General features: G+C 41.8%; 12 protein-coding genes, 1 long non-coding RNA gene and 1 other non-coding gene across 24 annotated transcripts; 7 read left to right on the forward strand and 7 right to left on the reverse strand.

The window, feature by feature from the left end:
- Window positions 1–770: 770 nt before the first annotated feature.
- Window positions 771–16695, reverse strand: swap70b (switching B cell complex subunit SWAP70b). The gene is made up of 12 exons (XM_061823305.1): window positions 16396–16695; window positions 15166–15306; window positions 10966–11139; window positions 9087–9317; window positions 8083–8229; window positions 7900–8008; window positions 6936–7117; window positions 4499–4606; window positions 4258–4424; window positions 2361–2559; window positions 2180–2276; window positions 771–1217 (listed from the first exon to the last, which is right to left on the reverse strand). The coding sequence occupies exons 1-12, from the start codon at window positions 16489–16491 to the stop codon at window positions 1099–1101; spliced, it is 1770 nt and encodes a 589-aa protein (XP_061679289.1). The 5' UTR covers window positions 16492–16695; the 3' UTR covers window positions 771–1098.
- A 900-nt stretch (window positions 16696–17595) lies between these two features.
- Window positions 17596–29403, reverse strand: wee1 (WEE1 G2 checkpoint kinase). Its single transcript, XM_061822506.1, has 10 exons — window positions 28262–29403; window positions 25917–26131; window positions 23048–23114; window positions 22790–22962; window positions 22176–22444; window positions 21992–22078; window positions 20865–20950; window positions 20610–20780; window positions 17930–18075; window positions 17596–17807 (listed from the first exon to the last, which is right to left on the reverse strand). Exons 1-10 carry the CDS (start codon window positions 28733–28735, stop codon window positions 17690–17692), a joined length of 1806 nt encoding a protein of 601 aa, XP_061678490.1. The 5' UTR covers window positions 28736–29403; the 3' UTR covers window positions 17596–17689.
- A 1608-nt stretch (window positions 29404–31011) lies between these two features.
- On the reverse strand, window positions 31012–49483 carry znf143b (zinc finger protein 143b). Of its 2 annotated transcripts, none has more exons than XM_061822504.1 (15): window positions 49356–49483; window positions 45672–45787; window positions 42516–42704; window positions 42350–42430; window positions 39830–40026; window positions 37870–37938; window positions 37675–37791; window positions 37148–37223; window positions 36041–36166; window positions 35140–35319; window positions 34430–34657; window positions 34033–34196; window positions 33683–33796; window positions 33102–33227; window positions 31012–31359 (listed from the first exon to the last, which is right to left on the reverse strand). In XM_061822504.1, the coding sequence occupies exons 2-15, from the start codon at window positions 45775–45777 to the stop codon at window positions 31276–31278; spliced, it is 1857 nt and encodes a 618-aa protein (XP_061678488.1). In that variant the 5' UTR covers window positions 45778–45787; window positions 49356–49483; the 3' UTR covers window positions 31012–31275. The 2 variants fall into 2 exon arrangements, with proteins under 2 accessions (XP_061678488.1, XP_061678489.1); XM_061822505.1 differs by lacking the exon at window positions 49356–49483 and adding an exon at window positions 47454–49320.
- Window positions 49484–52426: 2943 nt separating this feature from the next.
- akip1 (A kinase (PRKA) interacting protein 1) lies at window positions 52427–59295 on the reverse strand. 2 transcript variants are annotated; one of them, XM_061823678.1, is made up of 6 exons: window positions 59146–59295; window positions 57224–57396; window positions 56149–56223; window positions 55950–56066; window positions 54179–54304; window positions 52427–53908 (listed from the first exon to the last, which is right to left on the reverse strand). In XM_061823678.1, exons 2-6 carry the CDS (start codon window positions 57377–57379, stop codon window positions 53867–53869), a joined length of 516 nt encoding a protein of 171 aa, XP_061679662.1. In that variant the 5' UTR covers window positions 57380–57396; window positions 59146–59295; the 3' UTR covers window positions 52427–53866. The 2 variants fall into 2 exon arrangements, with proteins under 2 accessions (XP_061679662.1, XP_061679663.1); XM_061823679.1 differs by lacking the exon at window positions 52427–53908 and having other exon boundaries at window positions 54132–54304.
- A 1026-nt stretch (window positions 59296–60321) lies between these two features.
- Window positions 60322–64899, reverse strand: rpl27a (ribosomal protein L27a). The gene is made up of 5 exons (XM_061823313.1): window positions 64808–64899; window positions 64252–64315; window positions 64076–64151; window positions 60564–60738; window positions 60322–60487 (listed from the first exon to the last, which is right to left on the reverse strand). The coding sequence occupies exons 1-5, from the start codon at window positions 64808–64810 to the stop codon at window positions 60359–60361; spliced, it is 447 nt and encodes a 148-aa protein (XP_061679297.1). The 5' UTR covers window positions 64811–64899; the 3' UTR covers window positions 60322–60358.
- Window positions 64900–64930: 31 nt separating this feature from the next.
- On the forward strand, window positions 64931–71009 carry LOC133502480 (tripartite motif-containing protein 66-like). 3 transcript variants are annotated; one of them, XM_061823315.1, is made up of 9 exons: window positions 64931–65046; window positions 65808–65937; window positions 66211–66299; window positions 68128–68281; window positions 68361–68411; window positions 68855–69207; window positions 69481–69586; window positions 70596–70670; window positions 70749–71009. In XM_061823315.1, exons 3-9 carry the CDS (start codon window positions 66220–66222, stop codon window positions 70908–70910), a joined length of 981 nt encoding a protein of 326 aa, XP_061679299.1. In that variant the 5' UTR covers window positions 64931–65046; window positions 65808–65937; window positions 66211–66219; the 3' UTR covers window positions 70911–71009. The 3 variants fall into 3 exon arrangements, with proteins under 3 accessions (XP_061679299.1, XP_061679298.1, XP_061679300.1); XM_061823314.1 differs by lacking the exon at window positions 64931–65046 and having other exon boundaries at window positions 65737–65937; XM_061823316.1 differs by lacking the exon at window positions 64931–65046 and having other exon boundaries at window positions 65737–65932.
- A 270-nt stretch (window positions 71010–71279) lies between these two features.
- Window positions 71280–93235, reverse strand: LOC133502296 (uncharacterized). Of its 7 annotated transcripts, none has more exons than XR_009795428.1 (7): window positions 88982–90362; window positions 87844–87969; window positions 83866–83959; window positions 83585–83625; window positions 81072–81159; window positions 78241–78351; window positions 71280–72459 (listed from the first exon to the last, which is right to left on the reverse strand). It is a non-coding gene; the product is annotated as an uncharacterized LOC133502296 (long non-coding RNA). The 7 variants fall into 7 exon arrangements; XR_009795431.1 differs by lacking the exon at window positions 87844–87969 and adding an exon at window positions 93124–93235 and having other exon boundaries at window positions 71281–72459; window positions 88982–89124; XR_009795432.1 differs by lacking the exon at window positions 87844–87969 and having other exon boundaries at window positions 71281–72459; window positions 88982–89124; window positions 89552–90350.
- Window positions 78246–87831, forward strand: rerglb (RERG/RAS-like b). Its single transcript, XM_061822942.1, has 5 exons — window positions 78246–78626; window positions 80269–80325; window positions 82554–82627; window positions 84320–84471; window positions 86383–87831. The coding sequence occupies exons 1-5, from the start codon at window positions 78575–78577 to the stop codon at window positions 86669–86671; spliced, it is 624 nt and encodes a 207-aa protein (XP_061678926.1). The 5' UTR covers window positions 78246–78574; the 3' UTR covers window positions 86672–87831.
- Window positions 86121–86192, forward strand: trnaa-cgc (transfer RNA alanine (anticodon CGC)). The gene has a single exon. It is a non-coding gene; the product is annotated as a tRNA-Ala (tRNA).
- A 5610-nt stretch (window positions 93236–98845) lies between the features above and the next one.
- On the forward strand, window positions 98846–106113 carry lmo1 (LIM domain only 1). The gene is made up of 5 exons (XM_061822567.1): window positions 98846–99109; window positions 100169–100382; window positions 104073–104198; window positions 104901–105009; window positions 105612–106113. The coding sequence occupies exons 1-4, from the start codon at window positions 99085–99087 to the stop codon at window positions 105004–105006; spliced, it is 471 nt and encodes a 156-aa protein (XP_061678551.1). The 5' UTR covers window positions 98846–99084; the 3' UTR covers window positions 105007–105009; window positions 105612–106113.
- Window positions 106114–107046: 933 nt separating this feature from the next.
- On the forward strand, window positions 107047–112804 carry ric3b (RIC3 acetylcholine receptor chaperone b). The gene is made up of 6 exons (XM_061823317.1): window positions 107047–107360; window positions 108254–108489; window positions 108590–108668; window positions 108750–108843; window positions 108929–109065; window positions 111306–112804. The coding sequence occupies exons 1-6, from the start codon at window positions 107249–107251 to the stop codon at window positions 111734–111736; spliced, it is 1089 nt and encodes a 362-aa protein (XP_061679301.1). The 5' UTR covers window positions 107047–107248; the 3' UTR covers window positions 111737–112804.
- Window positions 112805–113306: 502 nt separating this feature from the next.
- Window positions 113307–120067, reverse strand: psma1 (proteasome 20S subunit alpha 1). Its single transcript, XM_061823318.1, has 10 exons — window positions 119954–120067; window positions 117651–117695; window positions 117459–117560; window positions 117195–117298; window positions 117037–117125; window positions 115508–115578; window positions 115301–115430; window positions 114392–114471; window positions 114191–114295; window positions 113307–113546 (listed from the first exon to the last, which is right to left on the reverse strand). The coding sequence occupies exons 1-10, from the start codon at window positions 119954–119956 to the stop codon at window positions 113475–113477; spliced, it is 801 nt and encodes a 266-aa protein (XP_061679302.1). The 5' UTR covers window positions 119957–120067; the 3' UTR covers window positions 113307–113474.
- A 16773-nt stretch (window positions 120068–136840) lies between these two features.
- LOC133502263 (calcitonin gene-related peptide-like) lies at window positions 136841–147558 on the forward strand. Its single transcript, XM_061822868.1, has 3 exons — window positions 136841–136926; window positions 139585–139728; window positions 147399–147558. Exons 1-3 carry the CDS (start codon window positions 136841–136843, stop codon window positions 147556–147558), a joined length of 390 nt encoding a protein of 129 aa, XP_061678852.1.
- A 23211-nt stretch (window positions 147559–170769) lies between these two features.
- LOC133502163 (protein inscuteable homolog) lies at window positions 170770–211750 on the forward strand. The gene is made up of 13 exons (XM_061822639.1): window positions 170770–170996; window positions 182488–182579; window positions 193807–194179; window positions 194258–194310; window positions 195934–196057; window positions 196145–196258; window positions 201826–201951; window positions 205422–205593; window positions 206243–206421; window positions 206498–206564; window positions 207224–207379; window positions 208475–208551; window positions 210688–211750. The coding sequence occupies exons 2-13, from the start codon at window positions 182521–182523 to the stop codon at window positions 210814–210816; spliced, it is 1629 nt and encodes a 542-aa protein (XP_061678623.1). The 5' UTR covers window positions 170770–170996; window positions 182488–182520; the 3' UTR covers window positions 210817–211750.
- The last annotated feature ends 455 nt before the right edge of the window (window positions 211751–212205 follow it).

Genomic DNA, 212205 nt, shown 5'->3' on the forward strand with positions numbered 1-212205 from the left:
TGAGAAAAATATCAGATGAAAAATACACGTAATAAAAAAATAAACACATTCCACAAAAATATTCTCAAAAATCAAGTGAAAACTATGCTTGACAATGTTACAAAAATAAAGAAAATGTATGAAAAATATTACCCCCCTCCCAAAAAAGTGAGGAAAAATACACAAATTAGAAAAATTGGGAAAAAAAACTATTAGAAGAAATATTGGGGAAAAATACAAAAACATTAGATGACAATACTGAATACAAAAAATGAGACAAAAATATACAAATTACACAGAACAGATGACAAAAAGGTAAAAAAAAGTCTCTGACAAAGAATAGACAAATATACTTTTGATAGAAATATTTGGAAAAAAATAAAATATTTAAGAAAATGACAAGTATTAAATTTACACAATAGGAAGGTTGAAAATCACTGGATTCCCCACCCCCCCCCCAAATTCTTCAACGCACATCAAAGGTTCCAGAAATTCCCCACTCATTTGATTCCATTTTAACACCTATTAAGATTATTCCATTTTGGGGTGTATACTAAAAACCAAAAACGATGCGTTCAAGTAAATCAAGAAATTTGAAGTTGTACAAGAGTGTTCCATTAATCCCGTTTGACGTGACGAATGCTAATTTTACTATTTGACTGAGGCGCCCTCTGCTGACCATATTGGGAAGGAGTACCCTCAAAATAAGACTCATGTATACTAAATATATTATTATTATTATTATTGTATTTGAATTGAAGAAACGTGCGATAAATTCAAGTCATCTCACGTTGTTTTCCAACAAGTTTTTATTCCACATTTCATTTTTGTTCCCATCACATGCTCGTGCTACGCTAAATAAAACAGTGTTAAAATCTTTGCTAGTCATTAGCATGTGAGCTGCACTTCGTCAGAGTCCAAACTAACATATTTACAGATGAATCTTAATTAGGAGCGACAAAATTTACTGCACACTTGATTAGGCATGGCCGCCATGACACAATATTGAAGTTGAGTGTTTTATTATGGTGACGTTTGCTAATATTTGGTTGCCTACAATTGATGTAGGTGGTGAGAACAACATGTTTGTGAGGCCATGTTTGTTGTTGTTGTTGTTGTCTACTGCGCTTGTGTCACCTGATTCTTCATTTCCTGCCATTTCTTCTCCCTCAGGCTCAGCTCGGCATCCGAGAACGCCGCCGGCCCCCAGTTTGTGATCATCTGATGGCCCTTGGAGCCTAAAAAAAAAAAAAAATATTAATTTGCATTGAGACACGTCTGGAAAGTGGCCAAGGCCTCATGAGCTGCTGAGGTGATGATATGCTACATATAGATTATTATTATAATAATTTCAATATTCCTCGAAGCATTATAATAAATTGTGCATGGGATTGGCAATGGTCTGAAACATTCCTAGAACCAAAGCGATAATGCTTAAAATATTACCAAAAATGGCTAAAAATATTCGATTAAAAATACACCAGTAACAGAATAAAATAACATTAAATACATTATACTGTATATAATGACTAAAATAAGAAAAATAATATTAAAATACAACAAAATATAAAAAGAATAGACAGAAGTACAAGATTTTCAAGAGAGCAAAAATACCTTTGAGACAAATATTTGAAAAAATAAAATACATGAAAAATATTCAAATATTAGATGAAAATTGGGAATTTTTCCAAGAATATATAGTATATTTGATGAAAAATAAGTATTACCAAAAAACAAATATAAAAAAAATAAAAAATATGAAAATTCAACAATATTGGAAAATATTAAATATTACATGAAAATGGAAATACTAAAAAAATAAAATACATGAAAAATATTCAAATATTAGATAAAAACGTTTGAGTTTTTCTAAGAATATATAGCATATTTGATGAAAAATAAGTGTTACCAAATAAGCTGAAATATTAAAACAAAAAAGTTGCAAATAGAAAAAACAGATGAAAATTCAACAATATTGGAAAATACTAAAATATTACATGGAAAAAGAATGGAAACAAATGATAAATTATATTATAAATAATATAATAGAAATTTCAAGTGTACAAGAAAATTGTGGTAAAATGTTGGATGTAAAAGAAAAATATTAAACATACCAAATAAATATATTCAATAAAATACACAGATATTAGAAGAGATTTGGTCAAATTCATGAAACGACATGACGAATTTTCAGCGTTACCTGGCTGAATGAGGCGCATGAAGCCCTCGTGTTCGGCCACTTTGTGCTTCCACGTCTTCGTGTTGTTGGTGGCATCCTCCAGCTTCTTCATCACTGTCTGACTCGCACCAAAATATATGATTATTATTATTGTAATAATCTACTCCTAATCGTATTGTGGCTGGGGTGTGCGTTATCAGACCTGGTACTGCTCCAGGGCCCCCTGCCTGTCCTGCTCCAGCTGCTCCAGCTGCATCATGGCGTCCCTCAGGGCACTTTCCTTGGCCAACTGCTCCTTTTGCAGCTCTTGCTTCTCGGCCTCCGTCTCTGAGATGGCTTGTTGCTGCCTCAGGTGGATCTCCTCCAGTTCAGCCCGCTTAGCCACCTCTTCTTCCAGCAACCTGCGCCAACCGCCGCCACCGTTACCCGCCAATGCTAGCGACGCGAAGTTCAGATAAAGTTCAACATCTAGTCCAAGGCCACTAAAGTTTTCATTTCTGGAATAAAAGACCTTTTAAAAGGCTTTTGCTATGTCACAATCATGCTAAGCTCTTGTCAAGAGTAACTAGTTAATTGAATTTGATTTACTTGTGTGCCATTATGTGTGTGTACAGATGATTTTATATATATAAATTTTTTTTATATACACACACACACAAACACACCACTTTGAACAGCGTCAGTGTCTGTCATATAGGCAAATTGTGCCGACATATCCTCTCTTGGTCAGGAAAATCAACGTCAGCATAGAGGAAGGAAGGTCAAAGAGGAAGTAGATTATGTGGCCGCTTGTGAGAGCAATCTTCCCAGGACATTTTACTCTGGTATTACTGTAATATGAACTGACTTTGTGTAGCATACGGAACCAACATACTTTTTTTTTTTCTTTTTGATAATCCAGCAACCAGATGAAGTTTCACAACATGGTAAAACCCAAAAAGTAATAACCTCACAGTCGCAGACAGTAAGTCAGGCACTTTGCTCTGAAGCTGCCATTTTTGTGTGATTATGGCCAATTTCAGGAGTCTTTCACAGACACGCACGTGTCGCCTGTTAGTTTAGCATGGCAGCAAAGTGTAATGATAGCTGGAATGGACTCTAGCACTCCCGCAACCCTTGTGAGGATAAGCGGCTCAGAAAATGGATAGATTAACAAATGCCATGAGAAAATCAGCAAGGAACAAGGAATTACTTTGGAATAATAAATATTGATAATACCATTAGCATTTGTTTCAGCTATTTTTTTACCATGGAGTATTTATGGTAATTTCCGGCCTATAAGCCACGACTTTATTAACACGCTTTCAACCCTGAGGTTTATGCGGTGATGCGGCTAATTTGTGCATTTTTTGCTCTAACGGCCGCAGGGGGGCACTCGAGCAGAAAAGGCCGGTGGAATATATGTGCCAAGGAAATAACTTTTGCCGGTCTGGCCTTGTTAGCGCCGCGCCCGCATGTTACTGCCGTGTCTCAGTGATTTTTACCAATATGTTTTTTTTTTTTAAACCGACCCTGTTAGGGCGGCACTAGCGTTAGCGTGCTGCTAGCGTTAGTGCGGCGGCGCTAGTGTTAGCGTTACCGCAGCAGTGCTAACATTAAACTCTCTGTGTACCGTCTTTTTTGTAAATATCTCGTATTTCAATGTGCGTTTCAATGTCGGCACTTGCGGCTTTTAAATGATATTTCCTTTACAAATGTACTGGGTGGAGAGTCACTGATGGTGTTGTGGTACACACGCCTGCCTTCGGTGTGGGCAGGGTGGGATCGATTCCCACTCAGTGATAGTGTGGATATCTGCCCTGCGACTGACTGGCGACCAGTTCAGGGTGTAGTCTGCCTTTCGTCCGAAGCTAGCTGGGATAGGCTCCAGCTTTCCCGCAACCCTTGTGAGGATAAGCGGCTTGGATAATGACATGACATACTGGGTGAGGCTTAAAACCAGGTGCGCTCTGTTGGCAAGGAATTACGGTAGATCTACGTCTCTAGGGTTTGAAACAGACATTTTAGGATCAATTGAAGGAAAAGGTCGTAGAGATTAGCAAAGGTGAAGTGTGACAGACAAATGCCCGTCATATTTTCTATTCGTTTTGCCAACTGACCTGGCCTGCAGCTTGCGGACGATCTCCTCATCCTGGCGGGCGCGCCGCTCGTCCTCCAGTGCGTCCTCCAGCCGCCGGTACATGTCCTCCATCTCGCGAACCCTCTGCAGGTACTGCTCCAGCTCCGTGGACTTCTGGGCCACCTGCTCCTCCATCTGCTGCCTCACCTGAACAAGTATAAAGAGCACACAAAAGGTGCGCTTATTGCTGCGCCCAAAGCGTGACGATGGTAGACACGCACCATCTTTTCTCTCTCCAGGTCCACCCTGTAGCGATCCTGGAGGTCGGCCTGGGTCCGAAGCCGCCGCCGCTCTTCCTCTGCTGCGTTGGCTGCTGCTTCCTCCAGAGCCTGATGACCATAAATTAGGTCGAAATTTCAAAAACAATCAACACATTGACTATAAATCAACTCACCAAGAGAAAATATTTTGAGGCAATTTAATCTGAGAAGCTCTAACAACATCTGCACTTCTACAAGATAGTTGGAATTTATGAACGTCCATTTGTTGGCATCTGTTCTAGTTCATCACAAGAGTTTCCATGGGCTTGTTCTTCCTTACCAATGTCATTCCCAGTTGCTTTGTGCACTACCAACACAAACATGGAAACAGAACTGTCCAATTGAAAAATATTCAGACAGCAAGAAGGCCCGATCCAACCTGTATTTTCAATTCAGTTTGAACCCAAGTGACTACCGTAATTCCCGACCTACAGAGTGCACCTGGTTATAAGCCTCACCCAGTACATTTGTAAAGGAAATACCATTTGGTACACACATACGCCGCAGCTGTGTAAAAGCTGCAAGTGCCCACATTGTAACCCAGATTGAAACACGAGATAATTACAAAGTAATATGGTACACAGAAAGAGTAGCGTGGCGTTGACAGATCCAGTTAAAAAACAAACAAAAAAAAAATTACCGCTAAAAAAAAAAAAAAAAAATCACTGACACACGCCAGGAACACAGCAGCAGCACGCTAGCAGAGTGCTAACGCTAGCGCAGCACTAAACATAGCCGGTAAAAGTCACTTCCTCTGCACATATATTCCAGTCTCACACTTACCTGTTCCGCTCGAGCGCCCCCCTTGCAGCCGTTAGAAAAAAAATGCGCAAATTAGCCGCATAAGCCGCAGGGTTGAAAGCGTGTGAAAAAAGTTGCGGCTTGTAGGCCGGAAATTACGGTAGTAACAAGGTAGTAAGACAACGCTGAGGATGAGTCGGCCATTTTGTGACTATGAAGCATTTTTTTATGTATGTGTATGACCGATATTTTATTCAGTATACACACACAGTATATAATGAGAACGAGAGCACAAAAGAACAATTAACAATGGTAACACACTAATAATGTCCCCTATTTACATCTGTACAATCTCCGTATGTGTGTGTGTGCTCTTTTTGTGCATTCATGCAGTCGCCAACTCAGCTCGACAAAAGAGTCGCACCTCCGTGCCAAGTGTTTTGTGCATTCAGCACCGAGACAAAATGTGTCAGCCGGTGAGCACACCACAGTGTCAGACGCACGCTCCCACGCACACACATGTTGTTCCCCCACTCGAGCCACAATGGAGTGAAACCCAAACGGGTTTCAGTGCACCAGTCAGTTTCACCCGGGGGAAAAAGAAAACCCCTTCGAGGATTAGTAATAATGTGTTGTTCCTGTTGATACTCAAATCTCATCTAATCTTTTTTACATCTGCGTGGTTTGAAAAAGTAACAAACCTATTTTGACAATATAAGGTTTAGAAAGTACAGTTAGCAATTATCAAATATAGGGAGTAAGAGTGAAATGGTGTCAGAAAAATAAAATACTGAGGTGAAGTACAGATTTCTAGTTAAGTTTAGTAATGAAGTACTTGTACTTGGTTAATTCCCACCGGAGTTGGTCGACTATTTATTAACCTCTCATCATGCTGGCGGCTTTCTTTTCCATCCATCCATTTTCTTTGCCGCTTATCCTCACGAAGGTCGCGGGGAGTGCCGGAGCCTATCCCAGCTGTCAACAGGGCAGGAGGTGGGCTACACCCTGAACTGGTTGCAAGCCAATCGCAGGGCAGATCGAGACAAACAGCCACAGTCATAATCACACCTAGGGGCAATTTAGAGTGTCCAATTAATGTTGCATGTTTTGGGGATGTGGGAGGAAACCGGAGTGCCCGGAGGAAACCCATGCAGGCACGGGGAGAACATGCAAACTCCACACAGGCGGGGCCGGGATTCAACCAGGGTCCTCAGAACTGTGAGGCCAACGCTTTACCATCTGTGCCCACCGTGCCGCCTTACTTTATTTTAGAGAGGAAAAGTTGGTAATGCCATAATGTCACGTTAGCGCCACTTTAGCGTGCTGGACGGTCCAGTTTGGGGATACGAACCGGAAAAGCCTGTTTAATGCCGACCCATCCTGCTTTTATCAGCATTCCTGCCCGACAGGAAATGGTAAATTATTCATGAGCTGGGGGTGTGTGGATGCGGCGGGAGGGGGATTTGCGCATGCTATTTGTATTCATGACGCGGCGAGAGCGAAGCGGCGTCGGTGCTGTTTGGATGAACGAGCGGACTGGTTAGTGCCACGTGAAGTCTTCATCCGCGTGCAAAGTTGCTCATCACCATAGAAAGCTGGTTGAGCATCTATTTCTACCTATTTCGAGGTAATCAAAGTAAAGAGGAAGCGTCCTCACCTTTCTCATGTCCTCCAGCTCACGCTGCTTGGCCTCGTTGGCCGTCTGCAGCTCGTTCATCCTCGCCCGCAGCTCCTCCTGGTCGGCCTGCTGCTTGAGGCGCAGCTCCCGACGTTTGCGGCGCGACTCGCGGTGCGGCGCCTGGCGGCCCGCTCGCAACAGGTTCAGGCACGTCTGGATGGCTACCGACAAACACGCGCGCACAAATATTACTCACAAAAAGGTCGGGCTATTGACCTTTTAGATGAACCTTTAATGCACTATAAACTTTCTTGGAGATCCTAATTTGACCTACAAACTTTTAAAAGGCACATGTCCAACTGTTTGTTTCAGAAAAGAATAAGTGTCACCAGTAACTACTGGAACAACTATTACATAATACAGTAACAACTATTGAGCAAAGCCGGTGGATACTTATGTACGTGTAATTCTTTTTTTTTAATTGCTAATATATGGATCCATATATCCATTGTCTTAGATGCTTAACCTCACAAGGGTCACGGGAGTGGTGGAGCCTATTCCAGCTGTCAATGGGCAGGAGGGGGGGTACACCCTGAACTGGTTGCCAGCCAATCGCAGGGCACATGGAGACAAACGGCTGCACTCACAATCACACCTAGGGGCAATTTAGAGGGTCCAATTAATGTTGCATGTTTTTGGAATGTGGGAGGAAACTGGAGTGCCCGGAGAAAACCCAAACAGGCACGGGGAGAACATGTAAACTCCACACAGATGGGTCCAGCATTGAACCCGAGACTTCAGAACTGTGAGCACAACACTTTCCAGCCGAGCACAAAAAAAAGCATGTCATTCTGGTGTGTGTATTTTGACGGCCTGAAACAATGATTCCATTTTGGAATAAGGCTGTATTATTACAAAAATGGAAAAAGTGAAGCGCTGTCAATACTTTGTGGATGCACAATATGTACCGTATTGTGCCTGTGTGGGCGAACGAGTCACTCACCCTGAACCCACTCCTGCTTCTTCTTCTTGTCCGACGCACTGATCTCAAAACTCTTCTGTGAGGATCTGATGAAGAAGAGACACTTCTTGCCCTCTTTGTCCGGCAGAGGCTACAAAAGGAGCACACCTCAGTTCTGTGTACTCCCGCCTTTTTTACTTTTTTTATTAAGTCACTTCTCCTTGCCTCCACACTGCAGTGCTCATCCAACAAGATGTCTCCCTTCTTCTCACCCTGGTCCTCGCTGACGTAGTAGGAAATGGAGTTGGGCTTCAGCGTGAACCAGCGTTCCATCCAGTTCTTCCTCTTGTGGCCTTTCTTCAACATGTAGCCCTGTGAAATGTATCAGAATAATAAATACCGCAATCATTTCCATGAATATGGATCTGCACTATTTGTCCAGCAGCCGGACGACAGCTACTTCCTCCCATTCGGGGCAAGATATCCACTGCATCTGGTTCCTCTCATTGCCAGAGAAACACGGGCATGACTCTGAATCGAGTGTACTTCATACATACAAGCTGGTATCTAACACAAATAACGCGCTTATCATAGCAGTAGCGAGACACTCTTTTAGAAGACAGTAAAAGCTGAATATTTTCTGCACTGTCAGATGTATTTCATCCATCAATTTTCTTTGCCACCTATCCTCACGAGGGTTCCGGGGAGTGGTAGGCTTGCAAACCCAACATGGCTGTTCCACAGCTAAATGTAAGCGATATTGTGATACATATTGATGTCAAACTATTTTGATCCCCATTTGATCACATTTTTGGACACCAGAAACACCGTTTATGGTATCGGGTAGTTTTTTTTCTTTTAATCCCTTCTCCATCCATTTTCTTAGCTGCCTATCCTCACGAGGGTTGCGGGTGAGTGCCGCAGCCTGTCCCAGCGGTCAATGGGCAGGAGGCCGGGTACACCCTGAACTGGTTGACAGCCAATCGCAGGGCACATAGAGACGAAACAGCCACACTCACAATCACACCTAGGGGCAATTTAGAGTATCCAATTAATGTTGGATGTTTTGGTATGTGGGAGGAAGTGTGAGTCCAACGCTTTCCAGCTGCACCGCCAGATTTTTTATTTCATCCAACAAAAATCACAACATGCTTCTGATTTCAGTCGTCGATGACGATCAAAGCTTTGAGATGTCGCTGCATCCTTTAGACGGGCAAAAGCGGACCCACCTGCTTGAGCACGTCCATGATGAGCTCCTGGTGGAGCTCGTGGATGCCCATGGAGAGGGTCTGCCGGTCCATGCCCTTGCTGAAGTGCCCGGAGCCCACTAGAGTGATGAGCTGCCACACGCTGATGCTCTGCTGCTGCTGCGAGAGCATCTGCAACTTGTAGTCCTCGAAGCGCTCCTCCACCCAGCTGCCCCCCATCGCCTCCGTCAGCTTACGCAGGAAATACTCCATCTTGAAAAAAATGCGGAGGTCCAACATTGCGCATGGATGCTGAGAGATGATGTCACCGAGCCCAAATCACAAGTACGGCAGAGTCGTTTGGAGGGAACACCCAAAAAAATCTTTGGGGTATTACTGATGTATGTTCATATACTTTTTAATACGATATGGCCCGCAAGCCATCAACAAAACGTTACAGAGCCTAGCAAGCTAGCACTAGCGCTCACGGGTAAACATGCTGCCATCCTGTTGAACACATGTTCTGGATCAAAGCAGCGAATTCCAACCTTTTTGGACTCAAGGAACATATTTTATAATTGAAAACTCTTACGACACACCAACATACAAAAATGTCACAAAAAGTAGATATACTGATTGCTGTATCGACTTACTGCCATCTAATAGAAGAACCATAAATTTGTTGTCACAATGCCTCAATGGCATAAATAGAGAGATACATTTATTGTGAATATATATATATATATATATAATATATATATATATATATATATATATATATGGAGGCCCTGTAGCTCAGTGGTTAGAGCACTGGTTTGATAAACCAGGGGTTGTGGGTTCGTATCCCACTGGGGCCTCCACTCCCTGAGAAGGGTTGCGTCAGGAAGGGCATCCGGCGTAAAAATTGTGCCAAACATATGTGCGTTCATCTGAGATGACACGCTGTGGCGACCCCGAAAGGGACAAGCCAAAAGAAACATATATATATATATATGTATTTTAAACAATTAAGGACACAAGTATGTACAGCAAATGAACAGGTCATTTAAATAAGTCTTGTGATTAAATCGATGATGGGTTCTTTTTTTTTTTTTTTTTTTGCTTATCGGGCCCAAAAATCCTCATTGTGTAAAGCAGGGGTGTCAAACTCATTTTTGTTGCAGGCCACATTTTACCTGCGGTTTCCTTCAGAGGGCCGTTATGACTACGAAAGCATAAAAATCTTTGACCGCCTCATCATATTTTCATATGAAAGTTATGAACTAGTTTTGGAATCAGAAATCAAGAGTAATGGGTTTTTCAAGTATTGTTTTGCAACACAAAAATGCTTGTAATATCTTAATGTTATCATTTCTATGATGTGACGAGTTGAAATTTTGATACAAATTTTAACTAAAATCAAGGTGGTTGATACAGATGATCTGCCTTCGAGGGCCACATAAAATCATGCGGCGGGCCGGATCTGGCCCCCGGGGCTTGCGTTTGACACCCGTGCTGTAAAGTCTAGTTTTAATACTTGGTCTCCTGGAATTCACATTATTTAATTGACAATGCATTTGACTGACTGTCTCGCAGCATTTTCAATCCTTTTGATGCATGATAGCATGAGGTAAAATGTTCGTCTGACAGTTTCCACAGTCTCTTTTTGTAATGCAGGATAGGATTTGTGGAAATGCTTGTGTCACAGTTTTTTTTGTTCTAAACAATAAGTTTGGACATCTGCCTCTCAGCAAAAGACACACATACTAAGTGCATAGAATACGAGCGGGTTTACTTTAACGATTAACTTCCTGCGATCGCCGATGTTTGTCTAAACCAAAATTTTCCCGCATTTGCAGCAGAAGAGGAAGTTTCCAACTTCCTGTTCGTGAATGACAATCAGCGACCGATCGCCTCAGCGACGGCAGCCACGCGTGCTCACCTCCTCCGTGACGATGACTGGCGGGTAGCTGTCCTCGGACAAAAAGTTAAAGATGCACCAGATTTTGAAGGCATCTTCATTGGAGATGAGCAGCTGGTTTTGGTCCAGGTTCTTCCTGGAGCATAAAGTCCAGCACATCCTGTCGAAGTCTTGACGGTCAAAGTTGTCCGTCACCTGCCCAAAATTCTCAATGTCAACCGGAGAACTTGGGTGTTATGTTTCCAAAAATCATCCCATCAAATAAGAATTGATTCTTTTTTCGCAGTTTTTTTTTTGTTTTTTTTAAGAATTTTTAGCATGATGACAAAAAAACTAATGAACCAATTTAAGAGACTTTGTGCAGGGGTGGAACTAACATTTTAGTCCAAATATGAATAATGGTATTTTCTTTTTGTTTGGGATTTTTTTGTTTTCCATTTTTCAAGTATTGTCTCCAGGTTTTTTTAATCAAAAGTCAAGTACATGTTTTTAAGGATTAAGAAAAAAACAAAACAAAATGGACATGCATGTACAGTGATGTTTTTTTAATTCTTTTTATTATCATCATCATCATGATTACTACTGTTATTGTTATTATGTCCATCTAATACACAAAGAAAAAATATTTTTGCTGTTTTTCTTGGTTAAAAAATAGGGATACACGTTTTCCCCTGGTGAATTTTAACTTGTTTCAGATAAACAAAACATAAATCCTAAAAGTATTCAATTATAGTAGTTTTCTATTGTAATTTTTTGGGGGGATGAGAGCATTTTTGAAAATTCCGATACACATTTTTTGTGAGACACTAAAATAGTAATAAAACAACTGTCACTGTCACACAAAAAAAGCGTTTATCTCCAAACGACATGCTTTTACATCACATAAACAAATATTTTTCAGTTGGAAATATATCTAAAAACTATATTTTAATGAATGTTCCATTATTGCTGTCCAAGAAAAAAAACCTTTTGATTCCTTTATACTTTTTAAAAAAGTTTTTCAATTGCTATCATGAATAAAAAAAAACATAGGGCCAACTTTTTCTTTTCCTAAATCAGGAAAATACATCAAATATTCCTTCTTTGTTTTCTTTGTTATTTCAGAAGTAATTTCAAAGCTAAATTAAATTAAATGTGGTCCCAGATGCTTTTTACATGACAATAAATATTTGAAAATATTTACTTGATTTTTTTCTCCTCATTTGTCCACAAATAAAGTCTTAATCTCAATAGCAAAAAATAAAAAATACCATGGAAGCAATCAGGCTCCAGCTGGTAGAGCTTATCTTTTGGTGTAATGTCAAAAAGGAGAAGTGCCTGGGTCAACAACAGCAAAAATAAATCGTACTGAACTTCCAGAGAAAATGTGTGGAACGCAGAGGGGAACACAAGCGTCACCATGGAGACGGCTAGCAAGCCCAGAGTGCACTCGGGTGGCTCACACAAAACATACTGACACAAAATGAGTGGACCGGAAGTTAAGTGCCTCAAGTAGTGTAGTAGCGAATCTGGTAGAAAACATTATAACGTGAGTTTCCTCACGGTGTAATCTAAAACTATTACCACAAATACACACACACAGGATGTGATGCAACACGCTATTGTGTTCTGTGGGGCTTAACGCTTGTGTGGAAACTTGTGCCACTCCACCCCAAAAGTTGAGAGCGGTACCTCCCTGAAAGATTAGCAAGCATGCGGGACAATCTTCTTCTCTCTTATGTTTTTTTGGGGGTTTTTTTCCAAACCAAAATAAAAGTAGTTCCTCTCGGCGCAGACGCTTCATTGGAAGATTTGCGTCAAAACCGTGCTGGAAAATGTTGCCGTTTCCATGGTTTCCAATGTTGCGATGGTCGTCAGCCACTTCACGCTGCCTGGAAAAGTGGCAATTTGTCTTTGTGTCGGGTCAAACGATACGAATGGGGGATAAGTTCATTTCCACAGCTTTTCCGCATGTTGCTGTTCTCCGTAAATGGCGCTGACACACAGTGTGAGCCAACGGTTTTCAAGAGTCCATTCATGTGCACAATGGGATGCCTTGTAGAGTCATGTGACCACATAGCAGGTTGGCTCACCCTGACACACACACGCACACAAAGTACTAAAAGTGACTGCCTCCTTGTGCACCACGGTGGAGTTTCCTCACTACAATGATGCTTTCACATCACTTTATCGACTGTACACTATGTACGTGGATGACAAGTATGTAAGCAGGATGATGATGACAACACATCCTGACTTTACATCACTACTTTTGCATTTCCTAACAGCATCGAAGGTCACACATAGCGAGAGAGAGTGCAAGAGTCACTCGAAATCAAGTGCGTTGACGTGTGTCCCAAAAAATGAATGACGATTTCAAATGTCCTTATGTTGACATAGAAACAACATGAAATCACAAAGGGAGAGCGAGCTTCTCTTGCATCATCAGCGAGGCACAAACACGTAGTACCACAAATGTACTGTTTGTAGAGCAATCGATCAGATAGATTGGTAGATCTGTAGGTGATCTTTTCTCTATCGGGGTCGCCACCGCATGTCATCTTTTACCATCAAAGCCTATCTCCTGCATCTTCCTCTCTAACCCCAACTGTCCTCATGTCCTCCCTCACAACATCCATCAACCTTCTCTTTGGTCTTCCTCTCGCTCTTTTGCCTGGCAGCTCCATCCTCAGCACCAGTCAACCAATATACTCACCCTCTCACCTCTGAACATGTCCAAACCATCGCACTCTAACCTTGTCTCCTAAACATCCAACTTTGGCTGTCCCTCTAATGAGCTCATTCCTAATCCTATCCAACCTGCTCACTCCAAGTGAGAACCTCAGCATCTTCATTTCTGCTTCCTTCAGTTCTGCTTCCTGTTGTTTCTTCAGTGCCACCGTCTCTAATCCGTACATCATGGCCGGCCTCACCACTGTTTTATAGACTTTCCCCTTCATTTTAGTCGAGACTCTTCTGTCACATAGAACACCAGACACCTTCCGCCAGATGTTCCACCCTGCTTGGAACCGTTTCTTCACTTCCTTACCACACTCTCCATTACTCTGTATTGTTGACCCCAAGTATATGAAGTCATCCCCCCTCACTATCTCTTCTCCCTGGAGCTTCACTCTTCCTCCTCCGCCCCTCTCATTCCCGCACATATATTCTATTTTACTTCGGCTAATCTGCATTCGTCTCCTTTCCAGTGCGTGGATCCATCTTTCTAATTGTTCCTGTGCCTGCTCCCTGCTCTCACTGCAGATCACAATATCATCTGTGAACATCATGGTCCAAGTGGATTTCAGTCTAACCTCGTCTGTCAGCCTACCCATTACTACCCCAAACAGGAAGGGGCTCAGCACGGATCCCTGACGCAGTCCCACTACCACTTCTGACACACCTACGGCACATCTCACCGCTGTTCTGCTGCCCTCATACATGTCCTGTATACTGATCTATAGATGATAGATAGCTCAATAGATCAAATGATCAATTGACTAATTGATAGGGAGGCAGGGAGAAAGTCAGACAGATATTGTAAATGAAAAGATTCAAAGCCATGTAAATTTCCACTATTTAAATTGCCTGATGAATTTCAGGTAAAGTTGATGTGTTCTACTAGGCCTTTCCTGACATTTCTTTGTGATTTCTATCAGAAGTGTGAAGGTTTGGACACTCACTCTGTTGTGCTATATTTTCTCCACTTGATGATGTCGGTCTTGACTCCGTTTCATGTTGCATTTCATTCCTTAAAAAGTACTTTATATCCTTCTTCGAACTGATTCATGTCAATAATAAGATTCTTCTGATGCTGTGGAAGCTCACCCTGAACCAAGGCTTGACAACCAAGGCAAGATGTTAGTACAAAAATGTCAGGAAAATCGTACTGGAACACCCAAACATTATTTGGGGTTAATGATAAATGCTTTAAATTTCAGGAATGTACTGTCTTTTAACACAAGTATACAAATGTATGTTTGATTCTGAACACACCCACATCCCCAGTTATAGGAGGGTGTGGACACTTATGCAAGCATATTATGTTAGTTGTTTGTCATTATATCCTCTCTCAAAAACATTTTTTTTCCTCAACTAACAGGTAATAGGCCACGATAAGGGTGGAAAAAGTTTTGAAAATTATCTTGGTCTCCTTTTTGTTTTGAATACCACAAGAACCCGGCATTTGAACAAGGATGTCTCGACTTTTCATAGCCACTGTAGATGTTTACATTTGCTGACCTTATCCAGGATAAACGTGTTGAGGTAAGGCATGTATCCCTGGTTGGAGACTGGGCCTTCGTCGTCATCTTTGAAATGTTCTTCCAGAGCCACGGGGTCGTGGGGGATCCTCATCACTGTACACAAGTTGTGCGACAACACCTGGATAAACATGGAGGGGGGCGGGGGGCGGGAAACAACAACATGGATCTGAAGTGTTTTTGTGTTTGGATCACATGAATGAATTATATCAAAATGATGTCAGGGTCACTGTGGAGGGAAGAAAAAAAAGTCAACAGGCTAATGTAAAAAAATGTCCATTTTTAATGTGGACTCTCTCAATTCTTATCTTCTTCACGGTGCGAGTCACATCTGTTATATTCAATTTACTGTGCTAGTTTTATTTTAAAAAGGCAAAGGAAATTTTTATTTTGCATTAACAATAAAAAAGACATCTATTTGTATTCATTTTAAGGTATGACTGACTTTTACTTTTTTTCTTTTGTATCAAATAATGTCATTTTTCCAAAGTTTTTTTTTTTAAGTTCACATCCGTTCTTTGGTTTCCATTTTAAAAAGGTAACTCATATTTTTCAGGCTATATAAGATGTTATTTTTTGTCAATTCTGTTTAGTAGAAACAAACTCTTTATTTTCCATTTGAGAAAGAAAGTTAGTCAGTTATTTAACTAACTTGGCGTTAGTTAGTTAGTAGTTAGTTAGTTAGTTAGTTAGTTAGTTAGTTAGTTAGTTAGTTAGTTAGTTAGACTACACTTGTTGCAGTATTTTTTTTAGTTCATAACAGAGTAAGTAAAGTCAAATGAATTCCATTATTTTCTTAATTGAAGATTAGCGGGAAACTTGTATTTTGGGATGGTATATTAGCTCTATCGTGCCACAGTAAACGTGAAATATGAATTAAAAGTCTGAAACTACAAACGTTTTCCTGCCGAATTCCTCAAGCTTACCTAGCGAAACTCAAGTGGTTAAACTTTAGCTCGCTGATGACTTTTCTGTGAATAATTGTATATAAAATTGGATTAAAAAGTAAACTGTCGTTGTACTTGCCTTGGGACTATCGACCATTTTCCGGCTTCCGAGTAACAAATTTTCGCTTTAAACGTCGATATTCCCAACAATAACGAACTGTTTTGTGGGTGGAAAAATAAGGTGACAACTAAACGTTTCATTTTGGGCCGTTTAAGAGGAAGTTTAAAAAAAAAAAAAAAGTCGTCGCGTTGTTTTGCTTTACCTTGAGCTGAGATTTGGACACTTTCCCACTCTTGTCCACGTCCAGGGCCGTGAAGGCGTGCCAGATGGACTTTAACAACTCGTCCCGCAGAGACATCACCGTGCTCGGCTCGGTTCGGTTCAGGCTGCGTCGACTCGGTCTCTTCTTCTCCTCTCCGCCTTCTGCCACACTGATCCGATCTACGTCTCTCTCTCTCTCTCTCTCTCTCTCTCTCTCTCTCTCTCTCTCTCTCTCTCTCTCATAGGCACAATAAAACGGGATCCAATCGGAATCTAATTTGTCTCGTATTGATGGCGGATGATTGCTTCAAGTATTTCCGAATGAGTGTTGTGTTGCGTTCACGTGCCTTCTGGGAAAAAACAACAACTTTCATATAAATTATTCATGATGGGTGCATTTACAATTTATGAGCATCCCCCGTTCAGCTAGCAAGCAGGATGGAGAATCAAGGAGAACGAGCAGATTTTAATGTATTGTACACGTTTGTGATTCACAGATTTTTTTTTAAATTTGAGATGGTGCTATGGTAATTCAAAGTTAGATTTTATAATTACAGTCCATCCATCCATTTTCTTAACCGCTTATCCTCACAATGGTCGCGGGGAGTGCCGGAACTTACCCCGGCTGTCAACGGGCAGGAGGCGGGGTGGGTACACGCTGAACTGGTCGCCAGCCAATCGCAGGGCACATAAGAGACAAACGACAGCCGCACCTAGGGGCAATTTAGTGTCCGATTAACGTTGCATGTTTTTGGGATGTGGGTGGAAACCGTAGTGCCCGAAGGAAACCCACACGGGCACGGGGAGAACATGCAAACTCCACATGGGCGAGGCCGGGATCGAACCCAGGTCCTCAGAACCATGAGGCCAACGCTTTACCAGGTGCTCCATAAAAACAAATCATGTACCAACAGCTTTATTTAGCTACCTTTTTCTCTCCTAAATGCATTTCCTCAGCAGCTAAAAATGACCACATGTTTAATGTCCTTGAAGACAAAACGCAAAATATGTTGCTGTCAGCCGAAAAAGTGAAAATGTTGCATTTTCTGGACTTATCTAAGCATTTGATCGACCTTTGTGTGTGCTAACAACTGCTAAATGTCCAGTCAGCACTTATAAAGACACTACAAATCATATATCATCCCTTTTCAACTCAACATAATGGAGGAACAAATATTCAGTAGATAGAATGATTTTTTTTATTAAATAACTTTGTACAAGCTCACGAATGCAAAGTGTTGGTTAAAGGAACATTAACTTTTTTTTTTTCTCAACTTATGTACAACAAAAACAGTTCAGAAGATGTTGAGGCTGACGGATCGGCTCATCATCTTCCCAATCAGCCTGGAGGTGCTGCTGCCGTTTCCCGTCTCCCGAACGGAGGCTCTGGCCAGCTGAGCCTTCTGGAGCTCCCTGAACACGCAAAAAAAAAAAAAAAAAAAAAAAAAAAAGGTCATCAACATTCTGCTCCAAAACAACTTCAAGGATAAAAATGGTGAAAAATGAACCGCTTTGGTGGTCTGCGTAACATTCACCTTTCCAACAGGGCATTCTTGCATTTGAGGGCGTTGTTCTCCACTCTCAGCTGGTCGGCGCTCGTCTTGGCCGCTGTCAGCAGCACCGGGTGGCGGATGAGGTCGGTGGCGGAAGGGCGACGGGTGGCGTCCGGGTCGATCATCAGCTGGAACGCACCAACGGGACAAGTTAACACCGGTACAATCGTGTATGGTGATGCACTGATTTCTCATTCCTAGACCGGGTACAGGTAGAACTCGGTTCTGAACTACGTTCACGCTGCTGGAACCAACATTTCACACGGACATTTACCACAGATGAATACAGTACAGAGCCGCTGATAAATTTTTCCAACAAGATATGACAAGATATTTTTAAGACACTATTAGATGTATACTATACATATAACATGATGTGGGAGTGAGCTGAATGGAAGTTATTTTTCTCTTTTTTCTCTCTCTCGATCTACGAGTAGTTTGTTGTCCTGAAACAGTGATCGACTGGTTAACACATCCGCCTGACAGTTCTGAGGACCCCGGTTCAAACCCCGCCTTTCCTGCGTGGAGAGTGCAGGATCCCTCTGGCCCTGTGTGATTTCTCCAAGTTCTGGGTTTCCTCCCCCAGGTGAGTTAATTTCAAACAAAAATTGTGTGAAATTAAGTGGTTGTTCACCTGCCCTGTGACTGCCTGGTAACCAGCTCAGGGTGCACCCCAATGATATCTGGGATAAGCTCCAGCACGCTTAATGAAGAGAAGTGGTACGGAAAATGGATACCTTGGATGGATGATACCATTGTCTCAAATCCTGTACACTCTTTGTACTTTACACTCAGAACCAAGATACACAGTTTAAAAGTCAAGTGTCATCCCTTATAAACATTCTAAAATAGATATTGTAATGAAAAATACACATAACATTATTCACTTCAATGTCTATACAGGAAAAAAAAAAATATGAGCAGAGAGCGCATCATCCATTCGCAAAGTTGTGGAAGCGTCATTCCACGACATCAAAGTGGTCGCCATATTGGCTGCGTCCCCTGTCCGTGACGTCACCCTGGACATTCGCCATTGAAAACACGCTGCGGCCCCTACTGTGGGAGACGAACATGCCCCTTCTGACACAGAAGCTCTTTTTGAAGAAGAGAACATCTCACAACTGAGTGAAGTTACCGGGGCAATGTTTTGAGCAATATTTAGATGACATGCGATCACGGCCAAACTGCCTCCCTGTCCGATCCACTTCCGCAACGGAGACGAGCCACCCCGGCCGACAAGGCCAGCGGCCGGCTCGGCCTTGTCCACAAGGAGTGGCTCATTTTCAGGGCCGAGCCGGGTCGCTTTACATTGTTGTCGTCGCACGCAGTTGAGTGCGCCATTGCCAGCAGCGTTGCTCATAGCCTGAGCCCGACGCAGCAGCCTTCGCCAGGGAGCCGACGCGGCAGCCATCCGACGCGCACAACGACACGTTTAGCACACCTGTCATATGTACGCGGATCTTTTGTTACGTTATGAGAGACGGATTACGTGGTCCTCCCCAAACTAATGTTCTTTTTTTAGTAGCTGTATACACACCTTCCTGTCGTTTGGGACCCTCGAAGCTCTCGTCCTTTGCACCCGTGCAATCCATTTTTCACAACGAACTGGGTCTCTTTCAAACTTATGAAGCCTAAATCCATCCTCCCGAGCGTTCGAGCAATATCCAGCAATGCAACGAGCCGGTATTTTGGCTAACACGAAGGAACAACGAGCTACCTTCGCGCAGGTAAAACTAACAGAAACAAACGAGTCCGCTGGAGGGCCCTCCTGCCCCGTACATCACTTCCTGCTTCTTCTCCAAAACAAATCCCTCGAGAGGATTTTCATGGCGGGAGTTACAAAAAGCCAATTACGTCAAAATCATGTTTTGTGGTGAAAAAACGTATGGGTCCATACCGGCTGCCATTTTTTTTCATTAATAGCATACTAAAAATCATGCATTTCATGACACTTGACCTTTAAGAACAGAGGTCTAGCCCTCAGAAATGAGTAAAATGCAAAGTGCTTTTTGATTTGATTAGGAATTGATTCTAAAAAGAAATCCAACTGCATGTTTTTGTAAGTCCTGTCACAGGTTTCACTAAAAAGTAGCCAGTAACAAGCCTTTGTGTTTAGTTATTTGCGGTTTGCACTTCACGTACACCGGACATTTCAGTTAAGAGGTGTCACAGTCTGAACACAAGTGGCGTTACGTAAAAGGAGTACAAACAGATAAGGGATGAAAAAAAAAATGCGGTCTGGTATATAGACGAGTAAGAAAAAGGATGCGATGTTATCTCTGTGGGTTGACTACCATGTGAAGTGAGAAAAAAGGAAATGAGAAAATACCAAATAAATTCTAAAATAACACAGGGGCATGATAACTGAAGATTACACACTTTTTTTTCCCCTTAATGTGGTGCATCTTTTCATTCATCTGTATTTATCCAAGTACAAACAAAGTGTTCATACTGTTTGTTTACGTATTATGTAAACAGTTTTATGTAAAAGGAAAAGTCAGGCAGGTGTTTTCTCTTATGGCTCTGATGTGGGCAATATAAATAAATATGAAAAAAGCACCCCTCCTCTGATACAGCTCAGACGGGGCCTATTTGGTGCAGTTTTCGTGAGAAAGAGGCCACGTGTGCATGTGTGGCGTCTTCGGAATAGGGTCTTACACACCTGAAGGAGGCTGACAAACTCCGGCGAGAGAACTTGGGGGACAGCGGGCAGTTTCCCCCGTCTGATCTCGTGCCAAGCATCGCCATTGCGGGGGAGCGGCTCGGCCCCCGCCGCGCTGACCACCGTCAGGGCAAGGGCGAAGATGTCGGCCTTTACCAAGTTGCTGCAGTCCTGAAGGAGACCGGGAGGAAGGAAGCCAGTGAGACTATCCTGAAGAAACACGACGACGAGCTTTGCAAAATTTCCAACACAAACCTCCTGAAGGACTTCATTGGCCAAGTACCTGCTGTCACCTTCCTCCACCTGACGATTGTTGGCCCGTGTCACGTGACCGAGATCACCTGAAAAAATGATGGAAAAAAATCCATAGATTTTAGCAGCTACTTGTCTGAAGATTCTAACATTTATTTTGTGTGAAATGCCAAAAGGTGAGTTGAAAATTTTATACCGTGTATGGAAAGACAGACATTTGTTTTCAAGGGTGTGCAGTTCAATCATTTTCTGCTAGTATGTTATGTTTGTTGTGATTCTTTTTCAATTTAAAAAAAAAAATGATATGCGCGGCACAGTGTCTCATCTGTAAAGAATTGGCCTCACAGTTCTGAGGTCCCGGGTTCAATCCCGGACCCGCATGTGTGGAATTTGCATGTTCTCCCTCTGGCTGCATGGGTTTTCTCTAGGCACTCTGGTTTCCTCCCACGTCCCAAAAAAACATGCAACATTAATCGGACACTCTAAATTGCCCCTAGGTGTGATTGTGAGATCGGCTGTTTGTCTCCATTTGCCCTGCGATTGGCTGGCAACCAGTTCAGGGTGTACCCTGCCTCCTGCCCGTTGACAGCTGGGATAGGCTCCAGCACTTCCTGCAACCCTTGTGAGGATAAGTGGCTAAGAAAATGGATGGATGGATGAATGTTATATGTCACTAACAAAAGATCAAGGAAACTCTAAAACTTAAATTGTGGAAGGCATGAATAGTATGCAGCACGGTGGGCACAGCTGGTAAAGCGTTGGCCTCACAGTTCTAAGGTCCTGTGTTCAATCCCGGACCTGCCTGTGTGGAGCTTGCATGTTCTCCCCGTGCCTGCGTGGGTTTCCTCCAGGCACTCCGGTTTCCTCCCACATCCCAAAAAATATGCAACATTAATTGGACACTCTAAATTGCTCCTAGGTGTGATTGTGGCTGCGGCTGTTTTTCTCTGTGTGCCCTGCGATTGGCTGGCAACCAGTTCAGGGTGTACCCTGCCTCCTGCCCGTTGACAGCTGGGATAAGTTCCAGCATTCCCTGCGACCCTTGTGAGGATGAGCGGCTAAGAAAATGGATGGCTGAATGGATGGATGAATAGTATGTCTGTAAGGAAAAAAAAAAGAACAAATCAAACCTATTTTGTAGACCACATTGGTGTTGAGGCCATCCTCGTCGTCACCCTCATCACAGCTGCTCAATTTGCGGGATATGAAGATGTTACCTTAAAATACAAAAAAAAAAATAATAATAATAATAAAAAAAAAAGCTCAAATAAAAATTCCCGTTTGTTTCCCAATAAAAGCCTTTCGCCCACTCACTGGGCTTGATGTCCATGTGCACCAGCGACATGGAGTGGATGTACTTGAGTCCGCGGGCCACCTGCAGGAGCAGGTCCTTGAGCTCCAGCTCCGACAAGCGAGTGAGGCGCCGGGCGTTGTCAGCTATCACGTCGGACAACGTGCCGCCGTTGCAGTACTCGTTTTGGATCAACATGTGGCCTTCCTCCGCCCACGCGGAGTAGTACCGGACCACATGCCGGTGCTGGCCTAACACAGCGTGAGCGTAGACCTCGCGAAGAGCGTTTTGCCTGCAACGGGAAAGGAGGACCAAGTCCATTAACACAGATCGTCTTAAATAAGTACCGCGGTGGTAAGATGCAGGACTGTGCAGACAACAGCAGCACAATGCGAGCATGTCCATATATGTCACTGCTTGCTATGAGACCCAACAGGTCGTAGCTTTTAGTGCCGGTGACAATGCTCCAAAAATCTCTTGCTGTTGTCGCTCTACAATCCCGCTGCCACCACTTCTTCTACTGGAGACGCAATTACACAGGGGATGAACTGCCAGTCTTTAAATGAAAATACAGAATCCATTTTTTAGATGCCTCTGTTAAAAAAAAAAAAAAAAAAAAAAAAAAATCAACACTCACTCGTCCACTGATCCGGCCAAGGGCTTCTTGGAGCGCTTGATTGCGTAGAGGCAGCCATCCAGTCGCTTCACACACTTGTACACGGCGCCAAACTGGCCGCAGCCGATCTTCTCCAGCTCCAGGAACTCAGAGGCGTAGCGTGACATCATGTTGCTCTCCATCATGGTGATCCTCTGGGAAATAGGAAGGTGTGTTAAACACAATAATTGAGGAAGGGCATCAATTAAAAAGGGATACACCGACTTAAATCATTGTTACCTTGGATGGCGGTAAAGTTTCCTCCTCACTCTCGACATCGCTTGCCTCCATGTCTTCACCACTGGAGCTGTGTGGAGAACAGAAGTTATTCAGCATGTTTTAGCGCAGCATTATTCCATTTAGGGTGACCACTAGATAATTTTTCACGTGACGTCATGAGTCACATGACTTTTGTTTACCACGCCCACTGGACGGCAAAACTACAATACAGCTCACGTGTTTTCGTGATCTTTTTGTGAATATTGGTTTGCTTAAGCGTGTTATGGCCTTTTCATCACTGCATTTCATTGTGTGGCTTATGGTTGTAATAACGGACAGGAAAAAGGGGGTCTGATACTTCAGGTACTGTTTACCTTATGCTGGCCATTCAGCTAATTTACTGTGGTATCCTCCACATTTGTTACATATTTTTACAGAGGTCTTTGGGCTGTCAATATGCCTACTAGCACCCGCATTGAAACTTTGCTTTCCAGGTTTGCGGTGGATGACGTGAACCTCGTGGTTGTCGTTAGCCATCGTCTTTAGCTGCACTTTTGCTAACTGGTGGGAGCGGGCTATGCCGATCGCTTTTTTCCAGCGTGAGCTGACTGGCTGTGTAACTTTATCGCCCATCCTCGGTGAGTTGGGAGCAAAAAGTATGCAGTCTCTGACCATCTTGTGTACTTACAGTTTTTAAGCAACAGCTTGAGTTCTGTCACAAAGTGCTCTCATGACTCACAGTTACCTCGCTCCTTCTCGTGAAACTTCTATCTAGCAAATATGCAGTTTGTTTTCGAAGTGAGGTAATCAGAGAATTTTTTGTAATAAGTTTTTAGCAACTTATTTTCGTCCCCAGTCAGTGTCCACGTATTGCTAAAATCACGTCCTTTTCCGCCCATCCACAGCAGGAGGAAACTGCACTTTTCCTCTGTTTTTAAGCGGTCCCGTGAACATGAGTATGGCGTGTTGCTTGAACCTCTGCCACGCATTTGGTAAATTGGATGATTTGGAACACTGAACATCTTGTCTTCATTTGTTTTTTTTTTTCTTTCCCGTGAGTCCGTAGTTATACTTCCGTCACTCTGACACCATGTTATGATCTTGCTGTCATGTAATTGAATTACGTACCCGTGAGTCCAATTGTAATTTTTAACGTGGGTGACATTTATGTCCCCCCCAATCCTCTCTTGCTGACATCGACACAATGCTCTCGAGTTTTACATGTGGCTTCTTTCTTTATTCCTCATGCCAGCACAAGTACCTCAATCAATTCTGGTTGGTGTTTGTTTGTCAAAGGACTTTCAAGATAAAAGATCAAACGATAACCATAGCCAAAACATTACAGTATACATTTATCGCTTCCTAGCCATGATATGTAGACACGATCTTGCCGTCCAAAACAAACAAACACGTGGTCACCGTGACCTCAGAGCAAAGTATCTATTGAATTGCTCTTTATTAAAATTCTTATGAAAGTGCGGTTGTTCAACTTTCTCCTTTGATTGTTGTGTAAAACTAGATAGAAGGCAGTGTGGGGAAAATCTATCTAAAAATGATGTAACCTTATTGGACGGTCTCGAAATCATCTCAGTGGAAATCAGTTTTTTCGGAGAGTGACATCTCTGTAAACTGCACTATTGTGTGGACACCATGTTCCTTCTTTCTAATGTATGTTTCATTTTTTTACGAGACAGTGAGAGAAATGGTATTCCCATACTTCTGTATGCCAGGGATATAAAGTATATTGACCCCAAAAAAGCCAGACATCTTTGAAATCATCAAAAATATAAGTAAAAGAAAATAAAAAATCTGTCCATTTGGGGCAGCAGCGGAGGGCACGGTGGGGCGGGGGGGGGGGGGGGGGGTTGAGGCATGTTCACACCCACACGGCACAGTTTACGAGCAAGCATGAGGTCTTGGTTCCGAGCCATAGGTCAGCGACCTGCTGTATAATTACCTTCATGTTATTGTCAAAAGAGTGACCTGAAACCCTCACTATGCAGTACAGGGGTGTCAAACTCATTTTTGTCGCGGGCCACATTGTAGTTAAGGTTGCCCTCAGAGGCCCGTTATGATTGTGAAACCATGAAAATCTTTCACCCCATATTTACACATGAAATTTATAGGCTAGTTTTGGAATTAGAAACCAAGGTTAATGTTTTTAAAGTATTGCTGATGCTTGGGTACACAATAATGCTTGCAATATCTCAACATTATCATTTATGATATGACAATTTGATATTTTGGTACAGATTTTAACAAAAATCATGCAAGTTCGTACTCATAATTAGTCTTCGCGGGCCACATAAACCCATACAGCAAGCCGGATTTGGCCCCGGGCCTAGAGTTTGACACCTGTGATGTCATGCTTGATCTTTTGTGGACACAACTATACATTGCAGATGTTTCAGTAGTTGTTTTTATAAAATGGATTTTCACAATGTACAATGTGGGCAGGTTCAAATTTAAACTTCCGCCTTCACTTGTAGCACAATTTTGTGCTGCAACTCTGAACTCTACTAGATGTGGCTGCAGTGTAGTTAAGAGAAAAGAAGCAGCAGAAAAGGTTGCACAGTCTGTAGAAAGTATACACGCTTACAAGTAATGCTGGACTGTAAGGTTTGCTAGAACATTTTGGTGTTGAAATATAATTAGTGTGTCTTAAAGTAGCATTTTATCAAAGGATTGTAATTACTGTAACAACTACGCTAATTCCTACCAGCCCATCTATGGCGCTTCGCATTATATGTTAACATTAAAGATAATGTTTGGTGTCTAAATACACTTTTCTCTTGTTTATGCAACTGGGAGTGACAAACAGCTTGAAACTTCTTATTTGGAGAACTGTCCAGGCAAGCGTGAGAATTAAGTATTATTTATTGTATCATACCGATTCCAGTGTGGCCTCTTCCTGTTGTTCCTTTGCCGTGTGGCTGACTGGATAAGGAGGGAGTCGGGTGTGAATGGGTTGAAGTTGACCAGAGGCGTGCGCCGCCTCCTGCCACTGTCACTATCTGTGATTGGCTTTGATATCTTCTCTGCAAGTTCCGCTGTCTTCAATAGAGGGCCCTTCCCGCTGGAAACTCCTACGCGGGACAGAAGGCTCTAGAACACAAACACAAAATGTTTTAGTGGTTACGTACAAGCAAAAAAACAAAACAAAAAATTCTTCTATTGTGGAAAATCAAGTGTTTTGAATCATCTGCGTTATTACACCAATAGCTGGCAGCAATGATAAAAGGAAAACAAACAGACTGTCAAAAACAAGCTACTAAAAAATGATAACATTCCGGTTCAAAATAGTAAACAGTTCATCACCAATCTAGTGTGGTTTCACATCGAGAAAACTTCAAATTTTCTTAATATTGTTCAAACTTCACTGAAGAATATCTGAAGGAAAAAGTTAGGCCCTCCATAACATACATCCATCCATTCTGAAACAAGTGGTGGGTTCTCCATTCACCGTTTTTGTGTCGTAGCTTGTCACCTGTAATATTTGTGAGATATATCACTCATTTGTTCAATCCAGTTAGTATGCTGCCCAAGCAAAATAAACAGAAACTCTTCTTCGGATGTAATCCAATAATTTGTTGAGTTTTAATCCCATCCATCCAGTAGAGGGAACTCTTAGGGCACTCCCAAAAATATGGAAGTGGCCCACTAATGTGCACCCAAATGTCCTTTATTTACCACGCCTAGCACTTTTTACTGAGATTCCTAAACTTTAGGGAGGAAAAAAAATAAAATTCTAAAAACATTTTTACACGTAAACTTCCTGCATAGGTCAGAGATCCAAGAGGTTGTCATTGTCATACAAATATTTCACCAGTCTTCTATTCCAACCCCCTTGAAATAAGAATTTGAATAATTCAGGACTCTCCACCAAACTCACAGCATAGTGATTTTTTTGCAAAATCACCCTTTGCTAGTTATCGAAATTAACATCAAATTTAATCCCGTTCTGTACATCACGTGACCAAACCTGGAACACAGCTTCGCAGATACTCTGCGTGCATCTCATTTCTCTCTTTGGAACCTCCATCATTCCCTGATGGAAAATCTTCATGGAGACATCCACTACAGGTGATGTCACTACACTGACATAAGTCACTCATAAACTGTCAGCGTGGTTTCATTATTACTATCACAACATGTTATGCTTTATGTATTAAGAGGGATTTCATCAGAGTTAAATATAATCAACACTGTTACTCAACAACTTTGGGGATACAAAGAAGACCCTGAGTTGTCTATCACAACATGATCCACGCAACCGTTGACAGAAAACTGACTATCGTAGTCATGTGACGATAAAAATTTGGGTTGCTGATTGGTGCTCATTGCCTTCCATGGTCCATCGACCCCATTGGATCAATTCACACACCATTTTATTTCAAATTGTTACTAACCAAACGTTACAAACACCGCATGCTACGTTGATAAAGGTTCCTGTAAATTGAACATTATGTCACGATTTTTCAGAATTCAGGGCATAAATGTGTATTTATTTGAACCTTTAAAGCAAAAAAAATACCAGTAGCTCTGAACATGGTTCAAAATGTTGACCTGATGGAGCAAAATTTTGTTTGGATTCAGGTCATCAAAATTGTCCCGAATCAGAAAAAGACAAAAATTGCTGATGAAGAGGGTCATTTGTGTTGAATTAAAATAAAATATTTACTTCATGACATTTTCTGACACGTTCAAACTAGTAACTGAATCAATCTATATGAATATATTTTCTGCACTTTTAAATGTCTTATCTTTTACTTTCTTAACTTTTTATTGATCTATTTCATCCATTCATTTTCCAAGCAGCTTCATCCTGTCAAGGGTCACGGCATCAACTATGAAAACCTGGCTTATCGGAATATATATTTTGTCCATATCGCACAGTACTGACTTGGGTGTGCAGTTCAGCATAAACAGACAAAAAATGTAACTAGTCACTGGTTTGTCTAGAAATCGCTCAACGTGAGCCGAATGTTACATAATTTGAGGATTACTTTTGTACTTTGTTTTTTAAAAAAGTGCACGTGTCACTTAACGGCTACGACAACGCAGACTTTCCGTCATTACAGAGGCGCTCCAGCTCATGACTGTTATGCAACAACACCCACGCTAAGTGGGTCACTGGGTTGCGAACTGACGCAGCAAAATTGTTGACGTTTGAACATGCTGCAATTTTTGCGCAATTAAACACATTCAACACGTGTTTGGGCCAGCCTGACTCACCTTCGGCGTGTGCGGAGTGTCGAAAAGCCGCAGCTTTCTCAGAGTTTTGTGCGGAGGTGTGTCGGGGCATGTGGGAATCGGCGAGCCGCAGCGGTTCTCGCTGACTCGACCGCGCGACTGCGCCGGTGAGCCGGCATACAGCCACGACGCTTTCCGAGGCGACGGCGTGCAGGCGGCGAAGAGTTCCGACCTCGGGGACATCAAATGCGAAGGGGAATCAAAGCCCTCTTCCGACCACATCTCGTCCCCGGACTGCCTCAGTACACTCGAGTTCCCATCGCCACTGCTTCCCGACGTCGTGTCGACGGCGCTGGTTTGCATCGCCGTGGGGGAATCCAAATCGTTGAAACCCGACTCGTTGACGTCCTCGACCGATTCATCCTCGCCGTCGCTCGCCGTGAAAAGAAGTTTCTGGCGGACGGGTCGCGCTTTGGACGACGGTGAATCCTGCCAACGGCTACCGCAGCGCATCATGCTAGCAAAGTTTGTTTTCTCTCTGTTAAAAATGTTCGTCGAAAAATAAACCAGCACTACTTTTACCTTTTTTTTCCCCAAAAGTCCACGTTTAAACTACCTTGGGTGAAGGTAATCCACTAACCACGTTTAAAAAAAAAAAAAAAGTTTTTCGCGTAGTCCGCTAGCCTCGAACAGGCTATGTTTAAAAAAAAAAAAAATCCAGCCCACCACGTTGAAGAAGTGACCGACCGAATGAGAAGAAAAAGGCACCCCCCCCCCCTAAAAAACCCTTTAAATTACCCGCTTGAGTCGGGTATTGCCCTACGGCCCGGCGGCTGACTTTCCTCGGTCCCCCTCGAGAAACTTTTGTGGTCCACACAAGCACGACCAAACATAAAAGACGAAGAAAAAAAAAAGGCGTCTGTCTCGGTACAAGTCCACTCCGTAGCTTCTCGTCAAGCGCGAGCTCACATACTTCGCGCGACAGTTAGTCACGTGGTGCCGAGCAGCCAATCAGAGCGCGTTTGCCAAATCTTTAAAACGGGACGTTAATAAAAGAGAGCGTGACGTCATCGCGCTGCTAATTTGAGCCAAATCTAACAATGATTACATAATTTTGTAAAAGTATTTGGCGTAAGTGATCTCCCTCATATTTGTTACCTATGTAGCCATTTTTTGTTGAAATTTTTGTCATGTTATTAAGTTATATAAAAAAATGTAAACTATATTGATCACTGTATTTACAACACTTTTGAGTAATACTTCAGTTTTCAAATTGTATGACCAGAAGTGGGTAGAGTAGCCACTTGCGGATGTTTTTTTTAGGAGCATGTGGATCATCATAAAAGTATTGATCGTTTTTCCACGGAAATATTCAAGTAAAGGTAAAACGTATGGTGCATTTAAAGTACTGTAACGTGTAGTTTCTGGAAAATGTTACTTGAGTAAAGGTAAAACGTTTGGTGCATTTAAAGTACTGTAACGTGTAGTTTCTGGAAAATGTTATTTGAGTAAATGTAACAGAGTAAATGTTTAAAAAGTAAAAGTAAATGAATAAACGTTTTGTATGACATTGTTTCATATGCTGCATAAAATCAATTACAAAAAGGTCAGAAAAATAAATATTTTACTACTAGATTGTATCTATTACTTTATTATTATTACATCATGCAATATATTATGTAAATATGTCACATGTAAACAACACTATCACAATGGGCATTTTGTTGTATTGTACCTTATATGTATGGTTTTATTTTGCTTTGTTTTACTGTGCAGCATACTGTCTTGCACTCTGTAATTACAGTAGGTCAGCAGTGAAAATTTGAATATGTTAATAAGGTGGAATATCAATATTTCGCCTTCTTTTTAGGAAAATAAGGATGGACACAATAAACTGCAACCATAAGTTTAAACAGTCTGAATTAGGATGCTACAAAATGTTATAACACACCTATATATTTGTTACGCAAGAGGCTGTTTTAAATGCATGTGCAAGCTATTTGCACTGCTGTTTACGTTCATGACATGGTTAAACTAATGTCATATATTTAAATCATTAGTACAAGAAGTTTTATTTTGGAAGTTTGCCGTAAATGGGTCATGCAGCCCTCCATACAATAGATGCTGACGAAGTAGCCCTCCGCTTCAAAAAGGTCGGTGACCCTGTCTTGAGATGTTGACTCAGCATTTGTACATTGTTCTTTCCTCACAATATGATCTATATCGTTTGAGACAATGAAAAACAGTGGGTTTTTTTTAATAGTGTGCATACGTACGTAAATATCCTGTTTCAAGCTGTACAGAATACCAATACTGTACATTGCCATTGACTTACACCAAAGGTATTTTTATTTTTGATGCATGGCTTTCATACATTTTCAAATAAACAATTTGACGTGGAATGTATGATAAATACTTTATAGTATTTCACTGTACAGGGATCCTCAAATTTTACAATGGAAATTGGCATTGTGGTATTTCACTAACCTACCCTAAGTTAGTAGTAAATTCATAAATAGAATTTTACACACATATAAATATCTGTAGGTCATAAGTATAAAAACAATACAATTAAAAACTACATTGGTAACTGAGTGCGACGTTGATAACTCCAAAATCTCGTAAAGTATGTCCGTTATAAACGGAGGTGCCCTTGTGATGTTATTACTACATAACAGACTCATTGATGATCACTGATTAAAGCGATTATAGTTATTCTTTTGTAAAGATGTGTTAATACTTACCTGTGAAAAAAAAATCACATTCTTGATGCTTTTAAATTATTCTCTTTATTATTAGAAATAGAATTAGCTGTACCCTGCTCTGTGGGTGATCATTCATAAAGCACACCACAAATCTCATCATCTGTTTGGTTGACAAAATAGTCCAGTTATCAAAATCCTATTTACACTTAAAAAAATTGTTCATTTGCATGTTTGCAAGTGGCGGTGGGAGGGAGAAAAAAACAACTTTGAAGGAAGACTTGTGAGTCTACTTTTGCTTGATTTTTTTTTTTTTTTTTTAAAGTCCAACTTAATTCCTTTTCCCATCCGATATCAATCGTCCAGGCCAGGTGACTCGCCTTGCTGGATTCTTGAGGCTATCCGGATGGCTTCTTCCAATGACGGCTGATCGCTAAGCTGCGTGCATTAAAAAAAAAAAAAAGGCGACGCAAATTCATTAAAAAAAAAGAACAATTCTATCATTACACATCCATTCACTTTTTTAAAAATTTACAAAGTTCTCAATCCACTATTCTTTCCAATGTCAGGGTGTTTATTTCTGCTCGTTTGGAACAGACAGGCTACTACAATATTTCACAAAAAATCTCATCTTTCCATCCATTTACACAATCAGACTAAATTATTTACAGCACTCAAAAACGCAAATGCAGACATTCACAAAGATGTCGGAAATTATTAAAAAACAAACTAATTTATGTGGTGGTGATTCAATAGATTTTGTACGATGTATGTTTTGTAACTTTATTCGCATTTATTGTACACAGCTGCCTTAGTGGCACGACTGTCTCTCCAATTCACCCTTGTGGTTTCTACACATTTGTTGTTGATTTCTGTTGCAGAATCCCATTGATAGCTGAGTTTTTCTTGCTTTGTAATTAACATGACAAAAGGGTGAAATCGGGTTTTTCCGGGGTAAACAAAAACCTGAGCAACAAAAATCACCTTTGATGTTACTGAAGGCCTTCAGGTTATTTTTTAACCTGCATAACTTAAAATTTGTCTCTTCTTTCGGTTTCTCAATGGGGAAACTGAAGGCGACCAACTCTTACAAAACATAATGTCTTTCGATTTCCCAGGGAACATTTGAAAAGGGCTTTTCCATAACAAGACAAGTCCATTTTGATTTTTCTGAGAAAAATAACATGCATTGGCAAATTTGAAAAACATTGACTTATCCTATACATAAAACAAAAGTTAAAAAAAGTCCACTGAACTTAATGCTAACTAAAAACGCAAAATGCCATAGAAGGGCTAATGAATAGCATTTTAGTAAGTGTAAAGTGGAAGACAGGAGGTCAAAATGTTGTTGTATTGCAAATGTTCCCATCTTCTTTATCAGATGCACATTATTTAAATTTACTATGTATTAATAAATAGAGGAAAAACATGTATATTATTGTGACTGTATCTGAGTGAGCTAATGCTTTAAAACACAAAAAAAAATTAGCATTGATTTGTTTTTATTAGGAATGTAATATGGATTAAAATATGACAATATCATATATTCCGGTACTCCCAGAGAGGGAATCTCTGCACAACTGCGATTAATATGGTCACTCCATGTTTGGGTTTTCATTTATTTTTTTGGGGTGTAGAACATTCTACTGGCCCCAGGAGGACCCAACCATGTCACTCCTGTCATTTCTTTTAAAATGTACAGTCCCGATCGTCTTCAGCAACTAAAGTGGTTTTAAAAATGGCTAGAAGGGGCCCCGCCTTCTCCAGACTTGATGCAAACTACATACCCAAATGAAACATGCTGGCTGGGATTATGGACAGAGGGAATGGATCCAATTACTCACTATGATCTGGACTGAAACTCAATTTCAGTATCGGTGTCAATTTCACCCGAGATCAGGAAATATATACAATATAGCATTTTTTTTTTTCTGCCAGAGAACTACAGAATTTATTTAATCTTTCCGGCTAATGAAAAGAACACCTCGCAGCGAGCCATCTAAACTGTCCGTCAAATCAATTAAAATGTTGAAATTAGTAGCCACTCTACCATGTGCAGTTGAGTAAATAACCTGTGCCGTCCACTATCGCAATTGATTACTGGAGAAAATTGCTTGTGCGATTCAATCAACATTGCCGCTTCATTGAGGCAAATGATCAACATTTTACTATGTACCAACCTGTACAGCAATATGAGTACCATTGGAGGTAGCCAACAAGGTGACGGGGTGAAGGTCTTCCTGCTGGCTGTATGTGGTCTCCTCCACTGTTTCAAATGAAGTCATGCCGGGTGTCATTATGGCCACCTGGGGGAGACAAATATACACTCAGAGGTTCGCAACTGTTGTCACCCTGGAACACGCACATTCGTACTGTTGCAAAAGTCATGATCCATTTTTATTGAAGATATTAATACTCTATATTGCATATTGTAAGAGGCACACGCTATTCAGAGATTTTGTAATTGGGACAAAAAAAATCTTTTTTTTCCTCCATATTTAGTTGTAAGCAATGACTTTCACATTAGAATATGGCTACTCCACTCACAAAAGTTAGGGATGTTGGGCATGCAGGTAAAATTGAGGATGAACAAAATACAGAAAAGCCTTCAAAGCCGACTTTCGCTAGACACTTGAATGCACATATGCACATATAATTTGCACAATTTGCTGTTCTTTCATAGTAATCTGAAAGGCAAAATTCCTCATCACCATCATATGATGATATATGTTAGAATGTTTTTTTTTTTTGTTGTTTGTACCTGAGCACCCTGCGTGGCCAATTCGTGGGCTGGGATGGTTATGGTTGTCCCTTCTTGGGTCACCATGGTGATGGTACCCCCCATGGCTTGTAAGTCTGCTTCAGAGATGCTAACCTGGGGAGGGCCGGAAATGTGGAGGTTTATGGTCGGTCAGTCTAGCTCCTTCTGTACCATAGAGCTGCAAATGTTGAAGCATTATATAGCTGACAAGCACTGTAGACTATATACCATACACTAGTAAAAGAGAAGGTACCTAATACAGGGCCATTATTTCCCCTTGGCATCTACAGTGTCTCTGACATTTCAAGATTTGAAGATGATAAAATCTGTGCACGTATCATGCGTTATACCTGCTGTTGTGTCCCATCCGGTTGCGTCACCAAGGCGACGTGCTGCTGAGCAACCACGTCAGCGCTCTCCACAGGAACATGCTCGGAGCCCGAGTCCTCTCCCTCTGCCCCCGGCCCTGGTGCCGTCGCTGTTGAGTAGCTCACATTGGGGTCGTCGATGGCATCTGCAAACGGGAACGATACCTTTAGCGTGCATAAAGTTCATTCCGATTGGATGAGTTTTCAATTGCAAAGTGTTTGGGCTCATGGTGTTGGGTCTTTTTACGGATGAATGTATTAATACAGGCAATCGAAACATTTTTAGGGGGGGACTAGCAGTGGGTTCATCGTAGTAACGTGGCCCTTCCCGCTGTTGTGAACAAAATTCCCGCACGGACATGCATGATGTTGCACTCGCCTGTGGGCGGCTCAAAGTAGGCCTCCTGCTCCTCCTCAATGGGTTCCGTGTCATTGTGTGCGGTACGCTTGTGCATAGCCAGCGTGGAGATTTGCTTATAGGTTTTGCCGCAGTGGTTGCAGTTGTACGGCTTGCACGGGGTGTGCACCACATGATGCTTGTAGAGGCTTGAGTACTCTGTGAATCGCTTCTCGCAGCCGGGCACGGTGCACACGTATGGCTTCTCCCCTTAACAAGGCAGACATTTTAATAACATTTGATTTATGTGGTCCTCAAAGGAACATTTGTCACTGTCATACAGAGAAACCACCAAGATCCAAGTCCTTAGAGAGTTGGTCTCTGGACTGCCTGCTCACCCCATCAATTAAGACATTAAACACCCATATCTGGGTATTTATTTATTCATGCCTGTGAGCAAGCATTTCTGAATTTTGCTCTTAAGTGATGTAACAATGCTAATTTACATAATGTTAATTTGCATAAAAAACTCTTACACCAAGTTTTTCCTATCACATACCACAAACTGAATACCACTAGAGGAAGTCTGTGGGACCAAATGAGAATCAGTGGTTTTAATAATTTACCTATACAGTTAATAAAGGACATTAACAAATTAGTTCAAATGATCTCAATTGGCAATGTTAAAGTTCTACCATTTGAATTGATTCTGATGGACCTTGAAGGTAGCGTTGTAGTTAAGGGGAAGTTACCGGTGTGGATCCTCATGTGGTTCTTATAGTTGGTGGCGCTGGCGAAGGAGCGGCCGCAGTTGGGTTCAGCGCAGTAGTACGGACGCTCGCCCGTGTGCGTGCGGATGTGCACTTTGCGGATGTTGGAGGTGGTAAAGGACCGGCCGCAGCCCTCCACTGGACACTTGAACGGCTTCTCTCCTGCAATGCCCCCAAACCAGAGAGAAATTTAAGAGACTTGCTTACCAGCAGCATAAAAACAACATTTTATCCCAACAAGTATAAAGTTCAGATTTTGGTCATCATTGAAAATCCTTTAAAAAAAGGCTATTTAAAATGAAAATTAAACTATTCAATTTTATGTATGGGTCTCTGATACTTTTCCACATGTTCTGATAGGACAGATATGTACAATGAATTAATGGATGAAACTGGGATTGGATGCTAAATTATTAAATCTTCCTGGGGCACTACAGTGCGAGTCTTACTCGTGACCCCAACATAGACATTTTTACCAGCATATATATATACATACATACATACACACGGCAATTGTGGGCCATCTATTGCAAATAAAATTTGTCCATATGTATGCAAAAAAGAGATTTTTAACAAATCATTTGAATGTTGACAGAAAATAAGTTGTCCAGCTAAATAAGTAAAACATTCTAGTTCACGATAATTCAAATGGAGGCAATTTGCAGTCATTCAAAAATGTGCACACTAAGAAATGCATGCAAAGGGTTTTCTTTGGCCCCCACCCCATCAAAAGGCACTTTTTGTATCTGGCTTTGATTATGGAGGGTGTCATGTCAGTTTTATCTATAAAGGCCCAAGATGGAAGTAATTCATGCCATGAAAAATGTAATTTAAGAAGTAAACATATGAAACATTGACAGGGGTCTGAAGAATGGTTGCGTACCCGTGTGTGTCCGCGTGTGCTTCTGAAGATCTCCCGAGGTTTTGAAGGACTTGCAGCAGTTGAGCTCCTGGCATCGATAGGGCTTCTCGCCAGTGTGCGTCCTTGAGTGACTCTTCAGTCCATATCCTTGAAAAAAAATTCATATTCACTTGTTATTTTGTGATTAAAGTAGGCAGTTCACTGTGATATAATTAAAATAAAAAGGCATATTTTTAAAATGGTAAGAATTTAAAGGGAAGAAAAAAAAAACAAAATTGTCCTTCTGTGTTATTTGAGTATGAACAGTTTATTCTATATGTGCCTGCTATTTGGTCAGTGCAGTGGGTACACCACCCTGAAGTCAGTTGGGAGTGCAACAGCACGTGCAGGATCCTAATGTTGATTTAAAAAAAAAAAAAAAAAAAAAAATGGATGGATGGATGAATCGTATATAAAAGTGACTTCTTAAGTCCTTAACCATGTAATGGTTCCTCATGTGCAACAGGCCCCTGACATGGACTAAGCTTTTTATCCTCAATGGATTTTTTTTTAACATTACATTACTTTCAGTTTTATACAATAGTAGTTTTGAAACAATTACTTTTATGTGAGTAAAACACTTGAGGTGATATTTCAAGTTTACGGAAGTCTTTTTAAATCCTAATATCTATATTTGAGGAAATAAAATGAATGCTTTGACACCCCTTGTGCTATCGTTAAATTACAGTGGGGACCAGAGATTTGCAGCGGGGGTTAACATCTGCCATGGAGGGAGTCTCAAAATCTCTGCAAGTCTGCAATTATACCACAAAAAGATACTAGAATTGTTGTCTGGGGTTTTGTACAAACAACAACATTGTAATGTACTATATGTCATCATATGGTGGTGATGAGGAATTTTGCTTTTCAGATTATTGTCAAAGGTAACTAAATCGAACACATTAAGTATCCCTCGCCTCTGTACCCTGTTGGTCTTGGCTCTAACTCTTTTTCCTTTGTATATTTTGACCAAGGAATGTGAAAGTTTTTAATAAGACACGCGTAGGTGCCATTTTAAATACATATGGGAAAATTGTCATGATCTAGCTATTTAAAAAAATAAAATAAAATAATTGAGAAACCAAATACCTGTTGCAAACTTCTTCCCACATCCCGGATAGTCACATATGTACGGCTTGTCTCCAGTGTGCGAGCGCTCATGCACCTGCATCAACACACAAACATGAATGAGGAGATTAGTGGAACCTTGAGTTAAAGTCTAATATGTTCCACTAACAAGTTCATAACTTAATTTGTAAATACATAATGAAATAAACTGGTTTCATAAAGTTCCAGGCAAAAGAGCGAGAGGAAGACCAAAGAAAAGGTTGACGGATGTTGTGAGAGAGGACATGAGGATAGTGGGTGTAAAAGAAGATGAAGGAGATAGGCTTAGATGGAAAAAGATGACACGCTGTGGCGACCCCTAAAGGGGCAAGCCGAAAGGAAAAGAAGTCTGTGCATGAGCATCTGGAACACAGGTGGTGGCCTACAGCAGTTCCTTGCGAGCGTTATCATTTTGTATTAGACGATAAACAAACTTTTCATTGGTTCACTTGTAAGTCAAGGTATCACTACAAAAAAATTGTAATGTAAATATCCACAGAACAACTCACCTTGAGATGGTGCGCGGTGGTGTACAATTTTCCACAGTCCTCGTGTTCACACCGGAATGACTTCTCGCTGACGTTGGCCACCCTCGCCGTTCTATTTTCCTGACCCTGGAGCACAATCTGTCGGACGTGAAAAAAAAAATCTAAAATCTTTTGAAAATGATAACATCTTTGGAAATGAATGACATTCTTCCATACCCGCATGTGAACCCCATTGTCTGCCTCCACTGTTCCAAAGGGAACCAAAGGGTTCTCGATGTTCTCCACCTGAGCAGAAATTATGCCTGCGAGTTAACCCACAGCAACCATCAGGCTAAATTTGAGCCGTTTCCCTTCCTTTGCAATTACAATTATAAAAGGCCTGATTGTTTGATGTCTCAAAGATTATCCTGAGCAAATGAACATTATGTCTCGTGGGGTGTGCTAAACGTGATTTTTCCTTCCCGTTCACAGCCCAAAAAACATCAAGGCCAAAATAATTGTGTGCTGAAAATTTGTAGAGGTGCAATTATCAGATGTCTCAGAGATTTTCCTGAGAAATCATTCTGCGGTGTGGGGGTACATTAAGAGTGATTTCCACCCCCCCACCCAAACAGCTGTGTATTTCTTCCTCACATTCATATGAAAGTCAACAGGAGCCTGATTGTCTCAGAAAACGTATCCTCCAAAATTATCCTGTGTTGTGGGATGTGTTTGGTGTGATTTCTGTTCCACCGTGTACCGTAATTTCAGGCCTACGAGCTGCGACCTTTTTCACACGGGTGCGTCTGGGCGACCACGAACTGGCGTTCTGTGCGTGCAACGTCACTTAGCAGATAACCGGAGCCTCTTTTTAAGCACTTGAAAGAACTGCAGTGCCACCAACTAAGTTGCAGTTTATCAATTATGCTTCCAGTATGTTACCGATGTTTTAGGTTAGCATTTATGGATCTCAGCATCCTGGTATCTCAAATTTTTTTAGCCTTTACTACATAAAAAAAGCTGTCTGACATATCAGACTAATAGTTTCCTGCTTTACGTCAATTAGCATTACCAAAATTACCGTAATTTCCAGCCTACAAGCTGTGACTTTTTTCACACGCTTTCAACCCTGCGGTTTATGCGGTGATGCGGATAATTTGTGCATTTTTTTTTCTAACGGCCGCAAGGGGGCACTCTAGCAGAAAAGGTAAGAATGAGAGCGGTGGAATATACGTGCCGAGGAAGTCAATTTTACTGTCCCTGTTAGCGCTGCACTCGCGTTAACGCTGTGGTAGCGTGTTGCTGCTGTGTTACTGGCATGTCTCAGTGATATTTACCGGTAAGTTTGATTTTAACCGGCCCTGTTAGAGTTAGCGCAGCATTAGCACAGCACTAGTGTTTGTACTAGCGTTAGCGCAATGGTAGCGTTAGTGCTAGCATTAGCGCCGGTTTAGTGTTAAACTCTTTCTCTGTACTGTCTTTGTAAATATCAAGTGTTGCAATGTGGGCACTTGCAACTTTTACACAGCTGCGGCGTATGTATGTACCAAATGGTATGCCCTTTACAAATGTACTCGGTGAGGCTTGTAACCAGGTGCACTCTGTATGCCGGGAATTACGGTACTTATAAAACAGTTGACAATAGAAAATGTTGAGTTTGACGACTAACAGTGAAATTAAAGGGAATGAGCCAATCACAATAAAATAGAAACTATCCAACCATCGTTTATACTGCTTAACCTCACTAAGGTTGCAGGAGTGCTGGAATGTTGCAGGAAATGGGAGTACCAGAGGAAACCCGCCCAAGCACAGCGAGAACTAGCGAACACAACATAGGAGGCCAGAGCCTGGATTCAAACCAACAACAAGCAACCTTAGAACTGTGATTATGATGTGCAAACTACTCTTCCACAGTGGCATACTCAAGTCAAGCAATTGAAAACAACAAAAACAAGAAAAAGATTCTGCAAAGGCAATGTAGCAACTTCCTCTCACGAGTGCAGAACAAAGAAAGTTATGTGGTGCAGTGTGCTGTGATGGTTATCAGAATACACCATACTTTTTTTTCTACCATCATCTATAGGCTCTCTCACATTTTAAAAAGCGGTTAAGGCGTTAGAAATCAGTCTGTGTGCCCTCTGCTTTACCTCAGGAAGAGGGTTCAAGCAGATACATAATAGGTGGTGGCTCGGGTCACCTTGGTGGTGTACTGCTCCAGCACGCTGATGGTTTCGGGGTCGATGGCAGTGGCCTCGGCCTGCAGGTCAGAGATGGTTCCGTCGGCCTGGATAGCCAGGATGGTGTTGGGCTGTGGCATGTGCACCGTGTGCTGGATGTACGCCGTGCTGCCGTCCTCCAGCTGCACCTCCTGCAGGCTGCCTTGCTCGTACGTTTCTGTTACACAACAAAAAAGTAATTTATTTACATTTTTTTGTTAGTGGCCTTTATACGGGTCTCTACCTTCAAAAGCATTCACTTGTCCAGTGATTCCCAAATAGTGTGCTGTGGGTCATTGTTGTACCATGAGTGATCTTCAGGTCTGCCGTGGGAAACTACCAAATTTTACTTAAATGCTCAAAGAATGATTCATTTGCAAAAAATGTATTCTTGTTTCTCTATTTACTGTAATTTCCGACCTATAAGCAGTGACTTTTTTCACACGCTTTCAACCCTGCAGTTTGGGCAGTGATGCGGCTAATTTGTGCATTTTTTCTAATGGCCGCAAGGGGGCACTTGAGTGGAAAAAGTAAGAGTGAGGCCGAATATATGTGCCGAGGAAGTGACGTTACTGGTTCGGCCCTGTTAGCCTTGCGCTACTACCGTGTCTCAGCAATTTTTACCAGTATGTTGTTTTTTTTTTTTTTAACCGGCCCCGTTAGTGCGGTGGCGCTAGCGTTAAACTCTCTGTGTACCATCTTTCTTTGTAAATATCTTGTGTTTCAATATGGACACTTGCGCGTTTTACACAACTGTGGCCCATGTATGGACCAAATGGTATTTCCTTTACAAATGGACTGGGTGAGGCTTATAACCAGGGTGCAGTCTGTAGGCCGGGAATTATGGTATGCCAGTAAGCCGTAGTGACAGACAAAACAAATAAATGCTCTTGTATTATATGGCAGGAAGTACACACATCACTGTGTATCTACATTTAGTGACATTCATTGTTACTTGATATCCAGTGAGATTTTCCAGTTGTAAAATATGTGCCTTCAGTTCATAACATCAGATTGGAAACCACTGCTGTAGTCACTTTCTGTGTTCTAAATGGTCTAGTGCAGGGGTGGTCAATGCGTTGATGGCGATCGATCGACCATAGACTAGTCGATCGCGGTACGGCGTCCCCAAAAAAAAAAAAAAAAAAAAAAGGACATCTAATTCGCGCGCGTGTGCAATTGTGCACTGCTGATGCAGTCTCTTTGCAGATATTCTGCATTGCGTGCAAAAAGAATATAATCCAATGCAAATTGAAAGTATAACATACAGCTATTCAGTTTGTGGGATTTTGAGATGGGATTCAATGAGTGAGGGATGACTGGTTGTTACATCCAATGGCACAATAACAGTACAATTCACATATCTACTGTAAAAACTGAAAAGAAGAAGCCGGTGGTTTCTTTTAGGCAGCACACGGAACTTGGTCTCTAACAACAACCGCTGCTCTGCCACACACTCTTTTTCCTAGTTTACCTTACACCCACCCTCCGCGCTTAAAGACATACACTCATAATTACAAATGTTACAGTACTTACGCACCCCATCAATGTGTTTTATAATGACAGCGTCCACTACCGCTGCTTTAGTTAGCAACACAGTCTGGGTGACGTAGAGCAAAGACGAGCTAGACACGCTACTTGTGTTTACTTTCAATATTTATGGAAAAAGTTAAAAAAAAGAAATGGTATTGTTTTAAGATGCAGTGACTTTCAGAGTATGTGAATAATCGAAGAAAAAGTGGACTGGAGGAGATTTTCTCTTTTCAGAGTAGGAAAGGTCTGGGCCAAAGCCAAAGTAGAAAGTGCAGGATGAGATGGTGTGTCATTTTAAAATTCCACCTTGGCACAGCCTGATCCAGGATGAAAGCACAGACAATACAGCGCACAAAAAGCTAATTCTGTATTTTACATATAGGAGGCAACATAACATTAACCTTAAAACGGTTTGGGAGCATCATCATCATCATCGTCGTCATGTCACATCACAGAAGAAATTGTTTCCCCTAATTGATCTTTTGAAATCCAAATCAGCGTTAAAAAAACTTTTTAATCTATCCATTTTCTTCACCACTTACCCTCACTAACATCGCAGGTGAGCTGAAGCCTATTTTGGACGATTTTAGGCGACCGGTGGTCCGCAGCCAATTGCTGGGCAGCCTTTTTTAAAAGTTAGTTTACATACGTGGAGTTGCCAACTTTTTAAGGACGTGAGGGAAAAAAAAAATATTGTGTGGCCTCTATGCCACAGTTAAAATATGCCTTGGGATAAACTTTACATAGGGAATTATGTGAATTTGTTTTAGTGTGCCATTCTCCACCCATGATAGTAGCAATGGAAATCTTCGAAGGACCGCTGGGAAAAAGCCAAAATTGAAATGTTAATTGCCAAATGCCAAATTAAAATGGCCAATTTAAGACACTCTCCTTTCAAGCATGGATTCTTGAGACTTTTGTGAGGTACACACAATAGAAAGACCAACCAAATTTTCCAATGACAATACCTTTGGGGGTGTGTATGAAGGCTGTTGTTCCATCTTCAAGTTGAACCGCTTGTCCATCTTCCAGCTGCAAACTGTCTCCTCCTGGAACATCCAAGCATACAGCACTTCTCAGTAAATCTCAACAGACATTACGTGTTTAACTTGGGCAACGACGGCGAGGTGGCACCTGCTTTGGGCATGGACACGTGCTGGACGTAGGCGGCCGAGCCATCCTCCAGTTGGATCACCTGGCCGTCCATGATTTGAGCGTCAGAAAAAGCCGGCTTGGCTTCGCGCTGGATGTAGGCGGTGGAGCCGTCGACCAGGGTGACGGCCTGCAGGCTCACCGTGTCCATGGTGTCCATCTGATCACCATCTGAGGAGAGACCACTTTGAGACGTACAAGAAAAAAAGCCTTCTTCACTGAGTGATTTTTTTTCTAAAATCCAACTCATTGCAACACGAAAAAGTGCAACCCAGGGTGTTCTTATTGGGAAACCACATCACGAGTAGTCACCACGTATACTGTACTTTATTTTTGTAATCACAAACAACATGGCTTGACTACCAAGAAATCCATGGACTACCATTCCCAGAAATGAAGGAAATAGTGTAGATATTTGAAAAGCTGTTGTTTTCCAATCAATGACTCACCGACCTTTATGTGACGGACTCTCCACAGTTAACTTTTTAGCCACAGGTACCAATGCTCAAAAAAAAGGAGGCTTCACATTGCAATTTGTGTGTCAAAATTTGCATTTTGCGCCTGATAACACACACATTGAAAAGCAAAACTGCGACCCGTAGAATTTTAAGTTTTCCAAAAAATGTAAGTGATACATAGGTAGGCTGAGCTGGAGCAGGAACAGGCTGGAGAAACTCTGTGCTTAGCGGAAAGCCCGCCATTGCTTTTGTCGCCGGGCCGAAGCCTGACTGAGTCACTTTTGCTAGCAAGTGAGCCAGCGAGCTCGGGTGTGGGCGCGAGCTCGAGGAATTTTTGATAGGCCGCTAGGTCAGCAATGTTGCGACGCTGTTCACCTGTGATGTTAATGTCGAATCACAGAAAAATAACTTGCCGATGCACTCTCGCAAAAACTAGTTGCAGAACCCCTCACAGGCACATACTGTGTGACAGCTCAGTAGCGTTCTGCCGTGTCACTCAGAGTCCGGCAGGCCTGAGTCTACAGCTCGACGACCAAAGAGTTTGGATTGGTAGAATTCTGGTTCATACAATGGCTTAAAATGTGTTCTTTGTTTATCAATCTCTATGTTTACAAGACACGTGATCACTTTTCTTTCTTGTACAAAATAAAATGGGTTGTCACTTTAGTTTGTATAATTCGGGAGTGAATGAGAAATATTAGATAAGGTAGGTAATGTACAGAAGTAATGCAGATGGAAATACTGATCAAATTGTACATTTTTCTAAAGAAAACTGAGGATGTTCTGAATTTTTTGGGAAAAAGATAGTCGTCTGAATGTTCAGATTTTTTTATTTGTAAAAGCAGTCCACTGGATAAAGATTTTACCAATGTACTTGAATTGCCTTGAACTAAAAATATTTAAAAAACACCAACTTGTTATCTATATGAATTATTATTAGAATTATAATGCTCCAGACCCACGTGACATCAAGTTAGTTTGCATCTTAACACCCTTGATGTTAAATATTAATTCCACACGCGTAGTTTTTTTTTTCTTCAGGATGTCATGTTTGGGAAACAGCTGATGTCAACGAATGAAAAATATCGCAATTTGAGCGTTATCGTTCATCCTTGATGCAGGTCTGCGATCTACTTGTGTCTTTGTTCCAGTGTATTTCTCTATCTATGTGATGTCACTGTAGTTATTGTGATGAATCTGAGCAAGCAGTGGAACAACACTAAACTCTTTCAGCCAACCATTGCCCTCTTTTGTGTGCTTGTTTTGTTCTGGAGAAGCACTGACACGAGATGGGGGTGGGACATAGTGTGTAAGGTATTCAGGGAGACACGGGTTTAATACCCAATACTCACTTCTAATCGAAAGCAGTTATTGCTAAGGATGCTGGCAAAATTATCAACTTGCTGGACTGATAAATGTGTGATATTTGGTTTTCTTTTCGGCAAACAACATTTTGAGGCGCACAATAATGTATAGTATTATTATTTTTTTTTTTTTTCCCCAGAAACATGGAGCGATTGTCAAGGAAGAAACAAGACTGCCCAAGCTACTGTAGCTTTACTACAAAAACGAGAATTGATAAATAAAGAGGAAAGTGTGGACATTTGAGTGGCTGGTAGCAACCATCGTCCATTCATTAAATATAGACATGCATTTCGACGACAGACACTCTCCTTGCTTCGCTTTTTTTTTTCCAGTTTAATATTATTGTGTAACACTACACTGTATATATTGTAGTACAACTTAGCAGTAGGAATCTGGATCTCATTTCATAACAAGGAAACATAAATTTTGCTCTGAAAGCTTATGTGAAAAAAATGGCAGTATCAGAAGAGGTGCTAGCTGCAACGTCGTTCATCTGTGATTCAAATTTCTAGTCAGAGTTAAACTCGTTCCCGATGGTTGGCCACTTCAGTAAACTAGTTCTCGTAGGGCCTCACTGTTTCCAAAACGATCCATCCATTTTCTGTACCGCTTATCCTCACTAGCCACGCATACCAATCCCAGCTATCTATTGCTATGAATTGGTCGCCAGCCAATTACAGGGCCCGTATACACAATTTTCCAGTGAAAAATGGTGGGAGAAATAGCGCGTCTACTTAGCCAGTGAAACTGATGCTCATTGTAAATTCTGTTGCCGAAAATTCAGTTTCTGTCTAGAATTTTGATTTCGGTACCTCACTACTTCTGTGTTATTATGTCACAATGTTCCTATTCTGTATCTAAAAATGTTGATACAAATAAAAGGTTACAAAAAAAAAAACATCTGAAATGTGCACTTTTGCAGTCTCTAAATCTGTACGGTGTTTTTTTTAGCAATGTTCAGCAAGACTGACTCCGTGATTGCCTTCCACTAGGTGGGTTTCTTGTCATGTGTACACAATATGAAGAGGATTCCACCAATGTTGTCTGTTTCTTAGTGCCAATTAAAGCTTCAAGTTGCTTTTGGGGGAAAAAAAATAATCACTTGGAGGGTCATGTCCACCGGTAAACTTGGCAACCGGATCGCTAAGTTGACAACACTTACTGTGCTTATGTAAACTAGAACCTCTAACGTTTGCAGCCATGTCATAGTGTAAGCAGTCGGTCTCAGCAGGGCCCAGCTTCGAACTACGGATGGGAAACCTAACAAGGCTCTAAAAAATAAACTGGAATGAATGGTATCTCTCGCTTAGCTCACCCGCCACAGTCACTGCCTCGGTCAGGCAGAGCGTGACCGGCTGCCCGCCGGCGTCGTGGAACTCCGTCATTCCCTGGGAGTCCCGGTTGAGCTGCGCCAAGAGCATGCTTCAGGCGCTGCAATGACAACAACACCACGAGTGACGCACGGACAGAAATGGGATCGCTCGTCAGCGTGGAGAACGCCAGCTGTCACCATATCAAACCATTCCGCTGAACACACAAAGGCCTGCGACACATAAAGTAGAAAAAGGTTGCCTGGCAACCTGATGTAAACATCATTTTCGCGTTGACTTATCAACTTCCAGGGATTTCTCAAGTTACTTTTTCGCAATTGCATGTTGTTTTGAGAATGTTTATCAAGCACTCTGAATTATAGTGGTATAAAGAGAAAAGTTTAAAGTATAAAGTTTAATATCGGAAAACTTGAGATCATATTTCCAGGGGAAATCAAATTAGAGAATTTTGTAAACAAACATTAAGAGGCGACAAGCTTGGTAAGATGGTTAGCACATCTGTTTCACAGATCTGAGGCTCGTTTGTGGGAAGTTTTCATATTCTCACCATGCCGAGATGGTTTTTCACTGGGTACTCCAATTTTCTACATCCGCCCATTTTCCATAGTGCTTATCCTAACTAGGGTCACAGATGTGCTGGAGCCAAGCCCAGCTATCTTTGGGCATGAGGCAGGGTACTGAAGAGTGCAGATGCAGTATATCCATTATTTGGTTTTTTTTGTACATTCTTTAGATACAACAAAAATGGATATATCTGGTTTTGTGTCTGAACTCTTCATATAAACTATCATTTGCAGTCACATTCACATCTACGAGGAATTAAAAGTACTCAGCTAACCTCCCATGCATGTTTTTGTGATGTGAGAGGAAACCCATTCGGGCATAAGGGCAAGATGCAAACTCCACACAGGGGTGGCTGGGATTTGAACCTCGGTCCTCAGAACTGTGAGGCAGATGTGCTAACCAACATTCTTGTTGTCCATGTGAGTTCTATGACTGGCTGGCAACGAGTTCAGACTGTACTCTGCCTCTCGCCGAAAGTCGACTTAGATGGATGCTAGCTCGCCTGCATCTAGTGAGGATAAGCGGTTCCGAAAATGGACGATTTTTTTGGTCAAATAACATCCATTTTCTAAGCCGCTTATCCTCATGAGGGTCGCGGGGAGTGCTGAAGCCTATCCCAGCTGTCAATGGGCAGGAAGCAGGGAACACCCTGAAATGGTTGCCAGCCAATCGCAGGGCACATGGAGACAAAAAGCCGCACTCACAATCACACCTAGGGGCAATTTGGACTCTCCAATTAATGTTGCATGTTTTTGGGAGGTGGGAGGAAACCAGAGTGCCCGGCGAAAACCCACACAGGCACGGGGAGAACATGTAAGCTCCACACAGGCAGGGTCGGGATTGAACCCCGGTCCTCAGAACTGTAACTCAGAACTTTACCAGCTGAGCCACCATGCCGCCTCAAATAACATCCGTGCAAAATAATTTTGGATCTTTTTGGAAGTAGAATTTGATAAAGTTCAAAATATTTTATTAAAACAAGCAGTTCTGTCACTGAAGAACAAGAACATTCAATAAACATTGCACATCGCACCTACCCAAATTACTTCAAAAATGAACAATTGATGTTTTGACATCATTCCTACTTGAAAGAAGAGCTACAGTTGCCAATACACTTTTATTGACTTCCAGGAGAAGAGCAAAACACATACACAGTCAGACGAGAGCCGACTGTCTGTCACAGCTCACATCCGGGCACTCACACTGAGCTCAGGAGAAGAAGGACCGGACTGTCGGCCAGTGATCCAAAGTCCTCTTTTACGATGAAAGTAAAGAGTGTCTTTCATTCGGCAATTAAGCTCCAAGGATTCGGAGGAAGCCTACTGAAGAACTGGACCCAAGCATCTTAAGGTCCAGTCGGTCAGTCATGATTTGGCCATGTCCAGTGCAAGTGTTGGAAACGCTGCTTTCCTAAATATAAAGTAACCGTGGAATAGAATATTTTCGGGGACTTTGAGATTCTTTCTACTGAGGATCTGTTTGGAAATAGATATTTATGGGCTTCCATCACTCCCAGACGGGTTGCCTCGATGCTATAGTGCAAAGGGAGTCCAGTCCTTACCACACATTGAATGAAGATTAACAATGTTTTCAAAGTATCATATTTTGATTCATTTAATGTGACTAAATATTTTTTTCCAACAAAAACTGAGAATTAATGGTGATTTTTTTCACAGTATTCAAATGTAAATTGAATATACGCTTTTTCTACCAATAGCATAGTTACCCTCATCAGTCATATTTATCCCCAGAACAGCAAATCAACTTTATTTACAGCTTTTCATAAACTATAAATCTCAAGGTGCTTTGCATCGTTGGTTTTAGAAGTAATAATGTGCTTACGAAAATTTTTTTTGTCTGCTTAGATTTTCAGTCATGCAGCTCATTATCCACCAATGTTGAATTAAGACAAATGGAGAAGGAACAGTAGTAGTTATTGTTTTTCCCCCCCCCTGTTTTCCCCAAAAATGTGTAATTATGATATTTGGGTAACAACATGTTTGATTATATCAGATCCAGTGATGAAAGGTTGCATGCAAGCTTTGCAACAATGTAATTACAATTCATGCTTTGGAAGACAATTCATAACTGCTGCATCTTTATAAATATCTATAATATAACGTCAGTGTTCCAAATCACATATTTAAGTTTTGTTTTTTGAGGGGGGGGGGCGGCGGCACACAGTTTGTTTAAACAGTATACTTCAAATTACAGAAAAATGATGTTTCGCACTCTTGAACATTCAAGTGTTACATCTAGTACTTTAGCACAATAACATCGCACTTTAGGAAACTTTATTATGCATATAATTATGGACATGTACGTAAATATAATCACATATTACGAACGATTTTTATGTCAAAAGTACGTTCTGGGACTGCGTAGGCTTACTTAAAAATAATTAAACAAGTAGTAGGATGATTTTAGGATGTAACCGATGATGACTGTGGGTCATAATTATCATTAAATTATCTATTTTGTCACAATAAAGACTACGTGTTTCAGCATTTAGCCAGCCTCTTTGGTGTTTACACTTTCCAGACGCGTATTTATCATTTTTATCGGTTTACCGCCGAGTTTTTGCTAGTTTCGAAGAGGCTTGGTAAAAGGGACGTATGGATTCCATCTCCCAAAAAGTATTGTGGCGTGGTCGACTTTATCAACAGTTGTCGCGCCTAAACGTGGACTTTCTCAACGAGTTAGCATGCGCGCTAACTGCGGCAGCGTTTGCCCTGTCGTGACTTCGTAAGACGTCGTTCCGCTTAACGTGAAATGAGTCAGGAAGCCGCCGAATAAAAGTGATTTCAACTCGGCGTTCGGAGGCTCTTTTGGAGGTAGCCCGAGTGCTAAAAGACGAGCTAACGATCGCTAGCAGCCGAGCTTCCGCCTCTCACTCGAGTTAAGTAGACGAGACGAGCTCATGAATGATAACATAAGCATTTTTTTTTCGCCCGCCGCCGAATTCGTCAATGCTATCACGGCGAGCCTAAAAACGACGTTCCTCGTCCTTGTTCCGAGCCCCGGCCCCGGTCAGCCACACCCTCTGGCGGGGTGACGGCTGCGGGAATACTGCACACTGGGTAAAAACCAATTTATACACTAACCTCGGGAAAAAATTTCCAACAATTCCTCCTGTTCGACCACCATGCACCAGTGCAGGAAACACTCGACACCGGGAACGTGAATGACAACATTACAACCGCGACTGGAGCCCGCCTTTACTGTATTTACACAGAATATGATTGGCCGATGCTTCCGAGGAGGTTTTTCATTGGCCAATTTGAACGTCTATCCCATCGCCACGTTTTACGTAGACGCTTCACTCGACGTGTTGCGACGTTAAAGTGATCCGTCAGCGTGTCAGCCATACTGGATGGGGCAAATTTGCCCGTCAACTCATTGAATAATGGAGTGAACGTCATAAAGTGACATAAATGAAGACGTTTTTATGAATTTGACCATCTTTGTTTTCGGGTGTGTGTTTCTATGATGGCGCACAGTGGTGACAGGTTATCTGGTCTGTCTTACAGTTCCAGGGGCTTGGGTTCAAATCCCGGCCTGCCTGTTTGGAGTTTACATGTTCTCCCCGTGCTTGTGTGGTTTTTCTCCAGGTACTCCGGTTTCCTCCCACATCCCAAAAACATGCAACATTAATTGGACACTCTAAATTGCCCCTAGGTGTGATTGTGAGTGCGGCTGTTTGTCTCCATGTGGCCTGCGATTGGCTGGCAACCAGTTCAGGGTGCCTGTTGACAGCTGGGATAGGCTGAAACACTCCCGCGACCCTCGCGTGGATAAGCGGCAAAGAAAATAGATGGATGGATGTATGGATGGATGGATGAATTTACTAGTAATTTAGGGTAGGATAGTGAAATACCACAATTCCAATTTCCACTGCAAAAACTGGGGATTCTTGGAGAGTGAAATAATGTAAAGCATTTATCGTACATGCCACATTAAACTTGCTGTTTATTTGAAAATGTATGCATCAAAAATGTCATTAATTGGAGACTCTCAATCGCCCATAGGTGTAATTGTGAGTGCTGCCGTTTATATGTGCCCCGCGATTGGGTGACAACCAGTTTAGCGTACCCGATGAGAACTGGGATTGGCTCCAGCACTCCCGCGACCCTTGTGAGGATAAGCAGCTCAAATAAAGGATGGATGGATGTTTCTGTTCTGCAAGTGTTTGTACATGTTTTCATGTGTCTGTAGGTTTTGTTTTTATATGTACTATGTATTACTGTTGAGTGTACTTTCTGCTTTATTCATTTAGTGTTTTGTTTGTCTGTGGTGTTACATGCACGTTTGTTGTCTAGCCATTTGTATGTTTGTGTTTTTGTGTGGTATTTGCACACGATGTTTGTTTTCTTTTATCTTGTATTTTTGTGCAGTGTGCTTGTCGATAAATTATATTTTTCAGAAAAAAAGGTCTGTTATATATTGGCAAAGAAAACACATGGCCGTTTTGGTTTGTAACATGCTATTTCACAAGTAAAAAGTGTATTCTTAGAGAATGGTTTATAATCTAAACTATTACCCTTACACAACATCGTAATATTCTGTTTTACTCCCACCCCCACCCCCCCCCCAAAAAAAAAATATATATATATATATATAATTTCACATGTATTTTGTGTTCTCAGTTTCCCACATCCAATATGGCGGCGCCATTAACTTGAGATTCAGGGCCAAATGCACTGTCACGTATGTCTGTGTATTTTTCCGCCGAGATGGCGGAAATAATGGAGTCATGCACGTTCCCGGGCCCCTGACAGGCGCCATTCGGCGTTGCTTTTCGTATTGTTCACCGCTTTTGTACGTTCGCGTCGTCTCACAAACAAAACACCGGAACTCGGACGCTCGCGTCGACGCCAGTCGAACGGCGCGTGTGGCCTCCGCCCGCGAACGACGGCCGGCGAGGTGCGGCGGAGCTAGTTTAGCTTCCATGTTGAAAACAAGGCCCTGTGGGAAAACACAAGGGCAGTGTGGGCAATGCAGTCTGGCGGACGAGTCCGAGCACCTGAACTCACCATAACCACCAAAATAAATTATTATCCAAATGAACTGGGATTATTTATGTTAACATGACGAATCTACGACAATAATTCTCTTTTAAACATACAGAACTACGTAGGATGTGTGTAAATTCTGTATGTAGATGCCTCACAATGAACTTTTTCAAATATTAATTAACATTAACTTAAGTTTTTGTGATACAGAAAATAAGATCAAAACGAATAATTGGGGTTTTCCCCACATATAACTGTAATAAAGTGTAACTCAGTTGGAAAAATTGTCAGTCGTGACAGACCCCTCCCAAAAATTGAGCAGTAGTCAGATATATGCCTTGCAATTGGCTGGCAACCAGTTCAAAGTGTACCCCACTTCCTGCCCGATGTCAACTGGGATTGCCTTCAGCACTCCCACGACCCTCGTGAGGATGAGTGGCTCTGAAAATAGATGGATGGATATAACAGTGTTCAATACTTTGGCAATCATGCTCCTAGGACGACTTGGCTCTATTTTTTAATTCAAATGTTTGATTTTTACACTAGAATGATTGGACAATTGTTATATATATATATATATATAAATAATGTATTATTTATATTATGTTATATATTGGGCTTGATAACACTCAAAAATTACAAGGACCATTTTTTTGTTTCTTTGCAGAAAATTTAAATGTAAAGTTGCCATCACCAAATGACAACAGTCCAAAAGCAATGCAATTCTTATCTCACAAAGCACTGGAAGATTATTTTTTCTTTAATTGTTGCCAAAATGCTAATCACATTTTGAGCAATATTGTAATAACCATGAATCTCAATTATTCATTGTTTGAGGAAACTTATTTTTGTCATACCGTAATTTCCAACCTACAAGCCCCGACTTTTTTTTCCCCACACGCTTCCAACCATGCGGTTTATGCGGTGATGGAGCTAATTTCTGCATTTTTTTTTCTCCTAACAGCCACAAGGGGGCACTCGAGCAGAGAATGAGACCGGTGGAATATATGTGCTGAGGAAGTGACTTTTACCGGCCCTGTTAGCGTTGAGCTAGCATTAGCGTTGCGCTACCGCGTTGCTGCGATGTTACTGGTGTCTCTGATATTTACCGGTTTTATTTTAACTGGCCTTATTAGCGTTAGCGCTGCCTTAGCTTGCGTTAAATTCTCTGTAGTCTTTCATTGTAAATATCTCCCGTTTCAATGGGGGCACTTGCGGCTTTTACACAGCTGCGGCTTATGTATGTACCAAATGTGATTTCCTTTACACATGTACTCGGTGAGGCTTGTAACCAGGTGCGCTCTGTAGGCCGGGAATTACGGTACTTTTGGGAGAATCACATTATGTAGTTTGTAATGCACATCAATTTATGTAACTGAAAGGACACCATGCAGTGGTTAAGTGGTGGATATTTTCTTCAGCATTAGGAATTACTACGGACCAAAGTCGGAAAAGTTTATGTAAATTTGGCACAATCTGAATCACGTATTTCAAGTACAGTATTGCTTTTTACAAGCTCCAGATTAGACACCTGAATGTAATGAATATTTATTTAATTTTTCCCTCATTGCCAGTTTTATTGTGGACCTAATTGACATTGCAAATTCAAAACTGAGATGTTTTTTTTTTTTTTATAAATTGGCATGACGTTATTGCAGAATCGCCATGGAGACAGATGACAACAGAGAGCGACAAAGTGTATGAATGCATTCACACACTTATGTAATACGTATGCTCAGTCAAGGCTACACAATCTTATCTCACAATGAAACTTGCTATTACATAATATTCATAAAATTCCATAATCCCTGCCAGTCTAGCACATTGACCATCATCATCATCATCATCATCATCATCTGCATCACAATATCTATGATCATCATGGGTAAGATCTATTTTAATCACTTTCTGCTTGCGGTCATTGTGCAGCTTTTAGGTTCCAGCCACTTCCTGCTTCGATCACCAATCAGAGCTTTCGGGTCAAGGCACATCCTGCTTCTAAACCATCTAAATCCCAGACCGCTGGTCTAACGTCCAATCACAGATGTCACTTTTGGCTGCTCCCTGCTTGCACGTCAAATCGCAGATCTTGGTTCCACCCCCCGAAATCGCAGCTGTTCGGATTCCACCCCCTTTTTACTTCTACATCCTTGAGCGGGTCTCGGTTTCGCTTACTTCCTGGATCTAGATTAAATCGTGCCCTGGTTTTCACTTAATTCCTGTTTCTTCACCCTCTCACTTCCTTCCTGCTTCCTAATCCAATCGCCGCTTCCGTTCACTGCCTCCTCACTCTAGCTTTGTTTCTTCACCCAATCACAGCTCTTGATTCCGCCAACTATCTGCTTCTAACCCAATCGCAATTCTCACTTCTTTCTTCAAAGACCAACAACAGCTTTGAGTTCAAGTCACATCCTCCTTTCCACATCCGATCACAGCTCTTCGTTCCACTTGCACCCCTGCTTCCTGGTCCAATCGTAGCTTTGGTACAACAAGCTCCCTGTTGCCTTTGCTTCCTGCTTCTACGACCAATCACAGTGTTCACTTGCACTTTCTTCCTGCATCTACACCCAATGGCAGGACTTGGTTCAACCCACTCCCTGCTTCTACGTCAAATCACGGCTCTCGATTCCGCTGGCTTCGTGCTTCTATGGAAAGAACAAAAAAAATATGCAGGAAGGTTTTAGAAGCCATGCATGTTTAAACAAACGGACGACATCAGCTATGATTGCCAGTCCCAAAAAAAGATGACAATTTTTTTAAAAATAAAAGTTTTACTTTATTGTGAGACTGTAATGAATCATTTGTTGATAAAAAAAACAAGCAGGCTACAAAAATAGATAGATCAGACTTTTTACAAAAGAAAATAAATGTAAAAACACACATGCGCTGGTTCAGAGGTCAAATGTGATGCTGACCGTATCGCCAGCATCGAGGTCCACCATCTTGGTTTGCTGCTGCGATCCGGGCCGGCTGGCGCTGATTGTGTACAATCCGGGGGACACTTCCACGTAGAAGTCTTCTGGTGCGCCCTCACGCTGGGCCTGGAGACCAGAAAAGAACAAAGTTTAAATGATTACAAGGGGGTCTTTAGTTTATGACTGACTGTTCCGACACTGGGGACATATAGAGCTCGTGCACCTACGTCACCGAAGTCACATGACTGGCCATATTGACGGTCTAGCAAATGCTAGGTTGGTTGGAGACTGCACGAAAATATGTCTTATAGCAGGACGCCAAGAGTTTTGTCCGATACCGTGAAACATTTAGAAGGTGATAATAAACAAAAGGTGAATGGAAAAATGAGACACTTAGCATAGAGGACCCATATTTAATGCAGAAGTCGATGTTTTCGATGATAAGAAATTGCACTATTACCTTGCTTGCGCTTGTCTTGGACAACTGGATCTACACATGGATCTAGTGTGTAAGTCGTCGAGATTTACACGGAAGAGTTTGAAAGCGTAGAAAAGTCTGGACGCGTACAAATACTCCGTTGTTGGATCTGTTCTCAATCAAGAATAAATCCCACATAGTGATGGAGCCACTCAGATTTTTTCATTACAAATCCTAATATTTAAATAAATGACCCCGCCCTGGTTTTACACAAACTCTCATTTATTAACTATGATTGGGGAAAAAAAAGCAAAAGACATCGAGTCAGCTCCTCCGTACATGGAAACGTGTTGCAGCCACACGTGAAAAATTTGGCAAACCCCTTGACACTTTTTTTTTAAAAATATGGATTGTTCTCAAATGAGTCCAATGCGTATTTAATAAAAGAAAATAAACCGCTGGGATAGGCTTCAGCCCCTGTACACGGAAGCCTGTTGCGCCCACACGTCAACCTAAGTAAACATAACTGTGACCGACTGTTTATTTTCCTTTTTCTTTTCTTTAAATACCCATCGGACTCATTTGAGAACAATGCATACTAACAAAGTCTGTTGGGTAGAGGTTTACCGAAGATTAACGCGTGCCCGCTACACGCTTCTGTGTAAGTTGAAAACATTTTTTTTTTTTTTTAAGCGCATCGTTCTCAAATGAGCCAACTTGGCATGAAAAATACTTCTTGGGAATTTGAGATTGAGAAGAATAATTCCTACCTGAAGCGAAGCGATTGCTACAGTCGTGTGTATTTGGTTGGGCACCATCCATCATGTTTAATTGCCGAAATCCATCTATATTTTCTGATCTTTTCAGCTGGTAGTCCATGGAATTATCTCTTTGAATATCTGTCATCTGTTGTAACAACCAACAACACAACAAGTCTCGGCCATTGTGAATATTCCGCTCCGGTTCAATGTACCCCGCAATGTCGAGCAGCTCTTTTTTACCGGCAATATGGCGCCGTGAAAACAGTGACGTCACGTGCAGGAGCTCTATACCCAATTTGTCCATGACAGAATTTAGCATTTAGCAAATAAAAAAATAAAAAAATGTTGGTAATGTTAATTGACCTAAAGCAGGAAACTATTAGTCTAATAGATCAGACAGCATTTTTTTTTTAAATGTTGTAAAGGCTAAAATCATTCGCGATGCCAGGAAGCTGGGATCCATAAATGCTAACCTAAAACATCGGTTATATACAGGAAGCACAATTGATAAACTGCATTTGAGCAGCTAGCACTGCAGTTCTTTCTGCTTAAAAAGAGGCTGCGGTTATCTGCTAAGCTACGTTGCACGCACAGAACGCCTGTTCCGGGTCGCCCCGACGGCTCTAGACCCGATGCATCTATGGAAGCGAGGCCCGTGTTTCTTCTCGATGTCGGGACCTTGAGAGCACCCCACGGAGTCGTAGAACCTCTGCAACGCACAAACATACACGGTTGAGCCGAAAGAAGACGTGCTTTGGAGTCTGTATGGGGAGATGAGGTAGGCGACTGACTTTGCAATGAATATTTGTTTCCGCCATGAACTCTACGATGGTAGAAAAGGCCTCCTGCAGCTCCGCCATAGTTTTCTGATAAACAAGGACATGCATTTATGAGTCCAAGTTGTAAACAAACAAAAGACATTTGCATTTTCTGTGCCGGTATAAATGCATTTTGCATTTTGTGAACAAAAGGATTGACCATTTCTCTGTACAGAGCCCCTAAAGGGAAATTGAAAAAAAAAAAAAAAACCTAACTTGTTTCTTATTTCAATGAGTAAGTTTCTCATTGTAATGAGTAAGTGTAGAGAAATGTCTACCTATGGGTCGTAGCTTATTTACCTGCTAGCTAGCAGTAGCTTCCTGCGTTCAGGTAGCTGTAAACTACAACTTGCTTTGTGCATGTCAGCTGAGAGAAAGGCAACAGAAGAGGACTTGGTCTCTTTCCTCAAAACATCGACCAATTCAAAGAAGATAAGGTGAGTATAACCGTAAACTTTTATGGCACAAATATAGCAGTGTAGGCTTCATTTCCGCTTGCTAGGCTACAATGATTGGCATTAAAGACTTCAAAATTATTTTTTAAATGTCTCTCAGACACAACATAATGGTGACGACTTGCTGGTAAAGCACCAATGTCTTCATAACAAAGTCCCAGATGAAAATAGAACCGAACTAACTCCTGCCATTGTAAATGTAGTGTAGAAATGCACACTGAAATGAATAAGGGTCTTTTATACATGCAATGGACTAGTTACTCATTGCAATGAGAAAGTTACTCATTGCAATGAGAAACTTTTTTTTCCCTTTTTTTCAATGTCCCTTTAGGGGCTCCATACTGTCTCTGCCTGGTGTAGTGATTTTGAAGAACATTGCACGAAGCACTGAGTGATGATGTAGACTGCTAATTTAGCTTCCTCAGCTAAATGACAGATTTTCTGCCAGATGCTGCTGTTGCCTCTGCTAAATTTTCTACTGACTGTTACAATCTGTCCAAGTATTGCTTCGGCACCATTTTTGTATTTAAAAAAAAAAAAAAAAAAAAAAACATGAAATCAAGAGTTTCATTTTTCATGTAAACAGGCCTCACCTTGTTGTAGACCGCCCCATCGTCATCGGCCACGGGCGTGTAGGTGTGGGGGGGCTCGCTCCAGTCCACCTTCCGCCTGGAGGCCCGCTCCAGAACCTGCAGTCCCAGACGAGTAGTTTGTCGAAGAGAATCCTGTAGCTCTCTTAGCGTCGCCATGGGGAAGATGGGCTCACCTGGGAGGAGGAAACGACACCTTTATGAACAATCATTTTCTATTTCATGACATTATGAGAAAACTGCAAACGGAAGGGGAATATTCCGTTTGTAATCACGGAATGAGAATCAAGATCACTGAAGAGCTAGTGCACTGAGGTCATAAAAATCACGTGACTTTTGTTTATGTTGCCATATTGCCGTTATAACAAAGCATTGTTCAATGCTAAGTCGGTTGGAGACGACACGAAAATATTTCTTAAAGCACAACGCCCAGAGTCTTGTCTGATACAGTTCGACATTTAGAAGGTGAAAATAAACAAAGGTACAAGGAAAAATTAGATAAACTCAGCATAGAGGACACGTACTTAATGCTGAAGTTTATGTTTTCATTGATAAGAAATTGGACTATTCGCTTCTGCTTGTCTTGGACAACTGGATCTACACATGTATCTGGTGAGTAAGTCGTCGAGATTTACACGGAAAAGTTTGAAAGTGTAGAAAAGTATGGACACACACGAATATTTTGTTGGTGGATCTGTTTTCATCAGGAATAAATCCCACATAGTGACGGGTTGATGGCTTGTGAACGCGGAGGCGTTGGGCCACACGTTAACCTTTGCCAGAATCCATCGATATTTTCCGATAGGATTCAATACAAATACCAATATTTCAATAAATGATCCCTAGTTTTACACAACCTTGCATTCATTAACTATGATTGAAAAAAAAAAAAAAAAAAGGACAGCATCATCTCCACGGAATGTACACTGAAGTGACTCCATCCACACTTAACCTCCGGAAACCTCTGCGACGGACTTTTTTTTTTTTTTTTTTTTTAAATATGCATCCTTCTCAAATGAGCCAACCTTGCATTTTAAAAACTTCTTGGTAATTTGAGATTTAGAACAGCAATTCCTACCTGAAACGAAACGATCCCAACACAGGCGTGTGTGTATTTGGTTGGGCACCATCCATCACGTTTAATTGCCGAATTCAATCGATATTTTCTGGTCTTTTCAGATGGTATTCCATAGAATGATCTCTTTGAATATCTGTTTTGTCTGTTGTGACAACCAACACCACAACTGGTCTCGGGTATTGTAAATATTCTAATCTGGTTCAATCCCCCACACTGTCGAGCAGCTCTTTTTGACCAGCAATATGGCGCGGTGAAAATGGTGACGTCACGTGCACGAGCTCTATACAGTAGTTTTAAATAAATAAATAAAAATAAAAACATTTGAATATGCCCCATAACGGAAACGCACGTGTTGCAGAAGTAGTCTTAAAAAATAAAACGAACAAAAAATAAACATAATAAAAACACGGAGTATGAAAAACTACGCACGTGGATTTCCAAGGGTAATTGTATTTAACTTGTGAAAAATATGCACGTGATTGGCATGAATTTCTACGTAAGGTTAATTGTTTGACTCACCCAAAAAGGAGCACAAAATGTCACCTCTTAAAATTTGACTCCATTCCCTCTTCTCCAGTTAGGTTAAACCAAGTGCCTGTGCATGAACTTTAATAGTTTTGGCTAAAGTTAGTCGTGACTTTCACCACCAGCTCCTACTACGTTTTATCTGCACAGGTTTGACAAAAATCAACTCAAGTGTCATCCTTTTACGACGCTTGTAAATCGAAATGATGTCATTACAACAACGACGTCAGTAAAGTCTCGCGTGAGCTAATCATTAGCTCACGTAAAAAAACGGAGCGAGTCAGGCGAATAATAAACGTCAAACTTTGACAAAGTGGTTTACCTGGCCTCGAGTCGTCACGTCGTCCGTCTGGAAAGAGTTACCCCCTCACAAATGACAGTTATTGCACGGTTCGCAACTCACAAGACAGGCCGCGAGACGGGGAAATCCCTCGCTTTTTGACCCACGCCTACCGGAAGTAAAAACACGGAAGTTTTAAGCCGGACCACCCATACGACGACGTGCCCGCCATGTTGGATCTGGCAGCTCAGTCCTCTAAGCACAATATTTTACTCCAAATCGAGTTAAAGACAAATTACGAGGTGCAAAAGGTTTAAGCCTCTAACTCATGACTATATTTTAAGAACAGATAGGTACCCTAAACATGTACGTCACGTTTTATTGGAAGATGAATGTTCTCTTACTCTTTGTTTAGGTAAGTTTGCAAACCCAACATGGCTGTTCCACAGCTGAAAGTAAGCGATACTGTGATACATATTGATGTAAAACTATCTAGATTCCATTTTGAACACACTTTTGGACACCAGAAACACCACTTATGGTATAGGGTAGTTTTTTTTAATCCACTCATCCCTTTTGCATCCATTTTCTTAGCCGCTTATCCTCACGAGGGTCACGGGGAGTACTGGGGCCTATTCCAGCGCACAATGGGCAGGCGGCGGGGTACACACCTCACTGCTTACCAACCAATCGCAGGGCACATGAAGACAAACAGCCGCACTCACGATCACACCTAGGGGCGATTTAGTGTCGCTTTAATGTTGCAAGTTTTTGGGATGTGGGAGGATACTGGAGTGCCCGGAGAAAACATGCAAACTCCACACAAGCAGTTTCGGGATTGAATCCAGGTCCTGAGAACCGTGAGCCCAACGCTTTACCAGCTGATCCACCATGCTGTCCTTTTACAATATATCGTACAATGTAATTTTCAGAAGCAATACTGTAATTCCCTTGACAAAAAAAATTAATGACAGGCTCATTAAAATGTTAATTTTTTTTATTATTCTGAATGAAATAAATCTCAATAGTGTGACTGGAGCTTGAGTAGCATCATAAACTACCTACACTAATACATTTTTGCCATAGTTGGACAACAGGATGGCATTTAAGTCCTTTACAGTGTTGATTCAAGCATTTGTCATTTTTAATGACAAATATTTTGTATTCAAAAATCCAATTTGAGATAGAAGTTAAAAAAAAAAAGATGTGACAACCACATGTATTTGTACAGTTTATTTTTTCCAAAAGTACAGATTTATGCCATCAGCACACAGGCTCCACCCACAGACTTGATCTTCTCCTCGGCCCGTCGGCTGAAGAACTTGGCCTTGACAATGACGGGTTGTTTGGGCAGCTTGCCTTTGCCCAAAACTTTATAGTAGCCCTGAAGATTAAATAAAAACGTTTTAAAATCTGATATAGACGGAAAAACTTTATTAGAGTTATGAATTGGGACTTACAGCGCGCACAGCGTCGATGATGGGCGCGGGGCCGTCGGGCTTCTTGCTGTAGTTGAGCCGGGTCTGCTCGCTCACCAGCGTCCACAGCATGTCCAGGTTGATGGTGGGGCAGTACTTGGTGTTCCTCTTCAGATGGTAATGTCTCATGCCCACCTTGCCGAAGTACCCAGGGTGGCTGAGGGCACACGGTCATCGATTAGATCGCCATGACAAAACTTATCAGGAACTACTGTCCGTTTACAAAATTTTGTCCCTGTAATCTGTTTACACAAGGTCATTAAATTATCGTTAGCCTAAAAGAACAATTGCCCAAGTCATTTTTAACGTAGCAATAAAAATACCAGCATGTTTTTACTTTGTGGAGAACACAGGTGCCAAACTCAAGGCCCGGGGGCCAGATCTGGCCCAGCTCTTGATTTCACGTGGCCCTCGATAGTAAATTATCTGTATCAACTCCGATTTTCGTGAAAATCTTCTGAAAATTTCAAACTGTCATGTCATGTAAATGGTTACGTTGCATCATTACAAGCATATTTGTGTTACCGACTACAATAGTTGAAAAACCCATTACCCTAGTTTATGATGAGGCAGGTAAAGATTTTTCTGGTTTCACAGTCATAAGAGCCCCCGCCAAGGGAAACCGTAACTATAATGTGGCCCATGAGAAAAATTAGTTTGACACCCTTAGTGTAGAATGTCAGTTCCCCAAGAAGGGTTACGTCTGTAAGGGCGTAAAAACAGCTAAACAAATATGAGCGTTCATCTGAGATGACATGCTGTGGCGACCTCCAACGGGACAAGCCGAAAGGAAACTACAGTGTAGAATGTCAGTCATCCAGGTCATGGTAATCGACAAAAGTTGAATCGTGGTAAGTGGTGTTTGTTTAAGCTTCTGTTTTCCCCGTTTCCCAAAAAATTAAATGACGGGGAACTGCCATCAGGATAACGATACAAGAAAAAAAAAAATTACATTGAAACTCATTAGATTGGGAAAATATCCTAATTTGATTTGTAACTTTAGATGTCATTTTTCTTAGTACGTTGTTGTTAAGTACTCCACACGCAAGCTATGAGCTGATACTAACAAAGATCCATATTACACTCCGTCCATGTCATAAAATGGAGAAGCAAACTCAAAAAAGGGCTATTTTAGGGACGAAGCTGTCAAGGCAAAAACCAAGTGATAATCGTGAATGTCAAAGTGGCTGATTGACTTACAACCGAAGCCATTTAGTAAATCAAACCAGCGGTTTTGGCTAAGAAGACTCAAGCGCACCAAGACAAACTAGCATCAAGATGAGACTAGTATCGCCGACAAATAGCAACAAACTTGGCTATCTTCAATGTCCATTCGTTTTTTACTTGTTTCGTTGTGAACTCAATCTTTGCTTAATGTGTAGTCATGTATCAAGAGCCTCAAAATGCCACGAACTAAAAGATGAAAAATGTATTTCGTTCTGCATTCAAGCAATTAGAAAAGAGGCAAAGGAAGCACATTGGTCAATCAAAGTGAAGAAACAATCATGACAGGCTGCAAATACCCATACGTACAAGAATATCATCCCACGATAGGCAGGCATCGTTTATGACAACACAAAACTTTAGCTAAACTGCCTCATGCCAAACAAGAGAGATTTTTCCACACCCAAGGAGCAATTTACAATTTCGGAATTTCCCCCAAGGCCAACTCATTCCACGCTGCGGAATTTACTCACTACCCTGTGTGTGAGTTATGTGCTGGAAAGCTGAAGTCAAACAGCAAATTTGCTGACTTATGACACCATACATAATATTTAACTTGCCCAATGTGTGAAGTTTAAGGCCTGAGAGTCACTGCCCACACCTTGTGTTGAAAGCAATCAGAAGTCACAACTCTGGTGCGGCCACATATTTAAGTGTGAAAAGCTGCAACAGTCATGTGAATTTGCAGTCAGTCAAAAAATAAATAAATAAATTAAAAAAAAAAAAAAAAAAAGACAGATGAGTAGACTACCATTCCATGTTCGATGTAAACTTTACCGGGTGGACTGCATGAAAGAGCCTTACAAATACTGTAATGCCTTTGCAACAAGCTTTACCAAACTTGTATGTAACCATAACAATTGCCATCCATGATAAAAGATGACAAATACTAATAAAAAAACAACTGCAACCCTATAGAAATTCACTTGCGGAACATTGACTTTCCATTATTTTCAAAATTTTGTCAAGCCCATCAGTGCGGGGCAGTTTTGCAATACAGGCATGAGGATTTCGGCAAATATGGTAACCGATCTTTCGGTTCCGTCGATTTTTGTCCTGGGAAATGATTTTTCGGTTCCCATTGATAATGCTCATGGGAACCGGTTTTTACATGTACTTCAAAATAAAGCCTTAGCAGGCATGAGCATTTTGTGTTTTACGCTTAGCAACCGACATGTTTGACTAGCGTTTGAGTGACCCGGATATGAATAACTCGACCTTGCGCATGCGTAGCGCAGAAGCGGAAACCGGTGCTGTTTGTATAGCACACTGACAAAGCTGGGCGTTTTAATCATTAAAAATAAAGGGGTTCATGTAGGTTCGTTTTATACAGATTGTTGTATTTCGTTGAGAACTTGTTTTACATTCCACACATGGGCGAATTTTATTAAAAGTTTCCGTGAAATGCTCATGCCTGCAATACATTATGTAACAGGATAAAAATAATTCTGCGAAAATGTAAAACGCACAACTGTTATTAGTGGCATGGTTTTCCATCTTTTCCTAGCCAATCCTTGCACTCCCTATGTTGAGACGTAAATGAGACATGCAAGGAGCATGTTACAAAGTAGATATATATATAAAAACTTAATTTCCTGCTTATAAGCCGCGACTTTCCCCCCCACACGCTTTCAACCCTGCGGTGATACAGCTAGTTTGTGCATTTTTTCTAATGGCCGCAAGGGGGAACATGAACGGAATATACGCGCCGAGGAAGTGACTTTTATCCGGTGCGGCCCCGTTAGCGCTGCGCTAGCGTGTTACTTCCGTGTCCCAGTGATTTTTACCGGAACGTTTTTTTTTTTTTAAATGGCCCTGTTAGCGCGACAGCGGCACCAGCGTTAAACTCTCTGTGTACCATCTTTTTCTGTAAATATCGCATGTTTCAATGAGGGTACTTGCGGCTTTTACACAGCTCCGGCGTATGAATGTACCACATGGTATTTCCTTTACAAAATGTACTGGGTGAGGCTTATAACCAGGTGTGCTTTGTAGGCCGGGAATTACGGTGGTGTTTATTTAATCAAAATCATTTCTGAAATTTGTATCATGGTGGACAATGCAAAGCACCGTACTGGCGAGTAATGTCAGCACCTAATATATGTCACGAGTCACTGTTTCATGATTAGAATGATATTGGGACATTTTGTAACATTTGGGAGCTCTGGCAACACAACAGCAGTGTAAAACACTTAAGTTTGTATACATCAGACAATAGCAGTAGAACTTTTTTTCCGGTTTTAGAGTCAACATGGAGGTCACCTACTTACTATTTATCAAAGTTGATCCTGTGGTGATGCATGCCACCAGCATTACCACGACCTCCAGGATGCTTTCTGTGCTTGCCTGCGTGAGGACACCACCAAAAAAAATGAATCATTTTGTTAGTTTTACGAACCCTTTTGTCAACAGAAGATCGAAACAAGATAAAAATGCCAGTTCTTACCAACGCGACCGTGTCCGTGGCTCACATGTCCACGGAGCTTTCTGGTCTTGGACTTCTTGGTAGGCTGTGTCAAAAGACAAGGTCCAGTTAGATAAACATGGGCATGTGAATATCTCCGGTAGTAATATTTTCACTTGTATTATGTGCAAAGATACATAAAGCAGTTCAAGACGAAACCGACCAGCTATTACTCATTTGTGGCTATCACACAGCCTAGCATTGCTTATGTGGCTGAGAGAAACACCGGTATTCCGTTCACCGAGCCGAGTACATTTCAGCCATTTTTGTTAAATTATTGCTACATTAAACGACATATTTTCACGCAAATGCTACGTACATGAGGACAGGTTGATAAGTTAGCTTAAAATTTGACTCAAGCTGTCGACAAGAGCGGGCCTGCAAATCAAGCACAGAATCAACATCGTAGCGCCCACAGCAGTAACGTAGAAAGTGAGTTCGTCTGCTATCATGGGCGAGTGATTGCAAGTGGTTTCAAACGTGGATTGAGATGGATTCGAGTGGATTCTCTAACAAGGATTTAGCCGATAGCACCTACCATCTTGGGAGGCTGTTCGAAAGAGGAACGGGATTTGGAAACCACGCGGTTTTCTGTGAGATTTTGTTACCCGGTGTTAAAACTACAGCGACCTCAAGTGGTCTATGTTTGTTATTTTTTGATTTGGCGAATACTTTACAGACTTTAATATTCACGATTACAATGTATTTTCTAAATATTTTTTACAACGTTGAACTACGCTTTATATTTCAATTGCACATTTTTTTTAATATTTTAAGGTATTTTTAGTAAATGTTTAATTTACTTTTAATTCCCAGCATTTAAATCAACAACTTTAGATTTAGGCACTTAAATAAATATATTAGAGAAGTTTGTTGTAATCAAGAGCCCCTGAAAAGGGCCTAAAAATATAAATTGTAATAAAATGTATTAAATATATATTCAAATAAATACATTGTTTCTTTTGCAATTAAGAAATTTCAATTTTATTCCTGTCACTTTTATTTGGGTGCCCTGAGGCATCTAAATCGAAATATACAAACACTGTGCATAAAAATACAATAATTTTTTAAATGAAGAAAATATATATTTTTTTGCTGTTGTTTCTTTCAGTGGGCTGTCCTGGAAGGTGTCAGGATAAATGAATAAGAAAAATAATTATTGCTTAAAAAAAAAATATTGTTGTTCTATCTGGCACCAAAAGGAACAAATAAAAATGTAACATACTAGATCAAAAGATAAAACTGACGTTTTTTTCACTTAATAGAGTGTTATTGCTGTGTGATTTTTAAATTAGTGCAGCAAAAAGTGCTCAAGAAATAAATATACATTAAAATAATACATTTAAATTCATATGCTATTAGGTGGGCTGTCATGTATGATGTTGGAGGTTCGAATCTGTGCTCAAACATTTTTGCAAGTTTTCTCTGGCTTTCTCCTGCATTCTAAAAACATACAGTAGATGTTAGATTTATTGAAGACTAAATTGTCCATAGATGCATGTGAATGTGTGTTTGTCTACACTGTTCATTCCCTGCAGCCCACCTCTCACCTGAAGTTAGCTCGGATTGACTCCAGCTCAACCGTGACCCTTGTGAGGACGAGCGCTAAAGATGGATGGATGCTACCTAGCGCCTCAAAGTGCCATCGACTTGAAAGAGTAATGTAAGGTACACTCAGCGCGGTTGTTGTTTGTGAACACGGAATGCCCTGGAGGACCAGTGAAGGCATCATTAGCGGGAGACGTTCACTTGCAGGGATTCCACCTCACCAATCAAATCTTTCTCTCTCTCCCCGGTGACACTTGACTTGACAAAACAATGTTTCTTTCTTTGTCACCTCTCCTCCAGTCTGGAAAAAATAGTCAAGTGTTCTCTCGCGATCATAACCATCAATTTAATTCATTTTTGATCACATTTTTCTCATCTTTTTTCTTCCGATAGCTCATCACAATGGAAAAAGAGCGACCAACTGACAAGACTCCTCCATTCATTGAAAAACACTTTAAAGAGAGTTTACTCAACAAAATAAGGTACAGTACTAAAAGGTGTCTTTTCGATTTAATACAGAATCGACACCCAAATGTGCAATATTCATGTGTATTAATATGCTTAATTGTTCTATTTTTGTCCTTAGTGTGTGTTCCTCAATATTCTCCCTGTCCCTTCTCTGTTGGCTGGGTGGGGCAGCATGGCAGCCATGCCAATATTGCCGAGGAAAAAGCTGAGTTGGGCTGATTGACCAATAAATTGTTTTAATGGAGATTTTGTGTAAGGGAACTGTTGTTTGTATCGGTCCATTGTGGTAAAGAGGGAGCTCAGTCGAAAGGCAAAGCTCTCCATTTACCAGTCGATCTATGTTCCTACCCTCATTTATGGGCACGAACTGTGGGTCGTGACTGAAAGAACAAGATCCCGGATGAGTTTCCGCCGCAGGGTGTCCGGGCTCTCTTTTAGAGATAGGGTGAGAAGCTCGGTCATCAGGGAGGGGCTCAGTGTCGAGCCGCTGCTCCTCTGCATTGAGAGGAGCCAGATGAGGTGGCTGGGGCATCTGATCCCTGGTAAGGTGTTCCGGGCATGTTCCACCGGAAAAAGACCCTGGGGACGACCCAGGACACGCTGGAGTGACTATGTCTCTCGGATGGCTTGGGAACGCCTCGGGATCCCTCCGGAAGAGCTGGAAGAAGTGGCTGGGGAAGAGGAAGTGTGGGTATCCTTGCTGAAGCTACTTCCCCCGCAACCCGACCCGGAGAAGCGGTAGACAATGCATGGATGGATGGATGGGATCCAGCACATATTGCTGTGGTGGTGTGTTTTCCTACAGGACAGTGATTAAATTAATATTTACTCAGTGGGGTAACATGGCCCATCATCCCTGCCCCATGTTGCCTAGGAAACAACCAACTGGGCCTGACTGTTTCCCAAATATATTTTGGATTCGAGGATAGCAGAAATGAAAATGCTGAGGTTCTCGCTTGGAATGAAAAGGTTGGATAGGACTAGAAACGAGCTCAGTTGAGGGACAGCCAAAGTTGGATGTTTTGGAGACGAGCTTAGAGAGCGCAGACTTCGATGGTTTGGACATGTTCAGAGGCGAGAGAGTGAGTATATTGGTAGAAGGATGCTGAGGATGGCGCTCCCAGGCAAAAGAGCGAGAGGAAGACCAAAGAGAAGGTTTATGGATGTGGTGAGGGAAGACATGAGGGCAGTTGGGGTTAGAGAGGAAGATGCAGGAGATAGGCTTAGATGGAAAAAGATGACACGCTGTGGCGACCCCTAACGGGAGAAGCCGAAAGGAAAAGAAGATTTTGCATTCGAGGATCACTGGGCTCCCGCCAAGTCGCTGTGGTGAATGTGTCTTTTCCATTAAATAATACAGAGTCATAAATGAATTTTTCCACAGGATGGGGCAGCATAACCTTCTGTCCCAAGTTGCCAAGGAAATTGGCATGGAATTGTTATTTCTGCATCTGCAATCTGTTGCAAGTCATACAAGGAGATTCTTACTTATAGGATACATTTGGAAATTCATTCCAATTACTCTCTACACAACAGAATGTTCAGAAACGCGTTGTTGGTGTGCGCCGTTAGGTTATTCGGAGCGCCAGACTCTGGGAATGCCGGAGCGGACCCCCGCCGCTCTGACTGCAGACAGAGCAGCCAGAGCGTCAGGCGAGACAAGATATTTACAGACAGAACATTCAGTATGTCGGGCGGACTTCATAGAAATTGGAGCACGCTGTGCCTTTCTGAACACTTCACTCTCAAGAGTGTCAGATTGAATCCCTAATCGTACCGTTCGTCTACAGCCAAACGTTTTCTAAACCTTCCTCGTCCTGCTTTCTCCGGTCATCCAATCAGGATCCGGCCCGAAGTCCAGAGGGTCCTGAATAATTCCGGCAAAGCCGTCGTGAGACTGGAGCGTTTGAACCTGCAGCCGCTAGCGTCTGTGGTGCAGGTGCCGTGCCAAAAACGAGCCGAGCTCTATGAAGAAAACTTTAATTGTCCTTGGGAGGTACAAAAATGAAGAATGATAAGCATAATAACGATGATTCATGCCATGCAATTACTGTTTATGATGGTTTTCTTGTCAGAATGAAGTCAGTCCAGTTGCATCTGACATCGTGGAGATTCAAGAGACAGAGGTGGGGAACTTGAGTCAGATGATTTGACTTGAGTCAGACTTGTTTCCAAAGACTTGACTTGAAAACTGTTGCCTGTTTACCTTTGTGTGTGTGTCACGCATACAAACCAAGCAAGAAGCAGAAATCTGCGGCTATACTCACAGCTTCTCGCTTAATACATCGAAGAGTCATTTTTTGTGACTAAAGATCATATGATACTTGGCATTTTTTGATTGGCGCTTACATCTGTGACATTGGGTTGCCTTTCAATTGTAATTACAATTTTAAATCTCCGTTAATACATGCTAAATGTTAGCTAGCATGTAACTTATGAAAGCTCGTGGCAAAACCCTAAACTCTGTGCGACAGTTCAATTGCCTTCGTCATGTCTCTTGTTGTGCAGTGGGATTTTACGCTTGAAAATTATGACTTACACATATGTGACTTACTCCCAACTCTGCCAGGAGGACAGCACAACAACAATCCGGATGGGAGAACTTCATCCGGACGGCTCTCCAAACCCGGATCCACCGTATATTCTGGTTCATTCCGGCAAGGCTGAGCCAGACACCTTCTACGTGGATCCCGACCGGGAGATGATCATGGTGCTGGAGCTGGAGCCAGATCAGACACAGGAGTCCAAATGCGGAGAGCCGTCTCCACCCCGGGAAGCGGCTCAAAACAGCGGAGGCGAGAAGAAGGACAGTGAAGACTTCTGCGCTGTGTGTCTCAATGGAGGAGATCTGCTGTGCTGTGATCTTTGTCCCAAAGTTTACCACTTGGCCTGTCACCTTCCTTCACTGATCACCTTCCCCACGTGTGTAACTTTTATTCATAAAAACAACTGATAAAATTCTACGAAGTTAATAGCAAATAAACTACTGGGTATTACTGCTCACTTGAAAAATGCTAACAGTCGGTATGCTAACTTATAGCAAGCTAGGAACCTGAGTGGGCAATTTGTAAAGCGGCTCGATAAGCCTTTTGCATCTTGACCTGAAGTCAGTTGGCTACTAATTCAAACGAATATTGCTAAAATTTTAACATGCTTGCAGTTTTTTTTTCTAAAGCGGGCACTACTGTCCTGCAGGGGTGACTGGGCGTGTACATTGTGCAGGACCGAGCGCCACCCGGCCGAGAACATCCACCGAGAGGGAGTTGAACCTCCTTATGCTCTGTCCCGCCATGATCAGAGGGTGACAATAGCTTAATCTTGTAGAATAACATGTATTTATTGTATTGTAACTTAATTTAGACATTGGACTATATCTGAGTCATATTTTTGTCTTAATACTAAATATATTCTTATGTAACAATGAAGCACAACTTAGCATTATGCAACATCGAGGCAAGTTTAACATAGCATGACATCATGGATTGTTACTAATCATGGTTATGTATTTTTATTGTATTGTAACTGAGTGCAGTGTAATGTATTGAACATTTACTTACCATAATGTATAGATACGTAATGTATTTTACTGTAACTCAATATACTTAATGTACTGCAGTTTAATGTAATTTAGCATAAATGAGCCGTAAAATAAAAATAAATTGTAGTAATGTATGTTAGCGTAGCATAATGAATTGTCAAGGATTGTAATGTACTGTAACTAATAATGTATACGCATCATGTATTGTACCTTAACTTCGTTTAGCATAATGTATCAAAGCATAACATCGTACAGTTTGCTGTCTTATAAAGAGCCATCATAGCATAGCATATTGTAACAGAATACTAGCGCGTACGGCTTTGTATTGTTGGGGAACTTAAAATTATCATAATGGATCAAAGCGTAATGTATTGTGACTGAGCAAAATGAATTGTTACTTATGATAATGTACAGTAGATGTAGGGTGAGGTACTGTATCCAATCTTTTTTGTCACAATCAAATTTTATTGTACTGTATGTTCTGCACTATAAGGCGCACTTTCAATGAATGGCCTATTTTAAAACTTTTTTCATATATAAGGCGCACCGTATTATAAGGCGCATAGAATGGACGCTACAGTAGAGGCTGGGGTTACATCATGCATCCATTAGATGGAGGTAAATTAAAGGCTCAATATTGATCCATATATAAGGCGCACCGGATTATAAGGCACACTGTTGGCTTTTGAGAAAATTAAAGGCTTTTAGGTGCACCTTATAGTGCGGAAAATACAGTAATTTATATAACTTGAGCCTCTTTTTTTCTGCACAGAGATGTGAGAAGTTGACCTTACTGCTGTACGTTCACCCGCTAAGCGCCCCTTTCCACGAGCCCGTCAGCCGTCTGGTCAGTAACCTTACACGTCGCCAGCATCATCCCGCATTTTTTTCTTGACATTCAAGTGGTCTGTCGGATGTGCTTCAGGCTAGGAACTACTACCAGGTCATTAAGAAGCCCATGGACCTTTCGCTGATCCGCAAGAAACTGGACAAGAGCAACACTCTGCACTACTTCATGCCAGAGCACTTTGTCCACGACGTCCTGCTCATGCTCAAGAACTGTGCAACCTTTAACTACGTAGGTTGAGTTTTGCAATGCTGTATTGTTTAGTTTTTTTCCTTCCGTACATGGATCATGCACTACAGTGAAGAAAATAAGTATTTGAACACCCTGCTATATTGCAAGTTCTCCCACTTAGATACCATGGAGAGGTCTGAAATTTTCATCGTAGGTGCATGTCTACTGTGAGAGAGATAATCTAGAAAGAAAATCCTGAAATCACAATGTATGATTTTTTTAAACGATTTATTTGTGTGAGACAGGTGCAAATAACTAGTTGAACACCTGTCATACATTGTCATTTCTGGATTTTTCTTTTTAGATCATCTCTCTCACAGTGGACATGCATCTACGACAAAAATCTCAGACCCCTCCATGATTTCTAAGTGGGAGAACTTGCAATATAGCAGGGTGTTCAAATACTTATTTTCTTCACTGTATGTCGTAGAAAAAAAAATTCCCAATTTCACTAGATTGTATCATACATGCAACGTATTGTATTGTAACATATTGGACACTATCACAATGTATTGTAGCACAATGCATTGCAATTTATCATAGCATAATGTACTACATTGTAACCTATAATATAATTTCGCGTTACATCATTTAACTGATTGTCATGGAGCGAGCCTAACTTATTGTAGCGTAACATACTGTACTGTATCACACCATAAGTCATCTTAAAGCAGTGGTCTCAAACTCACAGCCCGTGGGCCAATTGCGGCCCCCAAGATGGTATTTTGTGGGCCCCACCTGATTATGAAAATTAAATGACAGTGTGGCCCTGAAGCTTTATATGAATGGCACTTTTACAGTGTTGTGTGCAAAGCTGACGAACCTACAAATCACGGTGGGGTTGTGGCTCTCGGGGGTGTGACAGCGACCAGGCTTGATGCAAGCGGGGAAACATTTTTCAATGAAAAGTTATATTGGTGTTGCCATGGAGAGTTTCATGAGTAGTTTTGCACACAACTTGTTTACGCCAGCATCCTTGCTTATCTTATTTTGCGCAAAAAAAAAAAAAAAAGCCGTTTTTTTAAAATTTCTCATTTAAATTGCGTGCATGTGCGGCCCAGCCTCAGCTAGAATGCGCCCACAGCGGCCCCCGAGGTGAACTGAGTTTGAGACAACTCTCTTTAAGTATTGTATTGCAACTTAGTGTAGCGTAAAATTATCAGATTCAATATTAGAGTGTGAGCAAGGAGACAAATGAGGAAGGGACATTCGGGACACATAGCAGCTCTCATTAAGAGTCCTCGAGCTCAAATGCTTTAAAAGTCAAGTAATTAGGGCCTCATTAGCGGTGTGATGTTGAAGTCACACAAATGAAACAGGATCTCTGACCCCACCGTTCTGCTCCGGCTTGCCCACAGCCCGACTCGGAGGTGGCCCGGGCCGGTCGAAACCTGGAGGTGTTTTTCCTGAGCAAACTGAGGGAGATTTTCTCCGACAGGACCTTTCCGTCGGCCGGCTGCAACAGGACGGAGCGAGCTCGCCTGCGGTGGCGCCGGGAGGACCGGGAGGGAGGGAGGAGGAGGAAGAGATGTGTGCTCACTGGCAACGACTCCAAATACTATCAAGATGGATGAACAATAAAATTACAGTTTTTACAGCTTTTAATACTGATTCTACTCATTCACTCACTACATAGCCTAGTCGAAGGTTTTGTAGCACAACGTTAAGTCCTGTAGCATAAATCCAATCAGATTGATTTTGATAGATAATATACAGTACATGGCAGCATAGTGGTGTAGCTGTTTAGAGGGTTGGATTCACAGTTCTGGGGACCGGGGTTCAAATCCAGGCCCCGCCTGTGTGGAGTTTGCATGTTCTCCCCGTGCCTGCGTGGATTTTCTCCGGCCACTCTGATTTCCTCACACATCCCAAAAACATGCGTTAATTGGAGACTCTAAATTGACCCTAGGTGTGATTGTGAGTACGGCTGTTTGTCTCAATGTCCCCTGCGATTGACTGGCAACCAGTTCAGTGTGTACCCAGCCGCCTGCTCAATGATAGCTGCGATCCGCCACTACCGCGACCCTCGTGAGGATAAGCGGCTCAGGAAATGGAGGCACGGGGAGAACATGCAAACTCCCCACAGGGGGACGCCGGAATCTGAACCCTGGTCCTCAGAACTGTGAGGCCAACGCTCTACACGTGCGCCACCGTGCCGCCTACATGTGTGTCCGTCCATCCATTTTCTTAGCCACTTATCCTCACAAAGGTCGCGGGGAGTGCTGGAAGCTATTCCAGCTGTCAACGGGAAGGAGGCGGGGTACACCCTGAACTGGTTGCCAGCCAATCGCAGTGACGTATGTGTATAATAAGTAATCAAAATGTGTCTTGTCATATTTTTTGTATTGTAACTTACTGTAATGTGTCTTAATATTGTAGCATAAAGGATTTAATCTTATTGCGGCATCTGTCTATGTATGTGTCGTAGCAGAAAATATTGTCATTTTTTGTAGCATATCATGTCGTTTTTTTATTGTTACCTTTCTGATTCTATCTTAGAATACCGTATTTATACATACTTACATATTGCAACATACTCCGTTCTTATGTGGGTTAGCACACAGCGTCAAAATATATTGCAGTTGTTGTACAAAATGTATTGCAACTTATCAAAATGTACCACATCATGACACAATGTACAGTACTGTAGCAAAAAATGTTGTAATGTATTTTCTCTTACTATTTTGTAACTCATTCAAATGTATCACAACATGACACATTTTTGTGTATTTTAGTGCAAAGCAACGTAATATATTGTAATTTCATGCAATGTATGTTCGCGTACTGTATTGTAGCTTAGCATACTGTAATTTAATCAGTATCCAGAATGTTGCTTGCCCATGTTTTTTCTATTAAATTTTAAAAAAAGGAACAACTTTTACTTTGCTTCAATCTGGTCTCTTTTCCAACAGTTCATTTGTCCCAAAAAGAGCCATAAAAATAGATTCTGGTGAGGAAATCGCTGATAAGGCAAATTTGTAAATGCTGGATCTCAGATCTGAAAAGACGACTAAAGGGGAGTGAGGGGGGGGGGGGACTTTTAAGGGTCTCGTGGATCACATTTGAAGATATTGAACACGAGATATTTTTTTTTAAATCTCGAGTGCCTCAACTGGCTTTTATTCCATTCAGTAAACATTTCTGTCACGTTTCTTCCTGACCTGGAATGTTTTCTGTTAGGACATCAAAAGAATGAGGATGATGAAGGAGAAGATGATGAAGAGGAGCTACATGTGATGTTTATGAAGGGGTTCCCTCCCCTCCCATGCCATTCGGGGTCACTCCTGCTCATTTCCTCCCTAAGAAGTGATGTTATGAAGCGGGATAAGTGCGGGATGTTTAACTTGGAAGGCGCATCCGTCTGTCGGCTAGTTTAAAAATAACAATAGTAGACTTGCATGATAAGAAAGCCAAAAAGCTCAAATAAAAATTTACAAATGAAGCATCAATAATTCCCCGTCTGCGCATGTGCCCAAATTTGGTGATAACTTCAAGGCAAGGAGCTTTCGCTCACAATTCGCAACTGATCTTTCACCAAGACGGGCGAAAAAAAAAAAGAAAAAAAAAGAAAAGAGATTGATTGCAATGGTTATAAAGTTGTAATTTGCAACACACTTTCTTCAGCGTCCTGTGTTTCGGAGTAGATTTTTGAGCACATACGTTGTATCATTTTGTTCTGGTCTCGAGGTCACACATGCAGGATTAACCCTTTGAGCAGGATTAGCAGAAAACCTGCAAAACAGCTTCCTGCCTGCAAATGTTATGTAAGCACGCTCGCGACGTGTTGGGAGAATGACGCGTCCGAGTGTGTCTGATGACTTTTTTTTTCTATAAAAAGATCCAACTTTAGTGAGGTACGATTATGACTTCCATGCTAAAAATACTTTTTATCTTTAATTTTTTTTCCCATTTATACACTTTTACTGAGGTAAGATTATGACTTCTGTGAAAAATATAATACTTTTCATCTTGAAACTTTTTTAATTAAAAAAAAGTTCAAATGAATTACAATCTTTTTCACATTTTTTTTTACAGTAACTGTGCTCTGTCCCTTTAAAAAAATGAATTTTAATACACTGTGAGTTATTTCTACCAAGCATATCTGATTTTTTTTTACCTTGTAAGATTGTGATTTGCCAAAATATACAACAAGACATTTCAAATTAAAAATGTTTGCATTTTTATCTCAAAAGTATACATATTTGTTCTTAGAGATTATATCCATTTAAAAAAACTTCTTATCATTATACATCTTTATCCTCCAAACTATATACCTTCCCCAAAATTATACGCTTTTGGTCTCAAAAAAACACAAATATTTATTTTTCTCTATTATTATTAATATACCTATTAAAAGGGATGTGATTCAATTATCATAAAATTCTGACTCTGACAATGTATGACAATTATTTTTCCTTATATACATTAATTTATTTTTCACAATAATTTAGTCAATCTGAAAATATTCTCCTTTTTTCATAAATATGAGTTTTTTTTAAGAATTACTACTGAAAAATATTTTTTATTTTGAGAAAACCTTTTCTTCAATGTATCACTTTTTTTTTCTACCTAACAAAAATATATGTATTCTTGCAAGATTAGAATGTATTTCTTCAAGCGTAGCAACTTCTTCTCCTTTAAACGTATAATATATGGCTACATTTTATTGTAAGATTTAAAAAAAATGAAGGCCCAAAATATAACCCTTTAACTGGTTGTGTCATCATTTTCCCTTTGTTTGAGCGTGGGCCCCCTTTCTTCCACACCAAAGCACTCACTCCATCCATCCATTTTCTGTTGCCACTTATCCTCACGAGGGTCGCGGGGAGTGCTGGAGCCTATCCCAGCTGTCAACGGGCAGGAGGTGGGGTACACCCTGAAGTGGTTGCCGGCCAATCGCAGGGCACACAGAGACAAACAGCCCCACCCACAATCACACCTATGGGCAATTTAGAGTGTCCAATTAATGTTGCATGTTTTGGGGATGTGGGAGGAAACCAGAGTGCCCGGAGAAAACCCAAGCAGGCACGGGGAGAACGTGAAAACTCCACACAGGCGGGGGATTGAACCCGGGTCCTCAGAACTGTGAGGCCAACTCTTTCCATCTGATCCACCCTGCCGCCCACCAACGCACTCTCTGGGCTTAATCAGTTTGCCTCGTGCGAGCGTCTAACTGATCTCTAAACACCGCTGAACGGAGTGAACATCATTCTGTAAACATCTCGAGAGGTTTTTCATGCAAACGCCGTAGCGTCCAAAAAAGTCAACACAGGAAAAGAGAGAACGTTCAAAAAAAGGGAGTTGATATTGTTTGATCGACTCCGTAATTGACTGACAGGACTAATGTAGAACACGACTGTTTACACGGACCACAGAGAATTTTTTGGCGCTGCAAAGACCCTAAATTGTATCTTTGGATGCAATCATTTGAAAGGGAGAAAACTAACGTTCATTTCAAAGAGGCATGAACACAAACAACAAAAAAAGAGAACTTGGAAAAGAGTCCTAAGTGTCAGGAATGCTGATCCGTCATGAAGAAAAATGTGTTTTCACTCGCAGGAACATGAATTCTATTGGTTGACGCTTGGTGTATGTGAAATGTGAAGGCTTGAGGGGGGATTCATGGGCTGCATGTGCCACTTTTGGGGAATTCCCATGCAATGTGCGCTCCAGTAATGTGGCGGATGCTCCCATTGAACTTTTATGAGGAGTTCGGACCGTGCCATTTAAGAACTTTGACAATTGTCACCGTACGAAAATCCAATAAGCTATTATTTCAATAAAGCTGAGTTTCCTCAGAAGTGACTTTTATGATGTCAAAATCTATCTGGAGGAATAAGGACCCGATGTGAACTCATTAGGAGGCTTCCGAACCGTACGTGAAGTTCTGCAGTAAAATGAAAATGTAGCCCAGAAGAATCAAAATCTAACCTGGGTAAATTTGTCATTTTCTTGAATTGCAAAAATCAACTCTAAAGGCTATAATATCTACGCTCTTGTGTGCTATCAGAAATTGTTTTGGAAAACAGAGTATGCACGTTTTCAGCAAATATTTGCCGTAATTGTGAGTATATTGCATGTTGAGAATCTCCCCTCAAAAAAGCCATTAAATTCCTTGAAAGAATCATAAATAAAGCTGCATAGCGATGAACGTGCCGCTTTTCACAGTAAATCTTCAAACTTCCACGCCATGCTCCGCCCATGTCACAGTTTAGCTCCGCCGACCTGCTTCCCTTTGAGCCTCATCTAAGACAATTTATAGATGAACTGCTGTGATAGAGCATTAACAACTTTTTTACCAACTCAAGTTTTTTGGGCACGGCCAAAAACTGTCCCAATGATCCATGAGGCTAGGGTTTCTGGCATGAGTTCGCCCCTCCCCCACGATAGAAGTACTGAGTGCAGTCTTTGGAGAAGTTGTGAATTACCAGTCACTAACTTTTGAAAAATGTACGGGTGTGGTCGGTGATGCCCGTAGATATAAAGTTACGGGTGTGGTCATGCCCGCAGCTATAAAGTTGCAGGTGTGTGTTCTGTCTGTTTGTACCCCTATAAGAGCGGAGGGGGCGGTGTCAGGTGAACTAGGAAGTAGAAGTAGGCTGAGCAGAGACCGTGTGCTTCCGTGTTAAAAAGTATGTGACAAGTGCACAATTGCCCAGTGGCGCAGCTTGGACGGAACTTTGGTCAAGACGACACAAAATAAGCGACATCTTTCAATATCTATGTATTTCTACTCGTAACAAATTCTACGCGCGTGATTTTTCGTGCTCGACTGCAGATTTGCAAGGGCAATGGCGCGCGGGCGCACACGTGCCCGACAAATCACAGTGACTGAATTACTCATTAATAATAGCTTGTCCCATTTCTACTACTGCAGTTATCTATCAAGCTATCCCCACAACTTGATAAAAAATTATCATCATCATCATCCCGGCCTGCTACTAGTCAATAATAGTTATTAGCCGGTAGTGGACTTGTGGACCTGCAGTCCGGCTTTGGGTCCGTCCAACAGAGAAGAAGAAAAGTTAACAGTGTATTACATTTGCTAGCCGGGCAAGTTTGCTCAACAGCGGTGGGCTTCCAATTAATCAGTTCCTGGCTCGAGGTTCTTGTGTGTGGGTCCCCACATTACAGAGAAAATATTTTTTTCTGACTTTTGGTTGCCATAATTTGCCCCAAAGTCGCTGTTTCAAACCGAGGTAGCAGGCAAACTTCCCCCTCCATTTTATGCATCAGTCCTTGTGTCCCTTTTTTATGTCATTGTGTCATTTCTACACAATATCATGTGATCTGGTGAACCTGATGTATTAAAAATCAGTTTGTTTCCGCAGATACTGACCGAGTTTTCGGGTCAAATCCATACAGTAAATCTTCACATTGCTCTTCAGCGTCTCCTCTCGTTCTGAGGAACAAGAACGCTTACAGCACAAGACGTCTCTGCAGTATTTTCCTGACAGGAGCAGGGAGATAATTATATCAACGCAGGAAAGGACACAAGCAAGGAAAACAGATGTCAGGACAAAAGAGGGGAGAGAGAGAGAGGGAATGAAAGAAATGCAGAGAGGGAGGAGGAGGGGGGGGGTGCATTTGTATTCCCCTCCTCTCAACTCCCTCCTGCTTTGAAACGAGTCTTACTTAAAAGACGGGAATCAAACCGCCCCAACAGCGCGAGCATGAATGACATTAAGTTGGCCCTGCTTGGAAGTCCGGGAGCCGGAAAGTCAGGTAAGATTCTGTCTTAAGGTTTTTATGTCTTGCGATCATCGGATATATGCCACACAATAAATTACAAATGCATATTTGTAGAAGATGAAAATGCTTCCCATGGGACTTCCTCCAATTATACCAAAATAAAAGTTGTGCAACACAGCCAGCCAGTTGGCATCATCAAGTTATGATGACAAATGAATTGGATGTATAACATAGTTATACAGTAGTTTGCTGAGTTGCAAATGGAGAATTTTGTATTATTACATTAATATTCATTTTACAAATATTCAGTGCATAAAAAGTATTTTTAGTCAACTAAAATTCATGTTGGCATTTTATTGAAGGTTGCATAAATGGACCATAAGTATTTTTTATTAAAAAATATGTTACCATAAAAAATAATTAGATGACATTTATTTATTTATTTATTTAACTATTTGTCATTAATTGCAGTTTTTAATCATTTAATTAATTTGTTTTAATTATGTGAGAATATTTATCGGAAACAGACAACTTTCATTTTTGTTTTTATTCATCTATCCATTTTCTGTACCGCTTATCCTCACTAAGGTTACAGGTGTGCTGGCGCCTATCCCAGCTATCATTGGGCGAGAGGCGGGGAATACCCTTAATTGGTTGCCAGCCAATCTTAGTGCACCTACACACACACAATCAATCACATTCACGCCTATGGGCAATTTACAGTCATCAATTAACCAGTCAATCAATTAACCTTCAAATAATCATGCATGTTTTTGGAATGTGGGAGGAAACCGGAGTACCCGGAGGAAAGCCACAAAGGCACAGAGAAGAACATGCAAACTCCACATAGGTGAGGCCTAAATCTGGGTCAACCAACACAGATGTGCTGACCAGAGTTGGGCAGAATAGGCTAATATTGTACTCAAGTAGGGCAGCACGGTGGATCAGTTGGAAAGCGTTGGCCTCACAGTTCTGAGGTCCCGGGTTCAATCCCGGACCCTGTCTGTGTGGAGTTTGCATGTTCTCCGAGTACCTGCGTGGGTTTTCTCCGGGCACTCCGCTTTTCTCCAATATCCCAAAAACATAACAACATTAATTGGACACTCTAAATTGCCCCTAGGTGTGATTGTGAGTGCGGCTGTTTGTCTCGATGTGCCCTGCGATTGGTTGGCAACCAATTGAGGGTGTACCCTGCCTCCTGCCTGTCAACAGCTAGGATAGGGTCCATCACTCCAGTGACCCTCGTGAGGATACGCGGCTCAGAAAATGGATGGATCAAAAAATTATATATTGTATGTATATATATTCAGTGTAAACAACAATAACCATAAGAAGCACATTAGTAAATGTAAAGCTACTTCAATGGGTGTCGGTATGACAAATGTGCCCACAGAGGAGAATGAACGTCGCTGAAGAGTTGAGCAGCTAATTGAAAGTGATGCTCTGCAAAGCTGCAAAGTTTGCCCACAAGCAAAAAAAAAAAAAAAAAAAAAAAACCAGACGACAGGTCCTTCCAGCCACCTCTTTCAGGAGGGGGTTGGTTTTCATGTGCACACACAGTGACTGGCACAGTCTTGACGTTCATTCTCCACGCCCCTTAACATACACACACCCTTGAAAATTCCCTAGCACGATTGGTCTGAACTGAACACTTGTCAATGTTTCCGTTTTCCAGCAGTCCTCGTGCGCTTCCTGACCAGACGCTTCATCGGAGAATATGCATCTGACACCAGTGAGTGTGAAAGAATAAGATAATTTTTTTTTGGCCTCAATTTCTTGAGGTCCCAGGTTCAAATCCCAGCCCCGCCTGCGTGGAGTTTGGCTGTTCTCCCGTGCCTGCGTGGGTTTTCTCCAGGCACTCGGGTTTCCTCCCACATCCCAAAAACATGCAACATTAATTGGAGACTCTAAATTGCCCCTCGGTGTGATTGTGAGTGCGGCTGTTTGTCTCCATGTGCCCTGCGATTGGCTGGCGACCAGTTCAGGGAGTACCCCGCCTCCTGACTGTTGACAGCTGGGATAGGCTCCAGCATTCCCAGCGACCCTCATGAGGATAAGCGGCAAAGAAGATGGATGGATATTCCAAATCTTTGTGAAAGTTGATGCAAATTAATCTTCAGAAAAAAGTTTCAAATTTCGAGAAGCAAAGCAAATTCCAGAATGTGAAAAAACAATGTCATCATTTGCTTTTTCTATAAGCGAAGTCCAGACAATGGAAGATTGTACTTTAAGACCATATCGCTGAGCCCCATTTGGCTCCATCATAAAACATTTCTTAAATGTGCAACACATGCAAAGTTTTGAGTCCAGTTTCGACGTTCCTCACAGTCACACAAGTGCAGGTAATCACTGCTAACTCTTTTCGCTGCCAGCGATTTTCAAAGCGCATTTTCCACATTGCTGGCCATTGAATAACATTTTGGTTCTTCATGACCCAAAGAATATTGTGCTCTCTAACAATGTTAGAACCATAACTACCAAAACAAAGAGTAGACTCATCTTTCGAAGGCTTGTTTTCAATTCTTCAGTCATCAGCAGTTGAACACGTTGGTTTTACCAATAGCACCTGTTTTTGAGCAACAAGTGGAGAAAATGAGCATTTTCTGGAAACAAACAAATCAAGCAAAAGCATATTTCTAGCTTTTGTGACACCTCAAACTATAAAACAGCAAGGACAAGACTGAGAGGGCTCCTGGCAAAGAATTTACTTCCAGATACTGTCTACAAATATGAAATGCACTAAGCTACACTGACTTTTATTACATGGTGCTATCCTTCCCTCAAAAAAGTGTCATCTATTCTTGCATTTGCAATACTCACGCTCTACTAACTACTCTGACACATAACAGTTGTTTATAAGCTTGATATTCACATCCAACTTGTGCCAGAAGTTCCTCTTTGCCTACCCGTTGAAAAAGATTCTTTACGTTCTTACACGCCAGTGGCAGTGAACGTCTGATTTCCAGATGACGACTACAGACGTCCATGACAGTGGATGAATTAATAATAAAACATGAAAAAAGCCAAAGAAAAGTTAAGATTAAGACATAATGTATAGAGCTAGTGCACCTATGTCATAAAATCACGTGACTTTTGTTTACCTCACCATATTCCCGGTCTCACAAAGCATTGTTCAATGCTAAGTTAGTTGGAGACGACACGAAAATACGTCCTATAGCACGACTCCCAGAGTCTTGTCCGATACCGTTAGACATTTAGAAGGTGAAAATAAATGAAGGTACTTGGAAAAATTAGATGAACTCGGCATAGAGGACCCATATTTAATACCGAAGTCGATGTTTTCGCCGATAAGCAATTGGACTGTTAAGTTTGCTTCCACTTGTCTTGGAAAACTCAATATACACATTGATCTATTGAGTCAGTCGTCGAGATTTACATGGAAAACTTTGAAAACATAGGAAAGTCTGGACAAATACAAGTACTTTATTTCATTCATTATGATTTGAAAAAATAGAGGACAGGGTCCTCTCCACAGAACGTACGTGGAAGCCTTTGTGGCCACAGATAACCTCGATAAACCTCTGCAACGGACAGGTTTTTTTTAACACGCATTGTTCTCAAATGAGCCAACTTGGCATTATAAATACTTTTTGGTAATTAGAACAGCAATTCCTACCTGAAACGAAACGATCGCTACACAGGCGTGTGTGTATTTTGGCTGAGCACCATCCATCATGTTTAATTGCCGAAATCCATCGATCTTTTCTGGTCTTTTCAGCTGGTATTCCATAGAATGATCTCTTTGAATATCTGTCTCGTCTGTTGTGACAACCAACAGCGCAACGGGTCTCGGGTATTATAACTATTCTCCTCCGGTTCAATGTCTCCCACAATGTCGAGCAGCTCTGTTTGACCGGCAATATGGCGCCGTGAAAATGGTGATTGCTATAATATACTGTGCTGTATAACACAGCATTCCATTTGTTTGGGTGTCTGCAGATTCTCTGTATCGAAAGAGGCTGTCCATCGAAGGCAGGCAGCTGAATCTGGAGGTGTTTGACCCCTGCTCGCAGGTACCACGTCTCCCATCTGTATGCTATGTAAGCTTGGCATCTTTTGTTTTGTTTGACTTGCTGGTGGCATACCCCACAACCTTTCCATCTCTTTAGGTCTCCATTATTGAAGTTTACGTTGATGCTCGGCCAGCTGTGCACAATTTTAGCTTAGCATCTTTTTTGGGTTCTCTTCTGAATGCTTGAGCTTGGTTTTGCCCGGTTTTCATGTGCCACCTAAAAGGAATACCACACACCCTTTTGCCTGCTTCCGTCTCCATCGTTGCATCGGTGTCGATGCCATCTTTGTGCTACGTTAGCCTAGGATCCTTGCTTATGCTCTGTTAACTTATCATTATTGTTTTGCCAGATTTCTTGGTATCACATCAAATGCAAATACCACACATCCTAAACTTTGGACCTAGCGACATTTTCCACTGTAAACATGGCATGAAATCAAATACTGCACCACCCAATTTGAGGAGTCAGACATCAAACCTAGCAAGCCAGTACATGTCGTGTAATTGGATAAAAAGCTTGCCAAGTGGACGACAAGACCCACCTAGTTTTCTATGAGAGGATTGAACGTGTTCTAAATTATTTCCAGCCTTCACGCTGCTATTCACATAAGCAGACTTGGAATTGACCTCATCCATCCACAATTTCATCAAGCGGGGATCCGAAGCGATGCACGCGAATATCCCAAGGCCACGTGCAGCTTCTTTCAAGACAAGAGATGGATAACTGACAAAAATTTATTGGAATGGCCTCAAGCTCACAGAGCTTTGTCCTGTCCTTTGGAATACAAAGACAATGTGGACTCGATGAAATAGGAAGAATTTTACAGTTGTGTTGGTTCCAAGACACGATCTCCCTAGATATAACACTGAAGGTTACACAAACAGCAATTGGGAAACAATTCAAGGACAGGATTTTTTAAGGCTGAAAACAAACGTAATGGGTGTGGACTTTCCTTACCAAAGCTACGATCCTCACAAGGGTAGCAGCATTGCCAGGGCCTATTCCAGATAACATTGGTCGAAAGGCAGACTACACCCTGAACTGGTCACTAGTCAGTCACAAGACATATATCAACACCATCAGTGAGCAGGGATTGATCCCACGCTGTCTGAACCAAAATCAGGCATGCGTACCACTACACCATCATTTTTTTTTTTTTTACATTTCATACAATCTTATCCGTCTTATGATCCATGTCAAGTTAAAGTGTGTTTGAAAAAAAACATCATTAACCTTACCAGTAAACCTTTCACTGCAATTGGCGATGAGTTCAGGGTGTGCCCTGGCCCTCGCCCGAAGATAGCTGGGAAAGGCTCCAGCTCACCCGCAACCCTATTGAGGATAAGATGTACAGAAAATGGATGGATGAATAAACGTTTCATCTTTAATCCAAAGGGCTCTTCAATTCTGCATTTTTAGCTGTGAAAATGTAAAATAGAAGAAGTCTTTTGGATTCAAGGTGAAATGTCTTCAACAAAAACAAGTCCAGTTGCCTTGAGTCAACTTTTGCGTAAAACATTGTGGAGCGATCACAATCTGTTGGAACACAAATCATCACTAAAGACACGCACATCTCTAAAAATTAGGACATAAAAAACATTGTAGAGTGACCACATCACAGTCTACTGTAACACATTAAAATTAAAGATGCCGTGTCTGCATCAGTTATCTGTTTGTGTGTTGTCGTGTCAGAGCTCGGAGGCCAGGTGCATACTGGAGGAACCGGTGGAGTGGGCAGACGGCTTTGTGGTGGTCTACAACATTAGCGACCGCACTTCCTTCCTCGACGCCAAGAACATCCTGCGGCAGATCCGTGAGGCCCGTCAGCAGGACCAATGCAAAGGGTCTGTGACTGACTTTCCCCTGCACCTTGAGATTCAAAACAAACTAGATTCTTCTTCTATCTACACAAAATGTAAACTAGCAAAGGTTTTATCCTTCAAAATTACCAGGAGCCTCTGACTTACCACACTGAGGCCAATATAACTTTTCCCCAAAAACAGTGACTATCGTAACCAAATGGACTTTTTGTTTGGAAACACAAACGACCATGTAACGATTGGCATAAATATCTTGTATGGGAGCACCATTAAAAATATTTACGGTTCATGTTTCAAGGTACCAGAGTGAGGCATAAAGATTTCAAGTCAACAGCAGCACACGCTTACAAGGTTTAAAGAACACAAAGGAAGCCCTGTCCTACTTTCTTTGAAGCTGCGCATGGATCCTCATGCCGGGATAGCTGGTTGGAATGCTCCCATTTCCGGGCAATTGAGTCATGATATGCTAAATTCTTTTGGAACCCGTCCTTCGTGCTATGATGAAAAACCTGCATATTAGCTCTAATTCTCTCTCAAGAGAACATCAACTTTAATTTGGAATCCAATAGCCAGCCACTGCGGGTCTCAAGCGCAGATACAAAAGTGTGGGATGACATGACACAGGAAACCCATGGACGGAGAATTTTCAGGAGGGTGTGGCATTTTCAAACATGGGGATATAGTTCAGTGGGAGAGAGCACGCTTTGCATGTATGAGGACCTGGGTTTAACCCCCAACATCTCCATGTCCTATCTAGCAAATGACATTAATGTCTCTGGTATAAACTAAAAAACAACTTGGCCTGACTGTTTTTCAAAGATCTGAAAGGTCTACGGATCTTGACCCTTGATGGAGGCTTATCATTCAAAATCCATAAATCGACTGTACTCCGAATGTGCTTTACTTGCAGAGATTAATTTAACCTGTCTGAATCAAAACAACCCATCTTGTGGTGTCCTTTGTGTTTTACAAAGTGCTGTATGTTACGTGTCAACCGGAGGCCAGTACAAAGCAACTAAGGCCAATGACTCATAAACACAATTTGACAGGTCTAAAAGGCAGTGGTTTGCAGGCTTTTTTGGGCGTGCCCTACTTTTTGGAGATTAACTTTTTCTGGGCCTCCCCCACCACTTTTAAGGTCTAAGGATACTGACCTTTGACGTAGTCTGAGGATTCGAAAGGTGAAGGCTAAAAAAAGGGTAGATTGGCATCTGGCCTTAAAAAAAAAAAAAAAAAGAATACAGGGACAGAGAATTTTTAAGGCCGGTGAAATTGGTAGAACTTCCGGGATGTAGATCAGTGGTACAAAACATGCTTTGTGTGTATGAAGTTTTAGGTTCAAGCCTCATCAACCCACTGTCCTGTGAATCTGTTTTTTTTGCAAACTGAATGACGTGAAAACAACCCAACTTGTGGGTTAGGTTACTTTGTGCTTTACAAAGTATTGTATATTTATCAACTGAAGGCCATTGAGTCCTGGACACAATCGAAAAGGTCAGACTTTGATGGAGTGTGAAGATTTTAAATGATTTAAACAATTTCTGAGACAAGTATCCAATAACCATCCACTGTCGTCTCAAGAACAAGAAAAGCATCACTTGACCACATTAAGTTTAGTCTAGTATCTAATAACAAGACAGGGCGGGGAAAAAAGGGAGAACAGTTAAATGCCAGGGGATGTAGCTCAGTGGTAGAGCGCATGCTTCGCATGTATGAAGTCCTGGGTTCAAGCCCCAGCATCTCCATTGACTCACAGTCCTGTGAATGTGACTTTTCTCTTGAGATAAACATAAACTGACTGAATGACCTGGCAACTGACCTCCTAATGCCACTTTTAACGTTTTACAAAGTATTGTATAAAACCTAGGGCAGTTTGAAGACTCTTAGGTCATTGATTTATGGACACAATCTGAAAGGCGTTCATTTTTTTTTCAGGGAACTGCTCAGCATCCCTGTGTGTCTGCTGGGTAACAAGCAGGACCTGTGTCACGCCCGGCAGGTGCGCGAGGACGAAGGCCGTTGCCTGGCGCAGGAGAACCGGTGCCACTTCCAGGAAGTGTCAGCGGCGGAAAGCTACCAGGACATTGCCGCCCTCTTCACGCAGCTCATCAGGCAGGTGATGGAGCACCTGAAGTACCGCGCCGACCGCCGGCGCTACAGCGGCTCCAAGTCCATGGCCAAGCTTATCAACAACGTATTTGGCAAGAGGAGGAAGTCGGTGTGAAAAAAGGGACACCGACGTGTGTAGACACTGCTTCCAAATGGTACCAGAGGAAAGATGAAATCTGTGGGTTTACATTTAACCAAAAATATATTCATCTTTTGTTTGTATTTTGTTGTAGAACACATGCCATTTGTCATGTTGTAGCTCACGATGGTAGGTTGTAATTAATGTACATAAAGTGACAGATTATAGATGTACCAGCTAGGGGAGGGACTGAAGCACCTACCAATGCAATAAGCAGTCACTCAGTATCGAGACTTGGCGCATGTTGTAAACTAGTATTCAAGATAATCGTATGTGATGTGGAAATGGCGTCTTTAACAAGGATCATTGCTGCACCGTAGTCCTTTTATTTTGCTTTTCGACATAAAGTAAGAATAGGAAATCAGGATGGTCAGAATATTCATCTTTCTGCTCTTTCTGAAATGCCCTCAAATTCTACAAGATTCCACCACTCATATGACAACTCGGATTACATGAAAATTCTGAAGCGGTTAAGCAAACAAAAGCAGTTGGAATTCAACCCAGAGAAAGAACACATATTTCAAGTGTACAAAGTTGTTGGTTCAAACCTTGACATCCGGAACATGAAAATATCTACTGTAAATATCACTTTGCAAAACAGATGGATGAACTGTTCCACAGAGTTTACTTAACCTTTATGGTGGTCTATGCTAGACTGAGTGACATCTTCATTTAATGGTCATTATAATGTTAATTAACCCAACTTAAGGTGGCCTAAAATTTTCACGCATTACTGTATTTAATGTAGAAATTAATTAAACTCTGGTAACTATTTGTTAGCATTGACAGGAGAGATTTTATTTTTAATACTAGGAAACAATTTGTGATACCCCAAAATAGTTTCAGGATTTTGAAGATACTGAACTTGGAGTCTTTAATTGGACACTCTAAATTGCCCCAAGGTGTGATTGTGAGTATGACTGGTGTCCGTCTCCGTGTGCCCTGCAATGATTGGTTGACAACCAGTTCATGGTCTACCCCGCCTCCTACCCGTTGACAGGTGGGATAGGCTGCAGCATTTCCGCGACCCTTGTGAGGATAAGCGGTTCAGAAATCGAATAGATGGAGGAACTTGGGAACCGGAAGCAGGCTAGCTAAAAACTTTGCCAAAATTCCTCAGACAAGCCAACCAAACATTGTATGCATACCATGGTTTGGCTCCCATTCTGTCACTAGATGTGCCGACTATGCCAGTCTTGCAATGTTCTTTGCATAAATAATTACGGCATCCGCTCGGTTTCTCCTCATCAAACACACGCTCCACTAGACGGAATCTGTAAAGTACATGTTGAAAAAAAAACAGAACAAAACAAAAATTTATTTATCTATTTCGTTTATACTCTAGTTCCTCCTTGTTTTTAGCTATACATGCTTTAAATGCGAACTGAACACACCTCCTAAATGGGCCTGTTCAAGGCAGCTGCAGTCTGGCCACAAGATGGCAGCAAAGATGTAAAAGGTGCAGGTTCAATTCCATTTAGAGCTGTTAAATCATGAAAACATCCATCCATGCATTTTCTTTGCCGCTTATCCTCACGAGGGTCGCAGGGAGTGCTGGAATCTATCCCAGCTGTCAACGTGTAGGAGGCGGAGTAAACCCTGAACTGGTTGCCAGCCAATCGCAGGGCACATTGAGACAAACAGCTGCACGCACAATCACACCTAGGGGCAATTTAGAGCGTCCAATTAATGTTGCATGTTTTTGGGATATCCGAGGAAACTGAAATGCCCGGAGAAAATCCATGCAGGCACCGGGAGAACATGCAAACCCCACACAGGGGGGCCGGGATCAAACCCGGTCCTCAGAACTGTGAGGGCAATGCTTTACCAGCTGATCCACCATGCCGCCCGCAAAACAAACAAAAGCATACAAATGAAATGCTACAGGCCAATAATCATCTGGATCAAAACAGATGCGGTTGGGAGGTACCACATCAATCACACAAGTAGCGGTCGCTACGGTTGTAGAAGCGAACTGAATGTTTGTTTGATGCTGTTTCCACCACTTACTGAAGAGCAAACTAATTGTTAAATAAGAAGTTGAGGAATCTACTGAGTCATACATCAAAGCTGTGAGTTGATGTAAAATGTTGAAATTGATGAATAAGCAGGTAAAAATGTAATAATCATCATACTAACAATGAAAACAATACATAGTTATTAATTATATAAAACATTTAATTCAAAGTACTGATGCTTTCTCTTCTGAAAACTATTTAACTATTTCATTATTTTGGAAAAAAAAGTAAAGAAGTATGGTCACCGATGGTGCAGTGGTACACATACCTTACTTTAAGTGGGCAGTGTGGGATCGATTCCTGCTCAGTGATGGTGTTGATGTACCCTTTGACAGACTGGCAACCAGTTCAGGGTGTAGTCTGCATTTCGCCCAATGGTAGCACTCCTGCGACCCTTGTGAGGATAAGCGGCTTGGAAAATGGATATGAACAAAAAGTTGATTCATTCATAATGCATTAATAATTTAAATATTTACTTATTAATGGCATTTTTAAAAAATGGTATATAATGATGTGATGCAATGTAATTTTCAAATAAAAAACTTTACAAATGAGATGAATAACAAATGCATTTTAAAAAGTGTTGTAAAAGCATTTTTTCAAATTAATGCTTTGTTTTTGTCACATTAACTTATCAAAAGATGCCTTACGATTTGAAATAAATAAGGATACAATTTCAATTTCAACAATTAAATGGATTAGAAATATTCTCTCAGAAAATCACGTTAGAGATCACCCCGTGCTGTTTGAGTAACAGATCATTTCTGGGACAGGCTGCTACACAAACCAAGGTGTGATTTAAAAAAATAAAAACAACCATTGAATGCAAAACTTTGACCTCTTTCCTTCCCGGTTTGTCCATAATGCTGCGGTGTTGTTTTTAATTTAAGTCCCTTCATGTTTCTTCCCCTTCAGCTTGATGTTTTTTTTCCTCCAGACAAGATGGAGACGGCGCCTCCAAGCGTGGCCTTGAAGCTTCAGGTCAGTGCTCTTATTTGGCCCCCGTGAGGAGGAAGAATTGCTTTTGGCTCCGCCGAGGACAAGCTCGCCGACCACGGGGGATTGGATGCTTGGCGGGACGCGGGGCCGCCCAATCAGGAGGGCCATCGATCAGTTCCCCTTAATCTCACAGCTGGTGAGCACATCCTCCGCCGCGCCAATCTCACAATTCTGCAGCGCCGACAGCAAATTGGATGACTTCCAAAAGACGGGAATCACCATCGAAATGGATGTGGCCAGATCAAGATGGCGGCAGCACCGGCTCTCTGTCCCTTACAAAATATTAGTTTCCTGGGAAAATCCGGGCTCCGATGCCTTGGACACGGATTTCGATAGCCATGTTTATCATGAGGCGATCCACAAGAAACTCTCAAGAAACCATGCCAGAAAAGGCACAGGAAGCCTGCCGTTTTGCTTTGATGTAGATATTTTACAATAGATTGCAAGAGATGGAAGTTTTTGTCTTTGTGTGTGGGAGGACCTTGTAAGCCAATTTTGATGGCATCATTTTTTCACTAGCACACCTCGGAATTGTCATTAAAATTCACCCCCTCAAAGCCACTTTCACGAAGCAACATGAAATTGTGTTGGCATTATTATCACAAGTAAGTGTCAAAAAACTACGCAGAAAAAAGACCTAGAGCAGTCACTCATATCTGAAAAATGTACGTGGTGTGGTCTGTCATGCCCGCAGATATAAAGTTGCGGGTGTGTATTCTGTTTGTAATTACGAGTATACGCCTTTAAGAGCAGAGGGAGGCGGTGTCAGGTAAACTAGGAAGTAGAAGTAGGTTGAGCAACAGCTCGTCGTTAAAGACCGCGTGCTTCCGTGTAAAAAAAAAAAAGACGAGTGGATCGGTTTTCATGTGTGCTGAGAGTGTGCGACAAGTGTGCAAATGCGCAGTGGCGCAGCTGAGACGGAACATTGGTAAAGACTACACAAAATAAGCGACGTCTTTCAATATATATGTATTTCTACTCGTAACAAAATTTACTTTTTTTATTTTTTGTGCTCGACTGCAGATTTGCGAGTGTGATGGCGCGCGGACGCATGCGCACCCGTCAAATCACAGTGACTCCTAGAGTCTGCCATTTTTGTTGGCACTAGCCATTTTAGGGCAATTATCCATCCTTCGCGACATAACATTTGGTAGGCATTCTATCATGACTTAACACAGATATTTATCAAGAAGCCTAGCACAAAGAGACATTGGAAGTATCCCATTTTTGTTTGAAGCAGCCATTTCAGGCAACATTTTATGGATATCTCTCAAACACTAACACATCTAAGAGCTCGTGTCCGACTGGTACCAAAGTTGAAGCACATATACAGGGAGTCCTCGGTCTATGACTGAGATCCGTTCCTACAGCAGCGACTTAACTCGAATTTCGACTTAAGTCGGATTACACCATTAAAGTCAGAATTTACATACTTACATACATACTTTGTACAAAAAACAAATACATTGAAATAAACAAGATGATGGACTTAGTGTAACTGCTGAGAGGTGGATGGAGAAGAAAAAGAAGGGGAGGCTGTGCTTAGCTATTGTGAAGGAACCTGGTCCTCAATACTCTCCATCTCGACAAGTATCAAAGAACCTGGTTTTGTGATCATTGTATCTGACATAGGAACGGAACCCTTCACATGTGCTAAAATAGGGGCTTTGTCTTTAATAATTGTCACTATGGTCAAACGACTGAAGCCTTGTTGGTATTGGTGTGTCTCCTTTCTCCAATCTTTTTATGATCTTGAGCTTTGTTTCCATGGTCATGGATTTTCTTTTGGCTGCAGAAGCATTGCCAAAAGACACAGGTTTCTTCTTTGGGGCCATAATGTCTAAAAAGGAGGGCAAAAAGATACTCCTGGTGCACAAATACGGACAAGCATTAGCCAGACAAAATGGCGGACGGGCGACAGGCGTTGGAAAGTTAAGTCTTAATCCGAGGACTCCCTGTACTGGAGAGGTGAATGACACTAAATCACAAAACATTTTTGTTTTGTCAGTTCTTGGATGTGGAGCATGGTGGCAGAGTTTGATAACTGGCTCAATAGTCATGCACCCCCAAAATTTGGAAAAATTCAAGCCACAAGGCTTGGTTGGCATGTCTATCAAGAGTAGAAACAAAGCATTCTCAAAAGCCACACCAGAAAAAAACTTTTTTTGGGGTTGGTAGCAGCCTTTTCACTTCCTCTAGATGCAATGTGCTCTAAGGAGTCTGGAAATGAAGGAGTGGGTGTGGGTGGGTCGACACTGATTCACAGTGTGACAAAAACAGCTGTGTGGTACACAAAAAGGCAGCTGCTGAGAGGTGAACTCACTAAACATCATCTATATTTGTCTTTGCCCTTTGTTTTCCACCCACAGAGGACACAAGCAGATGGCCAAAAACCGTTTTCTATTTCCACTGGCTGCTAATTAGTACGCTAACCTCAGCTCACCTTTAATGTCAGCCAGACAGCTCTTAGCGCAATTAGCCTAATGGCGCCCCCGCGTCTGTGAATAGGCCGCCATGTTAAGCCGGGGCCACCGCCGTATTGGCACTGGTGAGAAGTAATGCAGTACTAATACTTGTGCTTTTTCAGCAATAGCGAGAAGTCATCTCAACCACGATTGACTTGATTTTGGTCTTGCATGGAGGATGATAGTGATTCTTTTATCAGTTTTTGTTTTGCATTGGTGCTTTCAGATAACACTGTCTTGACTTTAGATGTTTTGAAGGATATGGACTTGACCATTTTTTCCATCATGTATTTTATTTTTTGTTTGAAGGTCATGAGGAGGGCAGATGCTCCTGTTTTTTTATACAGTGCATTTTTTTCTTATTAAAAAAAAGTATGCAAAAATAGGGATGTCCCGATCTTTGTTTTTTTAATCAGTTGATCACGTGATTTTAAGACGCTTGAACTTGGTGAAAAAATCGGGACAGTTTAAATGTCAAGAAGTGACAAAATAATAAAATAATCATTGTCAAATGGAACAGTAGTATCTACACTTTACAATCAACAGTAACTTTTTTAAAGTATTTTTTAGTATTAGTATAAGTCCTAAAAAAAACACTCAAGACTTGCGTGGGTTTATCTATTTTGTGCGTGTGTGTGTGTATGCCCGCGTTGGTACACGAACAAGAGTCTCTGCCCACTCTAAGCGTGCTTTAAACTGTTTAATGTCACTCCAAGTGTTTTTTTTTACTATTTTACTAAACGCTACACGGTAAAAACAATGACACACTTTGCATATTACGTACTTTAGAAATCGCCACTATAATGCTAACAGTTAATGGAAACTCCCCATTGACAGCTAGCTACCTAGATTGCGAGAGTAGGTTAGGATTTACCTTTAAAATACGCATATTTATACAAAATTGCCCATATTAACACACACAAACGTGTAATATAACAATACTCACAGGCATGTATGCTTCATAGTCTGTAAAAAAAAAGGAGTTAAATTAATGTGAAACCGTGCCTTTTTTTTTTACTTCAACGGTGTCGCTCCATGAATGAATCGCTCCACACTGCCCCTAAGTGGCCAAAATGCGTACTGTAGAAGTTACAGTCATTTTTGTCTGACAGAGTGAAATTTTCCCGTTTAAAGGTCTATTGAGATGACCAAAACACGTCTATTTGCTCATTTATATCATTTTTAAAATATTAGTACTTTATTTATTTATAATGTAGTTTTTTGTTGTTCTTTTAAATATTAAAAGTTGAGTTTTAAAAGTTATAAGTGTAACTTGTTATCGGTAGATCGTTAAAACTAAAGACTCAAACTCGGATTTGGGTGTAAACAAACAAAAAAGCCTGATTAGGACACCTTTTGAAAAACACACATTTTGGGTTGCTTTGTTATTGTTGTATTCATTTGAGTGAAAGATTATTTGAGAAAGAAGAGTTTTGACATTTGTGCATGTTCACGCAATGAATTGAACAAATGGATTAAAAGTTTAAGGTTTTAACATCGATACCGCAGGCATAGCTGCATACATCTGTCTATGTTGATACAATGGCAAAGCAACGTGGCAATGCAAAGCAAATTAAAAGCTGGGAAAACAACAATCTTTTACTTTACTTTACTTTACTTAATTTTACTTTACGTAAGTACACAATCCGCTTTCCGCCTCTACGTGTTGGCTCGCGTTCGTGTACTTTAAAATAATGACGCGGCATCCATTTGTCACAGCCGGCGTGATTACTAGGAGAAACTATTTAATTAGGTACATTAATAATGGAGCTAATTAGCTCCCGTGCGGGCCGCAAACGATGATGGGGGGGGGGGGGGGACGACCGGCGCTCGGCTTGCATCTCATCAGCTGATTAATTAGCGCCCCGATGGTTGAGCGCCTTGACGGCCTACATGCGATCAGATGAGAGGCCGCATAATGAGAGTACAGTGGGTCGATGGTGCTGGTTAATTAGCGCGACCTGATCCGGGGGCCATGTTGTTTACGCCGCGGCTTCTAATGAGCTCGACCGAGAGGCTGCGTGGCATTCATCTGACGTGAAAATCATTGTCATGTTCCAATAATCTATCTGCAGGGGCTAATAATGCGCTCAAAGGTAATGATAAGTAATGACCTCAGCACACTTTGTCCCATTTAGAATCGAGAATCATGAATAAAACGATCCGCAGCGCGGCTTCGAATCCCAAGGCTGTTAGGCAATCCACGTTGCTTTATTTAATAAGGTTGTGCGGATTTGAGATGAATTGCGGCGGTATCCCATCACATGCGTCTTGTTGTTAGCAAGCTAAGCTAAGGAATACTAGGCCGATAAGCAAGTTTAAGTTGACGTTTCCACTCGCCCAACTTCTTTCTGAGTACTCACGATCCTCATTATATACGATGCGTAGGTTTTGCAGGATGTGTAGATACTAACATTTGATGTTTTCCTCCTCAGTAACTATTACAAAACAGACGCGTTTTGTTAGCCATCTAGGCTAGGCTGACTTAGGCCGAGGAGCTTCACGGCAAACGATACGGCTCCAATTTGGGTATTAAGATTGCACCAGATGGTGATTTTAGTCCACTGAAGTCGTCGCCAGGAGCGTCCCATGTGGAGTATTCACAAGATTCGGTCCAAATTCAGCAGGATTTATGGTAAAAAAAAAAAGCCTGCTACTAAACTCATTCTTACAGGTTAATGATTAAATTTACTCGTAATTAAGCTGTCGGGCAGATGCCCACTTGGTTGGTTCTGGTGGTCCACTGATCTACAAATTCTGCCTAACAACAAATGATCCCTGATGTGCACAAAAGAATTGATCCCTCGTGCATGCCAAGCAAGCAGCGCTGGTATGCGCCAAACATTTCTTTCAAGTCTTCCCCGAATGTTTGAAGCCTTTTCACCCACTTCGACATTCACATAGAGTTGGAGCGCCCTCCCTTCACTGCACAGCAACCCCCCCCTCCCCACCACCACCACCACCACCAGCCTGCCCCCGGGTTTTCTTGTTTGGAGGGCATCGGGGCTCACTTGTTTGGGACCATGCAATATCTATTACTTGTGTTAAAGCAAACAAATATATTTAATTTTACAACTACAGTAAAGCCTCGGTTGTCGAACGTCCCTCTTTTCGAACAAATCGGTTTTCGAACGAAAATTTTGAGGTTTTTTTTTTGCTTCTGTTTTCGAATGAAAATCGGTATTTGAACAGCGCTGAAAAAAAACGGAAATAACATTGTGCGCAGCCAGACCAGCGGACTCATGACACGCTTTGCTGTGAATTCCCACGGCGGCGAAAAACCCCGGAAATAACAATGCACGCGGCACAAGCGGCTGACCCACTCACGACGCGCTTTCTTATTGTCAATTCAAACGCCCCCCGAAAAAACCTGGAAATAACATAATGCTCGCGGCGCAAGCAGCTGACCCACCCACGACATTTCCCGGTACTAACTGTTGTTTTTCTTCTTCTCGAGAACTACCGTATTAACCCCCAATCATGACTCCAAAGGAGGCAAGTTGCTTGTTTAAAGTTATTCTGCACTTTTGTCAATAAAAAAAAAGTCTACAAGGCTGGGGGCAGAGTCGCTACAGATACGGCAATGCACTCCCAGCATAGCATACTCTACTAATAAAGCATACATTTTAAGCAAAAAATAAATAAATTTCTAAAATTATTTTATTACATAAAGTATTTAAACTATACATATATTTCTATTGTGCGGTTTATTATCAGGAAAAGCTAAGAAATGCTTTAAAAAGCTTTAATTGTTAGGCTTGGAACGCATTAATTCTTTTTCCATTCATTGTAATGGGAAACATCGATTCGGTTTTCGAACAACTCACATCTCGAACCGTTTTCTGGAACGGATTGTGGTTGGGACTACTGAAATACAGGGGTGTATATATTTATAAATTATTCCTATAAATTCCCCAAAATATTTTGTTTAGAACACAATTTAATACACTATTGCGTTCACAAAGAATTCTGGGAATGGTGATGATGTAGAATGGCTGTAAAATTGTTGTTTCTGCTCTCTGTGGAGCTAAGCTAGCCACTTGCAAACTTATTGTCAGTGAAAAGAGTTAAAATGGTATACTGGGCCACTTTGGAATGCAATTTACAGTTAGAATGGAATGCAAAAAAGGATGTAAGAATTTGTAGCTTCCCCAAAGTGATAAAGATGAGGAAGCGGTGGTAAGGAAGGGTTGAGCTGCCAAAAGATTCGCAGTTGTTCGAAGCCTTTGACGGCCCCCAGCACATGAGAGAGCTCACCAGTGTGTCTAGGTTTAAGCGACGGCTTAAATCCAATGCAGTGCCGGCAATCTTTCCTCACAAGGAGCCTAAACGGTCGCGTATGACAAGCGAAATACGAGCAAAAGGATGCGGAAAACAAACGGCGCTGACCGTGTACCTTCATCAGCCCACGTTAGCAGCAGCAGCAGTTGTTGTAAACAAACTATCGCCACCAGACACCGAGTTAGTAGTAAAAATAGTAAAATAGGTATGTATATAACTTTAAACACAAGTACTAGCTCCAGATATACCACCGAAATTGCGCCCCTCCCCCCCACTTCACATTTCCCTGATCACACTCCGGCCTGATTTGAAATGTCTGAACAGCGTCTGTCGTTCTAAAAAGTCCGGGCGTTTGGCATGTCCCCATTTGACGTCATTACCCAGAATGCACTGCAACGAAAAAACAATGGTGGAATGTTGAAATAATGATTTGTAAAAATTGTGAAATATGGAAATTATTAGCAAAAGTTGTAACTCAAATTGAAAAAGATCACATATATCAAACAGGTAATTGAAAACTAAGTTCACTTTAAGGATTTTAGCAGACCTTTATTATACTTTTACGGGCTCATTGGAGTGCACTCCAGGGAACTGTGGTGCGCACCAGGGTTGGCTTGTTCGTTGTGGACCAGAGATTGCTCATTTGGAGCACAGAATTAAGGCAATACCTTCAACATCCCTAAAGTTGACACCTACCTCTCCCATACTTAAAACTTTGAAATATACCATAACAACAAATCTGCTGAAAAATTAGAAAGATGGAGGCATGCACTGACTGGAAAGGAGAGGAATGAAGATTAGCCGAAGTAAAACAGAACATATGTGCATGAATGTGAGGGGCGGAGGAGGAAGAGTGAAGCTCCAGGGAGAAGAGATGGTGAGGGTGGACGACTTCAAATACTTGGGGTCAACAATACAGAGCAATGGTGAGTGTGGTAAGAAAGTGAAGAAACGGGTCCAAGCTGGATAGAACAGCCAGTGGAAGGTGTGTGGTGTGTTATGTGACAGAAGAGTCTCCGCTAGGATGAAGGGCAAAGTTTATAAAACAGTGGTGAGGCCAGCCATGATGTACGGATTAGAGACGGTGGCACTGAAGAAACAACAGGAAGCAGAACTGGAGGTGGCAGAAATGAAGATGTTGAGGTTCTCGCTCGGAGTGACCAGGTTGGATAGGATTAGAAATGAGCTCATTAGAGGGACAGCCAAAGTTGGATGTTTTGGAGACAAGATTCGAGAGAGCAGACTTCGATGGTTTGGACATGTTCAGAGGCGAGAGAGTGAGTATATTGGTAGAAGGATGCTGAGGATGGAGCTCCCAGGCAAAAGAGCGAGAGGAACACCAAAGAAAAGGTTGATGGATGTTGTGAGGGAAGACATGAAGGCAGTTGGGGTGAGATAGGAAGATGCAGGAGATAGGCTTAGATGGAAAAAGATGACACGCTGTGGCGACCCCTAACGGGACAAGCCGAAAGGAAAAGAAGAAGAAGACCAAACCTGTTGAACCATGCAAACATTCAGTTTTGATGAATTTTTTCTCCCTGCCACATCACTATTACACACCTAAACGCGCACACCCCCTGGAAGGCACTCAAAAAAAACTCTAATGCGCATCAGGAAATGTTTGGTTGGTACAGACAAGTAAACTCGGGTTCGACTGTGTCATGTGTACCAGGGAAAATTTGTTTTGCTCGGTGCGCACCACACAAGTAGTCCCTGCTGCAAAGAGTACACAAATTCAATGTGCACCACGGTTTTTGTTTTGTGTATCAATGTTTCGTGTGCACAAAATCAGTGATCCCAATACGTAGTATGTGAAGCTACACTACTGCATACACCCTGAAAAAAAACACACAAAAACAAACACAAAAGAAGCCTGTTTGTAGCCATAACAGGAATTGCGTTAAATCATGGTCGCTTGGAGTTCAAACTTTGAGCATTCTACTTGACCGCTATTACAGTATTAATCTCGCCCACGCCCCTGGAGGACATTAATACAACCCTGGGCAGTACACGCACTTCAGCTGGAAAACAGTAAATTCTACCGGTCACTTTCTTGCGTGAATCTGTCCACTAACGTGCCTCCGGCAGCCCAACAGTTGATCGTCTGTCAAGCACGGCGCTGAAGCGGCGGCGCCCCGGAGATAATTGCTGTCCTTGGAGTTGAATAAGCTCATTCTAAAGCACCTCAGGCCGCGGCAGTCCTGGTGTGTGACTGCATATTGAATAATTGATTCAGGGAGGGGGGTGTGGGGCTGGCGGTTACTATCAGAGCTGAGCATAATGACTTCATATAATTAGACTGAGAGAGCAAGAGAAGGGGGAGAGAGAGGAGAGTTCTAGAGGGGGTGGAGGATGGATGTATTGCACAAAGCGGCAGCCTCCGCACATAGAGCAGGAATGCTTGAGCACTGACATCAGCTCAGATAAGAGGCAACGTTCGGAGGAGAGAAGCTGGTGGTCTCACGCAAAAAAAAAAACAAAAACCAAAAACAGAAAACAAATGGCGATGGCCGCGTGACGCTTCTCCTCTGACTGAAGCTACTTTTGACGCTTGATAAACTTTTTTGGGGGAGAATCGATTGCTTCCCGGGAGACCAGAGTGGAGGTGGTGCGGCGCTTGGAGAGTATGATGGTGCTGGACAAGGAGGACAGTGAGTGATTGTCTCTTTATGCTGCTTTCCTGAAAGCTAATGTGCTCATCACTGCAACAGTTGAAGCTTGAAGTGTCTTTGCAAGAGCTATGTCGGGAAAATTTCCGCAGTAGTGAGTATCAAAAGGACTCCTTATGCATTTTGTGGTGTTAATGTCAGTCAAGATTGATAGAAAAAGTGTGAGGATGACAACAGAAGCAGAAAAAAGTGCCACCATTTATTTGCTTGGATTTTTCTTTGGCATTTTATCTCGGGTAACGTCAGCACAGAAGTGTAACGAGTGATGGCAAAGAGGAAAAAAAAAAGTGACTTCAATTCAGAATCGTGCGGAAAAATCTACAGGTCGAAAAGTACAAAACTTTTTTTTCCCACAACCTAAACTACGGTCACAAGCTTTGGGGCTTGAACAAGCAACAGGAATGAGTCTGTTACGCAGGCTGCGGGGTCTCCTTTGAAGATAGGATGAGAACTGAGAATCGAGCACCTGCTCCTCCGCATCGAGAGGAGTCAAATAAGGTGGGTCAAGCGTCTGGTTGGCATGCCCCACTGGGAGGAGGCCCCAGGGACAACCTAGGACAAGCTGAAGATAGTAAGTCTCTTGGCTGGAATGGAATGCTGTGGAATCCCCCTCATATCTGGAAAAACTGGCTGGGGAGACAAGTCTAGACTTTCCTGCTTTTGAGCTGCTGCCGCCACGACCTGACATGGGGATAAGCAGAAGAAAACGGATTGAAACATTGTCCTTTGAGCTGCTGTCACGTTGTCATTCTTTTTAATACCTTGCTTTTGTTGTGATGCCACATCACAAGAGTATCATTTATAAATTATTGTGACTTCAGAAAACGCACACGCGTCTCATCATCTGTCCTGGTTGCTCAGTACAATACGGTGAACTGTCGTTAAAGTACAAGGTAGACGAGGGCCAGTCTGTGACGATCCGTCAATGAAGAGCAGCGTATCTTGTCCTACCTCTTACCCAAACTGCTCCAAAAATCCTGCGCAGTGTACCCGAGCTTGCCTCAAGTGAGCCCCCCCTCTTTCCTACCTTCTATTCCCCAGGTGTGTCCCTGGTGTCCCTCCAGTCCAGAGAGAAGCCTCGAGGCTGCGCTGGCTGCAACGGGAAGATCAGGGACCGCTTCATGCTGCAGGCGCTGGACCGCTACTGGCACGAGGACTGTCTCAAGTGCACCTGCTGCGACTGCCGGCTGGGCCGGGTGGGCTCCACCCTCTACACCCGAGCCAACCTCATCCTGTGCCGCCAGGACTACCTCAGGTACGATGTGCTAAAAGTATCCATGGAAATGAGTCGCTGCACCTCATTTTTTTCTCATTTTGTTGTAAAATACTAACAGAAGCCATGAATGTAAAAATTGAGCTCAGGTGCATCCTGTTTCCATTGCTCAACTTTGAGAATATTTCTACATCTTAATTGGTGTCCACATGTCATACATTCGGTTGATTGGATATTATTTGGAAAGCCGCACACCTGTCTCCAGTACATAAGGTTCCGCAGTTGAGATTACCAAGTCAAGAGTAAGTCTTTGAGGAGTCGAGACCAATCAACGGGGTTGAGCCCACATCAAGACCAAGACTTTGAGGAGCTGATCCCAAGTCAAGACAAAGACTTTAAGGAGTCAACACCAAATCTTTCTTTAGTTGAGGCCATATCAAGTCAAAGACTCAGGAGTGTCAAGAACTGGACTTTAAGATGTTAACACAAGTCAATAACAAGACTTTTAGAAGGCCAGGTCAAAGGCAAGAACTTTGTGCAGTCAATACCAAGTCATTAAGAAGTTGAGACCACGCAAGACCAAGTCTTTGTTGAGTCATTATTGTGGTGTCTGTCCTCACACAAGCCAAGCATGACTTCAAAGGAGTTGTCTGTAGAACTTTGAGACAGGATTATCTCCAGGTACAGATCTGGAAAAGGGTACAGAAGGGTTTCTGAAGGCAATCTGTGCACGGATACTTTAGAGATGTTTCAAAGAGGGATGGGTGACGCTGCCTAAAGATATGTGCGCCAACCATGTGTTCTCATATTCAAAATGACTTGAGGGTGACGGGCAGGGCACATTTAGGCCAGCAAACATTCGCATTCACGGGCAATTTAGAGTCTTCAATGAAGGTAACGTACATGTTTTTGGGGATGAAATTTGCATGCTCACAGAAAAGCCACTCCAACATGGGAGAAGATCTTGATGATTGTTGCAACAAAAAATGTGAACAGCTTCTCGCGAGCCGAAAGAGCCAGCGCTTTTTTTTTTAGTGTGCTGACCCAAAAGAGATGCTTTTCGATGAAGAAATCACATCACTATTAATCTTTTTTTTATTTTTTAATGACAAGAATGTCCATTTTTGAACGCAATATTGCTCAACTGTGAGGTCGACGAACCAACCACTTGCTCACCGTGCTGCCGCGTCCAAAAACAACCAAGTACAGTTTCTCAATGTCTTGGAACCTACAAACTCGTCGTTCATCCACAATTTTGGAAGCCGAAAAACCATCCTAACGGTCAGAGCACGCTTTGCGCTATCTATTATGGGATCGTGGTCGTTGCCCGGACGACTCCGCCGAGACTTCTTTGGGGGAAATAACGAGCTCAGCGGTCAGCTGCGCACCTCCTGATTCGCCAAGCTCATGTGCTGTCGGGCCTGGCGCGCACTCCATCTGGATTTGCTGGCCGCTAAGTCGCTCATTAGCCGCGCGCCGCACTTCGCCCAGCGGAAAAAAAAAAAAAAAAGCCCCCTTTGACGGTTAAATTGGCTCCGTCGCCTCCTGCTTTCCTCGTCATGGGCCCGGGCCCGGAGCCCTTTGAAGAGCGGGATTAGAACCATGTGATTTGTTTTAATTGGGCCATTAGCGGAGAATTAGCATTGAGCCGCGTAGCCTTGTTAAAAACCGAACGGAGGGAACAGAGCCCACCAGGTGCCTGCTGCTCGTTAGATGAGAGCATGGCGGTCGCCACCGCTCTTTTTGTTGCCGAGATTGGATGCTCGCTCGGTGACCTTCTGTTGCATGCTGGGACAGCACGAGACGGAGGCTTATCTTAACGTGCGGAGTTCATGTCCGTAATCGGCGGCGGTGACGCCACTAATGAGTCACCACTATAGAATGTGAAACCACGATTGATACCGTAAAAATGATGGCCCGCTTCTGTCTTCCTCGCAGTTCAAAGCTCGTCGGATGAACAAGTTGTGGTTTGGAGTTTAATAGTGTAGTTACAGTGTAATAAGGAAAGTTTTTATGCAAAATGACGAAGGATTGGAGTGAGGATTTTTTTTAAAGTAAGGAAGATAGGGTTGCGGTTGCACTTCAATATTACACTAAGCTGTTTGGGTTTTTGATTCAGGGTTTTTGTGGTTAAGCGTGACACCTAAAGAATACTTTAAGGTTTAGGGGTTCGGATTTTGGTTACGGAATACAGTGAATGTTTACAAATATGTTTAAGGTTCGGGTAAGGGTTAGGGATCGCAGTCAAGGGGTATGGTTTAACGGTTAGGGGTTATGTTTACCAATTACGGGTACGGGTCAGGGATTTGCGTTGTGGTTATGGGTTAGGGTTAACGGTTACAGTGGAGGATTACAGTCAAGGGATAGAGGTTGGGATTAGGGTTAAAGGGCAGGATTACAGTCAAGGTTTAAGTGTTGAGAATGAGATTATGTTAATAGGCTAAAGCAGTGATTGTCCTCCGGTGGTACCGTACGTGCCAGAATCATTCAATCAAATACAAATAAAATGTACAACACTCAAAACATGCGATAGAACTTCGTACATTACATTTTAAATACTTTTTAGGTGTCTTTAATTTTTAAATTCAATGAATTACATTACCGTGCATACTGATACAATGTCTTACTATAATAAAGCGCCATTTTGGGGGGGGGGAATAAAACCTCTGGCTCTATTTTATGACCACTTTATTCCTCGCTTGCCGATTTTCTGAAGTGGAACTTAATGTCAAAGGTTTGAGAATTATTGGGATGAGGTTTACAGTTAGTTTTTTTGGGGGGGTATAAGATGAAATGAATTAGGGATTCAGGTTATGGTTAAATGTTACAGTTAAAGGTTAGGGCAGGGGTGCTCAATGGGTCAATCGCGATCGACTGGCTCTTAAAGGCGTACACTCATAATTACAAATGTTACAGTACTTACGCAGCCCATCAATGTGTTTTATAATGACAGCGTCCACTACTGCTGCTTTAGTTAGCAACAGAGTCCGGGCAACGTAGAGCAAAGACGAGCTAAACATGCTGCTTATATTTACTTTCGATATTAATGGAGAAATTTAAAAAAAGAAATGGTGTTGTTTTAAGATGCAATGACTGTCGGAGTATGTGAATAATCAAAGAAAAAGTGGTTAAACCGGACGAGATTTTCTCTTTTCCGAGTGGGAAAGGTCTGCTCCAAAGCCAACGTAGACAGTACAGGATGAGATGGTGTGTCATTTTAAAATTCCACCTTGACACTGCCTGATCCAGCACAGACAATACAGTGCACAATAGCTAATTCTGTATTTTAAATATAGGAGGCAACATAACATTAACTTTAAAATGGTTTGGGAGCATCATCACCACCCCCCGTCGGTAGCTTGTGGGAGGCTGGCTGCTTGAAAAGTAGATCTTGGGGTAAAAAAGTCTAGGCACCCCTTGGTTAGGGGTTAGGGTTATGTTCAAGGGTTATGGCTAAAGGTTAAGGTTAACCACTGCCAGCCCTCCCCTTTGACATGGATAGTATTTGGATTCTAAGTCTATCAATGGCAGTGAAGGAGTTTTAAGTGTTACAACTAAGGGTTGCTGCGGCCCCCGCTTATGTAAAAGTAGCCCCTCCCTCAAATCAACTCCCTTTCCCACAAAAATGAATTTTCAGTTCTCTGTTTATGTAACGTGGAGCAGGTCTATGATGGTCTTTTTCTGCGCTGTAGCGAGTGTGCAACCGACTTGGACATTGCTGTTCCCGTTCAGGCTGTTCGGTGTGACGGGGAAATGCGCCGCCTGCACTAAGCTGATCCCCGCGTTTGAGATGGTGATGAGGGCGCGGGACAACGTTTACCACCTGGACTGTTTCGCCTGTCAGCTCTGCCGACAGCGGTAAGATAAGCGTGGCGGTCAGCGTAGCCATTAGCGTAGCAAATCGCACTTGTGGAAGTCGTCGTTGGGAACTGTACGGGGAAAAAAAGCCCTTTGAATTTACTTAAGTAGTTTGAACACGTACAGCAGCTGAGCATGATTAGAACGTAGTAACTTCATTTGTAATATTATTTTAATCATGTGCAACGATCCACATGATCAAATGGAGTAAAGTACTTTCATTTTCAGTGGGATTAAAAACCTTGTAGAGTACGTCTGTATTCAGGCTGTTGTCACGTACAATTAGCACTGTTAGCATAGCATAGATACTAAGTGTGGAATGGGTGTCAGGGAAGCCATCTTTCCCTAGTTTGATGTTATTCAACTACAAGGTGATATGATGGTAAAAAAAAAAAAAAAAACAATTTTCCGTCTTTCCTTTAGAAAAAGGAAGCCAAAGTAACCCCTGGCAATAACTTGCATGAACGTCCACATAAATGTGACAATATTTCCCCAAATATTGTCTGTTTCTTGGGGAGAATTGAAAACTGACAATCAGTTTTTAGAAAAATAGACCGCAGATCGGTTTTGCCACGTTTGTGTAAAATAGCTCAACAGCACCCATGTTGTTAGTGCAATCAGGGCACAGTGAAGTGGAGATGAACTACGGAATCCGCAATTTTTTTTTCTTCTGGGGAATAAACTTCTTTCTCCCCTGTGCAGTTTTTGCGTTGGCGACCGATTCTTCCTGAAGAACAACATGATCCTGTGCCAGCTGGATTATGAGGGGGGCCATCTCAATGGCGGCGCAGAAAGGCCGGCGCAGTGACGGGTAACCGAAAGATAAAGTCCACACTTTGCTTTTTCTTTGGCTTTTTTTTTTTTTTGTGAGAAGACCTGAGTGTCACCCTCTCATTCCGAAAGAATGTGCAACCGTAACAAGAGAACATATACTGTAACCATCGCTGCATAGCACACGACCTCTTTGGACATACTGCAAATAATATATGTATATAATATCATTTGAGCCCCCCCTCCAAAAAAAACCTAATCTGAATTTAACCATTCTCTCTCTCTCTCTCTCTCTCTCTCTCTCTTCTCTCTCTCTCTCTCTCTCTCTCTCTCTCTCTCTCTCTCTCTCCTCTCTCTCTCTCTCTATATATATATTATATATATATATATATATATATAGGTAGATAGAGCAGATTTTTTGTCATAATAATAATGATTAATCACAGATTTTTATGAATAAAATATAGACAGAAAAACAGACGGACAGAAAGAAATCGAAGGAAGGGCCAAGTCATGTAGAGATGAGGTCAAATAAAATCAAATGTGCATGTAAAACTTCTACTTTGTCCAACATTGACTTTGACAACTATTTTAATAATGAACGGCTTCTTCTATTCAAGCGTCCTTTCTTGCTTATTTCAGGTGAAGAAATGGGCCGCCGAAAAACATTTTAGACCTTCTCCAGCCCGTTGTCGAACTCTTTGTTGGCAAAAATTGTCAGAAGTGACAACGAAGTCAAGACACGGCTACAAAACTAAAGATGAGCCGACACCTAAAGGATGTGGATCCCCATCTTGGGGCATCCCCACCATCTTGGATCTAACATCAAGACCACATGTAATAGTTCTTTTTTTTTTTTTTTTTTTTAAAGAAACAGTACAACTTTGTTTTAAGATTAATTGACCTATCTGGCACACCGGGTGTGCCCCCCCCCCAAAAAAAAAAAAAAACAGAGGACAATCAATTTATTCTTCATTGCCACCAAAGATGGTTTCATGTGTCCTTTTTTTAAAAATTCATTTTTCTTCTCCACTGAAACTCTATCAGAATAGTTTAGCCAATAAATAATAAGTATGATGTATAGTATTCATTATTTATATCTCATTTGTCAAAACAAATTAATGTTTCCATGTTAAAAAAAGAACAAGAGGCTGTTTTATTATTAAAAAATGGTGAGACCATTAAAGCGATGTCTTTTTTTGGGTTGAAGAAATAAAAAGTCATTACAAAGTGATCTTCATTCCTCCACCAAGGCCAGGACATCCTAATTTGAACCAACCTTAAATTGTGTCAGTTTAAAAAAATTAAAGAAATATAATTAATAACTAATTTATAATCAAATGTGGATGTGGATATTTCATTAAAAAGAACACAAATATTTTAAATGCCCTTGCAATAAAATAAAATGAATCAAGTGGATTAACAATGAATACGATGTATAATTACAATGTTTTTATTTGAATTAAATAAAAATGAATTGTCCACAATACTAATCAAATTCACATCATAATACAAATATATATATTTGATCCACATAAAAAAAAGACAATCCTGAAACTTCAGCAAGCAAAATGAATGTTATAAATGTGTAAAAATCAATAGTTATAAGAATCCTAAAATCCCAACTATCTATTGGGAAAAAAAACAAAACAAACAAAACAAACAAACACACAGAACAGTATGTTTTTCAAATATGTAATATAAACTGGAACTAGAATTACCTGGGCGGCATCACAGTTCTGCGGTCTCGGGTTCAATCCCGGACCCGCCTGTGTGGAGTTTGCATGTTCTCCCCGTGGGTTTTTTCCAGGCACTCCAGTTTCCTCCCACATCCCCAAATCATGCAACATTAACGGGACACTCTAAATTGCCCCAAGGTCTGATTGTGAGTGCGACTGTTGTCTGTCTCCTTGTGCCCTGGGATTGGCTGGCAACCAGTTCAGGGTGTCCCCTGCTTCTTGCCCGTTGACAGCTGGGATAGGCTCCAGCACTCCCCGCGACCCTTGTGAGGATAGGCGGCGAAGAAAATAGCTGAATGGATGGCCAAAATTAGCCCCTCCAGTGGGGATTACGGGAATTGAATTGACGTTGGGTTTGTGATGCTGCGCTTTGGCGCCATTTTGTGGCCGAATTTCGGCATCGCAAATAAAGGCGCACTTCCGGTTCCACAAGGAAATCCGATCGCCGCAAGAAGCGCCGCTGCCGCCGCCGCCGCTTCTCTTTTCGTCCGTCACTCTGTGGCAGCTTGTTGGGTGTGACCTCAGACGGCTGTTGCTGCCATGGCGATGTCCACCTTCCAGAAGGTGACGCTGGCTACCTGCTTGGTGCTGTGCGTTGCCCTGCTGCTTCCCCGGATGTTGCTGTCTCGCGGGAGGAAGGATGCAAGCGAAGGTGCGTCGCTCACGGAAGCTCTTTTCCGCGTCGAAGTAGCGACGAGTTTCCCTTTGAGGTGTTCGATTACCTGTGTCGTGTTTTGATTTGATTTGATTTTTTTCCGGGTGGTTCGAAAGAGCGATGGTTGACCGTCCTTGTAGTTACACTCTCCTCCCTGAGAATGGTGAGGGCGCTATTATGCTTGGGAACACTCCTTAGTATTTGCGCTACTTATTTAATTTTTTCATAATTACTAAACAGCAAAGACACAAGAAATACAAACCAAATAAGTGTCTTTGTTATTCATCCATAATTGGGTATCAATTCCAATCATTTAAACATCAATGAAAAGGTATTAGTTCTGTGTATTTTTTTCTTCATATATATTTATAATTTATTGAAAAAAACATTAATGAGGGGCACTGTATTCTATTATTTACTATATTTAAATAACATTCTATTAACGTGTAATTAGAATAATATGCAACTAATATTGATTTTTTATTTTGGTTTGTACAAATAACCTTTAAGGATCTTTAATTTCTACTTAGACGCATAATAGATAATAATAGATCATTTTATTGTAGCCAAGATTTTTTTCTTTTGCCATGTAAATTATGAACTGCTTTTTATTTAAAATAATGACTTTCCATTGGATAATTTAACTGTGTGTGTGTATATACACACATTTAACTTCTATAAAAATTTATTTCGCACTGGTCATTTTGTAAGAGAGAAAGAGAGAGAGGCAGAGGGAGTAGTCTAATATAATTTTTGAGTTATGTTTTCATTAGTTTGTAAAATGGACCTTGACTGAAATATGAACTGTACCTAGAGCAAAATCAGACAAACTGTTCATTTATAAGATTATCACAGAGCAAAATTCATACTTGGCGGTCTTGTGTACGCAGGCCACTTCCCGCCCATGGTGCACCGTCACACGGCCCCGGAGGGCCGAGGTCAGAGAGTGGCGGCGGGATCGGGCTCCTCCTCCAGAGCCCACAAAGGGGATGCTGGTGTCGCCCGTGCCAAAGGCGCGGGAACGGGAGCCGGGCTGGGAACTGCGGCAAAATCCAACCTGGCGGGACAAATCATTCCAGTCTACGGATTTGGAATCTTACTCTACATCCTCTATATCCTCTTCAAGGTCCGCTCTCTCATTGGCTTAGGCTCATATAATTACGTGCACACACAAAAATGGATGAATAGCAATAATAATGTTTTTTTTTTTGTGTGTGTGTGATCAGATCACGTCAAAAGGGAGCAGTCAGCCTCCATTGGGCAGATACTCCTCAGCGCGCTCAGGGAACACCAAGAGGAAAATCAGTGAGCTGCAATATTCGCTAATTAGCATCTATATTAATCTTATGACCAAACATCTAAAATGTATTTTTTCCCTGCCTACAGCTGACTTTGAACTGGTACAGCTGCAGGAGAAACTGAGGGAGACAGAGATGGTGATGGAGAACATTGTTTCCACTGCACAGCACAGCCCCGACAGGTGTTTGTGAACAGAACGCCGGTGCTAACGTGCTAACTAGCGCTAGACACCAAGCTAAATGTGCATGTTTATGTGCGCTCTGTAGGGGAAGTAAGGGCGTGAACGTGGACCAGGACAGTCTCCTGCAGCAGTTGACGGAAATCACTCGCGTGATGCAGGAAGGTCAGTTGGTGGAGGGCGTGGCAACGCCCAACAACCACCACCAGCGACCTTGGGAAGAAGGTAATGTCCTTGCACAAGTGTCGCGTAGTTGTGCACAACCTCATATACTGCAGGCAGCGAAGTGGCTGCGTTCAGAATGAACCGATCACAATCAAACTACACTGACAATATTTAAAGTGCCTCAGATTAAGCGGAAATCAACTTCATCCTGTAACCCATTTCTGACATTTTATTGCCGTTGGACTTGAGGTTAAATGTTGTTAATATTTTGTACAGCAGACTTTGTTTGCAATTACAGAGGTCAAATGTTTCCTGCAGTTGTTCACCAGGTTTGCACACGTTGCAGGAGGGATTTTGGCCCACTCCTCCACACAGATCTTCTCGAGATCAGGCAGGTTTCTGGGCTGTCGGTGAGAAACATGGAGTTTCAGCTCCCTCCAAAGATTTTCTGTTGGGTTTAGGTCTGGAGAAGCTTGGTATGCTTCTTACGGAGCCACTCCTTGGTTTTCCTGGCTGTCTGTTTGGGGTCATTGTCATGTTGAAAGACCCAGCCACGACCCATCTTCAATGCTCTGACTGAGGGAAAGAGATTGTTCTCCAAAATCTCACAATACATGGCCGCGGTCATCCTCTCCTTAATACATTGCAGTCGTTCTGTCCCATGTGCAGAAAAACACCCTCAAAGCATGATGCTACCACCCCCATGCTTCACAGTAGGGATGGTGTTCTTGGCATGGAACTCATCATTCGTCTTCCTCCAAACGGACTTATGACCAAAAAGTTCCATTTTGGTCTCATCTGAACACAAAACGTTCTCCCATGACTCCTCTGTATCGTACAAATGGTCATTGGCAAACTTAAGACGGGCCTTGACATGTGCTGGTTGAAGCAGGGGAACCTTCCCTGCCATGCATGATTTCAAACCGAGACGTCTTCATGTATTACCAACAGTCACCTTGGAAACGGTGGTCCCAGCTCTTTTCAGGTCATTGACCAAGTCCTGTCGTGTAGTCCTGGGCTAGGATCACTGAGACCCCACGAGGTGATATCTTGCATGGGGCTCCACTCCGATTGAGATTGATTGATTGATTGTTTAGCTTCTTCCATTTTCTACTGAAATCTCCAACAGTGGACCTTTTTTCACCAACTTCTCCGTAGCCCTTTCCCAGTCGTGTTGAGTTGCACAATTTTGTCTCTGGTGTCTTTGGACAGCTCTTTGGTCCTGGCCACGTTACAAGTTTGAGTCTTACTGATTGTATGGGGTGGACAGGTGTCTTTATGCAGCTAACGACCTCACACAGGTGTATCTGTTTCACGATCATACATGGAGTGGAGGTGGACTTTTAAAGGCGGACTAAAAGGTCTTTGAGGCTCACAATTTTAGCTGATAGACAGGTGTTCAAATCCTTATTTGCACCTGTATCCCACAAATAAATCGTTAAAAAAAAATCATACATTGTGATTTCTGGATTTTTCTTTTTATATGATCTCTCTCACAGTGGATATGGACCTACGATGAAAGTTTCTGACGCCTCCATAATTTCTAAGTGGGAGAACTTGCAACATAGGAAGGTGTTCAAATACTTATTTTCTTCACTGTAACTGAACACAGCAACATCCCATCATCTCTAATTTGTTTATTTTTACATTCCCTTTTGACACGTTTATGTCATATAATTGTTTTTTATTTTTACTCTTTGTCTTGTTTTTAACCCATTCGTGGGCAGCGTCCCATTTTTGGGACATCATGATTTTCACGCATTACATCCTTCAGGATATTAAAATATTTAAGTGTTTTCATCTGAAGCCATAATTTGGTATTAGGAGAGGATAACTCATCGGTCAAAGTTAGCACGGAGTTATTTGCCTTCCTTCCTGACCCAACATGGCTGCCTCAAGTTATCATATAACTTAACCATAAACAAAAAAGAAGTATTATTTCCTTTATTGTGGCCTGGTAGGAGACTTTTTTCTCTATAAGGCAAAAAATTGCCACCCTGCCCATGATGGGTTGATATCACAAAACCCAGGCATTGCAACAGGGGTGTGTAGAGTTTTAATAGCAACTGTGTATAAGGGGGAGAGTAAAGGTGGGACATTAACAATGTCAGGAGACTGGAGTGTGCATACGGCCTTCCTTTGGCCAAAGCTTGCAAAATTGTTTTTTTTTTCTCACATTTGGTTACTTTGTTCAGCTACTCAAGCGGTTGAAAATATTTGGAACTGGTTCTCGAGTATGGCGCAGTACAGCGAGTGTATACGATAAAAGTATGTATATCGTGTTGTGTGTCGTACCTAAGATGAAGAAGAGGATCCTCATGACTTGTGGGTGCGCCGTCGCTGCTGCTGTCAACATTCTACGAGCGGATCACAGACACAAGTCAGAGAAGACAACGCGGCCAACCGGGTGGACGACGTTCCCGCGGACGTTCTGGGGGCAGCCGAAGATCCAGGTCCCGGTTCGGGAGGTGAGGAGAACCTGGACGTGGAGCAGAAGGAGGTCCACCTGAGCGGGGAGAACAGGGAATGTGAGGGTGAGGAGGAGCAGATCCAGATCGGAATGCCTGATGGGGAGCTGCCAGGGATGTTGAAGGAGTTGGAGCTCACCTTGAAGTTGACGTCCGCCATGGAGCGACAGAAAATGGACTACCTGGAGACGCAAGTGCTATCCGGAGGCGGTGGTCCCATCCGACGGAGGAACAAAAGGAGAAGCAAGAAGGAGTCTCAGTGAAGCCTGATTTGGACAAATGTTTTGTGTGGAAACATTACAGACGTGTGCAAAAACTCTGCATGGATTGAATTCTTGAACGTTTCTCGATAGCAAGATGACGTCAATTATGGTCGCTGAGGTCCGTTTGAAGCAGGGGTATCCATTCATTTTCTTTTGAAGACTGCATGCAGAAAAAAAAAAAAAAATTAGACAAGAACCACTTTGTAACTTTTGAGTTTAATTCATAGCGTGACTATTCCTGTGAATAACTGTACCATTAATCTATAATAGAATACCCAAAAACTAGCAATGGGCAAGTACTGATAGCATGAGTCGATCGCAGCCTTAGTTCAAGGTACACGGTAGTCTTGAATGGTACCGAGACCAGGCACTGATATTTAAGACAGAAAAAAAAATCTTGACAACTCATCCTCGCCAGTAGTTGGCACCAAACTGCCCGAAAGAAAAGGGGTCTTCCCCCGAAGTCATTGTATTCATTGAAATGACGTATCTTGGCCACCTGGGAGCAGTATAAGAGACATACGCCAAGCCACGTTATCTTCATATACGAGTCTGGACATACAGATATATGGAACCGATTACGGCAACTTCTCAGTGGACTTTCCTAAAGTGGCTGTGGTTGTTTTACAAACTCGACATGTGATTCTTTTTCTTTTATGTTGGACTAAGCTTCCACAGGGAATTACAATTAGCAGCTTGGATTGTTTAGGATCGAAGGACAAACAAATCTAATAGAGATGAGGGTGTATATGTTCTTTTTTAATACAAACAACTTAATATCAAAAGAAAACCATACACGGACAAGATATTTTAATGTATCAGACATTTTCACACCAGTGCATAGATGACTTACCGTTATATCACCTAATGGAAGAACATCCACAAAGTATTTGTCCGAAAACTGTTACTACCCGGCTAGCACTTTTTGCAAAAGTTTTTGGATAAAGGAGCCCTTTTATGTCAATGTGATTTTTTTTTCTTGAATTAAGTGCATATATGTGTATTTTTACAAGTTATTTTTCAAAACATGCGAGCATGGGCACCTTTTAATAAATACCTCAAACTACACTCGAATGCCTCATTTGAAGTTGAATTTTGAATGTGACCATTTGTAGGGAGTGAGAATATCCATCCATTTTCTTTGCTGCTTAGCCAAGTTGTCACGCGAGTGCTCGAGCCTATCCCAGCTGTAAATGGGCAGGAGGCGGGGTACACCCTGAACTGGTCGCCAGCCAATCGCAGGGCACATGGAGACAAACAGCCCCACACACAATCACACCTCGGGGCAATTTAAAGTGTCCAATTAATGTTACATGTTTTGGGGATGTGGGAGGAAACCGGAGTGCCCGGAGAAAAGCCATGCAGGCACTGGAAGAACATGCAAACTCCTTACAGGGAGGGTCAGGATCGAACCCGGGACCTCAGAACAGCGAGGCCAACGCTTTCCAGCTGTGCCGCCGGAGTGAGAATACTTTGACCAAGTTATGCTTCTGTCGGGTTTTTAGTTTCACATGCTGTCACGAAAAAATACTAATGGTTCTGCAGTATGTGACAAAAACTGTGTGACTAGTGACTTCAAAAAAATGGGGAGTTTATTTGTTGAACATGTGGTACATTCTACCTGTACAAAAGCACTCAATAACTCATGCTGGCAGAATAGGAAGAGGTTATGTTTTGGGGGCGGGTGGCACAACTCATTTCATCACAAAAAGGAAGTGCGTCAGCTTCGGGTTCCGCCTCAGTGCTCCATGGGCTCGTCGGGTACGGCTGCAGCGGGAGCGGCGGCATCGTCATCAGCGGGTGCGGCCACCTGACGCGGCAAAAATGGTCATCGTGTTAAAAAGCTCGAGACAGATGGTTTAATATCGAGTTACCGAGCTGAGTGGATAAAACACTTAAAATATTGATCAAGATTTCACAGGATATGGTAATGTTTTAAAAACGCAGCTTGTTGACCTTTCCCTGAATTTCTCCCCAATTTCCTTTTGTACGTCTTTTACCTAGCGTATACCGTAATTCCCGGCCTACAGAGCGCACCTCGTTATCAGCCTCACCCAGTACATCTGTAAAGGAAATACCATTTGGTACATACCCACATAAAAATCACTTAGACACGGCAGTAACACGCTAGCGCAGCCCTAACAGGGCTGGACCGGTAAAAGTCACTTCCTCGGCACACATATTCCACCGGTCTCACTCTTACTTTTTCCGCTCGAGTGCCCCCTTGCGGCCGTTAGAAAAAAATGCACAAATTAGCCGCATCACCGCATAAACCGCAGGGTTGAAAGCGTGTGAAAAACGTTGCGGCTCATAGGCTGGAAATTACGGTATTAATTACCAGTCACCTCAACAAGTCGAAATCCGCACAAATACATGCCTCCACTCTTCTGTCGTAAAGAAAGAAAATATGCTCATATACTGTAGGTGTGCATCTAATGTTGATGACATATTTACCTTCCTCTGCGGCCTCTCCTCCAAACCTTCCAGGAAGGGGGCCACATCGTCGTCGTCATAGATGGTGAATTCCATGTCCTTACCAACAATGCCGATGGAAACATTCTGAAAAATGGATTCATTCATTATCAGACGACTACGAGATTGAAAAAAAAATGTGTAATGTGATTCAAAACCAATCGGGAGGAGCGTATCGAATACCTTGGTGGTGAGGTCCTGCTCAGTGGGGAGGGTCTCTCTGAGGGCTCTCAGGCCGTGCTGGACCAACTCATTCAAATTACCTGAACATCAAATATGGGTTTGAGAACTGATGACATGCTAACATTTGGTACGTTACCAGCGCAAGATAGCAACCCGACGACATATTTTAAGGGAAATTGATAAGAATATTCCACCGTGTCCAGTGATCAGATACCTGTATTGGCACAAATGAGAACTGATCAAAGCTAATAGTAGAAATGCTAACACATATCAACCTGAAAAAAAAACCTACTCCATTTCTCGTTCTATGTGCTACACTGCAGGTGTCAAAATCAGGGCTCGGGGGCCAGATCCGGCACGCCACATGATTTTATGTGGCCTGCAAAGGCAAATCATGTATGTGAACTTCTGTGATTCTTGTTCAAATCTGTCCCAAAATTTCAAATTGTCATATCATAAATGATGACATTGATTGCAAGTGTTTTTATGTTACCAAACATCAACAATCGTTGAAAAACCCATCATCCTTGATTTCTGATTCCAAAAGTAATTCATAAATGTCATGTGTCAATACGATGAGGCTATAAACGATTTTCATGGTTCCACAGTCATAAACCATAACTACAATGTGGCCTGCGACAAAAATGAGTTTGACACCCACGTACTTACACCATTGTAAAATAATTTGAACCCTGCCCCTAAACTTCTAGTCTTACTACGTTAACACCTGCTCTTCTGGACACACAATATGTCACCCTTCACCTCATCAAAATGTCAACCAATTCTGAGCTTTTCTGATCATGGTCCCAAAATTCAGCTGTGCTCTTCTCTTCTCTTTCCACCTAAGAACCTGCATCCCGTCTCTCCATCTTTGTCTGTTGCAAGTGTTGCCTTTTAAGAGGAACTCACAGTCTGCAAACTTGTCCATGCATCTCTCCAAGTAGGTGCGGGCCGACTGCGAGCGGGCGCCGATCGACATGGCCTTGCAGTCAAAGTAGTTGGCTGACGGGCACGTCTGGAAGATGTGTGGGCCCATGTCCTGACGCACCAAACACATTTCAAAATCACACATACGTTGTTTTTTTTTTTCAATACAAAACAAGGGAGTGAGCTTACATCATAGCCTGCGATCAGCAGCCCGACGCCGTATGGTCTCCTTCCGTATCGCTGTGTTGGGATTTGAGTTTCTGAACTTCTGTCAAGGATGAGGGCTGCTGCTCTTATGTGAAACCATTCAGCGACTACAGTGAACCCTCCCCATTCGCTACTCATTAGCGTTACCTCCACTTACGAGTGACCCAACTTAAGAATTTTTCAAGATCGTTCATCTGATTCTCTTCCTTGTCTCGTGAGCAAAGTTTGGAATTAAGATGTAACGAACATTAGTTTAGCACATAGCAAAACAAAAAAGCTTAATTGTGCTTGATTCAAGGGGTTCATTAAAACTACTAAAGTTTACTGTTGTGTAACTTAAAGGTCAAGTGTCATGCCTATAAACATTCTAAATTAGATATTGTAATGAAAAATACATATAACATTATTCACTTCAATGTCCATACGAAAAAATAAACGAGCGATAAATATGCGCACACTTGCGGAAGTCTCATGCGACATCTAAGTGGCGGGCATATTGCCTGCCACGTCGTCAGCAGTGATATTCGCCATTGAAAACATGCTGTGCCACCCACTATGGGACACGGAAGCGGATGCGTGCGAATCCTGCAATATTTCGACGATATGCGGATCACTTCTAACTAACAACAGACTCTCAGACAGAATGTGTGAGCCGGCCCAATGAGGTACGGCTTCGGCGGCGGCTCGTCTGAAGCCCTGCTTGGCGCCAACGGGTACATTGACACATTTAGCACCATTTGACTTATGTGTTACATTCTGAGAGGATTAAGGTCTCCCCCCCCCCCAAAAAAAAAAAAAAACATTATTTTTTTTTAGTAGGTGTATACACATTTACCTGTCATTTGGAACCCACAAAGCTCTCGTGCAATCAATTTTTCACGACGAACCGGGTCTTTTCGAAAAGTATGATGAATGAATCCATCCTCTCGAGTGTTCGAACAATATCCAGCAATACAACGAGCCGGCATTTTGGCTAACACGAAGGAACAACGAGCTATCTTCCCGCGGGTAAAACTAGGACCGCTTGAGAGGGCGTCTGCTACTAACGTCACTTCCTGCTTCTTCTCGAAACAAATCCCTCGAGAGGATTTTCATGGCGGGAGTGACAAAAACCCATGTATGTCAAAATCATGTTTTGTGGTGAAAAAACGGATGGGTCCATAGCGGCTGCCTTTTTTTCATGAATATGCTAAAAATCATGCATTTCATGACAGTGGGCCTTTAAACAAAAAAACAAAAACTAAGCGTGTGTGTGTGTATATATATACACACACACACACACACACACACACACACACACACACACACACACACACACACACACACACACACACATCTAATGCATGCAACTTTGTCTTACTCAGCACTTACTTACTAACTGCACGAATATGCAATGCTAAATGCCAAAGACGGGCTACATAAAACCAACATGGATGCTGTTGTAGGTATAAACCTTTAAACTGATATTTGAACACAATCACAGTAGATGTGTAACCTAGCTGTAAGGATACTGCTGCCGACGAGATGGACGAGTCGCGATGTGGGCAAGGGACGGTCAAAGACGAACCTGGAGTCCAAACATTCCTGGCGCATGAAGTTACTGCAAGAAAGACACGTTAGTGAGTGTGTGTGTGTGTTTGTTATTGCGGTTCTGCCTCAACAAACACACCATAGCAGTCTGGCGTCTGCAGTGAGTCCAGCGATAGAGATGCCGATGTGGTTGTCAACATGCAGAATCTTCTTTTGGTGGGCCGCCAGTTCGGACTGAGCTCTCTACACACAACATACAGATGATCAAATGATCTCTTCTTCTGCTGAATATCACCAACTGACATCGGGGGATTAAAAACAGTCACTTTTATAATATTCTTCCTTGTGTCCATAAATAAAATGGATTCAGTCACAAGGAAGTAAGCCAAAAGAGCCTTTGTACCTTTAGTGCAACAAGGACTGCCTGGGTTTTGGACTTGAGTCCTACAGTCGCAGAGCCCTGCTTCACAGCCTCCATGGCATACTCAATTTGATGAATACGACCCTGAACACATCATCGAAATGGATGCATATAGCGTAGAATCATAACATTTATAATACCAAACAAACATTGTGAGACTGAAAAATGGCTCACCTGCGGACTCCAGACGGTCACGTCGTTGTCGTACTGATTGCGGAACTGCAGGAGACAAAACAAAAATGTATTCACACGATTGCACTACAAAAACATGATCACGAAGCCATCGAGTCTTACATAATTGTCTTGCATTGCCAGGACAAGAAAAAAAGAAAGTTTATTGCTGTTGCCCCCCAACCAAGGCAAACTGTTGCTTACAGATTCGGGGAGAAGACTTTTCTAGATGGAAGGTTTAAAGTTACAAGCTAAATAATTTATGTGTGTAAAATGAGATGCACCAAAATGGTAGCAGATGAAACAAGTAACGACTGAGTAGGATTCAAAATAAAAAGTGGGTTTAAGGTGGATGGGAAGAGGTAAAGAAGGCAGAAAAGACAGACGGACAAAGGAAAGATGTGAGAAGAAAAGATGGTGAGAAAAAAAACAGGGCTGATGTGAAGGACACAGGAATGAGAATTACCAATTTGGAAAAACACTGAAAATGTCTGTTGATTTTGGGGGGTGGGGGTTGAGTTTCCTCCTGGATATTTTTTGCTCCTATCAGAACACAGAATGCACAGCACTTTGCCGGGAATCTCCACTTTTTGTATGTGTTCGGTTAGACATGTTGATACCGTTTTCGGTCCAACCCATGCCCGTCTGAAACAGTTTTTTATTCCAGCATCCTTGTCAATTGCCCTCGCTCGATCTTCATCCTTTTTTTTCCCAACACTTTCGCCATCGTAAAACTTTGAACACACCGTCGCTCAGTTTTCTGAGAACCGAGAACACATGTACATGGCAATGGTGAAACTCGATTAACCACTAACACGATTGGATCGTTATACTGTATAACTCTGGTATACAATCGAGTAATCTGCCGCAAACAAGTTTTGTTTAAGTCGCAAAATGCAAATATTTATATATATATATATATATATATATATATATATAAGTTAGAACGGCATATGATAATTGTGCTTGTGCTAGTACTAAACTGAACTTGCAGCTCGGAGCCCACCACCGAGAGGCAGGCGCACGATACCCAAACCCCCCCTGAAATTTTCTCAACAGATTTGCGCTTATCTCGAGAATGGTCATTTTGGGCTGAAAAAGTTGGAAATCCGCCGATCGGTGGAAAATTCTCATCCCTGAGGACAGCAGGAATAAGGTCAGAATGGAAGGTAAGAATAGAAGGAAGGATGCTCGAATTGATATAAACATCTAACAGAAGAAGGCAGGATGAAGGACGGCAGAGAAGCAGGTTGAAAGAAAAGGAGGATAGCTTGGAGGAAGGCAGGGAGAAAAGTAGGTTTCAGTGATGGAAAATTTGGGAACATAGGGAAGGTTTCAGGATGAAACAATGAAAAGGAGGAAGTTGGTCATGAAGGAAAAAACGTGCCTGAAGGAAAAGAAGGCAGCGTGAAAAGAGAAGATGCTTGAAAAACAGGTCTGACGGAAAGCAGCCAAAAGGGAATAATGAAAGGATGAGACTAATGAATAGATGACAGGGAAAAAAGGTCTAAGGGGAAAGAAGACATGACAGAAGTTGGAAAAAGGTCAAGGATTTTTGTAATCAGTGTGAACGCATTTATAATTGATGTATGGTGCAAATAAAAAGGAAACAGGGGGTGGGGGCAACTTGGTAGAGAAATTATAAAAAAATATAAAAATATAATCGTACACGGCTCACCCAGCATACAGAATATATTTAACAAAAACTTTATGCAGTTGTTTAATGTCTCCTAAGCTACAATGAATGGTTCATTTTTTATCTACAGTAAATATAAAATGAATAATTACTGTCTTTTTTTCCCTGAATACTGTCCCTGGAAGGAAAAAGCTTGGCCAGCTCTTCTGCAAACATCAAAACCGCATTCAAGTTAGCCTCAAATTAGTTACGTTTAAAAACTTCTCAATGAAGTGAGACTGACTCAAATGAAAACGAAAGTTCTCTTCATTGCTAATTCACGCTAGCCTGCTACAACACATCAACAGGCACGGTCAAGCTTCATTGTCTACCTCCAATACTGCATGGTCGTAGTGGATTCAAAGATGCATATATGCAATCTTCAGCAAACAACAAAATCACAATGAGTGCGTTTAAGAGGCTTTCGCGAAGCTAACGTTAGCTCCAGCCAACCAAGCTGTTTTGCTTACTCACACTACACTCCAAAGTTGGCTAGCTGGCAGGCTAAGGTTAGCCACTCACTCCGGCTTTTTAAAAAAGATTTATTGATATAAAATGCGCCCCCGTGCCTTAACACATGTGTAAACGACGTATATCATGTTTTACTGATCAATATTTCATTCACACTGACCATATTTGCGTCGCTTCCTCGTCGCTTATCTCCTTCCTCGCCGGGTATTCTTCGCTCGATTGGTTGCCCTGACTAGCCTGACGCCACAGGAAAACCAGTCAAATTCCGAACTGAAACAACGACTAAGCTGTTTTTTTTTTTGGGTTTGTTTCTGAGTAAAACTAATTCCAAAAATTGCACGGATGTGTAATGTAACTAATAAATAATTTTATATTCAAAAAAACAAAACACGCGTAATTCAATGACACTCGGCATCACATTATCGGCGTCGAATGAACACTAGATGGCAGCACTAAAACAAAAGAAGACAGCGTGTAGAAATCTCTTGAATATTTTGTGCTGTATCACAGTTGGAGAAAATCCATAAAACCACCTATCACTATCATACAGTATAAAAGCTTTAGTTTAATACGTCTCTATATAAACTAATATATATATGTAAATATATGGCAAAAAATGGCTCACATTAATTACTTAGCCCAGATGCCCCAGTCAAATGATATCCAGAAGCAATTTTTGTTTCAAAGAGACACACAAATTAAATGAAGAAATGCCTCCAAATATTAAATGCAAACAACTAAAAACAGTGTTTTTTTGTTTTTGGATTTATTTGTTTTATTGGCAATAGCTCACTCATTTCACCATACAAAGTTAGACTGTGATAGTTTCGACTTGAGTGGAAACTTTCTGTTGGACTTTTCATTTTTGTGGTACGTTTTAGGATATTAACTCGTATACTCTGTTTCGCTAAATTATGATGAACGTAAATTGCATTTAAATTATCGTAACAAATTGAAGTCACAAGTCACAAACTTATTGAATGTGCTGTTGTTGAATGTCCATTTTCTGTGACTCACATAGTTTAAAAATATACTGAATGAAATATATCTCAAATCCAAAAGAAATAGAGAAATACGCCTTACCTTAGATACACACATGCCATGGAAAAAATGTTTTGGGTGCATGAAATTTTAGTTATTTTAAACCGTGCTTCAGATTGACAAATTAATAATTTAGAACCTATTCACTCATAAAAATATTTTGGTCAAAATGTAAAATGTGATCTGTGTTTGAAGTTGTATCGTTATTGATATTAAATATTCATCCATTCATTTTCTTCGCCGCTTATCCTCAGAAGGGTCACGGGAGCGCTGGAGCCTATCCCAGCTGGCAACGGGCAGGAGGCGGGGTACACCCTGAACTGGTTGCCGGCCAATCACAGGGCACATAGATACAAACAGCCTCACCCACAATCACACCTACGGGCAATTAATGGTGCATATTTTTGGGATGCGGGAGGAAACCGGAGAGCCCGGAGAAAACCCGCGCAGGCACATGGAGAACATGCAAACTCCACACAGGTGGGGCCAGGATTTGAACCCCAACCCTCACAATTGTGAGGAAGGCTCTCGAACCTGTCAAGCCAACGTCCTACCTGGAGTTGAGTAGAATCCAGGTAAAATAAATCAATAAAAAGCATCAATGAAGTACGGTAGTATGAGTCAGAACGGGTTCGGGAGGGGATGACTTGAGTTTTTGGGGAGGATGCTGACGCGCCTCCCTCCTGTGCCAAGGCGATGGCGTCGGCGTGAGGCCATTACATCAGTACGCCGACCTCCTTCCTTTCCTCTTTTGTGATTGAGATTGTAGGCGCTTGTGCTGAGATCAGCATGTTTCCTCCTGGGGGCCTCATTTAAATCTGCCAAACGACCCCCCCACTCCCTCCTCTCCCTTTCTTTTAATTTTTCAAATGGAGAGCAGGCTGAGTCACGGTGCGTACTGCCCAGCCACGCCGTGCGTCTCGGCTGGCACCCGCTGCCGGGAAGAGAGTTGAGTGGGCAGCTTGGGTACGACCCAGTCACACTCCCCGATTCGTGAAACCATTCATGAGTTCAGGACAAATATGCAAAATGTCCTTAATTGACTTTTTTGCTACAAATAATCATTTCACCCCAAACGGGGATAACGTCAAGCAAAACTATCTGTTCCATGCTGTTATACACAATCATTTTTTAAGTGTGCAATTTCTTCTCAAATGAATACAGTAATACATATATTGCTAATACAAAATAATAAAATATATAAACTACTGCAATCCTTAATTGACTTCTGTAAACTGTTCACCTATAGCTATCTATCTATCTATCTATCTATCTATCTATCTATCTATATCTATCTATCTATCTATCTATCTATCTATCTATCTATCTATCTATCTATCTATCTATCTATCTATCTATCTATCTATCTATCTATCTATCTATCTATCTATTCTATCTATCTATCTATCTATCTATCTATCTATCTATCTATCTATCTATCTATCTATCTATCTATCTATCTATCTATCTATCTATCTATCTATCTATCTATCTATCTATCTATCACATAGCCTTGGATGTTATTAAGTAGCTTACAAGACAAAAACTCATCCATTTGCTGCGGGAACGCTGCGTTGGCATTTTGGTCCAACTAACAGGATCTCACAAAGCATCCAGAGGATTAACTCTACAGGTTTGTTTGACTTGTTGTTCAACTTTTGTTTGGGTGTGTTACGTCAGCAAAGAGGTGTACTAGTGAAGGCAAAGAGGAAACACCCGAAAATTGAACTGCGAAATATGACCAATAATTAAAGACTAATTAAAAATGCTGTACTTACACACCCACAAGAAAAGGAGTATTGGGATTTTGGTTGAAATTACAACTCAATAATTTGATTTTTCCAACTTTTGAATGCAAGTGATACATATTTTAGTACTTTTTGCATAACTGGCAAAATTCAGAACAAAGGAGTAACTGATGGTGTTGTGGTACACGCGCCTCCTTTTGGTGCGGGCAGTATGGGATCGATTCCTGCTCAGTGATGACGTTGATATCTGCCCTGTGACTAACTGGTGACCAGTTCAGGGTGTAGTCCGCCTTTTGCTTGAAGCTAGCTGGGATAGGTTCCAGCTTTCTTGAAACCCTTGTGAGGATAAGCGGCTTGGATAATGACATGACATGATTCAATGAGAGTTCCCATTTTAAGAGTCTTCAACATGCTGTTCACATTTTGACATCATGATAGTAAGACAGCGCCACCGTGGTGCGTCTGGTTAGTGCGTTGGCCTCACACTTCTGAGGACCGGGGTTCAAATCCTGGCCTCGCCTGTGTGGAGTTTGCAAGTTCTCTCAGTACACACAGGGGTTTTCTTCAGGCACTCTCGTTTGTTTGTCTCTGTGTGCCCTTTGTAAAACTGGCAACCAGTTCAGGGTGGACCCTGCCTCCTGCCCAGTGACAGCAGGGATAGGCTCCAGCACTCCTGCCACCCTTGTGAAGATAAGCAGCTTGGAAAAAGGATGGACATCATGACAATCCTTTACAAATGTTCACCAGTACCTTGCCATTGTGAAGCTTCCAAAAAATTTGTTGCCAGGCACAAGTGGTAACTGAGCTTTCACTCAGCTGGTTCCAATTAAAAAAAAAGGTAAAATAAAATGTTTATAAAATGTATTTATAACAGTAAGTCTAAATGATTAATTTATTAATAATTAATTAAGTAAAATAAGTTTAAATTAATTATATTAAAAGTACAAGAAATTACAAACTACATCAAGATACAAAAAAAAAAATAAATAAATGAAAAATAAACATTCCCTAAATCTGGTATATAAAATGGATGCATGGAAAAATATAATCAAATAATTTCAGGGCAACCCCCCAAAAAATTAGTTTATTATAGTTTATTGCCGTTCATGTACTCTTTTACTACTTTTCACTCAGCACATTTGTCCAATTACATTTGCAGGTGGCGCTGCTGCACTTTTACAAGCAAATAAAAAAAGTGTTGCTAGCATGTTGTACAGCTCTGCTCCATGCTTGCACAAATTAATAATGACCGCAAGAGCAGTGGGCGGGACCAGACAATCCTCTCTGACTCACTCTGGCTTATTGCTGATGAGAGTTTTTTTTGGTTGTTTTATCTTGGTGCTAGGGATGGATTTCAAAGGGAAATCTGAGTATTCGTCCGACAAGTGGCCAGCTCCAAAGTCACATGAGCGCATACATCGACGTCACGCAGTCAAACAGGCTGGACACGAGCCAAATGTGCATCAAGTGCAAAAGCAGCCGAGTAAAAGTAAAAAAGAAAGTGGAAAAAAAGTTAAGCAAGTGTAAAAAAAAAAAAAAAAAAAAGAAACTTAGATTACGGTAAAGTCCAATTAAAATGGTCCATCGGCCATAAGAAGTAATAGAAAGTTTATCCCTGTCTTGTAACACACCACACAGAAGAGTGTTTTGCACAATGCTGCTAAATTTTAATGATGAGGTTAGAAAATCAAGCCGTTCTCTCTGCTCCCAAACGGGGGCATGTTCGCTAAATGAGGTGAAAACAGACCCCGCTCCACTGTCAACCTAACACCAATACAACAACTTGGAAAAATTGATATCTCCCCTCACGGGGCTTCCGCACGGCACGACAACGAGGTGGACTAAAAAAAGCCACGCTGGCTGTCACGTCTTACTTTTTTTCACCCTCACTCTTCGGCATTCTCTGCGTGACGCACACCCACTCACTGCTGACGACAAGGCGCTCGAAAGCGGCCAAGGCAGCGTGTATCTGAACCCCAGGTCCGCAAATCGGACTATTAAATCGGATTTTATTTGTTAACCCCTCCCCGCTCTTCCGTTTTTTTCTACGCGTCAAGTGTACCGACTTCATGGGTGACAACGAGGCACTCTAAAGTGGCCGCGTCATGAGGAAAATTTGGCCACTGTCAAGAGGGGCGACACCTGTCACCGCCCAGAGCTGTTTCATATTGGGACTGTAATTAGACAGGCATTTATGTTGGAGTTTTTGTCACTCGCATTTGCCAGTTCATTGCCCTCCGTTAGTGAGTTGTATTCACTGACAGTTCGTCACACTTTTTCTGTGTCACCACAGTTTAGTCCTGTCTTAGTTTATGTTTCACAGTCATAGTCCTGTTTCCCAGTTTGTCTCCTAGTCCTCAGATTCTGCCTTGCCTAGCGTTTCTGTACCTCTACCTTCTGGACTGCTTACACCGTGTATGACCTCAGCTTTGAATAAAACTACGCCTAACATCATGCCCTCGTCTCGGAGTCCTGCATTTGGGTCCAGCCCCGTACCAGAGGTTCGTGACAGGCCTCACCAGCCGACTACACAAAGTTAAGATGGAGCTACCTAACGGCTAATTGCTATCGTACCCAAAAAACGATGACATGAACGAAGGCCCTCAAGTTCTTATACTGCATAGTGGAATAAGTACGACTCAAGCTGAGGGCAAAATACATCACTTGCTTTTTTGTGACAATCATTAAGGCAATGTTTGAAAGTAACACCTGAACCTACGAGTGTAAAAATTAGTTTTAGCGCTTTGAACGGTAAAAGGTAAAAACAATAAAACAACCTTGTCTGTTCTCCTTCTTAGTAGTTAATGAACATTAAACTTTGGTGTCCCGAGTCATGTTGACTCATAGCCAAGGCAAAAAATCAGTTTATGTAATAACAATGTTGTTGACACAGATAGCCCGCTACGCGGTGGTCTTTATTAGTGCCTCGGCCGAAAAGGAAGGCGCATCGAAGCGAGGGAGGACAGAAAGGTCAGACGATCAATAGTCACAAAACAAAACAGCAGAGGGACGAGGGATGAGTTCTCTTCATGTTTGAATTTATGGTTATTAGAGGGGAGGCCTTTCGTTGGGCAATTTTTCTAATAATAATCGTAAACAATATGAGCGGCACATTGCAATCAATGCCAAAGTGAAAGTGAAGATTCAAACAAAATATGGAGGACAAGTATGGAGAATCTCCTAAAACAAACATGGATGCACACAACAATATGGAGCGACCACAAGTGAGAGTTTACAGGAATCCTTACCAGTTAACTTCTTTCACTGATAAAACCACAAAAAAAAAAAAAAAAAAATCATAATGCGCACTGTCAGTATACAGTAGATAAATCTGCCAGAAATTAATTAATCTATAGTAATTCCCTGGGCGGCTCGGTGGGTCAGCTGGTAAAGCGTTGGCCTCACAGTTCTGAAGTCCTGGGTTCAATCCCGGACCCGCCTGTGTGGAGTTTGCATGTTCTCCCCGTGCCTGTGTGGGTTTCCTCCGGGCACTCCGGTTTCCTCCCCCATCCCAAAAACGTGCAACATTAATTGGACACTCTAAATTGCCCATAGGTGTGATTGTGAGTGCGGCTGTTTGTCTCGATGTGCCCTGTGATTGGCTGGCAACCAGTTCAGGGTGTACCCTGCCTCCTGCCCGTTGACAGCTAGGATACGCTCCAGGTCTCCCTGCGACCCTCGTGAGGATAAGAGGGAAAGAAAATGGATGGATGGATGTATCAAAAGTACTAGTGGTATCGGTACTTGGTTGCGTATCTTTGAGTTTTAATGAGAGAGGGGAATACTCGTAAGTAAATAAATTGTATATTATCGAAAATCCCTCGTCCCTATCTCCTGCGACTAAGTGGAAACGGGCTGGGTGATCCAAGCAGGGGGGGGGGGGGAAGCAAAGCAACAAGCGGGAGCTTTTGCCGCAGAGTAATGAAAGCATATTGTTGGGCGGCGGCCAGCCGTCATAAGCGCATACCGTTTAAGTTTCTATAAATACCGCAGGATGCGCTCCAAGTTGATCAGGCGCGATTGAAAGCCAAATGACTCCTCATGCCGCTGCGGCCAAGTTTCCCTTAAGATGCTGCTCGCCCTGAGACAGCCTGCTGCCGTGCGGGACCCGCATCTCGAAAGGATCTCAAGATTGCGAAGTTTGTTGGAAAAATGCACAAAAGCAAGAAAAAGAATCACAGAAGCAGTTGAAGTGAGTAAGTTGGACACCAGTTCGCTACACTAAAGCCTGAAAAAGAAACTCACAGTGAGCACGGTATGGAAGGCTGAAAAAGAGCAGCTTCTTTCTTTCTTTTCTCTCTCTTTCTTTCCCAGGCTTTTTTTTTTTTGGAGTACACGTTCGTTGTGCTTAGTCACACAGCCACTCGGTGCTTCTTTTTTAGCCTGTTGTGCAAATGACACATAGTGGTTTAAAGCGCAAATCATCCATCAGTGTTGCAGTTCGGGAATGGATGTCTTATGTTGTGACTCATTCAACAAAGAACAACAACAACAACAACAAAAAAACAGTATAAAGCGACATTCCTCGGGTTAATCAATAGTGAGACACTAACGGATGAAGTACAGGAACACGGAAGGAAAACTTGTGCCCGCTAGAAGCCCCATTCATCACGATTAAACAAGAAACAATGAAGTGGCGCCCATTGTGCTTGCCAAGTCAACTGCATAAAATCTTGTAAGGATCCATCACCTACTTCATCTGCGTATGTTCCTCTAAGACCACACCCTGTCGGCCAAGTGTTGGGAGCAGACGCAGCTAGCGGGGCATCACTCACTGTTTAGCGGACTCAAGAGAGGCCCAACAGTAATGCCAGATGGTTGTAAATTCCATCCATCCATCCATTTTCTTAGCCGCTTATCCTCACGAGGGTCACGGGAGTGCTGGAGCCTACCCCAGCTGTCAATAGGCAGGAGGCGGGGTACACCCTGAACTGGTTGCAAGCCAATCGCAGGGCACATCGAGACAAAAAGTCACACTCAAAATCACACCTAGGGGCAATTTAGAGTGTCCAATTGCATGTTTTTGGGATGTGGGAGGAAACTGGAGTGCCCGAAAAAAACCCACACAGCCACGGGGAGAACATGCAAACTCTACATAGGCGGGGCCGGGTTTGTGTTAGGCCAGCGCTTTACCAGCTGAATCACTAACCGTCAAATATGGATAAGCGTTGCAGAAATCGGATGGACGGATGGAAGGATGGTCTGGATGGTGACACTGATCTTTGGAATCTCTTTAGACCCTCAAGAGACCATAAATCTGAAGAATCAGGTTCAGAAGGTTCAGGTTTACAAGTGTCACGGGGAGGGCTGGAGCCTATCGCACCTGTCGACGGGCAGGAGGCAGGGAACACCCTGAACTGGTTGCCGGCCAATCGCAGGGCACATCGAGCCAAACAGTCGCACTCACAATCACACCTCGGGGCGATTTAGAGTGTTCAATCAATGTTGCATGTTTTTGGGATGCAGGAGTAATGTGACTGTGTGACAACAACGTGCAAAACAAAAGCCTTAAAAAAGAAGCACAGAATGACAAAAGACGACCACCAGCGAGCAACGCCCAAAAACTTAAAAAAAGAAGCATAGTGTTAGCGTAACAGCCGCGTGCTACACAAAAATCTGAAAAGCAGCATGCACACAAAACGCCTGATCGTGTGACAAAAGCCTGAAAAACATGCTCAAAACCCGAAACGCTGTAGTTGAGCATGAACTCTCGTTTAATCAGGTGCGAGCCACCAAACCGGTGGCAAGCGTCTGATTAGATTTGACGATGGGAGAGCCATTAAGGGGATAATGACTTAAGTGCTGTTTCCAATCGCGAGGTAATTTATCTGCAGCGCCGCGACTCGGTCCGAACGAGGAGCTGTAGCCGCTAGTACAGGCGACCGTTCGTAAATCACTGCGCGCCGGGACCCGATCGACAGATGACGTTATTGTACTTGTGGATGTATCATGTTATTCTCTGGCGGAGTTATCTTGCCGCAGTGCAAACACGTGATCTTGTTTCGCCGTGGGTAGCCCCTGGCACTTAAAATATTGAAAGCGCTGGCTTTAAAGAGTTTTTCGCTGTTGCCTAGAATCTAACGCACATTAGTCAGTCTGCTCTCTGTCGATATCCAACACAAGCAAGCTTATGCTCATTACGACGCGGAGGCGGCCATCTCAATCAGTCAATCTACTGCCAATCCTCAAAAGAAAACATAATTCGTTACCTGGTGGAAGTAATCGAAATGAAAGAACGTAGCAAAATGATGTCAGCGTATTTGACAGGAAACAACAACAACAACAACAAAAAACGATACCCAACCCTGGAGCTGGCTGAATAACCTGCAGTAATATTAGTTTTCCACAAAGCATGCAATATATGTGCCTGTGAGTATTGTTATGTCTGTCTAGATGTGTTGCTACACCATTCGTCTTCCAAAATCTACGCAGCATTGATGCTAGTTTTGTTAGCATGTCTTTGGCATTTTGCATTGTGTTACATTTCCACAGGGACATTTGTAAGCGGTAGTGTTTTTTTTGTTTTTTGTTTTAATCAAGGAATGACATACAAAACAAGCACTTATATCCAGAAAAGAAAGAGGGAAGGTATTGTATGTTTCACAGAATATTTCAATTACATATTTACTGCAGTTTTAAATGACGTGAGCAAAGCCTTTAGTCCTGCACATGCATGTTCTTCAAAATTAATAGCAACCTTGCGCATGCAATTGCCTCAAATTTTCCAACGAGGAAACTGAAAAGGTAATGCGTGTGATGTCAATGCGGAAATATGTTATGTTGGGTGTCAAATCAATATGGTTCCTTTCCTACCATTCATATCTCAATCATCCAAGAAAGATGTTAATGTGAGTGGTCGGAAGCCTGAGAATGTGGACTTTGGAGAAACTTGATTAGCAAAGGCGGGGGCTGCTGTTTTCAAAGGTTACAATATTGACTCTTGCCGCAAAGATTTGTTTTTTTTTAAAATATATGCACAGGAACGCAAGGGAAACTTTGAGGGAGTCAGGATGACCCGGGTAGACTCCATCGGGCCATAGTGGGTGTCTTTTCAGTTGTGGACATCACACTCTGGCCCGAAACACGACAAACACATAAGCCAATTTATCCGATTGTTCAACCGACGCAGCTTTTGCCATATTGGATTCTAACATTATGAAATATTGGATTCTAACAAAACAAACTGGATCCTCCATTGAATGAAGTCACAGTGTGATACAAACATGAGCTAAGTCAGTTCATAAAATGTGAAAGCATTAAAAGTGCCCAATATGGTCCAAAGACTCAATCAACGACAATCACAGTTATGTGTTAATGAACATTTTATACAATACAGCCGTGCTAGTTTTAACGAATATAATTTAAAAAAAATGCTATTAGTTCATTGTGAGTTCATTTTGAAGGAGTCAGTTCTGTTTCAGTTTGTAAAAGTGGGTCAATTGCATTACCATTGGGATTTTACTTGAAAGAGAATTATCGGTACCTTCCATTTATGGACCACTAAGGACTCTTTTCTGTTAAAACTAATGATTCTTAGCACTCTTGAACAATTTTACCAATTCCCTGAAGTGCACAACATGTAGATCAGCAAAATGTTTAATCCACATTCAGATTTTGAAGAGCAGATTCTCAAAGCCTGTAGAGTTCCCTTTCAGTTGTTCTTGAGCTCTGTGGGTGTTTTCACACTACAATCATTTTAAAATAAACTGAATTGAGTCCTCAAAGTGTATCAAAAGTGCAGATAACCGGAAAATGCAATCTGTTTTTTTGCACTTGTGTTTACTGGTTTGTCTGAGCCAACATAAAATGAAATGAATCACTTCCTGTTTACATTCCAACCTGAATCACTCAATTGACTCCAGAAAAACTTTAACGTTCACATAATGTGCTCTGGATGGCTGCGATGTCCTGGCGACTAGTTCAGGGTGTACCCTGCCTTTTCCCCAAAAGATAGCTGGGATAGGCTTCAGCACAAGCTTAGTTTGGATAATCCATCCATCCATTTACCCGCTTATCCCCACAAGGGTCACGAGTAGTGCTGGAGCCTATCCCAGCTGTCAACGGACAGGAGGCAGAGGACACCCTGAACTGGTTTCCAACCAATCGCAGGGCACATTGAGACATACAACCGCACTCACACCCACACCTAGGGGCAATTCAGTGTGTCCAATTAATGTTACATGTTTTTGGGATGTGGGAGGACACCGGAGTGCCCGGAGAAAACCCACGCAGGTAGTTTCGGGATTGAACCTGGGACCTCAGAACTGTGAGGGCGACGCTTTCCTGCTGAGCCACCGTGCCACCTAGTATGGATAACCATAGAAATCAGACAGACGGACGGATGGATGGATGGATGCTCTTGATGGTGACACTGATCTTGGGAACATCTTTAGACCCTCAAGAGACCATAAATCACTGGCAGTCGCCAGTATGTTGTTCGTCGTGCCCTGAGTTAGTCACTTGCATTCACTGACATTAGGAATCTCCACGGCTGAAAATAGTGTAGTGTTGAGCTATCCTCATCAGTGTTTCTGTGCCACCTCAGTTTAGTCCTGTCTCAGGTTATGTTCCATAGTCATGTGCTAGTTCATAGTTTGCCTCCTAGTCATCAGACCTCGCTTCACGTTTTTGGATCCCGCCTTTGCTTAGCGTTTCTGTACCTCTGCCTTCTCGGACTGCTTACACCGTGTGCGACCTCAGTTTTGAATAAAACTATGCCAAACATCATGTCCTCGTCTTGGAGTCCTGCATTTGGGTCCAGCCCAGATTCGTGACATACAGAGGTTTTGGTGCAGACCCGCGTCGTCCGGAGGTTGATTTAGTCCCTGACATGGGTGAGCCCGCTGAGCTCAATAGCACTAAAAGGCTCATCCTGTCTAATGGGGTTCCTTATGACGCACAAGCCCTCCCCTTTCCTCTTCTTTCGACATAACACACACATTATTCAGCTTGAGAGTCCGGTGACTGACACACACACACACACACACACACACACCACACACACACACACACACACACACACACACACACACACACACACACACACACACACACTCGTACATGGTACTCAATTAAAATATGACTAATAACAGACATGATTGTACCCGATCATTCCCATAGACGGGAATATTATTGATTCTGGACAGGTCTGTTTAGTTTTATTTCAACACAAACCAGTAGGGAGAAAAAAAAACCCAGTAGGAAATATCACTTGCCGAGATTAAATAGACGTAGAGTTAAATTACCATTTTGAAAAGATATTCCATTTTAAGGAACACACACACGCGCGGTAGCTAATGAAAAGGAATCGAGACGATAGGATTTGACAAAGAGTGGCGTAATTGCTTCGGAGAAGAAGGAGCCATTGATCCGAGGATGGACGACTCGTTTTCTCAGCGCGTGGGCGGCTGCGGCCCACCCGGGCGGCGGTCTGCCCCCCACTGTCGTTTGCGACTCCAATCACTCCATTAGCTCAATATAACTTGATCCATGGCTCTTGTTATCACGCGCCACGCTCATGTTGGGCGCGGACATGCCGTGAGACCACCAAAACACGGCAAGTCGAAGCACGTGAGGGGTGAGTCATGTTGTTGCGTAAGCTTGTAAACGAAACAAGTAGTTTTTTTCAGAAATCTTACGGGTAAGCGGTTCAGATAATGGGTAAATGGATGTTTTAACATTTTTTTTTAAAACTATGATTATAGCATAGTGAACATTTTTATTAAATATTTTTGAGTGAACAACCATCAATGATGGGGTAGTTATACTGTACATGTGCCTGACTTCAGTGAAGCTAGTGAGGATTCTGTTCCCACTGAGTGATGGTGTGAATGTGAGTCTAGATGTTTGTCTGTCAATGTATGTGGCCTGTGACTGACCGGCGACCAGTTCGGGGTGTAGTCCGCCTATTGCCCAAAGACAGCTGAGATAGGCTCCAGAATCCCCCCCGACACAGGACACAAATAAATGAGTGGGAACTGAACCCAGGCTGCCTGCACCAAAGTCAGGCGAGCGTATCTGTACACAATCAGTGACTGGGGACAAATTCTAATAAACAATTATAAAAAAAACATCAATCATCCATCCATTCATTTTCTTTGCTGATAATCCTCACAAGGGTTGCGGGGAGTGCTGGAGCGCTGGTACACCCTGAACTGGTTACAAGCCAATCGCAGGACACATGGAGACAAATAGTTGCACTCACAATCACACCTTGGGGCAATTTAAAGTGTCCAATTAATGTTGCATGTTTTTGGGATGTGGAAGGAAACCGCAGTGCCAGGAGGAAACCCACGCAGGCACAGGGAGAACACGCAAACTCCACACAGGTGGGACCGGGATTGAACCCGGGTCCTCAGAACTGTGAGGCCAACACTTTACCAGCTGGTCCACCGTGCCGCCAACATCAATCATTTATATACAAATGATTTTAGCGTAGTTATGTTTCACCAAACAGATTTTAATGAAGATTTTAGGACAATGATTTTCAGAAACAATTTCTCGCAACATATTAGCACAATGAAGGCTTTTGATTAGTTGTGTTTTAATGAGCATTTTTTTGCCATGAATATTTTATTCTAAAAATATGTTTTTAAATATAGCTGTTTTTCTATGATGAGATTTTGTGGATTTTATGTCTGGATTAAAATTTTAACAGTTTCTGCATGTATACTTATCAAACATCTTAATGTCATTTGGGTTCAACAGCTTTTTTAACTGGGTTTTCATCTTTGTATAGTAATGTTTTTTAAACAGGAATTTGCATTTTCTTCATTTTTTTTATATCATTGCATCAGAGGAAGAAAAAAAAATAGGAACTGTGATTGACTATATGTCAATAATTTCTTGTGCAAACTCATAGCTGGTCACTGGCACATCGCCGCAGCCTTTTCGCTTGGGCTTCAGGAGCTTTGCTGAAAATGTCCTAATATCTACATCTGGAGGCGGCACAGTGGATCAGCTGGAGAGCGTCGGCCTCACAGTTCTGAGGTCCAAGGTTCAATCCTGGCCCCACCTGTGTGGCGTTTGCATGTTCTCCCCGTGCCTGCGTGGATTTTCTCCGGGCACTCGGGTTTCCTCCCATATCCCAAAAAACATGCAACATTAATTGGAGACTCTAAATTGCCCCAAGGTGTGATTGCGAGTGTGACTGTTGTCTGTCTCTATGTGCCCCGTGATTGGCTGGGAACCATTTCAGGGTGTACCCCGCCTCCTGCCTGTTGACAGCTGGAATAGGCCCCAGCACTACCCGCGACCCCTGTGATGATAAGCAGCTAAGAAAATTGATGGATGGATGGATCAATCTACCTCTGGAGAAGAAAAAATAGTCTTCATATGTTTACAATTGTCCACAAGATTAGCAAAAAGAAGCATTGCAATAGGACCCAAGGCTGGTATTCTGAAGTGAAATGATACTAGCAATTAGCAACATTTCTGTTTGACAGGTACGTTTTTCAACCTTTTTTCATTGACAATTCTCAAAAAGGAAACTTAAAACTGATGATCTTGATGACAGTGTGATGACAAACACTCTTTTATGCGTTAATCAGTTAATGGCTAACTTTAGCTTGTTTAGTGCGAACACTAAGCTTAATATTGCTGTGAAATGAAGCATTCTTTTAAATGTTGGTTGTAGATTAAAAACTGCAAGTTCCCTCTTTAACATTTTCGTGTGTTTAACGAACATATTAGCATAGTTTTAATGAACAGTTTTCAAACATTTTACGTTTTACTAACCATATTTACAAATCTACCATTTTAGCTTGGATGCATTTTAAACAATTTCGTAATTTTTTTTCCCCCACTTATCCTTCAAAGGCCATTCTCAACCAAAAATCAAACTACGATATAAGTAACATTTTAACATTTATTTCTTCAGGATACATTTTTCAATACACATTTTTTGTAGTTACGTTAAACATTTTCTTAGCTTCTTTGACGTTGATTTCTTGCTCAACCAAAAATCAAACTATGATATAAGTAACATTTTAACATTTATTTCTTCAGGATACATTTTTCAATACATATTTTTGGTAGTTACGTTAAACATTTTCTTAGCTTCTTTGACGTCGATTTCTTGCTCGTTATTATGCCGCTCGTGTTGGTAACGCAAATGTGTCGTGAGATGGCAAAAACACGTTTTGCCAGTCTGAGTGGTGAGTCACGTCATCGCATAAGCTTATGAATGAAGTGCCTTAATGTGTAGTGTACTCCCTCACCAGTAGATGGCCTGCCAAAAAAAAAAAAAAAAAAACGCGGGGGCGGGAGGGGGTCCCTTATCAATTTCAGCAGTATAACTTTGCCCCTGCCGCCCATTTAATGAATGACATCAATGCAAATGAGGCGATTTTTTTGTGAATGGCGCGGCTCTGCGGATGATGCCCGCGTGGCCCGCAGCCCTGCCATTGGCTGCCGTCAGACCCGGCTCGCCGCCCCATTGGCCGGCCCGCGGGATAATTAACCGCCTCCACGGCTTATGCACAAACCCGGGTGTCGGGATATATAGGGGACCGCTGCCTCACCGCTGCATGCAAAAAAAACGCAGCTCGCAGAGCCTCTTCGGGACCCAAAAGTACAGCAAATTTGAGATTTATTTATTTATTTTCGGTGCTTCTCGCCAGAGGTGAGTATTTGCTTTGTGATGATATGATATGTGGTTATGGTGATGTGACTAAATGAGGGAATTAAAGAAAGTAGAACAGGATACCAGACAAGCAGATCGTGTGCGTGTGTGAGGCAATGGGAGTTCATTACACTAATGCACCGGTTCCTCAGGGAAGCTTGGATGGAGTCACCACCTCTTCCTCTTCTCTTTCATCCCCCATCCTTCCTCCTCCTCCTCCTCCCTCCGTTAATATTGTAGTGCAGTTAAATTTTTAGCTCACATTGGAAAAGATTTATTGATCCTTTAAGTATTAGCTGTAATTACAATTTTAGAGAAAAAATGTCTTTATAAAGTCGTCTGCTGCAAGACAAAAAAAATGGCATGCTGTATTTCTTGTATACATGTTTTTCCCAGGCTCGGGATAAATTATGTGTAAATATGGCGATATTTAAAAGAGAGAGAAAAAAAAACATTTGCGCATCGCTGTGGTTTAAGGAATGTTTTTGACATGTTTTATCATAATTCTGTTTTGATGAACATTTTTAACCTTTCTAGCAATGTAATTTTGTAATAACCAGTTTAAAAATACTTACCTCAGTTTTATTTTGACTAACACTAACAAACAAAGCATAGCTATGACTGACCAAATAATCATAAACATTTTAGCCTAGTTATGCTTTTAAAAAACTATTTCTAATACATATTGTCACTGCAGCTGGGTTCTAATAAACAGTTTAAAAAGTTGTTTAATTCAAAATCTTACAAGTAACATTCGAGCAAAGCAGTATGTTTCAACAATTCCATTTTTTTAATCATAGCTATGTTTTCACAAACACTTTAAAATTAATAATCTGATTTAGCTGAACTTTGATAAACATTTTTAGTGCAACCAAAAACACCCAAAAAAATGTACATTTCAGCATAGTTTTGTTCAAACTAACATTTTAGCATAGTTATTTTATGCTTCAGCGTGCTTACGTTTGTTTCACATTTTTCAAACATTTAAGAAATTTTTACTTTCAATTTTGAACTCACATTTTAGCATGGGTAAGTTATTGTGAATATTTTTTTCATGGTAATATTTTAACGATATAGGTGTAAAAATAGCATAATAAAAAAATAACTTTAGTGTAGTTCTATTTTAAAATTTAACTTTTAACATTTTAACTAAGATTTTTTGTCAAATAATTTACCATGATTCATTTTAACAAATCACTTGTTTTTCTTGAACAAAATCTGTCTGCTGCTTGTATAACAGTCACAGGAGTTACGCTTAAACCAAGATTCCGTCCGAACAGTTTCATCATATTTATGTTCTAAGAAATATTTTAGCAGGGTTTTTTTTTCATAAACAATTTTCAACCCATATTTTAGCTTTTGTTCATTTCCATATTGTTGCACAGTTTATTTCATTTAATTAGATGGAGTCGCCTCCTCCTCCTCTTCCTCCTCTTTGTCATCCTCTTCCTGCACTGCCCCACCTCGCCAACACACACACGCACGCACGCCCACACACACACTCTTGCAGAACTGGCAGTCCCTCAACCCCTGTGGCATGCTTTCAGAGATATTAAGGATTTTCGAGAAATGGAACTTTTGGGGCGTGCCCTTGCTTTAGGTGTGTTTGTGCGCGTGTCTTGCAGGGGGTGGGACCATGGTTATGTTGAAAATCTCCGCGTTGTTCGTCGCCTACGCCCTGGTCATCTGCCAGATGTACTGCTCGCAAGCTGCCCCCGCCAGGTGAGTGCCATACACCTTGGTACCAGAACCAGCACAAACAACATGAGTACATTTTGCGTGATGACGGGGCGTGCTGAAGGAGATGTCACTCTCAGAGATGTCACTTCTAATCCACTTATAAAGTTGTTGGATTCCATTATGATAATGTAATTTCCAGACAGATTACCATAATTCAATAAATGTGAAGAAAGAGCATTTGATAGGTGGTGTACAGTAAGTCTAAGCACATGGGATTATGACAGCAATACAAGAGCTGGAGAAGAAAAAGTGCCTTAAAAAATGTTACAGTAATACTAAATTGTTTTTACTGCCAGATTTGTCATCTTAATTTAATTATTTGAAATGGACTTAAAAAATTAATTCAACTTCATAAAAATCCTTAGTTATGGTACTTAAAAATTTAATGACGTTGGTGTTATTATTTTTCCAATTATCAAAATTGCCTTTAAAAATGAACAAGGCTCCTTTCGGAAAGCATTTGTAAAAATAATACTATTTTCCATTATTATTTCAAATGTTAAAAAGTGTCTTTAGAGATGAACAATGCAGTTATTACAGTTTATTGATATTTCTTAGAATTAGTATTGATGCGATACTGTAAATAAATATCTTTAAAATGTATAATGCTTAGTTGTGAAAAAAAATATATAAATACTATATTAGTCCATCCACCCATTTTCTGAGCTGGTTATCCTCATGAGGGTCGCAGGAGTGCTGGAGCCTATCCCAACTGGCAAGGGCAGGAGACGGGTTACACCTTTGACTGGTTGCCAGCCAATCGCAGGGTACATAGAGACAGACAACAACCGCGGTCACAATCACACCTATGGACAATTTAGAGTCTCCAATTAATGCATGTTTTAGAGATTTTGGAGGAAACGGGAGTGCCTGGAGAACCCAGGGGGAGGGGGAACGACATACAAACTCCACACAAGCAGGGCCGGGATTGAACCCCAGTCTTCAGAAGTGTGAGGCCAATGCTTGAACCACTTGCATCGCCGTGCCACAATACTGTATTGGCATAATTCATATTTTTTATTATCATAAAAATCATGTTTCAAAATTATCTTATTTAAATTTTTATTTTATTTTTTAAAATTTACTTTATTCACATATGGCCTATAACACAAGACATCAGGACATATCAAGAATAAACAATATATATTTGGAGGGTTGTAGTTTGAGCGGTTTAGAAGGGCTTTACATCACATTTGCAGCTTTTTCTGACTTTATACAGCAACAAAAGAGCACAAAAATAAAAAAAAAAAAACTTGCGCCACAATAACGTTGCAATATTATAAGAAATTCATTTTTTACTGTTTCAATCAACATTGAACTTCATTAACATTTGTAGAGGGACAATTTTGAGTACTCCTCCTCCTATTTGAGATAAGGCCAGGGTGGATGAGTGTATGTAATTTAGTGTCCAAACGTATGCATGACTATAATTATATTAGCCCCGGTAAAAGCATTTGTGTCAATATATCTAAAGGGAGCTCCACATTAAGACCAAGGGACACTTTGTGCAGATTGTGCTCTGGCGTTGGAGGGACGCCCGCCAATGGCGACCTCACCCCTTTCCCAACCGGTGACGTCCCCTGACACCGCCACCGCGCTCCACCTTGACCCCACCAACACGCATTACATCCATTTGAACATTCAACATTCCCCACGTCCCGCAATCATTTTATGTCCACATTATTTTCACTAATATTTTAGCGTAGGTCGGCACGGTGAAACAACTGGTTAAAGCGTTGGCCTCACGGTTGTGAGGACCAGGGTTCAAATCCTGACCCCTCCTATGTGGATTGCGCATTCATTGGAGACTCTAAATAGCCCCCAGGTGTGATTGTGAGTATAAATGATTTTTATATGTGGGCTGTGATTGGCTGACAACCAGTTTAGGGTGTACCCCACCTTCTGCCTGATGACAGCTGGGTTTGCCTCTGCTCTCCCCTGACCCTTGTGAGGATAAGTGGCTCAGACAATGGATGGATGGATTTGTTTTAGCATCTTTATGCTTCAACTAAGATTTATTAGCTACTATGTTACCGTTGTAATGCTGAAATAATCCTTTTTCACTAAACATTTTTGGGTATTTAAAAAAGTAAACATTTCAGGAGACGATTAAGACTTTCCTAATTTTTCTGTAACACAGAAGCATAACATTTTTTGCACAGATTTTTTTTTTTTACCTACAACTTAAGTTTGCTTGTACTTTTAAAAACATTTTTAAAATTACATTTGAGCATGGCAATAATTTAACAAACATTTGTGTGCTGTTATGGATTAGCAGACATTTAATTTACATTTTAGTCATGTTTAAATGAACAACAATTTGTATCTAACATTGTAGTGCACGGAATGTTTTCAAAAAGCTTTTTTAGTCTGTAATACCGTTTTAGCATAATTATTTTAATGAATACTTTTAATAAATATTTTAGCTTTGTTTTAAACATTTCAGAGTGGTTATGCGGTGACGTGAACTTTAATAAAATGTTAGCGTTGTTGTCTTTAACAACAATTCTAAAAGCAGCATTTTACTATTCAATGTATACTGCAGTGGAGTCATATTCTAATGAACATTTTTTGAAAATTTGAACAAAGTTCCTTTTGTAATCTTACGGTTCTTTGATCTTCATTCCCCCCCACAAGCAGACCGGAGTTTCAGTCCATGTCGGAGCGGGTAACGCTGACGGACTACGAGGCACGGCGGCTACTAAACGCCATCGTCAAGGAGTTTGTGCAGATGACGGCTGAGGAGATGGAGCAGCAGCAGCAGCAGGCGGCTGAGGGCAACAGGTATGCCTATGCTCATATTATTATTATTATTATTATTACCTGAGTAACATTAGCATTACTCTTTATTATCATTCTGGGAAGTTTTAATTTTTAACACTACCCCTGCCAAAATTTAAAAAGTTCACCTCTTTCAGTACATGGCGGGAACTACATTTTCATAATCCCATTTCAATGCCAACATTACCAAATGAATGCAGACAATTTACATATGAGCTCAACATTACACAATTCTGCACTGATTCAAACCGATCCAACTTCAAACTGTTCAGCTTGTTCAGACATATACGGAGCTATTAATAATATTGTCGTGAATCCCACTTTCAGACATGCACAGTAGAACAAAGCATTCATCAAGGCACTCCTGCATGAACAACTTATTCTAAATTAGTAGTACTACAGTACTTTGAATGAAGAGTGCATGATAGTAGTTGGCATGAGAAGGGGAAGCGACTGTTTATTCTATAAGTGGATAAAAATGTGTAAATAAAAAAAAAACGGGTGGGTGAGTGGGGGTGCATTATATTTGCATGAAAAAAAAATGGATGATGTAGTTAGCATGATGCGAGAAAGCAGATGTTTAGTTCTCAAATGTTATGTTGGCATGTGACAGACTGGCATGCCGGAATTCCGCAAGAATGAAATTGATCGGAAATGAATTGCAATTTTTACAAGATGTCATGTGTAGAATATGCATGTTTGGAGACAACTCCAATGGATCCCACTGGAAGTCATACGGATTTACTCGAGCATTGCAGTACCCGATGTGTCTTTGAAATATAAATTTAAGATTCTATTTCTTACCTCATTGCGTTTACCTGAAAAAAGTCAAACCTTTAAGCACAGTTATGTAGTATATTGTAATTTTTTTTCAATGAATATTTTAGCAGTTTTCACATTATTGCTTCTTACAAAATGTAAGTGGAAGCTTAGGGACTTTCAATTTCTAGACATATACAGGTGTGTGTGTGTGTGTATATATATATATATATATATATATATTATATATATATATATACACACACACACACACACACACATATATATATATATATATATATATATATATATATAAATGAAAAAAAAACTGAACGATGCTAACAAATTTTAGCTACTGTACTCCAGTATAGCACAAAATGTTTGTGAAAGGATAATGCTCAAATTTTAGTTAAACCCTAACTTTTACAAAATGTTTATGTAACTACATTAGTTAGTACATACCAATGCTAAAAATGTTTGCTAAAATGAAACTATTAAAATATCTTTTTTTTTTCAACCCTAATGTAGTTACATTAAATGCTAATGAAATAGTTTAAACAAATATTTTATACTAGGTAAGTTTTCAGTTACACTTTAGGTTTAGGTTAGGTTTTAAATAATATTTTTAAATAAATATGAAAAGTTATTTTATCAAACATTCTGAAACTAACACTTAGAAGCGAACATTTTAATGGTTATGATTTCAACCTTTTTAACTCACATTTTAGTACACTTGTGTTTTTGCCCCACCTCAAAATTAAGCATTTTACCATGATTGTTTTAATGAAAAAAAAAATCAGCAGTTGCAACAATATCTTTTAATTAATTTAATAATAATCATAATAATATTTAATCGAGTCAAAAATATTTCAAGACACTGCAGTTAGTCTGTGCGTGCCATAAATTATTCTATTAATGGCAACAGATGGCATGCAGGCCATTGGTTTTCAAACTGTGGGGCGTGGAAAAAAGTTGATCTCCAAAAAGGGGGCCGCACATCAAAAAGTTTGAAAACCACTGCGTCTACCATCTAGTGCAAAACTGTGCGTCCTTATACGATGTTGCTGGCATAGATAGGTCAACAAAGCTACATTATTTGTAGCAAAGTTCAATACAATGAAGTGAAGAATTTCCAGTGGCCCAAAAATCCAAGAACTCCAGTGGGATTCGCCCTGCATGTTATTGTCCTATTTTATTCTCCCGCTCGATCCCCCCCCCCCCCGTGCATGTGATCTGTATGTATTGTGTACCCCAATCCTAACAGCATGGCCCGGCCGCTAACCAAGCGCTGCTCCAACCTCAGCACCTGCGTACTGGGCAAACTCTCCCAGGAGCTGCACAAGTTGCAGACGTTCCCGCGTACCAACGTGGGAGCGGGAACGCCCGGCAAGAAGCGCAGCGTCCCCGATGGCGAACACTACCCCGGCTACAGCGAGACATTTGACGCTGTCTAACCTCACCCTCTTTTACGCCCTCATCCTCTGCCCCCTCGCTACGTCATTTCCTCACGGCCAGCGCATGTTAGCATGACTTGCCTGACTGACATCGAGAAAAAAGAACCAAGCGTTCATTGCGGGTCTCAGACTAGGGCTGGGCGATTAATTTTATTGATTAATTTGACTTTAGTTTGGTTTTGCAAGATGAATTACATAATTTTTTTCCCAGTAGATCTTCTTAGTGGCTCCGATTATTCTAAGAGGCACATCATTTGTAGAGTAGCTAATATTTTAGCACAGACAGTCTAACATTTTAGCAGCGGCGAGCTGTGCGTTTGAGTCCATGGGCCATAAATATTGCAGAAAAAGAATATAACAGCAAGAAACTGCACCAAATACATGACCAGGAGACTTCAGAATCAATAATCTAACAGACAATCACATAAAATGTTAATAAAATGCTTCATACGCAAAAGAAACTCTGGTTATTATCTGTCCAGATCGCTACAGACCAATGCCAATTAAACGCGTCTTGCCCTGAGCAACCAATCAGAAAGCGTCTGTTAAGACTGACGAGGCCAATTTAAAGATATGACTCAGATATGAGATATGAATTTAAACAAACGTCGTACTTTGCCACCATCTTGTGGGATCTTAAGGCAAATACAGAACAGTGAACCTTTCTGGGGGGGAATCAGTTACTAACTTTTCCCCCACAAATAGCTGAGGTTCATTGTATAGGTGACGTGACATTGGCCAGCACTAATATATATATATATATATATATATATATGTGTGTGTGTGTATATAAAAAAAATATACATTTTCATATTTGTACTGTAAGCAGTGCAGCCAAGAAAAACAGCGAAATCAAGACAATAGACTGTTGGGAGTAAATTAATCAAATCATATCACATTTAGGGCTCTTAAATGAACTTTAGGCGACCGACATAAAGGTAGGTAAAATATGGCATGCGGGCCAAATACGGTACAGTTTGTTCTTTAATCTGGCGCACCGAGGTTTCCCCTGAAATTGGCAAATTGGATTGACTAATCTCATTTTGAGAGTCTGATGTTATTCTTACATATGGACCAGCACAACCTTGCACTTTGATGGCTCATTTTGTGAACATAAAATAAGGATTACGTTAACATATCTTTTGACCCCCCCCAAAAAAAATCCAAGAAGAAGAAGTCGACATTTGCATCTTTCAGTGACACAAAAAAATATTATTTCCATTATTTTGTAGAAATTAATTTAACACTGGTAAAATAAATTTTAAAAAGTTTGGTTTAATTAAAATGGGTCAAAGCTCATACAGTCTGAGGAAAGAAACCTGACAAAATTCATCATTTTAATTTTCGTCTAAGCAAAGTGGGAAATTAACGATTCAAATGAGAAACAAAAATCTGCGATTTTACTATAACGCCATGTCGCTCAGCCCTAGATTAGACAATCAGACGTTCTTCGGCGTACACCACCAGAGAAACCACACATGCACACACGCCTACAGTACTTCTTCGCTTGCAACAAGATTCAACAGGTATCACCATGTTCCTTGTTCAATAAACATATTTTTCTACCAGAAAGCCTTACCCGACATTCATTCAGTCTGGTACAGTGTGGGCCAGACATTATCTTCCTATACAGTCAATGACTGCTTTTGAAAGTTACTCACAAAAAAAGAAAAGAAAAGAAAGACATTTATAGGACGAAATGGGGGACCTTTCAGGAAATACTGTACTGAGGTAAGAACAACATCGAAACCACAGAAAAACAATGCAACAATAACATATCACAAGACATTCATAAAGAGCATTTTAAGCCTCATTTTGGTCAATCTTTTAAAACTAACATTTTAGTGAAGTTATGTTTTAAATAACACTCTTAACCTACTACCTTGTGTAGTTTTAAGGAAAATTTAGCAGTTATATATTCTAAGGAGGCGCTACGGTGGATCAGCTGGTAAAGCATTGGCCTCACAGTTCTGAGCACCCGGGTTCGATCCCGGCCCCTCGCCTGTGTGGAGTTTGCATGTTCTCCCCGTGTCTGCGTGGGTTTTCTCCGCGCACTTCGGTTTCCTCCCACATCCCAAAAAACATGCAACATTATTTGGAAACTCTAAAATTGCCACTAGGTGTGATTATGAGTGTGGCTGTTTGTCTCTATGTCCCCTGCGATTGGCTGGCAACCAGTTCGGGGTGTACCCCGCCTCCTGCCCGTTGACAGCTGGGATAGGCTCCAGCACTCCCCGCGACCCTCGTGAGGATAGGCGGCTAAGAAAATGGATGGATGGATATTCTAAGGAACATTTTTAACCAAGATTTTGCAGTAGTTATGTTGTACCAATAATATCATTTTAGAATCATTATGTTTTAACTAACAGATTTTAGCTAAAATTTTAGTAATTATGTTTTAAGTTTGCTGTATATTTTCTGTTCTCACTGCCTCCCAAGCCCTTACTCCCAATGTAGGTTGCACACCATATAGTAAAATCAGGTTTTGGACACAACACGGCGCTCTGTTATTATCACAGATGTCCCACAATAACAAAGTAGGCTGCCTGTGGCCAGTTTAAAATATAAATAAATAAAAAGATTGGTGCCGAGTAATAAAACGAGAGACTTTTATAAACATTTTCTCTTTGTTGAAAAACTATTTGTAGGAATAATTCACTCCATCTGTGACATGTTATCTGGAACACGCCCTGCTACGATATTACTGACTCCAGTACAGGTGCCACTGCACTATCCCTGTAGAACACGTCCGAAAGATTCTAGTATTACATGACTTCAATGTGCCAGCGTTAATATATTAACTAACTAATACTAACCCTAACCAGTAACCCTAACCTACCCTAACCTTGATCAATCCTAAACAGCCTTAATACCTAACCCTCACCCTAAACCGAACCTGCCGCTAAACCAAACTTTTTTGTTTTTATTTCGTACAAATGTTTGTAGAGGTCATGTCGTTATATCCGCGTAGCCTGCTCTTCCCATGGCGCCTGTGCCAATCACGTGCAGTGACGTGTGTCCTGCCTCGAAACTATGTGGTCATCATATGTGGCCATATTCTTCTCTGAAGACGCAATGCATTATGGTCAATCACGACTCTGAGTGACCATTGGCTCGCTTTGGAGGAAATTTTGAGTGCAGGATATTGGGGACTGAATTTGATCACAGAGCGTTCGGAAACTACTATAAAATGGCGTGAACTGCGTAGTGCACTATTTTAAAGTTAGTGAGGGATTTAGCAAACATTTTATTATTAAATATAGTAATAATAATACAGTAATTACACATTAAATTATTTGTAATTATGTTGAAACTAAAATTTTCTAGGTACCATTTCAATGTCATTAAGTTTTAACTATCATTTAAGACAGTTATGTTGGGAGTTAAAAAGTTGAAAATTTTTAAGTAACATTTATATAGAGTATTATTAGTTCATTTTTGTGTTAAATTAGATTTTTAGACTAATTTATTAGTTTAATTACTGTGTGTTTGAATGAAGTCATTTATAAAATATTTTAACATTGTTTAAAAAATATAGGCAATTTTAAAATAGTTAAAATAGTAGTAAAATAATAGTTGCAGCATGTTACAATTTATACTTTATTTTAGATTATTTGTTTTGATATGATTTAACTCAGAGTTTTGCTAACATTTGTGCATGTTTTAGCTGCACTTTTTTAGCTACTTTTTTAACAACTTGAACTTTTAACTGGCATTGTGAGCGTAATTACATTTAAACTGACATTTAGTGATACTTTATTGTAACAGATATTCTTTTTAAATGACATTTTAGCACATTTATGTTTCAACTGTTCAAATGTTTTTAGTTAATTTGGATATACCTTTTAAAGCTAACATTTTAGCATAGTATAATTGCAATTAGCTTTAAGTACAATTTTAGCATAGTTACTATATGTTCAAAGTAATATTTGTGGTAAAAAGGATCATTTATAGTCTACGGAAGCATATTACTGCCACACAGAAAAAAAAAAGGTCGCGTTTCACATTATAATGTGAATCGTTTCACATTATAATGTAGATTTGTTTCACATAATAACCTAGATTTGTTTCAAATAATAACGTAGATTTGTTTCACATAATAATGTGAAAAACAATCAATAAATAAATGTCACCCATCTTTATCTCGCCCCCCAAAAGACAATTACTTCCGGTTCGGGTGGGTGGAGACCTTTTAGAGTTATATATCAAACATATACATTCCTGTCTATCTACCCAGATCTTCAATAACACTCCATCTTTACCACAAAAAATGATTTAAGATTTAAAGAGGAGATGCACATTCATTGGGCTTCGCCGAATTGGCTCTGCCAGGGACCTGAACCGGAAGTTATTGCTTCGAAACGGTGTTGCCATTGTCTTTTTGGGGTCCGGAGTAAAGAAGGGTGAAATTAATTAATTTATTATTTCCTACATTATTATTTGAAACAAATTCACATTATTATGTGAAACGTTCAAATGTTTTTTAGTTAAGTTGGATTTACCTTTTAAAGCTAACATTTTAGGATAGTATTATTGTAATTAGCATTAAGTACAATTTTAGCATAGTTGCTATATGTTCAAACTAATATTTGTGCTAAAAAGGATCATTTATAGTCTATGGAAGCGTATTACTGCCACACCCCAAAAAAAGGCGCGTTTCACATTATAATGGGAATCTTTTTCACATTATAATGTAGATTCGTTTCACATAATAATGTAAAAAATAATAAACAAAAAAATGTCACCCATCTTTACCCCGCCCCCAAAAGACAATTACTTCCGGTTCGGGTGGGTGGTGATCTTTTAGAGTTATATATCAAACAATATATTAAACAATGATTTAAGATCGAAAAAGAAGATGCACGTTCATCGGGGTTCGCCGAATTGGCTCTAACTGGAAGTTATTGCTCCGAAACAGTGTTTGCATTGTCTTTTGGGGGGCGGAGTAAACAGGGGTGAAATTTATTTATCCATTATTTTCTACGTTATTATGTGAAATGAATGTACGTTATTATGAGAAATGAATCTATGTTATTATATAAAATGAATCTACGTTATAACCTGAAACGATTCATATTATAACACAAAACGATTCACATTATAATGTGAAATGCGACCATTTTTTTTTTGGTGTGGCAGTAATACGCTTCCGTAATAGTCTAAAAAAATTGTTAACATTTTACATTATGTTTTCGTGAACATTCACTTAGTATTACCAATGAACATTTGAACTTATGAAGCTAAGGTAATATTTTAGTGTAATTATGGTTTAACGGTTAACTATTATTTAACTGTATTTGTAATATAGAGCTTTTACATTTGATTGAAAGGACAAAACATGTAGGAAAATATGTTATAACTGAAACAAATAATCTGATCAATGTTTACATTTGATGTTTTATGCGGGAGAGTTTTACCGTGCGACATCTTAACCGCCTGCCCCCGCTTCCCCTGAAGCAGCGTTACAGCACAGAAGCGAGCCTGCAACACGGCCACGTGCGTCACCCACCGCCTGGCCGACTTCCTCAGCCGGTCGGGAGGGATGGGCAACAGCAACTTTGTGCCCACCAACGTCGGCGCCAAAGCCTTCGGCCGGCGGAGGAGAAGCGTTGCCATGTAAGGGCCTCGACGCGGCTTCCAGGAAAAAAAAAGAAGGTAAAAGGACACATGCGATATCAATATTTGAATAGCGTTAATAATAATATTATACTTCTCGTTTGTTTTTTACGCAGATCACGTGGCAAGAAAACATCGGGGTAGAAAAAAAAAGGGAAAAATAACATCAACACCACCAACAACAATGGAGCAGAAAACCAACAGTGAACTGGCCCTTTGAACCCACTCACGTTCAGAAAACAACAAGTTTCCATCTTGCTTTTGCCCCCCCCCCCAAAAAAAAGCACTTTAGTTTGTGTACACTTCCTGTCTTTTATACATTCGTATCATTGGAAAAGTATAAAAAAAAACAAGTGCTCACCGAGTTTTTGCACCGCATTCTCTTCCTCCTATCGTGTAGCATCATTGAACCAGCAGGACCCCAATCAGCCTTCCCACGACACCCCCCCCCCAAAAATCCCTCCATTCCCTGGAAAACCCCCCCCTCCTCACAGTGGGCTGTTGTCTTGTGCCTTGATGTAGAAAAATTTACACGATTGTACAGTTCTGTGAAGAATGGTGACGATGATGAATATAATGATGAATATTGTCAACAATATTGTTGGAAAAAAAAAGACGTTTGAGCAAGATTAAAATGTATTTTAGATACACTCAGGTTTGGGGTACTTGTGTTGTTCTTTGCAGGTTTTTAAGGGGGACCACCGAGGACATAATTATATTTCAACATATTTTAAACACTATCAATCAGCTATAAATGATCCAATAATGAAATTATAGAATTAGAACATTAGTTGAACAGACTGATGTGTGTGTGTGAATGCGTATGTGTGTGATTTATGGTTGAACACACACAAACACACATGAAACGCACACAAATGCTCAGTTGCGATATGTTTTGCAAAATGTGGGCAAATAATGCATGGGTAAACGCTGAATAAAAAAAAAGCAGTCCAACCTGCAATCAGACTTGTTCTTTTTAGAGTTTGAAAGGACAGAAATACACCCAAATATCTTCATAGTCATCAATACTTCTTTGATACTGATGACTGAAAAGGGCTACGACCAGGTTGATACACACATCTGAAATAATAAATTTGACTTGAATTTGAAAATGAGTTCATAAGCGATAAAGAAAACGGATGGATAATGTCCATCCATCCATTTTCTTTGCCGCTTATCTTCACGAGGGTCGCGAGAGTGCTGGAGCCAATTCTAACTGGAACAGGAAGCAGGGTACACCCTCAACTGGTTACCAGCCAATTGTAGGGCACATGGAGAAAAACAACCGCACTCAATCACACCTAGGCACAATTTAGAGTGCCCAATTAATGTTGCATATTTTTGGGATGTGTGCCCGGAGAAAAACCCACACAGGCACGAGGACATCATGCAAACTCCACACAGGCGGGTCGGAGATTGAACCCAGGACCTCAAAACTGCGAGGCCACGCTTTCCATCTGAGCTGTGCCGCCATGGACAATGTCATTTTTAATATTTAATAACACCCACCTATGAGAAGACACTGATCATGTTAATAATTGAAAGTATATCAATATGCAACATTTGATTTCTATAAATCTATCAGTGTTAATATCAAATGATCACGTCTGAGAAACAAGGAAATCACAACATGACATCAATGGTGAGCGAGCATATGTTACAATAGGGGCACTAGATTGTTTGTGAGTGTGTGTGCATAAATTAACGTGACATTTTTGGCACAATTCCCTGACTAACTAGCAGTTAGCGCCGCTATTGAGTTAAATCAAGTGTTTTTACCTCAGCCTCCTAATAGTGCCAACATTTTGAAGCAGTATAAAAAGTTGTGCTGGTCCAGACTTCGAACGTTTGAGCTCCTTTGCAACTGGGTTATAAAAAAAAAGAATATGTGCATTGTTTGAATGCCTCTGAAAATTCCGTGTTGCTTATTTCACCACATGGCTACAAACGGAACAGATTGTCATAATTACTATTAGATGTGAACTGTACTGTATTTTACCAATTAAAACTTCATGTATTCTCAATCACTAAAATAACAAATAACGGCATTTACTGTATTCTGGAAAAACTAAAAAAATTAAAATCTGTAAAATCTCATATGCTGAGGTTGCTTTTTCAGTATTTTCTTTGCCAACCTTATTCCAAAAGAATGATTGAAGATCGATTTTCATTGATTGTGCGATTGAAGGATGTCTAGGAAACTATTAAAGCAGGGAACACACAAAGAGATAACTGCGGCTAATTTGAGCATTTCCCCATACCCTCCATTCATCCATCCATCCATCCATTTTCTTAGCCGCTTATCCTCACAAGGGTCTCAGGAGTTCTGGAGCCTATCCCAGCTGTCAACGGGCAGGAGCCGGGATACACCCTGTACTCGTTGCCAGCCAATCGGAGGGCACATGGAGACAAATAACAGCCGCATTCACGATCACACCTAGGGGCAATTTAGAGTGCCCAATTAATGTTGCATGTTTTGAGGATGTGGGTGGAAAGCGGAGTGCCTGGAGAAAACCCAGGCAGGCATGGGGAGAACATGCAAACTCCAAACAGGCGGGTCCGGGATTGAACCCGGGAACCACAGATTTGTGAGATCAACACTTTCCATCTGACCCACCGTGCTGCTTACAAATGTTACAGATTGTCATAATTTCTATTGTACGTGAACTGTACTGTTACCGATTAAAACTTTATGTACTCTCCATCACTTAAAAAACAAACAAAAAAATTACGGCATTTACTATATTCTGGGAAAATAAAATGAAAAAAGTAACATTTCTAAAATCTCATGTCTCTAGGTCGTAAAATTCAGAATTGAACATTTTTCCTAAAATAGGCTGCATGACTTTGCTTTTCTTTGGCTATTTCAGTATTTTTTTTGCATTCCAAAAAATGATTGAAGATTGATTTTCATTGATTGTGCAATTGACGGATGTCTAGGAAACTACTAAAGCAGGGAACACACGAAGAGATAACCGCGCCTAATTTGAACATTTCCCCAAACCTTACCATCAAATTCAGCAAAGCCACGATTATCATAGCTCTCTAAAAATATCGCTTTGATTGATTATCCTGTGCTGTGGTCTCTGTTAAGAGTTAATTATCCTCCCCCATCTGCTGTGATTACAACCATAAGTGTTGTGTGTGGTCACATAATTGGCCATTAAATCGAATTCTGATTCAACTTGCTCAAATTTGATGGTAGGGTTAGGGTTATGATAGTAAAACTGCTTTTCTGATCTTCTTGAGTATACCACACACTTTCCGAGCAGTAAGATCATACTCACTAGTTTTTCCTCGACATGTGTTAGGTCTCTCACATTTTAGGCGTTGAGATCATTGTTTTGTCTATTATGCCTTTGTTTGCACTTGACGAAGACACAAAATAAAAGCTACAGCGGCCGAAAAAAGGCTCGGCATCAACCGAGGCTGACAAATTGGTTAAGTGTCGGCAAAAGTGTTTGCGCGCCGAGCGTCATAACGAGCCCGTTCAATAAGGGTGAAATTGCAAAACAGGATATAGTTGATCCTATTTGGGAGCGCGGATGAGCGGCGAATGTGCGCCCGAGCGAGGGGAGGAAATTTGTCGCCGCTGCTTCCGAAAGCAGAGCGTGAGGATGTTTGTATGTAACGTGAAGAAAATGTTTAATAACGCCCATGTGGAGGCATGCTAGCTAATTGACATGAGAAGCATGATTAAAAGGTTGCGTGAAGCTATTGGCGTATATGAGAAGGGGATTAGTTTCTACCCCATTTCGCCCTGTCTTAGTGTCCAGCTGGAAAAGAGCCACAACCACACTGAGAGCCGCATGGAAACTTTTACTGGACGACGCGTGTAGAGGAAAAATATGTACATGTGATGGCTATGTTCGTTCGGGAACTTTGTGGCAACCAGCGAAGGGGGGTGGGGTGCAGCTGGAAGGCAGTTTGGTGGGTTGTCTTTCGGTTTTGGAGCTCGTGTCCCGATAGTGACGTAACAAGACCGCGATGGCGGTTCTAATGGCACACACATTCATTGCTAGAGGCCCCTCCGCATGGAAATTAGAGGGTTTGTGTCGGGGAAATCAAGCCCCCCGCCCACCTCAATCCAAAATTGAAGACGACCCCAGTCCCATTCCCAGAATCCAACACCGCAAAAGCTACAGTTGTTCCAAACCATAGATCTCTGGAACATGTGGGCTTTTCTCCTGTTTATGGAAATTCACTTAATGCCTCCCCCATAAAAAAAGCAGTTTTTACTCAGCTTAAATTGACTTTATTAATTAACTTTTGTATTAAAATGAGAGAGCAAAAATGCAATGGGAGAAAACAGAATGAAGGCTTGACATTATGACATCGTTCCATCAGGCGCTAATATTCAGCATAGTATGGTTCAGACCCGACAGTCGCGTGAACACGCACTTGTGTCATGAGCAAGTCTTGGCCACTGCCAAGAGGGGCGTGGCCAGGCCATTGCACCTGTCACAGCTGTTTCACGTTGGGACTGTAATTAGACAGGCATTTAAGTTGGAGTTTTTGGCACTGGCATTTGCCAGTTCGTTGCCTTGCGTTAGTGAGTTGCATTCACTACCTGTGGGACTCTCTGCTCCTACACGTAAGTTAAAGTAACCCCAGTCACAGCGATTCTGTGCCCTTTTGTTTGATCCTGTCCTGTTGAGTTTGATAGTTTGCTCCATTGTCATCGGAACTTGGTGTATGTCTTTTGGATACCGTCTAGCCTAGCGTTCCTGTGCCTCTGTCTTGTCCGACTGCTACAGCGTGTATGACCCAGTTTCCGGAATAAACCACATTGAACATTATGCCTCTGCCTCGAAGTCCTGCATTTGGGTCTGCCCACGTACTGGAGGTTCTTGACACTTCACCGAGTTCAGTCTGACAGGGACAAGCCATGAAAGATCATAATGTGAATTTACAAGGGAATGCAATATTGAAGGCCTGTTATATAGTACTACAGTTCTGTTTAATTCAACATGGTATGGTTTGGGTTAGTGCTGTATCTCCAAAAGAGGTTTGTGTATGGGTCTCATGGTGGTGGTTTCATTGCAAACTTAAATTGGGTGACACCATGCCAAATGTTGATTTACAAAAGCAAAAAGCCAAATAAATAAAAGCCACTTTCATACTGGTCATCTTAGTCCTTTCTGTAAGGGTTAAAGTCAACTAGTGGAATTGACAGTTTGCAACTTAACTGGAGTTGATCCCAGACCGGGACATCGCCATGCATGTGCCGAGTTGTGCTGAGTTGACGAGTTCTACCACAAGGCGCAAGTGAATAAATCCAGTGTCTACTGCAGTGGTTCCCAAATAGGGGTCCACGGGCCCCTGGGGGGTGAAAAACATCTTTCCGGGGGGTCCGTGATGTGAAGACGAAAAAAACGAAATTGTCTGGAAGTTAATCATGATGTGATAATTGCCATTTCCAGTGTTGAACCACATTTTGATTTATTGTGCAAAAATAAAAAAAAAGAGGACGGGAGCCACTAAAATTGAGCATTTCTTTGTACCAGGATGGCATAGCTGTGTCCAGCACTACATTTTTGGCGAAGGTTGAGGTTGGGGGTCCGGGAGCTTTTTGAACGACTCACTGGAGGTCCGGGCCCAGGTTCGTTGCCTTGTGTCAGTATGTTGTGTTCACTGCCAGTTGGATTCTCCACCACTGAGCGTAAGTGTAATGTTGAGCTATCCTCTTCACAGTGATTCTGTGCCCTTTGGTTAATCCCGTTCTGTTAAGCTTATTAGTTTGCTCCACAGTCATTGGACCTTGCTGAATTTCTTTTTGGATCTGCCTAGCCTAGCGTTTTTTTGTGCCTCAGCCTTGTTTTGGAGTGCCTTTTGGTATCGACCCGCTTCTGAAATAAAACCACGTCTAACATCATGTCCTCGTCTTGGGGTCTTGCATTTGGGTCCGCCCCTGCACCGTTGGTTCGTGACACTAGACCACACTGGGGATCCAAGAGGTCACGCAAACTTTGGATTTTGGCACTATATTGGAAATGGGAAGTGAAAATCCAGGAGTTGTGTTCCAGTGTAATTTATCAATAGTTGCAAACTCATTGAATCAAAGCTGGAACCCGCAGTGTTAATTTACTGATGGCTGTAAACAAGTTGCACCGTAGTTTGTATACATTGCTTGAGAGTTACATGCACACCGCTCAAAATTCACATCTTGGCATGAAATTGGAATTTGAACGTTAAGTGTAAATCCAGGATGAGTTTATTCCATTTTAGTTATTTGGTACATGTTGTGGATTTTTGCTTGATAGCTAGATGCACGCCGCTCGTAATTTTGGATTTTGGCACTAAATCGGAATTGGGGCATGGAGTGTAAATCCAGGGTTAGTCAATCCTCTGTAATTCTTGTTGCTTGATAGGGAGTGCTGTAATTCCTCGAAAATAATGCGCAAATTGTTCCCAAAATATTTTCCAAAAGTTAATAGAGCGCATTATATTTAGGCATGAATGAAAAATAAAATACAATCACGTTGTATACAGGTACATAGAGTGGTTTAAGAAGGTATACAGATACATTTTGATATACTATTTGCTGTCATATGTTACAAATTTATATTTACGACGGTAATGTGCGCCACCAACCTGAACTCTGACCTCTGTGGGGGGGTGGGGGAGGCGTTGCATTTGACGATCGTTAGCGTAGCATGTTTGTTGCTACTGCACTAAAGATCAGAAACGACTGTCCGTGAGTTTGTTTTAATTTAAACCAAGACAAAAAAAAAAAAAGTCCACTACAACGTCTAGTTGTGCAGCAGCTTTTCAAAGAAATGTGGACAATCGTGACGATGACTCCGCCAACCCGGAAGTAGCGTAGCACTCCGAAACAACGATAGCTCTCCTCATTGGCTTCAAGTGGGTATAAAAACAACGTGACAAACAACGGCATGGATGACACAGAGGATGACATTCTGTGGGAGCAAAATAGGATCACTCTTCATGACTTCAGGAGGCACCAAAACTGGACCAGGTCACCAAAGGTAGCTACGGTGGATATTTTTCCGATTGGAGATGAGCCAGATGCTACTAGAGCCGTAGCTCAGTGGTTAGATCACTGGTTTGGTAAATCAAGGGTTGTGGGTTCATATCCCCCTGGGGCCTCCACTCCCTGAGAAGGGTTGCGTCAGGAAGGCCATCTGGCGTAAAAATTGTGCTAAACATATTGTGGCGACCCTGAAAAGGGCAAGCTGAAAGAAACTTACTTAGATGAGCCAGATGTTGCTTTTGAAGTCTTGGGCAAGGATGTGTAATGTAGAGGATAATCTGCACTATACGTAAACAACACATATTTTTAATGAAAAAAATGTTTACGTCAAACCGTGTTAAATATTTAAGACTGTGATATGTCTTAACAGTATTAACATTTTATGCCATCATTGAGCATTTATTTTAGTTAGTTTAGGGGTTCTGTTGTGACAATTTCAGGGACCAGGACAAGTGTGTCCTGTGGCCTGTCCCGAAATAATATTACGGCTACATCAGCGCATGCACAATGATTATTATAAATGATTGTTGTACAGACAGTTTTTTGAAAAATAATACAACTACAAACCTAACAAAATATAAATACAGATAATTCCCAATATTTTGAGCATGTGGGTAGCAGCAAATTGGTGGTGCGCATTGTACATTGGTAGAAGGGTTTTCCCTTTTTTTTTTTTTTTTAGGTCACCATTGGGCGTGCGCATTATATTACAGGACACGTTATGCTCAAGAAATTACCGTAAATTGGGTAATACAATAACTTGAGCTAGTTATCAGTACTCTCCGTTTTCATCTATCTGAAAATTTGGTAAAACATGAGCGGAAGCTAACAGTTTGCATTGGCATTTACGGTAAATGTATAGAATCTAGGTGCGAGTATGTGGCCACGTAATTATACAGTCACTACGTAACCTAATTTGAACCAGTCGACTCTCGTTCACACTTGTACTTTCCTTCTCCGTTTTTGAAAGCCCCCGCCCGTCCCAGCTTTTTCCGCACGGGCGTCACTTCCAAGCGTGAAAGCAGACACCGGTGGGACAAGTCACGGTAGTACGGGTCCAGAAAAAACACAGGGTCCAACCTGGCATCCTCTCACCTTCCCTACAGTGCCTCCACTGGTCTGCGTGCGATGATTCCCAAGGAAAGTAAACAAGCTTTTTTGCCTGGTCTGAAATGGGATTTCATTCTGCTGCCATAGCACTTTTTCCCCATTTTTCACCCCCTCCCTTACGTACTTCTCCTCCCCTTTCCCCACACATCTGGAAGCCAGCTCCTCACTTATTTGTGTTTTTTTTTTCCTCTTTTCCTTCTCCAGAGTCTTGTTCTAAAAAAAAAAAAAGTTATTTACCTTGTCGTGCAATTACATCTCAGTATGCAATTACACAGAGACTTTCTCCCGCCCCTTCAATCTGGATCAGTGGTGGTGCTCACATGGCAGTAGACGGAAATAGAATAGCTTCATGTCTGTTTGGATCACGGCCCGGCACAAACTATGCTCCGCTGCTTGACTGACACCAAGATGTGGGCTTTCTTCAGTCAGGCCAGTGCGGCGCTTTCCTTCGACAGGGCTCTGTAACGCGCCTCCGGTCCGGGAAAAACCGAAGAAGACAGAAGGAAGAACCAAGTGGTGTGGCTATGAATCCCGGCGGGAACACTTAACCTTTTTTTGATCGCGGCAGCTGAGGTGAGTTCAACGAAAAGTTCACACACGAGTATGTCTGGAAAGCTGTGCCATTTGCAGATTAACACAACGTAGACGTTAGCTCGTGTGTCTATTTAGAGATCTAATGAGATCGAAGACTCTTTCTAAAACTTTTTATAGCAACTTTGATCCAATTTCACACTGAGATAGATCAAAGGACTCACCCAGTTAAGTTTTTTTCCCCTGTTACCAGTATCTAATTTTTAGTTCTATGACTATGTTGGATTTTTTTGAAAAACATTCTTCTAAAGTGATTTGGAATTTTTTCCAAGAAACTTTAAAGTTTTTTTTTTTTTTTTTTGTTAAAGCCAATATATTGTGCGTGCGAGCATTGTGGCCTTGTGCAAATATTGAGCCAAGGCACATGCATAACATAACATTTAATGGCATGCTAGAAAAAAAATCTGTGTACTATTTTGTAAAATAATGATTGAACCTAAATTTACATATGAATGTACTTAATCTGGTTGAAATCTGGGTTTATTTCACTGATCACAAATCTGATAATAGTAAAAATGATAAATAATTACCCATCTAGTATGAAATTAAGTAATTTTTTTTGTTACCAACCTACTACCATCCTATTTCTGAAAAAGTCTTAGTGGATCCTGCTAAAAATCTTCTATAGAATTTGTACAGAACAACTTTTTCGATAGAACTTTGGCTGTGATTTTTCTATAGAAATTCTACAGAACATTAGAATTTCTATAGAAATTCTATAGGACTTTGGTCTTAAAGTTCTAGTTCTTTAGAAATTTTCGATAGAATTTTTTTTAGCAGGGAAAGACCCCAAGTTTGTTGAAAAATCTAATTATTGAAATAGAGTATGTTCTCTGGATGCATTTATATATCTTGATACTGACTTTAAAAAAAAATAGTATCTAAACTGGTTGGGAAAGTGATAATGATGAAGTCGCTAAACTGGCAACACTAAAGTAGCACTTGCGTCATCACAGCGCCCTAGCCCTGCCCCTGGTCGTCATGGTAGCAAAAGATGTACCAGCCACCATTATTGGGTGATTTCAAGTTCAGTGTGACAACTGAAAACTTTTCTGTAATTCTTTCTCCTTTGTTAATTCTGATCCAAAATTGTCAGAGCATTTAATGCGTCAGTGTCAATACGTTTAGCTTCGTTACTCCTTTCGATTTGGCAGCAGTTTACGTCCTCTTTTTGTTCTTATTCCCATTGGCTTGATAATGCTTGATTGGGGTCAACATTTTGGAAACGACTGACTTTGATTCAGATCTTCTGCGACTGCTGGCATTTGAATCGAGCTTTTTGTGAACAAAAGGCAGATTTTCTGCGGCCAGTGGTGCATTTGACTCGACATTTTTGTGGACAAAGGACAACTTTGGAGCTTCTGACTGGTGTAGTGCGTTTGAAACCATTTTTTTCTGGTGAACATGATGAGGATACTTGACTTAGTGGTGCATTTGACTCTACAATTTTCTGAACAAAAGACTTTGATTTGGATCTTATATGACTCATGTGGTGTAATTTAGATAACCTTTTCGTGAACAAAGCTCCCCCCACCCCCCCAAAACCAGGTGTCAGAGCTCATAGTTTGTTGCTCTTGTGTGATATGCTGCAACTTTTTTATTTCTCCCCAAATCTGAATTATGCATTAGTGCTTTTAAGACTGACCACTGGAAAAACGACATGTCCAAAAACGGTTTTAAAAGGATGCCAATTTTCAATTTGTCTGACTCCTTCGTGACCTCCTCCCTTCTGAAGTTCAGTGCTTCTTCTATCGTGGCTAGCATCAAAATCATAGCTTAGTAAACAAGACATGTTTCCAACCTCTAATAAGGCTGTTGAACAACTCAGAGGATGAGGTCCAATTAGGCTCAAGCTTCCACAAACTCCCCATCCGCTGTGTCATTGCCCTCGGCCAATCGCAGAGCAACTTCCTCATTTCAGCCTCCAGAACTTTGATAGCGGGTGTGAGTGGATTGCGTAGTGTGTCGCTGCTGCTGTTCAAACGGAGGACTTCTCCTCCACCACTCACTTTGTTTGGATCCCATCAGTAGGATTTTTATCATCTACCCATTTTATGTACCGCTTATCCTCACTAGGGTCACGGGTGTGCTGGAGCAAACCCAGCTGTCATCAGGCAGGAGGCGGGATACACCCTGAACTGGTTGCCAGCCAATTGGGGGGCACAAATGGCACACTCACAATCACACCTAGGGACAATTTAGAGAGCCCAATTAATGTTGGAGGAAAATGGAGTACCCGGAGAAAATCCATGCAAGCACGGGAATAACATGCAAACTCCACATAAGTGACACCGGATTTGAACCCGGGGTCCTCAGAACTCTGAAGCTGTGCTAACTAGTCAAGTACTTTTTCTGTCTTTTGTCTTGCTGCTAGAATATGTAGAAGTTGCAAATTTTCCCAGAATTTATCGAATTGCAACCTCTTTGGTGATGATATGTGATATTCTAATAAGACTAAAATTTAAAGTTGGCTCATCAAAGAATGTACATGGGAGCCTATAAAGTTACATTTCATACCACCTGGGATGAGACCAAAGTTTCCGAAAATTTCTGGGATCCTCGTCTGCTGTCATTTTTTTTTTGTTGCTTCAAACAATCAAACAATTTTGGGAAAGGTATGCCTTCTTGTATAGTTTTGTACATATTTCAATTTAAACACGTGAAAATGGGTGTAAGTCAATGTTTGATTTCGATTTATTTCACTCTGAGCAATGGACTATCATATGGTCTTGACATTATATATGGTCCACATAGAGTACGTTAGAGTTGTTATTTCAGATTTTGGTTCAAACCTTAAAATGAATCATCATAATTCTCCATACATAAAACTCTCTTCGCATTGGCTTTACATCGAGGGTGTCTTTTGGCATTGTCTTTAAATCCTCATTTGCTTTTAAGTCCACGCCAGCTCGGATCAATAGAAACAAACAGTTCTGGCAGTGGGTCTGCGAGTCTGGCTGCTGTCTACCTTTGATCTTAACAGAGGCGGACAGACGATATCTGCACCCCTCGTGGCGTAAAAACAGACGCTCAAATGATTTATTGCCGTGCTCACAGAAAGTTGGTCCAACTGAAGTTCTGGCATCACTACTGGTGTCCTCCATTGGGATAAAACACATAACACAATATCTAAGGCTGGATTTACACTGTGTCGCTCTTGATATTTTTTTTTTTTTTGCTCTCATGTGCCACAGTTGTCATTTGCATCATGGCAGCATCATGATGAGAGGGAAAATATGGATGCAATCGGATAACTTCAAATTGGAATCTGGCCCCTATCAAATGTGGATTTTTAAAAAAAATCCAATATCCGCAAATGCGGGTACAGCGTAAATGTACTGATGTTCTAAATCCAGTTTGGAGTTATTAAAATACCATACTTCCCAATGTACATAGGTTAAATTGAGACACACCGTTGAAAATTGACTGTGCCATTGCTTGTGTAGAAAATTTTACATCATAACTGCCCCACACCAAGTTTCTCCACTGGTGAGTTAGTTGTTAAGCTGAACAAGTACCAGAGTGAAATAACCAGTTGCGGTGATGGCGCATATTAGTGTTAACAGTTTTACTGGCATTAGTTTTTGATAATAATGTTGAATTATAACAATGCAGAGAACTAAATAAACTGACAAGTGTAATTTAGTGACAGGAAGAGGGTGATATCCATCCATCCATCTATTTTCCTAGCCGCTTATCCTCACAAGGGTCGCAGGGAGTGGTGGAGCCTATCCGAACTGTCAACGGGCAGGAGGCGGGGTACACCCTGAAGTGGTTGCCAGCCAATCGCAGGGCACATGGAAACACACAACAGCTGCACTCACAATCACACCGAGGGGCAATTTGATATAGTATACACATATGTACGTTCGCTGTGTTCGTCTTTCTGAGACATTCATAGCGAACATGAACACTCGCCGACAAGTTGTCGAATGGCACATGTTGAAGCATGGATGGGGATGTTTCAAACTGACTGAAAGTTTACAAAATATACGCGCATGCGCATTAATCCCAAGGAGACTTTGCAGCAACGTGAGCGCTCAGACCATCACCGAGATTGAACCTGGGACCTCAGAGCTGTGAGACCAACGCTTTCCAGCTGATCCACCGTGTCGCCGAGGGCGATATTACAATTTATTAAGTGGTCAATGAAAATTTCATTAAAAAAAAAAAAAAAATGAAAATGCTCACAGAGGAGTTGCAGTTAGCCACAACTCACATAGCAAGGGCTTCATAATTCTTCATCCTCGGGGTATTTTTTTTTTTTAAAGTATGCAACACAGACCAAAAACTCCAAAGTTTTAAATTGTGATTAAAAATGGTGCCTTTAATATTTATTTTACATGTATTTATACTTTTTTTTTTTCTAGCAGGCGGCACAGTGGAGCAAGAACGATGGCCTTACACTTTTGAGGACCGGGGTTCAAATCCTGGCCCCACATGTGTGAGGTTTGCATGTTCTCCCTGTGCCCGCGTGGTTTTCTCCAGGTGCTCCGGTTTCCTCCCACATCCCAGAAACATACAAGCTTAATTGGAAACTAAATTGCCCCTAGATGTGAATGGGAGTGCGACTGTTGTCTATGTGCCCTGCGATTGGCTGCCAACCAGTTCAGGGTGTACCCAGTCTCCTGCCCGATGATAGCTGGGAAAGGCACTCTCACAACCCTCGTGAGGATAATCAGCTCAGAAAATGCATGGATGTTTTCGAGCATCTTCTCAGTCCCCGATATTGATGCTCGTGGTGTTCCATCCATACATCCATTTTCTTTTGCCACTTATCCTCACAAGGGTCGCGGGAGTTCTGGTGCCAACCCAGCAGTCATCAGGCAGGAGGCAGGATACATCCTGAACTGGTTGCCAGCCAATCGCAGGGCACATGGAGACAAACAACTGCACTCACAATCACACCTGGGGCAATTTAGATTGTCCAATTATTGTTGCATGTTTTTGGGATGTGGGAGCAATCCGGCGTGGCCGGAGAAAACCTACACAGGCACGGGGAGAACATGCAAACTCCACACATGCAGGGCCGGGATCGAACCCGGGTCCTAAGAACTGTGAGGCCAACTTTTTACCAGCTGTTTCACCGTGCCGCCCCCTAGTGGTGTTATTATGTGCAATTTTGGTGTTGTTTGGTAACTCAAAACTTTCAGTGAATGTGAATATCACATCATATACTTGAAATGTACATGGAAGTAGAGGACGTGTAAAAAAATTAGGCCAATGTATTAGCATTGCATATTAGCATTACACCTGCAGTGTAGATCTATTATTATTCTTTTTCATTTGATTGTTCTATATTTATGGACAATAAATGTTTTAACTGCCGGGTTGAAGCCACGCTGCGACTTAATTTGGCTAGCGCAAAAACTGGATGTACTGTGCGCGTACGTCACGGGGCGGTGTTTTACCACGGGCGATATCGACGACGGACTCAATTAGGAAAGTGCAGGTATAAATTTTTGCGTAGGTGGCTCCAATATGGCAGCCGGCGCAGGACTCCAAGGCTGGCGAGCGAATCAATATCAGACCGCTTGAATTAGAGCGGCGCCTTCAAGCTTCGCTTCGCTGTGACCTGCTTTTTCTTTTGCCTTTTTTTAGCTCTACATCTTAACCCCGCTTCCTTTTTTTCTGTCCATCTGCTAATTGGAGGCAGGATTGGATTGAAATCCACTGAGATTGTTGCTCGCTAGGAGCCAACAAATGCCTCACGACTGCTTTTGAGAGATGAATCATAACAAATACCATAAAATTGATTAAAAACTTCCATTTCTTTGCCACTTGACTTTTGATTAAGTCTGAACTGAACTAAAGTGACTTTATTGTAATGAGTTTACATTTAATTCGGCACAGTGGAACAACTTGTTGGAGCAAGTGGATCGCAGTTCTGAGGACCAGGATTCAAATTCCACCCCTTCCTGTGTGGATTTAGCATATTTTCCCCAGTGCTTCTGTGGGTTTTCTCCGGGCACTTTGGTTTCCTCCCACGTCCCCCAATCATTAATTAATTGGACACTCTAAATTTTCCTTAGGTGTGATTGTGAGCACGAATGTTTGCTTGTTACTATTTGTGCCCTGCTATTGGCTTGCATGGCAACCAGTTCAGGGTGTACCCCGCCTGCTGTCTGATGACAGCTGGCATAGGCTCCAGCACTCCCGTGTCCCTTGTGAGGATAAGTGGCTCAGAAAATGGATAGATGGATGTATTTGTCATTTTAACAATAATAAGAATAGCAATAATGATTTTATTGGATTTAATTTCATTGGATTTAAATTGCTTTCAAATTATTTAATGTATTTAATATTATGTCTGATATTTCATTGAATATTTCCTTGAATGTATTTAACTAGGGAGTCACTGATGGTGTAGTGGTACACACGCCTGACTTTGGTGTAGGGGGCGTGGGATTTATTCCCGCTCAGCGATGGCCTGCGACTGACTGGCAACCAGTTCAGGGTGTAGTCTGCCTTTCGCCCAAAGCGAGCTAGGATAGGCTCCAGCTTTCCCGTGACCCTTGTGAGGATAAGCGGCTTGGACAATGGATGGATGGAGGTATTTAACTGTACTTAATGTTTATTGCTTAGTGTCATTTAATGTTTAGTTTTCCATCCATCTATCCATCCATTCGCCGCTTATCCTCACGAGGGTCGCAGGAGTGCTGGAGCCTATCCCAGCTGTCAATGGGCAGGAGGCGGGGTACACACTGAACTGCCTGGCAGCCAATCGCAGGACACACGGAGACAAACAGCCGCACTCACAATCACACCTTGGGGCAATTTAGAGTGTCGGGTTCAATCCCGGCCCACTTGTGTGGAATTTGCCTGTTCTCTCCGTGCCTGCGTGGGTTTTCTCCGGCCACTCCGGTTTCCTCCCACATCCCGAAAACATGCAACATTGGACACTCTAAATTGTCCGTAGGTGTGATTCTGAGTGCGGCTGTTTGTCTCAATGTGTCCTGCGATTGGCTGGCAACCAGTTCAGGGTGTACCCTGCCTCCTGCACGTTGACAGCTGGGATAGGCTCCAGCACTCTCACGCAACCCTCGTGAGGATAGGCGGCAAAGAATATGGATGGATGGATGTTTAAGTCTAGCCTAAAATATCAGTTTCAAAAACACAGTTACTATTATTTGATTTTATTCCATTTAAAATCATTTAATTTTTTTCCCCCAAATGTGTCATGACATTGTTTAATAGATATAAGCTCCTAAACTTAAAAATTGCACAGACTTCTGTGCATTCTTTGCATTATTTACTTCTGTTGACCTCCATGTGGCTCCAATTTGGCGTGCGCGTCTGCAGAAGATGCTGCGGGGAAACGCCTCAAATAAAACCTCCTTGAAGTGATACTTAGATATGGGCTGGTGGATTGTCCCGCCCATGCTTCCTTGTTTCTAGCCGTCTCGCCTAAACGGGAACCTGCCCACCTAGTTCACCCCTGCCGTCTAATGTCAAGCAGCTGTGAAGTTGCCTGGTGAGCATTAAGCTTCGTCGGAAACCCCGAAACCTGGGCCGACTTTGAGCATTTTCCTTCCCTTCTGATCAAAGTTGGCAAAGGTGGGATTTTCAGATGGATCACAAACATTACCCTGCAGGGTGGGGTGTGCTAAGAGAGATTTTTCTTCCTTATCTGCCAGGAAACTATGACTACACGCATAACAATAACACTGCGCAACAAAAAATTATTGTCTTATGATTTTTTTGCTGATTCAGGACAATTTTGAAGCGCTGAAACTAAAGATCTTATTATATCCTACATTATTTTGCTTAATCACGTCAACTTTTTGAACTATGGCCACATTTCCGTTTAGATGTTGCGGTATTTTCACTTTAGAGGTTTAAATAAATACAGGTTCATGAGATTTTGAAGAATAATGATGTAAAATACATTTTACAGGTACAGTACGTCCTTGGCCATTCTCGGCTCACCCTGGATATTTGTGGGTTTTGCTCAGTCTTTTTTTTTTGTTTTTTTTATTTTTTTTTATAATGACCATAAGGTGCAACTTAGAATTAAATTAATTAAATTCTCTTCTAGTAAACAGGGCGCTCCTTTATGTGCACGCTCAGGTCCAAAATCAGTAAATGTACTGTGACTAGTTCAATGAAGTAGACCCGGACAGACCAGTTGCATTGTTAGCATGCATGCTAGCATATGTTTCAGTGTCTATGCAAGTTACCATATGATGGCGCTCACCCGGCAGTGAAGAAAAATTGCTGAGCTGCTTTTTAAGCAGAAGAAGCTTATAATGCCCCCGACACTGACTGTGTGGGCAAGAAGTTGTTCATACTTACAATGTCACATCGAAACTAAAATTATCACACCACAGCAAACAGACTAGCATAACTAGCAAATAATAAAACAAACATACGACTGAAGAAAGGATTTACACAAAACATGCACTTTAAACTTTATTTACATCCCCTCCCAGCATGCTCCCAGCATGCTTTGTGGCACTAAGGACCTCCTTACCTGGGTTCAAATCCAGCCTCGTCTGGGTGGAGCTTGCATTTTCACCTTGTGCCCACGTGGGTTTTCTCCGGGTACTCAGGCAAAAACATGCATGGTACAGTAGGTTAATTGGAGAGTCTATATTATTCATAGGTGTGAATATGAGTGCCTTTGGTTGTCTATATCTGCCCTTGGGAGGCAACCAGTTCAGGGTGCACGGTGTACCCCGCCTCTCACCCAGAGTCAGCTGGGAAAATGGATGGATGTAACTCAGTTTATCAGGTGTTTGTCCCGTTAGGGGTCGCCACAGCGTGACATCTCAGATGAACGCTAATATTTGTTTGACACAGTTTTTAAACGGCGGATGCCCTCCCTGATGCAACCCCTCTTGGGGTGTAGAGGCCCCAGTGAGATACGAACTCACGACTCCTGGTGTACCAAACCAATGCTCTAACCACTGAGTTATGGGGCCTCTAAGTTGTTTGTGACCCACCTAATTCTGATCAAAGTAACCAATGACCCAAGTGTCAGAAACCTCTAAAAGATTATCCTGAGCGATTCACTTATTTCATTTCGCTCTGATTTTGTTGTAAAATGACCAGGGCTGACAACGGTAAATGTGAAAGTAAGCGAAAAGCTGATTATCGGATGCCGAGGAATGATTATTTCCCATTAACCTGTGGTGTGATTATATTGATTTTTCCTCAACAGTTTTCCTCCGATTTGCTCGAAAAACGGCCAGGACCGGCAATTGCAAATTTTGAACATGTTCAATATTTATTTTCTTTTTATTTCCTGGCAGTCCACACGCCCTGTGGGAAGGACTTCAACGCCTCTCACAAGTCACTCTTAGTTTTATGGGGTTGGTTACATGGTTACTGTTTGTGTCTCGTGCGCCTTGTTGGTCATGTGGAGTACACCACACAACAATAGAAGAAACAATAGTCTTAATGATTTCATTCCTGATGTGATGTGGGTTCCCGCACATTTTAATAATAGGTACGTGTGCACTGGTCTTTCATTCCCAGTACTACATGAATCTGCGTCGCGTGGGTGTTGATGGATGCTCGGCGCGCCTATAAATTACGGGTATGGATTGGCCCTCGTAGTTTCCGGACGCTGCGGACACGTAACGTTGAGGCGGGTGCCATTTGCGAGGCACTCCGTCTTGCTCGAAGGAGCTGTGTGACATAAATGTGAGTGAGGTCATTTGGGGCTTGATTGAGAGGTGAGAAGGATGGTGGGAAAGTGCTTTGAAAGCTTGTTGGACACTGTTGTACTGTTTTGCCCATTAGACAAAGCTCAGCATGGAGATAAAAGATGTCATAAGCCACTAAAGATGGGCTTTAACTAAGGATGTAATGGAATTGCAAAAAACACGTTTGAGACATACCTCGGTTTTACAGCCATTATTCAGTCCACACTGAGTTCAAAAACCAAAACTGCTTTTGTGCAAACAAGTTAATGACGAATGAAACGGGCACTAAAATCTGCAGTAGATAAATAAAAGATTCAGCTGCTTAAATCTTCTCTTGTTTGTAAAGTTTGACATCAGTCTGATGATTTTACTATGCCGTTAGTTCAGTTCACGCGTTCCAACCTACCAAAACAATTGTCTTTAATACTGCGTTAGCATAAGTTAGTGACAGACTCTGTGCCGGGTATAAATTCAGGTTATGTTGCCGCGTTAGGGACAGAACTCTGAAATGGATGACCACTTGTACCAACAAAACGCAATCCCGAGTCATGAAATCCACTCACATCCATGATCTTTTCCAAAGAGAACAAACCACAGTTCATCTGGGAAAATCCAATCATAAAATTAGAAGGCTGCGAAGGGATTTTAGAGTAAAATACAGCTACCCAATGCAGTCATGCAAGTTGGGATGGAAGATCGTAGCTTCTTCACAACAATTAGATCATAAAGAAACACTCAAGAGCACACAAAAATGCTTGATATGGGAAAACATTAAATGTGTACTTCCATTGTACAGGACTGCTGAACAAGATTTACTTGCTCCTCGTCCAAGTTAGAGACTCTAAACAGATTTCTCCCGAGTTTACGACACAAAAACCTCTGGCAAGGTTTTAAAGACGTGCATGCAGCAGCATTAATATTGTTTTTACATGACATATTTTATTGCCGTGGGCTTTCTCTGTGTGCACTGGAACTGCCAGTATTTTCCCAGCGCAGAAACAAATGTGAAAAAAATATGTGCGGACAAAACAAAAGAAACCCAAAGTGGCTTTTCAGACAAACATATAAAGGAAGAAAAAAAAGAAAAGAGTTCATGATCCAGCAACTTTCCCTTTCTTAAACTGAGTTAGGAAGTCACAGTTTTCACCCCAGTTCATTCCAGCATATGTAAATTGGACACCAAAGATGCAAGGAACAAAAATATGTAAAAGTACTGTTGTAAACTGCACTGAAAAAAAAGAACATGGAGCTTAGTAATGGTTTATTTATTACCCAAGTTCTGGTAGAAGGAATGATTAAAATTAAATACTTTTACCATGGATTTAAAAAAGAAAAACTTTATCCCATCATAAAGAGACCCCTGGGACGACGCAGGACACACTGGAGAGACTTTGTCTCTCGGCTGGCCTGGGAACACCTCAGGATCCTTCCAGAAGAGCTGGATGAAGTGGCTAGGGAAAGGGAAGTCTAGGCGTCCCTGATGAAGCTACTATTCCCGTGATCTGACCCGGAAAACTGGTAGAAGATGGATGGATGGATGGATGGATGGATGGATGGACGGTCAATAACATAAAAGCGAACCCTGTCCTTAAAGGTTTGAAGAACAGTTGGATTGCGACAGACTGTTAGATAGTTGACAAGGACCATGTACACCCTGTATCTGATATTTACTGCCACTTATCTAGAGCACAACCTTCGAACATAAACACTCAGCAACAATCGTTGTTTAAAATACCCAAATACCATAGATATTTTGCTTTGAAGAAGACCGCATCTCTAAAGGAGACAGTCTGAAGAAGATTGGTTAGCTTGTGAGAGACTGTTAGAGAGTTGACCAAGACCTTATAAAAATCTGATGTCTGACCCTAGTACTCAACGAGTATCTTCTTCAAAACAACAGATATCTTATCCTTGAAAGTGTGAAGAGAGTAAAGAGAATGTACAAAAGCTCATGGACTTCAAATTCTCACCATGGACTTAAGGATCTAAATTTTAGGCATCAATTCCTTGCAAGTATTTTGGATCAAAACATACCAAACCAATAGACATCTCTTTTTGACAAACCCCCTGTCTTTGAAAGTCTAAAGAAGATGGGTCAGATTGTGAGGCGACTCGGAGTAAGCTGAAAAGACCTGGTGACAAATTCAATCCGCTTACTGCATCTCAGCTATCTTCGAAATAAAGTCAATTTTTTTTTTTTTTGGGGGGGGGGTACAGGACTGGAAGGTAACATACACAGGTGTCACAATCTAGGATCCAACGTAAAAACGCATTTAAAGAACCCACCAAATAAAGAGTGAACATTTTACTTCCTCTACCTTCAGCGACATGTCAGACGTGAATGAAAATCAACAACAGAGCTCAGAGTTGAATGCTGACGAAAAGTCACTAACGTCGCAACAAAGACTCTTTTGTCCCAAAGAAACGAGGAAGGCTGCAAGGTATTTCTGCTTGGCTCGTGTCAAGAGTCAAATTGTTGTTTTTGCAAATGTAACCACAAAGTTCTGGTTCTGGTTAAGAGAACTACATTTATCTCATATTTACAGTAACCATCTGACTTTGGAATGGTCGTCAAGGTGGAATTCCTGCCAATAAAAATGTGAAAGAAGAAGCTTAAATAGCAATGGCGTGAGGTGTGTCTAATGAGCTGCTGCTATTTTTAGATATTTGGTTGCTCAGCAAAAACTGAGGTCACCTTTTTGGTTTTGACAAACATCTAATCGTTTAAACCTAAAATCCATCACAGATGTTTATATCGCCTCGAACGTCAGTGCTGAAGTTATTTAACAGATGCGTCATGGGAGATAAACTGAATCTGATTTTCGTTCTTTGCTACATGCAACTCTCGTTTCCACCAAGTCCAGTTGGGAAGGGTTAATTGTAATGAGTGTAACAGTACACCAAGAAATCTCACTCTGGTAAGTCCTATGATGTTAAGGTTAGGTCTGGATCACATACACACAGGATAGTGAACAAAATGGATTTTTTTATTTTAATTTTTTGTGAATGGGAACAGATATGATGACATTTGAAAGAAAAAAACCTATAAAACTCCACATGGTAGCCAGAAAATACTCAAACAATTTTCAATTCATGTAAAATAAAAGTAAAAATCTGAACTCTTTTGTATTTAGAAAGGTTCCACATCAAGTTTGACGTGGCATCAAAAGAATATGGCCCCCGACAATATCTGCTGGCAGTGTTTGAACAACACTGTTTGCTTATGGAGTAGTTGTGTGGCTAGAAGGCAAAGCAATTACACTTCCTGTCCCTGACTGTATCTAATATGTGCCAGCTGTAAACTCGGCACACCGTTTTACTGGAAGAAAAAAATCTGAATAGGTTTATCATTATCATTCCATCCATCATCCAAGCCGCTTATCCTCACAAGGGTCACAGGAGACCCGGCGTCTATGCCAGCTAGCTTCAGGCAAAAGGCGGACTACACCCTGAACTGGTCGGTCCTCAGTTGCAGGGCAGATATCGACACCATCGCTGAGCGGGAATCGATCCCACAGTGCCTACACCAAAGTCAGGTGTGTGTACCACTGCACCATCAGTGAGTGTTGGGTTTATCATCATATAAAAACAATAAATTAATAGTACATCCAAACCCTAATGCTGTAAAATTCCCAATATGGTTACTGTTACAATACTCCAAGTCCATTACAGTCCATCATAGTACTGTTGCGAAGAGTAAATATAAAAGGTATAACGGTACTACAGAAAAAAGGGTAAATCTGAAATGTGTACTACAAAAGAATGGTTTTCTACATAAAATATCTTCCCTATGCGGTCATTGTTTCAGTTACATGTGGTTGAGTAAGGGAATGAAATGCTATATAAAAACTGGGAATAGATTTATCCTCACAAAGGTTGCGGCGGTGCTGTCACCTATCCCAGATGTCAGCAGGGCAAGAACAGGGTACACCCCGAACTGGTTGCCAGCCAATCACAGGGCAGATAGAGACGGACAACAGTCGCACTCACAATCACACCTAAGGGCAATTTAGAGTGCCCAATTTATGCATGTTTTTGGGGATGTTGGAGAAAGCCGGAGTCCACGCAGGAAATGGGGACAACATGCAAACTCCACACAGGCGCGACACAACGGTCTAACCAGTTCCACCCTGTTGCCGAGAATTGAATTAATGACATTTAAAAGAAACCATAAGTGCTCGAGCTAGTGGTTAATTCTTGAACAAATGAAAAGTTTCTTCAATAATTCATACACCAAAGACATACATTGCACAACATAAGATAACATATCATCCTGTCTTTTCAGGAAAGCGCAACAGTTGATGTTATTCCAAACGCAGATCGTTCACCATGACATCACCTTACCAGGGGCGGAGCTGCAACGTATTCCTTTATGGAGTAGTTATGTTGCTGAATTGCGAGGCAGTTACAGTACACTTCATGCCCCTTTACTAATATAGTCAGTGTGGGAACTCGGTAATACAAAAATATAAAAATTTATCTTTAGTAAATGTTCGTGTTGTGTGTACCACAATGTTTGGTATCCCCAAGAAGATGACAAAAAGTGGCAAGGATGTTTCTGGTATCCTTCACAACATTTGACCAAGGGAACAGACTGAACTGAAGTAGACCGGTGTAGTTTTTTTGTCAACTTGAGGTGGTGACATTCCGCTGAAGAATTTTTTTTTTTAATGATAAAACAGTGTTCGTGTAAACACGTTTACAGCCTGCTGTGTGTAAAGTGCCTGAGGGTGATGACAAGAACTGTGACCACCGTGGGACCACTCGCTATGGCTGATTACAACTGCTGCATATCAGCTGCCAGGGTGTGTGCCTGTGTCCAATTATGTCCCGATGACTCTCCTCTATTAGCCATGGTGGCTGCCGACTCTCCGCAGGCCTCATTCATTATTAAGCAGCGGCAGCCACTTCTCCGGTGTCATGTAGCTCGAGTGATCCCCTTCCCCGCATCTGATCCAGTTCCCAGAAGTCTCTCAGCCTGACTGGAGACTCTCATCAATCAGCCTTATCAGTTCTTTCTTTCTGAATTTCGTTGGATATTGTGTCTGGGGAGCAGCTAAAATGCATTTGGATATTTCACTGGTCCTGTCTCAGGAGGTATGGTACCACTCTGGTTTTATTAGAGTAGTATGTAGTGAACAGACCCAAGAAAATATGCTCATTTTTTATTGAAGTATTTCCTAAGGGAGCAATGCGGTTGAGCGGTTTGCACATCTGGCTCACAGTTCTAAGGCATGGGGTATGAATCTTGCCTTAGAGCTTCTTGCTATGAGATGGGCAAGACAGAGTTTTGGCAATTTTGTGTATCGGCGTACCTCCAGGGCATTTAAAAGTTGGACCTCTATGCTAGTCTGGATGTGTTCACAGCAGACTTCAATGGTATCCAATTGAAACGGGTTGTTTCATTCCCTTTAAAAGGGAATGCGTTCATATGGAGACTTTACGATTCTGTATGTGGAAGAGGATGATCAATGATTAAGAGTGTTGGAACTTGGATGGCCGCTTTTGAAATACCAGCCACCCACCAGACATGTCTGAGGACCTCTGATCAAATTCACCAAAATTGTCTTGGATAACCTCTGTGTAATATAGGTGGACTTTCTGTTGTATGAATCCATTTTTGTATCCTGGCACCCACTTAGTTCCTCACAGTTTGGCTCAAATTTGAAGTTATACTAATGTACTAATATACTAAGTTATACTAATGTTTATTAGCATTCCGGTAAACTGTGAAGTGTTCACTTTAACAATGGACCTTTCTGAAGGTGATCTTAAACCCCCCCACCAATGTCCCACAATCTTCCAAAATGGCGATTGATCACAACATGTTTGATGTCAATTCTCTATCGTGTATTCCAGATATTATTGGGGTATATTTTTTGCCAAATGCGTCAGACTAGTCCAAGAGAGTTCTACAGAGAGGTCTCAACTATTTCACGCAAGGATATGTACACGGAATTAAGATTTTGGACGGAGCAGGACGCAATGTCAGAGTTACAGCAAAACGTTGGCGATCGATGCAAAAAAGTTTGACGCCTCACAAACTTCATATTGAAATCCAACAAGATAAAATAGTGGAATCCAACTGCGCATGTAAAGCAGGGTGAGTACTCTTTAGTTGGAAAGATCACGAGTAATATCATTGTAATCTTTATTAGTGAGTGGGTGTATTCATTTGACTGGCCCGTAATCGAACCCAGTGCTCTGTCTTAAAAGTCCGATATGATACAAATAGGCAAATATACATTTCTCTTGCATGACATGGCGCATTTATGTATCCCCAACCCGACTCTTCGGCATAAAACATGACATACTTCATTCGGCAGGTCAGTGATACACTAACAAAGTGAAAGATGTTGTTCTCCTGCAATGTATAAAGCACTGATAATAATTCAATCAAACTCAGAGAAGTTACTTCTCCCTCACTTACCTTCGAACATACAACCTTGTGTTTGTTGGTATTGTCCACATTTAGTTGTACATGCAATCTTCCGTGACCTTTAATCCATTGTAGACACTTTGTCAACTGTGTTTTAGGCTTTAGAAAATGATTCAACCGGGGCACTTGTAACCTAGCATCTTTCATCAGAATTGCAAGTTCCCCAAGCGCATCTGAGGACCATTTTCTTTGTAACGCTAACTTTTCCAAGCGCACGCTTCTGACAACCAGCATTGCTTGTGGGACGATACGGCGAGAGGGGCGTGTCAAGCCAGGGGTTAAAACAATGCGGCTACCTGATTGGCTATTATTGTACGAGTTATTGACAGGTCGGAAAGGTCCATTCACACTCCAGAATATGGGGGGACTCACTCCGGAATGTTTCGTAAATTGACGTTTATCCTTGTGACATCTTAGTCCCTCACAGTCTACCTCAACTCTTAAAGTTGTATGTGGAAACATCGTCTTTAACAAAACTGAAGACGCTGTGGTCACTCAATAATGTCGTATGTGCCCATTCTTGTATCCCGGAAACTTATGTCCTCCCAGTCTGCCTTCAAACCTTACATAAAGTGGATATCTTTACCTATGATTAGCATACCGGTAAACGGTGAAGGTGGTGGTCCGTGTACGTTAGCCATTTATGGTTTCGTTACTTGCCGCGCGGCCACATTTCTCCATTATTGTCATTTTTTCCTCCATATTATTATTACAACGATGCCAGGGGAAAGAATGCCGTGAGACGTGAATAGAATGGCGAGACCTTACAAGGGCATGTATTTTAGGGCGCGCCAGCCACTCGCACGCACATATTGCAGAAAGGAATAAAAGTGTATGAGACAGAACCAGAACAACACCGAAAGCAGACCACGCGACACTGAGAATAGCTTCTGTAAAATCTGATCTCGCATTTGGGGAAAAAAAAGAAACCCTGCTTTTGTCATCTATTTAGGGGGATGGAAGCATTTCCATGGTCAAAAATTACTTTTCCAGTGAGCTCACTTGTCTGTCTATCGTGTATGTACTGGATTTGTATACTGTACGTGTACTTTGTCTTTACATTTCAAACCTGTAAATCCTTATATCAAGGAACTATTGTCATTCATTCAACCGTTTACTACGTAGTCCCTATCCTCATTAGGGTCGGGGGTGACCTGGAGCTTATCCCAACTGAGAGCGTTGGCGTCACTCCTGAACTGGCCACTAGTCAATCACAGGGCAGACAAATTATTGACAAACATTCACTCAACTGGCGACATGGTGGGTCAGCTGGTAAAGCGTTGGCCTCACGGTTCTGAGGTCCTGAGTTCAATCCCGGACCCGTCTGTGTGGAGTTTGCATTCTCTCCCAGTGCCTGCGTGGGTTTCTCCAGGCACTTCGGTTTCTTTATGTGCTCTGCGATTGGCTGGCGCCCAGTTCAGGGTGTACCCCGCTTCCTGCCCGTTGATAGCTGGGATAGGCTCCAGCACTCCCGCAACCCTTGTGAGGATAAGCAGCTAAGAAAATGGATTAATGGATTCTCTCAACTATAGACAATTTATAGTCTACGTTGAAGCTAACGTGAATGTTTTTGGAATGTGTAAACAAATACCGTAATATTATATATAATATAAGACGTGACTTTCACACACACTTTCAGCCCTGCGGTTTATGCGGGGATGAGGCTAATTTGCGTATTTTTTATAACTGCTGCAAGGAGGCACTCGAGCGGAAAAGGCAAGAGTGAGACCGGTGGAATAAAATGTGGTGAGGAAGTGACTTTTACCGGTCCGGCCCTGTTAGCGCTGTGCTAGCGTGTTACTGCTGTGTCTCAGTGATTTTAACTTGTATGTTGTTTTTTTAACTGGCCCAGTTAGCGCGCCGGTGCTAGCTTTAAACTAACTTGTACCGTCTTTCTTTGTAAATATCTCGTGTTTCAATGTGGGTTTGAATGTGGGAACTTGCAGCTTTTACACAGCTGCGGCGTATGCATGTACCAAATGGTATTTCCTTTACAAATGTACTGGGTGAGGCTTATAACCAGGTGCGCTCTGTAGCCCTGGAATTACGAACATACAAACTCCCCACAAGAGGACCCACCAGTTTTTATTTTACAAAGATTACCCTCTCTTCTTTTAGAATATGTGTTCCAAAAAGCCAATGTAAAAACAAAAAGCAGAAGTCAACCCTTTAAAATGAGCTTATGTGAGATAGGGCTCCCTTGATGTAAAAAATGAGTGACTTAGGAGCCATTGTTTTGTAAAAATTTTGCTACAATTCCTAATTGCATGAGTTTTGAGGTTGTACTCTATTTATAAATGTTTGAGAATCATGAATAAAATAAGGTTCACTTCAGTACAATTCTGCTTTTGTGACAATGCGGAATTTTGACTGACACTGAGTGTGGATATTTGTTTAAAAATCAGATTCTTATTGTGATCATGTAGAACTGCACTGCATTAAACCGAGAGCTCTTTTTAATCTTTTGGCAAAGTTATTTACAGCTGGGTGGCACGGTGGGCAACTTGTTAGAGCATTGACCTCACAGTTATAAGAACTGGGATTGTAATCCCGGCCCCACTTGCGTGGAGTTTGTATGTTTTCTTTCCCCTGGGCGCTCCTACGTCCCAAAAACAATTAATTGTAGACTCTAAATTGCCCCGAGATGTGATTGTGAGTCTGACTGTTGTCTGTTGCCATGTGCCCTGTGATTGGCTGGCAACCAGTTCAGGGTTTACCCCACCTCCTGCTCGATGACAGCTGGGATGGACTCCAGCTCTCCCACGACGCTTGTGAGGATAAGGGGAAAATGGATGGATGAATAACTAGAAAAATTACTGCAGGAATCTTAAATGGCCTTGATAGGTATGAATGTCTTTTGATTGGCTAACATACAGAAAGATAGCAACCCAAGCACTGACCCCACTATGATGGATATAGATGAGGATTTTACATGAAATGAGAAATGAAAATTGATTAAATGCCAACATGGTAAAAGATGCTATGCTAAATGCATGGTCGTTCAGTGAATGACATGAGATACGATGAAAATACTACGATCGTAAAGTCACATCTCGAGCTTCACGTGTGTAAAATGAGAAAATAATTGCTCTTCAGAAAAAAATGTACACCGCAATGTGGTTTTACCCAAAATGTACTTCCCACGTTCCATCCCGTCACCTCCTTATCTTCCTCAACACTTTTGTGTAGCAAAGCAACACGGAAAAGAGTATTAGCCCTACTTACTTGTCAGCATCCTCCTTGTTTTGTCAGGTAGGCGCAAGACGTGTCAGTCACTCACCGCACTTTTCCATCATTAGGCTGCAGGAGGCGGCAGGGGTTTGGCAAGATTTATGTTGCTGTGTCTGTCAGAGTGAAGCGATGGCTTCACCGCCAAAGTTAGTGATTCATGTGCAATCTGGGTAGAAACTATGGGATGTAACGGTAAAGTGGGGAACACAATTACCAAGTATAAACGTTAACCAATCAAGAGACCCGATTGATGCTGAGGAAAAATTTGGATTGCATGCTTATGTTTATGGCTATTAGCGTGTGTGTGTGTGTGTTGTACTTCAGGTGTCCAACACAGCACACCGCACACAAAACCATTATTGTTGTAGTACCAGGAGTTACCTATGAAAAGCAGCGTGGTTCCACAAGGCATTCAGACTAATATAAATTAAGAAAACAAAGAGGAACAGCAGATGAAGAAATTAATTAATTTGTTTGTAGTTTGCCATTGCAAACGCTTCTTCTTGTCTTTAGAGCTGTACATGACTTATTAGACTAGTTATACTAACAGCCAGTTGCTCCTCTATTTGTGTTTGGTAGCAATTAAAGGGGAAGGCAGCACGGTGGATCAGCTGGAAAGCTTTGGCCTCAGAGTTTTGATGTCCCAGGTTCAATCCCAGTCCTGCTTGTCTAGAGTTTGCATATTCTTCACGTGTCTGGGTTTTCTCCCACATCCCAAAAACATGCAACATTATTGGATGCTCTAAATTGCCCCTTGGTGTGATTGTGAGTGTTTGCAGTTGTTTGTCTTGATGTGCAATTGCCTGGCAACCAGTTCAGGGTGTACCCTGCCTCCTGCCCGTTGACAGCTGGGATAGGCTCCAGCACCCCCCACGACCCTTGTGAGGATAAGCGGCTTGGATTGGATTGATGGATGGGATTAAAGGGGAACTAAAAGCCAAAATTTCGAAATGTTATATTCTAGAGATATGCACATCATTTTTATCAGTGGATGGATTAGCTCAACGTGCGATAATGTGCTAGAAGATTAGGTCGTAGCTAGCAGTAGTTTACTTAAACTATAATCCAGATTTTTTTGTGAAAAAAATTTGGATTCACCCAAACAATTACAAAAGTAGATGACAGAATACTGATTAATCTTATTAGTTCCCAACAAATCCTATATTTTTCAGTTTATTTTTTATACGAACCTTTACATTCCCGCACTGGATCAAAATGACATGGCAGAAATGACATTTTAACTACAGCCAGTGCCATACATGGACAGAACACAGATCCACAAAGCCATGGAAAAAGGTGAAAGGTTAGAATGAGGAGGCCGTACAAACATTTTAATTTACGTCATATTGAAGGCTTTGTTGTGATACAGCATGAAGAGGGGTGATTAATAATTATACCTTATACATTTAAAGTCTTTATTCTAAACAAAAAAAATGTGTAAAACAACATTGTTCCTTTTCGCCTATGGGGTCGACATTTCTAGGACTTGTCACTTGCGAGAGTGCAAATTTGTGAAAATCTGTCACATTGTCACCAATTCCTGCCTGCTTTATTTATGAAGAAAACCACACAATTATTAAGTATTCAGCAACAACAAATTACAGTCGATTACATTACACGTGCAAATGCTACAAACCTCCCCACCCCTCTTTTTGCATCATTGTCTTTTATACCAGATCCAAATATCGGGTTTTACAGGGAGTGTAAAAGGGGCTCATGAGATAGGGTGGTCCTATGTCAATATAATCAGAGGAATGCTGACTATTTAGAGTCACTGGAGATAAAGCGCCAAGTGGACTGTAAACAGTACAAGCAAAACAGTTCTCCGTCAACAAAAAGTTATTGTTCGTGTGTGTACAAAATTGAATGAAAACACAATGCAAAACATGAAATGGTGCAAAAGAACAAGAATATTAAAGACAGCCTCCACATACTGTAATTCTTCTTTTGAGCCCCGATGGATGCTTCTTTTGAGTGAACGCTGTGATTTAGTTTAATCCTCAAGTGAGCGGTTCGTCACAAGAGTCTGCGAAGAGTCATTCGAGCTCACCAGCGAGTGACATCAAAGCACTGCGCGTTTATTTTTATACAGCTACCGCATGATTGTGACCAGGACAGACAGTGAGCTCACTCCACAGCGCAAAAAGCTATTTTTTTTAGCTTTCTTTCCCAACCGAATTGGTCATATTATTGTCAACAAAATTGGTGAAACGCTGAAGCAAAGCTCCATGGAAAAATGTTTCCCCTTCCTTCTCTTGTAACTAGTGATGCACTGAAAATTCTTGGGCGAAACCGAAAATTAGGACACCAAGGCTGAAAACCGAAACAAGAAAAGTTGTTGACAAGAAAAGCCTGAACATTTCGGCGTTGTGGAGTTATTTTTGTTTTGGAAAGGCTCAGAAGAAACCCACAGCATCAACAGTTGCATCTCGCTGCTAAAATGCTGCGTGCATCAAAGTAGAATCATGCAATCAAACTTGGCACGATTGCACAAGTCGCCACGATTGTTTCAATGTGGAGCAAATCACATATTATTTGCTATCGTATTGTCTGTCAAAACACATCAGTTATTTTGAAATATGTATCTTTATTGTTTTACTATTGCCCAGCCCTAATTAAGACATTTTGACTGACCCTTGTAGCCACTAAACAGCGAGACTGAGATGCCCACGAAGACAACCTGATCATTATTGGCCCCTCCCAATCTTTATACAGAGAAGTGCTAGCTGGACTTGATTTTCGCTTGAATCATCAACAACCTTTCCAGGGGTGTTTTTTTCCAGTGACAGAAATTTTTCATCCGAAAATGGCACGTAAATGCGCTTTTCCGGCATTATGGAGGTCCATAATGCCGCAAAGCATGCTGGGAGTGCCACAAAGCATGCTATGAGCATGTAAATACCGTTTAAAGTGCATGTTTTGTGTATATTACTGTATTTTCCGCACTATAAGGTGCACCTAAAAGCTTTTAACTTTCTCAAAAGCTGATGGTGCGCCTTATAATCCAGTGCTGCTTATATATGGATCAATATTGATCCTTTAGTGCAGCTCCATCTAATGGATGCATAACGTAACCCCTGCCTGTACTGTAGCATCTTTTCTATGCGCCTTATCATGTGGTGCGCCTTATATATTAATTTATTTTTAAAAAATAGGCCATTCATTGAAGGTGCGCCTTATTATGCGGTGCGCCTTATAGTGCGAAAAAAACAGTAATTTGTGAGTCCTTTTGTTTTATTTACTAGATATGATAGCCTCTTTGTTGTGGTGTGATAATTTTAGTTTTGATGTGACACCGTGAGCGTGTACAACATCGTCAATAATGGCAGCGTGTGGAGCAATGTAAGCTTCTTCTGCTTACAGATGTGGAATGAAATTTTTCCTCACTGCCTCGTGAGTGCCATTATATGGTAGTATTTAGTACACGCTAAACCACTTGCTGGCATGCATGCTAATACTGTAGCCAATGTGTTTGAATGTACTTCATTGGACAAGCTACACAACAATTATACATTCAAAGTAGGCTGTCCATCCTGGAGAAAATTCAAGACTTTCAAGTGCATCTTAGGGTTGCAAAAATATAGTGCATATCCTACATAGCTATTTGCAAATTTTTGTTGTCCGCGAGGCTGGAAGGAACGTAACCCTAGTGAATAACGGGGGAACGCTGTACTGCTAAAAAGGATGAAAAGTGGTTTGAACTTAAAGTCAATGTCTTTGAGTGGCCTTCACAAAGCTCCGATTTGAATCCCATCAAAAATTTGTGGGCAGATCTGAAAAGCAAGGCAACCAACAAACCTGACTAAGTTACACCAGTTCTCTCAGGAGGAATGGACCAGGATTCCAGCAGAATTCTGTCGGAAGCTTGCGGAAGGTTACCTAAAACGTTTGACCCAAGTCATGCAAGGGAAATGCTACTCGATACTCAGAAAATGAATGGATGGAAATAGTTTTGTGATCCTGACTGACCTGAAACACGAGATTTTTAGTCTGACTTGACTTCAGACAGTGAAACAAAAACTCGTGTTTTTGATCCGTGTGTGAAAACTTCTGGCTTCAACTGTACATTTTATTTTTCACAATATTCCTTTTGAATATTACCATTTATACTGTTATGTTGCATTCTTTTAACTTTGGTATGTTATTTTTCAACATTACCTTTTGTATGTTACCTTGAATTTATTTCCTTCCAACGGCTTGGGAAACGGAAGAATGGATGCTATGCTTGTTCCGTTATGTTCTGCTGCATTACATTTCTCCCTGGGCTGGTACCTAATCCCCTTTGTGAAAATACTGTCAAAATCTGTAGAGGATTTTTTTCAGAACCTAACAATCAAGGTTTATCAAGATTAAGACCCACTAAAGTATAAATGTGGTTTCTCCCCCAGTGCTCAAACTAGGTAAAATACATCTTGTACAATCAGTACATCGCCATGAACTCCACATAAACTAACGGTGAAAAAAACCCCAAAACAAAACAAGAATGAAGTTGTGTGTCACCTTGGTGTCCATAAAATGCTCAAGCCATTTTACCAAGGTAACCTAATAAAAAGGTCCCCCATTCTGCAACCTACAGGGACTCCTCAGTCTACGACTGAGTTCCGTTCCTACAGTAGCGACTTAACTCGAATTTCGACTTAAGTCCCATTCCACAATTAAAGTCAGAATTTACATCAAAATACTTTGGACAAAAAACAAATACATTGAAATAAACAAGATGATGTACTTAGCATTACTGCTGAGAGGTGGATGGAGAAGAAGAAGAAGGGGAGGCTGTGCTTAGCTATTGCGAAGGAACCTGGTCTTCAATCCTCTCCATCTCTACAATTACCAAAGAACCTTATTTTGTGATCATTGTAGCCAACATAGGAATGGAACCCTTCACATGCGGTAAAATACGGGCTTTGTCTTTAATAAGTGTCACCACGGTCGACCGACTGAAGCATTGGTGGTGTTGGTGTCTCTCCTTCCTCCAATCTTTGCTGATCTTGAGCTTCGTTTCCATGGTCATGGATTTTCTTTTGGCTGCAGAAGCATTGCTAAAAGACAGCTTTCTTCTTTGGGGCGATAATGTCTCAAAAGGAGGGCAAAAAGATACTCCTGGTGCACAAATACGGACAAGCATTAGCCAGACAAAATGGCGGACGGAGGAGGGGCGTTGTAAAGTCGATACGTCTTCGGTCTTAACCCGAGGACTCTCTGTATTCCTGTTTGGGAAAACTTACAAAAACTTCCTTGATGGAAGTTACAACGCAATACCAGACTTTTATAATATGTCAAAGAATGCATGCATATATGGCAGCGATTCTGGAATGTCATTTCCCTCACACGCATGCAATGAGACCTTGTTGTTTTAGCCGCCATGCGACATGAAGCTGAAACAGAGGTGTCCTTTGTTTGGTCCACCTTACTGCTGACGCCGCAACCCACCGGCAGTGGGACCCCCCCGCAAGGGAGTCTTGCGTTACAACGCCAGACATAAAAAGAAACATCCACCCCGGTACGTCTGCCCAACTATTTGGAGATCCAGAATTAAAAGTGTGTCGGAATTTCAGGTGAAGCTTGGTTGAAAATGTCCAGTTTGCTGTTAACAAAAAGGAAAAACGGCGTTAAAAAGAGGGAGGATGGATGCTGTATTGATGTTTTAAGTTTCAAGGAATCTGTCATTAGATAGCCAAATGGGTAAAAGAACATTGCTGCATTCATGATCTCGAGATGCAGGTGGCTGGTAAAGGACAGTAGCAGTGCTTCTTCTTAAGAAACACAAAAAAAGCTGCATTTAGAGCAGCATTCAAATTGGGGATGGTTGGCCGATTAGCTGTTACTTTTGACAGACTTAAGTTTGAATGCAAAAAATTGCTCTATTTTGATTAACGCTGTCAGAAGTATTCATTTACAATATTCCAGCTGACTGTTGACAACCCGGTAGAGTTCGCTGCATGACATTTTATGTTCCGTACCACACCTTTCGTATCTTGTCTCATACGTTACGCTACACATGTTACCTTTTGTACGTTACTTTTCATCTCTCCTTTTTGCACATTATCTTTCATCTCGTGTTCTACCTGGTATGTCACCTTTTACTTTTCAATGCTGCATTTCGTACATTACCTTTCATATTCTTCCTTTCACATATTACCTTACGTTTTGTACGTTATGTTTTGTATATTACGCTTCGTAAGTTGCCGCTTTTTAAAAAAATTATTGTTGGGTTTGTTCTTCAACTTGATATCTATGGAATTTAGTGCAGTGGGGACAGAGAACTGAACCGCCCCAAACAGTTCTCTTATCTGTTGTTGTGCAAGAGTGAGACATACAGTATTGTAACTTCTTACTAACTATCCATTCATCCATTTTTTAAAGCCGCTTATCCGCACAAGGGTCGCGGGGAGTGCTGGAGGCGGGGTACACCGTAAACTGGTTGCCAACCACCGTGCTGCCTCATACTAGCTAACGGTTGCTAATTAAACTCCACAGTAAACACTAAATGAGTGGCTGTACTGCAGGATATCATTAACTAAAAAGGATTAGAGCTCGGCTCTCCGGAAGGCGGGAGCGAGGGGGTTGGCCAGAGTGTATCCGTGGCATCTCCCGCTCGAAAATGGACCGACCCAAATGGGATTCATCAATAAAAATGGGCGGAATAAAGTTGCAGCACTTAAGGCTCAAAGTAGTGATGAGAGAGAGAGAGACAGGGAGCGGGAGACAGATAGAGAGCGAGGTTGGCAGGCAGCCAAAAAATTAAAAGATAAGAAATATGATTCAACTGCCGCGCCGCAGAAGCCTTGCAGCAACTCCTAATAGACGGTTTCATTGATAACTGAATTAGACACAGCCAGAGGAAGCAGACATTCTAGTGGATGAGCCAGTCGTTCCCGTTACTCGCAACACTAATTAAATGTTTTCCCCATGTTCCAGGTGATAATCTGAAGCGGAAACGCGGAGCGAAGGATGGCGACGCCGCAGTGCAGCTCCAGGCAGAGCAGCTCGCTCTCGTCTTCTCCCAGCAGGCAAGTAGAAGGGTGACAGGCAGGCGTCACGTACACAACAATGTTTATTATGAAAAATCCAGTCACCACAGAGTATCTGATATAATATGAAGTCCACCATACGGTAAAAACTGGGCGATACGGAAAATTAAAAAAAAGATAGATCATGATTTATGTATTTTTTTTGTTACTGCCCTGAGGTACACTTTTAACTCCACATGGATCTCTTGAGCAGCATGTCTCGACTGCGCTGTACACACACCATCCATCCATCCATTATCTGAGCCGCTTATGTCTACAAGGGTTGCAGAAGTGCTGGAGCCTATCCCAGCTATCTTCGGGTAGGAGGTGGGGTACACCCTGAACTGGTTGCTAGCCAATCGATGGGCACACAGAAACAAATGACCAGTCACAGTCACACCTAGGGGCAATATGGAATCTCCAATTAATGCATAATTTTTGGGATGTGGGCGGAAACATGCAAACTCCACACAGGCAGGGCCAGGATTCAAACCCCGGTCTTCAGAACCGTGAGGCAGATTCTTTGACCAGTCGTCCGCTGTTCCCAGTTTTGCATTCCTGTTTTTGATTTGAGCCATAAAAATGCAAGCTTTTCTTTTTTTTTGGTGGATGAAAAAGCAAAATTACAGAATATACTGTACTGTAATTTCTCTTTTCATATACAAAATGGATAGAATGAATCATACATGGATTGTGTCCATCTAGTTTAAGCAGCGATCCACAAATTAGGGCTGTACGCGGGTGGAGACCTTAGCCACACGTGCGCAAAAAAATACACTCGTGACCTCAAAACATCTGTGTGCACATTGGTCAACCAACTGGTGTCTAAAAGTTGCCGTTTTTGGATGAAGTATCATCCAGGGATTTACTGAATCACCACCAGGGAAGGGACACCACGTATGACAGATCATGACAGCAGACATCCATCAAAACAGTTTCACGTAAGCGGACGTGTGCAGAGTCCGAATAAGAGCAGAAGAAATGACAGCGACAATCACATTCACAAAGAAAGACTGAGAAATTGACAGCGTGCAGTATCCTGGCTTTAGTTTCAAGGTTGGCCCGCAACATCTGTCAGTCATATGTCTGCTGTGGCTCGTCATGAGGACCCAAAGGGACCAGTCAGAGGCTGCGGTATCCAGTTACCACGTGGACAGACGGGCAGGACAAAATTATAGCAAGGGTTGTACATTTACCACTACCCTTGGTACCATGTGCTTTTACCATCTTCAATTGCTCACGTGTCTCACACACCAACAGACTGCAAAAACACTGCCCCGGAGGTATTTGAGCACATCATCAGTGAATGAAAATCATTGGATAATGTAGCTGAAGTCTGTTTCTGTTTATAAATATGCACCTCGATGCCTTGAATTCAACGCAAATTCTATGACGCAAATGCAGCTGTGAACCGAACCAGTCAATGCAGTAGCAGTCTGACAGAGTGAATAAATCCGCATCTGTATGTCGTGAATGAGTCTGTATCTAGATAAACTAAATTCCTCTTTGGCAATGTGGAAGTGAATGCAGCATGAGGAACACTTCACCTCCAGCGGCAACATTGAAGTAGTGTATAGACTGTTTTTGACCACATGACTACGTCCGAGGCACCCGGCCATGTTGGATGGGTTGACTCTACTGACGCGCCGTTCACTCAATTGCTTTTGCATACAGACCGGAGTATGACTGTTAAAAGTGACGCATGATGGCTAAAAAGACTTTGGAAAGTTACTTGAATGAACGTTAGATGTTGTTTCTAGGAACCGTTACGACAAGAAGTGTGCTTTGATCGACAATATCGACACATATACCTTGGAGAAACACAAATGGAGCAAGAATTTTAAACTGTGGGTGTCGGTAACCTATCCAGACATCGTCAATTTTCTCCTCTTCTCGACAAGCGTTTATACCATGGATCAACTAAAGTATTACAAAGGTCTGGACACCTACAACCAATTCATCAATGTCTGTGTTTGTGATGCTGCTAAGGTTGGTGTAGCGCACAATGCAATTTAAATATGTACCGCGTGATTACAGTCAGCGTTATGTTAAATTATGTTGACTATACCAACGAAAGAGGTGTACATTATTATTTTCATTTTTGTTACCGAGAAGGAGAGCAAGAGGTTCGACCGGGACGAGTCCCAAGTGGAGCCCGCATCTCTTTCTCTACTTCCACGACTACATTTTTAACTCAACTCACAAAACAGCTAGCGGTGCGGTCACTCGTTTTTGGAAACTTATTATAATAAAACAGAAAATACAGATTTTGGAGACGTGCATTGCATTCACATACGAGTATTATGTAGGCCCTTGGACCCAAAGAGTTCTTCCCCTTCACAGAACTTAGTTATATCTAAGTAGGTGTGAAATTCGAAAAAGATATCCGATACTTACCAATAACGAAACGCTCCGAGCAAACTCCGACATAAGAGAATGACTTGGCTGCTACATCGGCTCTGTTAATCCAAGACAGCCACAGAAATGATTAGTGCTTAGCTACGGTTTGTTTACTCAAATTCACCAAACCAAAATGGCGATCGCGTTCTAAATCGGAAGGTGTGTGATGTCAGTCAAAAACAGTCTATTGGTCTGAATTTTTTTGTTTACATCAAGCACAGTCCTGGGCCAGAACGTTACCTTACCAGTAGATCACCTCTCTCTTTGCCTCCAGGTCCACCTCATTAACCACAAATGGGTACCAAGATTCAATAAATGTAGCTGTGATAACCGTTCAGTGAACGAGAAGGAGCCTAAATGTAGTGAATAAATCTGTACCTTAATATTGTCCATGTATTTGCAACACCAGTGCTGTGAAGCATTTATCATTCGAGGATTTGGCCCGATCCAGTGAGTACATCTGCACTCAACTGCGGTGAATACATCTGTACCGAGAAGCAGTGAATGTCGCGGTGGGCTAATGTCTGTGGCGGCATTTACAGTGCAATGCCGTGATCGTAGCTGCGGACTGATGCAATGAACACATCTGCAAATTGATGCAGTGTGTTGCTGTGGTTGTTCAAGTGTCTGTTATGCGGATGCAGACCCCGCCGCAACAAGCGAGGAGGTAACGACAGAGACCAAGCCTGCAGCCCAACCGTCAGGCAAGAGTAACACCAGTAAGCTTACATGCTAGCTAGTGACTAGCGCCTCTTGTGGCGGGATGAAAGCCACTTCAACCTGTAAGTGGATATGTTTTCCTGGCTCAAACGTAGGGATGTACAAGCATAATTAATAAAGATCTGCTATTTGATTGACAGGGCCTGGTTTCAGCGCGATAAACACACCAACAGCGTTTCAGAACGGACAAATTTTTCTGTTTTTGAGGCCCGGACGTTCTTCTGTGGGGTTTTTTTTGTTTGTTTTTTTTGTTTCCCCCACCTGCTACGTCCAGTGCCATTTCAGCCATAAAAAACATTGACACAGTGTGACGACTTGCTTCCTTCTTCCTCTTTTAAGTAATTGAAGATTTTTTTATTCGCTTAGTGAGAACGACAATAGATGGTTGCAGGCTGCTGCCACCTGCTGGTATGGAGCTCTAGTTCCTATAACACAGGAGTAGAATGTATAAGACAGTCGGCTGTTTTCTGTTGTGCAGTAAGTTCCTGAAGTACACACTCCAAACTATATTTCTAGAACTATATTTGGAGAACACAGTGGTTGATAATTCAGTGTATGCCACACTTAGTGTTTTACTTACATATTGTAGCTACAGTACAATTGGGCCTGGCATGTACGCTACAGTGCTTGGGGGGAAAAAAATAAAAATTATATATATATATATATATAATTTACAAAAGCATTTGCCAGATTCAGATTCATCCATTGTTCTATTAGTGTCATTGATTCTTCCGTTTTTATGTTTTAATTAGAATTTGTGCTGTTGTAGCTTTGGGAATAAAAATGCTCCCAACAAAACTTTGTGATTGTTATGCCACACCGACTGTAAATGTGGGTGATTGTTTTGACAGTAAAGCTGGCTGCAGCTGCATTTTCCAAACTTTGCTTTGCTCCTAAAATGAAAGCAAATGAAGGAGAAACTAGTATCCCAATAAACAAGTATTTAACGTGCCACATTTTTATCATTAAATATATTTTCAAAGGTCCTATTGACATGAAAATGTCACTAGCTGGGAACAACCCAAACAATCCATACATACAGAGAAAGTACAATAAACTTGGAAATTAAGTTGCGGGTAGTAATGTGAAATGAGGGGGAAAAAATATTGAATATGCCAACTGGTATTAATTTAAGCCTATGTTTGTAATGACAGCTTCAAGACACCTCCTGTTTGTTACTTGCATGCATTCCTTTGGTGTGATTTTGGCCAATTTCGCCACACAAGCAGTCTTCAAATTTTGAAGGTTCTATGAGGTTCTATTATGGCCCTTGAGTTTAATTTTTTTTCATAGATTTTCAATTGGATTTAAGATAGCCGATTGGCTAGGCTTTTGGTTCTTTGAAACCAAGTGAGTGTTTCTTTGGCAGTATGTTTTGCATCATTATCCTGCTGAAATGCCATCCCAGTTTCATTTTGATCATCCTCTTAGATGGTAGCAGATTTTTGTCAAGAATGTCTTGGTATATTTTCGCATTCATTTTTCCTTCAATAATGTAAAGCTTACCACAACCATGTGCTGAGAAGCAGCACTACACCATCCCACCTACGAACCTCACTGTTGGTATGGTGTTTTTAGGGTATTGTGCAATCCCATTTCTCCTCCATTCAAGCAGTTCCATTTTGCGCTCATCTGACCAGACTATATTCTCTCAGTATTTTACTGGCTTGTGTACATGTTGTTCAGTAAACTTTAAACAAAGGTTGATGTTTTTTAATTTTTTTCTCAGCAATGGGGTCTTGCGCGATGACTGTGCAAACAGGGTATTACTCGAGGGTATTACTCATTCTTTACCTTATGAGAATGGTACCTGCTAGTTACAGGTCTTTTTGAAACTCTCCACAGGTGGTTCTTGGCTCTTGGACAACTCTTCTGATTATTCTTTGCACTCCTCGGTTAGAAATCAGACTAAGGAGCATCTGATCAAGGCAAATTTAAAGTGGTATGATTGACTTTCCACTTAAGTATTGTCGCCCAATAAGTGCTCACTGGGATGTTCAGAAGCTTAGCTACGCTCTTGTAACCAATGCCATCATTATTGTTTTGCACCTCTTAGCTTGTGATGGTCTTGAGACAGCTCTCTGCTCTGATACATCAAGAGATGTCTCCAGACTCGCACCTAAGCAATGAGACCTTTGTGTAGGCCATCAATTACGACTGAACTATCTGATATTCATTTGCAGTGACAAGGGGTTGGATTATTGTTTGATTATTAATAGATTTTAGACATTGTCTTGGCTTTTCATGGCTACTTACACCTTCCTTTCGTCATGTGTTCAATACATTTTCCCTATAAAATTTCACATTTTTACAGTTGTTCCCGACATTTAGTGAAATTTTCAGTTCATTTGCACCTTTGGAAATACTGTTTATTTGGTGAGAAAAATGGTGACGTGAAATACTTACAGCACGCACACATTGAGGTAGAAAACCCACCAAAACACATCAGAGATAGTCATATGTTTGTTTGCTTCCCCCCATGAACTAGTGCTGTAGAACTGCAACTTTCTGTGGCATTTGAACACCTTCAGCACGACTCTCCAGATTGAGTCAAAACAATAGTAAGTGCCATTATTTGAGTTTTTATGACATCATAGTAATTGCCATAATAATTCCCATGCTTCTTTTCCTAAAAAGAAGACAAACTATGAATTCGCACTTTTTAGAAAATTGCTGAACTTAAAACAAAGGTTGATACGAAACCAGAGCTTGTGGCATATTGTTCCAACCCTAGCGAGTACACATCTATGTGTTTTCGCAGTTGTAGCTGCTCCCCTGCGTGCAAGAGTAACTACAATCTGGTGTAAACAAGTTTAACACCCCTGCTGTAACGTAAAGTCTCTTGTACTTGAATTCACAGAATCTTTTAGAACTTTGTTGCAGGTAACAGCAGGGAGTTGGGCTCTGCATAGAGACTGCTTATCATCCAGCAGAAGCAAAGCAAAGCTGGTTCAACCTGTGCTTGTGATCCATGAAGCGTTCTTTTAAAAAAAAAAAAAAAAAAAAAAAAAATCAAACCAGCTGAGGCTTTCAAATCATGTTTTGGGTGACCACACCCCTCTCTTGGTTGCAAATTAGTTCCAGCTGTGCTTTAATCGCCATACTTGAGTGAAAACATCTGCTCTCATGCACACCTGCCCATATGCCGTGAGCTAACGCCGCCACATCGGCCGACAGAGCTGCTTGCTCTGAGGCGGCGGGTCGTGGTGTGTTTTCATGCAAAGTTGATTTTAGCCTCAAAAGCACTAACTGATACTGTGCGAAGACTTTAGTCACGCAGATTCCTACTTCTTGCTTAGTGATAATTTCTCAAAGGGCTGTTAAGAGAGAACCATTGTATGTCAACATTCTGTCTGCAGGTGTGCCGATATTTCTCTTGTTCTCTCGTTTGTTGACTCGGTAAAGTCCAAAAAAAAAAAAAAAAAAAACAATCCATGAGCTTAGGCTTTAAGAAGACCTGCCTGGACTGGTGACATGTCCACAGTGTGGACAACCCAAGTTACCTTGGATTGTTCCAGACATGGTGTGACCCTGAACACGACTAAGCAGTACGCAATAGAAAAAGGATGATCGGACTAAATGCGTTAAGATACACGATGGTACTTAACATTCTGTCACCAGTGAGTTTCTATAATCAATTCAGTGGTTACCCTCATGCAACAGGGTTGCAGTAGGAGGGGGAAACATCATGAGACCGAACGGTGACTCATTGGCAGAACCAGGAGGAACAACTGCTTCAAAAAAATGAATCACCACCAAGTTTTTGTTTCCTGGCCAGAGAAAAAGGGTCTTTCCCTCAAACCTGAACACATTATTGGGACTTTAGTAGCAGGTAACAGAGGTCTTTAGCTTCCATGAGACTTTTATGCCTCTATTGCCCCTTTGACAACCCTGTACAAAACAATATTTTCCAACAGTTTCAATAAAAACAATCCTACAGTGCCAAGACAGAACATGAGAAATGGAGTCTACGCTGGAACCTTTTGGAATCTGAGGTAGCGTCAGAGCCATATAAGACCAAGCCATATGGGCATTCCACAGTTTACTCTTGCCAAGGATCATTTGTGTGTCAACCTCAAATCTGGAGAGCTGTTGGATAGATGAATTTGACATAGCTTGATTTTCTGCCTTGAGAGCTATTGTTTTATCAGAGGTTACAGATAGGACATAGTACAAGAGTATTCTACAATGCGAGGCTTAACACCTTTCACCTTTCATTTCTCCTACTCTGTTGGGTTGAAAGTGATCGTTGCTGCCCGTCAACTATTTTATGTCACACGAGACACTTACAGAAATAATGAAACTATCTGATTGCTGTGTGAGTGCGCACAATTGCACAAAAATCCTTCTTTGCTGATTAAAAGGGGTGAGTGAACAATGTTTTGTTTCTGCAATGCAGAAATTTTGCAAATACTACTCTACCTCTAAAGGCAAATTCAATCTCTTCCACTGGAGTTGGAGAGATGAAATTAACTTGGGAATGTTCCACATTTCGGAGATATGCTCAGGACCCTAAAAGAAACAAGGCCTCACCTTGTGTGAGGACATCCCAAAGCACTGTGTTTTACCACGTAACAATCACTTCTCTGCTCTGCTGCTGTTTCTGTCCGTCACCTATTTCATTTTGAGTCACACCAGATAATGCGAAAAATGGTGCTGACATTGAATGATCCTCGAGGTAACGAATGGCTGACATCCTCCCCACAAAGAAAGAGGACCAATCTGAATGCGGGATGACGTAGCTGCCGGGACCCCTCTCTGGGCCCTGCATGTAAATGCTTTTCATGTTTGTCAAATTGAAGTGCACCGCTTCCCCTCTTTTGGAAAACAGACCTATTATTATCCTCATCACTGACGATTTGCGTCCGGCGAGCCGAGTAAATCCAGCCCGGTTCATTCTTACACGATGATGTTATATAATGTGTGGAAAAATTGTTTGGAAATGGCATTGTCCGCAAATGGATGCGGCGGTTTGCGCCCAGACCAGTTTGCTTTAGGTGTTGCTAAGTCATTAATTGTGTGAAATGATGCTAAAATGAAAGTAAATGTGCGTCTTTCCTCCTCGTCAGCCACAACAACGAGCGCACATCAGCCCGTCTGAGTCTGACTCACTCGTCGCTGCATTTGTCAGGGAGCTTGCTGACGTGTTCCAAAATTGTCATTTGCTTCTCAGTGGAGGAACTCGGGAAGAATTTGTTGGAGGATAACTGCACCACATTTTCAAAACAGTGCACATGGGATGTGCTCGAGAATAAAGGCAAACTAAGCACGGGAAAGGCGCAGCGACATCAGTGCAGTCGCCACCCGCATGAGTGAAAATACTTCTAATACTCTGATAGTACGTTGAATGCCGCTTAATTCATGGATCAACTTCAACCCCTCTAGGTACTCATCACTTGCTAACTCTAAGGGTAGTCCATCCATCCATTATCTACCACTTTTCCAGGTTAGGTCGCGGGGGAAATAGCTTTAGCAGGGATACCCAAACTTCCCTTTCCCAAGCCACTTCTTCCAGCTCTTCCAGAGGGATCCCAAGGCGTTCCCATGCCAGCTGAGTGACATAGTCTCTACAGCGTCCTGGGTCGTCCTCGGGGTCTCTTTCCAGTGGGACATGCCCGGAACACCTCACCAGGGAGGAGTCCAAAAGGCATCCGAATCAGATGCCACCTCATCCGGCTCCTCTCAATGCAGAGCAGTAGTGGCTCGACACTGATCCCCTCCTGGATGACCGAGTTTCTCACCCTATCTCTAAGGGAAAGCCCGGACACTCTGCGGAGGAAACTCATTTCGGCCGCTTGTATCCGGGATCTTGTTCTTTCTGTCACGACCCACAGCCCACGCCCGTAGGTGAGGGTAGGAACGTAGATTGACTGGTAAATTGAGAGCTTTGCCTATCGACTTAGCTTCCTCTTTACCACAACGGACCGATACAAAGTCCACATCACTGCAGACGGTGCACCGATCGTCTGTCGATGTCCCGCTCCATTCTTCCCTCACTCATGAACAAGACCCCAAGCTACTTGAACTCCTCCACTTGGGGAAGGATCTCATCCCCGACCTGGAGAGGGCACGCCACCCTTTTGCGACTGAGGACCACAGTCTCAGATTTGGAGGTGCTGATTCTCATCCCAGCCGCTTCACACTCGGCTGCGAATCGCTCTAGTGAGAGCTGGAGATCACGGCTTGATGAAGCCAACAGAACCACATAATCTGCAAATAGCAGTTAAAGCTGGCTACGGTTGTCAGTATGAAGAGGGCTCCTGTACTTTTCGATGTTTTCAACGTGCAGTGTCGTGGCAGAACCTTCTTTTGAAATTGTTGCAAAACAAATTCCACAAAAAGCCTAAGGAAGCACTCAGTCTTGATGCTTGATGATCTGACAGTTATAACGTGAAGGATTTTTGCTCCTTCTTGACCTCTCTGTATCTTGGATACAACGCAGGAAGGAAGCGCATTCGTTCCAAAGCTAGCTCTAATGGCCATTTCGATGGAGGTGACTATACTGTTGTATGTTTCTTTTCAACTGATTCATGTATTCACTCTTCTCTTTACAACCCATGTTGAGGCAGGTACCTCTTTTGGAATGAGCGTTGCAATACAAAGAAAAAGCACAATGCCTCATTGATGACCAATGAACTGTTAATTCAAACTCAAAGGACTTGTCACTGTCCAGAAGTACTTTTTTCAGATGTTTTGGTAGAATTGCCAAGTGTACAACGTCTGGGGCTCCACTGAAGTCATTAATGTGTCATGTGTTTGAGCCCTTGGGATCACTCTGACTGGCTCGGGCACTGCCAGGATTGGTGGGCTTGTTGCCTCGGAGGATTGGTGGCATTCACTCCTTGCCGTGCTGAATGAGACCTTTGCATGACCCAAACAAAATCCCACATTGATGTGCTTTCATAAACCGCTGGCTGCTGTTGGGTTTGTTAGTGGATTAGACAGAAATGGAGCTGTGGCTTTTTTTAATGATTCCGTCCTGTGTTGCTGAAACCCAATACCTGGCTGAGCAAACGTCATTCGTCAAGACCGCTCGCCAGTGGAAAATGTGTGTTTAGTGAGCACACACCACCACAATCCTCTAAGTCCGCCTTCAGTGTGGTCTCAAGTGGCCAACTTTAGAAGGTACCCGGGGAGGAAAATTAGAGCTGATGTAGGCATTGAGCTGCCCACTTCGAAGACTCCTTGTGGTGCCTGAACTCGAGATTGCCCTCTTAAGCTGCAGTTCTTTAGGGAGTTATTGACATGTTTGCCTGATGCAGCCACTCGCCGGTCAGCGCCGACACCCGGCACCACTCAATGGATGCTTGCCATAAGCAGATTTGATCAAAGAGTAAAAACAAATATATATATATATATATATATATATATTTTTTTTTAAATCTGAGGGGGCCAGAACCACAGGAGAAGCTACAGGCAGGAATGTTGTACCAGGGCAGCACCGACTGCTGGAGAAAAATTCCCCGTGTGTTTTTGCACACTTGGCCATTAAAGCTAATTCTGATTCTGATCCTGATGGTGAGCAAATGCACGGCCAGGTTGGGAGTTGACTGATCGATTTAGGAGGGGAGGGACAATCTAATTAAGATATTAAAGTCAATAAAGGGGCATACGGGAAGAGTTTCAGAGCATAGCAAAAAAAAAATAAATAAAGGATGAATGCCAAAATGTATACAAAAAAATCTTTAGTGTAGGCATGAACAAAAACGAGAGCTGAACGCTCAATTAACACAACTAACTAATACTATTAATCATCAGTCTTCATTTGATGCCAGTGCATCGAGCAGTAAACTTCCGTCAGGATAACAAGAGTTAACTGCTGGGCCAATTGGAACTCCATTGCTCACCAAAACAACGGCACGCAACCAGGCACGTGAACACCAGATGAGTTGAAGTGTGGAGTATTTGTGGGAAGAAACTGTTTTTCACTGAAGCTAATGTGCATGTTTTGGGGGGTGAGGAAGCTGGAGTAGAAGAAATCCATGCAATTGTGCAGAAATGAGAAGCTCGTGACTGATTGACAGTCCCGTTTGTCTGCCAGGATATTTTTAAACGATTTGAGCGGTTGACTCACTTTCGACTAAAAGTTTGGTTGTCCGACCAGCAGCAGCCGCACGCAGTGCCTGCAGGTGGACTCAGTCCAGCGCTGGATGGAGGACCTACGCCACATGACAGAGGTGGAGTGCATGTGTGTGCTTCAGGCCAAGCCCATTGAAGTCGACGATGATTCCCAGCAGGCTGAGCTGATTGTGTCCACCGGGGCGGGGCCGGGGGCAGGGGAACATGTGGCCCGCAACAACCTGCAGACGCTGCTTCGCAGAGCTCTGGTGGTCAGCACTGAGCTAGGGAAGATGTTCCAGCGGCTGGAGAAGGGACGCTGGCAGAGGGTCCATAGCACGGCGGTGCGGGCAAACTGCCACGTGCGCTCCCTGGTGCATGAGTACAGTGCAGCGCGTAGCACGCCACCTGATATGCAGAAGGTGATCTAGAAGCTGTTTTTTGACCACTCGACTGTCCATGTCACATCACTCATCCGACTGGTTTTGCTTCGATTGCAGTTTGAGATGTCTCTCCTGGAGAAGTGTATGGAGCTGACGAACATCACAGAGAGGTACCACATCAAGTCACTTATAGTGTAGTAGCTCTTGTCATACAGTGTGGGATCAGTAACAAGTTTTTTTTAAATACATTTTTGTCATCACAAAAAAAGGGGTAAATTTGACATGTTCGGTCCACAAAGTTGTGTGGATCCAGAAAGATAAGCGCAGTAGTTATGTGTGGATGGATCCTTAAAGGTCAAGTGTCATCCGTATAAACATTCTGAAATAGATATTGTAATGAAAAATACATATAACATTATTCACTTCAATGTCCATACGAAAAAATAAATATGAGCAAAGAGCGCATGCGCAAAGTTGCGTAAGTCTCATTCGACATCCAAGTGGTCGCCATGTTGGCTGCATCCCCTGTCCGTGACGTCACCCTGGACATTCGTCTTTGAAAACACGCTGTAGCCCCCACTGTGGGAGCAGACACGCCCCTTCTGACACGGCAGATCTTTTCAAAGTAGAGAACCTCTCACAACTGAGTGAAGTTACCGGGGCTATTGTTTCGAGCCATATTTAGATGATATGCGATCACGGGCAAACCGCCTCCCTGTCCGATCCACTTCCGCAGCGGAGATGAGCCACCCCGGCTGACACGGCCAGCGGCCGGCTCGACCTTGTCCACAAGGCCTGGAAGGCTGAGCCGGCCGCCGGCTTCGTTGGCCGGGGTGGCTCATTCTCAGCGCTGAGCCAGGGTGCTTTACAGCGTTGTCATTGCACGCGGCTGAGTGCGCCACTACCGGCAGCGTTATTCATAGCCCCAGCCCGACGCGGCAGCCTTTGCCGGAGAGACAAGGCGGTAGCAGTCCGAGGCACACATCGACACGTTTAGCACCCTGTCATACGTACGCGGATCTTTTGTTACGTTATGAGAGACTGAGTACGTGGTCCGTCCCAAAGTGTTATTTTTTTTTAGTAGCTGTATACACACCGACCTGTCGTTTGGGATCCTCGAAGCTCTCGTCCTTTGCACCCGTGCAATTCATTTTTCACCACGAACCGGGTCTCTTGGAAACTTATGAAGGGTAAATCTATCCTTCCGAGTGTTCGAGCAATATCCAGCAATGCAACGAGCCGGCATTTTTCCTAACAGGAAGGAACAAAGAGGTACCTTCCTGCAGGTAAAACTAATAGAAAGGAATGAGTCCACTTGAGCGCACTACTGCCTCCAAGGTCAAGTCCTGCTTCTTGTCGAAAACGAATCTCTCGAGAGGATTTTCATGGGGGGAGTTACAAAAAGCTGTTTACGTCAAAATCATGTTTTGTGGCGAAAAAAAAACAGACGAGTCCATACTGGCTGCCGTTTTTCCATTAATAACACACTAAAAATCATCCATTTCATGACACTTGACCTTTAACATTTAGCATTGCAGACGGTGCTGATGTTTCTTGCGGTTCCACTACTTGTCTCCCGTCTTTCATTTTAATTATAAATCAATACAGCAGCACCTAAACGGTCTCCCCGAGTGTGTGAAGACTTTCCCCCCTTCATATTATAAAAGATGATCTTACATTACGTGGAGAGGTCATTGATTATCCTTCAAGTAGATTCTGACGAGACAAAGTTGCGCGCACCCACGTTTTGGCCAGAGCGTGTCCATTTACTTTATGATTACATTTTCCTGCAGGTGCCTTCACACCGAGGATGACTTCTTCCTGAAGTCCATGAGAGATGCCATTCACGAGATCCTGACCGATGTCAGCGATTCGTTCAGCAACATGATCGACATGGCGTTAGCCAATGAAATCCAGGTTTGGATCGGATACCTTGGTGTGCTTTGCAGGCAAAAGATTTGACTGCTTTATTTTCAACGTCAGAACTTCCAACTTTTTTTTCAGGTTCTGATCAAGCAGATTGAATCTTCAGACGACGTCCACACGATTGGGAGCGCAATCAGCAATCTGCTGTCCCTCACCCAGGATGGGCCGCAGCTATGCAGCATCATCGCCAAGGTACTGAGTCCAGTGTGGAGCATAAAGTGACATTGGCTCAGGATTTCTAGCCACTAAGAAACAATTAAACTTGGCCAAATGAGAGTATGACCATGTCTGGCGGAAGAGGGAATATAAACATGAAATTTGATCCTATCCAAAATGTCCATTTTCTATAGTGCTCGTGCACGTGACGTCATCGTTTTCACGGCGCCATATTGCGACATTGTGGGAGACATTGAACCGGGGGAGAATATTTACAATACCTGAGACTTGTTGTGCTGTTAATTGCCACAACAGACGAGACAGATATTCAAAGAGATCTTTCTATGGTATACCAGCAGAAAAGACCAGAAAATATTGATGGATTTTGGCAATTAAACGTGATGGTTGGTGCCCAACTAAATACACACGCCTGTGTAGCGATTACTACATTTCAGTTAGGAATTATTCTTAATCTCAAATTACGAAGTATTTATATTGCCAAATTGATTTATTTGAGCACAATGCGTATTTATAAAAAAAAAAGTCTGTTGCAGAGAGTTTTAGAGGTGTTTGTCTGTGGGTGTGGCCGCAATACACTTCTGTCTTTTTTTCGCAATCATAGTTAATGAATGCGGTTTGTGTAAAACCAGGGGTCATTTATTTAAATATTGGTATTTGTATTGAATACTAGCTGAAAGGATCGATGGATTCCAGCAAAGGTTAGGTTGTGGCCGAACACGCTTCCGCGTTCACAAGCCGTCAAAACCATCACTATGTGGGATTTATTCATGATGAGAACAGATCCACCAACAAAATATTTGTATCCGTCCAGACTTTTATACGCTTTCAAAGTTTTCCGTGTAAATCTCGACGATTTACTCACCAGAGCCGTGTGTATGTCCAGTTGTCCAAGATGAGTGGAAACGAATTAACAGTCCAATTTCTTATCGGGGAAAACATTGATTTCGGCATTCAATACAGGTCATCTATGCCGAGTTTATCTAATTTTTCCACGTATCTTCATTTATTTTGACCTTCTAAATCTCTAACGGTATCGGACAAGACTCTGGGCATTGTGCTTTAAGACATATTTTCGTGTCGTCTCCAACCGACTTAGCAATGAGCAATGCTTAGCTTGACCGGCAACATGGCGAGGTCAACAAAAGATTTTACGACGTAGGTGCGCGAGCTCTATTGTGCTTGAGCTGAAGCCTGTCCCAGATGACGTCTGGCGAGAGGGAGGTCACGTTATTGTCATTTTTGCTGATCAGATGATCGTTTTTTTTATGTCATAATTCACCGATTTATTTGCCTCTGACAGGTCAGTCTTGGTGGACAAATGGTTAAGTGAGCGTTTGTTATAGATGCCAAGTTTATTGTCAGGTTCCATGTCTTTAACAATCTATGTGTGTACCCTGACTTTTAACCGTAAAAGGCTGTTTAACTGCAAACGCAGGCCAGGGAGATTAGACAGCAAGTCTCATTTGGGCCATTAGTTAGTTGGCCGCTTCCAAGACGCACACACGCACACACATCCAAAGATTGCTAGATCAATACTGTCAGTTCCCATTAGCACAGAGCATTGATCACGTGGCTTTGTCGCGTCTACCTATCAATCTGCCCCACCTTACAAGGTGGGGGCTGTGAGGCTCCCTTCCAGTCGCCGCTAATGATTGGCTGCTACGGAATGACATTGACGCACACACACACAAAACTGCACGCACAGAAAAACGCACACAGTGCACGACAAAATATGGAATTTCTGGCTGGTGTCCAACCTCTTCTAATCCTCATTACCATTTCCTGCAGAATGCGTACTTCTTTTTTTCCCCTTTCTCCCGTTAAATGCCATTAGATTTACAAACTCCGCACAGGCGGGGCTGGGATTCGAACCACTTTATTTTAGATCATCTTAGTTTTCCCCATTTTGCTTTGCGTTGTTTTTCCTGGTTGTGCTTTCATGGTTCAGGAATATTTACTAGCTAATCAAGCCTTATAAGAAATACTTAGCTCTCCGTGGCAAACATTAAAATACAGTAGCATAGTTGACTTAAGGGTTTTGTAAAAAAGCGTTAGCCGTTGGAAGATTATGCGGAGAGTCATGCTGCATTATGTACTGTATAGAGGGGAATAAATCAAGAAAAACTGCAGATGTTTTTAGCTTGTCCTATCAAACATAATTTATGTTTGTGTTGCCGCTGATGAGGACACTTGTAAAGTTATTTTTAATCGCAGTGAGAATTTCCTGGTGAAATCAAGGTTGAATGGGGAAAAAAAGATTAATATGAAATCTAATGTGCAGGGAAGTGAAGTAAAAGTTGTACCTAAATGTGTTTGACAACTGTTGAAAATGAAATGAAAATCCATCCATCCATCCATTTTCTTTGCCGCCTATCCTCACGAGGGTCGCGGGGAGTGCTGGAGCCTTTCCCAGCAGAAAATGTATTGTTAAATACAACTAAACTGTAGTGAAACATGAATTTGAAAAATCTCATTGTTTTTCCTGGCCATGGTACCATTGTTGGTATTAGGCAAATAGTGTGAGGCTCCCTGGCCACGGCACTCTTGTTGCTCATACACAGATGTAATGGGGCTCAAAATCATAACTGCCCCATCCATCCTTCCATCCATCCATTTTCTTAGCCCCTTATCCTCACATAGGTCGCGGTGTGCTAGGGCCTATTCCAGCTGTCACCGGGCAGGAGGTGGGCTACACCCTGAACTGGTTGCCAGCCAATCGCAGGGCACATAGACAAACAGCAGCACTCACAATCACTACTAGGGGCAATTTAGAGTGTTCAATTAATGTTGCAGGTTTTTGGGATGTGGGAGGAACCTAGAGTACCCGCAGGAAACCCACGCAGGTACGGGGAGAACATGCAAACTCCACACGGAGGGCTGGGATTGAACCCGGGCCCTCAGAACTGTGAGGCCAACGCTTTCCACCTGCATTAAGCTGTTTGAATGACAGTGTACAGGAAGTCAGAAAGACATCCATTCAGGAAGTACTATCAGGAGGAAATGCACGATAAAGACATTAGTTTCTGTGTGTAAATAAATAAGTGTTGATTCGGTGCTTCGTGTGCAGTGGATTGTAAATTACAGAATTACACGCCGCGTTGTTCCATTTGTGCAAATGCGTCGCGGCGAAGACTCATTTCTAACGTTGCGCGTGATGATGTTGGAGGGTGAAGTCGGGAGAAAAGACGGCAAAGTTGCCCGATGACGTGTAAAACGGCAAAGCGACCGTGTAGGTGAAACAAATGGCAAATTAAACGCATGACTGAATATTTCTCAGCCCGACTCAAGAAGCAAGCCATCCATTTTCTTTACAGCCTTTCTAGATATAGTGTTGTTTCAAATATTTTTTTCAGGTTTTCAAGTACTATTATAAAACATGGCGGCACGGTAGCTCAGCTGGTAAAGCGTTTGTTTCACAGTTCTGAGGTCCCGGGTTTGATCCCGGCCCCCCCCCGTGTGGAGTTTGCATGTTCTCCCCATACCTGCGTGGCTTTTCTCCGGGTACCACGGTTTCCTCCAACATCGCAAAAAAGACTCTAAATTGCCCCGAGGTGTGATTTGTCTCCATGTGCCCTGTGATTGGCTGGCAACCAGTTCAGGGTGTACCCCGCCTCTTGCCCGTTGATAGCTGGGACAGGCTCCAGCACTCCCCTTGTGAGGATAAGCGGCAAATGGATGGATTATAAAACATTCTGTATTGGGTATATAACTGTGTATACTCTATTCCAAGTTATTCAATGACTCAACCACGATACTTCAATGGTGGTCCCTAATTAAAATAGCGGGGTCAAAGTTCGTAGCAGCACGTTTTTATAGCTGAGCCAGACCCAATCCCACAATGCACTGTGATTACAACTCAGTAAAACCAGCAGAGATCCAAATTGTGTTAAAGAGAGTTTATAATGAAGGCCTAAGGAAACGTAACAAAAGTCGAGCAAATTAGCATTTTTTTTTTTTTTGAAGACCGGTATGTCATTGCAGATCAACGTCAACAAAAAGTCTTGGAGTGACCCATTAGTGACAACAAAACGTTGAAACTCCCCATGTTGTATAAACATTACCTATTTCACGAGCCGAAAACACTGTCAAGCTGATTAGAAGCTAAAAAGAAAATGTATCAGCAAAATGTCCACTTCCAGGTATTCATTTGTGTGCAAATAGGCAGAATTACCTGGTGAAAGGTCCGCCATTATCCTAAAAAGGCCATTAGAGCCATGTGTTTGTTCACACGGTGGAGTGGCCAAAACACGCTCTGCCCTCTACAACCTGACCGCTGTTTCCTGTCTGAATGGATGATTGGACCGCCCCAGTCGTGCAAAGACGACGGCTGGAATGTTTGTTGGTTCGGAGGGAAAATGAATGATTTTGGGGGGGATTCAAGATGCTTCAGCCGCACTTTGCTTGTTCATCTTTATGCTCATTTTGTGAAGATGAGGCCATTTGTGGTCGAGTGAAACCAGTGTCTAACACCCTAAAATTGAAATACAAATTTGGACTTGGTCCTAAATTATTTGTGCAAAAATACCCCCGAACTTTGTTTGTTCAGCTGTTTCTTTGTGTGTGTTTGTGTGTGTGTGTTTATGTAATGCCATGGAGAAATACAATGGGCAAAGATGTTTTAGATTATTTTGTGATTTGCTTTGCTTGAAATTCCAAATTCTATAGATAAAATAAATTTAAATAAATACAATAAAATAAATATAAACTTCTTGAAACAACTTAGAATTCTAATTTTGATTGTTTTCAAATTTGTATGGTTAAAGTTGACCCGGAAACTTTGCTTGGAATCAGTTCTCACTCTATGCCGCCATAAACAGTCGATATAGAGACCAGTCACTCAAAGTCAGTCACCTCAAATGTTGTTCAATTCAGGGTTCAACCATGCCTTTTTTTTTTTGGTTTTTTGCATTTTTGTGTGTTTTTGGGGGAAGTGCCACAGAGGTAAAAATAGATTGGCAGAGAGAAAAGTGACTATCAGTGAACAGAAAATAGCTGATATTCAGCTATAATGTATTATTTGCGGGTGGCACGATGACTCAGCTGGAAAGCGTTGGCCTCACAGTTCTGAGGTTCCGGGTTCAATCAGACCCGCCTGTGTGGAGTTTGCATGTTCTCCCTGTTCCCGCGTGGGTTTCCTCCGGGCACCCCGTTTTCCTCCCACATCCCTGTTTGCTGACTCTAAATTGCCCATAGGTGTGATTGTGAGTGTGACTGTTTGTCTCTATGTGCCCTGCGAATGGCTGGCAACCAGTTCAGGGTGCGCCCCCGACTCCTGCCCGTTGACAGCTGGGATTGGCTCCAGCACTCCCCACGACCCTCGAGAGAATAAGCGGCTAAAAAATTGGATGGATTGATGTATTATTTGCTATGAGAAAAATGGCGTTCAAATTCATCTTAAATGACACCTCGGAGTTGACCAAGTTTTTGGAAATTCCATTATAAAGAGGTTATTACATCACTCACCTCGCCTTGACCACACAAACACAGACAACAAAAGAAAGGGGACTCCTGAACACCCAATCAGTTAAAAATGTTCTGGATATGCTTGAAATGTCAACCATACATCTGTGAATGTCTCACAGGAAGGAGCTGTGGTGTCGCTGTTCAAGATTTGCCGTCAAGATCGCTTCAAAAGCCTCTACGCTCACGCTCTTAGGACCGTGGCCTCCATCTGTTGCGTGGAAGAAGGCATCATGCAGCTGGATAAGGTACCCACCTATCTTCGTGTAGTGGTTCCCAAACTTTTTGATTTTCAGAGCCCACCTGAGCTAGAAATTTTTCCAGGTGGTGTGGGGGGTTAGGTGGCTGACAACAGTATTTCTTGGAAAATCGTCAAAAACATCAACAACAGCTGGGTGTAACATAAAAATAAAAGGTTTTCATGATAGTTTATGGTTGTCCCATGGCCCCCCCCATCTGTCATAACAACGCGCCCCCTCATTTGCAAACCTATCTTCATGGAAAACTGAATATAGTTACTACTTAAATGTGATGTTCCAATATCCTCTTAAAACCACACTGATACTACAATGGCTTTTAAGTAAGAGAAAATAATCTTTTGCGACGCTGGATCACCTTTTTTAACAGTCTATAATACTGTTGGGGTCACTGATTGTGTAGTGTTACACACGGCTACCTTTGGTGTGGGCAGCGTAGGATCGATTCCCGCTCAGTGATGGTGTCGACATCTGCCCTGCGACTGGCTGGCGGCCATTTCAGGGTGTCGTCCGCCTTTCTCCCTGAAGCTAGCTGGGATAGGATCCAGCTTTCCCGCAACCCTTGTGAGGATAAACGGCTTGGAAAGTGACATGACAATATTGTTGGGCCAGTCAGAATACTTCTTCTGCTGTGTTAGCACTAGCTTGGACAAACTTAGCGGTGCGTCAAGTCGTGTTTCGTACATCCTAACCAAGGACTTAGCTTATGCTGTACAAAGGTACATTAAACCATGTTTTTGGCCTTTGCCTGTATGTTTAAAACAATTAATTTGCATTTAAAAAAAAAAAAATCAACTATGCTTCACAATTGTAGTGGGAGCTCTAGAGCAAAACACGACTGCTCACTCATGGCACTTTAATACTTTTCGTGCCTTGTTTTCTTTACTTTGGAGACTAAAGCAATGTCACATAAACTGTAAACGATTCACCCCTTAATTCCCAGTATTTAAAATTCAAGACGAAGTGGGGGGAAAAGCAAAGCATTCAGCCGTGAAGTCTTTTAAAACAAAAGTCCGCTCCTGATGAACGCGGCGTCCTCGGGGAGGGTCTGTCAGCCGCGTCCGCTCAGCCTCGACAGATACAACTGTCGCCGTGCATGGCGGCGGCGGCGTGCAGGTGCTGTTTATCAGCCGATACGCTGCGCGCTTTCATTCCCTAATGGGGCTTTATGTAATCACAACACCGAGCCTATGGTGGCTAACAAAATTTGGGAGCCGACCAGATAATTGACAGATCGTCTACTCGTTGGCGTCAGCCGGCGGACATTGGATTTTTTCATTATTAATATTATTCATATTATTGTTATCGGAATTATTATTATTGTTATTAGTACTAGTAGTAGTAATAGTGCCGGTGAATCTTCTCATTCATTCAGGTCATTTCATCGTCAAGGTCATGAGTTGATCCCAACTGGTCTGTTCTGGACTAATCTCAAGCCTGTCTGTCCTAACTCAGATTTGTTGGATGAACTGACGAAACTTGTTCAGATGATAGGTGAAACGTCGTCTAAGACAACCACAACATTCCAGTTGGGATTCATTTAATGCTCTGAAAGAAGTAGTAGTAGTAGTAGCAGGGGCAGGGATAGTAGTGAGAAGTAATAATACAAAGTAAATAAAAAAAAAATACATACAAAGTAATAATAATAATATAGTTTAATAATACTTTATTAGCTGTTATTTGAAGAATAATAACATGTACCTTTTAATAATAATTACTTATTTTCATTCAACAGTGATTACGTTATGAAAATCAATACAAAATACTGGGCGACACGGTGGGTCAGCTGGAAAGCGTTGGCCTCACAGTTCTGAGGTCCCGGACCCGCCTGTGTGGAGTTTGCATGTTCTCCCCGTGCCTGCGTGGGTTTCCTCCGGTCACCCCGGTTTCCCCCCCACCTCCCAAAAACATTCAACATTAATTGGAGTCTCTAAATTGCCCCTAGGTGTGATTGCGAGTGTGGCTGTTTGTCTCGATGTGCCCTGCGATTGGCTGGTACCCCACCTCCTGCCCGTTAACAGCTGGGATAGGCTCCAGCACTCCCCATGACCCTTGTGAGGATAAGCGGCCAAGAAAATGGATGAATGGAATACTAAATACTAAAAAATAGATTCATACAAAAATTGACTGTGAAGTATTGATTACATTCTTTTTTTTTTTTTTAAATGACCCATCGGTGAGTGCCAATGATTTTCCCTAATTTGTATCAAATAAATTCCTCATATATACAAGTTACTATGCATTGCAAAGCAACTTTGTGCATTTTTCGTCATCTCCTTTCATATTTCAAAAAACATTGCATTGCTATCAATCCATCCATTTTCTTGTTTTCTCGTGCCGGAGACTATCCCAGCTGTCAACGGGCAGGAGGCTGGGTACACCCTTAACTGGTTGCCAGCTGTTCGCGGGGCACTTTATGACAAACAGAATCACACCTACGGGCAATTTACAGTGTCCATTTAATGTTGCATGTTTTTTTGGGATGTGGGAGGAAACCGGAGTCCCCGGAGAAAACCCACACAGCCACGGGAAGAACATGCAAACTCCACACAGGCGGGTCCGGGATTGAACCCGAGACCTCAGAACTACGAGGCCCTTGCTTTCCAGCTGAGGCACTATGCTGGTTAATGGATTGCTATTTTAAATGTATAAATGCAAATATATAGTAAAAACACCATCATTGTGCCTCCAATGCAGCTGATGCAGTTATGTGAGGTAAAATCAAGGAAGATTCTCTTTCCGGGAGTGTGTGCATCCAGGAAGCTTGTAAAGGATAGGCCGGGTCGGGATGGGGTTTTTATTGATGGGTGGGTGGGTGTCTGCGGCGGGGTGGGGGGGGGGGTCCACGTCACTGTTACTGACGTCCGACGAGACTTAAAATAGGGAAGTGTCCCGTGAATCTGGGCCCACGGACGCTCATCAGTGGAGGAGAGTGGCAGGTGTAGATGGATGATAAGAGTCGGTCTGCGTGCTCGTCTCCACGCATTTGTGTCCCCAAAGTGACACGTTGACGCAAAAGTAGCGCCGCGGACTGTGATTGACAAGACACTGACCACCACTCATTATTACGTGTACGTGGCTGTTACTGTCAATCAAACTGTGATCATCCCATAAGTCAGGCTCCAGTCACTGAATGGATGTAATAATTGTGCATTGTCAGTATAGAGATACATATTTTGCACTGCATTCAGTGCCTTTGAAGTTTTTTTTTAAAAAACACATTGAGCAAAACTGTCAAAAAATGATGCCGTGCATAAAGAAGCATTCAACACGTATTATCTGATGTAAAACACCACCTCCATGTGGAAAATGTATGGAATTGCAACTAAACATCCATCCATCCATCGATTCGTTATCCAAGCCGCTTATCCTCACGAGGGTCACAGGAGTGATGGCACCTATCCCAGCTAACTTCGGGCGAAACGCGGAATTTTCAATTGTGGATTCTTGGGCCTGCACAGGTGGACGGCATCCTGTGCCTGGCAGACATACTGACAGACGACAGCAGCACGGAGGCGGCGCGGGCCGAGGCGGCGGCGGTGGTGGCGCAGATCACGTCGCCGCATCACACGTCCACGCAGCACCTGGCCAGTTTCCTGGAGAGCATGCATGACATCGTCACTGCCCTCATCAGTGAGTCATCAGCCCGACTTACCAACCCACCACAACGTTTACATTTTTTTACCTGTACTACTTGAGAAAAAATACTTACCACCATGACCAACATTAAAATACTCTATCTATCTATCTATCTATCTATCTATCTATCTATCTATCTATCTATCTATCTATCTATCTATCTATCTCTATCTATCTATCTATCTATCTATCTATCTATCTATCTATCTATCTATCTATCTATCTATCTATCTATCTATCTATCTATCTATCTATCTATCTATCTAGTTCTGAAAAATACAAGACAGAGGACAGTGTATTTAATAATTATTACGCACAGCTTGTAGATTTGACACTGTTCTTAAACATAAGGAAGTGAAAAAGAAAGAATGAAAAAATATTCAAATAAAATGCAGTCCATATAAATGACATTTTTGTAAATGTGTTGTTCTAAATGATTACATGCAAATATATTTTACTGAAAAGTTAAATACAACTGAACAGATGTACTGGAGTTTGAAAAAGTTGAAGCAAGTGTAACATTATGCACATTTTGAACATTTTGTTCATTTATTTTTGTACCATGTAGTTAGTTGGTTGCATGTGGGTACCACACTTTGAGAATCAGTGACCTGAACTACGATTTTTTTTCCTTGCCCTTCAGACTTGTGCGAGAGCGCCTCCTGTGGGGAGGTCTTCCTGCTGGCGTCGGCGGCCCTGGCCAACATCACTTTCTTTGACAGCATGGCCTGCGAGATCCTGCTGCAGCTTAACGCCATCCACATCCTGCTGCAGGCCTGCAAGGACCGCCAGAGGGTGGACACGCCCTACTCCAAGGACCAGGTGCAGCTGCGTCGACGTTGGTACAGGATGTCGAAATAAAGAAAGCAAGCGTAGACTTTCAATGTCTTCATTTCAGGTGGTGACCATCTTGGCCAACCTATCTGTCTTGGAGCAGTGTGCAAGTGAAGTCCTACAGGAGCAAGGTGATCTACTCGTAATTACATCTAAAAAATTACGTTCATTTTTCATTTGGGCTTCACTTGGGGTTAGCACATCTGCCACACAGTTCTGAAGTCTTAGTTAAAATCTCTGCTGCAGCCTCCCCGCGTGGAATTTGAACGTTTCCCACCCTGTGCTTGTGTTAGTTTTTACTCCCAGCTTCCAAAAGCATGCATCAGACTTCAAAAATTGTCTGTATGTGTGAATATTTGTCTGTCTATGCGTGGCTTTAATATTTACTGGGAATGTCTCAGTGGTTGGCGGCACGGTGGATCAGCTTGTAAAGCGTTGGCCTCACAGTTCTGAGGTCCCAGGTTTAATCCCTGATCCGCCTGTGTGGAGTTTGCATGTTCTCCCCGTGCCTGGGTGGGTTTCCTCCGGGCACTCCGGTTTCCTCCCCCATCCCAAAAACATGCAACAATAATTGGACACTCTAAATTGCCCCTTGGTGTTGTTATGCAAGCAAGATCCACTAGATGGCAGCATTGTGCCAAATATGGTCAGAGCTGCTTAAAGCCGTGTTAAAGTGAAACCCAAAACACATCAGTGCTTTCTTGACTAAAGACAAAATACAATTTAGTATACATAGTGTCGGACCTTGATGTTTATGTCTGACTATCCTGTTTTCCCCCAAAACTGTTAGGGGTTGAGCGGCTGCTGCTGCTCCTGGGCGAGAGGCCATCCTCCTCCAGTCCCTCCGAGGGCGCCGCCTGCGAGCGCGTGCAGCAGAAGGCCGCCGTTACGCTGGCACGCCTCAGCCGGGATGCCGAGGTGGCCCAGGCCGCCATCCAGCTTAAAGGTACCTCGATTGAGTTTCCTCGCCATCGTCACAAGATCAACTGGAGACGCCATTGAAAACCGGACACACAAAGAGATCTCAATGATGAAGAATGAGAAAAGAATAAGCCCCAACACGAAGTTGGAAAACATTTTCCTCTGACACCATTTTCACGAATCGACACAAAATTAGTCTGATGTGTTCATCACAACATGTCACAAAAAAAGCCAACAGGGTGAATTCCTAAAATTGAAAAGGAAGTTGGCCATTTTGTCTTAATGCAGCCATTTTGTACTCAGTTGCACCCCCCCAGAACAGGCTTCAATTACCTTTGCCATGTAATATGCAACACTCACATTTCAAGTGAGAATAACACATAAGACAAAATATACATATACACATTTTTGGATCTGTATGAAATTTAAAAGTGAAATATTACTCCTGCATCTAACAAAACCATCCTGAACTCAGAAGAAGGACACTTAATCGAAGCTTACTTCCAAACAAAACAGCCGATGTCTCATTTGAGAGCTCGTTTTCATGGAAGTAGAGCTCAACTTAAATTATCCATCGGCAACGGACCAAAAATGAAACCCAAACATTCTGTCCGCTTCTGTGTTCCTTCATCATTTTTATTGCCTTTGGAGAATGCTTTCAGCTGTCAACTTGAAGGACTATTTCACTTAATGTTAAATATATATTTGCACAATCATAGCCAATTAAAATGTTCATGTTACCTGGTTTATGTGAGTGAGCTTTGCTCCTGAGCCTCAGCACACCACGTCGGCACATTGGTGCTTTCGACGTCTCTTCCATATTCTCACACAATTGTTAAGAGTCATCTGTGAGGTGTGAACGATCTATGTTTTTAATATAGTTACTATACACAAATTTTAGCCCAATAGCAAACAGGTATCCTTGACAGATTTTTAATGCTAAATTGATTTTTTTTTTTTTTTGTCATCTAACGTGCGCAGAGCATTGGCCCAAAGTTGAAGAGGGCTACAAATCGCTATACATTCATTTTCCTTGACTTACTCTATTTTCTATTAAAAAGTAGCATTGATGCCGATGATGCTGTTAACGAGATGTGAACGTTCTCTCTGCTGCCTTCAGCCGTTCCTCGTCTCATTGAGCTGTGCCGATCCCCCACGGAGAGGAATAACAGCGATTCTGTCTTGGTAGCTTGCCTGGTAAGTACAAGTAGTAGAGGTGTGTGTGTGTGCGTGTGTGTACGTGTGTGTCCGTGTGTGTGAGATGCTTCACTCATGATGTGATATATTTCAACTGAAAAACGCCCTAAAGCAAGGCACACATACCGTAATTTCCGGCCTACAGCCTGTGATTTTTTTCACACGCTTTCAACGCTGCAGTTTATGTGGGGATGCGGTTAATTTGTGCATTTTTTGTAATGGCCGCAAGGGGGCAATCGAGCAGAAAATGTAAGAATGAGACCGGTGGAATAAATGTGCCGAGGAAGTGACTTTTACCGGCCCTGTTAGTGCTGCGGTAGCGTTAGCGCTGTGTTAGCGTGTTGGTGCTGTGTTGCTGGCGTGCCTCAGCGATATTTACCGGTAAATTTTATTTTAACTGGACCCATAAGTGTTAGTGTTAGCACTAGCTTTAGAGCGGCGCTAGCGTTAGCGCTAGTGATAGCGCAGCGTTAAGTGAGCATTAAGTAGTAGGATTGTGTACAAATAGTCTCTGGTGTGCGATAGAAAATTGTTTTGAGTCACAAATTTAGCAGAATATTGTTACCTGACCAGAACAAAGTCCGAATTTTGCAGGAAATATTCATTGCAGAATCAAGTTCAAATATTAGGACGGTAAAATTTATTTAATCATACAAGTGTTTCTGTTAGTAGGAATATTTCAAGGATAAAAGTCATTACCATAATGAGAAAATCAGGATTACATTTTTTGAAAATAAAGTTTTATTTTTCTGAGAAATAACTCATACATTAAGGACAACAACGTTGCAATATAAAAGGAATGAGGTTGGAATATTATGAGAATCAAGTTGGAATTTTGCACAAGAAATGTTAAAGTCTTACAAAAATGAGTTTTAACCAAGGTCAAGATAGAAAGCATATTTACATTCATTATAATGAGGAAAGTTGTGTGTGGGAATTTGACTCCGATTTCTAATCAATAAAATAGAGCACGTTTTTTTTTTCTTATTTCTCGTGTATTCATTTTCTTTTCTCCATACTGCACTTGAAGAACATATGCCGAGTGAAGCCTTGCATGTGTCAAGCACACCAGGAGGCGCTCATCCATGCTTTTATTTCAAATTGACTTGACCATTGTAAGGGTCTTTTCACGAGACTCCCCCAAAAAAGCATAAAAACAATTATGGCTCATTCAAAATGCTGCAGCTCAGTTTCTGGACAGAACAAAGATGTCAGAGCATATTACTCCAGTTCTAAAGTCTTTATAGTGACTCCCAGTCAGTCAGCTTGAGAAAAGATTTTAAAATTCTGCTACCTGCCTGTAAATCACTAAATGGTTGATAGAAATGCTCACGGAATAGAAACCCAGAAGGGCTCTGAGCTCGACAGACTCGGGTCAAATAGTGGAGCGCAGAGTCCAAAGCAAACATGGTGAAGCAGAATTTTGCTGTTATGTTGCACACAAATGGAATAAGTTGGCAACAGAAGTGACGTCAGCACCAAGTGTGAATGTTTTTAAGTGCATGATAGATTCTGATGCTTTTAATTGCACTTTTGTTTTAAATGTTTATTAGGTCATTTTCTCTTTGATTTTAAATATTTTTAATCATGTACAGCACATTGAGTGACCTTGTGTAAAAAATACGCTATATAAATAAAGTTGCTGGGCCTTGCTTTCCAGAGACCAGCTCACACGTGGCATGTGTAAATATGCACACATCGTGAATATATCCACTTATCATTCTATCTGAGGACCCCTCATTATCGGAAGGGCGTCGAGACGGTCCGCAACTCTATTGGACTGCCCTCATCTTCACACTCAATTGCCAGCGATCAAAAAGCACTCTACACTGTCCCATATATTTAAAAAAACATTTTTTTCAAAAGATTTAAACAGTAATTTTGTGACTCATTTTTAAATTTGCAGGTGATGCAATTATCACAGATGGACTACTCAGATTTATTGACAGAACACATGTCGAATTTGTAACTTTATTAAAACGTATGCATTTTAGAGGTCCCCGACGTGACTACTGCAAAACTCGAGTCAGTAGCACCAAAGCGGATTCTGATTCTGATCTTTGCACCGGCAGACTTTTTCATCCAGCGTTTGTACCGCGCGGGCGTACCTAATATTTTTGGCATCTGTGCGGGCAGGCGGCTCTGAGGAGGCTGGCGTCGGGCTGTCCCGACAGCATCGAGGCGGCCGACCACCAGCAGCTGATCAAACCGCGGCTGGTCGACTCCTTCCTGTTGTGCTCCAACATGGAGGAGAGCTTTGTCTGATGCTAATTTGCTAAAGCGGCAAAACAATTCCTCAACTGGATCGCCGGACAAATACACGATGAAAGAGACTTTTTTTTTTTTTTTAATGTTTGTTGGTGTTTGCAGATGATATCAGACAAACAGTGAAAAGGTGGTCTCGCTTCACAGGTCACGTCGGGACAGGTTTGTTGCGAGTCCTGTGTCGCATATCCTATTTATTTCTATTGTGTATACCAATTTTCATTGGATCCTAAGGTTAGAAAGGTTGGAATTTTACTATCATTAATAAATTCATTTGTTACAATCAAATTAATTGACTATATCCCTAAAATATTTGAACTCAGATCGTGTACTTGTCGTGCCTAAAATATTCATTAAAATAACTTGCATTCGGATGAAGCTTATATTTTTGTTTTTGGGGGGGGGAGTAAAAGTTAAGAAAAAATAATTTCAATTCCCCAAAAATTAATTTTTTCAGGGCAAAATAAACAAAAACAACTACAAATGATGATTTGTTTTGGAGGTAAAATGTCTGAAAATTTCATTTTCATTGTATTTTTTTACAGAAAAAAATGGATCTTTTGAAATTAAAGTTAGAAATCTCACACCTGAATAGTTTGCTCTTTTTGAGAAACAAAGTTGGAACGTTGCTCAAATACTGGTGTATTTTAGCGTTTTACTTTTTTTTTCCTGAATTTGTAATATTGCATTCATATCAGTGACGATATTTGCATTGCCACATATTACAGTTGAATATCGTCTTTCAATGGACATCGCAGTACTGTTTTTCTGATGTTTGTGTGCATGAATTATTTCTGTTGCTTGTTTCGTACGACATGTAAAATTGTGAATGCCATCAATATCTGTCATGATCATACGTTCTAGTGGAATTAATTTTGCCTTTTTTTTTCCTTATTTAAAAGTAACGATTGTACGCAAAGCATGTAATAAAGACAACCAGCCGTGAATCGTGAATCTGTCGCATAAGATGAATCGGACTTGTTCTTTTTCCACCCTGGAGCGCACATGCATAAAACAAAAGTGTTTGGGTGGCCTGTGCGGTTCTCGCAATGTGTGTGCTGCTTAATTGCACCCTCAGGAGGGTGGGGGGGGGGTTGTGGGGGGGCAAAGTGGCACTTTTATAAAGTACTGTAGTTAAGCAGCACATAAAGAGCAGTGCATTTACTTTAAGTGTTTGATACAATGGCATGGATAACACATGGTACCGCATAATTGACACCTTTTTTATTCTTCTGAGGGTTTTTCCCAATTGGAATTTTCCAGGTCGGTTTCACTTCATTTCCCATTTTCATGCAAAGCTTTGCACCTTTCATGTCAAAAGTCTTTAAAAAAAAAAAAAAAAGTGTGGTAACAGCATTCGTTACTGTTTTACGTTGCCCCGAATGCCGG

This window comes from Syngnathoides biaculeatus, chromosome 6, assembly GCF_019802595.1.
Source record: "Syngnathoides biaculeatus isolate LvHL_M chromosome 6, ASM1980259v1, whole genome shotgun sequence".
NCBI classification, from domain to species: domain Eukaryota; kingdom Metazoa; phylum Chordata; class Actinopteri; order Syngnathiformes; family Syngnathidae; genus Syngnathoides; species Syngnathoides biaculeatus.

Coding starts and splice junctions, on each gene's coding strand:
- akip1 (XM_061823678.1), bottom strand. CDS start 57,379: ATGGCGACGCTAAGAGAGCTACAGGATTCTCTTCGACAAACTACTCGT. Junction 56,224..57,223: donor ATGGGGCGGTCTACAACAAG/GTGAGGCCTGTT, acceptor CTTGTTTATCAG/AAAACTATGGCGGAGCTGCA. Junction 53,909..54,178: donor ACCTCGATGCTGGCGATACG/GTCAGCATCACA, acceptor TTCTTTCCATAG/AAGCACGAAGCCAGCGGAAT.
- wee1 (XM_061822506.1), bottom strand. CDS start 28,735: ATGATGCGCTGCGGTAGCCGTTGGCAGGATTCACCGTCGTCCAAAGCG. Junction 22,445..22,789: donor TTGGCCGGATCAGTGGACGA/GTGAGTGTTGAT, acceptor TTCCCGTTGCAG/GCAAAACGCTCTTCGCGAGG. Junction 20,781..20,864: donor CCAATGAAGTCCTTCAGGAG/GTTTGTGTTGGA, acceptor GGTCTCCTTCAG/GACTGCAGCAACTTGGTAAA.
- psma1 (XM_061823318.1), bottom strand. Junction 117,561..117,650: donor TGACCGTCTGGAGTCCGCAG/GTGAGCCATTTT, acceptor TGATGTGTTCAG/GGTCGTATTCATCAAATTGA. Junction 115,579..117,036: donor CGTCCATCTCGTCGGCAGCA/GTATCCTTACAG, acceptor ACAGAAGTTCAG/AAACTCAAATCCCAACACAG.
- znf143b (XM_061822504.1), bottom strand. CDS start 45,777: ATGCTCTTGGCGCAGCTCAACCGGGACTCCCAGGGAATGACGGAGTTC. Junction 37,939..39,829: donor TGGAGCAGTACACCACCAAG/GTGACCCGAGCC, acceptor ATTTCTGCTCAG/GTGGAGAACATCGAGAACCC. Junction 33,797..34,032: donor CGGATGGGACACAACAGCAG/GTATAACGCATG, acceptor GGCCCTCCCCAG/GTTAGCATCTCTGAAGCAGA.
- LOC133502263 (XM_061822868.1), top strand. CDS start 136,841: ATGGTTATGTTGAAAATCTCCGCGTTGTTCGTCGCCTACGCCCTGGTC. Junction 136,927..139,584: donor TCGCAAGCTGCCCCCGCCAG/GTGAGTGCCATA, acceptor CCCCACAAGCAG/ACCGGAGTTTCAGTCCATGT. Junction 139,729..147,398: donor CAGGCGGCTGAGGGCAACAG/GTATGCCTATGC, acceptor CCCCTGAAGCAG/CGTTACAGCACAGAAGCGAG.
- ric3b (XM_061823317.1), top strand. CDS start 107,249: ATGGCGATGTCCACCTTCCAGAAGGTGACGCTGGCTACCTGCTTGGTG. Junction 108,490..108,589: donor TCCTCTATATCCTCTTCAAG/GTCCGCTCTCTC, acceptor GTGTGTGATCAG/ATCACGTCAAAAGGGAGCAG. Junction 108,669..108,749: donor GAACACCAAGAGGAAAATCA/GTGAGCTGCAAT, acceptor CCCTGCCTACAG/CTGACTTTGAACTGGTACAG.
- rpl27a (XM_061823313.1), bottom strand. Junction 60,739..64,075: donor AGGATCAACTTTGATAAATA/GTAAGTAGGTGA, acceptor GTGTGCCCTCAG/CCACCCTGGGTACTTCGGCA. Junction 60,488..60,563: donor TCATCGACGCTGTGCGCGCT/GTAAGTCCCAAT, acceptor TTTAATCTTCAG/GGCTACTATAAAGTTTTGGG.
- swap70b (XM_061823305.1), bottom strand. CDS start 16,491: ATGTCTCTGCGGGACGAGTTGTTAAAGTCCATCTGGCACGCCTTCACG. Junction 15,307..16,395: donor TGTCCAAATCTCAGCTCAAG/GTAAAGCAAAAC, acceptor ATGTTTATCCAG/GTGTTGTCGCACAACTTGTG. Junction 4,607..6,935: donor AGCTGGAGGACATGAGAAAG/GTGAGGACGCTT, acceptor TATGGTCATCAG/GCTCTGGAGGAAGCAGCAGC.
- LOC133502480 (XM_061823315.1), top strand. CDS start 66,220: ATGGAAAAAGAGCGACCAACTGACAAGACTCCTCCATTCATTGAAAAA. Junction 66,300..68,127: donor AGTTTACTCAACAAAATAAG/GTACAGTACTAA, acceptor TCATCCAATCAG/GATCCGGCCCGAAGTCCAGA. Junction 69,587..70,595: donor TGTCCCGCCATGATCAGAGG/GTGACAATAGCT, acceptor TTTTCTGCACAG/AGATGTGAGAAGTTGACCTT.
- rerglb (XM_061822942.1), top strand. CDS start 78,575: ATGAATGACATTAAGTTGGCCCTGCTTGGAAGTCCGGGAGCCGGAAAG. Junction 78,627..80,268: donor TCCGGGAGCCGGAAAGTCAG/GTAAGATTCTGT, acceptor TCCGTTTTCCAG/CAGTCCTCGTGCGCTTCCTG. Junction 80,326..82,553: donor AGAATATGCATCTGACACCA/GTGAGTGTGAAA, acceptor GGGTGTCTGCAG/ATTCTCTGTATCGAAAGAGG.
- lmo1 (XM_061822567.1), top strand. CDS start 99,085: ATGATGGTGCTGGACAAGGAGGACA. Junction 99,110..100,168: donor GGTGCTGGACAAGGAGGACA/GTGAGTGATTGT, acceptor TCTATTCCCCAG/GTGTGTCCCTGGTGTCCCTC. Junction 100,383..104,072: donor TGCCGCCAGGACTACCTCAG/GTACGATGTGCT, acceptor GTTCCCGTTCAG/GCTGTTCGGTGTGACGGGGA.
- LOC133502163 (XM_061822639.1), top strand. CDS start 182,521: ATGGCGACGCCGCAGTGCAGCTCCAGGCAGAGCAGCTCGCTCTCGTCT. Junction 182,580..193,806: donor CTCTCGTCTTCTCCCAGCAG/GCAAGTAGAAGG, acceptor TCCGACCAGCAG/CAGCCGCACGCAGTGCCTGC. Junction 206,565..207,223: donor TGAAGTCCTACAGGAGCAAG/GTGATCTACTCG, acceptor CAAAACTGTTAG/GGGTTGAGCGGCTGCTGCTG.